Here is a 288,358-nt window from a genome sequence, read left to right as displayed (position 1 = left end):
TCCCCTGTCTGCATCACCGGAGCTGTCCTACTTAGATCAGTACTAATAATAGGCCAGCAGAGGAAACTACCCGATGACTCTGGACTACTGTAAGTTCCCCTGTCTGCATCACCGGAGCTGTCCTACTTAGATCAGTACTAATAATAGACCAGCAGAGGAAACTACCCGATGACTCTGGACTACTGTAAGTTCCCCTGTCTGCATCACCGGAGCTGTCCTACTTAGATCAGTACTAATAATAGACCAGCAGAGGAAACTACCCGATGACTCTGGACTACTGTAAGTTCCCCTGTCTGCATCACCGGAGCTGTCCTACTTAGATCAGTACTAATAATAGGCCAGCAGAGGAAACTACCCGATGACTCTGGACTACTGTAAGTTCCCCTGTCTGCATCACCGGAGCTGTCCTACTTAGATCAGTACTAGTAATAGACCAGCAGAGGAAACTACCCGATGACTCTGGACTACTGTAAGTTCCCCTGTCTGCATCACCGGAGCTGTCCTACTTAGATCAGTACTAATAATAGGCCAGCAGAGGAAACTACCCGATGACTCTGGACTACTGTAAGTTCCCCTGTCTGCATCAACGGAGCTGTCCTACCTAGATCAGTACTAGTAATAGACCAGCAGAGGAAACTACCCGATGACTCTGGACTACTGTAAGTTCCCCTGTCTGCATCACCGGAGCTGTCCTACTTAGATCAGTACTAGTAATAGGCCAGCAGAGGAAACTACCCGATGACTCTGGACTACTGTAAGTTCCCCTGTCTGCATCACCGGAGCTGTCCTACTTAGATCAGTACTAGTAATAGACCAGCAGAGGAAACTACCCGATGACTCTGGACTACTGTAAGTTCCCCTGTCTGCATCACCGGAGCTGTCCTACTTAGAACAGTACTAGTAATAGGCCAGCAGAGAAAACTACCCGATGACTCTGGACTACTGTAAGTTCCCCTGTCTGCATCACCGGAGCTGTCCTACTTAGATCAGTACTAGTAATAGACCAGCAGAGGAAACTACCCGATGACTCTGGACTACTGTAAGTTCCCCTGTCTGCATCACCGGAGCTGTCCTACTTAGATCAGTACTAATAATAGGCCAGCAGAGGAAACTACCCGATGACTCTGGACTACTGTAAGTTCCCCTGTCTGCATCACCGGAGCTGTCCTACTTAGATCAGTACTAGTAATAGACCAGCAGAGGAAACTACCCGATGACTCTGGACTACTGTAAGTTCCCCTGTCTGCATCACCGGAGCTGTCCTACTTAGATCAGTACTAATAATAGACCAGCAGAGAAAACTACCCGATGACTCTGGACTACTGTAAGTTCCCCTGTCTGCATCACCGGAGCTGTCCTACTTAGATCAGTACTAATAATAGGCCAGCAGAGGAAACTACCCGATGACTCTGGACTACTGTAAGTTCCCCTGTCTGCATCACCGGAGCTGTCCTACTTAGATCAGTACTAATAATAGACCAGCAGAGGAAACTACCCGATGACTCTGGACTACTGTAAGTTCCCCTGTCTGCATCACCGGAGCTGTCCTACTTAGATCAGTACTAGTAATAGGCCAGCAGAGGAAACTACCCGATGACTCTGGACTACTGTAAGTTCCCCTGGCTGCATCACCGGAGCTGTCCTACTTAGATCAGTACTAATAATAGGCCAGCAGAGGAAACTACCCGATGACTCTGGACTACTGTAAGTTCCCCTGTCTGCATCACCGGAGCTGTCCTACTTAGATCAGTACTAGTAATAGACCAGCAGAGGAAACTACCCGATGACTCTGGACTACTGTAAGTTCCCCTGTCTGCATCACCGGAGCTGTCCTACTTAGATCAGTACTAATAATAGGCCAGCAGAGGAAACTACCCGATGACTCTGGACTACTGTAAGTTCCCCTGTCTGCATCAACGGAGCTGTCCTACCTAGATCAGTACTAGTAATAGACCAGCAGAGGAAACTACCCGATGACTCTGGACTACTGTAAGTTCCCCTGTCTGCATCACCGGAGCTGTCCTACTTAGATCAGTACTAGTAATAGGCCAGCAGAGGAAACTACCCGATGACTCTGGACTACTGTAAGTTCCCCTGTCTGCATCACCGGAGCTGTTCTACTTAGATCAGTACTAGTAATAGACCAGCAGAGGAAACTACCCGATGACTCTGGACTACTGTAAGCTCCCCTGTCTGCATCACCGGAGCTGTCCTACTTAGATCAGTACTAATAATAGACCAGCAGAGGAAACTACCCGATGACTCTGGACTACTGTAAGTTCCCCTGTCTGCATCACCGGAGCTGTCCTACTTAGATCAGTACTAGTAATAGGCCAGCAGAGGAAACTACCCGATGACTCTGGACTACTGTAAGTTCCCCTGTCTGCATCAACGGAGCTGTCCTACCTAGATCAGTACTAGTAATAGACCAGCAGAGGAAACTACCCGATGACTCTGGACTACTGTAAGTTCCCCTGTCTGCATCACCGGAGCTGTCCTACTTAGATCAGTACTAGTAATAGGCCAGCAGAGGAAACTACCCGATGACTCTGGACTACTGTAAGTTCCCCTGTCTGCATCACCGGAGCTGTCCTACTTAGATCAGTACTAGTAATAGACCAGCAGAGGAAACTACCCGATGACTCTGGACTACTGTAAGTTCCCCTGTCTGCATCACCGGAGCTGTCCTACTTAGATCAGTACTAGTAATAGGCCAGCAGAGAAAACTACCCGATGACTCTGGACTACTGTAAGTTCCCCTGTCTGCATCACCGGAGCTGTCCTACTTAGATCAGTACTAGTAATAGACCAGCAGAGGAAACTACCCGATGACTCTGGACTACTGTAAGTTCCCCTGTCTGCATCACCGGAGCTGTCCTACTTAGATCAGTACTAATAATAGGCCAGCAGAGGAAACTACCCGATGACTCTGGACTACTGTAAGTTCCCCTGTCTGCATCACCGGAGCTGTCCTACTTAGATCAGTACTAGTAATAGACCAGCAGAGGAAACTACCCGATGACTCTGGACTACTGTAAGTTCCCCTGTCTGCATCACCGGAGCTGTCCTACTTAGATCAGTACTAATAATAGACCAGCAGAGAAAACTACCCGATGACTCTGGACTACTGTAAGTTCCCCTGTCTGCATCACCGGAGCTGTCCTACTTAGATCAGTACTAATAATAGGCCAGCAGAGGAAACTACCCGATGACTCTGGACTACTGTAAGTTCCCCTGTCTGCATCACCGGAGCTGTCCTACTTAGATCAGTACTAATAATAGACCAGCAGAGGAAACTACCCGATGACTCTGGACTACTGTAAGTTCCCCTGTCTGCATCACCGGAGCTGTCCTACTTAGATCAGTACTAGTAATAGGCCAGCAGAGGAAACTACCCGATGACTCTGGACTACTGTAAGTTCCCCTGTCTGCATCACCGGAGCTGTCCTACTTAGATCAGTACTAATAATAGGCCAGCAGAGGAAACTACCCGATGACTCTGGACTACTGTAAGTTCCCCTGTCTGCATCACCGGAGCTGTCCTACTTAGATCAGTACTAGTAATAGACCAGCAGAGGAAACTACCCGATGACTCTGGACTACTGTAAGTTCCCCTGTCTGCATCACCGGAGCTGTCCTACTTAGATCAGTACTAATAATAGGCCAGCAGAGGAAACTACCCGATGACTCTGGACTACTGTAAGTTCCCCTGTCTGCATCAACGGAGCTGTCCTACCTAGATCAGTACTAGTAATAGACCAGCAGAGGAAACTACCCGATGACTCTGGACTACTGTAAGTTCCCCTGTCTGCATCACCGGAGCTGTCCTACTTAGATCAGTACTAGTAATAGGCCAGCAGAGGAAACTACCCGATGACTCTGGACTACTGTAAGTTCCCCTGTCTGCATCACCGGAGCTGTCCTACTTAGATCAGTACTAGTAATAGACCAGCAGAGGAAACTACCCGATGACTCTGGACTACTGTAAGTTCCCCTGTCTGCATCACCGGAGCTGTCCTACTTAGATCAGTACTAGTAATAGGCCAGCAGAGAAAACTACCCGATGACTCTGGACTACTGTAAGTTCCCCTGTCTGCATCACCGGAGCTGTCCTACTTAGATCAGTACTAGTAATAGGCCAGCAGAGGAAACTACCCGACGACTTTGGACTACTGTAAGTTCCCCTGTCTGCATCACCGGAGCTGTTCTACTTAGATCAGTACTAATAACAGGCCAGCAGAGGAAACTACCCGACGACTCTGGACTACTGTAAGTTCCCCTGTCTGCATCACCGGAGCTGTTCTACTTAGATCAGTACTAGTAATAGGCCAGCAGAGGAAACTACCCGATGACTCTGGACTACTGTAAGTTCCCCTGTCTGCATCACCGGAGCTGTTCTACTTAGATCAGTACTAGTAATAGACCAGCAGAGGAAACTACCCGACGACTCTGGACTACTGTAAGTTCCTCTGTCTGCATCACCGGAGCTGTTCTACTTAGATCAGTACTAGTAATAGGCCAACAGAGGAAACTACCCGACGACTCTGGACTACTGTAAGTTCCCCTGTCTGCATCACCGGAGCTGTTCTACTTAGATCAGTACTAGTAATAGGCCAGCAGAGGAAACTACCCGATGACTCTGGACTACTGTAAGTTCCCCTGTCTGCATCACCGGAGCTGTTCTACTTAGATCAGTACTAGTAATAGGCCAGCAGAGGAAACTACCCGATGAATCTGGACTACTGTAAGTTCCCCTGTCTGCATCACCGGAGCTGTTCTACTTAGATCAGTACTAGTAATAGGCCAGCAGAGGAAACTACCCGAAGACTCTGGACTACTGTAAGTTCCCCTGTCTGCATCACCAGAGCTGTCCTACTTAGATCAGTACTAGTAATAGGCCAGCAGAGGAAACTACCCGATGACTCTGGACAACTGTAAGTTCCCCTGTCTGCATCACCAGAGCTGTCCTACTTAGATCAGTACTAGTAATAGACCAGCAGAGGAAACTACCCGACGACTCTGGACTACTGTAAGTTCCCCTGTCTGCATCACCAGAGCTGTTCTATTTAGATCAGTACTAGTAATAGGCCAGCAGAGGAAACTACCCGATGACTCTGGACTACTGTAAGTTCCCCTGTCTGCATCACCGGAGCTGTTCTACTTAGATCAGTACTAGTAATAGGCCAGCAGAGGAAACTACCCGACGACTCTGGACTACTGTAAGTTCCCCTGTCTGCATCACCGGAGCTGTCCTACTTAGATCAGTACTAGTAATAGACCAGCAGAGGAAACTACCCGATGACTCTGGACTACTGTAAGTTCCCTTGTCTGCATCACCGGCGCTGTTCTACTTAGATCAGTACTAGTAATAGGCCAGCAGAGGAAATTACCCAATGACTCTAGACTACTGTAAGTTCCCCTGTCTGCATCACCGGAGCTGTCCTACTTAGATCAGTACTAGTAATAGACCAGCAGAGGAAACTACCCGACGACTGTGGACTACTGTAAGTTCCCCTGTCTGCATCACCAGAGCTGTTCTACTTAGATCATCAGTACTAGTAATAGGCCAGCAGAGGAAACTACCCGATGACTCTGGACTACTGTAAGTTCCCCTGTCTGCATCACCGGAGCTGTCCTACTTAGATCAGTACTAGTAATAGGCCAGCAGAGGAAACTACCTGATGACTCTGGACTACTGTAAGTTCCCCTGTCTGCATCACCGGAGCTGTCCTACTTAGATCAGTACTAGTAATAGGCCAGCAGAGGAAACTACCCGATGACTCTGGACTACTGTAAGTTCCCCTGTCTGCATCACCGGAGCTGTCCTACTTAGATCAGTACTAATAATAGACCAGCAGAGGAAACTACCCGATGACTCTGGACTACTGTAAGTTCCCCTGTCTGCATCACCGGAGCTGTCCTACTTAGATCAGTACTAGTAATAGACCAGCAGAGGAAACTACCCGATGACTGTGGACTACTGTAAGTTCCCCTGTCTGCATCACCGGAGCTGTCCTACTTAGATCAGTACTAATAATAGGCCAGCAGAGGAAACTACCCGATGACTCTGGACTACTGTAAGTTCCCCTGTCTGCATCACCGGAGCTGTCCTACTTAGATCAGTACTAGTAATAGGCCAGCAGAGGAAACTACCCGATGACTCTGGACTACTGTAAGTTCCCCTGTCTGCATCACCGGAGCTGTCCTACTTAGATCCGTACTAGTAATAGACCAGCAGAGGAAACTACCCGATGACTCTGGACTACTGTAAGTTCCCCTGTCTGCATCACCGGAGCTGTCCTACTTAGATCAGTACTAATAATAGACCAGCAGAGGAAACTACCCAATGACTCTGGACTACTGTAAGTTCCCCTGTCTGCATCACCGGAGCTGTCCTACTTAGATCAGTACTAGTAATAGGCCAGCAGAGGAAACTACCCGATGACTCTGGACTACTGTAAGTTCCCCTGTCTGCATCACCGGAGCTGTCCTACTTAGATCAGTACTAGTAATAGACCAGCAGAGGAAACTACCCGATGACTCTGGACTACTGTAAGTTCCCCTGTCTGCATCACCGGAGCTGTCCTACTTAGATCAGTACTAATAATAGACCAGCAGAGCAAACTACCCGATGACTCTGGACTACTGTAAGTTCCCCTGTCTGCATCACCGGAGCTGTCCTACTTAGATCAGTACTAATAATAGGCCAGCAGAGGAAACTACCCGATGACTCTGGACTACTGTAAGTTCCCCTGTCTGCATCACCGGAGCTGTCCTACCTAGATCAGTACTAGTAATAGACCAGCAGAGGAAACTACCCGATGACTCTGGACTACTGTAAGTTCCCCTGTCTGCATCACCGGAGCTGTCCTACTTAGATCAGTACTAGTAATAGGCCAGCAGAGGAAACTACCCGATGACTCTGGACTACTGTAAGTTCCCCTGTCTGCATCACCGGAGCTGTCCTACTTAGATCAGTACTAGTAATAGACCAGCAGAGGAAACTACCCGATGACTCTGGACTACTGTAAGTTCCCCTGTCTGCATCACCGGAGCTGTCCTACTTAGATCAGTACTAGTAATAGGCCAGCAGAGAAAACTACCCGATGACTCTGGACTACTGTAAGTTCCCCTGTCTGCATCACCGGAGCTGTCCTACTTAGATCAGTACTAGTAATAGACCAGCAGAGGAAACTACCCGATGACTCTGGACTACTGTAAGTTCCCCTGTCTGCATCACCGGAGCTGTCCTACTTAGATCAGTACTAGTAATAGGCCAGCAGAGAAAACTACCCAATGACTCTGGACTACTGTAAGTTCCCCTGTCTGCATCACCGGAGCTGTCCTACTTAGATCAGTACTAGTAATAGGCCAGCAGAGGAAACTACCCGACGACTTTGGACTACTGTAAGTTCCCCTGTCTGCATCACCGGAGCTGTTCTACTTAGATCAGTACTAATAACAGGCCAGCAGAGGAAACTACCCGACGACTCTGGACTACTGTAAGTTCCCCTGTCTGCATCACCGGAGCTGTTCTACTTAGATCAGTACTAGTAATAGGCCAGCAGAGGAAACTACCCGATGACTCTGGACTACTGTAAGTTCCCCTGTCTGCATCACCGGAGCTGTTCTACTTAGATCAGTACTAGTAATAGACCAGCAGAGGAAACTACCCGACGACTCTGGACTACTGTAAGTTCCTCTGTCTGCATCACCGGAGCTGTCCTACTTAGATCAGTACTAGTAATAGGCCAGCAGAGAAAACTACCCGATGACTCTGGACTACTGTAAGTTCCCCTGTCTGCATCACCGGAGCTGTCCTACTTAGATCAGTACTAGTAATAGACCAGCAGAGGAAACTACCCGATGACTCTGGACTACTGTAAGTTCCCCTGTCTGCATCACCGGAGCTGTCCTACTTAGATCAGTACTAATAATAGGCCAGCAGAGGAAACTACCCGATGACTCTGGACTACTGTAAGTTCCCCTGTCTGCATCACCGGAGCTGTCCTACTTAGATCAGTACTAGTAATAGACCAGCAGAGGAAACTACCCGATGACTCTGGACTACTGTAAGTTCCCCTGTCTGCATCACCGGAGCTGTCCTACTTAGATCAGTACTAATAATAGACCAGCAGAGAAAACTACCCGATGACTCTGGACTACTGTAAGTTCCCCTGTCTGCATCACCGGAGCTGTCCTACTTAGATCAGTACTAATAATAGGCCAGCAGAGGAAACTACCCGATGACTCTGGACTACTGTAAGTTCCCCTGTCTGCATCACCGGAGCTGTCCTACTTAGATCAGTACTAGTAATAGACCAGCAGAGGAAACTACCCGATGACTCTGGACTACTGTAAGTTCCCCTGTCTGCATCACCGGAGCTGTCCTACTTAGATCAGTACTAATAATAGACCAGCAGAGCAAACTACCCGATGACTCTGGACTACTGTAAGTTCCCCTGTCTGCATCACCGGAGCTGTCCTACTTAGATCAGTACTAATAATAGGCCAGCAGAGGAAACTACCCGATGACTCTGGACTACTGTAAGTTCCCCTGTCTGCATCACCGGAGCTGTCCTACCTAGATCAGTACTAGTAATAGACCAGCAGAGGAAACTACCCGATGACTCTGGACTACTGTAAGTTCCCCTGTCTGCATCACCGGAGCTGTCCTACTTAGATCAGTACTAGTAATAGGCCAGCAGAGGAAACTACCCGATGACTCTGGACTACTGTAAGTTCCCCTGTCTGCATCACCGGAGCTGTCCTACTTAGATCAGTACTAGTAATAGACCAGCAGAGGAAACTACCCGATGACTCTGGACTACTGTAAGTTCCCCTGTCTGCATCACCGGAGCTGTCCTACTTAGATCAGTACTAGTAATAGGCCAGCAGAGAAAACTACCCGATGACTCTGGACTACTGTAAGTTCCCCTGTCTGCATCACCGGAGCTGTCCTACTTAGATCAGTACTAGTAATAGACCAGCAGAGGAAACTACCCGATGACTCTGGACTACTGTAAGTTCCCCTGTCTGCATCACCGGAGCTGTCCTACTTAGATCAGTACTAGTAATAGGCCAGCAGAGAAAACTACCCAATGACTCTGGACTACTGTAAGTTCCCCTGTCTGCATCACCGGAGCTGTCCTACTTAGATCAGTACTAGTAATAGGCCAGCAGAGGAAACTACCCGACGACTTTGGACTACTGTAAGTTCCCCTGTCTGCATCACCGGAGCTGTTCTACTTAGATCAGTACTAATAACAGGCCAGCAGAGGAAACTACCCGACGACTCTGGACTACTGTAAGTTCCCCTGTCTGCATCACCGGAGCTGTTCTACTTAGATCAGTACTAGTAATAGGCCAGCAGAGGAAACTACCCGATGACTCTGGACTACTGTAAGTTCCCCTGTCTGCATCACCGGAGCTGTTCTACTTAGATCAGTACTAGTAATAGACCAGCAGAGGAAACTACCCGACGACTCTGGACTACTGTAAGTTCCTCTGTCTGCATCACCGGAGCTGTCCTACTTAGATCAGTACTAATAATAGGCCAGCAGAGGAAACTACCCGATGACTCTGGACTACTGTAAGTTCCCCTGTCTGCATCACCGGAGCTGTCCTACTTAGATCAGTACTGGTAATAGACCAGCAGAGGAAACTACCCGATGACTGTGGACTACTGTAAGTTCCCCTGTCTGCATCACCGGAGCTGTCCTACTTAGATCAGTACTAATAATAGGCCAGCAGAGGAAACTACCCGATGACTCTGGACTACTGTAAGTTCCCCTGTCTGCATCACCGGAGCTGTCCTACTTAGATCAGTACTAGTAATAGGCCAGCAGAGGAAACTACCCGATGACTCTGGACTACTGTAAGTTCCCCTGTCTGCATCACCGGAGCTGTCCTACTTAGATCCGTACTAGTAATAGACCAGCAGAGGAAACTACCCGATGACTCTGGACTACTGTAAGTTCCCCTGTCTGCATCACCGGAGCTGTCCTACTTAGATCAGTACTAATAATAGACCAGCAGAGGAAACTACCCGATGACTCTGGACTACTGTAAGTTCCCCTGTCTGCATCACCGGAGCTGTCCTACTTAGATCAGTACTAGTAATAGGCCAGCAGAGGAAACTACCCGATGACTCTGGACTACTGTAAGTTCCCCTGTCTGCATCACCGGAGCTGTTCTACTTAGATCAGTACTAATAACAGGCCAGCAGAGGAAACTACCCGATGACTCTGGACTACTGTAAGTTCCCCTGTCTGCATCACCGGAGCTGTCCTACTTAGATCAGTACTAATAATAGACCAGCAGAGGAAACTACCCGATGACTCTGGACTACTGTAAGTTCCCCTGTCTGCATCACCGGAGCTGTCCTACTTAGATCAGTACTAGTAATAGGCCAGCAGAGGAAACTACCCGACGACTTTGGACTACTGTAAGTTCCCCTGTCTGCATCACCGGAGCTGTTCTACTTAGATCAGTACTAATAACAGGCCAGCAGAGGAAACTACCCGATGACTCTGGACTACTGTAAGTTCCCCTGTCTGCATCACCGGAGCTGTCCTACTTAGATCAGTACTAGTAATAGACCAGCAGAGGAAACTACCCGATGACTCTGGACTACTGTAAGTTCCCCTGTCTGCATCACCGGAGCTGTCCTACTTAGATCAGTACTAATAATAGACCAGCAGAGAAAACTACCCGATGACTGGACTACTGTAAGTTCCCCTGTCTGCATCACCGGAGCTGTCCTACTTAGATCAGTACTAATAATAGGCCAGCAGAGGAAACTACCCGATGACTCTGGACTACTGTAAGTTCCCCTGTCTGCATCACCGGAGCTGTCCTACTTAGATCAGTACTAATAATAGACCAGCAGAGGAAACTACCCGATGACTCTGGACTACTGTAAGTTCCCCTGTCTGCATCACCGGAGCTGTCCTACTTAGATCAGTACTAGTAATAGGCCAGCAGAGGAAACTACCCGATGACTCTGGACTACTGTAAGTTCCCCTGTCTGCATCACCGGAGCTGTCCTACTTAGATCAGTACTAATAATAGGCCAGCAGAGGAAACTACCCGATGACTCTGGACTACTGTAAGTTCCCCTGTCTGCATCACCGGAGCTGTACTACTTAGATCAGTACTAGTAATAGACCAGCAGAGGAAACTACCCGATGACTCTGGACTACTGTAAGTTCCCCTGTCTGCATCACCGGAGCTGTCCTACTTAGATCAGTACTAATAATAGGCCAGCAGAGGAAACTACCCGATGACTCTGGACTACTGTAAGTTCCCCTGTCTGCATCAACGGAGCTGTCCTACCTAGATCAGTACTAGTAATAGACCAGCAGAGGAAACTACCCGATGACTCTGGACTACTGTAAGTTCCCCTGTCTGCATCACCGGAGCTGTCCTACTTAGATCAGTACTAGTAATAGGCCAGCAGAGGAAACTACCCGATGACTCTGGACTACTGTAAGTTCCCCTGTCTGCATCACCGGAGCTGTCCTACTTAGATCAGTACTAGTAATAGACCAGCAGAGGAAACTACCCGATGACTCTGGACTACTGTAAGTTCCCCTGTCTGCATCACCGGAGCTGTCCTACTTAGATCAGTACTAGTAATAGGCCAGCAGAGAAAACTACCCGATGACTCTGGACTACTGTAAGTTCCCCTGTCTGCATCACCGGAGCTGTCCTACTTAGATCAGTACTAGTAATAGGCCAGCAGAGGAAACTACCCGACGACTTTGGACTACTGTAAGTTCCCCTGTCTGCATCACCGGAGCTGTTCTACTTAGATCAGTACTAATAACAGGCCAGCAGAGGAAACTACCCGACGACTCTGGACTACTGTAAGTTCCCCTGTCTGCATCACCGGAGCTGTTCTACTTAGATCAGTACTAGTAATAGGCCAGCAGAGGAAACTACCCGATGACTCTGGACTACTGTAAGTTCCCCTGTCTGCATCACCGGAGCTGTTCTACTTAGATCAGTACTAGTAATAGACCAGCAGAGGAAACTACCCGACGACTCTGGACTACTGTAAGTTCCTCTGTCTGCATCACCGGAGCTGTTCTACTTAGATCAGTACTAGTAATAGGCCAACAGAGGAAACTACCCGACGACTCTGGACTACTGTAAGTTCCCCTGTCTGCATCACCGGAGCTGTTCTACTTAGATCAGTACTAGTAATAGGCCAGCAGAGGAAACTACCCGATGACTCTGGACTACTGTAAGTTCCCCTGTCTGCATCACCGGAGCTGTTCTACTTAGATCAGTACTAGTAATAGGCCAGCAGAGGAAACTACCTGATGAATCTGGACTACTGTAAGTTCCCCTGTCTGCATCACCGGAGCTGTTCTACTTAGATCAGTACTAGTAATAGGCCAGCAGAGGAAACTACCCGAAGACTCTGGACTACTGTAAGTTCCCCTGTCTGCATCACCAGAGCTGTCCTACTTAGATCAGTACTAGTAATAGGCCAGCAGAGGAAACTACCCGATGACTCTGGACAACTGTAAGTTCCCCTGTCTGCATCACCAGAGCTGTCCTACTTAGATCAGTACTAGTAATAGACCAGCAGAGGAAACTACCCGACGACTCTGGACTACTGTAAGTTCCCCTGTCTGCATCACCAGAGCTGTTCTATTTAGATCAGTACTAGTAATAGGCCAGCAGAGGAAACTACCCGATGACTCTGGACTACTGTAAGTTCCCCTGTCTGCATCACCGGAGCTGTTCTACTTAGATCAGTACTAGTAATAGGCCAGCAGAGGAAACTACCCGACGACTCTGGACTACTGTAAGTTCCCCTGTCTGCATCACCGGAGCTGTCCTACTTAGATCAGTACTAGTAATAGACCAGCAGAGGAAACTACCCGATGACTCTGGACTACTGTAAGTTCCCTTGTCTGCATCACCGGCGCTGTTCTACTTAGATCAGTACTAGTAATAGGCCAGCAGAGGAAATTACCCAATGACTCTAGACTACTGTAAGTTCCCCTGTCTGCATCACCGGAGCTGTCCTACTTAGATCAGTACTAGTAATAGACCAGCAGAGGAAACTACCCGACGACTGTGGACTACTGTAAGTTCCCCTGTCTGCATCACCAGAGCTGTTCTACTTAGATCATCAGTACTAGTAATAGGCCAGCAGAGGAAACTACCCGATGACTCTGGACTACTGTAAGTTCCCCTGTCTGCATCACCGGAGCTGTCCTACTTAGATCAGTACTAGTAATAGGCCAGCAGAGGAAACTACCCGATGACTCTGGACTACTGTAAGTTCCCCTGTCTGCATCACCGGAGCTGTCCTACTTAGATCAGTACTAGTAATAGGCCAGCAGAGGAATCTACCCAATGACTCTGGACTACTGTAAGTTCCCCTGTCTGCATCACCGGAGCTGTCCTACTTAGATCAGTACTAGTAATAGGCCAGCAGAGGAAACTACCCGATGACTCTGGACTACTGTAAGTTTCCCTGTCTGCATCACCGGAGCTGTCCTACTTAGATCAGTACTAGTAATAGACCAGCAGAGGAAACTACCCGATGACTCTGGACTACTGTAAGTTCCCCTGTCTGCATCACCGGAGCTGTCCTACTTAGATCAGTACTAGTAATAGGCCAGCAGAGAAAACTACCCGATGACTCTGGACTACTGTAAGTTCCCCTGTCTGCATCACCGGAGCTGTCCTACTTAGATCAGTACTAGTAATAGGCCAGCAGAGGAAACTACCCGACGACTTTGGACTACTGTAAGTTCCCCTGTCTGCATCACCGGAGCTGTTCTACTTAGATCAGTACTAATAATAGGCCAGCAGAGGAAACTACCCGACGACTCTGGACTACTGTAAGTTCCCCTGTCTGCATCACCGGAGCTGTTCTACTTAGATCAGTACTAGTAATAGGCCAGCAGAGGAAACTACCCGATGACTCTGGACTACTGTAAGTTCCCCTGTCTGCATCACCGGAGCTGTTCTACTTAGATCAGTACTAGTAATAGACCAGCAGAGGAAACTACCCGACGACTCTGGACTACTGTAAGTTCCCCTGTCTGCATCACCGGAGCTGTTCTACTTAGATCAGTACTAGTAATAGGCCAGCAGAGGAAACTACCCGATGACTCTGGACTACTGTAAGTTCCCCTGTCTGCATCACCTGAGCTGTTCTACTTAGATCAGTACTAGTAATAGGCCAGCAGAGGAAACTACCCGATGACTCTGGACTACTGTAAGTTCCCCTGTCTGCATCACCGGAGCTGTTCTACTTAGATCAGTACTAGTAATAGGCCAGCAGAGGAAACTACCCGAAGACTCTGGACTACTGTAAGTTCCCCTGTCTGCATCACCAGAGCTGTCCTACTTAGATCAGTACTAGTAATAGGCCAGCAGAGGAAACTACCCGATGACTCTGGACAACTGTAAGTTCCCCTGTCTGCATCACCAGAGCTGTCCTACTTAGATCAGTACTAGTAATAGACCAGCAGAGGAAACTACCCGACGACTCTGGACTACTGTAAGTTCCCCTGTCTGCATCACCAGAGCTGTTCTATTTAGATCAGTACTAGTAATAGGCCAGCAGAGGAAACTACCCGATGACTCTGGACTACTGTAAGTTCCCCTGTTTGCATCACCGGAGCTGTTCTACTTAGATCAGTACTAGTAATAGGCCAGCAGAGGAAACTACCCGACGACTCTGGACTACTGTAAGTTCCCCTGTCTGCATCACCGGAGCTGTCCTACTTAGATCAGTACTAGTAATAGACCTGCAGAGGAAACTACCCGATGACTCTGGACTACTGTAAGTTCCCTTGTCTGCATCACCGGCGCTGTTCTACTTAGATCAGTACTAGTAATAGGCCAGCAGAGGAAATTACCCGATGACTCTGGACTACTGTAAGTTCCCCTGTCTGCATCACCGGAGCTGTCCTACTTAGATCAGTACTAGTAATAGACCAGCAGAGGAAACTACCCGACGACTGTGGACTACTGTAAGTTCCCCTGTCTGCATCACCAGAGCTGTTCTCCTTAGATCATCAGTACTAGTAATAGGCCAGCAGAGGAAACTACCCGATGACTCTGGACTACTGTAAGTTCCCCTGTCTGCATCACCGGAGCTGTCCTACTTAGATCAGTACTAGTAATAGGCCAGCAGAGGAAACTACCTGATGACTCTGGACTACTGTAAGTTCCCCTGTCTGCATCACCGGAGCTGTCCTACTTAGATCAGTACTAGTAATAGGCCAGCAGAGGAAACTACCCGATGACTCTGGACTACTGTAAGTTCCCCTGTCTGCATCACCGGAGCTGTCCTACTTAGATCAGTACTAGTAATAGACCAGCAGAGGAAACTACCCGATGACTCTGGACTACTGTAAGTTCCCCTGTCTGCATCACCGGGGCTGTCCTACTTAGATCAGTACTAATAATAGACCAGCAGAGGAAACTACCCGATGACTCTGGACTACTGTAAGTTCCCCTGTCTGCATCACTGAAACTGTCCTACTTAGATCAGTACTAATAATAAACCAGCAGAGGAAACTACCCGATGACTCTGGACTACTGTAAGTTCCCCTGTCTGCAACACCGGAGCTGTCCTACTTAGATCAGTACTAGGTTTTTTCAGAAGGACCGGTAAACATCAGGTAGCACCATCCAGTTATACCACAGCCACTGCCAGCAACATCCCCAGTGTATTTCTATCCCCCTATGCTCAAGCTGGTAGACTTTCTTCACCATGAGACAAATAGTGAAGCCCCATTCACAGTGGGATAGACCAAGTCTGCATTCAAGGCCTCCAGGGTGACAATGTCCCAACATATTCAAGGTATCAGTAGACATGTTTTTCAGCGTGTGGTTTTCCCAATTTCTATTGTGATTCTGCAAGAGGCGAGTAAATTGTTGGTAAGGTAATTGTATCTTGATGACTGGTTAGTAAGAGATCAGTGAGAGAAAGTGCTTTTATTCATTTTTGGGGATTTCATTGTGAACGTCATTTCCAAGTATTAGTGAGAATGACTTGAGAGTCAGTGTGTCTAAAGCAAAGCTTCACGAAACGTTCTCGTCTGTTGTGTCAACTCATTGTTTCATTTTTACAGGGAGGAGGGCAGCTTAATACAATAAATGCATCATGTGCAACTAAAAGAGGGGCGCACTACCTCTCACATGTAATTCTTTTTCTTTCATCATTTCATGTTATTGAAACATGATACAAAAAAGAAGCACATTACATTATGAATGATGGGGGACCAAGGAGGTAGTTCAGTCAGTCCCTGGTCTCATTGAAGAACATGAACAGTAATTAAATTGTGAGCTGCCCTTCAATATTGACATGCCTTTGGTTAGTTTTAAAGAATCATGTAATTTGTTTTGTCAATGTTGATCTTCAGTTCATTAGCGTTTAATATATTTTAAAGGGCGGTAGTCGTCGCGCCGCGCATGTGCGACATTTGTGTTGATAAACATTGATTTTCCAACAATCCAATGCACTCTTCTAATAGAAATCACAAGTATGAAGTTTTACCTGGGCGCGACTTGCACCACAAAAACCGGAGTGTTCCAATTCCTTTAACAAAATAGAGTGGTCGATGTTATCAAAGACTTTCCGCAGTTTTTGAATGAATACCAACATATCCAGTTGCTTTTGCATTATCTAATTTGCAAATTTCTTTTATAATAACTTGGAAATAGAAGAAAGGGAGCAAAAAAAATAATTATGGGGCCCTGGAGACCCTGTTTAAGATAGTTGTTGAAACTTGTTGAAGATTTTATTTTAGAAGCTAAACAAATACCAACATTCGTGAAGTACGAGATAAAGGATTCAGCACTATCTGTGTTGTTAGTAATACACATTTTAGAGAACATAATTAGTTCAGAGCAATGGATTTGTTTAAAATTTCATTGATAATGCTTTTTTAAAGCTATGTTATTGTTACCAGCAATGATAGACAGCTTATTACTATTAAGATTGTGTTGATTTGCTGTGTTTTGATAGAAGCAATCAGCCAGCATGTTCAGCAATATGTATGTTGAAATCACCTTTAAATTAAAGGGCGGTGTCATGGCGACGACTACCGCCCTTTAAGTGGTGTAGAATGTTATAAATTATTGATGTTATATGATACCAGGGTGTGTAACCTTTATGGGTAATATAGAAAGCCTAATCATTATACGTAGATAATCTGTACGTAATGCCGTACACGTGATACGAAGATGACTAAAATAAATCCAGAAATATTCACAGCTTTTCCATGAGGAACCCACACGAGGCATTTCAACTGAAATCCCGGAGTTCGGATACATAGAAAATCCGCCATCAACAAGATGAAGCAGATTTACACAGTTGTTGCCTGTGTTTTTTTAGATAATCGGCGATTCTGAATCGGAACACACTATGATTAAGTCAGGGCCGTCGTACATTTAAGGAGATTTTATGCCTTGAAAGATGTTACCATTCACTCTCTCTCGCCCTCGCTCTTCCCTGCTACAGGCTGTCAAGACACATGGGGATATCCTATATACAGACATAAATATTAGGTCGGCTTTTAACACAGTCATACTAGTTAGCTTGGAGAAAAACAAACAGCCCTAATGCAAATTATAGTTGATCATTATATTTGACCCTCCAACACAAACGCGATGTCCTGTCTTTTAATTAATGTATTGTGTAATTTTACTTTAGTTAAAGGGCGGTGGTCGTCACGCCGCGTCCTGTTCGATATGGGACTCACCGCGACGTACACAACGCGTGTAAAATACATTGTTTGTTTACATGAAATTCGAACATGCGCTGCGCGATGACCACCGCCCTTTAAGCTATGCAAAGATGGTCTTACTACAATGTTGTGTCTGTCACGTCAGGTTAGCTTCAGTGCTCCAATACATGTTGCCAAACCAATTGATTAATTGTATAATTTCTCTTAAGTTAGTGTTCACAATAATATGTTTTCTGCATATAATAAATTGTACGATAGAAAGGTATGTACACAAATGAATAACACCAGAGTTATAAGCACTACTTTACATAGATCTCAGCAGATCCGTCCCGACGCTGCCACCATGTCATATAAATGGCAATCGGTTAAATGGTAGTATTCTATTCTATTCTATTCTATTCTATTCTATTCTATTCTATTCTATTCTATTCTATTCTATTCTATTCTATTCTATTCTATTCTATCCTATCCTATCCTATTTTTCCTCAGATTAGAACAAGATTGCACATCATTTAGGCTTGTTCAGATGCAACCCAGTGATGACGACGTTAAGAAGGCAATTTTATTATTTTGGATCTGTCTAATATCGCGAAATAATAACATAGACAGAAATTAGAATGTACTGAGTATGTAACCTCTTTACTCAGTTTTAAAAATAACAACATTCATGAATATGAATTTATTCTAGCAGCATTACTGGGTATTCCCCAAAGCTGAGTTTTTCCGCCATGTGCTTTCAAGTGTTCATTAATATGCGTATAAGTGTGTATGGAAATGACTCAGTCAGGCTATTACGACATGCGGATCGCAACATGATTGAAGTGAAATGGAATGAGTTCTTAGACTTACTAGTATACGCGTGCCTCTCTTTATTATGGCCATGATAGGGGGTTTACGTCTCGTCATTACATAGTGAACGCCATTCATGAAATAATTTTATGAGAATTCACTACAAAATGAATTCCGCATTTAACTGAATATTAATAATTACAATTACTCAGATGTACAGCTATTGAAGTCGTGAAATATCCATGACGTGGTTTGCATGCAAACCTGAGGATATATCCGTAAACTGTGTATAATCATTGATAATAACATAAAACTTTTAACGTATATAATCACGCCTTGCATGTACATTGGTGTGCGTTACACTGCAAATTGAAATTTGACGAAGATTCCTAACGCCTGTAATAAGCACAATGAATTTACAAATGAAACGTTATTACAATATTATATGTTTATTTACGTATTGATGTGTTTGTTATCTGCACATGTTTATGTTTAATTACCAAATAAATTGTAAAAGTAAGTATGCACTGGGTATTATATTAGTATTATAATTATTGCTGACATAGACGTTATTAATATGTTATTTATGTTATATATACCATTTTCTGGTATTCGAATATGTTATTATATCATTTGTAGATTTTGTTGTTTGTATTCCAGTTACAAACTAGGCAGTTGTGCGATTTAAATACATAAAGTACATTCCCCCCACCCCCACCCCCACCCCCACCCCCGTGCCAGGGAGCAATCAATATATCCAACGAACTTTCAAGAATATTATAGTTTCAGAATGTCACGAATTAAGGCTGGTTTACAAGAAACAAATCCTAAAATACCGAGTGAGGCAACTCAGTGACATAAAAGCTCGGTGGTCGTCGCGCAGTGTGTGTTCGAATTTCATATAACTAAACAATGTATTTTACACGCGTTGTATACGTCGCTATGAGTCCCATATTGAACAGGACGCGCCACGACGACTGCCGCCCTTTAACGATGAGGCAACTAGCTGGCGACAGCCGGGCAACAAGTTGCCTGAAACCCCGTCAAACTGTTCTTCAGGCGACGTTCCATGACCCAGTTACATCATACACACTACGCAACATGAGGCAAGGCAGTATTCGATGTCATATAACTATCCTTTAAAATAAATGAAATCGTGCTTCGTGATGTATATTATTAGATTGTTTAAATAAAAGGCATGATAATAAAATATGTTTACAGAAATTAAAACGCACTGTATCTGGCTTTTGAAGGCATCATATCGATATGTTAACAGATCGAGTACCATACATGAACACGATTATAATCGTGAATATCAGCTTTAAACTTGAATCTGTTGGTAATAAACTCATGTGTGTTACCTGGTATTGACTTGAGCCGTAAAATAGTGAATCCTGTGATTGATTGGTATTATATGTAGACGACTAAACATTTCATATATGGGGGGTATTGTTCAACGTCTACAACGAGACGAATGGTACGTTTTTAATTTTTTTAATTTTTTAATAAAGTTAGTCAATGCTTGATTTAGATATGCCATAGTACAAAATCACTCTTACGTGCAGACTGAAACAGTGCCGATTTTACATAAAATCTCAACACGCCCGGCTAACCTTTTACATAATGCTTCAATGTAAACATCCTAGGCAAGGCTGTTATTGAAACATTTTTCTTGACCAACAGCATAAATGGATGCATCGTCGACGGATTATTTATTGTACATACTATGCCATACTATTATCCATTGTCCACTGGGAAATTGGTTGAATATTAGTGGTGGTAGTCATATCATTTATATTACTCTAAGCCAATATTTACGTTTAGTCGTTTGCATACATGACAGTTGAATTGATATCAATGAGAATCATTAATAAAAAAAAAGCCGGCGTAGATATGTACCGTGGATGCCATACATTTTACAGACAGTCTAGAAAAAAGAATCGTGATCCAACATGTCAAAACTTTTCCAGGAAAGTAAATGAACTCAATAGACCGTTGTCAATGCGTTCCAATAAAATGTCACATAATTTAATTAATCAAATCTGTTGAACAAGAATGGTGTATTCATAACCCGGATTGGGCAATTACAAGTCAAAAAATATGTGTAAAGTGCGTTGAATACATGTTTTTCTAATATCTTTTATATAATTATTGTTAATGATATTGGGCGATAATTCACAGAAGAGTTGGTATTCCCTTCCCCTGAACAAGGGAACCAGTATTTTAAACAGATCGGAAAATATAATATGCATCTATGCATGTACTAAAAGGTTTAATCGGAGAAACACAGCGTAGCAGTTTAAATACCACATGAGTTGGTGATTAGCGGTGCGTTTAAATATTTAAAGACAAAATCGTTAGTTATAATACAAGAAATGATAAAAGAAATGATAGAATGTCCAGCTTAAATCAGTCAGTTAAATCAATGGGATGAAAAAACGTACAGACGTACGTACAATGTCCGTTGAAAATGTTACCAATTTCGGTGGTACCTAATGATTTGTGAAAGAAAGGTAAAAGACCAATTACAATTCGTCCAAAACATTCCACATGGCACGAGGATTATTATGATTATTTTCACTGCAGTAAAGATTTCGGTTGGTTTCACCCGTTTGTTCAGTAAACACATTTTGCCAGACCTCAAGTTTGTATTCAAGACAGGATTTGATGTTTATTTTACGGCTAAACATATTGAGCTATGATCTGGTAAACCAATATTGGCAACTGAAATCATACGTATATTATCACACGTTGAGATGTAAATGTAAGTTTATTTTACGGCTAAACATATTGAGCTATGATCTGATAAACCAATATTAGAAACTGAAATCATACGTATATTATCACACGTTGAGATGTAAATGTAAGTTTATTTTACGGCTAAACATATTGAGCTATGATCTGATAAACCAATATTAGAAACTGAAATCATACGTATATTATCACACGTTGAGATGTAAATGTAAGTTTATTTTACGGCTAAACATATTGAGCTATGATCTGATAAACCAATATTAGAAACTGAAATCATACGTATATTATCACACGTTGAGATGTAAATGTAAGCTTATTTTACGGCTAAACATATTGAGCTATGATCTGATAAACCAATATTGGAAACTGAAATCATAAGTATATTATCACACGTTGAGATGTAAATGTAAGTTTTTGACACAGAACGTGTTACGTCATCAATGATTTGACAGATCAAATTAGAGTACAGTAATGGTTGCAAGAACCCTGAATTAGAACACTGATATTAAAATAACCAAAAATATACATTTCGATTTCTTTATCTTCTAAAAACCCTTTTCAATATTGCAAATTAAACTGCCTACCTTCGCTTGAACAATCCCCCAAAAATCGGTTATATTAGTTGAAATAGTAATTATTGTTACTGTTTTGAATGACAAATAAGCATATTGTATATCTGCATAAATTCCAATATTAGTATAAAATATAACTTTTGACAAGTGAATTGGTAATGATTGTGATGACTTCCATATGATTTGTTTGTGACATTATACAAATGGTCACCCAAACAAAAGTAAATTCTAAAGGTAAAAATAGAATTGTCTATCGACCTATATATAGTGTACAACATAAGAAATGTATTAAAATAATAACATATCGCTTAATATGTGTTTTGACATGCATTTCATTTTTTTTAATATCCGGAGTTTAAATTTACAATGTAAGTCCACGGAGAGAGTTATTAATGTCAAGTAAATACAATAGAAACAGGGCTAATTATTTTGTATATGTATAAACACCCTGAAGCGAGTCACACGTGTACGAATACGATACTTATCCCACACTTTGTTTGATGTCTTCTCTTTCTAATCATTCTTCAATATTTTCCTATGAATAACATTTATAGCACTTATTTATAGTACGTTTCAATAGATTTGGATTTTATTATATTTTGTGTATCTTGATTAATTTCGTTTCTATCTTCTATACTAAATTGTCTCCATGGTAACATCTAAAATTGAACACACGCAAACTTGATGACCACTCGTATTTTTGTATGTCTCTTTATTATCTGTAACAGATATAGAATTAAATCCCACCCAATATCACGATGCTCTTAAACTATTATTTAATGTTAACAATATGAATAACACGAATAAGACTTGGTGTTCACCAATACTACAACATATTATGTTTTAATCACTAATTGAAATAATGAACTAATTGAATCTTCATAAAATGCTTTCTGCCTTGATGTCCTTCATTTCCCACTAATATGACCCTGTGATGATCAGCCTTGTGAATGTTGTTTCATCGATTATTCATGCTCGATAGTCATACCAAAATCAATGGAGAAATAGTCAGTAGACGAGGGATTTTCATTGCTGCTAAGTAGTGAAATGATCTTACTTTTCGGCCTTCAGTCTGGAAAGGTGTTGGCGTACAATCCCTGTAGCTGAATTAATCAACGGAAATCTCTACTTCCGCTGAGGGAAATCGAATGCTCCTAAAGCTTAACGAATAATGTTTTTTTTTCTATGGGGGATGTTAATGTACTTGTCAGTATTGTTTTGTTCTTATGGTTGTTTTTTTTTGGTCGTTTTCAGTAAAATTTGTGTGTGTGGAACTTGTAAAATTTCCTATGATTCCTACAGTGTTCTGCAATGTAACTAACATAAAAGAAAAGAGGTATCCACTTTGATTTATTCGGAAGACTAGTCTTATTGAAATTAACCGGCTTAGAAGTCAGGCATTGGTTGAAGCTAAAATGTTCCTGATACGACGGTTACATAGATCAGTAGACGGGAAATAATATAACAATGTTTGATGGTCAAATACAATTCTCGTGGTTCTCCCGCCTTCAACGAGACTTCGGCGGCCATTCACGTCTAAGGTCTATTGTTCACCCTGAACACAGATTCAGTCGTGTTACCATTGCCATCACGTTGTAAAGCACTTATTCCATCGAATAATATATAATATGTTATATATGATTATCATGTATTGTTATTCCACTCACTTCTCTCATTTTGCTCTCTCATGTTACCGCCGTGAAATATCCGGTTAAGTACATGTTTTTTTCAGATTGATTGATCTATTATGTTGTATTTGTGTCAGAAACAGGGCAATGTTTATATAATTGTTTCAATAAGTTGGCATCGTACACTGACGGTAAGGGGGCGCTCTCCTATTGACATCCGCGCACCTTCGGTGGGCTGGGTTTGTCAATTGATTTTCCAATTTTTTTTTGGGGGGGGGGGCTAAATCCGCGCGTGTCGTACTGTACACATCTAATACCAAAGTTGTGATAAAAATGGTTCTTGATATGAAAATGAAGAATTAGATATAGCTAGGAATATAATTTAAATCATGCAAAAGAACTCTCATAAGAGAAAAGAACACAGCAGAACATCAACATATATCAACATTACAGCTTGAAACAACATTAGAAACATATGTAATAACATCCATACCAACTTATGGGTGTGTAATCTGAAGTTTACATAAATAAATATATTTAAGCAACGTTGCAGAGATATAGACTCGCAACAGTGGTCAGCTGCAGTAAATGACAGCCCAAAACATGTAACATATAAATGTTTTAAAACCATTTTGGCTGCGAGAGTTATTTACGTAATTTTGATAGATCACATTTGTTAAATGTGCTTTGTAAGTTTAGAATATCAGCACATACTTTACACATTGAGACAGGCAGGAGACAAAACGTTTCTAGAAATAAACGTTACTGTAACTTTTGTCGTGATGTCGTTGAAGACGAGTTTCATTTCCTGTTATGCTGTCCACTTTAGTCTGACATAAGGAAAACATACTTACCAGCTTATTATTATACTTACTCAGATCCAATTAAATTTAATAACTTAATGAAAACAAATAACAAACATTTACAGAGAAACATAGCATGCTATTTAATACAGGCATATAAAATACGAGATAGTATTTAAAAAATGTTGTTGTTTTTTCTTTTGTAACCTTTATTAGCACTTCTTGTACTTATTATATTGTAACATTCTTTGTAAATAAGGCCGGAGGCCAAAGTACTGAATAAATTATTATTATTATTATTATTATTATTATTATTATTATTATTATTATTATTATTATTATTATTATTACAGATGAAGCCTACATAGAAAAAATAAATTTTAAATTGTAAATGCTTCACCATTCAACAACAAATTGAGTTCACATCACATAAACGTATGATCATAAATCAATCTAGATTATATAGCATTGTGAAAAGTGATATTAATGCAGACAAATCTAAATTCGGTAAAAAATAATAAACTAAGGACCAACAACATTTAAAATACAAGTTAAATCAGAGCAATACTAAACCAAAATTAAAACCCTAAGTTATATATGCAAACAAATTAAAACCCTAAATTATATATGCAAACTGAGAATTGGTGATCACAATCTTATGATAGAGAACAAAGAAAAGAACAAAGACCAAAACAAATGTTGATGAAAGGTTCTATGAAAGGTGCGACATTGATGTAATTTATGATCAATCTCTCTTCCTGTTTGATTGTCCAAAACATAAATAAGTAAGGATAACGTTATTTAAGCCAATACAAATCTCAGTGCCACAGTTCAGTTTGTTAGACAATGAGGAAAAGTGTTGGTATATTATGGGCAACACCCATAACGAATTTTATATTAAAATTATTATTTATATTTTTCATTTTTAAATTTATTGTTATTATGTTAAATATTCTTGAAATCGATTATACTTACACGCAATTTATAGTATGTTCCAGGCACTGCCGGGGAGTGGATGCGGCTAAGCAGTTTATTTATTTACTAAAAATAGAACTGACGTAAACATAACACTTACGTCGAAGTGCCTGGATTGCATTCGTTGGGTTATTATTTCATTGCGAATTGACGTTGGTCTGTAGGCAATGTTAAATACACTGAATTTATACTGTTTAAAGTGGAAACAGGTTGTCTTTTTCAGTTCATACACAACGTCATTTCAATTATGGGAACTGTCATGAATTTGTTTTCGCGTATCTGTTAACCGACTTAATTAGCTGATTATTAGCTGAATTGCTGTGTTATGTCTGTCATCGTTCAGGCCTATTTGAAGTTTTGGACGGAACTTGGCTCAGTGATTTGAAACTAATTACGAGATATCCGTCGCGATTCTGACAGTTTATATCCATAGTTATTAATGTAGTGAACGATTAATCAAAAGATATGACGTATTCAGTACTTAGTGTGATTGGCTTTATGATTGAAGGTTACGCCCTAGAGTCTTTTTACTGTTTTGTAATTGGTGAGAGTTTTGAAAATGAATAAAGAGAGTTTGAGTTGGTCTTGGGGAGCACAGCACGATAGACGCAGTAAAGAGAGAGTGCAGTCGAGGCCAGTCGAGAGTCCAGTCCAGGGGCGAGCCTTGAGGCAGTCCAGTCTTGGGCGAGTCTTGGTTCAGCCTGGTGAGAGTCTTGGGGACTTTTCCCCAGGGCGCTGTGTCTTATAGAGTGCTCGAAAGACCGACTAAGACGAGAGCTGAAACGTATTTCGTTGTGTGTGTCTTATTTGACTGTAAAGTTAAAGTGACTTTTCCGATCCCGTACCTCAAGGGGACGAGATAGAGAGACGAGACGAGATTCCCCCCTGATACGTGTGGAAAACCCAGAGAAGATATTTTCCCCGTGATAGAACAATCAAATCAAATATTTATAATTATCTGAGAATTGTTAATAAATCAGATGAGAGTTTTAATATGTAATGTCACAATTGGCAAGTAAAGTCAATTCATATTATGAAAAAACGTTATATTTGGATAGAGAAATTGAGCTAAATATGAAATTGTGAAATTATTTAACATTTATATCAAACCTATTTTACTTTATAGGACAGAAATGTGTACTCTAGATATCAATGGCAATATTAAATTGGACAAAACAACAGACAAAAAATAATATCAGATTTTCTGAAGTGAATAAAAAGTCGTGTAAAATGGCATCTAGAACAAAAATACATACCATTAAATACTGGCTGCACAAAAAAATTAGCAACCACAATTTGGAAATAGGGTGGATATACAAAACCAAAAACTCTAGTGGAAGACAGAATGTGCAAAAGATGTAATGAAAATTTAATTGAAGATCTTTTTATCGTCTTGTCAGAAATATAATAATGTTTAAACCAAGCCCTCCATGACTCTTTCGCATTGTAAATCCTAGTTATTCCCATCGAGAAAATAGTCTGTAAGCGTGTTTTCACATGTCATTTGCTCGAGAACGTTCTACGTCTAACTGAAAAAAACGGCGACAGCAGGGCGCGGACAGGGATGTTTGCTTAAATGGTGGGCTCGACTGCATTGCTACTATTCCAGTTATTTTAAAAAATAACGAATCTCCCACAGCGCGATATTGAATGAAGAAAAGGGCCTATTTATCACAAAGTAATGTGTGAGGCTAAATCCTTCTAAACCTTTTCGAATCCAATGTGATACTTTCGGGGTTCATTATTGTTGTTATAAATTGACACAATCAGAATCAAATTTAGTAATTTTTTATCGTAATGAACTTACGTGCGAATAGAGGTGCACATTGTCGTTTGATAATGTAAATCTATAACGTCGCAAAATCCTCTAATTCTAATAGTGGTGATTTCGAATACACAATATATAGTGAACAGCGCTTCGTACTTTATTTCCTATGTGTCCCTGACAATTTAAGATCTGAGTAGGCATTTGCTTGATATTACTCGGGGTATCGTAATAGCGTCAGTATAATTATTGTCGTTATCAGGCCTTCCTTTAGTATTAGGAAATCAACTCAGTGAAAATGTGTATGTCACATGCATAGAGGTGGTAAAATGAGATGTTACAGTCGTCGGTGTAACTATGACAACGATTTCTTATTACGTCTTGGCGCAGATAGCACTGAACATCATTATGATCGAGCAAAGGATGACGGGAAAGTTATACCAAGCAAAGTAAGTGAGTCAGTAAAAGAGGTGTAGAGTGTTGCTACGGGTTACATGCAGTATTCTGAATCAGTGGTTGATACACGTCGTTTCTACTCTGTTCTGAATATGGAAGAACTCTCACCGTGTATAGTGTGCTACTATCACCCATGTATGTGCGCCTATCTCGATTTAAAGTAGCAGTTTGGTTCTGTGAGAACACAGCGAATAAGTAACACAACATACACGTTAGACATATATTATCTGACGTGCAGCTCTCACCATTGATGGAATCGGTGAATTCTACCCCATGGATAAACTCATCCATGTATGGGGTTGGTATGAATCGCTCAACAGAGGCATTCGAGATGGATCCAACACTTCGAATTGTTCAGATTACAGGGTTGATTCTAATTTCTACATGCTCAGGAGTTTCCAACTTGCTGAATCTGACTATGATATTGACTTCAAAGAGACGAAAAACTCCGATCTACGTGATGCAAATTAATATAGTGGCTGTTGATATCCTGGTAACTTTCTTATTGATTCCATCTAGCCTGCATTACATAGTTAATAACAATTCATCCATTACACAGGCATACTGCACAATGATCGGTAAGTTCATGGCCATTATCACTTCCGATTTAAATCTACATCAATCAACAACATAGCATTGTATTTCCGGGTAGACTCACGAGCAATAAGTGCCAACTAATTGTGCAGTTTCAATCAACACTTCCATTCAAGGTGATTGCCCATTCAGAAAACTAACGAGTTACATTCCCACCTTTTTGAATACGCATAAAAACCGTCAGAAAGCGTGGACTTGAATCTAGAAAACAGGAAATGGTCGAGTTAACGCAGATGGCCTATGCATACTCGGTTCGTGGTTTCATTGATGACTATTGTCGGTTTCATTTTCTATATAATTTGAATTCAGGGACATTGATGATTTAATAAAGCATGTATGTACGTGTATCATACCCACCAGCACATCATATTCTAATGATAATTACTTCATTACAATATAGTAAGGTCTATACTACTAGCACAATCACTTTTGTAAACAATTTGTCGTAAAGATAATTACATTACAGTGTAGTGCAATACAGAACACAACAGCAGAGTACAGCACAGCGCAGCACAAAGTACAATGTGGTAGAGTATACTACAGTACAGTACACTACAGTGTAACACTGTGTGTGGTACATAAACTCTACTCCGCTTGATTCAATTGCCCCAGTCAATAGGTGACGCGCGTGCGACAATACTCATAATGTGTTGATTGGGATTTATATTTTTAGATGACACATCTGGCGGGCAGGTCTGTTCTGTGCAATTATTACGCAATGTACGTAGAACATAACTGATTTATATTGTGTATTATTATATGCATAATCAACACGAAATATTAAAAGTCCGTAGAATTTCGTTATTGCGCAGTAATCAGGAGATAGTGATACTAATGAGAAAAATTGAAATGATTGATACACCCATTCTCCTTGAAGGAAATGCTGCTTTCCATTTCTGTGAACAACACTCAATGGGAATATCTCTATTCGTGTTCAAGATTTGTTTTGAATTACTGTCTATATTTAGCTGATTTACTCAAAAACAGAATTTAATGTTCATATACCACTGAAATATTGTCATATGTGTCTTACATTCACGTGGTAATACAATCAATGCTGTTACTGTGCATGTGATCGATTCCCAGCTTTTTACAACTGTACGCATGTAATATCACAAGTACAACACATATCACTAAATCAAGTCCATCTTTGATCTAGTTTCTGCATTTGTACTTTGAAAATTGAAGATTGAGAATACAAACAATGTACCCTAATATATACGAAGTCTAACCACGAAATAAGTTTCTTTCCGCGCGCGTTAATTGGATTCCCTCTTAATTTTGCCATCTAAGCACAAATGAACAGGATTTTGTGGGAGGCAAGTACTTACTATAGAAACATCATTAATACGACGATTTAAATGCTTTAAAATGGGAATTTTAGAATTGAATGAATGTAATCCACTGATAAAGCTGATATTAACTACAACATTATAAAGATCAAACAATTGTGTCTACTTTGTGAACTTTTTTGGGTTCTATGTTTCTTTGTGGTTATATTTAAGATACATCCAAATATTCTCAATGACATGCTCTGGGAAACGGTCGCTAAATAAATATATTAGTAGCATGACAGAACTAGAAGTGACTATAACCTGTTTATATGTAATCTTGTATTTCTTGTGATTGTTACAACCTTGCATTGATGGCTCCAATAACGTGTCTGGTCTACAGTATAAGTTTCTGTCATGAACTATTACACGAATCCCATCACTTTATTTTGATCACACATTATACGATTGTGATCGCACGATCATTCTACAACCCATCTTATTATTATACATATTCCATGTCTTCCCTTTTCAACGGACAAATCGTGCTTTCTTGTCACTCTGAATTTCGACATGTTAATTATTTGCGTCAGTTTTATTTTAAATTCTGCATATGTACTCAGTAACTTTTTGATATTTCATTCATTTTTCCACAAATCTATATAGTTTCGTTTGCAAATGCTGTGTATCTTTTTTGACATTCAAGTTTGGTGATGTGGAAACTAGATCTCTGATAACCATTTGAATGGAAAATGATCATTTCAAGTTAGTTTCTACGGAAGCGGGAATTTACCTACTTCATTTCTGCAAGCCATATTGGTTATTGAACTTCAAACTCAAATTGTTTTTTCAATGCATGTCATGCTATCTGTCATGTTGTATCGTGCTTCATTGAATGTTCCGTTTGAGTGGATACATCAAGGTAATTTGCATCAGTTGACACTACATACTTGTTGTTTTTTTGAAATGAAGTTGTTTTTTCCAATCTCCTGAAGCTGATTCCGAAATTAGCTCTTGTCGTATTAGTCATTTAACTTCTGATGAGCATAATGCGTAAAATGATGAGTTTAATTTATTATTCATATTCTGTTATTTAGGTCATTAACATATTAGTTGAATAGCTCAGGGTTAAGAACACATCCCTGCCTCACACCATTAACAGTTTAAAATATGTAAGCAGTTGTGTTTCATGGACCATTTCTCCAGACTTTGTTGGATGTTGATACCTTATATCACCCGTTTTGAAAATATTTGACATTATGCAAATATTCGAGATTACTGTATAGATTCTAGAATTCACAACTACACAAAATAATAATCTGAACTAAACCAATTCTGAAAAAAATGTCATAACCTGTTGATTTTTTCACTTTTAGGTTTTTTTAATACCTTACACCTTTTATTCTCTTATAACTTTTTTCAGTTATCTTACAATTTAATATTATTAAAATGTCTGAGACATTAGAATTTGTATATAAACTTTTTTTAGTCTGATTTTTAAGAATCTTGCAATCTTTATCAAACCATTTTTCTTTTATAATATTTAACATAGTCTTAGTAGCTGTATTGTCAATTATTGAGTTAAATTGACGGGGTTTGTTCCCACGTTACTGAGCGTGTTCGCGACAAAAAGTGGAATAGAATTTACAAGCAATCGTCGAGAAAGCCGTTTTTTACTCGGTTTAATAAACATTCCTCTATGTGTCCCGCAAGAAATATCTTACAAAACTACATACAGATGAATCTCAACGAACGCAATCTATGAAATGAACAAAAATTAAAACAGTACGGCAAAAATTGACATAAATAAATGTATGTTATCATAATATTTTTTTGATTAAATGATAAAACCATAGAAACAGGCCATATTATTACGAGGTATATTTTAAATGAAAGATTTTCATGAAATTCGTTTAGTGTACGGACACTATTAAAAGTATCTTATATGTAAAAACACGGTGGGCTTATGTTTGGCACGTAAAAGAGTCTTTACTCTCTCTGAAGGAGATAATATGTTCAAATGTATATTAGCGTACGCCTGCCGCTGTCAACTAATGTACATCTTGTTGACAGTAAATGAACTGGATGCAAACAACACTAGGTGCGAATGCAATTAACACGTTTAAAATAGCATCACATACAGCGAAATTCATTCCTTCACACAAATTGAAATGTTGATTTACATTAGAGTAGAGAACTGTATAATCACATTACTTCTTCACTTGAGAATGTCTCCTCAGAGTGCTTTAGAATTAACGAAATTCTATCGTGATGCAATTCAGAATGCAATGACTATGTTCCAGACATGTCTTTGTATTGGCAGACATGCTTTTGTATTGCGGCAAATATAAACTGAGAAATTGTAAATTGCTTGACTAAATTAGGCAGAGGCTATCGCTTCTGGCTTGTAAGGTTGTTATAACAATTTTTGAATATTCTAATAATGGATTACATGTTCTGTCATGATGATATTGAAAAGAATCTTTTTGTTTTTATATATAAACATAACCTTCTCTAACAGAGAAAGTTTGTTAACGATTGTTGAAGCTCGTAGAGAATATTGGTAACCAATATTGATAACCCAATCAGTTCACTTATAAATACATGTTGTCTATCAAGTCAGACTGGTTTATTCAAAAAACGTAAGGGTGACTGATTGATACACACAGAAACAAGTGCCGATCTCATTGCGATATTATAATACTAGTATTGTATAGATCATCGTTGAAAACAACGGTTGAAAACTCTCAGAAAACTGTACTTTGGATTAACTGTCGACCTTTAGCTGTTTTCACCATAAAAAACATGTGCGCGTCTAAGCAGCATAGACCGTGAAACAAAGGTATTTACTGTCATAGCTATTTGAACCTTACATCTGCGTGTACCTCCACACAGGAGCAATAGTACACCTTTCTTCATACATAAAAGTGTATTAAAGAGAAATACTACCTTGTAACGTTACGTTTTGCGCACGTGTACGTACAATAAAACCCATTACCATTAATTTTAATGTGAAATCGAAAATTCAATAAAAATTTTAGTTATAGCTGTAAATTTAAATGTTTTATACAGTTGTTAGTGATGACGTGTTTTTTTTGTATTTCAACAGTGACATCGCCAAAACATGAACAATATATAGATTGAGGTGTTTCTATAACGCCGCGAACCATCATGAAAAGACTAAGCAAGAAAAATACATGTGACTTGAATTTATTATATACAATATATTATTAGTAGTACCATGTTATCAGTCCTAATTAGTACCATAGATATTATTAAAAATTATATATGAATATGAAAATAAACACAAGCAATTACAAAATGTTAGGTTAAAATGTTCTATGAGTCAGAAAGTTATGTAAAATAATGGGTAATATTTGTATTTCCAGTGTGGATATGTTTTCTATTTTATAATTTATAATAGTCTATATTAATATATGTTATTGGGTAATGGAATTGTTTTACTATGATACATTGTTTGGAATTCAGAATCGAGTCATACGTTTTTAACTTTTTAAAGGCCATTGTGGATGATTTGTCTGTCGTTTGGTTTGTGCGATTGTGGTGACTGTTTGCGAGTATGTCGTGTTGTGTTCTTAAATACAGAGGAAATTGAATCAGCACGACGGTTCACCATGAGCAGAGTGCAATATTTTGTGAGTCAGTGACAACTCATAAAGGTACAGTCGGTATATTGTTGTATTAATGATGATCTATCGTCATACTGTTAGCACTAGTTTATCAACACCAGGCGATAACTAGGGTGACTTTTTGCCGTTAGAGTAATCTGTGTCAATTATGTATAAAATAATCATCGGCAATAATGTCTCTAACCTTCTTTGAAAATCCAAGCAACAAAACCCAACTATAATCCAAACAATCAATGTCAAAATGCAATATTTACAAATCTGAGAACACACAGTGGACACACAAACAAAACAAACAACACACTGTCAAATCGGTGATAGAGATACATGGACCTCAAGGCACAAACCAAGAGGTGATGTGGCACCCGCCATATATCTCTCTGAGTCATTGTTTGTTATGTCCAAACACTTCTTTATTTAGACTCACTTAATTGAACACACACACGATGTGGCTATTTAAATGAAACATTTTTTGGTGTCATACTATGTTGTACGCATCCTCGGTGGGTGACGTCATCGATAACTTATCATCTCATATCACAGACTGTGAGAATGTGCCTAATACGTTTTCTGAAAGTGACAGTAATCAAGTCATACACATATTTCGAATTGATCAAATCTCCTTATGACCTCTTTGACATCATTTGACATTGTCGGCTATTACTAAAGCTTTAGTATGGCTTTAAGAGATTATAATTTAATCACGCTTGCTATAATTAGAAAGGCATTCTAATCACGTGATTGATTTAAATAAAGACATAAATGCACATTCTGATGACTCACTTAAATTTAAAAAGATTTAAGTTACAGAGACATCTAAACACTTCTAAAACCAATTTTGACATTTTCTTGTGTAAAACATAAATGGAAATATTTACATTGAAAATAACATACTATAAATACATATTTAAAAAAACAATTATTTAACACTAACAATTTTATGCATTTTACTATAATTTCTTTGTTTCATTCACAGTGAAATCCAGAACTCATCAGCAAAAAAATATTAACTTATTGGATTGAATGTGCCATATTTGCAAAAAAAATCACAGAACACTTTCTGATACACTTAAAACGTGCCTAACGTTTTGTAAATACCAACTACATCTGTACAAGGATTACTCATGGTATCTGACGAAAATACCTCTTAGAGACAGGTGTGGATTATATGGATGTTAATTAATTAAAATGTTACTGACAAATTGACAATAATTTGTCGGTCAAGGGGACATTTTTCGAACAGATATTTGAAAATGGCGAATAAATAAAAATATGTTGAAATTAAATTGAAAATATGGATGTGCATACTATTGTAAAACACAGTCTGATGAAACATAGTTTGAAAATTGCTTGATAATATTACACTCACTACTCATATCACTACACAACTATTCAATGCAACATTTCCTCAAGAAATTGCTGACCTCAACGCCTGCTTACGCATGACTCTGAGTACATTGAATTCTGGGTATTTTCATTGAAGAATGAACTTCTAACTTAATTGCGAATATATAACACAGTTGGAATTAAACTGGCAATTTGCCAGCCAGCGTATATTCTGGTATCACCTTATAACAAGTCTCCATACAGATCCCTTATAGCATATTGGTATATAATATACTAATGTATCTGTTATTTTTTTATATAATGTTAATAATTAATAAGTTACTTAACATAAATATAAATTTCAAGTGGTGATTAAAAACAAATTGACCAATCATAAATAAACGTAAGTGTATGAATACCGCTCGCTCGCTTTCGCAATTTAACGTTCTGTACCAAACGACAATTGTAATACTTGTACTTGGATTTTTTTAAAATTATTTGAGCGATCGAATCATTACTATCATTACTTAAAATTTGATAATGTCTTTTGCGTTCATGACAGTTACTCAGGCAATGATTTACAATACATTTAATTTAAAATTAATTTATTGTATTGTTGTTCGAAATCCAAAGCGATAAAGATTATAATACATATACATGGATTTTAATATTAATCGAGGTGACTATTAGACTACTGTGGAATACTTTATTTTCGCTGGAATTAATTTTCGCTGAAAAAGCTTTTTGGGCATTTTGTATGGAATTTATTTTCACTGATTTTTGATGAGTTTAATGTGAAATATAGGGAAAAAAAGTATATTCGCTGGATTTTATTTTCACGGAATCATTCTTTCAGCGAAAATAGCGAAAATAAATTCCAAGCGAAAATAAAGTATTTACAGTAATATCTCGTAGTAAGGAATAGGGTTGCCAATATAACATTAAATATTTTATGCACCAAATTCTACAAATTCAAGGTCATTGCGATGATGAATCTTTGGCTACATTGTCCTATTTGATTGAAACGCTTATCCCCGATGGCATTACGATGGGTGCATATTATTATATTACCGTTACATTTCTGTGCATAGAAGAGCAAAACATGATAAACCAATTTTCACCCTGGAACGATTATTCTATTATAAATAATTGTTGATGAATCGAGAGGCAGAGTATTATTTGACTTCATTGCCCACACATTTTTTTATTTGATTTTTGTTTATGTTTAGCTAGACGTTGTATTGGAAAATTCTAGTTTTCACACAGCAAGCACGTCACCAGGTGTGAACTCAGTCACATTGTCATCAATTGATATTTAAAATGTGTTGGCTTTCTGTGTTGGCTTTGATGACTGAACAATTGGGTTGTTAACCCCTAGATTGGAATAGTGTAATTTCAAATCACGATAAAAATGATACGTAATGTCATTAACTAGTCATGAAATCGTTATTATTTCACTTGACCAATACTTGATTGAGTGCAATATTAACAGTCATATCTTATAAAATACACGAGTGAGGTCATTATATATTGACCAATAATGTATCCATGTTAGAAAACAGTTACAAAAAATGCAAGTTATCAACATTAACGACGATGACAGTTTATATATGACCGTCCATTATATATATATATATATATATATATATATATGAAGCGCCCGCTAAGTGTAGCGACATCCGCAAAAAAACACATACATAGTAGCAACATTATCTACACTAATTACTAATATTTCATCATGACAAAAAAAAATGAAATATTTCCCTCAACCGTCAACAGGCTTCTTGAAACTTTCATTTCATTTCCTTTCTTTTAGCCAGCGCAGTTGACACGTTTTCAATCACGCTATTATATTCACATAAATGGGCTGTAATCATGTGATCACGACTTGGTTAGAATAAGAACCAAACATTATTTTTTGGGAGGAATTATTTCTCGTTCACTAAATAATGTCCTCCATAATATAATTTTGTTGTTGTTGACATCTTTTTTTCGCAATTCTCTTATAATTTTATCCGGAAAGTAGTTACTGCCTTCGGCTTGGCGATCCAGTATTTAAATTGCATCTAATTTAGTGCAATTTACGCGAAACATTCTGACTCAGAAAATGAAAGTGTGTTTACCTGAAAATCTTTAATACTACTTCGTGTCTGTGAGAGATGCATGAAATCTACGTTTTGTCACGTTCTGTTGAAATCTACGGATGCAAAGGCTGATTATAATGACCCGGAAATCTGCTTTTTCTTTTACTCACGTCGTCGTCGTCTTTATACATAGATACGAGTTTGAAACACCTGCATTACTGTGATTCTTGCTAACTACATATTTTCAAGTAGTCTGTATTTATGTTTACACACATAGTACATGTTATCGTAATATCTGGCACTCTCACACAACAATGCTTTTTGACTAGCTAGGGCAAAAATGTTTCGGAAATTTGATATTTATTATCACGTTATTTGAATAGCGAGGCTAAGCATTATGTTATTAATTATTCTCGAAGACAAACAAGTAAACACAAATTAGAAAAGTTACATACATATTTATAACTGTTTAGTGCATGCGCAGAACAAGGCAGTTATTTTTTAGTAAATTCTTGTAATTTGTTTCTTCGAATATCTACTTGTCCACGTAGGTTGTTATTCCCTATACGTCTAAACGTGATAAATATATATGAAATAAGACATGATAAATCGGGTGTGTTATCATATTCCATTAAAATATGTAAATCTCCGTGAGGGTTAGCATAAACTGTAGTTATTAGTAGTAGATTAATTACAATCCTATTAAATCTTATTCTCTTGTAATATTAGAATCTAGATCATGCATATATTCCTTTTAACGTATCATCAATTATGTCAAAATGTCTACAAGGTGGCATTCATTTTGGATTACATTGGCCCTGTCTATATCACTGGATCCGTAGGTAAACAACCACGTGCTCCTTAAGATGATAACTAATTGTGTTCATCATATTATAAGTAGGTAGTTGATCATGCGGCAATGCATCATGGGAAATATATACCAATATATGGAGTAGGATATATGAATATAAGGGGTGACCACTAGAAACTCCTGAGGCGATGGCAGAATAGGAAAAATTGTACAGGAAAATAATTCTGCAGATATTAATAAAATATTGTAGTGTTACTGGAACATTGTTTGTTATTAGGTGGTTATTTTTTATTTACAAAACTGGGTACCGTGTCTATGTCATCAACGTGTTGAAATTACTTTTACTGTCACAATATTTGAAGTATCTTTGAATTATGGCATGATAAAATTTGCAACTTGGGGTTTATTATCATCAACAGTCACATGTACCACGATGTGTGAATAGTAAGCTGTTGGTGGGGAGTAATACCGGTATTTATTATCATCAACAGTCACATGTACCACGATGTGTGAATAGTAAGCTGTTGGTGGGGAGTAATACCGGTATTTATTATCATCAACAGTCACATGTACCACGATGTGTGAATAGTAAGCTGTTGGTGGGGAGTAATACCTGTATTTATTATCATCAACAGTCACATGTACCACGATGTGTGAATAGTAAGCTGTTGGTGAGGAGTAATACCGGTATTTATTATCATCAACAGTCACATGTACCACGATGTGTGAATAGTAAGCTGTTGGTGAGGAGTAATACCGGTATTTATTATCATCAACAGTCACATGTACCACGATGTGTGAATAGTAAGCTGTTGGTGAGGAGTAATACCGGTATTTATTATCATCAACAGTCACATGTACCACGATGTGTGAATAGTAAGCTGTTGGTGGGGAGTAATACCGGTATTTATTATCATCAACAGTCACATGTACCACGATGTGTGAATAGTAAGCTGTTGGTGGGGAGTAATACCGGTATTTATTATCATCAACAGTCACATGTACCACGATGTGTGAATAGTAAGCTGTTGGTGGGGAGTAATACCGGTATTTATTATCATCAACAGTCACATGTACCACGATGTGTGAATAGTAAGCTGTTGGTGGGGAGTAATACCTGTATTTATTATCATCAACAGTCACATGTACCACGATGTGTGAATAGTAAGCTGTTGGTGGGGAGTAATACCGGTATTTATTATCATCAACAGTCACATGTACCACGATGTGTGAATAGTAAGCTGTTGGTGGGGAGTAATACCGGTATATATTATCATCAACAGTCACATGTACCACGATGTGTATATAGTAAGCTGTTGGTGGGGAGTAATACCGGTATTTATTATCATCAACAGTCACATGTACCACGATGTGTGAATAGTAAGCTGTTGGTGGGGAGTAATACCGGTATATATTATCATCAAGTCACATGTACCACGATGTGTGAATAGTAAGCTGTTGGTGGGGAGTAATACCGGTATTTATTATCATCAACAGTCACATGTACCACGATGTGTGAATAGTAAGCTGTTGGTGGGGAGTAATACCGGTATTTATTATCATCAACAGTCACATGTACCACGATGTGTGAATAGTAAGCTGTTGGTGGGGAGTAATACCGGTATTTATTATCATCAACAGTCACATGTACCACGATGTGTGAATAGTAAGCTGTTGGTGGGGAGTAATACCTGTATTTATTATCATCAACAGTCACATGTACCACGATGTGTATATAGTAAGCTGTTGGTGGGGAGTAATACCGGTATTTATTATCATCAACAGTCACATGTACCACGATGTGTGAATAGTAAGCTGTTGGTGGGGAGTAATACCTGTATTTATTATCATCAACAGTCACATGTACCACGATGTGTGAATAGTAAGCTGTTGGTGGGGAGTAATACCGGTATTTATTATCATCAACAGTCACATGTACCACGATGTGTGAATAGTAAGCTGTTGGTGGGGAGTAATACCGGTATTTATTATCATCAACAGTCACATGTACCACGATGTGTGAATAGTAAGCTGTTGGTGGGGAGTAATACCTGTATTTATTATCATCAACAGTCACATGTACCACGATGTGTGAATAGTAAGCTGTTGGTGGGGAGTAATACCGGTATTTATTATCATCAACAGTCACATGTACCACGATGTGTATATAGTAAGCTGTTGGTGGGGAGTAATACCGGTATTTATTATCATCAACAGTCACATGTACCACGATGTGTGAATAGTAAGCTGTTGGTGGGGAGTAATACCGGTATTTATTATCATCAACAGTCACATGTACCACGATGTGTGAATAGTAAGCTGTTGGTGGGGAGTAATACCTGTATTTATTATCATCAACAGTCACATGTACCACGATGTGTATATAGTAAGCTGTTGGTGGGGAGTAATACCGGTATTTATTATCATAAACAGTCACATGTACCACGATGTGTGAATAGTAAGCTGTTGGTGGGGAGTAATACCGGTATTTATTATCATCAACAGTCACATGTACCACGATGTGTATATAGTAAGCTGTTGGTGAGGAGTAATACCGGTATTTATTATCATCAACAGTCACATGTACCACGATGTGTATATAGTAAGCTGTTGGTGGGGAGTAATACCGGTATTTATTATCATCAACAGTCACATGTACCACGATGTGTGAATAGTAAGCTGTTGGTGGGGAGTAATACCGGTATTTATTATCATCAACAGTCACATGTACCACGATGTGTGAATAGTAAGCTGTTGGTGGGGAGTAATACCGGTATTTATTATCATCAACAGTCACATGTACCACGATGTGTATATAGTAAGCTGTTGGTGAGGAGTAATACCGGTATTTATTATCATCAACAGTCACATGTACCACGATGTGTGAATAGTAAGCTGTTGGTGAGGAGTAATACCGGTATTTATTATCATCAACAGTCACATGTACCACGATGTGTATATAGTAAGCTGTTGGTGAGGAGTAATACCGGTATTTATTATCATCAACAGTCACATGTACCACGATGTGTGAATAGTAAGCTGTTGGTGGGGAGTAATACCGGTATTTATTATCATCAACAGTCACATGTACCACGATGTGTATATAGTAAGCTGTTGGTGGGGAGTAATACCGGTATTTATTATCATCAACAGTCACATGTACCACGATGTGTGAATAGTAAGCTGTTGGTGGGGAGTAATACCGGTATTTATTATCATCAACAGTCACATGTACCACGATGTGTGAATAGTAAGCTGTTGGTGGGGAGTAATACCGGTATTTATTATCATCAACAGTCACATGTACCACGATGTGTGAATAGTAAGCTGTTGGTGGGGAGTAATACCGGTATTTATTATCATCAACAGTCACATGTACCACGATGTGTGAATAGTAAGCTGTTGGTGGGGAGTAATACCGGTATTTATTATCATCAACAGTCACATGTACCACGATGTGTGAATAGTAAGCTGTTGGTGAGGAGTAATACCGGTATTTATTATCATCAACAGTCACATGTACCACGATGTGTGAATAGTAAGCTGTTGGTGGGGAGTAATACCGGTATTTATTATCATCAACAGTCACATGTACCACGATGTGTGAATAGTAAGCTGTTGGTGGGGAGTAATACCGGTATTTATTATCATCAACAGTCACATGTACCACGATGTGTGAATAGTAAGCTGTTGGTGAGGAGTAATACCGGTATTTATTATCATCAACAGTCACATGTACCACGATGTGTGAATAGTAAGCTGTTGGTGGGGAGTAATACCGGTATTTATTATCATCAACAGTCACATGTACCACGATGTGTGAATAGTAAGCTGTTGGTGGGGAGTAATACCGGTATTTATTATCATCAAGTCACATGTACCACGATGTGTGAATAGTAAGCTGTTGGTGGGGAGTAATACCGGTATTTATTATCATCAACAGTCACATGTACCACGATGTGTGAATAGTAAGCTGTTGGTGGGGAGTAATACCGGTATTTATTATCATCAACAGTCACATGTACCACGATGTGTATATAGTAAGCTGTTGGTGAGGAGTAATACCGGTATTTATTATCATCAACAGTCACATGTACCACGATGTGTGAATAGTAAGCTGTTGGTGGGGAGTAATACCTGTATTTATTCTCGTGACAAAGTAAATACCCCGATGTTATTACAGTGATTTGTTGTTCACCGAGTCCTGAATTCAGTGTATGCATTCATCACAGCGCCAGACGACCCCGCGTAAGTCTACATACATGAGAACACTTTATAGTTATTACGTCTACCGTCTTTTCCAGGTACTGTACGCATAATATGCGTTGTTTCGTCTCTGTATTCTGAGGCTATGGTATCTATTATGCGACAGTTGGCCGTGGTTCGTCCATATTGTTTTCGTAACAGAATACATATGCGTCAGACAATGAAGATATTACTCATCGTATGGGTGATTGCTATCTTGTTCGGAATAATTCCGATAATTTTACCAGGTACGTTTGATAATGCGTAATAGTATTTACGATGTAATGTCAGTATTTAGATAAGTATATATCATTCTGCGATAACACAATGGAATTACTTCCACGTTCAGGGTATTTCAGTTCGTATGATACAATACAATACAATTACTTTACTTCACATTAGTATTCTGGCATGTATATTACGATGTAATTACTTTCAAGTTGGCATTCCAGTAAGTATATTGCAATGCAATTACTTTCATGTTGTATTCTAGTACGTATAATACGACAGTATTGTGTAACGTATATTACTCGTATTCTGGCATGTATTGGTGCAATGTATAATACTACAATTGTACTTCAATGTACACGTTTTCTCTATTTTCAGATTACGTGTACAACTATGAGTCAATTCAAGCCATGTGTAATTTGGAATTTCAAAGAAACACAATCGGAATAACTATCTTCACTACAATGATTATATTCGGCATGTTCATCCCCATAGCAACCTCTTTAGTGTGTTATATGTGGTTGCTATGCTCTCTGAAACAACAACAAACTCAGTTCATGGTTGTCAGGGACGATGGTCGGAACAACTCTCATCACCGAAAAATGATGGTTCATTTAAAAGTCAAAAATATCATTTTTGTCATTTTGATAAAACTAGTTTTTCAGAATTGTCCGTTCTTGTGTCTCACTGTGATGTTTCATCTGTCCTCTACCCGGAGAGTTGTTGCCATTTCCGGTGTTAGTGCTCTGTGGTTGCTGTATTTCAACACACTCGTCAACCCGACGGTCTACGGCTTTCTGAATAAACAGCTGCGACAGGATTTTGAGAGATACTTATACGAAAATCACCCAAAAGTGTCACAAGCCATCTTGTATCTCTTAAAATGTTGTTGTCCCCAAATCGATGCCATCGAGGACAATATGGAGGACATACCCGTGGAGTTTTGCCAGGTAAAGGCCCCCAAACAGGATGTGACGTCAATCTCACGTGGAGTTCCGATTTCTTTCCCTGATACACCCAAAAGGAGGCTGCACGTCAAGTCATCTAGTCGTTCTAGTTTATATATTGCAAATACTAATAGCGTAACGCCTCCCACGACGTCACCAATATACAGAAACTGGTCAACAAGCACATCTAAGTCGTTGAGAACATTGCGTCGGCAAGAGCGCATCCGGGATGGGGATCTCTCGCCGAAAGTTGTTCGCGAGAACGGGCTGCGTCGAAGCCGAACAGCCAGAAATCGTCATGGCTCTGACATGGGCATGTACAGTTCCGACTCATTGATGAGTAATAACTCTCTTGGGTCATCAATCATAAGTCGGGCAAGTAGGTTCAGTCGCAGTACCAGATCTCACCTCAAGGGTTCTTTCTCTAAAAAACATTCAAAAGATAAACGAGAGTTGCCTTTGCTGGATTTGATGTCCACTTACGAGGATTCAATAGAAGAATCTTCAGGCAAGGAATACTCCAACAACGGGTTTAGAGAAGAACAACTTGACGGAAGTAAGGTAGTTAGTCAAAAACACGGAAAAAATACTTCCAGCTGCAAAAGCCCGACGTCATCACGCATGAAATCCAAACAACGATCATCGAGTCTTCATCGACACCTTGAAAGAGAAGTGTCCCTGTCAATGTTACAACAGCTTTATGGTAGTTTCATCGACATCCGGGGTATTGATATGGAGAGTGACGTAGAAAGCGTTGATCGGGACTCGGCCAATCAAACGCCTCAACATGTCAAAGTAAGACGCACAGTGTCACGTGATTCTGTAGTCGTCTCTAAAGTTTTCAATGGATCAGCACGCGCGTCACCGCGGCGTGAATCAAGCAGTAATCAAATACCTGGTTGTATTGGTCAGCGTGAATCAGTCTGTGCTGCTATCCCGGAATATTCAATTATAAAAAAGTAAATTGTGGGATGTATGTATTTTTAGGACAATGATCATTGAACAAGTGTTTTCGATAGTTTGTAGCATAGAGGGTGATATCACAGAATGATCAATGAGATGCAATATAAACTACATAAACTTGCCAAGTTTAGTGTTATAAATATACATGTCTTTGAGTCTGTAGTTTTCGATTTTCAAAATTAAAAACATTGTTTTATTCATGCACACATATTTCAATCACTGGTACGTACTTTGAATTCAGGCGCATGCGCATTTGTGAAGTTAATTGTGCGTGTTTATAACAATTCATAATGAGGTTAGTATATCAAAAATATTAAAGCGCTATGGCCGTCATGCAGCGACACAGTCGTCATGCAGCGACACAGTCGTCATGCAGCGACACAGTCGTCATGCAGCGCGCCAGTCGCCATACAGCGCCACATTGGTCATGCAGCGCCACATTGGTCATGCAGCGACACAGTCGTCATGCAGCGACACGGTCGTCATGCAGCGCGCTAGTCGCCATACAGCGCCACATTGGTCATGCAGCGTCACAGTCACGCAGCGCCACAGTCTTCACGCAGCGTCACAGTCATGCAGTACCACAATCGTCACGCAGCGTCACAATCCTGCAGTACCACAATCGTCACAGTACCACAGTCTTTACGCAGCGTCAGTCAAACAGTGCCACAGTCGTCACGCAGAATCACGGTTGTCACCCAAAGCCGCTGTCCCTACGTAGCGCCATAGTCGTCATGAGCAGCACAAACTACCGCATCACGTTTTGAATTTATGTTATAATTCTGTATCTACTTTCATCTAAGACATTCAATGTTTGTATGACATTTTGTAATATCCAGAATCAACATTCATACATCGTTACTGTGTACATTTATCTTTAAAACAATTGTGTTCGATATTGCATCTTGATCGGAATATTATGTTTTATTGTAAAATAAAAACTTTATTCGAAACGGCACTGTATTTGGTTATAGGGCGGGAGTTCAGCTACTCCAAACTGAGTAGCAAAAAACAAAATGACTCAAAACGGACAATTCATAAACGCTGTAACTTTTCAATTAAGGTAGAAGCATACTCATGAATGCAAAAACCCAGAATTTATTCATTTTCCAATACGCTGCACTTCCTGACAATACAAGAATATTGACTTAAAAAACTTGGGGGTCACCAGCTTAACATATTAATTGTAGGTGATAGTGGCCATTTTGGCAGTTTTATATCGCTTTTACCATAGGTTCAGAGATATTATGCCATATCCCAAATAATCTGGTGACACAGGCTGAGAAAATTATATTTTGAAAATTATATATTTGTTCGACACAGGACTCATGGCGACGTATACAGCGCGTGCAAATACGTGCGTGCATATGACCCTTTGCATGTTACGAGTCACATGCTCCGTCCATCGCCCGATGTTCCACGTATAAAGGAAGTATTGAGTGAAGTATTGAAAAGGCCGCCAATCATCGTGGCAATACCCGGAAAATACTAAATAAAGACAACGATTACACTAAGTGGCGGTGGCACAGGGGGTGTGATCGCCTCCTCGAAAAATAAACTAAAATCAAGCTGAAATCCTTTGCGTCAGCAAAATTTGCCTAGGAAGGTCGCGACTTTTGGCGCGAGGGATGGTGAGCAGATCTCGCCCCTCCATGCAAAATGTTGTGCCGCCGCCTCTGGATTACCAATTACCACTTTTGCTACACCGAACGTGAACAAGGTCTATATAAACAGGTTCATTAACAACTTCAAGTACAACGGCCAAACATGATTTATGGTACGTACTATTATATCAAAGTGCATGCGTATTTGTGTAGCTCGTTTTAACACGCAAATAATAGTGTGAATTGTTTTAGCTGCACGATACATCAAGTATGTGTACCAACACAAATTTCTAATCAACGTTTATCATGTCTATCTCGAGAATTGGCATGTTTACGATAGGACGGTTGTATGGTCGATTACAAAAGCATGTACACAAAATTAAATTGAACTATAAATAATAATATTGCAATATTGAAAATATGTATAAAAATAAAATAATTCCAGCTCATCTAAGGATTCAATATTGCATGTATAACACATGCGCACACAGTTCGTAGTTGTACAATGAAATACTGAATATTTTAATTTGAAAATACGAAAATCTTTTTGTTTCGCCACGAGGAGGTTATTTGTCATGTCTGTGACACAATGTGTCGTACTATGTCATTTCTGTGGCTGTTTGTTTACGATACATTTATCTCAAGGTATTCAATGACAAACTTCTCTAACACGCGTTCGATGCCCGCTGGCCGAGCGGAAGACATACCGTGGCGTGGAGCTCTGAATTCCGGTTTGATTCACGCACGCAGTACATGTTTACTTTCATTCAACATAATATTTACCCTGTCGATGTTATTTCCTTGCTTTATTTCCCATGCTGACAGTTACTACCGGACGAGAGAACCACTTTTTTAAGATCGCACATGTGATAACCCCGATGACAACTTCATAAGGGCGCTTCAAATTTCCCGCGATTCCGAACGGGTGTTCTATGGAACGGCAAAAAGTTGGAATTTTCGAATTTCCGTTGTGTTGCTATGGTTAGAGGAACACGTTCTGACATTTCAGCTTTCATCGTCGGCTACCAGCTGGGAAAGAATATACAAACAACTTTGGTGGCTCTAAATAACAGGTAAGCTATTCTGTCAGTTTACTGACATCAGCCAGTCTGCAAAAGTATGTATTTGGCTAATGCCATTTACACTCAATACGCAAGTTTTCGTACGCTTTTTATGTTGTTTGGTTACTTGGTGGGAAATCTCGCAGTTTGTTTATACTGTCAGAGAGGCGAACTACGTAACCATGTTTTGAATATTTACCCAAAACGCTGTCAACGTTTTGTTACTCCTTTTGTTATTACTTGCGTTATGGACTTCCCAGAAAATTCTCAGTTAATAGGTGTTGTTGCGGGCGAAACAATTCCCATTACATTCATTCGGATAACAATTTAGTGCATTTTTCGTCCAAAGGTCAGCGTCGTAGAGGCGTCAAAACATCGAGTGGAATTCGACAAACGCAAAAAGTATTTTTGGTCTATTTCCAGTGGTGAATTCCGATAAAGTGAAGGGTTTATCAACGTCATATTCCCCTCTGAAAGATCGGCATTTCGAGTTCAAAATCATTTTCAATTTGTTGGTAGGCGTTCGGTCCTTGCCTCACGCAATGCGAGAGATCATGCACTGACGGAAAATCATAAGTAAGAGATAGTTACTCAAGGCTCTTAGTAATTCTTCGCAATAAGTACTTCTGATGTAGGGTCATTACTCGACGCGTCTGAAAGAATAATTGCAATATAACGAGGGCTACGATCACCTATTACCTCTTTTAACTTCATACTCTAATACAATAAAATTAGTGTGATTTCGACTGATGCGACGATAATTGAATGTCATCTACATAATGCCAATGACATCAAGGGTCACCATGTTAATGTCAATCAGTATTTAAAGATGTATTCATCATTATTAATATTATTATTATTGAGAGTTTTCGTGATAAACCACGAGGCATTCATCACGAAATATATATTTGAAATCAACAATGTGGTCTCCATAGTCGTCGCTATATTTTTACAACGGCGTTCACGATCATGATAGGTCCCGCATCTTGCAAAAGCCAACACAGGCCACTTCACCGCTAAAAATTGTATACATGTTTCTATAATTTTTAATTCTATACCAATTGTACAGAAATATTTTGAAAATCTTGAAAAATTGGAAGAAATTATGGAGGCTTATTTTGTGAAAGGTGGCGCAAATTGATCTCGACGCGATTTTCCCCATCACTGTACTGGAAATGAAATCAAAATATCTCAAAAGAAAACACAATTTACTCTAGGCATACTTTTTGTCTGCAGATTCATAAAATGAATAGAGCAGCAAGCAGACGGTCTATGATGAGCGAACCGGAAACGGAGGGGGTACTGGAAGCCGAGCTGGCAAAACTACAACGACAATATCGTATAATGGAAGGAGATAGAAAGGCATATAATGAGGAATCTCAGAATATTATTAGAAAACAAAAGTAAGTGCACCGCCCGTTATCTTCCGTGTCTATAGGCCGGTATTCCTGCTGTTATGTGTAGTGAGCGGGGAAGGGATTGAACTTGCAGGTCATTAGTAGAACGGAAATCAGTGTTCCCACAATCACGTGACTTCAAATTAATCTAATTTGGCGGGAATACCAGTAAATATTTCAAAATTGTACTTTCGCGCTCAAATACGCTGCTGTATGTACGCACACGGCACTAGCGCCGACGACAGGCAACGTGCGCGGCGGGACCAGTGAACGGGATTTTACACTAACGGTATCATCTACGACAAATTTGTTGTTTAGAGCTCAGATTGAAAGTCTGCGAAAAGAAAAGGCGGAGATCAAGATGGAACTGCAGCTGGCACGAAGTGTGGATAATGTCAAGAAAGACTGTGGCAATTCTAGTAAGCTTAGAGCGCTGATCAAACAAGAAGACGAGTTCGAACGTCATATAGAAGAAGAGAACGAACAAATTACATTGTTAGACGCCCAGGTGAGATATAATGCAAATTCATATTTAAGTCGTGTGTCGTGACGTCACAGGGTTAAAATTACGCGACGTTATAGGGGGGCGGGGGCAAGGGTTATTTTCGTTCATCGTAATTGCAATATTTTTTTGTTCGTACAACGTAAATTGAACAAATTTATTCCGTAATTCTGTAATCACAGGCTAGACGTACAACGTAATCATCAAGTATTTTTTTCGTACACTGTAAAAATGTGTAATTTTTCTCGATACGTACAAGAATTTACAACCAAATAAAAAAGTCGTAAAGAATAGTCCAGGGGAATTACATTTTCGAAACTGTAAAACTACTAGATGACACAATTCACTGCAAAATTCCATTTTTCACTGTAAACTGTAAAAACGTCTTTTTTCCCTGTAAATTGTGAAAAGCCCTTTTTATTTCCCGTAAAACTGTACCAGCTACCCCCCTTGCCCACCCTCTTATAAAACTGTGGTCACTTTTGATTTACACCGAAAAAAATATGAGTAATTGTAATAATGCAGACGTTCTATCAAATGTACATATTAAAAGCAACGGAAATTCATTTGCGTGTTCAGCTATAAACCGTAGCAAAAAAGGATACGAAATTGAGGCACGCTAATTTGGTTTCCAGCTGATTTAAATACGCAGTATGAACGACAACATATGTTTTAAAGCGGGAGGGTCACCTACTCACGCGCGGGAATTGAGTCCCAACACAACACATGCTAAAAATGCAAAGGCTCATGGGTAGACGCTTGTTTGTAAACATTGACACGCTTCGGCCATCTGGCGCAGGCGCAGGTGACGACTCCCCCGCTTTAATATTGTTTGACATTGCATGTTGATGACTGAAGTGAATTCTGATATGTTGCAAACTATAAATGAGTCTACACAACAGAATTTGTTGCATGGGAATTGAAAAACACTAATACTCATGTGTGGTGCTTGTTATTGCGTGTACCAAAATAACCAGTAGACAGAGAATGGCGTTATTCATCGAACGAATACCTAGAACAGTGATACAAAACGGCGTTTTCAGTTCATAATAGATCATAGTAGAATGTATTTATCAAGAACACAGAGTGTCAAACAACAATACTAAAAACTGACATTTTCCTGTTCACGTAGCATCTTTAATTCCTATTGATAATGTTACTCAAGTCGTTAACTTTTTTTTTCAGAATGCCCAAGAGTAAACATGTTCAATAACACATATTATAGATGAACTCATCACATTGCGTACACTGTGAAGGGTGACATCGAGATTATCGAGAAAAAAATACTCAAATACAAAGTGTTACGCTAACATGCACTTATTTGTCATTAAAGAAAATCACATTTTTATATGATTTTTTTATTAATTATTGTGACACTGATAATAAAATAATATTGAAAGATTATTAGCAATTTAGGGCCATGATTATGCACATCCATGGTGACTTTTTCAAAGTTATATTATAAAAATCCTTATCTATTTTGTAAATTCACAGTTGTTGTTAAGCTATTCCTCTGTGTGCAATATAGCTAGTAAAACATGGAGATAGCACTGAATACACGTGTAACATCGTTATGTCGGTTATGATGTTTCTCATCATCTGACCATGTCGAAACGACTTTGCCCTCAATATGTCAAATGACACTGTATGTAATCAATCTATATTCACTCTGTAACAACTGCATGCGTGTTTTTGTTGATCAGTGTCAATTTCATTCCCAATCACGTTTCCCAGTGGGGGATATGCCTTACTTTTTAAGCAATGGAAAGGCACGTCTGGGGGCGTGTATATACATAATTTAGCATCAATTTTAGAATGTGCTCTACTGCAACAACACTGTTTATTGACTTGATTGTGAAGAATCACGTACATCAATTTCGAACCACTCTGACTATTGTTAACGGTTTCGCATATATTCAACCAACAGTTTTACCCCAAATTAACCGATAGTTGCAGATTGTATAACCGGCTTTCCTTCATAAAAAAATATAGCAACACGTCACGGTGGTCATTTAGATATAGGACCCTGGTACTGATATGAAACGGCCCTCGTCTTGTGTTAGCGTTTACCGGTATACCTAGCAATACACTACGTGAAATAAGATTGTTTCTTAGTTGGCTTAGCCCGGCATTGTTTTAGATGCATGTGTCCGGTATGTACACCTTCGATGTCTGCCTAGCGACAGTCGCCTGGCCTATACATGAACACTGCCGTTTCCTTGACAGCAAACATTCATGCAACAGATCCAAAAAGTTGCGGAGCCATGCATGGATACTAAACTTGCGAATGTAATATTCCAAAATAATACTTAGTAAAACTTACAGCACTGACTTGTTCGAGAGAAATCCAACTACACGAAATTAATAACCTTCGACGGAAAGAAGATGTGCAACGCTGTCGTGATTCGTGATTTCTGAATCAAAACTTAGTATGTAATTTTCTCCTCTTCTTTCTAAAACTACTAGAGCCCGATGTTTGTTTTTAATATACATAAAACTCAGAAACGTTACAGAATAAAAAAACAAAAAACATACACGGTATATATATATATATATATATGTGATAAGATGAATGTCTAAATTGCTGCAAGCATTCACGTTGTTTTTTTGTTTCAGTTGAAAGAGTGGCAAGAGAAATACAACGATCAAAACAAGACGATAGGTGGAATGGACAACAGTCGACAAAAGCACGTGGCTACACAAAAGCAAATCAGAGTACTTGAGAACAGGTTGAACCAGGTGAAAGCAAAATACCAATATTCATTGTTTTATAAAATCGCAAAATCATGATGGTTCTTTACCAAAGAATAGGGGGATGTGGAGGGAGATTCTTTGCAAACAACTCAAATGCAAAAATGACTACACCTTTCTATTTGTCATTTGTTTTTGAATGGTATACAGTCATTTTCTCACTAGAAAAGCTTCACGAACGGTTTTTTGTTGACTTTACCTTCAGAAATAACGATTGTGTGTATGTCAATTTACGTGGCTATTAAAACAGACTTCATTTTACAGCAAATCCTTATCCAATGCATTTTCGGGTTACATCGTCTGAAACAAAGCACGGTCATCACGGTTAAAATAGGATGGAACTGAAAATTTCACGAATAGTCGCTTCGTAATATGTTTCCCATTATCTTAATTGCCATGGTTTTAATTACTCAGTGTTTGTTTTATATTCAATTTAGGCGACTGTTACCTTCAATAAACACCTGACGACTAACGCCGAGTTACGGGCGACAATCGACCATTTGCGACAGGAACGGGCAGTGTTCAACACCCTTCACAAGAAGCTGTCGAAGGAGTTGAACGATGGCAGACAAGAGATGTGCAAGGTTACGGAGTCTGCTACTCACGCCTACGATTCACGGTATGTTGCAATTGACAATGTGCTTATTTTCGGGCACGTTTTTTGCATCTTAAAACATTAGGGTATGATTTTTGTTAGAAAATGAAAAAATGACAACCAATTCACAAAAAATATAAGAGTGGGAGTTTCATTATTGACAACAATCTACGGTGTTGTCGGTTATTGGGCATTATTTGTAGTCACCACAGGGCTAGGTTTCTTTTTGTGCAGCCATGTAAATCTGTTGTGTGCATGTATAAATAACCTGATGAGGTACATCTACTATGACAAGGTATCTGTTTAATCACCAAATTATGACTGTTTACGTCGGTCTGCGCATTGTAAGGAATTAATTTAGTGAGTATAATACGACGGGCTACGAACGAGGACGAAAAAATATGGTGGATTTAAACTTGGACATACCTGTCACGTGACACTAAAATTAACCAATTCATGAGAATTGCAATATAGGGTAGCTTTTTGGAGTAAATCTTCAATTGATAGTGGTGTTCAATCTAGTTTTCTTTCTTTTCACTTAGTGACGAGGCCCAAACCAAAATGTCAGCACTGAAAGAACGAAGCGACAAAGACAAATCACAACATAAAGCAGAGTTGAAAGAATTACTACGAATATTAGACCATGATCAGAAACTGAAAGAGTTTATGGCAGTGAAAGATCAGGAACGTGCCGAGTTGAAGGCAGAGGAGGCAGCTAAACGAAAGAGAAAAGGTATTATTCGATTTGATGTCGTCATATTAAAGCGCGGTGGTCGTCGCGCAGCGCGTGTTCGAATTTCATGTAAACAATGTATTTTACACGCGTTGTATACGTCGATATGAGTTCCATATCGAACAGGACGCGGCAGGACGAATGCCGCCCTTTAAGGAGATTCAAGCCGAATTGAAGATTATATCATCTTTTTTATACATTCATAATTATGGGTTGACATTCATAGAAACTGGTGCAAAAATAGTATGGCATTTGGACTCTTGTTTCTCAGAAAAAAAGTCCTGTGACCCCAATTTTCATTTAAATTGGTCTGGTAACATGATGTCATGAACCTACAATAATGAAAGTACAACAAACACGACATATAATCTTCCATTCGTTGAACCTCATTTTAGAAAGTGTGCTAGGATTATCTTGAAAACGTAGAAACTAGTACCACTTACACAAATTGATTTAATCGACAGGCAATGGTAATAGAGGCAAGGATAACAGCCATGAGGAGATGTTATTCTCGTATGAGCAAGCTTTCAGCAAAATTAAATCAATAACTGGAGAAGAAGACATTGGTAAAATCCTTGAAAAGTTTATGAAAACTGAAGACAGAAATTTTGCGTTATTCAATTACGTAAATGAAATGAATAATGAAATAGAATGCCACCAGGAAGAGATTGATAGGGTTGCCATGGAGATTCAAAAGTTCCGCTCTCAGGGTGTGTATATTGAGAAGCAGCGCCAAGCCATATTGAAAGAATTAGAGGTAAGTCTTAATCTGATTATTTGTGTCAATAAGATATTAAATGACACTGCTTTAAACTGCCAACTAGGGATTTACAGGATTATAGTAGGTATGATTTCTGATGATACTTTGCCTATAGCTAGGTTTTTATGTTTCTCAGGACTAAACCATTCATAACATAGAAAGGTCAGCATATTTATAAGTGGGAAAAGGAAAACTTAGTCAAAGAAGAGCACAGACAATTTTAAAATATATGCAAAAAGTGACTAGAAGTGAATAATGGTTAAACTAAAGTGGAAATAGAAAATAGGAAAAGTGTTATTATTTTTCAGGGTTTTTGTTATTCCCTGCTGATTGTAACTGGTTTTTGGCATTTTGCCAGACAAAGTATATTCCATGTTTGAGATTATGTGACAAGTTTAACCCTTTGAGTGAGTGCCTTCATTTTTTTGTCAAAAGATTTTACCTATTTTCATGTACTTTTATATCGTTTTTCGGATTAATTTTAAACCAAATATACATAATTTCTTACTGGCTATATGCCGATAAACAAATATGAAATAAATTATGGATGTTTTATTTTGTGAATATTGACAATAGTTGAATTTGGTTGTCAAATGGTTGAGATACTCCTAAATGCAAATACACAGAATTTATTCATTTTGCAATAAATTGTACACAAAACAAAAGAAAGATATTGACTTAAAAAAAAAGTTGGGAGTCACCAGCTTAATTATCCGTATCTCAAATTCAACTGAACAAAATCTTATTTTGTTGTCCTGAATTATTTAAAAAATCTGAGTTTTAAACAGTGTCATTAACATTGTTTTCTATGGAATTGTTCTAAAAATAGCAATTTTTGAAAAACATTAGGACAAGTTTTTCAAATGCTACTTCATGGTGCCATGATTACATAATAAACCGATGAACATTGTCATGTGATTTATCCTGGCGTCAACTCAAAGTAGGATTTTAATTTGAGTCACGATTACTTTTAGTAACCGTGTTTGAGTCTATCGATTATGATTCCAATGTAATTTCATTTACATATTTAGTAGGTGGGCACATCAAATTTGCATATTCAGTCTAACAAACTGTTGAAAGTAACCACAGGTTTTTTTCTTTAACGTGATGTCATTGATATTTCACTCTAGGGCCAGTACTATTGCTTAAAATGTTTTCAATAACTTTTACCAATGACAAGTTACCTAATTATTATGCATTTCGAGAAATCACTGTGTGTGTGTATGCGCAGTTTGAAATGCAATTTTGAACGCAATAAAATCATTTGAAGAACTCACTCACGCAAGAAACTAGTGTCAAATTGCTTTGCAATAGGGCCTGTTTGTTGAGGAATATTCTGTAAAAAAAATTGCTAAAATAATTTCAGGGACAGTGTCCAAGGATGACTGACTTCGAAACCTTCTTCCAGATCAGACAGTGCCAATCCCCCTGGTATATCTCATTATACAGGGACATCTCATTTGCATATTTAATAGGAAGACACAGCTCATCTGCAAAATCATTAGAAAACGCATTGGATTATGGGAAAATCAATGTTTATCAACACAAATGTCGCATATGCGTAGTGCGACCACTACCGTTCATTAAGTAAGAAGGCATAGTCATTTGCATATTTTCCATACAGACACAATTATACTGATATACAATACCATGACAAATACTATGTCTTATTTGCGGTGATGTGCATTTATTTCATTGACACACTTTAGTCGTAAAACAGTTCTTTTTGAATAAACCTCTGGAAATTCACACAATTCATTGTTGACTTTGACAATAACTAGCAGAGATAAAAAGAAAGAGTTATGTATTGAAATTAAAACAAATTTGACTGTGAACTGGTGGTTACATTTTGTATTCAAGCTTTGAAAATCTTGGTTAAATTGGTAATTTCAGTGAAACATTTGTGAACACTAGAGGGGGCTATTGCACTTTCAAAAACACTTTAATACTAGTACAGAATATATAATTTTTAGTCGTGTTATTTCAAGTCATGAAAGAGTTTTTAGTCTTCATCAACATTTCACTCCACCCCTCCATGTCAACAGATAATAGCAATAAGATTCATCACAAAATACGTTGAACAATAAAGTGAAATGTTGATTAGAATTTTATACTAAGAATTAATTCTAAGAGTTCTAAGAAGGAATGACAGAAAATAAAACACCAGAATTCTGATGTTCTTAAATTTTAGGAATATTCAATAAGTCTGAATGATTACTGTTAAAGGCTCAGGAAGGTACTGATTGTCATTTTTACACTGAATGGAACTGATCCCAGTTAGTTTAAGCCCCTATTCTTGCAGAACTACGTCAGAGAACAATTTATGTCGCTTTGTAATCTTTAGCAACCAATTACATAGTTTTTTGGGATTTTTTGGCCTTTATTTTCACTGATGATGGTTGCCAGGTGATGAAAAGCTTGGATGCCACCCCCCAAATATAAAGCAGTGATAGCTGAACATAATTTCACTGGTACCTGTAATGTATTTCACGGTGTCACATCAAACTAATCATGATTGAATCGTAAAATGATGTATCTGTCTCAAGAATGAATTCAACTTTATGATTGAATAACATAATGTATGTATATTTTAATTTTTATTTGTTCACCAAAAAAACCCCAAACTAATAGAGACTTTTTCCTCCCCCTCCAAATATTGCAATTATATGTGAAAGTAATATGAAGGCATTTAATATTAGAGAGGGGGGAGGGGTCTGTAAGAATTTGACTCACATACTACCAGTAGTATGCCTGACAATTTTTTTAAATTCATTGTTCCTTTTACTCCAATTGTTTTTTTATTTCCACAATTTTTCAGCCCACCCCCCATTTTTTAATGGGAAACCCCCTGACCTCTCTGAATAGAGATTAAACCCCCTGACCTCTCTGAATAGAGATTAAACCCCCTGACCTCTTTGAATAGATATTAAAATTATTACCAGCAACTGTTTAGACATTGTTTTTTTACTATCCTGAAAAGGAGGATGATGGTGACATAGGAAGTTGAAGCGACAAGACATTGTGTAACATAATAATTTTGTTAATCAGTATGATTATTTTCTGTAATTTCAAATCTACCAGCAGTAAAGTGTAGAAAAGGCTTCATACTTTCATGGACAGCGCCCTCTATCTTTCAAGACTGATGACGATATTTGTTTTTCTAAACTTCTCCTTTACAATTGCCTTGTTTCATAGTTATGCTATCAAAGTAAATGGTTCCTGTCCGAAACATAACAAGACATTCACAAACCAGCTTACTGATGCAGTGATCCCCTTTTGACTTGATACTCAGCTCTTTCTCTTCCCAATCATGCGTACCTACTGTGAAATTGGCTAAAAATGGTCCCTCTATGACACCTAAGGTATTCTACGAAAAAAAAAGATTATTTGATAGTATCAGTTTTGGTAATATTTCCAGATGATTGGTTATTATTCTCCCATAGAAGACTATGTATGTCAATATCTGACTTGTAAACACAATAGCTATGCAATCAAGGCATATATGGTTGACACTTACTGTGGTATGACATGATAGACAGTAGCGTTCACTGGAGTCACCTCCTGTGGAAACATCTACCGCTTTACTGCACGCTCGCAGAGACACTCGATTTGGTTCATTGCTGATAAATACAGGAAAAGATACAAAAATAATAAAATTTGGTATGTGTGCCAAAATAAGGATAGTCACACAACAAGATATGAGACACTGTATTTGCTCTATTAGCGCACTTGCTTCCATAAATTACGGAGGTATTTCTTTGGTCAAAATAAATAATATTTCACTAATTCAGGATACAACAAATGTGGTTTTTGTCTTATAAATCCACTTCTAATAAGGGCAAAAAAAAATAGTAATGTAAACTGTACTTTGATACTTTGACAGACTAGGAAGGAATGTAATTGTTAAGTATTTAACTAGACAAAAGACCAATACAGATTGTGGTTATAACAATTATCACACGGTAATGCAATTAAAGTTGTGTAAAGAATACTGTATTTGGTGTAAAGTAAAGTTGAGATTCAGTATGAATATAAAAAAACAAAGGCAATTTAATTATACTATTGGACACTAGAGGGTGCAGTTGATCAAATACTGGAAATGGTGTGGTTGCTATTTTTTCTTTACTTACTTGTTACATGTGTAGTTCATTATGTTTTTTAATTATGAAATGTGCTCAAGAATATTTACCCCCAACCATCATCAATTTGATTTTTGTTACTGTATATTCATGATTGTTGGTATTCCAGATAATCAACTGCATTATACATAATCATACATAAATTCATTCTTAAAACATTTTCAATATACGACCTATTTGGCATTTCATTCCTGTAAACGTATACATACGCAACATAGATATATACCCAAGAAACATAATTTGTCACTCTCAAAATAAATAAACAGTAAGTTTTCAAATAATTTTCCAGAAATGTAGTCGAGGACAGGAAGCCAACAACTCGTTTGCATATAACAGTGACTTGTCAATCAAAGAGCAACGAAACAAACTTTCGGGACTTTTAATCACATACGTGTGCCTCGATTCCCTATATTATAAAATCGATTTTTGAGTATATTCCAGCATTGACAATGCTTTGAAATTTTAACACTATCTAGCCAATACTGTCTGGGTGAGAAAAAGCAAAAAAAAAAAAAAAAAAATTTCACTCAGAGTGCTCACGAACCTGCATCTATACCTTGAAAGAATAGCATAGGTAGCAAGCAAGAAATAATTTTTTCTGCCTTAATTGTTTATTTCTCGGTGTTATCATAGCTTTATTCAATATTTCACAATTACCCACATTTGAGTTAAATGGTTAATGGAATTTCAATTCTTTTCAGAGTGTGTGAATGATATTGTTAGTTTTCGTTTCCCATTTGATTGTGTGTTTGGACTTTCTTTGCTACTAATTTTGAATAGTATTCAAATTTAGTATGGATTCAAAACGATTCACTTCTGTTACTGCAGGCTTCAATAATTTGAAACATTCACAGCAGAATCCTTGGGATATTAACAAATTCAAACCATCAAATATTTCACACATGAAAGCCAAAACTTCAATAAAGCTCTATAAATGTTTTTAACGGTTATACTCACTCATGATCAAAATAAATTGTGGTAGTTGCGCCACCTCGAAGTGGGTATGTCATATCAACCTTCATGGATTGGTCCCCAGTATAGGCACTATCCGTGCTGATTTCATATCCTAATGGGGCAATCTGCTCCCAGTATTTGTCACCCATCTCAAAATCACCATTAGGGAAATCTGCATCTTCGAGTATACAATCATTGGCTTCTGTTACAGTTGTATCACAATCTGCAGAAGAAAATAAAAATATTTATTCCTTGCTAAAAATGTAGTATTCTATAGTTTCTTTAAATTCAATTTAACATACAAGATTAGACTGGCTTCAGTTGGGCGATTTTTTCAAACATGAGTGTAACGGTCAGAAGGCCAAAGTAAGAATTAATTATATTTTTTGGGGTAAAACAAATAAGAAGTCCCGACTTTGCCAGTCTAATACAAGATAATATGCATATTATGGTAATTTTCACAGCCAGAATTTGTTTCCAGACAGACCACTCTATATTGGCACATTTTCTCCAATATTGTTAGATTTGAATAATAATTTTACATATTTAAAAAGGCAGATTCTAAAATTGCATTTATTTTATCCAAAGATGTTAAATGTTTATGGAAAAAAGCATATTTTGGACAGGACTATTTAGTGGAAGGTTACAAAGTTGACAATTGCGATGAAAAGATCAAGGGTTAGGGTAAAAACCATAAGGGGAAAGGTCAAGGGTCAAAGTTGACAACTGCCATCAAGGGTCAAAGTTCACTGTAGTGGTGAAATATCAAGAGTCAAAGTTGACAATGGTGGTTAAGGGATTAATGAGCCAAATCGATTTTATTGAATAGTTTACAAGCTACATATTGTACATTTTTTGTTTTGTCAAAAGTTTTTCAAAATCGTCACTTAATATTCTTGACCGAAATATTCTTTATGTGGAAAGAGACCGTGGCAATTAGGTGTTAAGTTAGAAAAACTACAGGATGGTAAACAACTTTATCCAATTTTTCTGTGATGTTAGAGAAAGAAACAGAAAAGGCAATCAAAACGCTACTTATCTGCTCAATAGCGACAACAAAAACCACTCCCTTGAGTTGCATCCTAATTTTATCACATTACTAACATACGTCCTAACAGATTTTTTCATTTCTGTTTTTGTTTTCAAACAATGACTTGCAACGAGAGTCACTTGTGAATGCAAGTCCAGATGGCTCTTCTAAAGAACAAATATCACTGAAAACAAAATGTTTTTTTTTTAATCAATTTAAGTGTTTTTTTTCAGTTAAAATTCAGGGTTTTTTGTTAAAATCTCACTGGAAAAAGGAAAAAGTTTTGTTCATGGTTCCAAGATAAAATGGTGCAGTGATGTTTTGGAAAAAACTAAACTGATGTGTGCTGACACAAAGCAGGAATAATTTGGCGTAATTTGACATAAATGGCAGATATCGTAGACTTAATGAAAGCTATATCATGCATGGTATAAATAAATAATAAAAAAGAAAAAAAGAACTCACCATTAGCAGCTGTACACCATGAAACGGAAAGTTTAAAAACAATGAGAATGAAAGCTACATCAGTAAGCTTCATGGTCGCACACTTGCAGTACCTGCAATGACTGAATCCTTGTCCTCGTCAGCAGCCAATTCAAGCAATGATGGAATTCACTTTGGCGTTCAATATATTTAATTACGATAATGCCTCTTTATATATCCATCAAGAACCGTCTGCTATCTACCATACTGATTTATCATCTATTATTTAGACCAATATTTGTTAACTGTTGCTGGGCAACACATCCATTCTGTATCCATAGGAACACCATCCTCCTTGGCCTGAGGCGATCATTCATCAATGTGCATGTGGCATGACGTACTTTTGATTCTCGCACACAGTTAGCACGTGAGCTCATTGTTTGAGAGGCAGTCAATTGATTTTAAAGTGTTTCCATGAGTCGGTTTCTAAACCGATTATTTCCTAAAGTGCGCATTCAGATATTTTTTTCAGTCAAAATATGGGTGCAACATTTTGCTCATTTTTTATGTCAACGTTTTCACTGATTTTGGGACCAATTGACAAGATCTCTCATTGATCAATTTGTTCGAAAAAAATGTGAACAAAGTACATGCCATTGGGTTTATTTAGTGTTCAAATTGAAAAAAAGTGTTTATTTTCTAATGATCAGTTCAAAAATTCATTGGTTATGTTAGTTTAATAATATGTAACAACTTTATTACAACTACAGCATTACAGAAGTGTAGGTAATTGATACTAAAGATTGTATAGAACATCTCCCACTTATCGTGATCACCATGAAAAATGAAAAACTAGCCTGCACTGAATCACTCAATGCAATTTTTACCTGGGGTATATATTTTAGAGGTTATTCTATATTTGATTTCAGGATTCTGTTGAATAATGTTTTTCATGAATCCGTTAAAATGATGATGGTGAAATGATGGTGTCATGTGATTTATGAATGTTGTCATGTGATTTATGAATGTTGTCATGTGATTCATGAATGTTGTCATGTGATTTATGAATGTTGTCATGTGATTTATGACCAATTTATGAGTGGGCTTCTACCTGAACTAGTGCCACAATTTTCAAAGGAAGAGTACACTACATTAAAAAACATGCAATTATAGTACTTACTGTTATCTCTGACAATTGTAAACTATTCATGAACTATATGTACTGTGAAATACTTTATTTTCGCTTGGAATTAATTTTCGCTATTTTCGCTGAAGGAATGATTCAGTAAAATAAAATCCAGCGACTATACCTTTTTTTCTATATTTTAAAAAATAAATTCCATACAAAACACCCAAAATGTCTTTTCAGTGAAAATTAATTCCAGCTAAAATAAAGTATTTTACAGTATTGGGCAAAATTACGCTAACTATAATATAAGTTTATGAGATTATCAAAACTCAAACAGGAAGCATTACAAATTCAATGTCATTATTTTGGAGTAAACAGATAGTCCTGATCAATATTCATGAGATGACAGCAATTAGTATTCAATGCTGTTGACAATAGAAGTGAATTCTACCTGTCATTGGTTAACATATGTGAGCTGCATACCAAGTGATACCCAACTTTAATTGATTGAAACTGTACTACTTAAAATTCAACAGATACAGTATGTCTTACAAGAACTTTGAATATCTGCGTAGATATTATCAAAGTACACTGTGCCTGTTTTCTTCCGGAATAACGCATAGCAAGTAGCTTGTTTTATGCCGTCTTCAATGTGGATTTGGGTTTGCTGCTCCTCCCAGTCATGTGTACCAACATTGAAATTTGCCGTGTGGCTCCAAGATGGAGTGTCGTCAGATTTCTAATTTATATACATAAAAACAAAAACAAAATTAACTTTTCAGCATAGATGATTAAGGATATTTTGGGTTAAGTTGAAAATAATATGTCATATCGTCATGCCTTCATTTCGTCACGGCCATTCAAATACTAATTTGTTGAGAAAATGAATATTTGCACTGGTTTCCATGGTGAAATTATTCATATCTAAAATTTTTGCTCAGTAACATGAGATGAAATTTCTTTTTATAAAAAAAATATTGTTCATATGATCCTAATATTGTTAAAATATTTAAAAAAATTGACATAGACTGCAGTGAATTTCAAGAATGATGATTATTTCCCATTGTATAAAATGTGAAGTTTTCACCCACAATGCATTGCATATGTGCAGTAAGATGCTCAGTTCAATCCTCTGCCAATTCTCATTTGAAATTGATGTTAAAAAATCAATGTAAATCTAGGAAATAAGTGTGTATAGATGAAATGCATATCTATTTGACAGCAGGATTGAAAAGAGTTATACATATATAAAACAAACAATACAGCTGTTGTACAACAATAGATTGGTATAGGTTTTGCTGTCTCTCTTCTATTTTTATTATAAATTTTCAACAAATTAATTTTCATCCCTTGTTTAAATTGGCCTAATTATGCATAACCCCCAAGGGTCACACATCCTGGTACTTTCTGGGGTACTGTTGCCCTATAACAGCAATAATTCCCAGTATTATATTTAAATTTATGTCATATTAATTCACACAAATAATTGAGAATCCCTATTTTTAGAAAGTTTGTACCACTGAATACTACCTTTTATGGTCATACATATGCTATTGTTGCATTTTTTGGATTCAGTGAATAATTTACCCTGTTGTTATTTGTTTTCAGGCTTAAAAAACTGGTATTCATCTTCTATTTGTTTGGAATCACAAATTCTCTTAAATATGAGTATATTACGTGACCTCAACTAGAATAGAAAAAATAGAATACTCACAATAATATCACAGTAAATGCTGTAATCAGAATTTTTATTTCCTACAACATCAACAGCTTTACTCCAACCATAGACCACCATATGTGTAGGAAAATCACTAGAAATACAATGTAGAGAAGGAAATGAATGACTTCAGTCAAATTTTGAAGCAGTGAATATTTCATCGCCACGTATATTGAACACTTACATCATGGAGACAAGTATTCAAACACTTACACCATGGAGACAAGTGTTTGAACACTTACACCATGGAGACAAGTGTTTGAACACTTACATCATGGAGACAAGTGTTTGAACACTTACACCATGGAGAAAAGTGTTTGAACACTTACACCATGGAGACAAGTATTTGAACACTTACACCATGGAGACAAGTATTCGATCACTTACACCATGGAGACAAGTGTTTGAACACTTACACCATGGAGACAAGTATTCGATCACTTACACCATAGAGACAAGTGTTTGAACACTTACACCATGGAGACAAGTATTCGATCACTTACACCATAGAGACAAGTGTTTGAACACTTACACCATGGAGACAAGTGTTTGAACACTTACATCATAGAGACAAGTATTCAATCACTTAATACATCATGGAGACAAGTATTCGATCACTTACACCATGGAGACAAGTGTTCGATCACTTACACCATAGAGACAAGTATTCGATCACTTACACCATAGAGACAAGTGTTTGAACACTTACACCATAGAGACAAGTATTTGAACACTTACACCATGGAGACAAGTGTTTGAACACTTACACCATAGAGACAAGTGTTTGAACACTTACACCATAGAGACAAGTATTCGATCACTTACACCATAGAGACAAGTGTTTGAACACTTACACCATGGAGACAAGTGTTTGAACACTTACACCATGGAGACAAGTGTTTGAACACTTACACCATAGAGACAAGTGTTTGAACACTTACATCATGGAGACAAGTGTTTGAACACTTACATCATGGAGACAAGTATTCAATCACTTACACCATAGAGACAAGTGTTTGAACACTTACACCATGGAGACAAGTGTTTGAACACTTACACCATGGAGACAAGTATTTGAACACTTACACCATGGAGACAAGTATTCGATCACTTACACCATGGAGACAAGTGTTTGAACACTTACACCATGGAGACAAGTATTCGATCACTTACACCATAGAGACAAGTGTTTGAACACTTACACCATGGAGACAAGTATTCGATCACTTACACCATAGAGACAAGTGTTTGAACACTTACACCATGGAGACAAGTGTTTGAACACTTACATCATAGAGACAAGTATTCAATCACTTAATACATCATGGAGACAAGTATTCGATCACTTACACCATGGAGACAAGTGTTCGATCACTTACACCATAGAGACAAGTATTCGATCACTTACACCATAGAGACAAGTGTTTGAACACTTACACCATAGAGACAAGTATTTGAACACTTACACCATGGAGACAAGTGTTTGAACACTTACACCATAGAGACAAGTGTTTGAACACTTACACCATAGAGACAAGTATTCGATCACTTACACCATAGAGACAAGTGTTTGAACACTTACACCATGGAGACAAGTGTTTGAACACTTACACCATGGAGACAAGTGTTTGAACACTTACACCATAGAGACAAGTGTTTGAACACTTACATCATGGAGACAAGTGTTTGAACACTTACATCATGGAGACAAGTATTCAATCACTTACACCATAGAGACAAGTGTTTGAACACTTACACCATGGAGACAAGTGTTTGAACACTTACACCATGGAGACAAGTATTCGATCACTTACACCATGGAGACAAGTATTCAATCACTTAATACATCATGGAGACAAGTATTCAATCACTTACATCATGGAGACAAGTATTCGATCACTTACACCATAGAGACAAGTATTTGAACACTTACATCATGGAGACAAGTGTTTGAACACTTACACCATGGAGACAAGTATTTGAACACTTACACCATGGAGACAAGTGTTTGAACACTTACACCATAGAGACAAGTGTTTGAACACTTACACCATAGAGACAAGTATTCGATCACTTACACCATAGAGACAAGTGTTTGAACACTTACACCATGGAGACAAGTGTTTGAACACTTACACCATGGAGACAAGTGTTTGAACACTTACACCATAGAGACAAGTGTTTGAACACTTACATCATGGAGACAAGTGTTTGAACACTTACATCATGGAGACAAGTATTCAATCACTTACACCATAGAGACAAGTGTTTGAACACTTACACCATGGAGACAAGTGTTTGAACACTTACACCATGGAGAAAAGTGTTTGAACACTTACACCATGGAGACAAGTATTCAATCACTTACATCATGGAGACAAGTATTCGATCACTTACACCATAGAGACAAGTATTTGAACACTTACATCATGGAGACAAGTGTTTGAACACTTACACCATGGAGACAAGTATTTGAACACTTACACCATGGAGACAAGTGTTTGAACACTTACACCATGGAGAAAAGTGTTTGAACACTTACACCATGGAGACAAGTATTTGAACACTTACACCATGGAGACAAGTGTTTGAACATTTACATCATAGAGACAAGTGTTTGAACACTTACATCATGGAGACAAGTGTTTGAACACTTACACCATGGAGAAAAGTGTTTGAACACTTACACCATGAAGACAAGTATTTGAACACTTACACCATGGAGACAAGTATTCAAACACTTACACCATGGAGACAAGTGTTCAAACACTTACACCATGGAGACAAGTGTTTGAACACTTACACCATGGAGACAAGTATTTGAACACTTACACCATGAAAACAAGTATTTGAACACTTACACCATGGATACAAGTATTTGAACACTTACACCATGGAGACAAGTATTTGAACACTTACACCATGAAGACAAGTATTTGAACACTTACACCATGGAGACAAGTATTTGAACACTTACACCATGGAGACAAGTATTTGAACACTTACACCATGGAGACAAGTATTTGAACACTTACACCATGGAGACAAGTATTTGAACACTTACACCATGGAGACAAGTATTTGAACACTTACACCATGGAGACAAGTATTTGAACACTTACACCATGGAGACAAGTATTTGAACACTTACACCATGGAGACAAGTATTCGATCACTTACACCATAGAGACAAGTGTTTGAACACTTACACCATGGAGACAAGTGTTTGAACACTTACATCATAGAGACAAGTATTCAATCACTTAATACATCATGGATACAAGTATTCGATCACTTACACCATGGAGACAAGTGTTCGATCACTTACACCATAGAGACAAGTATTCGATCACTTACACCATAGAGACAAGTGTTTGAACACTTACACCATAGAGACAAGTATTTGAACACTTACACCATGGAGACAAGTGTTTGAACACTTACACCATAGAGACAAGTGTTTGAACACTTACACCATAGAGACAAGTATTCGATCACTTACACCATAGAGACAAGTGTTTGAACACTTACACCATGGAGACAAGTGTTTGAACACTTACACCATGGAGACAAGTGTTTGAACACTTACACCATAGAGACAAGTGTTTGAACACTTACATCATGGAGACAAGTGTTTGAACACTTACATCATGGAGACAAGTATTCAATCACTTACACCATAGAGACAAGTGTTTGAACACTTACACCATGGAGACAAGTGTTTGAACACTTACACCATGGAGACAAGTATTTGAACACTTACACCATGGAGACAAGTATTCGATCACTTACACCATGGAGACAAGTGTTTGAACACTTACACCATGGAGACAAGTATTCGATCACTTACACCATAGAGACAAGTGTTTGAACACTTACACCATGGAGACAAGTATTCGATCACTTACACCATAGAGACAAGTGTTTGAACACTTACACCATGGAGACAAGTGTTTGAACACTTACATCATAGAGACAAGTATTCAATCACTTAATACATCATGGAGACAAGTATTCGATCACTTACACCATGGAGACAAGTGTTCGATCACTTACACCATAGAGACAAGTATTCGATCACTTACACCATAGAGACAAGTGTTTGAACACTTACACCATAGAGACAAGTATTTGAACACTTACACCATGGAGACAAGTGTTTGAACACTTACACCATAGAGACAAGTGTTTGAACACTTACACCATAGAGACAAGTATTCGATCACTTACACCATAGAGACAAGTGTTTGAACACTTACACCATGGAGACAAGTGTTTGAACACTTACACCATGGAGACAAGTGTTTGAACACTTACACCATAGAGACAAGTGTTTGAACACTTACATCATGGAGACAAGTGTTTGAACACTTACATCATGGAGACAAGTATTCAATCACTTACACCATAGAGACAAGTGTTTGAACACTTACACCATGGAGACAAGTGTTTGAACACTTACACCATGGAGACAAGTATTCGATCACTTACACCATGGAGACAAGTATTCAATCACTTAATACATCATGGAGACAAGTATTCAATCACTTACATCATGGAGACAAGTATTCGATCACTTACACCATAGAGACAAGTATTTGAACACTTACATCATGGAGACAAGTGTTTGAACACTTACACCATGGAGACAAGTATTTGAACACTTACACCATGGAGACAAGTGTTTGAACACTTACACCATAGAGACAAGTGTTTGAACACTTACACCATAGAGACAAGTATTCGATCACTTACACCATAGAGACAAGTGTTTGAACACTTACACCATGGAGACAAGTGTTTGAACACTTACACCATGGAGACAAGTGTTTGAACACTTACACCATAGAGACAAGTGTTTGAACACTTACATCATGGAGACAAGTGTTTGAACACTTACATCATGGAGACAAGTATTCAATCACTTACACCATAGAGACAAGTGTTTGAACACTTACACCATGGAGACAAGTGTTTGAACACTTACACCATGGAGAAAAGTGTTTGAACACTTACACCATGGAGACAAGTATTCAATCACTTACATCATGGAGACAAGTATTCGATCACTTACACCATAGAGACAAGTATTTGAACACTTACATCATGGAGACAAGTGTTTGAACACTTACACCATGGAGACAAGTATTTGAACACTTACACCATGGAGACAAGTGTTTGAACACTTACACCATGGAGAAAAGTGTTTGAACACTTACACCATGGAGACAAGTATTTGAACACTTACACCATGGAGACAAGTGTTTGAACATTTACATCATAGAGACAAGTGTTTGAACACTTACATCATGGAGACAAGTGTTTGAACACTTACACCATGGAGAAAAGTGTTTGAACACTTACACCATGAAGACAAGTATTTGAACACTTACACCATGGAGACAAGTATTCAAACACTTACACCATGGAGACAAGTGTTCAAACACTTACACCATGGAGACAAGTGTTTGAACACTTACACCATGGAGACAAGTATTTGAACACTTACACCATGAAGACAAGTATTTGAACACTTACACCATGGATACAAGTATTTGAACACTTACACCATGGAGACAAGTATTTGAACACTTACACCATGAAGACAAGTATTTGAACACTTACACCATGGAGACAAGTATTTGAACACTTACACCATGGAGACAAGTATTTGAACACTTACACCATGGAGACAAGTATTTGAACACTTACACCATGGAGACAAGTATTTGAACACTTACACCATGGAGACAAGTATTTGAACACTTACACCATGGAGACAAGTATTTGAACACTTACACCATGGAGACAAGTATTTGAACACTTACACCATGGAGACAAGTATTTGAACACTTACACCATGGAGACAAGTATTTGAAATTAGATAATTTATATGCATGCATTTAAAGAAAAACCTAATCAAATCTTTGCATTTATAGCCCAGAGCATCTATGCACCAAGTTTCATCGAAAACCAACATATGGTTCTTGAGATACCAGTGGAACAGATGGACACACTAACTACAAAAATGTAATATAAAAATTAATAAAATTTATAGACAGAGCAAAGAAGGCCTGCGAAGTGTGAAAATCTTTGCCCCTTGCCCTGGTTTTGGGCATCAAACAACTACATTAAAACTATTTACAAATCCTCACCCATCAGGAAATGTCAAAATTTGCCTAGCGCCTGCATACTTTGTGACATCATCCAGGGTAACTTTGATTGAGAATGAACCAGTGTAGGCTTCTTCATCGACGTAAGAAAATCCATCATGGTACGGGGACCAATCATCTTCTGATTCAAAGTCTCCATTTTGAAAACCATTTTCAGAATATGTATGCTGCATCTGATGACAGCCTATAAGATATAAAACAATATTAGCATTGTAGAAATAATCCCCCCTCCAAAATGTTTGTCATCGTGCTTTTGAAAAACAAATTGATCAGGAACTATATTCATAAATTTGTAACATGTTTCTCTTCATAAACTATTGAAACTTGAATTAAAAATCATTTTAATGATTAAAGTAATTAATTTGTTTATGTAATTTAAACACATATATTGTTAGTTTAAACAGCTTATTTATTATAATAGTGTTTAAACAAAAATGCGACACAAAGTAATAAAGGGTAGAAATATGGCACAATGCCAAAATAGAAAGAAATATGGCACAATGCCAAAATAGATAGAAATATGGCACAATGCCAAAATAGATAGAAATATGGCACAATGCCAAAATAGATAGAAATATGGCACAATGCCAAAATAGAAAGAAATATGGCACAATGCCAAAACAGATAGAAATATGGCACAATGCCAAAATAGATAGAAATATGGCACAATGCCAAAATGGATAGAACAAGCCATGCACAGTCCCCGTTAGTTAAGATATATATAGTTTTGTTTATAGTAATATAGCTGGAATATAACCATGTCAGGAATATGATTTTTTAACATTAAAATGATTGACATTTGTATCTGATCGTCAAACAAGTACTTTCCCATTTTGAGAGATATTGCTCTGGAACAGCATTCAAAATCAGCCAGTTTGAATACATGTATAGTTTGTTTAAAACAAAATGACCGCCAGACAGCCATTTTTAATCCGATCTGAAAAATAAATGATGTGCATCAGAAACCTGTAATGTCTAAGTTTGAACAAAATCCATCTATAAATGCCAGAAATGCTTGATATTTGAAGATTTTTTTAGCACAAAAATGGCCACCATTTGGCCATTTTGAATAGGGTCATCAAACCAATATATATATTGTCTATCTATGACATGATGTATAATGAATATTTAAAATTTGAATATAATCAGTGAAAGCAAGTCAGACATATGGCATGAGAACCACATTCATTAAAACAAAATGACCACCAGTCGGCCATTTTGAATCTAATCTGAAAAAAAAAATTATTTGCATCAAGGTCCCATAATGTCTAATGTATACACCAAGTTTGAACAAAATCCATCTGTAAACAGCCGAGAAATGCTTGATTTTTATGATTTTTTAACACAAAAATGGTCGCCAGTCGGCCATAATGAATCAAATTGTGAAACAAAATGATGTGCATCAAGGTCCTATAATGTCTAACGTATATATCAATTTTGAACAAAATCCATCTGTAAACAGCCGAAAAATGCTTGATTTTGATGATTTTTAACACAAAAATGGCCGCCATTCGTCCATCTTGAATCAGATCATGAAACAAATTGATGTGCATATGTATAATATCATGTATGATGTATGTGTGAAGTTTGATTGTGATTGGTCCAGGCATTTCTAAGATACAGGTCCGGACACAGGCACAGACGCACGCACACACGTATGGACACACGGAGGTCTGCGTCCGAACAAGGACTAAATATGGCACAATGCCAAAATAGATAGAAATATGGCACAATGCCAAAATGGATAGATTTATGGCACAATGCCAAAATAGATACAAATATGGCACAATGCCAAAATGGATAGAAATATGGCACAATGCCAGAATATGCACATAAAATACATATTAAGTAAAATACAGTTTTTACACATTGTCACACATTGGATTCTGACACAATGTTCAATATTTTGTTATGACTGGAAATAGTGGGTTGACATATTCATAAATTATAATTTCATTTGTATTTAATTTTCAAAGATTGGTAGAAATTTTGAGATGCTACCCTCCCTACTTATACAAAATGTATGTGGTATATATTTTAAATGTAACAACAGGCTATATATATAACTGTATACATTTCGACATGTCTTACCAACGATTTCTCGACTTTCCAACTGTTGCTTGATATCATGTAATTCGGCAACTTGAGTTGATAGTTGGTTTTGCAATTCCTCCACAGTTTGGTTGAGTTGTTGATTGCTAGTTGTCAGTTGCTGTATATCCCAAGTGAATTCCAAAAAACTTGGGCAGGATTGGCTTTCTGAAGACTTAGGTACTGAGATCTGATACACACATTGATGATGCTGCTGCTGTTGTGGTTGCCGTGGTTCATTCGGATTCAGGTTCTGGGCTGTAGACATGCCGATTAGTACAATAACAAATGCCAAAGCCAAAAACACTACCATACTGTCCATACTGATTAAAGTTATGTCAATTATCCGAGGAGAACTTTTGCAGTGGAAGTGATAATAAATTATGCTAACGAGGCATGATATCCTGCTATTCTATTCAAATTCAACATCTCCTATAATTTCTGTAGTAAAATTTACTTCCCTCTTTCTACATCAACACTTGAGTTGACAATAATTTTCTAAGTATATTATACTTAATATATATATATTGGTTTAATTTGTACAGTTACCCTCTTCCCTTCAAACAATTGTTTTTAGCTATTAATGTTTTTGACTCCCATGTGCAAAGCACAAAATGGGAGTCTTTGCAGTTAGTGTGTCTGTATGTGTTGGTGTGTGTGTGTGTGTATGTGTGTATGTGTGTATGTGTGTCCGACTGTTCCACTGCTATCTCAAGAACCATACATCGGTTTTTGATGAAACTTGGTGCATAGATGCTCTGGGCCAATGCGCAGTTTTGATTAGGTTTTGGTAAAAATCCATGCTCGTTAATTACCTAATTTGCATGATAATTAGCTAATTTTTAGCTGTTCTATGACTGTTCCACTGATATCTAAAGAACCACTCATTGGATTTTGATGAAACTTGGTACATAGATGCTCTGAACATATGCGCAGATTTGATTAGTTTTTGGTAAAAATCCGTGCATATTAATTACCTAATTTGCATGATAATTAGCTAATTTTTAGCGGTTCCATGACTGTTCCACTGATATCTAAACAACCACTCATTGGATTTTGATGAAACTTTGTACATACATGCTCTGAACTAATGCTAGGTTATGATTAGTTTTTGGTAATAATCCGTGGATACTAATTACCTAATTTGCATAATGATTAGTCAATTTTCGGTTTTTCCACTGATATCTCAAGTACTAATCATCACATTTCAATGAAACTTGGTACATAGATGTCATATGACACTGCACAGACCTGATAGTTTTTATGGTAATATCAGTACATATAATTACCTAATTTGCATAATTAATTAATTTTCAGCTTTTGATATAAGTAGTGAGCATTACATTTCAATGAAACTTGGTACTTACATACTCAAGGACTATGCAGAGATTGATTGTTTTGGATAAATATTTGTGTATATTAATCACCTAATTTGCATAATTAGTTAATTTTCAGCTTTTCCACGGGTATCTCAAGTACTAATCATCGCATTTCAATGAAACTTGGTACATAGATCCTTTAGGACTATGCAGAGACCTGATTAGTTTCAGGGTAAATAATTGTGCATATTAATTACCTAATTTGCATAATTAATTTTCAGCTTTTCTACTGATATCTAAAGTACTAATCATCACATTTCAATGAATCTAGAATTATGCAGAGACCCAATTAGTTTTTGGTAAATATTTGTGCATATTAATCACCTAATTGGCATAATTAACCAATTTACAACTTTCACACTGATATCTCGGGTACTAATCATCACATATCAATGAATGTTTATACATGGATGCTGTAGGACAATAGATAATTGTGGGTCAAAATCACATTTCAATGAATCTAGAATTATGCAGAGACCTAATTAGTTTTTGGTAAATATCTGTACATATTAATTACCCAATTTGCATAATTAACCAATTTTAAGCTTTCACACTGATATCTAAAGTACTAATTTCCATTTTAATGAAACTTAGTACAAAGATGCTCTAGGACAATGTACAAACCTAATTAGTTTGGGGTAAAACTCTGTTCATATTATTTCCCTAATTAGCATAATAATTCATAATTTTTTGGTTCTAATCACATTTCAATTAAACTTGGTACATAGAGTTTTTGTTACATTGCGCAGACCTCATTAGTTTTACAATCAAATCTGTTCATGTTAATTTTCTGATTTGCATAATTAGTTTTCAGCTAAGTAATTTCAAATTATATTTAATGTGTCTCCAATACTCTCAGCACATGGGAGTTCTTTCTAAGCTTTCTTTGATTTATTTTAGCTATACAGCACTTATTATTGCCATATTGTTGTGTTGTTATGCAAAAAACTTGAATTTAAAAATGAGCATATGAGTTTGCAGATCATTGCTACAACACATGCAATAAGTTGTAAATTCAATTATTTCATCAAGTACCAATTTTGGATAATATTAATCTTTGTAGTTCAACCCATGTACATTTCCCCCGTGATAGAGAGACTCAACTCAATCGTTGTAGTAGTATACTACCTGGTAGGTGCTTAGCAAAGATCAATGAATTTTACCACATATTATGTATTATGCAAATTAGATAATTATTAAACATTTTGGGGAAAGAACTTTTTGTCTTCAAGTCTAGTAAACCGGTTCATAATCTAGGAATACCTGATAGTATATTATAGTATTTCTTAATATTTTATCGAGCAATAAAAAATGAAAATTGTGGGTTTATTTTAGTTTCCATGAAATAACAGTTGTCTTATCTACTTTTTAGTGCTAATTATCGTTTTTGTTTTTTAATTCCAGGTCAAACTGTCCGTTGCAACAAAGGATGCTGATGAGAGCGAAAAATGTTTAAAATCAACCAAGAAAATACTGGATCAACTGAAAGTTGGAGTAGAATCATTGTTTAATAAAATCAATTGTGATAAAACTGCAATTACTGATTTACTTGGAGCCAATGATGGGATTACCGACCAAAATATGATACAATATTTGGGAATTGTAGAACAAAAAACTAATGAATTATTGTTTCTCAAACAGTATATGCAAATGAAGGTGAGTTATACAGAAAACTTTTGGAAATTATGTTGTCATCCTTTGTTAACAATAAATTATGATGTCACCTTTATTTGTTATCAGAAATTATAATGTCATCATTTTTTGGAAATACGGAAACTATGATGTCATCATTCTTTGCTATCAAGACACATGATGTCATAAATTCTATACAGGAACTGATTCTATCATTCTTTATCTGGTAACTATGATGTATTTTATTTATTCTTGCAATAATGAAACCAGAAAATTTAACACATAACATAGAGGTAACATGGGAGTACCAAGGCCAACTTCCATAAAGTAGTACAAAAATTGAAAATATTATCTAATACACATATTTCAACAGAGATCTAGATTTTTTAAATTTTTTTGTTTACTTACAATTTTCATTCTGTTGCATACTTATCAGGAGGCAGCAATTATGAAGCCTGAAATGGCTACTCTACTGGCACCACCACCACCACCACCTAAGACACGTAGTGTTTCTGGTCCATATTGTAAACTACCAACAGCATCAATCACAATTCAAGCACCTTCTACTGGGTAAGTATGGCTTAGTAAAGCAATCATACTGATCTATCAGGTTAAAGTGTTCTTCAGTGCATTTCTAATAGAAGTGTATCTCTTAAAAAAAGTGCATCTCTTAAAAAATGTGCATCTCCAATAAAAGTGCATCTCTAATAGAAGAAGAGCATCTCCAATAGAAGTGCATCTCAATAGATGTGCATCTCCAGTAGAAGTGCATCTCCAAATCTCCAGTAGAAGTGCATCTCCAAATCTCCAGTAGAAGTGCATCTCCAAATCTCCAATAGAAGTGCATCTCTAATAAAAGAAGTGCATGTCTAATAAAAGAAGTGCATCTCTGATAGAAGAAGTGCATTTCCAATAGAAGTGCGTCTCAATAGATGTGCATCTCCAGTAGAAGGGCATCTCCAAATCTCCAATTGAAGTGTATCAAATTGCATTTATTGTATACCTGATCATAAAAATATACCTTTGTTTGGCCATAGATGTTATTTGTTCTTGTGGTAAAAATCAGGTAGTGCAAAACAGACACAGTATTTACATATAAAGTGCCTACAGCTTATATGACCCCTGTGACATCAGCAATTTTCCATTTATCTATCAAGTATGGTAATTTCCATAAATGACACTATTTTGTACTTTGGTTTGCCTATAGAGTGGAAGATGACAACTCAGATACTGAGGAATTTGATGATACCCGACCTTTAACCTTGGAAGAAATCAAGAAACGTCTCACGGATGCATCTAGCCGCAAAGCAAGTAAAAATAAATGTATTGCAAAGGCACAAAGTCCCGCTGGCAAGAGCAGACCTGCCACAAAGAATTCCTAAATACTGTATTCATATCGACCATCAGACTGTGCCTCGGGTAATTAAAAACAGTAAATAAAATATGATACAATACTGATATGAAAGTGCAATGCTTTTAAACTCTTGACCCCCCCCCCTCCCCCCCCCAACACACAAAAAAAACTGCTCTGGAATCAATGCTTGATCACTCAAATTACTTTTCTGGGAACTTATTTCAAAAGCTACTTTTCATTCATATCAAGAGTGGCACACATGTAAACCAAAAAAAAACACATACTGTAAAAGGATTAATTATTCACTGGATTTAATTTTGCTGACTGGAAAATGCGCTAAATTAAAACCCAGTGAATATGTAAAATTTAGCATAGAACACATTATCTAAATGATGAAACCGTGAATTTAATACCCACTGAATATGCCTGAAATGGTAAACCAGCAAAATTTAACCCCAGTGAAAATTAGTCATTTTACAGTATTACATTTTGTTTTTCAGTTACTTGGATATATTTCTAATTCTTAAAAAAATAAAGAGAGACTCAAGTGTTCTATATGGTGATTGGTGTGTATGTTTTACCTTTTAACAAGAATGTAGTCATTACTCAGTTGTACTTTGTCACCATTTTAAGGCTGTATTCACCTATAATTGGATCTGATGACATTTTAATCTAAAAAGTTGCATTTTGTTGATTATTTTCAAAATTGGGACAGTAAAATTTGCTGTTGATTTTTGTGTTTGAAAATTCTGTTTAAGTAGCAACTTAAGTACAGCAAAAGTACTCAAAATAAATCATCTGTTTCCAGGGCTAAGGTATATACTTATCTATCTTAACAGCTGTTAGCAATACAGTAATGAATTATAGGCAACAGGAAGAGTAGAAAATACAAAATGATTAGATATACTGGAGGCGTATCCTGTTGCCCTCGGTAACAGTATCTAAAGGACAGTCTGCTCAGTCAACACACTTGAGGGACAGAATTTTCAAACTTTGTGATTGGTCATTTTAAATTACAAAGAATATGAACTATGTGGTTTTTTAATTATGAACCTCTATTGTATGCATTTTGTTCATTTTCTAATACAAAATGGTCACCAAACAACGGTTTAAAGTTTATAGGTAACATTTTGTTATTTATTTGATGAAACCTTTCAGTGAGCAAAATATCACAAATTTGTAATGCTTTTAAAAATGAAAATTAGAGATTGTTTAGTGGAGATAAATGTGAAAGATTGAACGTGTGTGCAGAAATGTTTAAATACAGGTGTAAATCAGGCTGGGAATGTCAGGTTGAATATCAACTACGATGAAATGGGTTAATTTGAGGTTGTCATAAGCGTACATACAAAATTTGTGTATTGGGCATTTTAATGCATTTTATATGCATTTGTATTTGCCACATGGGACCATATGTCAAGCCTTATCGCCTGTAAATCTGGATGTCAAAATCTGGGTATGAAGGGCTTGAATCCGGATGTGAAGGGTTTAAGTCACCCGAAGGGAAGGGAATATGTGAATTACATATGTGGAACTAGATTTAAAGGAAAGGAACAGACAAAAGAATGGAAGAGAAGTTAATATTAATAAATGAGGATAGGATAGAATGGAGCAGCATGCAGCTAAGACATTTTATTTACGCCACATCAGCAGCCTCCTTACGGCATAACTACCGGTATCTGCATTGCTAAAGTCCTACGGCATTACTTGCAATACATGATAATAAATGAGTAAGGATGCCATTGTCTGTTTACAATGGGGTAAATGGTGGGTGGGATGAGAGTGCTCTCAGTGGATTACCTTTCACAAATCTTTCCGCTCATCAACTCAATAATTCAAAACATCAACTTTCTGCATGGTTGCTATAAATGTTGCCATGGTTACCACAAAAACATATGGTTCCAGAGGCTTGAGAACATTGATAATTGGCAGTTTGACGTACAATACATCATTGATAACAAAGCATGCATACTTTGACAACCTTCATTGTGATGAATATGTGCTTCCACATGGACACTGACTGATACAGGGACAGTTGAGATGATGACATTAGAGTACGGCGTAGGGATCTGACATAACGCACACACACACATATAGTACAACTGTATCATCAGATAATGGCAATTTTAGGTAAACGATGTGCAAAAACTTACCTCAGTCGAAGTTAACCGTTGATGACAAAATTAAACCCTAGTTGAAGATGGATTTTATTGAAATATACCTCATCTCAAACATCACAAAATTCTTTAAATGCAGACATTTTATGTGTCATATTGTTTGAATTAAATCAAGCAGAACTTTTGTTTCTGGCAAAAGTAGGTAGTGATATATTTTAGCTAATACCTCTCAATTAATTAAAATTATGACAATTTGTTTTGAATTGATCAATGAGTGTTCAAGGCTTATAAGCAGACACCCGGTAAAGACAAGGTACATGTACATGTATACAAGTCACTACCACTGTGTACACCAGTGTGCTCTCTAAGACGATATGGTGTGCCATTGAAGCACAAAGATTTGCTGTTACACAACTACTTGTGCTAATTCAATGGTGCGTCAACAGAAAATTGTACATAGGGGATAAACGGCATGGTAAATACTATGTCAAATCAATGTACGGTAAACTTGTACTGCATGTGTGACCCGAACCAGTGCTTGTGTGCGGCATCTAAACGCCTAGCTTCATGCATAAATAGTTTATTTTCTGTTGATTATTTTGTGAAAATGGTAATTTTCAATCAAAAACTGGCAGATTTTTGTAGAAATTTAACCTGTCAAATCAAATTTTGTACTTGTTTAAAGCGTTCGGCAAACTGGCTAAAAATTCTGAGTTGCATAAAATTTAATTGTTTTCCTGTAGACCGACCTTCTCAGCAGCCAACAAGCTACCTCAACTTGATTGGGGGAGGGGGGCTTCATTTTGATTCAAAATCAGTCCTGTTAGAGGGCACACTTGTGTACATACCATTTAGAATTTTAATGATACTGTAGATGGAGAAATATTCAGTGGTTTGTCATAAATCACACAATGTTTAGTACGGTATGTACTGAGCGATAGGTGCTAGTTGCTAGTAACTTGAAACGGCATTCTGCTGTAATACTGTACCATATTTTGAGAAAATTGGTATATTGTTTTTTAAAATTTGCTAATTTCAGAACAAATCCATAGAACACAATGTTATTATTAATTATTATTTTTGTTTCTTTTTAAACCCATATTTTCAGGATACCAAAAATTACCTCATTGGGCATGTTGTGTAATTTTTTTTTAATTTGAGATATGGTATATTATCTCTGCCAAAGGAACCAACAGTAAAAGCATTAAAATACCGACAAAATGGCTGTCATGCACTAAAATATAACATTAATTTCTCAAAAACATAAAATAGTGACACCAAATGTTCTTATATTGACAGTACAGTATATTGCAAAATAAACAGATTCTGGGTAAGCTTCTACCTTAATGATTACAGCGTATAGGGGGGAAATTGGCATAAAAGAAGAATCATTAGCATACAAGGGAAAACTCATTTAAAAACTTGGAGAGGGATGAGTGCAGAAAAAACAAATTTTCAGAAAACTTGTTTTATAACGGGTAACCATTGTCGACTTGTTATAACCACCACCATAACTGTTTAACAATATAAAACATAAAATATAGACACCCAGAAAACATTTCACATCATTTCACCATTCATGCACCATTGTTCATCTTATAATACCAATAACACAATCACAAACAATACGGTAATCTTTTCATTGTTTATTTATTTTGAAATACTATAATTGTTGAATTTTTTTTTTATTAAATGTACATTATAATTAGCTATCTGTGCAAATACAAAAAAATTAATGATTATTATGCAAAATAGGTAATTAGAGTGCACAGATTTTAACCCAAAACTCAGAAAGTTTTCACATTGTCACAGAGCATATATTTGCCAAGTTTCATTGAAATGTTGTGATTGGTTCTTGAGATATCAATGGGACAGACAGACAGACATACATACGTACATACACACAGACTCCCATTGTGTACCTATTTACTCAGTGTTCCCCTAAACTGAATCGTCATTGTTGAAATATTGATATTTCATACCAGAAATCCTTAAATGATAGTCATATTTTGTTATCTTTCACGAAATAAACTTAATATTTTCCACAGGAAATTATGTCTATTAGGACTCTGGTAGCAAGGAAATTACAGAGAATTCATAAAAATGTGCAGGGGTATCTGTATTATGTATAAGCTTTTTTTTTTTACAATAATAAGAATGGGGGGGCCAAAATCTCAGGGTCCCTGTGTACCTACTGGTAATGTTTATTAAGCTTATCACATGACATTACATTAGAATTGTATGTTCTTACCATCTAACTTAAACAGTCCAATAATGTACTTGCAGGTTTTACATAATGTACATACTCTGACAAAAATATGACACAGAAACCCACAATTGAATTTTGAGTAAGAAAAGTAGAAGGACCTGAATTAATTCTAGTCATTGATGATTAAAAGTATTTGATACAGTAAAAAGTCCTGAGTGAATGATATGAAAATATTGAAGCAGATTGGTCTATATGTTTGTTATTTGTTTCCTCAAAGTCTTGTCTTGTCAGATCATCTGTGCATCGTTGGAGCTTCAAACATCATTCCTCTCTGTAGATGTATCAAACAATACACTGTAGATTTCAGAATCCTTGGCACGAACAAACTCATGGCAATGAAGAGGTTGAAATACTGAGTGTAGTGACATCACCTACATTCAGTTACCATGGTAACACAATTCTGAATCCTGGTCACAAACAGACTCTTGACAATGTAGAGGTTGGAATACTGTAGTGACCTACCTTCAGTTACCATGGTAATACAATAAATATTATAAAATCACTGAATTTATTGAGAAGCGGCTTGTACAGTATTTATTGTAACAGTCAAATCTTGTGGATATCGTCTGAGGAGCTCTGCATTGGCTTCATAGTAACTGCCAGTGAAACAATCAAAGTATTTCCCCACACTTGAGTGAGATATCATGTATGGCTCCTCTGCTAACTCTAAATTTTCTGAAGAAGAACAAAAAAAAATATTACTTGGAGTAATATCAAAAAAATTATGCATCACAATCTTGTTAAAAACAACTTACAGGAGGCTGCCATAACCAAACTGAGAATTACTGTTGGGACAACCACATAAGAGTCAATTTAATTTGATACCCTGTAAGTTTTTGAAATCAAGACTACAAATACAACAAGCATTGATAATGCATATTCCCCGTTAAGTATTAGCTGTAGTCGATGTAAATGTTCAGTACAAGTGACATGAAGAAAGGAAAGATCAATGTTTTTTTAACTTAAACTTTGAACTGAATCATGCCATATCTTATGGAGGAATCAGCACGAAAACGGAGAAAAACTAAATGGCCGCCAGTTAGCCATCTTGGACCGAATCTCGAAAAAAAAGTGACTTGCACCTGTAACTCAATATGCATGATCACCATACAAAGTTTGATTGAAATCACCCTGTTTAGCTCTGAGAAACTGTTCCGGACACATTACAGACTGTGATTTTAAGATATTAAACAAAATGTCCGCCATTTCAACAAATTTGATCAAATCGCAAAACAAAACATGAAGTTGTGTTATCCTAAAGTATAGTACCTATGTACAAACTTTGAACTGAATCAGGTCATATCTTATGGAGGAATCAGCACAAAAACGGAAAAAACAAAATGGCTGCCAGTTGGCCATCTTGGACCGAAACTCGAAAAAAAAGTGACGTGCACCTATAACCCAATATACATGATCACCATACAAAGTTTGATTGAAATCACCCTGTTCAGCTCCGAGAAACAGTTCCTAACACGTTTAAATATCAGAATTTAGCAAATTTGAGGGACAAAATGGCTGCCAGTCAGCCATATTTAATCGAATCACAACAAAAATTAGTGTGCATATGTAGGTCATACAATGATGAATGAATACATTGTCTGTATGCCAAGTTTGAACGAGATCGGTCAAAAGGTGTCCGAGAAATGGCTCCAGACGGACACACGACGCATGGACGGACAGAACCCAAATTAATAGTTCCCGTTTTCGGACTTCATCCGAACGGGGACTAAAAAGTATAATTTGTATCTTCAACACATTTTACTGAATCTTGACAAATTCATGTTTCATTCTTCACAATAAAACATAGTGAGAACAAATTTAGCAGTCAAAACCTGTTTGGAAATATCCAAAAATGTAGTGAATATTTTATGTGGATACACAATATGTTCCTTTGCTTACATTAGATGAAGTAAAAATATTGTATGTCATGGAAATTAAATTATGTGACTGAACAACAATGAATATACAGATGTTTGATGGCATAAATGTTTTTGTGTTTTTGTTTTTTTGCTGATATTTCAGCTTTTTTCACTGAATTAAATCTACAAGCAGAAATATGACTGGAGTATTACATTGTTATCACAGGAATACAACAAAATATAATCTTGGCAGTACCAAAAATACAAAAAAAAACGTATTTGTGAGCTTAGAGAGTTTACTATTTTTTTTTCTGCCAATATACCTTGAGCTGCATATCTGTCTGTTCCATCTTCCACTAAGACGTTATAAAATGGCTGTTTTTCCTTCTTTGGTAGATTATACACACCCATTTGTATAATCCAATCCTCAGGCATTTTACATAAAGAATCCCAGCCATAAATCACACAAACATAGCTGTATCTGATAAAAAAGGAAAACAAAAGCATTTGCAATATTAAACTCTAGAGAGCAGTATGACGCTTAACGTGACATTTATTTAAAGCGAGGGAGTCATCACCTGCGCATGCGTCAGATGGTCATAGCGAGTCATTGTTTACAAACAAGCATCTACCCATGATCCTTTGCATTTTTAGCATGTGTTGTTATTGTAGCTTGGGACTCAATTCCCGCGCGTACACAGATGACGACCCTCTCGCTTTAACACAAAAAATTCTTCCTGCCAATAAATAGCATAACAATTGAATGTTTTGAATAAGAGTGATGAAGACAGTGATGGGCAAATGACAGGTTTGTGGAGCAGTGGTGGATGGGATATTGACGATGAAGGACCTGCAGTGATACATAATACTTTTGACATTTATAAACATTCGGGTATGCATTTTCAGCTGTCACTAGTTGATATTGCAAGGTATGCACACAGATTATAGCAAGAGTAATGACTGATGTGTAACCATGTACTTCCTGAGTGCTGATTACTTTTTGAATATCCTCATAACCTATAGAGCTCTATGTTACACCAAACAATGGATGGATGCTGTTCTACAATGTAGTTAAAAAAACATGCTAACCAATTCCACCCTTTTGTGTAGAACCTGTCATCAGAATCACACCATTTTGCCTGATAGAATTACAGAGACAAATATAAACAAGCATTGACAATGCTCAGTCCTCATTCTGTATTAAAAAATACTTAAAGAGCACAATTTTTAAAACCACAGAAAGTAATTAATTTTTTTTTTTTTTTCTTTTATTTTACTAACATTTTATTTTTATCTCTTATGTATTGTATGTATTTATGTTCCTTACCATACAAAAACCCTCTGAAGGTTTTTTAGTAGTGTAATAAAGTTATTATTATTGTTATTATTATTAAATGCAAAATTCCATCACGAGCAGCAACGAAAATCCAGCATTGAATGAAATCATGCAAGTCATCTCAGAAAAACAGTTGTTAAAATGATGTGCACCTGTAACCCAAAATGAATAATTCTGTTTATCTGCTATAAATAATTTCTCATGCATTTATACAGACTGTGATTTCAGGAAATAACACAATCTATGGCATTACCTATGAGTATAGTATTTATGTGCTAACTTTCAACTGAATTAGGCAATATGTTAGTGAGGAATCAGCATGGACATGAATAAACACAAAATGGCCACCAGTCGGCCATTTTACCAAGACTTGTTTAAGTATCAGAATTTAGAAATTTTGATGACCAGTCAGGCATACTTGATCAAATGATTTTAAAAACTGATGTGCAATATGCAAGTCATAATATATGGTCTGTGTGTTAAGTTTGAATGTGATCAGGCAAAGCATGTTTGAGAAATGGCTCAAAATTAATAGTTGCTGACAGGGACTAAATGCACTTTATACTTACAACTTATGTTTCATAATCATTCCCACAGAAAACTGTACTTCATTATTGTCTTCTCGACACTTTAGTTGAACCTAATGAAGAAAAGACAGAACAAAAACGAAACTGTCAACACCTAATATAGTTAAAATTGGGAAAACAATGACATTGGAAAAAAATCAACAATATACAAGTTTTTATGGATTTAACATTGAATAACAATCCTGACAGATATTGCACTCCCTGTCAAAATCACCAATTCATTCCAGAAACTTAAATATCTATTTACAGAGATAAGGAAATGATAAGCATTATAAGTTTTGTAAACAGATGCTTCCCAACACGAAATGAAATTGCATAATTTTTAGTTTTATTTAGTTTTTGTTACTCATATATTTATTGCTAACAACTGATAGAAATTTTCTAAAGATGCAATAAAATATTACTATCACTGTCCCAAAAAAATTTGACCAATATCTCAAAAAACATTGAACTGCACCAAGATTATACATTTATTGACAGTATATACAACTGTTAAAAAAGATTGGAGAAAAATTAGTTATTCTTGACACAGAAAATTGTTAACAGCGATATCGATGATACCGTTGCCAGATGCCAACACTTATACCTGTCTTTTCATTTCATTTCATTATAGGCAAGACAAAATTGGACATTGAAAAAATTAATAAAAAACATGGTAACTGTATAATAAGCTGTAAAAGCAAACGTTGTAAATAAAATATTTGCAAAATACCAAATTCCTCTAAATGGATAACAGATCAGTGAAAAATGTGACGAACCCTATTTATTTCTTGGATGAGAGTGAAGATCTATCCTACCTCAGCGTGACCTGGTAATGCCTGAGACGACAGTCTTTCCTTTGCTTCATTTAACATAAATTCAACCCAATTTACTTGGATAAGCAGACTGTGGTCCATTAAACGTGTTAAATTCTCCACTACCTGTGGATATCAATTAATTTAAATAATTAATAATTATGGTAATTACCTGGGCAGTGTAGTAAGCATTGTTGAGAAGCTGACGTACACGTGTACGGTATAGCAGGTGCGAGAATGCATCTTCTTCAAGAGGGTATGTTGATTGCAGTTGATTTAAACTGGTCATGACCTACGATGGTTGAGTTAAAATAATCACCATTAAAATATGTCCCAAGAATATAGAGAAGATAATTTTGTTATAATAGTTTGTCTTACAGGAAAGATGTAAGATAGTTTGATAAATTATAACATGATCTCAAGATATCACTACTTTTATCTACAGATATTGCTCTGGAACAGCATTTATTCAAACAAAATGGCAGCCAGTCAACCATTTTGAATCTGATCTGAAAAACACAAGCCATGCATGGTACAGTCCCTGTTAGTTATCAAATCTAAGTTTTGTTTATAGTAATATACTGTAAAATACTTAATTTTAGCTGGAATTAATTTTCCCTGAAAAGACTTTTTGGGTGTTTTGTATGTATTTTCACTGATTTTTGACAAGTTGAATGTAAAATACATGTATAGGAAATAAGGTATATTCGCTGGATTTTATTTTCACTGAGTCATTACTTCAGCAAAAATAGTGAAAATCAATTCCAAGCTAAAATAAAGTAGTACAGTAGTACAAGTAGCTGTTCATATTGAGAAATATTGCTCTGGAACAGCATTAATTGAAACCAAATAGCCACTAGTCGGCCATTTTAAATCGAATCGTCAAACCAATACATCTGTATATCTATGACATGATGTATAAAGAATAAATATAAAATTTGAACATCAGTCAAAGCATATCAAAGATATAGCACCAGTATCACATTCATTAAAACAAAATGACTGCTACTCGGTCATTTTGAATCCGATCTGAAAAACAAAGAGACGTCCATCAGGAACCTATAATGTCTGATGTATGTACAAAGTTAGAAGAAAATCCATCCATACACAACCGAGAACCAGTTCCGGAATGCCAGAAATGATTTTGATGATTTGTTAGCACAAAAATGGCCACCATTCAGCCATTTTGAATCAGATCATCAAACCAATGTATCTGTATATGTATGAGATGATGTATAGTGAATATTTAAAATTTGAATATAATCAGTCAAAGCATGTCAGAGATATGGCACTAGAACCACATTCATTAAAACAAAATGGCCACCAGTCAGCCATTTTGAATCTTATCTGAAAATCAAAATGACGTAGGAAAATGGCCACCATTTAGCCATCTTGAAATAGATCGTGAAACAAATTGATGTGCATATGTATAATATTATGTATGATGTATGTGTGAAGTTTGAATGTAATTGATCAAAACATGTCTAAAATACAGGTCAGGATGCATGCACGTACGGACACACAGACGCGCGAGGGCACAATCCACAAGTCTCTGTTTTCGACTATGTTCGAATGGGGACTAAAAATGATGCGCATCAAGCACAGTCAGCTGGCGCACACGTGATAATAAAGTAAAGACAATATTTACTAAATGGGGGCCACCATCTTGAATGACGCATAAAACTAAATAAGAGACAAGTTGTGAAACGCGTTTTTCAGATTCCTACAAATCAAGACAAAAATACCAATCTTTCACAAAAATACGGTCCGTTTGAGTTATATTAAGCCAACCGATAACAAAATTCAACCGAATTCGTCATTTTTGTGTGGAAAAATCCCTTGCATACGAACACCTAATTACGCGAAGAACCTAGAACACTAAGCCGGGGTATTTAAAACTAAAAATTGGCATTCCAGCTTAGCAGCCAATCAGCGACGGCCTAGCGCTTAGATGACAATTTTGGTTTCAAATACCCCGACTTAATGTTCTAGGTTCTTCGCATAATTAGGTGTTCGTATACAAGAGATTTTTCCACACAAAAACGCCAAATTCGGCCGAATTTTGTTATCAGTTGGCTTAATATAACCTCAATGGATCGCATTTTTGTGAAAGATTGGTATTTTTGTCCAGATTTGTAGGAATCTGAAAAACGCGTTTCACAACTTGTCTCTTATTTAATTTTATGCGTCATTCAAGATGGCGGCCCCCATATAGTAAATATCGTATTTATTTTATTATCACGTGTGCGCCAGCTGACTGTGGCATCAATGTCCCATAATGTCCAATGAATATACCAAGTTTGAACAAAATCCATTTATACATGACCAAGATCTGGTTCCAGAATGCTAGAAATGCTATATGTCAATGAATTATTAACATGAAAATAGCCATCTTGAATCTGATGATGAAATAAATGTATGTATGTGTGACAAGATGTATATAAGTTTGAACATGGCATGTCAGATATACAAAGATATCACTACTTTAGTAATAAAGACCTACAACATGGCGGTACTCCCATGATGCATCTCAAGATATCACTACTTTAGTAATGAAGCCCTACAACATGGCGGTATTCCCATGATGCATCTTAAGATATCACTACTTTAGTAATGAAGACCTACAACATGGCGGTATTCCCATGATGCATCTTAAGATATCACTACTTTAGTAATGAAGACCTACAACATGGCGGTATTCCCATGATGCATCACAAGATATCACTACTTTAGTAATGAAGACCTACAACATGGCGGTATTCCCATGATGCATCACAAGATATCACTACTTTAGTAATGAAGACCTACAACATGGCGGTATTCCCATGATGCATCACAAGATATCACTACTTTAGTAATGAAGACCTACAACATGGCGGTATTCCCATGATGCATCACAAGATATCACTACTTTAGTAATGAAGACCTACAACATGGCGGTATTCCATGATGCATCACAAGATATCACTACTTTAGTAATGAAGACCTACAACATGGCGGTATTCCCATGATGCATCACAAGATATCACTACTTTAGTAATGAAGACCTACAACATGGCGGTATTCCCATGATGCATCATAAGATATCACTACTTTAGTAATGAAGACCTACAACATGGCTGTACTCCCATGATGCATCTCAAGATATCACTACTTTAGTAATGAAGACCTACAACATGGCGGTATTCCCATGATGCATCACAAGATATCACTACTTTAGTAACGAAGACCTACAACATGGCAGTACTTCCATGATGCATCTCAAGATATCACTACTTTAGTAATGAAGACCTACAACATGGCGGTATTCCCATGATGCATCACAAGATATCACTACTTTAGTAATGAAGACCTACAACATGGCTGTACTCCCATGATGCATCTCAAGATATCACTACTTTAGTAATGAAGACCTACAACATGGCGGTATTCCCATGATGCATCACAAGATATCACTACTTTAGTAATGAAGACCTACAACATGGCAGTACTCCCATGATGCATCTCAAGATATCACTACTTTAGTAATGAAGACCTACAACATGGCGGTATTCCCATGATGCATCACAAGATATCACTACTTTAGTAATGAAGACCTACAACATGGCAGTACTCCCATGATGCATCTCAAGATATCACTACTTTAGTAATGAAGACCTACAACATGGCGGTATTCCCATGATGCATCACAAGATATCACTACTTTAGTAATGAAGACCTACAACATGGCAGTACTCCCATGATGCATCTCAAGATATCACTACTTTAGTAATGAAGACCTACAACATGGCGGTATTCCCATGATGCATCACAAGATATCACTACTTTAGTAATGAAGACCTACAACATGGCAGTACTCCCATGATGCATCTCAAGATATCACTACTTTAGTAATGAAGACCTACAACATGTTGGTATTCCCATGATGCATCACAAGATATCACTACTTTAGTAATGAAGACCTACAACATGGCAGTACTCCCATGATGCATCTCAAGATATCACTACTTTAGTAATGAAGACCTACAACATGGCGGTATTCCCATGATGCATCTCAAGATATCACTACTTTAGTAATGAAGACCTACAACATGGCGGTATTCCCATGATGCATCTCAAGATATCACTACTTTAGTAATGAAGACCTACAACATGGCGGTATTCCCATGATGCATCTCAAGATATCACTACTTTAGTACTAAAGCCCTACAACATGGCAGTACTCCCATGATGCATCTCAAGATATCACTACTTTAGTAATGAAGACCTACAACATGGCGGTATTCCCATGATGCATCTCAAGATATCACTACTTTAGTAATGAAGCCCTACAACATGGCGGTATTCCCATGATGCATCTCAAGATATCACTACTTTAGTAATAAAGCCCTACAACATGGCAGTACTCCCATGATGCATCACAAGATATCACTACTTTAGTAATGAAGACCTACAACATGGCAGTATTCCCATGATGCATCTCAAGATATCACTACTTTAGTAATGAAGACCTACAACATGGCGGTATTCCCATGATGCATCTCAAGATATCACTACTTTAGTAATGAAGACCTACAACATGGCGGTATTCCCATGATGCATCTCAAGATATCACTACTTTAGTAATGAAGACCTACAACATGGCGGTATTCCCATGATGCATCTCAAGATATCACTACTTTAGTAATGAAGCCCTACAACATTGTGGTACTCCCATGATGCATCACAAGATATCACTACTTTAGTAATGAAGACCTACAACATGGCGGTATTCCCATGATGCATCTCAAGATATCACTACTTTAGTAATGAAGACCTACAACATGGCGGTATTCCCATGATGCATCTCAAGATATCACTACTTTAGTAATGAAGACCTACAACATGGCGGTATTCCCATGATGCATCTCAAGATATCACTACTTTAGTACTAAAGCCCTACAACATGGCAGTACTCCCATGATGCATCTCAAGATATCACTACTTTAGTAATGAAGACCTACAACATGGCGGTATTCCCATGATGCATCTCAAGATATCACTACTTTAGTAATGAAGCCCTACAACATGGCGGTATTCCCATGATGCATCTCAAGATATCACTACTTTAGTAATAAAGCCCTACAACATGGCAGTACTCCCATGATGCATCACAAGATATCACTACTTTAGTAATGAAGACCTACAACATGGCAGTATTCCCATGATGCATCTCAAGATATCACTACTTTAGTAATGAAGACCTACAACATGGCGGTATTCCCATGATGCATCTCAAGATATCACTACTTTAGTAATGAAGACCTACAACATGGCGGTATTCCCATGATGCATCTCAAGATATCACTACTTTAGTAATGAAGACCTACAACATGGCGGTATTCCCATGATGCATCTCAAGATATCACTACTTTAGTAATGAAGCCCTACAACATTGTGGTACTCCCATGATGCATCACAAGATATCACTACTTTAGTAATGAAGACCTACAACATGGCGGTATTCCCATGATGCATCTCAAGATATCACTACTTTAGTAATGAAGACCTACAACATGGCGGTATTCCCATGATGCATCTCAAGATATCACTACTTTAGTAATGAAGCCCTACAACATTGTGGTACTCCCATGATGCATCACAAGATATCACTACTTTAGTAATGAAGCCCTACAACATGGCAGTACTCCCATGATGCATCACAAGATATCACTACTTTAGTAATGAAGACCTACAACATGGCGGTATTCCCATGATGCATCTCAAGATATCACTACTTTAGTAATGAAGCCCTAAAACATGGCAGTACTCCCATGATGCATCACAAGATATCACTACTTTAGTAATGAAGACCTACAACATGGCGGTATTCCCATGATGCATCTCAAGATATCACTACTTTAGTAATGAAGCCATACAACATCGTGGTACTCCCATGATGCATCTCAAGATATCACTACTTTAGTAATGAAGCCTTACAACATGGCAGTACTCCCATGATGCATCACAAGATATCACTACTTTAGTAATGAAGCTACTTTAGTAATGAAGCCATACAACATCGTGGTACTCCCATGATGCATCACAAGATATCACTACTTTAGTAATGAAGCCCTACAACATGGCGGTATTCCCATGATGCATCTCAAGATATCACTACTTTAGTAATGAAGCCCTACAACATGGCAGTACACCCATGATGCATCACAAGATATCACTACTTTAGTAATGAAGCCATACAACATGGCGGTATTCCCATGATGCATCACAAGATATCACTACTTTAGTAATGAAGACCTACAACATGGCTGTACTCCCATGATGCATCTCAAGATATCACTACTTTAGTAATGAAGACCTACAACATGGCGGTATTCCCATGATGCATCACAAGATATCACTACTTTAGTAATGAAGACCTACAACATGGCAGTACTCCCATGATGCATCTCAAGATATCACTACTTTAGTAATGAAGACCTACAACATGGCGGTATTCCCATGATGCATCACAAGATATCACTACTTTAGTAATGAAGACCTACAACATGGCAGTACTCCCATGATGCATCTCAAGATATCACTACTTTAGTAATGAAGACCTACAACATGGCGGTATTCCCATGATGCATCACAAGATATCACTACTTTAGTAATGAAGACCTACAACATGGCAGTACTCCCATGATGCATCTCAAGATATCACTACTTTAGTAATGAAGACCTACAACATGGCGGTATTCCCATGATGCATCACAAGATATCACTACTTTAGTAATGAAGACCTACAACATGGCAGTACTCCCATGATGCATCTCAAGATATCACTACTTTAGTAATGAAGACCTACAACATGTTGGTATTCCCATGATGCATCACAAGATATCACTACTTTAGTAATGAAGACCTACAACATGGCAGTACTCCCATGATGCATCTCAAGATATCACTACTTTAGTAATGAAGACCTACAACATGGCGGTATTCCCATGATGCATCTCAAGATATCACTACTTTAGTAATGAAGACCTACAACATGGCGGTATTCCCATGATGCATCTCAAGATATCACTACTTTAGTAATGAAGACCTACAACATGGCGGTATTCCCATGATGCATCTCAAGATATCACTACTTTAGTACTAAAGCCCTACAACATGGCAGTACTCCCATGATGCATCTCAAGATATCACTACTTTAGTAATGAAGACCTACAACATGGCGGTATTCCCATGATGCATCTCAAGATATCACTACTTTAGTAATGAAGCCCTACAACATGGCGGTATTCCCATGATGCATCTCAAGATATCACTACTTTAGTAATAAAGCCCTACAACATGGCAGTACTCCCATGATGCATCACAAGATATCACTACTTTAGTAATGAAGACCTACAACATGGCAGTATTCCCATGATGCATCTCAAGATATCACTACTTTAGTAATGAAGACCTACAACATGGCGGTATTCCCATGATGCATCTCAAGATATCACTACTTTAGTAATGAAGACCTACAACATGGCGGTATTCCCATGATGCATCTCAAGATATCACTACTTTAGTAATGAAGACCTACAACATGGCGGTATTCCCATGATGCATCTCAAGATATCACTACTTTAGTAATGAAGCCCTACAACATTGTGGTACTCCCATGATGCATCACAAGATATCACTACTTTAGTAATGAAGACCTACAACATGGCGGTATTCCCATGATGCATCTCAAGATATCACTACTTTAGTAATGAAGACCTACAACATGGCGGTATTCCCATGATGCATCTCAAGATATCACTACTTTAGTAATGAAGACCTACAACATGGCGGTATTCCCATGATGCATCTCAAGATATCACTACTTTAGTACTAAAGCCCTACAACATGGCAGTACTCCCATGATGCATCTCAAGATATCACTACTTTAGTAATGAAGACCTACAACATGGCGGTATTCCCATGATGCATCTCAAGATATCACTACTTTAGTAATGAAGCCCTACAACATGGCGGTATTCCCATGATGCATCTCAAGATATCACTACTTTAGTAATAAAGCCCTACAACATGGCAGTACTCCCATGATGCATCACAAGATATCACTACTTTAGTAATGAAGACCTACAACATGGCAGTATTCCCATGATGCATCTCAAGATATCACTACTTTAGTAATGAAGACCTACAACATGGCGGTATTCCCATGATGCATCTCAAGATATCACTACTTTAGTAATGAAGACCTACAACATGGCGGTATTCCCATGATGCATCTCAAGATATCACTACTTTAGTAATGAAGACCTACAACATGGCGGTATTCCCATGATGCATCTCAAGATATCACTACTTTAGTAATGAAGCCCTACAACATTGTGGTACTCCCATGATGCATCACAAGATATCACTACTTTAGTAATGAAGACCTACAACATGGCGGTATTCCCATGATGCATCTCAAGATATCACTACTTTAGTAATGAAGACCTACAACATGGCGGTATTCCCATGATGCATCTCAAGATATCACTACTTTAGTAATGAAGCCCTACAACATTGTGGTACTCCCATGATGCATCACAAGATATCACTACTTTAGTAATGAAGCCCTACAACATGGCAGTACTCCCATGATGCATCACAAGATATCACTACTTTAGTAATGAAGACCTACAACATGGCGGTATTCCCATGATGCATCTCAAGATATCACTACTTTAGTAATGAAGCCCTAAAACATGGCAGTACTCCCATGATGCATCACAAGATATCACTACTTTAGTAATGAAGACCTACAACATGGCGGTATTCCCATGATGCATCTCAAGATATCACTACTTTAGTAATGAAGCCATACAACATCGTGGTACTCCCATGATGCATCTCAAGATATCACTACTTTAGTAATGAAGCCTTACAACATGGCAGTACTCCCATGATGCATCACAAGATATCACTACTTTAGTAATGAAGCTACTTTAGTAATGAAGCCATACAACATCGTGGTACTCCCATGATGCATCACAAGATATCACTACTTTAGTAATGAAGCCCTACAACATGGCGGTATTCCCATGATGCATCTCAAGATATCACTACTTTAGTAATGAAGCCCTACAACATGGCAGTACACCCATGATGCATCACAAGATATCACTACTTTAGTAATGAAGCCATACAACATTGTGGTACTCCCATGATGCATCACAAGATATCACTACTTTAGTAATGAAGCCCTACAACAGGGCAGTACTCCCATGATGCATCACAAGATATCACTACTTTAGTAATGAAGCCTTACAACATCGTGGTACTCCCATGATGCATCACAAGATATCACTACTTTAGTAATAAAGCCCTACAACATGGCAGTACTCCCATGATGCATCACAAGATATCACTACTTTAGTAATGAAGCCCTATAACATGGCAGTACTCCCATGATGCATCACAAGATATCACTACTTTAGTAATGAAGCCATACAACATGGCAGTACTCCCATGATGCATCACAAGATATCACTACTTTAGTAATGAAACCATACAACATCGTGGTACTCCCATGATGCATCACAAGATATCATTACTTTAGTAATGAAGCCCTACAACATGGCAGTACTCCCATGATGCATCACAAGATATCACTACTTTAGTAATGAAGCCTTACAACATGGCAGTACTCCCATGATGCATCGCAAGATATCACTACTTTAGTAATGAAGCCATACAACATCGTGGTACTCCCATGATGCATCACAAGATATCATTACTTTAGTAATGAAGCCCTACAACATGGCAGTACTCCCATGATGCATCACAAGATATCACTACTTTAGTAATGAAGTCTTACAACATCGTGGTACTCCCATGATGCATCACAAGATATCACTACTTTAGTAATGAAACCCTACAACAGGGCAGTACTCCCATGATGCATCACAAGATATCACTACTTTAGTAATGAAGCCATACAACATCGTGGTACTCCCATGATGCATCACAAGATATCACTACTTTAGTAATGAAGCCCTACAACATGGCAGTACTCCCATGATGCATCACAAGATATCACTACTTTAGTAATGAAGCCATACAACATCGTGGTACTCCCATGACGCATCACAAGATATCACTACTTTAGTAATGAAGCCCTACAACAGGGCAGTACTCCCATGATGCATCACAAGATATCACTAATTTAGTAATGAAGACCTACAACATGGCAGTACTCCCATGATGCATCACAAGATATCACTACTTTAGTAATAAAGCCATACAACATCGTGGTACTCCCATGACGCATCACAAGATATCACTACTTTAGTAATGAAGCCCTACAACAGGGCAGTACTCCCATGATGCATCACAAGATATCACTACTTTAGTAATGAAGACCTACAACATGGCAGTACTCCAATGACGCATCTCAAGATATCACTACTTTAGTAATGAAGCCATACAACATCGTGGTACTCCCATGATGCATCACAAGATATCACTACTTTAGTAATGAAGCCCTACAACAGGGCAGTACTCCCATGATGCATCACAAGATATCACTACTTTAGTAATGAAGACCTACAACATGGCAGTACTCCAATGACGCATCTCAAGATATCACTACTTTAGTAATGAAGCCATACAACATCGTGGTACTCCCATGATGCATCACAAGATATCACAACTAATAAAGCTCTACAACACAGAAGTACTGCACTACTAATAGAGTAAATACAGTATTTACAAAATAGTCTAAGAATGCATTGCTTATCAATGACCTTTATCAATAATTATGTTTACTTGGTAACATCAATATACATTTTCAATGCCGCTGTACAGAGATAATAAGCATATCCTGATATATACATGGATATGTATCAATACATTCGGCAATAGCAATACATCTTGTTTTGTAGTCAAAGTACAATTATTCAAAAGCCTAGCATTAAAATTCATATGATTTTGAACCCAAGATCACAGGCCAAACATCTTAATGGTAAATGTAATATTACACTAACAAGGATGGGCAAATGGGAATGTGGCTGGTCATTGATTAGTGGTTATCTCCTTTTTGCAAAAAGTGAGTTTGCATGCTTTAATTTATTCAGGTTTGTTAAATTCATACGATTTTGATAACAATCACGATGTCGCACATCATACCATGTTCATATATTTATTAGGGCAGTTGTCGTTGAATGTACAGCAATCAGATGATGTTTTCTCCCAACATTCAAGTTTGCATTTCCAGATTCCTTGATAGTGCACATTCATACTTTTCCAAACGTTATTCAAAAGTGCGAATTTACAACTCTCATCTTATGCACTTCACTAATTTAGGTGCATTAAATACCTTTTTTCGGTAGGTTTCACGACAATATGAAATTATGTCCACTTGGTTTAAAATAAATAAGAATGGTAGAAAAATAATACAAATTTGCAATATTATGCACCAAACTGTTGAAGGGATAAATTATGGTTACTATGAAAGAGTATATCCATGTACCATCAAATCAGTCAAAATTAAACCCAGTCAATTAGAAGCACATAAACCAAAAAGGTCATTTAACGATATACTGGATAACTAAAATATATCTTGTTTTGTCTTTTACATAAGGACATGCGCTACTAATAGAGCAAATACGGTATATGGATGGATTTCAGATGAAGAGTGTCACGCAGATGTTTCTGACATTTATAAATAAACCATACCTCTTAAAACGAAACACAGTAAAGTACTTACTTCTTGAAGATTAATGTTGAGATGTAAATAGACTCTGGCTTGTAGCAATCTCACTTCAATATCATTGGGACATAGTATCAGATACAACTCCAATGCATCTCGTAATCCACTGAAAAAAACAAGTTTAATAGTTTTGCAAGAGACCTTTTTGCGAATCGCCACCAAATTTACCCCAGCTCTCAGAAAGATCTAGACGACCATTTGCGATTAAGGCTTATTGATGTGTTAAAGCCGCAATCAGGAATGATGCAAAGAAGTAAAATACAGTGTATAATAAATACTTCAACAGTATCACAGTGAAAGAGGACTAACCCGTTGTCATCATGGTGAGGATTGATTCTCAACAGATTTGCAACCATACGTGTAAAGACTGCTTTAGGAGGACAACTGTTGAAATAACGACTCATAGTGGATCCGACGGCCGGTTCGAATTGTATACATTCCTTACGTTGTAATAGTTTACCTTGGTTGAATACATCAATGTAAATATAATCTTCGTCAGTACACCTACAATAATCAAAATATTTGAATAATAGGGTTATTCAATCAGTAGAACATGTCACATGACTCATTCAGGATTTAACAAAACAAGAGGATAATTCCTGTATTATTGTTAAAAAAAGTAGAAGCATTTCTTAAATAAAGGGGGGGGGGGTGCAGGGCCCTCACATTGGAAAAGAAGGGGTAATTTTTGTAATAGTGCTTGGGTCATAATTTTATTGCTGTCATAATTTCTAAAATTAGCAGCGAAGAGCCTCTTTGTAATATACAATACTAAGTACTGTCCTTCTGACAGCATGCAGCGGACCACTATGTGTAACCACCTTCATAACAATAACTCTTATGTTGTCAATTCATTTGCTATGTTCATATTTGTTCATGATGGATCAGAGCTCTAGGCCCTCTGATGCCATTTGTTAATTACTAAATGCAGGCATAGACATTTCTGAGTGGATCAGAGTGCAAATTTGTTCAGACTGGCCACAGACCAATGGATTAGTTGACCCCTGATGCTGGGTGGATCAGAGTGTAAATTTGTTCAGACTGGCCTCAGACCACTGGATTAGTTGACTCCTGATGCTGGGTGGATCAGAGTGTAAATTTGTTCAGACTGGCCTCAGACCACTGGGTTAGTTGACCCCTGATGCTGGGTGGATCAGAGTGTAAATTTGTTCAGACTGGCCTCAGACCACTGGATTAGTTGACCCCTGATGCTGGGTGGATCAGAGTGTAAATTTGTTCAGACTGGCCTCAGACCACTGGATTAGTTGACCCCTGATGCTGGCTTGATCAGAGTGTAAATTTGTTCAGACTGGCCTCAGACCACTGGATTAGTTGACCCCTGATGCTGGGTGGATCAGAGTGTAAATTTGTTCAGACTGGCCTCAGACCACTGGATTAGTTGACCCCTGATGCTGGGTGGATCAGAGTGTAAATTTGTTCAGACTTAGGCAGAGGGTTCTCTGAACCCGCCTATTCACATAGTTCATACCCACCATAGACTCTGGTCAGTCAAAATGACTATTTTGAACTGTAGGCATTAATCAGTGATTCTGTCGGTGACAGAGAGATAGAATCTAAGTCAGGGGCAGCCCCATGACCCTAAGATTCTCTTTCCCTTACGTCACGAACCACGTGACCAAGCCCATATGGCGGCGCCATAGACGGCTATACAATCACTCTGGTTCCTTTCTCTCCGCATCGAGGACTTAGACCAATGCTACGAAAAGAGACGAGTGGTTGGGAGGGACCCGGAGTCTATGGTGGGTATGAACTATGTGAATAGGTGGGTTCGGAGAACCCTCTGCCTAAATTCACTACATTCAATTACCCACCATAGACTCCGGTCAGTCAAAATAACTATTTTGAACTGTAGGCAGAGTCAGACGCCGATAGGAAATGGGTTTTCCGAGCAAACAGAAAAATTATGAAAGTCTTTTCCCAGTCCGGGATGAAATACAATAATCACTTAAGGCCCAAAAAAGGGTGGTGTCTTACCTTACCTGTGCTGTCCCCGGAGCAAGAAGCCAAAATGCTGCTATGGTGATAGGGTTTGGTGTGCCTGAGAAAGACCCCAACCCAATTCTGGTGGTAGCAAGCTTTCGAAGTAAAGACCGAAACAGTTCTGCATGAGGGCATAGGCCGCAAAGCGGGAACTGGGATCTTCCAGGGGAGTGCTGACAGTAGAGAAATCTGTCCGCATAAAATTCCGAGACTGACTTATTGCCTATGCGCAGAGACCTTTGTGGTCATTCGGGCTGGGTCAGCAAACCAAGACTGGCCCGCTACGACGGGACCCAACTTAAAGAGACCTTCCTCAATGGATTCGGTGTCTGTTTGGTGGTAGTTGATAAAGACGTTCTGCGTTCTCCAGAAGCCTGCCCTCCGTGTATGCTCGAGGGGGGCACCTGACGCTAGCACTAGTGAGTTGGCAAGCACACAGACCTCATGTGCTCGTACTTGGTGTCTCTGCAAGCTCTGTGTCGAGGAAGTTAAAGTAGACCTAAAGTCTAATTATAGACCTTTAATACAGTTGCAGTAAACCACCTAGTTATGGAAGTGGGGAGGCCGGCCTATCCTGTCTGCCTGGGCCGTAACACAAAGACATGTGCCTGGCACCCCGTTCTGAATCCTTAGTACGGTTTGGTAGCAACTCAGTGCTCGAACCGAGCAGAGGAGCAATTCCTCCTGACCCCGGGCAGACAAAATTTGACAGCCGGGGGATGATGATCAGGTGAGGATCGTATCCTGGGATTTGGTTCTAGTCGAGAAACCAGATTCGTGTCTTTCGCACAATTTGATTGTCCATAACAGCGGTACATCATCCGAGAAGGACAATGCCCCCAGCTATGGTCGACGCCTACCTGAGGCGAGGGCCAGTAGGAAGACTATTTTCCATGTTGAAAAATTTTAGTGGTGCTGATCAGAGAGGCTCAAAGGGCGGTCTGCTTAGAGCGGACAACACAGCGAGTTGGGTGGTTCCCTTGTATGGGGTCTTGGCGTCTGGAAAGCAGTAAATAGTCTCCTAATAATAGGACAATCGGCTAGTCTTGTTCCCATACGTTCTCAATGGTGGGGGGGACAAGGCCGACCTGTAGCCAACGATCGCTGCGTAGGACAAACCCACTTTGTCAAACAGGTGGACGAAGGAGCCTACTACCTGGCCAATAGAGGGATGGTATGGATCAATCTCCCTTCTGCTACACCAATCAGTGTATGCTCACAGCCTAGAAATGTAGGCTGCATTGGTGGAATCCCTGTTCGCCCTGGCCAGGACGTTGGCAGCCCGCTCAGATAAGGCTTTCGTATGTGCTGGTTCAATGAGAGCCTCTATGCGTGTAAGTGATACCTGCTGGGCTCGTTGGTAGTGTGCCGTCTGGTTGGGACGGCAGGTTCGGTAAGTTTCCACTAGCATTTCCGACAGAAGTGAAAATTAGGCCTTGCTCAGCCAATTGGGTGCGACCAATGATAATATGCAGCCGTGCACCTGTTGAAGTTTTCTCCGGTGCCCGGTGAACTAGCGGGAAAGGAGGAAAGACGTACACAACTAAGTGGGTCTACGGGGTTAGCAAAGCGACCCTGGCCCAGGCTCCTGAAGTAGGCAGGAGTGTTACGTACGTCAGGAGCTTGCCAGACTGTTCCTTAACCCTGGAAGGTGGTGTGCGGTTAGCTCCACATTGTATTCCAGGCACCAAAGGAGGATTTGCTTCGCTAGGACTGACAACGATGAGAAACGCGTCCTCCCCATCCTTCTTGAAGGAGACCACCGCTGCGTTTCCTGTGCGGAGCAGGACACTGTGGTCTCGAACTACGGGTAGAAAGCGTGGTAGTGCTAAGTACACTGCTTCAGTTCGAGTTGGTTGATATAGTAGTCTCGAAACTGATGCGGGGGCCATATCCTTGGACTTGTTGTCCAGTAGATGCACTCCCCAACCTTGGGAAGAGGCATCGGTTACCAGAGTCATATTTGCGGGGAGCGGGTCCAAGGGGGCCCTCTGTCCGAGGTTGGCCAGTGACGGCCACTAGGGCAGGGCTTCCTTCACTAGTTCCCATAGGAGAGCTCGGCGTTATAACAAGCGTTATACCGGGCGGCTGCGTAGCGCGGCCTAGAGAACCAAGGTCATCATTCCGATGATCCGCATTAGTTCTCAAAGGGGACACTGAAGGAACGCTGTCTAGGCATTCAGCTAGGCTGCTTAGTGCTAAGCAACACACTTGCAATAGCTAAACCAAGCTTACCTCTGTGTCAAAACTCCATGCCCAGGGACACCAACTGCGCGTTGGGTCGAGGTGGGACTTGTCGATTTACGAGCCCAACTGGTGAAGTAAATCCTGTATTAGCCTGACGTGTTTGACTATTAACCCCTTGTCCGGGTTGTGTAGTAACCAGTAGTCTGGGTACAAATTGAGGTGTACCGACATTTGGTGAAGCAGCAGCACAACCTGTTTCGCCACTCTGGTGAACACGTAGGGCGCTGTGCATAACCCGAAGAGGGGGCACCCGAAATTCGAATATTTGGCCCAGCTGGGTGATTCGAAGGAGATGGCAACTCGCTGGGTGCATCAGTATGTGCAGGTAGGCGCCGCTTAAGTCTAGCGGGGCTAGCCAGTTGAAACGGTGGATGGAGAGAAGAACCCTGAATGGTGTCTCCATGTGGAATCAATTGAAGAGCACATGCTGATTCAGTCTGCCTAGGTCCAGAACTGGACGCCCGCCACTTGTAGATTTGGTACTACGAACACATTTAGGTAGAAGCCTGGATTTAGTTCCGGCTGATGTACTCTGTGTATGGCGCCTTTTCCCAGCAAACTGCTACTTCCTGCCTGATTGCTTCCACTGGCAGTGCACAACAGGGGAGACACTGACGGGGGTGATGGAGATTTCAGCGGTATCCCGTAACCGGATGTCACCACCTGGAAAGGTCCAGGGATATGTCACCCGCTGTCTCCAAACCGGACTAAGCCGGCACAATCTGTGTACGACAGGGATATGTGGCCATGGGTTCGGCAGTTGCGGAAGGGGGGGGGGGGGGGGCTCTCGTATCTCTCTTCTCCCATGAGGTGAGTTCCCCAAGGTCTGAAGTAGTCACTAAGTTGTGACCTGGCCACTTGCTGCAAGCATGCCTGTCCCCCCGGTTGCAGAGGTGAGCGTCAAACACGCTTCCCACGCTGCCGGGGTAGACGTTCGCCCAGGGAGGTTGAGGAGCCACCACCTGGCTCTTTCCTCCCTGGGGGCGCGCCACTACTCTTCCCTCCTATGGTATGAGTGCTTGCCTCCTGGCTGACTCTGGCTAGCGGACGATGCCATAGGGCGTTGTGTTTTTCTGTGATTGGGGTGCACTCCGCTTGCCCTTGGCAGGGCCAATTGACTAGCGGATTCGATCTGAACCCTCTGGTTCATTGCACTTCGAAGCTCCGAGACTGTACCTCCTGACTCTGCTTGTCCGTGAAAACACGTGCGTCTAAGGCTAGTCTCGTAACACAGTAGTGGCACCAGCCAAGAGAGCCAGGTGACACTAGGGGAGGTCGCACGTAGATGTGTGATGGCCTGCCAGTAAATGTGTCGCCTGGTCTAGAAGGCTGGTACGTTCTGCCTCCGAGGTCTCCAGAGTCTTTGGCGTGCACAATAATGTGCTTAAGCAACTCTGCCCTCGGGGCTGGATGGGTCGTCTCTGATTGAGCTGGCGAGAACGCCCATGGAATGCGGCTGTCCCCCTTTGCCCGGTTTGCCAAACGGAAATTCGTGGTACCGGGGTCTGGGGAAGGAGCCTTGGGATCCGGTTGGGGGCGTTTTGGTCTCATCCCAAGCTATGGGGTCTGATCCTGAAACCACATCGACCGGGTTGCGTTTGGTCCAGTGGGAAGTGTTGCCTAAAGATTTCCCCACCCGGGGGCCTTAAGCATTGCGTCCTCCGCGGCTGACCAAAATCCGCCCATCAACACCCACTCCGCACTCAGACGGACAGGGAGGGACGTGCCGATGGGGTTGCTTTGGATCCTGATGCACATGATCCCATAAGCGTTGAAGCAACCTTAGGACTTGATCTCCACTCGATGCGGAGAAGAAGCAGAGTGATTATACAGCCGTCTATGGTGCCGCCAAGTGTTGCCTAAAGATTTCCCCACCTGGGGGCATTAAGCGTTGCATCCTCCGCGGCTGACCAACATCCGCCCATCAACACCGTTTGCGTGTCCTGCGCCACACTTCGCACTCAGACGGACAGGGAGAGACGTGCCGACGGGGTTGCTTTGGACCTCGACGCCCGTGATCCCATAAGTGTTGAAGCAACCTTAGGTGGCCGCCTTAGAATCAAGGGTGGGGGTATTTACATTGTATCACCGGGATCGATGATACTCTGCATCACCCCAAAAGCGTGGCTCACCGAGTCATTACGGATGGAAGACTCTGAGGGACCGCCCAGGGTACCGGCTGTATCCGATGCGAGGAAACTGTGTCTCCTTTCACTTTAAATATGTGAGAGGGAGCGTGTTCGACTGTGCGTCTCATGACAGGGTCGGTTCCCTCTAGGGACGCCCGTGGGTCGGTAAGAAGGGAGTCAAAACCCACAGTGGAGACCGGACACAAGGATAAATTCGTTACCGTTGTACCGTTACTGCGCGACGAACCCTGGCTTGCTGAAATTAGGGGGGCAACGTGTGCCCTGCCCTGAAAGCCCTGCCCCGAGATCGGAAGCTTGGCAGCCAGCATTCCGATGGCATTCAGTACCCGAGGCTCCAGAGGAGGCCCGGTGCAATTAGCCTGAGCCTCGGCCTCACCCAAATTAGTGGGAGAGCTGCGGCTGGGAACGGGGGTTCATGCAAACATGCTTTCGTGTTTCTTCCTGCTTGCCCACCAAGGGGCCGCAGTGGAGACAGCTCGCTCCGACAGCGTCTGATCTACCCGGCCTGCCAGGGACGCAATTGCCCTGACAGACCTTTGACCAAAGCCCTCAACTCGGGGCAAACCCAGCGCTGTGCTAGGAAGGGTCCACAAAGAGACCCGCAACGGGCCCCATAGGAGGAAAGACCTCCAGGGGCTGCAGCCGGTAAAATCGGGTAAACCACTGCCTGAAAAAACAGACTGTGAGGATGCCCTCCGATCAGCGGGGGGAGACCGAGAAAAAATATTTGTACCTCCACCATCGGGCCTCCAAAGCACCGGTAGCCGAGTGTGAGGACTTTCCACTCATGCCAAACACGCACTCACTTTAGCTGATTTGTTTACTGGACGCGCGACCTTGCTGTGAAGAAACGAGCGATGCAGTCAGTCTCAGCGATTTTGATGGCTCTGAAAGAAAAATCTCAGGCCTCAGAACTCCAGTGAAAAACACACGCCTTCACGGCAAAAACCCTGAACCCTGCACGTAGCTACAATTAACGTATTTCGTTTGCGGGTTCTATGCTGGTAAATTCTGAATATAACCACTGCACAGTCGATTCAAAGCACGAGGAGTCCCAAAAAAAAACAGCAGCGAGCCCTGGTGCTGTCATTACATCTATTCATTTCTACATACATAGATCAAGCATAAAATGAAGACGACATGCATGAGGGAAGCGAATTACAGTAGGAAAGGAGACGTAACAAAACCAACAAGTGATTAAGCTATGTCGCCCGGGTTTTATTTGTTTGTTGTGAAAAATACTACACAACAAAGGGGAAAATGACACAAGGGTAAAAATGACAAGGAAAACTTATCCTACCAGCTACAATGTCGAATGCCGGGCATCAGCAAAAACCCAAGCTAGAAACCCAGACAGGAAAAAAAGCAGGCGATCCAGGCAGAGCTCGCTAGACTTGATCTCCACTTGATGCGGAGAAGAAGCAGAGTGATTGTACAGCCGTCTATGGCGCTGCCATATGGGCTCGGTCATGTGGTTCGTGACGTAAAAGAAAGAGAATCTTTGGGTCATGGGGCTTCCCCTGACCTAGATTCTATCTCTCCGTCACCGACAGAATTGCTAATTAATGCCTACAGTTCAAAATAGTCATTTTGACTGACCAGAGTCTATGGCGGGTAATTAAACGTAGTGAATTGGCCACAGACCAATGGATTAGTTGACCGCTGATGCTGGGTGGATCAGAGTGTAAATTTGTTCAGACTGGCCTCAGACCACTGGATTAGTTGACCCCTGATGCTGGGTAGGTCACTGACTTGAGACCACTAGATTTGCTGATGCTGTGTGGGTCAGAATGCAAACTTGTCCAGACTGACATCAGACCATTGGATTGTCTAACCCAGGATACTCACAGTGGGTCAGAGTGCAAATTTGTTTAGATTTTCCTCATACCATTAACTGACCCTTGTTGCATAGACCAGACTGACTTGACACTAAATTTGTTGATGCTGAGTGGGTCAGAATGCAATTTTTTCAAGTGATCTTACACAGATTTGCTAACCCCTGATGATGAGAGATGGACAAAAGTAGGTATTATTAGATCTTACCCGTCTTTGTATCTCAGTAAGAAATGATTAGGAAAGTTGACAGTCTGTACTTGTACACTGAATCTACTGGCGATGGATGCATACAATATTGCTAAACTTATTGGTATTCCAGTCTTTCTTTCCAGTACCTGCAAAATTTAAAAAAAACAAGCCATGCATGGCACAGTCCCCTTTAGTTATTAAATTTAAGATATATAGTTTTGTTTATAGTAATATAGCTGGAATATAACTATGTCAGGAATATGATTTGTTTAACATTAAAATGATTGACATTTCTATCTGATCGTCAAACAAGTACTTGTCCATATTGAGAGAAATTGCACTGGAACAGCATTCAAAATCAGCCATTTTGAATACATGTATATATATAACATGATGTATAACGAATATATAAAATTTGAATATAATCAGTCAAAGCATTTAATGATATGGCTCTAGAAGCCAAATCATTAAAACAAAATGGCCGCCAGTCAGCCATTTTGAATCCAATCTGAAAAATAAAATGATGAGCATCAGGAACCCGTAATGTCTAATGTATGTACCAAGTTTGAACGAAATCCACCCATAAATGCTTGATATTTTATGATTTTTTATCACAAAAATGACCACCATTCGGCCATTTTGAATAGGATAGTCAAACCAATATATCTGTTTATCTATGACATGATGTATAATGAATATTTAAAATTTGAAAATATTATCAGTCAAAACAAGTCGGAAATATGGGTCTAGAAGCCCATTCATTAAAACAAAATGGCCACCAGACAGCCATTTTGAATCCGATCTGAAAAATATGGCACGAGAACCACATTCATTAAAACAAAATGGCCGCCAGTCGGCCATTTTGAATCTTATCTGAAAAACAAAATTATTTGCATCAAGGTCCCATAATGTCTAATGCATATACCAAGTTCGAACAAAATCCACCAGAAAACAGCCGAGAAATGCTTGATTTTGATAATTGTTAACACAAAAATGGACGCCATTCGGCCATCTTGAATCAGATCGTAAAACAAAATGATGTGCATCAAGGTCCTATAATGTCTAATGTATATACCAAGTTTGAACAAAATCCATCTGTAAACAGCCGAGAAATGCTTGATTTTGATGATTTTTAGCACAAAAATGGCCGCTATTCGGCCATCTTGAATCAGATCGTGAAACAAATTGACGTGCATATGTATAATATCATGTATGATGTATGTGTGAAGTTTGATTGTGATTGGTCAAGGCATTTCTAAGATACAGGTCCGGACGCACGCACAGACGCACACACGCACGCACACACGCACGCACAGACACACGGAGGTCAAAACATAAGTCCCCATTTTCGGACTGCGTCCGAACGGGGACTAAAAACTCAGAGACTTCCTAGCACTGTAATTTCAATGCCAGCCCATCGTTTAATATATATACAAATGTTATCAGATGTGTTAACCCTATATACTAACATACACCATTATCTGTCTATTGTCAAAAATATGCCATGTACTATGCAAAAAATACTCATTGGTAAATCCACATCATAAAATAATAAATAAATGCTTACTTTATTAATATAAGAATTCATTTTCTCATAGTAATTGACATCATTTCCAGTGAATTTTTGCTGTTTGTATAATACAGTATTAAGACATTCTAAGACTTGTCTACCCTGTGATGGAGTCATTTCAACTTTGCAAGGCACTGCAAATGTAACAGAAACAATCAAGTGCAGTGTCAAGGTGTTGACAGTCAAAATTTGTACACATATCTATGTGAATCCATATTTCAGTCGCGTTGTAATGGCATCAAGATATCGAGTGCCATTTGACAAATGCGTAATTATTTTTTTCTGTACTTCCACTCTCAATAATGTCGCTATATGCATTTGATGATGGTCGATTTGGATGAGGTAAGGATATCTCAATGCCATATCTCTGTTTTGACATTGAACTATAAAAAAATCCAAATTGAAAATCGTATCACTCAATTGTTCAGCAGACGTTTGATCTGCCTCGTCTTTCATGCATTTCACAACATCTAGCAGTGAAGAGAAAATCCCCTAATGTGTTAACTGTGAATTCAGTAGCTACCAGGGGAAGGTTTCTGACTGGTCATGTACATAACACTGACTACAAAACTCACACAATATAAAGATTTTGGTGGTAAATAATTGGTGCTAGCCTATCAATATTAATCTAAAATGTATGTAGCTCACTTCACTCCGTCTAGGTACAAAGCTAGTAATACTGCACAGGGAAACAACATAATATTGGCTCATTTGAAAGCTGTACTTGATTCACCTGATTGTTATACCTTTATAACAATAGCTGACAGCAATTAATAATTACTAGCATCGTACCAATGCATAGATTCTAGGTGCACAGCAAGTGAAACACCGCAAAGATTCTAGGCATTAGTGAAGAGGTGTATAGTGAGTGGAACACTGCAAAGATTCTAGGCGTTAGTGAAGAGGTGTATAGTGAGTGAAACACTGCAAAGGTTCTAGGTATTAGTGAAGAGGTCTATAGTGAGTGGAACACTGCAAAGATTCTAGGCATTAGTGAAGAGGTGTATAGTGGGTGGAACACTGCAAAGATTCTAGGCATTAGTGAAGAGGTGTATAGTGAGTGGAACACTACAAAGGTTCTAGGCATTAGTGAAGAGGTGTATAGTGAGTGGAACACTGCAAAGATTCTAGGCATTAGTGAAGAGGTGTATAGTGAGCGATCACTGCAAAGATTCTAGGCATTAGTGAAGAGGTGTATAGTGAGTGATCACTGCAAAGATTCTAGGCATTAGTGAAGAGATGTATAGTGAGTGGAACACTGCAAAGATTCTAGGCATTAGTGAAGAGGTGTATAGTGAGTGGAACACTGCAAAGATTCTAGGCGTTAGTGAAGAGGTGTATAGTGAGCGATCACTGCAAAGATTCTAGGCATTAGTGAAGAGGTGTATAGTGAGTGGAACACTGCAAAGGTTCTAGGCATTAGTGAAGAGGTGTATAGTGAGTGGAACACTGCAAAGATTCTAGGCATGAGTGAAGAGGTGTATAGTGAGTGGAACACTGCAAAGATTCTAGGCATTAGTGAAGAGGTGTATAGTAAGTGAAACATACCTTGTAAATTACGCACTGGATGATTAGGACACCTAGTCTTGATTTCAGCATGAACCAAGCAAGCTAATTTATCAATTTTATGTTTTATTTCCTTCATACTAATTTGTAATGTGGATTGACACCACTGCGCTAGAAGTACAGCACCTTCAAAAACAAGAAAATAACATTTATCATGAATTCAATCTAGCAATGGGATTTGGTTTGAAAAAAGAACATGTACAAATATTAAATGTTTTGATACAAAAATGACACCAGTCAATTATATTTTGATATGGAGTTGTTTACCTTCATCAAGTTAAAATTTGTGTATTCAAAATTGTGTCAGATATGTGCCACATTGTGTTTTGATGATAATAGTGGCTGCCAGAGAGCCATAACTGTTGAAATAATATAAACATATGGGTGATAATACATTGTGTTATCTGTCAAGTTCTGATTAAATAGTCTATCCACATTTGAGAAGCTGGTACTATCTCCAAGACATTATTTGAAGAGGCTGACAAAAATATAAGTATGCTAAAAAAAATAGCATAATTGCTCTATTAGAAACACATCTCATAAATGCACATAAAATTGCATTTACTGTTTACTGAATTATTAAAATCTGATTCATTTTAACCATTGAGGCAAGCATAAATACAATAACCATACTTTACTATTTACTTGATGCTAGGTCACTGTCTAATGCAACATTATGCACAGTTTTATTTATTTTTCAATACCTGCTTTGTTAATTTTGGACTGAATGGAAGTAAGAATGGATTACAGAGTGACAACCTTTAGTAACTCTCTTCTCTGCAGACATTAATTGTGCTGAACATGACTGGTTTCGATAAAACTCACCATGTTCAAGAAGCTGCTCTTCCTGCGGCAGTTCTAGAAATCTTCTCCATTCTTTTGCTAAGCTATAATGTTGTACAAATCTCAAACATTTTTCAGCATAATATTTCTTTGTCAGATCAGTACGCCTATAAACAGTGAAATTCACATTGATAAGTCTTCATGATATTTAGTCATTACATAAATTAGAGACAAAAACTCACCAGATCTTGCACTTTTCCCACTTAAACACCTAAAATCTGATGTTTGTTTCTCAACTAAATTTTGTAACTAAATTCTGAGTTTTCAGTGTCATTAGATTTGTACACACAGACATTGATATGACATGAACTTACTTATTATTGTCATAAATAATAGCCAGAAGTTCATCTTGTACAAATTCACAGTGGATATCACTTGATGTAAAGATGTCTTGTATTTCACTGAATCCTTCATTTGAGACATCATCTAAATGATAGTACAGTGGTGACAGTTTACAAATTATCGGCTGTATAGAGTGGTGTATAGTCTCTCGTAATTTGTAAACATCCAGCCAGTCTTTCTGTTTGCTATCAATACATACATCAGATAAGGCAGGCCACCTACAGAAATCAATTTTCATATAATTAATAAGCATGTTTTCTATAAGTTTATAAGAAAAACAGTTTTTATACTTAATTACAAGACATCATATATTCACAACTAAGCATTTCAGTATTGTAAGACGTAATAATTCTCAATTAACAATATTGACCAATATTTAGAAAATAAAATAAGAGAAAGTCCAGGAGCAACTAGTTCCTTAACTACATTTCCCAACTCAAGCATATGAGGGCATTCTGGTTCTATTGATAATTCACTGAATTTTACTGTTTTGTTTTAAAATTGCTTAAAGTCAATGATGCTGAGATGAGTCCAACAACATGATCAGAAAGTCCACACACTGTAATAGGACTAGAAAGTGGGAAAGGTTTTCATTATTAAAACTTTGAAAAAACATTTTGAAATAATATCTGTATTATACTATTCAGTAAATTTTGCTATCGTTTCCACTTCTTCAATGTGCTAAATATGCTACACTACTTAAATTATTTCGGAATTTGGTTGTTAATTCCGAAAACATTGTCTTCTCCACACTTATACACATAACATCAAAATGATTGTTTAGACTGCAAACATATTTGTAATATACAATGCCTTGGGCCAATGTCCAATGGGCAACTTTACAGTAAAAACATTAGTCGGCAAATAATTTCCTCCCAGTATAGAGTTCGTGAAAAAATAGTGGAAATGCTTTTGGATGGGAAATCTTATTTTGATATTTCATCATGACAAAAGGTTCACATCAACTGGTGACATTGACGAACAGACCGACGTCTAGTTGTGAGAAATCCGAAGCAAACTTATCACTGAAAATATTTGGACATCAGAAAGTGATGAGTTGAAAGGTTGAATGCATGCTCACACATACCAGTATGTTCTCAAATAGCTGGGGTCACCAGAAAAACTGCTAATGGTGATTTTTGTCGAAAACGTGGTGTTTAACCGAAAATATAAGACATTCATTCAAACCTTTGACATTTTTCAAAACTACAGTACGCAATGCTAATGTCCATGTGTAAAAAATTGATTAAATAGAAAATGCTTGTTGAGTTTTGTTTCCTCCCTTTAGATACAACGACCCATTTGCAATTTGAATGTTTTTCAATGATTTATTTCTTTTTCAATTCAAAATGGATGACTAAGCTTTTTTTTCTGCTAGATCCTTAAATCGTAAACAATTTGCCCTACTGTGATGGTGGTCTATTCGTTTTTTGTTTTTTATTTTGCAAAGTGTACGTCATGTAACAACAACTGCCGGTACACTTAGAAATGTAAACAACAAATGCTTAATTGAAGTACCAATCCATCTCAGATTTAAACTTTTGATTTGTTTTCAGTTTATTTTTTTCTTCATTTACTTTGCAAGTATCATAATGAATTTCATTTTTCCATTTTGTAATAAACATAATTTTAATTTTTTCATCAATATTTTTCATCTGTATTAGACTAAATATGTCAAATTTTTGCAATTGTTGCATTTCATTTATGTTATTGGGATGTGTATTGACACTCTCAGAAAAAAACTGTAATAGTTGATGTGAACGTTTTCTATTGATGACCTGTAAGAGCTCTCGTCACCACACATCACTTCCATAACAAGGATCAATTTGTCAAACAATGATAGAAATACAACAACAACATCGTTACCACATGCCGGGAGTTGATGTTTAACAGTGGTTCTTCCTCGTGGCGTAAAATATTGCGGCCCAACGGCAAGAATTAAATCATATATATGATTTATAAATTTAAATAACAAAATGCTGTAGCTGTAGTGGTGGTGAATCATGATGACCAACCTTTGCACAAATTTGTTGCGCCAAATTTCTCGACTCAGTGATATCGCACGAAATCTATGACAGGTTAACGAGAATGATGCGATGTCAGTATGGTCAAGCTTCCTCTGGCACAAAATTGCTTCAATTATTTCATCTGCGAGCTCATTTATCGTACGTCCACCAGAAAACGACGGCGAAAACCCGGCCATAATTTTTTACATTCGCCAAACCTCGACGTGACCTTTAACCTCCAGCACAACTTTTAGGACCAAAACTTCTCAAGATCCTTGTTTACAAATTTGTTGACGGGAACTATAAAATATAGTAAAAATTTAACAAGTTTTTTTTTGTATATTTTAACTGTATAAACGAAGTTAATGTAGACGAAGTCACAGTCTACAAAAATAAGACTGTTTAGCGACCCTTTGATCATGTGATGTAAACATACCAAAATGGCTGCCGACATAGCGAAGCAGAAATTTTCTTCGTTTGCTGAATATGTTTTCCCCGGGATTACTGTGAGGGATAGGCGACAAAAGCACGCCATAAATCCAGGTAAAATGACATTTAGTTTGCACGGAGTGCCATACCATACACAATTTTGACTAAAATTAGCAAAATGTTTACTAGTTGTTGGTAAGGGGGCCCGGGCCGACCATTTGAAATCATCGGAAGATTTGTTGAAAACAAAAAATGTGCAAGCTAGACACCGAGAGAAGAAAAAATATGCAATTTGTTGCAGGAAAAAAACGGGAAAGACTTTCCAATGTACCTCTAATGCTAACTCTAATCTGACTCCTATCTTCTAAAAGAACATGTCCTTCTTGAGGACACCTACCCTATACTAGTAGTTATCTGGGGGCATATGCAACTGAATTGGGGGAGCTGGAAGGTTAGGGTTAGTATTTGGATAAGGGGTAGACGTACGGCGGAAAGTATGCTATGTTGTCGATTTCAGTGAGGCATGTTTACAAAAAAAACAAAATATATTTGATATTGAGGTTGAATTTTGATGTTCCTGTGGGAAACAGTGAAATTCATAAAGTCACAAATGTTTTAGCAGATGCATATACACAGAACTAAGAACCACTACACAGATTCATGGATTAGTGATATTAATAGAACAGATTCTAAGCTTAGAACATACTGCCTCCTTAAAAATGATATCAGTACGTCACCCTATCTGCATTTATTTACATAATAGAGAAGACATCAAAGTAATGTCACACTTGAGATTGAGTTGCCATATAAAACTTCAAATTGAAGTTGGCAGACATAATTGGCCATTTTAAACTGCATTTATCTTAATTTTCTTTAACTTCTATTTTTATTACTGTTTTTTTTTTAAATTTATTACATAACAGCCTAAAATGATTTGTTAACTTTCATTATGGTGTAATAAATGAAATTATTATTATACATGTATACTGTAAACAGTAAATCATTTTCACGGTTACAACATTTTGCAAAAGACAATGATATGTCAGTTGTGTTCTGTGTTGTAGAATCCAAGATAAATTGTAACTGCTACAAATTTCTGTTATGCAATGCTGCTTTATAAGTTCAATGTCAAACTACAGTCAATTAATTGGTCAAGCCTATTTGCATAACATGATTTGCATTTTAAATCTCCATATTTTGTTCAAATTCTGTAGGCAATGAGATTGTATCTAATCTACCTCTGCAGATGATACTTTACTTCAATGTATTTTATTTCCCATTATGGCTTATTACATGTGTAGTAATGTATGAATTAAAGGTAAGTTGTGATTTATGTCAACTTAAAAAAATATCCAATAGAAAAAAAAAAAACAGAAAAAGATTTAATGCACTGCTGATAAAAAGTACTCATGAAAACAGCTATTTCCCTATTACTTTCCCTTGAAATTGGAATACCGGTACACACTTTTCTGGATTACCTGTGTATGTGGTTTACTCTTAATTTTTTGACTCCCATGTGCAAAGCACAAAAAGGGAGTCTTTGCAGTTAGTGTGTCTGTGTGTGTGTCTGTTCCACTGATATCTCAAGAACCATACATTGATTTTTGATGAAACTTGGTGCATAGATGCTCTTGGCCAATGTGCAGATTTGATTAGGTTTTGGTAAAAATTCATGCTTATTAATTACCTAATTTGCATGATAATTAGCTGATTTTTAGCTGTTCCATGATTGTTCCACTGATATCTAAAGAACCACTCATTGGATTTTGATGAAACTTGGCACATAGATGCTCTGAACTAATGCACAGATTTGATTAGTTTTGGGTAAAAATCTGTGCAATATTAATTACCTAATTTGCATAATGATTATTAAATTTTTGGCTTTTCCACTGATATCTCAAGTACTACCGTATTACCCCGGGCACGTGCCCCTCCCTGGGCAAGCGCCCACCCCCTGTTTTCACAAAAGTTACATGTTGGGGACATTCTCGGTTAAACGCCCAGGGTGATTTTTAGCCAAGAACGGGGTCAACAATGAAGTTTTATTTGTCAAAAACGAACACGTTCGATTTATTTAAATAGTGTGTTTGTTACGGTAGTTCTCTTTTTGGAGTGTGTGGTGGCCCTGAAAAGGGCCGCTTTGTTTGTGTTTTTACGTAAAAACTCATTGGAACTTAACGACGTAAGATGAACCACGCAGCATGCGGCGCACACGTTCTGCTTTCTCTTCATTCACGATGAATCCAATATTGCAATATTGCAACGATCCATACCTTGGTTGAGCAGTTTGAAACACTTAGCCTTGGTTTCAAAACGTAGTATTTCGCTGAGCTACTTTCTTTCCATCCTTCATCACAGCTATGGATGGCATTACGGTCATGTGGATTATTTTTCTGTCGTTTCTGCCAACCTCAAGTCCATTACGATAACCATAATGAGGCATGCCGATGATGGGAACTTGTTGCATCATCGTTATTTTTGTAGTTTTGTCACGTGTGTGGGTGCGTGAATAAATCATGTTAATGAGGTCGACCAGAGTTTATTTTCAGTCTGTTTTTTATGTATCGCCATTTGGATATGTTTATGTATTCACAATAGTTTGTAAACATTTCACATCAGTAATAAAAGGTTTATTTGTTTCATAACCCTGTCTGCTATTCTTCAGTAATTACGATGCGATGTATCAATACGTGCGTGAACAAAATTATGCTAATGAGGTCATCGCCATCTTGGATTACAAGCGGTAGTTTTTCCCAGTCGTTTCGACTTGCATGCACTGATCACGGTTACTAAAAAGGGGGGGGTCCTCGGGTAAGCGCCCACCCCCATTTTCCCCGATTTTGTATGTTCAGGCCCCTGGGCGCGTGCCCGGGGTAATACGGTAATCCTCACATTTCAATAAAACTTGGTACATAGATATTATAGGACACTGCACAGACCTGATAGTTGTTAGTGTAATATCAGTACATATTAATTACCTAATTTGCATAATTAATTAATTTTCAGCTTTTGATATTCCAAGTAGTAATCATCACATTTCAATGAAACTTGGTACATAGATGTCATATGACACTGCACAGACCTGATAGATTTTAGGGTAATATCAGTACATATTAATTACCTAATTTGCATAATTAATTAATTTTCAGCTTTTGATATTTCAAGTAGTAATCATCACATTTCAATGAAACTTGGTACATAGTTACTTCAGGACTGCAGAGACCTGATTAGTTTTGGGGTAAATATTTGTGCATATTAATCACCTTATTAGCATAATTAGTTAAATTTCAGCTTTTCGCCTGATAACTCAAGTACTGATCATCATATTTCAATGAGACTTGCTACATAGATCCTCTAGGACTATGCAGAGACCTGATTAGTTTTAGGGTGAATAATTATGGATATTAATTACCTAATTCGCATAATTACTTAATTTTTTCCATGAATGTTCCACTGATATATAAAGAACCACTAATTGGATTTTAATGAAACTTTTATAGAGTATTCATTATCACATTTCAATGAACCTAGGACTATGCAGAGACCCAATTAGTTTTTGGTAAATATTTATTCTTATTAATCACCTAATTAAAATAATTAATTAACACTGATATCTCAATTATAGATCATCACATTTGAATAAAATTTGGTACATAAATGCTCTAGAACAATAGACAGGCCCGATTAATTTTGGGTTGAAATTTGTTCATATTAATTCTCTAATAATAATTCATAGTTTTTTTGTTCTAATCACATTTCAATGAAACTTGGTACATAGATATTACATTACGCAGGCCTTATTAGTTTTACACTCAAATCTGTTCATATCAGTTACCTGATTTACGTAATTAGTTTTCAGCTATTCCATCAATATCTCAAGTACAAGTAATTTTGAATTAATTTTTAATGTGTCTTCAATACTCTCAGCACACGGGAGTTCTTTCTAAGCTTTCTTTGATTAATAATTATTTGACCAACCAAAGCAACTACAATTTTGACTTCATTGCTGCTGAAGAATATAATTTTAAATCGTTGTATCAGCAGTATATAGAGGGCAATACAAAAGAGCACTCTAAGAGTGAAACTTGTCTGAATTTGAATCAAAATTTATGAAAATTTCCAAAACTTAAAGTTTGCAATATTCATCGGTAATCGGAAATAAGTTTACACTCTCACATATTTGTTTCTTGATAAAAACAAAACATGTTATGAATCAGATTACCAGTATTTACTATTATAGAATCTTTGCACATTGCAAGGTCTGGCACTTCTGATCCAGATGCCTACAATTGATATAAATTAGCCATGTAAATTCATTCTAACCTCACTAAAATTAGGTTCATGTAAGGAAGTAGACAGTGTTTGTCAGATAAAATTAAATGTTGGCATTCCCAGTCATTTGAGCATCATGTGTAAATTGCTATTTTTAACTATTTGCTGATTATGTTAGTATTTTTATTTACAACTACTGTATCATTTATTGTATCACAAAATCTATCATATAAGATAAGATAAGATATTCTTTATTACAACCATATTGATTGGAATTCAATTTAGGTGAATACAAAAGTAATAAAGGTATAACAAACTATTTTAAAAAACTTAAACTATACTTATCATAAAGATATACTGTAAAGAAATATTACTGGTACTTGAAGATAAAAATTAAAATATTACATATATAAATTAAGAAATAATTAAAATTATCTGTTATGTTCTTATTTGTAGTTTCACTATTTGGATGAGTTCTATAAGTTTATTTTAATAACGGTATACATTGTAGTGGCATGCATTGAAGTTATCAGGTTGTATCTTGGGTATAAAGGAAATCTAATGGAGAAGGTGAGTATGTATGACACAATGTACTGTGAGTGTCCTCTTGGTGGGAAGAGGAATCTGCGATGTACTTTTAATTAATAATAGAACATATTACTGTGCTGTGATGTGATGTAGTAAAGTTTTTAATCAGTCTTAAATGTTGGCAATCAAATGGTTGAAAAACGTTGAAATCATTTCTGCACATGGCATGCTTCGTTTATGCGTAGCACATTTTTAGCTCCACTGTTGATTTAGTTGCGTAGCAGAGCTATTCATATTACTTATTGTCCTTTGTGATTTGTCGATGTCAATTTTACAATGCTAGATGAGTTGTACTCACATAGAGTACATATTAATTCAACTGTTTGCAGATATATTATTATAACATGAGTATTTTATAATTAAATGGCGAGGACTGTGACATTCATGTTTTGTTTTTATATTATATTACAGGGGGGAATGCTGTCCTTTTTAATACATGGAATAGGATTTTTCTTATGTTTTCTTTATGTTATTTACAGGTTCCAGAGTTGGCAGGATTCTGGTTACTTACATTGGTAATACAGCTACCCCTGAGTATCTTTCTCATAGCTAACCAAGGATCCTACATTCTACCAATAGAGTACTCAATCCATATCATCTTCTTGTTGTTTATTGGTTTTGAGATTTTAATGGGATTCATTGCAATCCGTGTCATGGCTGACCATCAAATGACTAAGTTTCACTTACAGCAGTTTGATGAAATACCAGATTTGGAACAAGATGGGTACCTGCTTAATCCTCGCTATGAAACAAGGGCATAGTAATGTCAACTATTCATTCTTTTAGTCATGCACCTAAAATTGTAGTATATGTACATATATCAAGTCCAAAAACAGAATTTATTTTTTCTCCTTTTGGAATATAGAATGCTATTGAATATTATATAAATAATCCAATCTATAAAATTGTGGCTAGTAAGCAGTGAGTACACTGAATCAGTATGTGTAAAACTTATCAATGAAATTATAAATAAAATTGTACATTGTATTGATCAGAGGTTGAGTTAACTCAAATTTATTCATCCAATATATAAATTATATCACATTGATACATCATACTAACTGTATATGTAACAGATTTTAGGACTGTACTGTACATGAAATAGACATGAGAAATAGCTACATTACATCATTAATCAGTCCCATGCTAGCATGTCAATATTCTGTGAACAAAGCTAGCACAAGCACAACCTCTGATCTGTACTTAATACCCGAACTGTAAACCATGTTATTTTTATGAGTTATGGAAATCACAAAATGAATTGAACCTCGATAAGTATTATAAAAAATTCAATGGTTTACAGGTAGTGCCTAAATGTTAGTGTGATTTGTCTTAAAACCTATATATGTAATAAGTTGATTTGTAAGATTTAAATTGATTGAAGATATGATTATATTGCCTTGTAAATAGATGTAAAATTCCACTACTTTGTATTTTCATAAAATATTCTACTTACAATTTAAGCATTCCATTATTTTTACACATTTTGAAAAATCAGTACATGTAGTTTTAATATTTTTGGGGCTGTGTCCAAGAAGAAATTGTTTGTGAGTTCCCAGAGCATTTTTTGTGTTGAAATCTGGTTAATGATTTTCTGATCCATACAATTTAAATGCCTTGTTTAATATATTGACGATATAATGAGACAAGTGGATTAAATCAACTGTAATTAAATCCGTACAGTCTAAAAAAAATGGGGGGGGGGGAATGCTATCTACTGACCGTGACTGAAGAGAGACATGTGACGACCCTTGTGGGTAATGAGACAAGTGGGTTTAAGCATTGAGAAAAAAAATGGTGGGGGGGGGGGGGGGGGCACTAAAGTGCCTTCTACTGACTGAAGAGGGACCCTTGTGGGTAATTCTTTAATCCTTTTTTTGTAGGCGTTAGAAAAACATTTGACTTAAAGACAGCCAGGAATCCTCTGCATTTGTACCTAAGTACTAAGTTTGCTACTGTTAACTGTTATGCCTTGGATTGGCACTACTAGTAGCCATGGTTGCATGTCATTTAATTGCGGGAACATCAACAATTTTTGTTTGTACTCTTTGAAGTTTTAATAACATTTTTTCTAGAGCTATGTTCTAGTATCTTCTTTTTCATTGTTTCTTTGTCATATCTAGAACAGTCGACCTGTCCATTTCCCTGGCTGGAACATGCATGATACACTCTGTCAGTCATTTGGGACAACATACACTCTGTCAATCACTTGTGACAATATCGGTGTGTGCATATTCCCATCGTTTCCATTATTAGTACAAATACTCATGAACATTTTTCTGTCATTGAACACTATGAAAAGACACCCTAACACTTGCACGACTTTTGGCCATGATTTTGTTCATCAGTGTCCATATTGACACGAACTGAAATGACGAGTCCACGCATAGTTTACGTACTTCCCGCATTGGCACGAGTTTGCGCAATTCGGATGTGAGCTTTACATGAACTATTCGTGGCAGTTGTGGCATGGTGCACACTGGCGAGTCACGAACAGTTTGTGCATAGTTTCAAATTCTCGTTTTGACATGGCACGTAGTCACAACAGGTTTACGCACACTTCATGCCAGTTTACGACTTGAGTCGTGCCAATGCATGCCACAGAAAGTCGTGCAAGTGTCAGGATGGATTTATGCAGCACCAAAAACAGCTTTTCTATCCCACTATATCACATTTGGTAGATTTTTTCTACCATGTTGCTGAGAAAAGAGCATACTAAACAGTGACAAATATCAAACTAGCAATTAACACTATATTGAAGGTTAGTTTGGACAAAGTATTTCTGTTAATGTGGTATAGGCATTTATGAAGGCACTAGTGTATTCAGAAGTTAAAGCCACACCAAGATTAGTTTCCCCTCCATGGTCTCTGTCACAAGTACTCAAATCACTTCAACAGTTAACCTCCAATGTCCAATGAATCAGTTCACTTTTGGTACTATCGCCAGCGGACTTGATGAAGTGCAACCTTAGATGTTCATTTGTCATGCATAAACCCCACACTCCATCTGCCACATTATTATGGTGAATGTTGGAGAACATCAGTTTTGCTTATGCAAATCCTGGCAGGGCGAGAAGTCTCTGGCATTTTATGATTGAGTCATATGTGCGCAGGCTAACGAAAAAGAACACATTTGGTTCCTACTACCTGAGAGATCGGGCCACTGGCTTGGGTCTACACAGGATGAGCCTCTGATTGTAGCAAAACAGAACGAAAACTCCCAGCACAAACACTAATTTACTTAAAGCGAGAGGGTTGTTACCTGCACACGGGCGGGGGGGTGGGGAATAGAGTCCCAAGCGTCGATAACAACACACGCTAAAAGCACAAAGGCTCATGGGTAGACCTTGTTTGTAAACAATGACACACTATGGCCATCTGGTGCAGGTGACAACACTCCTGCTTTAAGACTTCTCATTAAACTATGGTGGTAGTAACCAAGAATAAACCAATCATGACACCAGTTTTACAATTAGTCGCTTCTTCCTTAATGTAAACAGTGTTACAGTCGGTTAGTCAGCACACTTGGGGGGGGTGACGTACTCCATCCACTTGTATTGTATCTTCAATATTATCAACAAGACTGAAAGTACAAGTTGAAATGTATGTAAACTTATTAGACTGCTGTACATTTTTTTGTTTGTATATATGGAATTTTGTAGAATTAAAATAAAGTTTCTAACATTTCTTGTGTGATCATGTATAGGATGTGAGTGCTCTTCTACATAATGTGTTGATTAAGCTGATTTTCTACTTGTGTTGGTAAATACATCTGTGCTCAGACCACTACTGGTTCAAGATCTGTCTCGCCATTTATAGGAAGAGAGGATGGTGATCCTTAAAATTTGCAGCAATTATCGGAGGATAAATTCAACGAAAAACAATTATATTGTTAACCAGCTAGATTAGTTTTAGTTAGATTTGAAAAACAAAACAAATAACAAACCCAGGTCTCAACATTACTCCTCGGCAATGACCATGCACCAACCATTTGCAATCAGTGTTGAAGGGTGTATGTAATTTAGTTAATCGTTGAGAACCTGATGATGCAGTGTTACTTTATTGTGATGGTTACAATCTCATTCAGGACTGAAGATTAAATTTAATACTGAATAAAGAAAAAAAACTCCTTGAATGCAATTTAATTCCTCAAGATTTATTTCCATACTATATGTACAATGAACAAAAAGCCATCTTCCCCTATTGTTATTCCACTTAAATATTTATCTTAAAACATTTCATTCAAGAAAATCTCATAAAAACAAATATCATTGGTTAAAGGCCAGTCCAACTGGTAAAATGATCGGTCATAAAATAACGTGACCATGTGAACAGGAAATTGTGATGTGCAATCCAAAATAAGACTTGTAAACTGATGGACAGCATGGACTTGGCGTAATACATCAGCCTCATTCCTTTTTTTCTAAGGAGAACTTTAAATGGTGGATTGACATTTGTCTTTGATTTATCTATCAGTACAGACCAAATCAAAGTTATTAGTGCACTTTACAAGATCCTTATATTCTTTAACCCACACAACTCTCAAAAAAATTTCACCCGGAGTCATCAAAATTGTGTAAATCACCGCTTGTTTGAAATGAATTGACTTTTCTCCACACACCTGCACCCTAAACCATGCAGAACCTCTTCTCTGAAACCTTTGTGTATTTACTTGTAAGTAGCATGCCAATACCCATGTCAGACTGTAAATAATGTAATATCTACAAAAACATGCAGATCACCGCGTTGAATAAATATATGGTATACACCTGGCAAAATTAGGTGACCCCCTGTCTTTCTTTTTAGTTTCTGGTAAAGTATATATTAAACACATTCTGTAGAGAGATATTATACCATATCAAGGATGGTCAATTTTCGATTTACATGTATTCATGTTACTGTATTTGTTCTAATAGTAGTGTGTACATACGTACATAGATGATAGGTGTGTTTATGGTCAAAATTTGTTGTTTTTCAATAACCCAGCAGACAAATAACATTTTTAGTTTGTGTATACTTCAATAGAAGATGCGCTTCTAATAGAGCAAATACAGTAATTGGCAATATATGCAAATACAGTAATTGGCAGCCAAAGAATTGACTTTTGCAAATATGTGTAATATCAGTTGCAAAATGATTGCACAGAATGCTATCCAGGATTTCCACATTTTAACTATCAGTGTTAATAATTGATACTATCAATATTTGGCTTCTGAGTAGACGCAATATATGTGATGTACATCTTGACAACCTGGACTTGGTGTTTATAGGAAAATATGACCAAGTCTGCATAAAATAACTTGTTTCTATACAATCCACTACATGCAAATGTTTGAAGAACTGTGATCTTGATAAATGTTGATCAGTTTAGAACAAAGTATCTCACAACACATACATTGTACATGTACACTGTGCCAACCTTCCATATACAATGTATGACAATACAGCTTCATCAATTTTTAAAATAATCTACATCAAGTTGTGTCTATTATGCAATCCAGTCTTTCCAATATAATGATAAATGTGGACGATGGTACAAGTCTGTATTGACAATGTTACTAATGAGCATCATCAAAATCATCATGGAACTCTTTCATATGTTCAGCAAATCTGTAAAGGAGAAAACAAAAATAATATTTACATTCTGGTAACACAAGGTGAAGATTTCTAGTGATTCTGTATTTGTTCTATTAGAAGCGCATTTATCATTTGTGTCAAATCATGTTTCATTCAGTGGAAGCATGAGTTGGTCATATGTAGTATAGTCCATCAATGATTTGGTAGTTGATGAAATGAATAAAATTAAATACCCCGCTTTGTGTACCTGTCAATTCTGAGCCCTGAGTCTAAAAGCACTAAACATTCATGAATCCCTTGTTGGGCAAGTACATGTAATAGGCAGGTACATGTTAATTACTTTTATAGGGGTGGCACAGATGCACTAAATTTTGTGTAATGGTGTACAGTGTACTCGGCTAACACCTTGGTTGCTCAGCTAACACCCTAATGTACTTGACTAACACATGGTACACTCTGCTAATACCTGATGTACTCAGCCAACACTTGGGTATGTATTCAAATAAATGCCAAGCTATCAAATGACACAAGGCATCTACATATTGCCTGATGGCACACAATTTTGTTCTTTTACAATAACCTTTATCATATATCAATTATTCTAAGCTGTTTAACTACCTGCATTTAATGAAATTTCATGCATTATTTGATGATTCCACCCTCTATATAGGTTAGTGACACAGATGCCCCTGTCTAAAAAGTGCATTAAGGTGATATTCTGGAATGGCTGAATATTTATGTATGAAATTAGGGCTTAAAGGGCGGCAGTCGTCGCGCCGCGTCCTGTTCGATATGGGACTCATAGCGACATATACAACGCGTGTAAAATACATTGTTTATTTACATGAAATTCGAACACGCGCTGCGCGACGACCATCATGCTTTAACTACCTTGGACACTATCGGGCCTATTATATTAATATGGAATATGATACACTACAAATGTAGGGGTTCTATTACAACAATCACAGCTATATTCCACACACCAGTCACTACAATGACATTTTCCAGCTAGTAATAGGCCAGATTCAGCTAACTGTGCATCTGTAGATCATGTATGACTGTGTATTGGCAACCGATACTGTACACTTCTATCTAGTTCCCACAACACTTAAACGCAAGCAAACTTACCATATTTGCTCTATTAGTGGCACATGTGCTTATGTAAACTACTGACGAATTATTATAATCATCAAAATAAGTAATATTACAATATACAATAAATGCGATTTTTGGTTTATATTCAAACAATTTGTTAAAATGTAATCCAAATCACCAAGAATAACATATGATGAGGTGAAATAGTTATCTGTCTGTCAGTAAAGAGTTGCCACGTCACAAGCCAGCTCACACAAGATCATCAGCGGCTGAACATAGGCTATTGAAAAAGACTGAATTATAAATACCTGCCTATGTTAATAAAAACTGAAAAAACAACAAAATTTGAAAAGATGAGAAGGAAACTTTGGATATGATATGTAAAGGAGAACTTGAGAAAGTAGTTCCGTGTGTGGAATTAAGGCGTGATTGCTGTATTCGGTAGGAGGGCAAACAAGAAGGTGATGAGATGAATGCATTACCTTTGAGCACAGTCAGAATACATATCTCTCTTGCATGCTGCAGTGTTGGCCAGTTTATACAGAACTAAGAAAACCAAGCAATGTAGAAAGATAGTGTAGAAGAACGTGATGGTCCTGGCGATTTTGTTCGATAAGATAAAACGTCCCTGTAAAAAAAATGAATATCAAGTTTAGGTGTGATACAGGAATGATGTAATGCCATTCAAAGACGCAAAAACTGTGATTTGTTGTGTAGTTGTTTATTGCTTAGAATATAGTGAATCTCTCAACAACATTTTTATTGATGGTCATCCATCAATAAGAACAATAGCGCCACTGTAAACAATTTAGCTCATGGAAGTGCTTTATCACTAGAGAGTCTGAAGTAATAGGAAACATGTATTGTACGCAGTGTAAAAAAACATTCATTTCCACTTATTCCATCCTTGACACCTTGGTGAAAATTAACAACCAAATGTAACATACCATACTTAAAGTCGCTTTATCATGAGGGCTTAAGTTCATATATTTTCTCTGTCTTTCCTTTCGACTGAAAGATGAGAACGGATCTAATTTCTCCTCATACTGGGACGAATAGCGACTTTCAGTTCCGTCATCTGGACGAGGAGAACTCTGTAGAGTAATAAAGTAAAGCAATTATAAATCAGAATATTGATCAGATGTAGAATATTGTGGTAAAAGAGAGCAGTTTGAAGCAAACAATAAACAGAATGCAATTGGTTGATATAACAAATGTTTTTACTTATTTAGCAGCATTTATTATTTAACAGTATAAAATTAAATAGCCCTCTAGTGTTACAAGATATATCTGCTTTTGTTTTCACAATTATTTCTGTACCCAGTAACCAAACAATACAACTCAAAAGTTTAATATTTTACATTCAATTCTGTCATTGATTGTATTTCATTAAAAAGACAGTTTTGAGAAAGGGTGTACATAACATTTAATTATTTTATATTGTTTTACTGTAACATGTAATTACCGGTATTACTTTATACGTCGAACTCTGGAAACAAAATATACCGGTATACAATTTTCTTTTTCACAAGAACAATAGCAGTACATACCCTTGACGGATAGCTTTGTAGAAACTTGATTTTCTCGTACAGTTTAACATTGTCTGATCTCAAGGAATCCAACTCATTTTGTATTACTTGAATCTGTTTTTGTTGATGACGATTTTCCTGTCAAATCAAAATTACTTACAAATTAGTGTACTTGAATGAACACAATGATTACATAACATCAATATATGTTCATATACAGTATGTAAAATGATTTTAAATAGGGGATTGTCATTATCAAGAGTAGCAAACTGATATTCATGACTAAAAGTAAATTAAAAATAGTCAAAGTCAAATAGTTGAAAGTCAAAGACAGAAAAATTTTAAACTTTACAGCACTACGCTTATGAATCATAAAGTGTGTAGGTGGTCATCATTTACATTTATGGCCTCCAACAGTTTTTAGCATCAATATAGAGAAGATAATAATAGGCGAGATGATACACTTACAGTTTCTAGTTCCTGGTTTCTGACTCTAAATCTCTCTCTTTGACTTGATATAATTGGCAGTAGTGAATCAGCTGTACCTGGTGATGGCTCAGGTGGTGCATGTGCTGTGGGAAAAAATACAACAATAGCCGAGTGAAAGCAGTATGGGATGTTTTACACACTAAACTTACCTTAGTATCACACATTAAATGTTTTTATAACTCGTACATTTGATAAATCTTAGATACAATGACTACCAAGATCTCATTGAGAGAGATAGCTATGTTCACTGTTTCACTAATCGATGTAAACATAGTCTTTGAAACTGTTGCGATGACAGGATATAAAAAAGATCACTGCAAGTCTCATGGCTTACTCTCTCTCAAAGAGATCTTGATGACGACATGTAAATCAGTGTGTGTGGATTTGACAATAATTCATAGACTGATGTAACCAACATGTAAGATAGCTTCCTCTCCTGAATATTGTAAACCATTTTTATTTTGACCATCATAGAAAAATATCAAATTCCATTAGAAGAGTACACCCACCCATTTCATTGTAAAGCCTTGTGGTATTATAGTGATTTTAGCATTACAAAATCAGACAAGCGTAACAACAACCTCCAAACATGAATACTTATAGAGAGATGATTTACGTTGACAGTCACAGACAATGTGTTTTGGCATGTTAATGGTGATATGACAGTCAAAACAACAACTTTTAAACAATAAATATTATTGGAAAAGTACCATTTTTCCTCTATTAGAAGCGCATCTCCAGTATAAATACACCTCGAAAAATGACATTTATTCTATACTGGAACATTCAATTATGACCACAGACTCACCTGTCAGTTTGCGTAAGCGCATGCATTACTATAGAGAAAATTATGGCAACCTTTAAAAATATTAGCTAAAATTGAGAATATATTGCTAAGCAGGACTTAGCAACCGCTTGCAGAGGTGATAAAAAAAATACATGTAATGATAGTAACATGAAAGCATACTGGCAATGAAGTAGGTCACAAGCTTTCCCACATTTCTTACCAATGCCATAATCACATGCACCTCAAAAAACTGCACCAATTTACATTTAGAGCATTTATGTCCCATGACCTCTAACCTACCTACAGTCTGCCGTTGTTCTAAGCTTCTGATGTGATGTTGTAATGTTCTGATGTGTTGTTTTTGCAACGATACATCTATTTATATATTCAAGTATACAGAAAAGGCAACGTTAACAAATATACAGTGGACTGGTCAGAGTACAAACTTTCTTCAAAGTTTAGACAAAATGAGGATAGATGCAGGTATGCGCAACAAGTGTCACATCCAACGTTTCATTTTTTACTATAGCCAAGTCAAATTAAAATGCTCAGTAAACAGTTCAAGCTGTGTGTTTGCCATTTTTTATTAGTTTTATTTACAAATTTGTGATACCGGTACTCAATGAAGATATATACATGGTGTGGAAAATTGTGTTCTAACATCATACAAGAAATTTGCATGCAATTATCATAAATATACACCATATATTATATTACCCTATTTTTACCTTAAAATTTGGTAGAGAGGTCATTTTGGCACAGTATCAAATGGATTAATAAAACATGAGAACATTGACTAACAATGCAACTTATGCCAAGTTATATTTGCAAATATTTTATTTTGAAAAATGTGTGCAAATCTTTGAACAAGTTTTGTACTCTAGACGCTGATATGTTTTAACAATGTTGATGAAATCAGGCCATGCAAACTTACATCAAGTGTTATCTTAAATGGTGATTAACAGCTGTGTCTGTGATCAGTTTTAGGGTCAAAGTTCTATCAATGAAAAGTGTAGCAGTCAAAAGCAATAATTATGTACATAATGAGAGAATGTTCATCTATCCAATTTCTAAATCTTTAACATCTAGTCAGTGAGTGGTGTTCTCTGTGGCTCTCAAAGCATAGACTCTAATAAATGGTGTCAAAACATTTTGTTCATATGGAAAGAACTGATATCTTGTGCATGCCCCTTTTGCCAATACTGATTAGAATAATAGAAAACACAAGATTAATTTGATACTGTCATTGTGGCAAAACTAGCAAGAGTTGATTGAGCAACAGTAATTTTTAATTTTAATAATCCAAAACTCAGTTCAACTCAGATTATACACAATAAGACCTCACCTCCTCCAAAAATTCATCCTATCTATGTGCTTAACCTTTTTATACCACCAGACTCTCACCCAGATGTTTCTCCACATTTTTCTTATATTCTTCAATATTTCTAGAAATGAACCCTAATTTTGGAGCCAACAGACAAAATGCATGTCAATTTTCAGTTTTTACTAAAAAAATTGGGCTATTTTAGTCCCAATTGTCTGAAGGAAAGCACAGACTATAAACGGGACTATTTTGTGAATTTGTGATGAAAAGAGGGAACTGGTGGTGAAAAATCCCTTCAATACATTTTTTTAGTAGTTTGTTTTGGGAACAGTGTGTGAAAAGCTTGTGGCAATGAAGCAAGAACATACGAGAAATGAATTTATGGAAAGAAAACTGGTAAACAAGATCTCCAGATACAGCAGTAAAACATGAACACAATATACCGTAATAAAATCAAAATATTAATATAATACAATCACACATGTTATTAATTCCCTGTGTCATCAGCTGGGTTTGTTTATAAAGCCATGCACACATAATCTTCCCAGCTATCAATAATCATGCAACGTATTACCCCTTTCAGTATTCAATTTCAAATCCAATATAAATCATCAAATCTAAAATGCTCTGTTAATGAGTATGTTCATCATGAGAAAATTTAAATACATGTAATCTATCACCATTTAAAGAGTTGCCACCAACATAAATGCAAGACAGCATGTCATGTGAATAGTTTCCAACAGTTTCAATGGGAGTCCATGAAATCAATAACATAGTAGCATCACGAAACACATGTGTGATTATAACACACATTTCATTTTTAACAATAAATCCATTGTGCTGACTACCCCCGGTACATAGTAAATATCTGAGAAGACAACACAGTTATATAGAAACAAACTGGTGAGTTGTCAGGCTCAGGAGTGAATACCATGCGACCATAGCACATACCTAAGGTGGCGGAATCTCTGACAGCATCAGCTACCAATTCACTTGAGATGTTGGGTTGAGCCTGACCCTACAAAGACAAAAATCAACATGTATTCTACTCCTTCAAACACACTACTAAACCTCACCTATAATCTATGTGGTATTTATTACCAGCCTTTACAGTTGATATGAGTTTTACACTCAGTCACAAATGGTTGACGAATACAGCCCATCAATGGTCAAAACATGCTTCACTGCAGTGCAAAATAGATGTTAATACTCTTGTATGTTCAAACATGTACTGCATTTTGTGTAAAGTGAAAAAATGTAAAAATAATAATCCATACCTCTCCCTCTCCTCTGTACAATGCAGACACAGCATTCACACTCAGTAGATCTTTCTCTAGTTGTGCTACCAACTCTTTCTGTTCTTGCACCGAACTCACCACTTCACCGTAGTCTTTCTGTAAGGTATCATAGCGATCTAAGAAAAAAAAACAGTGACATATTGAGTGTGTGGCTGTGCGAGTGTCTTTTGCAATCAAACATGCAAAAGCCATGGTTATTTGAGAATGGCATGTTTGAAAAGCAGGAATTGAACATGGCGACTCACTCACTCACTCTGTTGATGGGATATTTTGGTATCAAACTATCAGCACTCCAATTAAGCTAGAAACTAGATTTCACACTTGAAAGAAGCCAATTTCTGTAAAACATTTAAATTTTGTGAGTAACCCTAAGAAAGTTACAGCAACTTTCTTGACATTCAGTCAAGGAGTGCAAGTGTTAGGATGGATATAGCTTGAACTGTATTGAACACTCAAACTTTAGCATTGGAATTACTTTCTTTCCAATATACGTATATCCAGACCATAAACACTTTTCTTCCACAATACCATGATAACGTCTGAGGATGTGACATAATACATCTAAGACCAATGTATAGGTAAGTGTCTAAGGGTGTTGTAAAGTTCCTCTGTAATTATCTAGAAGATGCAGGTAACCATATAATATCTACAGTGACCAATGAAGTGTCTAAAGATGTTGCAAGTTAAAATTCGTTGTTATGAGGGTTGATAGTCAGTATCAGAAACAGCTAGCCCAGTGTGTAATAGAAAATTACAGCATACATAAAATGGTTAACCTTGGAAATTAACTCAAATTCAAAAATATTTGCTCCTAGAATAGATGATCAGAATACAACATATTATATAATATGATTAGTGTTTTATTTATTTATTATTGTACTCAACAAGTACATGTCTTGGCAGTAGTAAGAGTAAAAATGTAACAAAAATACATTGCAAAATCACAAATGGCACAATAGAATCAGATACAAAATTATAAGTAAAAAAATGTTAAAACTAATACAATGGCAGTATTGTTAAACTTTATGAGAATGGCATTTACTGTTAATGCATAGTAAATAATCAATATACGACTACACTGGCATTCCTCTATGTTCTCTCTGGTAAACCTAATATATATACGTTTCAATGAGGCAATGGAGACGCACCATGTCACTCTAGTACAGTAATGGTCCATAATAAAGACACTCCATGTCAGTCTAGTACAGTACTGGTCTATAATGGAGACACTCATGAAAACACTGAATAAACATTTTAACTACAATGGCAGTATTTTGATGTAAACAAAACAAATACAATAAAAAGCACCAAAACATAAATTAAAAGAAAGCTTTATATAATGCTGAATATATAACTATGTTTTTCGAAAAATAAAATATCAGAATACTACAGACAGTATTTGCCAGTCATCACTTTTACACTGCAATCTGCCATATTTCCCAATTGAATCACAGACACATTAAACACAATTTGTCTCTGGCTGCAGATCTTAACCAACAATTCAGAAAAACAATCAGTCCTATTTAAGACACATGTAATAAAGGCAGATATACTTGTCCAGTAACATAACCTAGTTTCAATCTTGGTCAAGACGCCAACAAAACACATGCTTCTTTTTCACATCTCCCTATTTTTCTCTTTTCCATTCATAGTCAACACACAGAAGTTAATAACGTTAAAAATTGACAGAGTGTAATCAGCATGTTAATAATATTAATACTTTTTGAAATAAAAAGCCTGCATTATAATATAATTATTTGATATATGATTAATTTACTCAATCCCCCTCATCACTTATTAATAAGGCATGATAGTTATACATCAAGACCATGAGGGTGCAAGATTACTCAAGAAAAATATAGGAACTTGTACAAAAATACAGAAAGCATTACAGGCTGATAAAAAAGGCAGAATATGCATGATTTACACATGTGTGGTAGATGATCAGCATATAATTACGACCTGATTTGCACTTTGTTGCATGATTGGCAAATGAATGTAACATAACTAGTACATGAATGTAACATGATTGGCACATGGCAGTTGCATGATTGGCACATGGCAGTTGAATGATTGGCATATGGCGGCTAACGTGATTAGGTACAAATCAACTTTTTGCTGTAGACATACAAAACATAAAATAAAAAGAAAAATTAAAAATTTGTTTTTTACTGCATAGATAATTTGTTTAAACCAACAGACATTTTTCTTCTCATTAAAATGATACAATATAAAGTACTTAAAAACATTTATACTGCACATGTCACGGTATTTACATTTGGCAGTGTTCTGTATATTCAATAAAAATCTCACCTTCCACATTAAAAATACATCTACATACATTCAGTTGAACTAGGTAATCACTATTATCAGAATTAGAGGCTTCTATAATGTCACAGCTTTACATTATTACACAATAATGTAAACTTCTTTTGACAAGTAAATTCATTTCAACTAAAAGCCAAAACTTAACTAATTTGTTTGATATCTGTAGTAGTAGTTTATAACAATAATGTGTCTCCCCCAGTGTCATACTGATTTTGAAGAAGGGTGTCACAGATTATCTTGCAATAGACTCTTCTCATTCAATATGCTGCTGTGGGAATTCAGTATTGTTTAAACAAATACCATTTACAGATGAGAGTGTTGAATACTGTCACACTACCAACCGTTTTGTAATTAGACCAACCTTGGTAAAACAAGACAATATCCTGATTCTGGATTTCAATGTTATTGATAGTATGATATCAAAGTACATGTTGAGAACTTTAGCTGCAATCACTAGTCTTAAGAATAATCCTAAACCTAAATTATCATAACATTCTAGGTAAATTTACCTACATTTGGGATCAGAAGAATAACTAATTTTTTTCTAAATTCTAGAAAAAAACTATCCCTAAACAGACATTCTCATTAATTATTGACATGAGGAAAACAAAGATTGTTTTTTTTTCAAAATTAATATTGTGGCAGCAAATTCTGTGAAAACTAACAAAACCATACAGATGTTGCACAGATATATTTCAGGAATTTGACACAAGCAGTAACCCCAGTTTAATAACAGCCCATAATTCCCTCATTACTGAGAGTAACATAGAATAACAGACTTCATCACTAACATTTGAAGTTATGGAAGAATTGGATATATAATATAAAACATTTTGAATATCAACATTTTAGTATAAATGGCAGTGTTCTATAAATGCATTATAATTTCTATAAAATATTTGGCAGCTACAATAGAATATCTCAACATATAAATGTAAACTTATAAAAAACGAAAATACTCTTCATGTTTAGTATTTGTATTTCAGCACATTGAAATAAAATACTACAGTGTAGCACGGATAAAAGTTTGACATATTCGGTTTGAATTTTCATCTCCAATGCAAAACAAGGACACAATAATTTTATAAAAGGATAGTTACTGGCAACTGGCACCCCAGACTAAAAAGACAATGGAATATTCTATTCCTTCATGCACTTTAATTCCACAATGTCATGTTATTTAGTATTGTGACTTCAAAACTAGGGATTCAAGCTATACAAGTTGACTTCATAGCTGCAGAAGATTGCAAATTAACTAGCACAAACTCGGCAACTATGATAAAGTTATATATTTAGTTATCACAAAAAAATAAGCATCACTTATTTTTCCATGTAAACAGTTATAAAATACATGCAGGTTTTAAATTCTAGGGTTTAGTTTCAGTTGGTGTCAGAGGTCATGAGGATGCAACTATGCCAGTATAACAGATCGCACAATACAATATGAAGTGAATAATATATCACTACTTGTAAGGGCTTTTGAATTGGAGCTTCATATATGTCTTTGAATGGACATTTCATCATACAAATAAATGACAGTATGAAACAATATAGAATTTGGAGACATAAAAATGGATAGCGCCATCTATGGTTGATATGCTGGAATATAGCACTGATAACGTACACAACCAGCAATTAATCTATTTTTTAGTTTAACTAATTAGAATCACCTATAATTCTATTAATTGGTGTGATTATCCTTACTGTGCAAGTCTAAACTGGTCTGTACCTGTCTAAAGCAAATAACACTAGCCTGAGCTGAGTTGTATTATTAAGTAGACTATTCTAGTCACGATTGTTCATCATGTTATAGATTTAGTTGTATAATGTAACATGGTAATCAAGAATAACAATGAGAACTGACACCTAATAATCACTTACAAATTACATATATTATTGTATTCAAGATGTACTCTTTCAGTGGTAACTCGATTATGATTCACACATTAGCTTACAAATAGTTGTGTTTATATTATTACTGATTTGATATTAAATATTAATATATGTAAAGTTTATTTATATAAACATAACTACTGATTACGGAAGTCTTTTTTTTACAACTTTTGCTTTGGCACAGTTTGATTGTATAATCATTAGGTGAATTTCAACTCAAAATTTAATGTACTTTATAAGCAGCTTTCTCAAGAAGACGTGATTAGTAAAAGGTTTAGAACCCTTTTGCTGATTAGTTATCAACATCAAAGTTTAGGTCAGACAGCTAATGGATAATAAAGTTGCAGTCAAACCATTATTCATAAAGGAGAAATGAATTAAAAATGTTCTTCCCCTTTTCGGTCTTTTTTTCGTCTTTTTTTAAATTCTTTCGACACAATGATGAAATTCCAAATTAGGTATCAAAGATGTATATTGCTTTTAATAATCCCAAGAAGCTGAATTTTCTTCTTTAAGCCTCCTCTTAATCAAAGTCTCATTAGATCCAATTCTCTCTGCATTATCTTCTCCATCCTGTCTTCCCGTCTCCCCGCCAACATACCAATGCTCCTTAGAGTACTGGCACATACTCTCATCATCATCGACTGGTTCTGGCTTCACTACAACAACGCCACTTTTCTGAAGTTGTGCCTCCATTCCATCAAACTCATCCACTCCCCCGGAATGTCTACTACCGCTATGACTTCGCTGGCTATTATTTTTTTTAGGGCAGAGGTTAATAGCTCTCTCACTTAACTGAGAAAAAGACGTTGGTGTGCTTGAACCACTCCCTTGATAACCAGAACAATCAACAGGGGAAGCGTTCACATCCTGATGTAACCTTGACTGCTGCTCCGCTAAATGGCCACGTTTTGATCGTGATCGATGATTATGAAACCAGTTTGTCACAGTAGAGGGTAACAAGTTCAATTCAGCTGCTAAGAAATCAATAGAAGTCTGAGATGGGTACGGTTCCTGTGAATACGCTAGCAGTAAGGCATCTTTCTCGTGTGATGTGAGCAATGTACGTGGTTTCTTCATTGGCGAAAACCCATTGGAAGATAAGACTTGTGACATTTCAAAGTTCTCAGTTGTTAAAGTTGATAGAGATGATCTACGTTTGTGAGATGCTAGAAAACAAAACAAAATTGATATCAGTAAAAGTATTTCCATATTGTTATGGTCAAAAAAAAAATTTTTTACACATGTGCATTGTACATACATATACACGCAAACTGTTTTAAATTACCCTAGTGTTCTATTACACTTTTATAATGTTTTCAGTGAAACTAATGTAATGTACAGTTTAACAGTGAGTCTGTTTATTTTCCTGAAAGTGACACAGCCATCAGAACTGCTCATACACATAGGGAAGCTCACACAACAAAGAATGTTTTACGTAATATTAAGTTCTTTGTGTTCTGCTAAGAACCAGTTGCACATTTACAGCCAAGCTATCACTGGATTTTATTTTTGCTAATTTGCAACTAAAATAAATTACAAGTGAAAATTAAGTATTGTACAGTAAGCTTACCCCTTCTTTCTATCTTAATACATTTCAACTTCTCAATGCCATCAGGGTCATTGAGCCAAGCTTGCATTCTAAGGAATGGTTCTTTGCCCTTTAAGCTTAGACTCTGCCATGGTTTGGGTTTAGAAAGCAGGTCACTAACAGACCCCTGTGTCAAACCCAGAACGATTTCACCAAACATTCTTTGTCCAATATTACTCTCATAGAGTCGCTTCTTGACTTGTTTTGTGACCTCGTAGGTGTCTAAGTTTGGCAATGTGGCCAACTGTTCTTGTATTTGCTGGTTTCTATCAGTACTACCCATGGATGAGACAGAGGAGTTCTCGTTGTCATACTCAAATAAAGGTTTATTGGTTGGCAGTGGAAGCTGAGATTGCGATGACGAGGTTGATGAGGTCGATGGTGGAGTATTTCTAACACTGTTCATAGCATCTTGGCAGTTTTCATCTGGTATGTCCCCTTCAGAAGAAACAAACAAATTCATATTTAGAAACAGGTGATGAAAAGCATTTAGTTGCATTGTAACTGCACCTACTGGTACATACACTCAGTCATCAACTAACATTTTTCCTTTGAAAACATTAATTAGCAATCAAATTTATTAACAACATGTGTTGAGCGATGGACAGGTTAAAGACTATGGGTGGGAAGATGGTAGGAAAAAAACTGCAAATTATTTGTTTTCATTTAGTTCAACAGGATCAGGAAAACAAGTATCAACAAAAAACATTGGAGGTATGTTTTGAAATAACTCACCTCGTTTACCATATATAGATTTCAGTTTCTCAATAGCTTTATCATCTTCTAGCCACAACTGCATTCTGATAAATGGTTCCCTTCCCTTCTGTGTGAGTTTCTTCCATGGTTTTGGATGTGATAAGATATCGCTGACACTGCCCTGCGACAGTCCTAATACATGATCTCCAAACAATCGCTGCGGAATCAAGTACTTGTTCAATCTCTCCTTTACATGTGTCGTCACATGCCTGGTGTTTAGCTCGGGGTATTTATCATAGTGTTGGCTCGTTAACGGTGGGAGTACACGTTTCAATGGTTTTGTCATTGCTAGTAAACTTGGCGACATCATAAACAGCTGATTATCTACGACGCAATTGGATTCCTGTACGGCTTGTTGTATAGCTCTCTGTACTAATGCAGCATTGTCTTGTTGGCAATGTGTTTCAGCTTCACGTTCAACAGAAGAAGCTTTGCTGACCTTCTTGATTAAAGGAATAGCCTCAGTTTGTGGTTCTTGTTCTAACAGCAAATCGCTAACATGCCTATCCACAACTGTTTCTGAGTAGGGTTTGAAAGCACTATGTCTCAGTGGTCTTATTCTGTCTGGGGAAGCCCTTCTATTACTGGTAAAGTTGGAATGATTTGCAATGGATTGGTATTTTGTAGAAATGGATGTTGTAGACATTGCCTCCATTTCTTTTCTTGCCTGTGAGAGGATGTCATTGATTGCTGCTTCTGTAGAGTCCTGTGGCATTGGTGGAGGATTGGATGTTGAGGGCATGGGTGGCTTTGGAGGTGTAGAAATACTCAATTCCTTTCCTAGTGAAAAACAGAATAACAATAATTATTATCTATAAACAATGTTTTCACATACTCATTTGCTCTGGATTGTCACAATTAGTGAGCCTAGACTCTGTTTTTTAATTTTTTGTTTCACCCACGCAACCCATGTGTTATGATAATGATGATGATGAAAATTCAATTATGGCTGTAAAAGTGCGATTTGAGCGAATCTGTTAGTTTTGAAATAGCGGACTGATACATTTAGAGTTAGTAGTCAGCGAGGTCAACTTGAATGGTTAATAAGCTTTATTTTTGGATTTTCAACACTGTGATGATGCAGTTTACTACTGAAAATGTATTAATTATTAATATTCCCTCAGTTTTAATTTCATGATTTTCACAGAACAGAATAATCCGCGAAATTAAATACACATTATTATGTAATAATACAAGTCATTGTCAATGACACGTCCCCGTTCCGTTCATATTTGAGTGACATATACATTCAAAGCAGATCATGACCGAAATGCACCTGCATATGTACAACACATTGTGCTAAATCTGAACAAAATCCATCCATGCATGACTGAGATCCGGTTCTGGAATTGTGAAAATATGTGATTTTGATGCATTTTCGGCCTTAAAATGGCCATCATTCCGCTATTGTTAAGCAGATCATGAAACAAATGCACATATCTATTTGTGACATGATGTACCATGTGTGTGTGAAGTTTGAACTTGATCAATCCAGACATGTCTTGGATACGGATCCAGAACTGAATTCTTTAACAAAATGGCCGCCAGTCGGCCATTTCGAATTTGATCCGAAAAAAAAAAAGACGTGCATCAAGGTCCTATTATGTTTAATGTATGTACCAAATTTGAACAAAATCCATCCATGCATAACTGAGATACGGGTCCGGAATGGTGAAAATGTGCGATTTCAATGCATTTTCGGCCTTAAAGCGGCCCCCATTTGGCTATCGTTAATGAGATCATGAAACAAATGCACATACATATTTGTGACATGATGTACCTTGTGTGTGTGAAGTTTGAACTTGATCAATCCAGACATGTCTCGGATACGGATCCAGAACTGAATTCTTTAAAACAAAATGGCCGCCAGTCGGCTATTTCGAACTTGATCCGAAAAAAAAATGACGTGCATCAAGGTCCTATTATGTTTAATGTATGTACCAAATTTGAATGAAATCCGTCCATGCATAACTGAGATCCGGGTCCGGAATGGTGAAAATGTGCGATTTCAATGCATTTTCGGCCTTAAAGCGACCGCCATTTGGCTATCGTTAATGAGATCATGAAACAAATGCACATACATATTTGTGACATGATGTACCTTGTGTGTGTGAAGTTTGAACTCGATCAATCCAAGCATGTCTCAGATACGGATCCAGAACTGAATTCTTTAAAACAAAATGGCCGCCAGTCGGCCATTTCGAACCCGATCCAAAAAAAAAAATGACGTGCATCAAGGTCCTATTATGTTTAATGTATGTACCAAATTTGAACAAAATCCGTCCATGCATAACTGAGATCCGGGTCCGGAATGGTGAAAATGTGCGATTTTGATGCATTTTCGGCCTTAAAATGGCCGCTATTTGGCTATCGTTAATGAGATCATGAAACAAATGCACATACATATTTGTGATATGATGTACCTTGTGTGTGTGAAGTTTGAACTTGATCAATCCAGACATGTCTCGGATACGGATCCAGAACTGAATTCTTTAAAACAAAATGGCCGCCAGTCGGCCATTTCGAACCCGATCCAAAAAAAAAAATGACGTGCATCAAGGTCCTATTATGTTTAATGTATGTACCAAATTTGAACAAAATCCGTCCATGCATAACTGAGATCCGGGTCCGGAATGGTGAAAATGTGCGATTTTGATGCATTTTCGGCCTTAAAATGGCCGCTATTCGGCTATCGTTAATCGGATCATGAAAAAAATGCATGTGCATATGTCCCATATAAGGTGTGATGTATGAGTGAAGTTTGAACTTAATCGGTCCATGCATGTTCAAGATACAGGTGATCACGGACGCACGGACGCACACAGGGCAAAACATAAGTCCCCGTTTTCGGACTGCGTCCGAACGGGGACTAATAATTGTTTTCCTGGTGAATTTGTGAACTAAAAATAAGACTACTAATTTAAGTTTTGGGTACTTGACTATGTGTAATGCAAGTCCTGGTTTTCATATTTTTACAATTACATTCTCTGGGCAGTTTAATTGTAATATGATACCTAATTGATTCTGTCATGTTTCAATAATAGTCTTGTACATGTACATGTAGGAGCTCATCTCCTCAATATTCAGTGGGTTTAATTTCGGTTGATTTGATTTTGCCGGAATAATCATAGTCTTTTTATTTAAAGGTGTGTAAAGGATACATTTTACTCGTAACTTTGCATATTCACTGGGATATAATTTTAATTAGTATATTTTGCAATCAGCAAAATAAATGAAAATACAACCCAGAGAATAATTAAGCCCAATACAGAAAATATTCATAGAAACTCTTACCTTTCTTTTTAGCATTGATTATTAGTAGAGTTTGCATATTTTCTTCATCAGCAAGAAAGTCTACCATTTTGATGAACGGTTCTCGTCCTTTAACGGTCAACTTATCCCACAACTTTGGCCGAGCTAATATTTCGCTCACAGATCCTTGTGACATAGCCAGAACGTATTCACCAAACACCCGTTGACCAATGTTATATGTTAGTAGCAAATCCTTGATAATCCTGGCTACTTCAATAGTATTGATTGTTCCAGAGTCCAAGTAGCACTGCTTTAAAGCGGGATAAGCTATGGCTCTCGTCACCAGTGCGGTTCCCATTGGTGACGCAGTGGCTGGTAACGGTTGTACTGGAGGTCGCGGTGACGACGGTTGTGACACACAGTGACTGTCTGAAGATTTAGTGTCTGTGTGGCTAGTGTCTTTGCCGGTAAAATTTTGTGATAGCTGATAGTTGTTTGTGAACTTTCTGGGTTGTGACTGGGAGGAAGTGCCGCCACCTAGAGTTACAAGAAAGGTTAACAAAAGCTTTTTAATTTCATGTTTTTTTAGTTCAGTATTTTTTTTTTCCAACTGACAAGGGTTGCAATTTTGATGCATGTGTTAATAAAAAGCAGGAATTTAATGCTGGGAAAAATGAATGTCTAAACAGAGAATCTAAACCGTAAATAGCCTAAAAAGAACCTTTCTTGTACTGTGGCAAAACCTCCCATGGAATGACAAATAAATATATAAACAAAAACAGTCGGACAATAAAATTAATTTATTAAACTTATTGTAAATTACAGTTGAGTGCTAAAATAAAAAGTGGGAGTGTCCACAGTTCAAGTTGGTTGGGATTGATAAGACAGGGTGTAGTATAGGTGAACAGATACACAATAAAACAAATAGAAATGAGAGTGCATGAAGTCGTGGAAGAATGGGGATCAATGTATGCAGTGTGTGTGAAATTGTTTTCAAAATCATTCCACTCACTCAATTCTGAACAGAATCATCACAAATACATGATATGCATTTTGAACAAGTTTTTTTTTTTTTGTGTAAAAAAAGAAAACTCTTTTCCCGCACTTTGTATAACTCACAGGTGTCAGAATAAAAATGTACTTGAGTAATCATTTTATTTCTTTATAGGATTTCAGAATACGAAAATGGTTTTTTTTTGTATCATCCTCCTACAGGGACACATGAACTTGTGGAAGAGTAAAACCAAATCACATGTAGAGCTCCATGTGAAGTTTGGCCTTCCAATTACAACATAACAAGATAAGGCAAGGGTACTCACTGCTCATCTCTGCATTTGCCAACTTCATGGATGTATTCTCTGACTGTAAGACGCGGTTCTTTTCCAATAGTAACATTTCTAGTGATTTTTGTTGATTAGAGGTGTCATCTTCAGGTAACTGAAACTCCATTGATTTCATGATTGTCAGTTCTCGTTTCATTTCTTCATAATCATTTTGGTTTTGAATCTTTCCTTCCTACAAAGTCAATTCATACAGATGACACATGTCATGTTCAGCAAGTAATTAATGAGTATACAATGCATGTAAAAACGTTTTTTTCGATTTCATTTATGATTTTATTTCAACATTGGAATAACCTTTTCTTCAAACATTAAATTTGTTGACATTGGCTGTCGCATGATCATTGGTTTACGTAAACAGACTACAACAAGTTCATGCCAAACCCCAAAGAACTTTTTGCTTTTTGACTTTCATTGTCATTGTTGCATATAATTAAGATTTTGAGCCTCCTGTTGTCCAACAAGCATGGATACACCATTGTTTGTATCCTGGGAAGAACACTACAAAGTTATTTTGCATAACATGAATACTTACAAGGTTTTTCAATGCAAGAGCCTTTTGAGAAATCTGTTCTTCTAACTTAGCGATTTGTGTTGATGATGAATCTCGTAACTTAGTATTGGCAGCTTGTAATCTCTGAACATCATCTACGAGCTGTGAAACCTACAAGAAAATGCTAAGCATTAAAGTAGCAGTGTTGGTGTAACAGTGGCACTGTTGGGGTTGTGGATAATTAAAACATTCGCACAGCAAACAGAATCTTTTCATTTTACCAATATATTAAATTTTTAAATGCAAAAAAACATTAAACAATCATTAAAAATAACTGGAAAAAAAATTGTTTTAATTATCCAGGGCTATATATATGAATTGTGATGTGTATAATCACCATAGGTTATGAACTTCCTGGACAATTAAACTTGCTATGACATTTTACCCAGATATTACGTGTATAACCGTGAATTGCTTACTTCTTTTTCCTTAGCAGACAGTTCCACTTCAAGACTGGATCTTGTTAATATATCTATGGCTTGCTCCTAGCAAAAAAAGAAAACATAAAATATGCATAATATATTCTTGAACAGTTTGCCAGTACCTTGCAAAAATCTCATCAGAAGCTGAAAATCCCCAATTGATAGTTTTCTTACTAATGCAAACACTAATCAAGCATTTGGTTTGCCACATAACAAAGCAAAACCAAAACACAGAATTATACAGTAAGTGTGACATACAGCATTTGTCAATGGCTGTTGATGGAGTGTAGAAAAAACACTGTGTCTTGCATCAATCATGACGAATAGTACAATGACCAATTTCAAACAGTTATCTATTGGGCTTTGATAGGATAATTAAGTAAGCCCTTTAAGAGCACATACAATACTGTTCTGATCTTGGCTGTGCAGTAATAGATGTTTTTTCGTTCAACTGCGAGATCTTGCGAGTCACACATCGACCAACCGATCTTCGACAGAGGAATATTGCTTTTGAATACTCTTACTTCATCGAAATTGCCTATCATCAAATTTGTACAGCACATTATTAAGCATGGAAATATTCCCAAAATACTTTCGTGTTCGTCGAATCCCACGCGAAGTTTGACACCACTGCGATGCTATGACCTTTGTTTGTCCTGTTTTTACGTTCGATTTCACGCATAACGGGTGATTCTTGCAGAGAACGGAAAATGGTCAATTGGACTATACATGACTAGTTCTCCCCAGACTTGTAAAGTATCATGACTAATTTGCATAATAATACATTTTAGTTTGCCTGATTAAATTTGTATAATAATCAATTCCTTGAAAATCAATGCATCACAAGTCATAATTATTGTGATTGAAATTAATGAGTCCATCTCACTCCACCTAAAGATGACATCTATATTTTATATCATTTACCCATTGTATTTTTATTACATATAACTGACCAGTGTCTATCGCCCTGCCCTAGTCTGCTAATCCTGGACAGTTCTGCCCCTGAATAGCAACTAACCATGTTTGGTGCTTTCTGCATCTGTTCTGCTTGTCTCAATGTTTCACTTGTGGACTGTAACTGTGATTTCAAGGATTCAATCTCTTTCTCTGAAGATGTTACTCGTTGATTGGCGCGTTCTAGATCAGTCATTATTATCTCCATTTCATCAGATCTAAAATTAAAGTAGCAAAATGAAATGAACATACAAGTAACTGCAAGACATTTGGCTTCAGAATAGCATTCATTAAAAACAATCTGATCTCAAAAACAAAATGATATGCATCGAGGAGCCATAACATCCAATGTATATAACCAAGTTTGAATGCAATTGGTTCCAGAATAGCAGAAATGCTTGAACTGATTGGATTTTTAACAGTAAAAAGGCCCCCATTGGAATCATTAAAGAAATACATGTGCACATTTAATGCAAGATGTATGTGTGAAGTCTGAATGCGATTAGTTCAGGTATTTCCGAAATACAGGTTGGCATGCACATATGCACGAATGTCAGTAAAATCAGAGTTCCAAGTGAAAGGTTTCTGAAAAAGCATTAGTCCAGGTATTTCCGAAATACAGGTTGGCATGCACATATGCACAAAGGTCAGTAAAATCAGAGTTCCAAGTGAAAGGTTTTTGAAAAAACATATACTACTGTAAGCACACTTCTACAAGAATAATGTACAGTGATTAATATGAATATTATTTTAGCTTACTTGGCAGCTGCTTGTTCATCATATTTGGCTTTTAAATCAAATAGCTCAGACTGTGTAGTGTCCATGGCTTAAAAAAAAGAACACAATTAATGTCATGTCTGTTATAGAATGTAAAACATTTAACTAAAGAAATTGTACCATGAATCATTAGAAATCACCATTATCAGAAGAGGTTTTTAGGACATCATAGGTTTACATTGTCAGACAATAATTTAAACCTCTATTCCAAAGTAAAATTTATTTCAACAAAAATTCTGATTCTGATAGTGGTGATAGATAACAATAATGAATCCCCTGTAGCATCATATTGGTTTTGAAGAAGGTTCTGGACGTGATGTCATCACACATTATTTTGCCATAGACCTTTATGCTAATCAAAAAAGGCACTGTGGAAGATTCATTATTTTTAAACAGAGAGCATGGTAAAAACACTATCTCAACTAATAATGCTTTAAGACTTACCACTTTGTAGAGTAGCAACTTTCAGTTCAGCCTCACCCAGTTTTGTTGCAACAGAGAGCTGTGTTTCTTGAAGTTGTCTGAAACAATGATAATAATTAAAGTATGATTCATCATATCTGGGCAATTGTAATCAATTGGGTAGGTAACAGACAAGTGAGTGATATGAGAAATTCCTGGGTCACTTTTTACTGGTCATGTTATACATGTATACCTACAAACTGGGGGTTTCTGCTGTTGAATTAATACTGTACTTGCTCTATTAGTAGTGTATGAGCTAACATACATGAGAGGCGTTTCTGTGGTCAAATTAAGTCACATTTTAATGATCTGGCATACAATGAATGTTTTACATGTATGAGCACATCTATTGAAAATACACTTTCAACACAGTTTTCAAAACTACATTGCCAGATTCTTTTAGTACTTTCTGTATTTCAAATATCTTCATCAAAATTTTGGAATGTCAAAGAGGACAAACACTGATCAGGGTGATGGAGGATGGCCTTACCTTTCTTTTTCAGCAAATTCACGTTGTAATTCTTTTTCTTTTTCTTTCGCCCTGGCCTGGGCAACAGCTTCCATCTTGTCTTCATATTCTTTCAGTTTTTCTTTTAATGTTTTTATTGTTACCTCTGTAATAAATAAATTTTTGTTCGAACATTTGTCATATGCAGTGTTTCCCCATATATTCTTTGTGCTGATCATAACTATTTTGGCTATTACAGAGTATGAATCATTACTATTAATACACAATTACAATGTATACATCTGACGCTTGTTCTGATTGCTTGCTGGTCATAAAATCTGAATGCAATTTGCATTGGTATTTTAGATGTAGTCTGAAAGATATACATTGATGATCATACATTCAAACATATGATTTTAATCAGATTGGGTTTCAAGTTTGAATAAAATTGACCAAACCATGCATGAGAAATGGCTGATGACATGTTCAAATTAAGTTTTATACACCAGTCAGTCAGAGGTTAGCAAAATAAACAAATTAACACCCATATGTATATTATTATTGGTCTGTGTACCTATTCTGAAAAGAATTGGGTCATGGTACATTATATGTTTGAGACGCATGAAAAAGGAAAGAACATAGCCACCAGTAGAAACAAATCAGTATAACAATGAGTGATGTAACCATGAGTGATTTCAATGCTAAGTTTGGATAAGATTATCCTGGCATGACCGAGACAGAATCTGATACAGAATTTGATACAGAATCCAAAACATGACTCTCAGTTTTGGTTTTACAGGGACTAATTATTGCTATATCCATCATCTCCCATATTGCTTTAATTTTGGTATTATGAGGGAACATAATCTTGAGGAGAAAAAAACTTTTGAACACCTTGGAATGATTATTCAAAATAATATAAATACACTGTAATTCAGAAGAGCCTTACACCAGTCAGGTAGGGAATGAATGAACTTGGGAGATTTTGAGCTCTGCTATACAACATTCTTAAAAGCATTAGCCACAACCATACAAACACAGAAGTAGAATAAGAAGTAATTGTTTTGTTGAAATCATATGTAACATCAGTAGAGTATGAAATGTATGTATTGAGAACACATAACATTTAGGTCAATTCATCTAATTTAGGTGCCATTTTTCAAACATCTTTCCTGGTGCCTGAATTAGGGTCTAATTTAGATTTGTTGTCACTGATGCCTATTTATGAGTACAATGTTTAGTGTGAATGAGTAAACTTCGCTTTGAAAATTGGCTGTTGTCACTAAGATAATTGATAACTTTAGATGAAACTAAGTTGAATTTTACTTGCATTTAGAAACAATCCAACAAATTGATTTTTGTACGTTATTATAATCATGAACAATTGCCACACCTCGAAAGAAAGTTATTCAATTGTGGAACACAGCACAACATGACCAAATTCTGCTACCGAGATCATTGGCTACTACAGTAAGCAATGTATTTGTGTTTAATTTTATTTGAAACTTCTTTTAGACTATACATTACAATTTTTGTGTTTGATTAATTGTTCAACAGTTTGTGATGCCTGTTTTAGAACCAAATTATAATTATAAAGGCATTTAACTCTTCCCTGATGCCTAATTTATTTACACTAGTACAACCCAATGCAGGTTGAATGAGTACTTTGTAGCCTTGCATAGCAATAAAATCTATCTCTGGCACATCCATGATTTAATTTTGGCATTACATATATTGTGCAGTAACATGCTCAGTAGTAACTTAGTAGTTTGATTTGAAGTTGTTCTAATATATGAGCAATATGATCAGGGGTTTTTCTACAAAAAAACTGCAAGAGGGAGCACTGCAATTCAGCGTCGCCACCATGTGGGGGAGATAGGGTTCTCCCTACCAGGGTGTGGAGTTTTTGATAAAAGTTAAAATGGAGCATTCTATGGCTTCCTTTGGGCCAAAATTACTATCAGACAGGTCACAGTTGAAGACTGTGGCCACATGTAATCCCTGGTCATTCAGAATTTTATGGTTGCCAGAGGATCTGCTGCCCAGGGTAAGTGGGCGCATGGCCATGGCATGAGGGCACTGCGCCCCTGTTTAAAAAAATCCCTGTATCGTATACGCCATTTAATATGTACATACCTTGGTTTTTTACTTCTGCAAACTCATTATTATACTCATTTAGGGTTTCTCTCAATTTTTGATTTTCAATCTCCAGATCCTGAGCCCTCTGCATTTTCTTTTGTAATTGCATTGCATGTTCCAGCACTGGAACAGGGTCTGAAAAATAAACATATATCAAGTTACAGCATATTTGAGGGAAAGTGAACAAATTGATCCCGCATGTTTTCTTACTTATCGAGTAGTAAAGAATATACAGAAAAGCAACTTCATTTTATGGTTGTTGGTGTCAGACAAATGATATCACTCTACTTGTGGCTTTTTTCATTTGGGAATTAACTAGACATAATAATGAATTAAATTAACCAATTCCAGTAAACCTTAAACTGTGTACTCTAGTTAACCAATTTGTATTTTGATTCAACCAATTCCAGTAAACTTTTGAATGATGGAAGTTAAATTTAATCAATTTCAGTTTGCTCCGGTAATCTTTTAATAAATTAAGTCAACAATCAGCCTCTCGACTGAGATAGCTCCGCTGTTAGCAATGCACATTTCAATTAAAGAACGGAAGATATCATTAGAAAATGAACGATATGTATAGTACCAAAACAATCAGATTTGCGGTTTTCAACAAGAAGTGGAAAATATCACTTTTTACCAAAAATTACAAAAATATTCATCAAAATTAGAGAATTGAAGATATCATCATGAAATGAACAAATCTGAGAGAGATCCACATGTAGTACCTATATATGTAATATCAAAGCAATTGGACTTGCGGTTTTTTAACAAGAAGTTGAAAATATCACTTTTTACCAAAAATGACAAAAATATTCACCAAAATTAGAAAATTGAAGATATCATCATGAAATGAACAAATCTAAGAGAGGTCTACCCAAGGTACATATACACCAAGTATCAAAGCATTCAGGGTTGTAGTTTTCAAGAAGAAGTCGAAAAAGTAAAACATTGACACTTGATGCCCTTGGTAGAGGTGTGTCTATGGTTGAAATAAGTTTTAATTTCGTCGAAGTCGAAATATTTTAATGATCCAGCATACATTACATGTAAATACAATTTTCAATTCATGTGAACTTCTAAAAAGAGCAAATACAGTACCATTAATTATTATTAATCACCCAAGGCTCTATTTTACATTGTGTAACCATTGATATGACTCAATGTTCTAAGTACTGGATGATTAACAGCAAAGGTTTGTATCTAATCAAATGTAGAATAATAAAGGTTCATTAAGAGGACCACAAGAGACCTATTAAGACTTGATATATGTACAACAATACATTGATGGAAACCAATTCAAAGCATGATTACTATTGATATTATAAAAGACCTATTATTAGACGGGTTGAAGAATAAAAGGCTTGTCATATAAATTAAGACATAATATTTGAAATAAAAATTTCTATCTTGATTCATCATTCTACTAGGTTTTGAACACTCTAAAATTAATTCTTTGGGACATTAATAAGTTGGAACTGAATGAGTTAGAAATACTTGATTTTTCTTCATACAGCTGACATTGAATGAATAATATATTCTATTCCCTCAGTAAAGCTTCATAACCAAGTTCAAATTTCACTAATAAATCTTATGCAGTTATTGAACATGGCAAACAATAACATATTAATATCAGTGGTCAGGTCATGGATATATTTTTTGATATTTCTGAAAAAGGTATGAATTTTTGGATGTATAAGTTAATTATTTTGTTTTGTTGAATTTGTTTGATTTGTAGATAACATTTGTAAAATGTATAAACCAAGGAAAACATTTTGTGCTTGTATTAGACACCAACAACAAAATGTTGTTGAAAGTTCAGCTACATGGTATATGTATTTTATTTTGATCATAGAAAGGCTCCAACTGGTGCCAACCTGGGCTCCTTGAATATTAATATTTAGTAAGTTCAGTAAGCTGAATTTGGGGTTAATGCAACTCAAGTAACAGCATGCTAATGACATCATAGTTTCATACTCGATGTGATTAACCATTTAACATGCACATCAGTAACTGACAATAACAATTACACCTTAAACTAAATTTGCATTTAAATTACTGCAGTATATTTTAGCATTATTTTTTTTTTTTTTAAATAAAATCAAACTGTTTAATTCTTAGATTAGTTAGAGTATAAACATTTCGCATGTATAATAATTACAAGGTGAATACAGTAATTGTGAGTGGGAGCACAGCTTTTGTTGGCATTGTAATCATCTACAAGCAGCAAGCTGTGACAAACCCATGAAAAGATCAGAATATTAACAGTCTGAATGGAAAGGCCACGTAATCAATACCATTATATATTTTGCCTGCGTCGATAAATAAAAGACAGTACAGATGGGAAACGCTATTGATTGATAGTTGTTCAATATCAGACGCAAGTAATCAGTGAACAGATCAATAACTTCATTTACGCTGGACTGATCTGAATGCAAAATGCTAATTCAAGAGCGAGAGAAAAAAAAAAAACCTGATGTGACTGAGACGTAGAATGAAAGTAATATACAGTAATCAATAATTGGTAATCTTGACTGGGTAATAAATGGTTTCAATATCGCTGGAGAGTAGATGAGTTCAATAAGAAAGTAAACATTCATCACAAACTGACAGACATACAACTAATAACAATTATCGATCTACAGGGCTAGTCAGCATTGCAAAAATACAATCAATATACATCCAGCGGACCACCCAGCCAACAATCCATTTTACTTATATTCCAAGTAAGAACTGTTCATATTTTTTTTTTTTAACAGGGCACAACCACAGAAATATATACATTTACATGTATGATAGGATCAGGTTATTACACAGGGGATAGGTTTTTTAAATATGAAATTAAGGCAATGAGTACACGTCACTTTGCATACTTTGCACATAAAAATTTGCAAACAATTTTTTAACTTGCAGTGATACCAGAACCTTAACTTGGCAATGTCCACATCTAAATTTTGTAACAAACATTTAAACTTGGTAATGCACGCATCTCAACTTGCCCCATAATTGTTCTAAATTATTGCCTGCCAACATAAAATAGAAGACGCAAACCCTCAAATATATGTACATCATAATACAATTGTTCATATTTACACAACCAGCAGCAGGCAGTGGCTTATAATGAACTTTTCTTATTTTCAAAAACTAGTTTATTGAATGCATGTTATACATTATTCCCAATATTGCTAGTACTATACAGTGAATGATATTGATTTGCAGTAAGTTTGTTTGATTTCAGCCAAAATTATAAATTGAAATCTAATATATTACATGGAAGCTTATTGAGGGGAAAAATAATCAATATCTGACAATACCTACAGAACTCAATCACAGTTTAGTTCCAATGATATTCACTTTAACAGCTGGCAAAATATTGTTCATTGATTTTCTTGTGTTTTTGTATGAGGACTTCCTGGACAAACATGCATCAGGTTAGCACTATTATTTTCTTTCTTTTTTTAGCTATGGGACCGAATAACACAAGGAAAGTGCCAAGGCCAGTCACAAGATCAAAATATTCAATGTGAGGTGGGAGGAAATAGCCTAGTGACAAGTGTAGCCAGTAGGAGAAGGCAGACAAATCTAAGCGCAAATCAGAATTAGAAAATACATGTCGAGGCTCACCCCTAACGAATAGATTACACTGACAAAAATACCTGAGCAGTGTATGTGAAAACATAAACTGAAAATATTACAGGGAAAATTAATGAGCAAGGAACATAGCTGACAAAAAAATCAATCATATCCATATGGTTAAAAATAAATATTGTATTTGCTGTCATCAGCATATTGTTTCTGACACCAAAAAAACAACATTGCCAGAAACAATGTTAATTGATGACTGGTTTGCTATATCTATATGAGCGAAAAATTGTTGACAGTATGGTAATTATTCTATAAATGTTCAACGCATAAGCCACCAATGATAAAATCCATGAACGAGAAAGTAATGCCAATATAGTTACTCTGATGATGAAACTCGGGCTAAAATAGCAAAGTCTAGAATAAAATTTAGAGAAATCGAGGAAATTCACCGAAAAATTGAATAGAAACACGAGTGAAAGCACATTTCAAAGCATTAAATGGCGGTGGACATCAAACCGTGCTGTGTTTGACATGGTATCCATAGCAACGTATCAACATGTGTAAAATACATTGTTTACATGAAATTCAAAAACGTACTGTGTGACGACCACTGCTCTTTGAATCAAACTTCTTGAAATCCCAGAGGATTGTTATAAACTGGTATCAAACTGGTGTTAAGCATGCCAGCTGGAGGGGAATGGACTCTCAAGAAAAGAGGAAATATTAAAGCACATTTTGGTTTGGGTCCTGATGATGGCAGATCACATCACGCCAGCATCTAATTAAGCAATTTTACCCACTTAACATTTACTAGTACCTACATGTAGTAATAATTAGTATTACATATTACATGTATGTACATAATTAATTTTAGTAATACTATCTACTTTTTTCCTTGGTTAGTTAACATACAGGAATACATTTAATTAGATGATCATGTGGACATTATTCTTGCAAATAGTGACATGAAAATAGTGACAATGAATTTATAGTTCGATAAATAGTAAAACATGGATATCATGAATATGATCTGCTAGAATCTGCTAGGTTAGTCATGCCCCTTGTCTGACACTTTTCATATAGCTCTAGCTGCACATCTCTCTGCAACAATGCATGAGATATAGTTATGGATTTATACGATCACACGATCAAAAATGGTCATCTGATATATTAGTCTTAGTATCATCTGATGTATTAGTGCATTAATTGCACATGCCGATCTGCAACAGTTATCTGCAACATTGCTTTAGATATTACACTTATGCAAATTAATCTTTTGTCCGATGCTTTTATTATACAATGTAGCAGTGGGTGCATATCCCCAATTGGACCGGCGCTTGATATATGACAGTTATGCATATTAATGAGGTCATATGAACATTGTAGCACTGGTTACATGTCCCGTTCAGCAAAAGTGCTTACGATATGACAGTTATGGTTATGGTTATCTGAAAAGTTACTACAACTGTTTGAAAGTCATGCAAATTTATAAGATAACATAATAATACCAGTATTTGTCATTTCAGTTGTATCTCATGTCTGATGCCTTCATTACAGTGCTGGCTGCATGGCCAATTCCGTAACAGTGCTTGAGATATTACTATTATGCATATAACAAGGTCACATGACCATATACGATCATGTGATCCGTCAGTCATATCTCATCTCTAAAATTTTTTTGATATAAAAATAGATTTTTGCAGAGTTGATAATTAATATGCACAGATTTCATACCAAAACTAAGCAGGTCTTGAAATCTAGGTTAAAGGATCAACTCGCATGAATATAATAATGATAACAGCAAAAGACGCACTAGTAATAAAGTGAAGTGACTTCTGAAGACGTAATTCTTTTTGCGAACTTTGTATATGGGGCCCCGGTTTTAGTTATAAATCGACTTTGTTCATGTCCTACCATGGCAACAGCCAAAAACATGTTTTTTTTGAGCGAAATGAATCGTCAATCAGCCTACCGGCTTGTATTAATTATAAATGAGCGAATGACATAACGTACATGTAGATCCTTTTGTATTCATGTAAATTAACCATAGTTCAGCATTATTCACTGAATCTTTCAGTTATAATATTTTCTTTATGGTAAAGTTGTAAAGTTGTAGGAAACACTTGTCTGAAAACTTTGCCTATACATATAAGACACATTAGTGGAATATTTACTACATTAGCCTTGAAAGTATTAACTAGACAGGTTTTGTGTTCCAGGATATTCACAGTAAAATGAAATGCTTACCAGGAAAATTCCTTCATAAAATTCCTTTTACAAAAAGTCATTGTTATGTTCTCTTTTATCTGATCAGAAATTGAATTGTTACTCGTATGGATATGTATTGCTACATGCATAATATATGCAATCAAATGCCAGCTTATTTATTATGGTGTTAGCCAAAGACACTCTTAGTCTTTCTAACAATGTTTCATTATGGGAAATTAAGGCACAATTTAGGGGTGATCTCATATTCAAACATGCGGGTCAAACCTACGAAAACCCAAACCGCCCGAACAAAACCCAGTTTTGCGGTTTGGAAGTTTAAACAATAGACAGTGCGGTTCAGGACGACCGCACGAATTTGCATAAAAACTGCGGTTTGAACCGATCTCATTCACACCTCATTCAAGCTGTTGTTTATTTTTAGGATTGACAGAGTTTACATTGCTTTTTGAAGACTAGATAGTTGTCTCTAAAATGTGTCGATTTATTGGTGTACAGTAGTCATTTTACCGTGTGCCTTGCCTAAAAAAACACTCTTTTATATATCGGTGAACAGCGTGCTGAATAAATGTTATGCTTGAGTCGCAAATTGAGCAGAGGACGTGAATCAGACTTTTCATTGGGCTGGACAATTGATATGTGTCTCTGACAGCTAATAAGTATCAAAAGACGAACATTTGTTGATACAAAGTCGCACTTGAGACTTACGCTACTGTGTTCAAGCCTTTACTACTGTTGCGCGTTCAATTTTCAAACAGTTCTTTCAGGAGTACGGCATCGCAAAATCCGGAAAAACAAATGCAGCGTACGCCATGAAAATTTATTTCGATTTGCTGCACATCGGTTATTTGCAGTTTTTCTTATTCAATTTCCAGTGACACGAAGTATCAAAACAGAAAATTAAATTAAATGGACTCGCGCTGTTTATTTACGGCTATTCATCTGCAGACGAGACTGCTTATAAAAAACGAACCCTGACCTCTGAAAATACCTTATTCATAGAGTGCCTTGTACCTAAGACTGTCGCTCAAGGCGACACAGTGCAGGGTGTGATATCGCAATCGATGCATGCTGGGTGACAAGGGGAAATCAGTGTTCTCCCCAGAAAAATGTATCAGAGTGGCGGCTAATTTGCATATAATTTACATATCATTAGCATATGTCTGGAGATAAAGAAAACAATAATGATAGGCTTGCATGGATGAAATTGTGTCTTTATTTTTTAACAAATTTATGTACAAGATTAAATGAATCTGCTGCTGTGTGATTTCTATGTAATGTTGATTCTTCGGACTTTCATGGAAGCCCAGTGATCTGCAGCTTTTGAGAATGCCGTGATTTTCTTTGCTTCCCACTTCTAATGACATGGCCTTCTTGTGCATCTCCGAGTGTGCGTGTTTATCGATAGCATTATATTTCCTAATATTTATACATGGCATAGAATTCCATACCAAAGAACTATTTCTGAATGTTTTTAAGTTGAATTTTCCACATATGTGACACAGCATTCCTAAAAGATAAGAAATAGGAGCGAATCAATACTTGTATTTAAAAAATATCGTCACGATCAACACGAAAATAAACAAATTGCCGCCATTTTGAAAAGTCGCTAAACTAAAAAATTGCCACGATAAAATTTACCCAACTATTTCAAAACACAATACTAGTACCGGTATTACCGGTAGTTATTTTGATAAATCGTAGCCAACAATTTTTGAACTTCCAGAAAGAAAGTCGTTTCCAAAAAAATGTTTCGACGATCGGCAAAAAATGAAGCCATACAAAAGTTTACTAAACTAGGTCAAAATACGCTTCCAAGTAAAACGCTACAAATAAATACTTTTTTTACCTTTGCCATCGGATGTTTCTCTCAGCCACGTATATTTTGTTGTCCATTGTGCATCAAATCCAGAGTTTATTTTTTTGCACCTTTCGTTGTAACATCATCTTGTACCACTGCCGACAGGGGTACCGGTGACCGCGTTGCTGGTGGGTTTATCGCTCGCAACCAGGGGCCCAGCAGGGCGTTCTACGCGGAACCACGACGTAATATTTCTGCTGTTTGACATCGTTGCTTCTTCCAACCGAATATGCTACTGAGAAAATACTCGCTATTACCTCAATTAAATAGGGCGAAAGTGTTTATTGTCGAAGTACGAAGCTGTATTAGTCCATTGTCTTTGCGTAATTACTGACATGTTTCCATTCACACCTGATTTGGCTCACAGTACCGGACGCTGATGACGCTGACTCACAGATTCGCACGTGTATGTACAAGCTAAAACAAAGAGTAACAGGAAATGCCACAGAGTAGCGGGCAATCTCTCAGAGTAGCGGACAATCTCTCAGAGTAGCGGCATAAATAATAGAGTAGCGGCCCCGCTACGCTAAAACGCTTTGGGGAGAACACTGGAAATTCTGATTGAGGTAACCAAGATGGCTGCGTTGAGTGCATGTTTTCTGCGGTGTTTAAAACAACACCTCGCTGCCTACTTCACCCACAGTCCCTCAAGGCACTGTGCTTCGATGTATTTTCTAAAATAATCGTTTATTTTTAATTAACCGGGGGTTCGAAATGTGTGCATTTTGTCACAGACAAGTAAGATATTGGCAGCGGTAAATACCCGTAATTTCCCCGCAATGCCGTCAGCTGACAAGGTTACGGTGGTCGTAGCGCCGGAGTCGTAGCATTAGCCCCGACTTTAGTTTTGACACAGTGATAGAGGGACTGTGGTTTTCAGATGCCTTCGTAGAAAACAATGTTGCCATTATATAGGTTTCCCTAGGTCTGTCTTCTTTGTTCTCTGTTGTTTGTTTTCAGTGGGGGCGTTAATGGGCAGTTAATCCGGAGGTTAGGTTCAAACCAACTATTAATTTGCATATTGTAGGTCTAGTAGGTCTGAATAGGGCAGGTCGGGTTAACCCAGGTTTGACCCAGGTGTTTGAATATGAGATCACCCCTTAATGAGTAGCATTAGTCAACAAGTGTACCAAGTGACAAACATACAATGTACAACGTGGAATGTCAGTTAAAGTTTCATCATACTAACAAGTCATTGAAAATGACACAGTCCCCTTTAAGTTCTTGTTGTGCTCGGCATATTAAAGCGGAGAGGTTGTCGCGAGCGTGTCCTTGAAACTTGAGTTCCAAGTGGCGTATACAACAGATTGTTTATTTACATCAAAACACGTGTTTCATGTCATAGTAATATGGCCAAAATAAAAACAGCCGTTATTCAGCCATCTTTGATCTGATTATGAAACACACTGATATGTATGATGTATGTGCCAAATATGAATGAAAATGGTACATAAATTGTGGAAATATAGTAGTAAGGCCAAAAAGTCAGATGGCTGTCAATCGGCCATCCTTGACCAGATTTTGAAACAAATTGTCATGGACATGCATCCTAACATGTATAAAGTACATGCCAAATTTGAATGAAAACTGACGGAGCACGTCCAAGATACCGCATAAAAAAACAAAAACAAGATGCCTGCCAGTCGACCATCTTTGATCCAATTGCGAAATAAATCGTCATGGACATGTATCCTAACATGTATAATCTATGTACCAAGTTTGAATGACAACTGAAAAAGCATGTCAAAAATACAACATTTTCAAAAAACAAGATGGCTGCCAGTCGGCCATTTTGAATCAAATCACTAAACCACTGCATGTGCATATGTCCCACATAAGGTACTAGGCACATGCAAAGAATGAATGGAATCGGTCCACAGGATTCTGAAATATGACGTTGGATAGACTGACGCACGGACAGACGGACAGACAGACACACGGACGGACAGACTCAAGAACTCACGGACGGTCGGGGACATGTATCCTAACATGTATGATCTATGTACTAAATTTGAATGAAAACTGACAAAGCATGTCCAAAATACAACATTTTCAAAAAACAAGATGGCTGCCAGTCGGCCATCTTTGATCCAATTGTGAAATAAATCATCATGGACATGTATCCTAACATGTATAATCTATGTACCAAGTTTGAATGAAAACTGACAAAGCATGTCCAAAATACAACATTTTCAAAAAACAAGATGGCTGCCAGTCGGCTATTTTGAATCGAATCGCTAAACCACTGCATGTGCATATGTCCCACATAAAGTACTAGACACATGCAAAGAATGAACGGAATCGGTCCAAGGGATTCTGAGATATGACTCCGGACGGACGGACGGACGGACAGAGACCGAATTATAAGTCCCCGTTTTCGGACTTCGTCCGAACGGGGACTAATAAATGTAATATGCATCTCAGGAGGAAATCTTTCATGAATTCATTTGCAACCAGACTATCTCATGTTATTTTAAATGATCTATGTACATTTTTTTTTATATTTATTAATTTATTTTTATTATTGACTATGAACATTTAAGACAACCTTTGGTAAACAATCTTACAAATAAACATAGACAAAAATATGATAAATAGTACACTTTCAAAATACAATATGGCTGCCAGTTAGCCATCTTTGACAGGGGTTTTTCTAGAAAAAATGAACGCATAGACGAGGGAGTGGAGCGATGCCATATAGGAAGGTTTCTGCGCTGTTTTAACGGTGTATCTATCGCCATTGAAATATTTTTGGAGTAATTTTAGTGTATTTGGTGCCAGACACATTGTCAGCTGGTGATGCTGGGAAGTTTTCTAGGAGAAAAATATATTTGAGAAAGATTTTCATGTTGTACGGCAGCACGGAAGTGCGTGGCTCAGGAAATATATTTATGACTTAAAAGTTCAATCGGCAATTCGGTAAGAGGGCACCAGCTGAGAGTATCAGGGCACTGCGCCCCTGTTGCCCGGTTTAGAAAAACCCCTGTTTGATATGAATATGGAACAAACTGAAATGGACATGTATTTCTACATGTATGATGCATGCGCCAAATATATAGTATTATGGCCAAAAAAAGCAAGATGGCCTCAAGTTGGCCAAAGCATGTCAAAGATACCACATTTTCAAAATACAAGATGGCTGCCAGTCGGTCGTCTTCAATCTGATCTTGAAAAAAAATCACCATACATGTATTCTAACATGTTTAAAGTATGTACCAAATTTGAATAAAACCTGATAAAGCATGTTCAAGATACGGCATACAAACATGGCTGCAAGTTGGCCATCTTGAATCAAATAACCAATCCACTACATGTGCATACATGCAAAGAATGAAAGGGTTCTGAAATACAACCACAGATGGACAAAGACCAAATTATAAGTCCTTGTTTCAAACTTGTCCAAACTGGGAGTCTGGGACTAATAAAATATCCTTGTAAAAAAGTATGGAACTGTCAAAATTGTATCTGTAAATTTGTTATTCATTCCATTTACACTCAAGAAAAAATAAGATTCAAATTCTGGAGAATGTTTTTGTCTAAATTTCAAAAACAATAAGTGATATGCATTCACTGTGTAACCTTAGTCAATGTATACAAGATCAATAAATCAATACGGGAAAAAAAATCAATAAATCAATATGAGAAAAAAATCAATTTCCATTAGATAGTTACGACTAAAACATGCAGACTGCATAATTCCCCACAGGGACATGACATGAATGTAAAAACTTTATCGATAAAACTAAGTGAATTGACGTAAGAGTATATCAGGCAAAGATACTAGCATACTACATGAGAGGATATCGTATGGGTAGACTAGAAAAAACCTAACAGGGCCTTACATAGGTTTTAGGAAATGAGGAACAAAGTTGAAAAGACCCACCTTGGCCATAAAAATTGCTATGAGAATGTTCAATAAGAAATGGCACAAAAAAAATTTATGTAAGCTAAACATCCTTGGAAGCAGTTGCCTTAAATACCCCATCTTACTGTGACTGCCTCTGCCTTTCTCAATAACCAGATATAAATCTCCTTCACTATTTCAGTTAATCTATAGACCATATGATTAGTTTGAGGCATTTCACACATTATAGCTTCTATTAGATTTCCTTTAGAATACTGAAGAACAGATGATTTAGGATGTCCATGAAACCCAACCCCTTCTTCTTGACATATAGTTTTACTGACATTTGGGATTTTGGGATTCATTACTCATATCTTCAAAAAAAAAACATTGCCATACTGATTGCAAATTTGAGCATGTGGTACTTATTAAGTATGTATTCAAACATGTACAATTGTGTGCATACATATACAGCAACATTATACAAGTCTATACAAAGGGAAAGCATTAACTGAAGAACATTTGAGTTCTTACCTGGGACATCAATAAGTTTCTTGTAAACTGACAGGAACGCTGCTTCGGCAGCTTTACTTCTCTTTGATAATGCATCTACCTCTAGCTGGAAGCTTTTTAATAATGGCGCTACCGATTTTCTAATATCCTGCCAACCATAAAACATGTAATACAAGTTATATCACAAAATGTTGTAAGAAAAATCAATAAATTTGATTTTCACCTAAGCACAATTGATATTTACACAGCGAAATAAGATCCATATAAACAAGTTAACATTTACTGGTTTCTCATTCTTCAGGGTGTGAAACATAGCATAAGTATCTAAGCCTTGCCCAACCATGACACATGCAATACCAGTTATATCACACTGCTGTGAGAAAAATCAATAAATTTTATTTCCATCTAAGCACAATTGACATAGAGTGAAATATAAAGCCATGTAAACAAGTTAACAGATCTGGTTATCCATGGTTTGTAGAAATATATTTTTTTTTATATCTTGAATATTTTATATTAATTATGCAATCCAATCTAGCCAATATAAACGATATAAAAAAACACCAGCAGACTATGTGTTGAAAGGTCTCTTAAGAATTTAAATCTGCACTGACTACCAAGCAATGTTGTCTGTTGAACATATAATTTTACCACCAGTAGGAAAGCAAGTGAGTTTTTTGTCAAGTGGTTTTATCATGCTTGGCCACCCCATGTTAATAATTGTTATTGTCACAACACAGATTAGCAGGAAAGAATACTCTCAGGTGGCCTGTGTTTTCAAACATTGACTCTCAGACAAAATTGTTTTAAAAAACATGCCTATACTAAGAATGAAATAATGTCTCAGCAAGTAATTTTAATTGTGACAAGCACTATGGTGTTTGAATCACAAACATGCATGATAGACAGGTGACTTTTAGTTTTACCGGATTAAGAGCCACATTCCAGCATGTACAGTAAGTTAATACAGACATACAATCCCTGTTTCTAGCAATGTGATATCAGCCCAATCCTGAAATACATCAAGAACCTTCACAGATCAACTAAACAACCCACATATCACTATAAAGCATATCAAACCTAAACAAAGATACAGGAGTGAAGTCAATTCACTAAAGACAATTACCTCTGGTGTATTTTTTTTGAATTCTCTTGACTGATCAATCAATCTTTTTCTTGAAGAATCACCTTCATCTTGTCTGTTGGCCAAGTCTGTAGCTGTACTGTCAAGTTCTCTCTGTAAATTATAAATCACGTTGTATTAATACAAATGTTATATATTTATTTCACATGGTCAATAATTAGCTTTGCAAATGTAAAGCAGCCCAACCTTAACTCAAAATATAGCATGCCTACATGTCGATAAAATTCTTAGACATGTACATGGTACACTTAAATTTTTTGTAGTATTCAATAGTGATAAGAAAAAGTTGAAAGGATTGATAATATAGGCATGTTCATGTATGCCTGTAGTGTACAAGTATTTATCAGTGTATACGGTACAGTGTCAAATTATTTTATTATTTCCTAATGCTCACAAGGTAAGTGCCTACCCCAGAATTTGCCATTAGATTTTTAAAGCTGTATGTGGTATTCATCAAACAATATACATATGTGAAGAACAATTCTGAGTTGTTTAGTACATATATTTTCCCTATTAGAAGGGCACATAAATTCAAAAATGCATTTATTGTATAGTGGATTATCCAATACTGTAAAATATGTATTGGAAGCCGCAGCTTCTATTAAATGGTCCAATGCAATAGAGAGGAAGTGGCTTCTATTAGGGCATTTACATATATTAGAAATGGTAAATTTTCGGTTCTAAGTGTTCAGAAAAATGGGATTTGGCTTTTAATACAGATTTTATGCGATGTATCACCCAGGAAATATTTTACTGTTTTTTTTCTGTTCTTTCCTTTGTTCTTTGACAATTATGTCAAATTAATGCCCCAAATCACATTTTTACAGACAATTTTCTGGATAATCAGACATACCCAGTCATTTCGTAACCTCATGCTCAACTAAAATACAATATGTATTATTTTGTCCTGAATGTATATATGTATTTTGCATACTGTTCTAAAGACTAGTGCTATCCAGCAGACAATAGATCCAACCTGTTGCATAGATTATGCATTGCTCAGCTGTGATTAACACATCACCTGCTAAAAGCTTCCAGAGAATGTTGAATGAGAAAAAACAACATCAGCAGGCGATGTATACATGTACACGTCAAACCAAATTTCTTTTTTTCTATCTGAATTTAATAATTTGTTTTATCATGACATTGAATTATTATACATCTGTCACCGAACCTACATAACTTAAATACAAGTTACCGCACGTCGTTTTTTTTGCAGTACTGCATGAGGTATCTGAATCCTACCTTTCAGGAAACATTTACATTATAGTGAATATGTTTATGGAGTGAAAGTTCAACTATTTTTTTACCATTTTGCTCAGTTTTGGCTTCATACACAAAGGGGTTACGTTGACAAGTATAAGTATTACAGGGATATACAGCAAATTACGCACTCAGATGGTATGCAGTCACATCCAGCTTCGCTACAAGCTGGTCGGTACTCTCACTATACTGTCTTTGTGCATACTTTGCGGTATCCTAATAACCTCATTTTATTTACATGAACATTAGGTAATAAATAAATATAATAAGTAATTTTCACTTGAACAACTGCCAACAAAATAATGTTATGAGAACTAGATGTAACACTACTCAGTTTCACTTTCATATGCAACTATTATTTTAGCTGCCAAAAAATATGAATCACACTATGAACAATAAATTACATTACAACACACTGTGTAGAATGTATGGTTATTGTTGATAATTAAGACTAAAATATCCATTATTGACATGTGTATTATTACTGTACAATAATATTTAATAATAGACCCTAGCAGCTGTTACCTAATATCTTATAAGTTATGTATAAATAATATAGAATCCTTTCTGAGAAAATAATACAAACATTTCTGAGACTGTTTTCTGCAAAACATCTATTTGATTTATAACATTGTATTTCTTTATGAATTTGTTGTTGAGGGTTCCCCACATTTTGCAGCAGAGAAAATCACATTTCAAATTTAGCCCATAAGACTTCCTCAAATCATTATTATAAAATTTCAAATGTACTCAAGACATGGCGCACAGCACATCTTTAGAGAATTCAAGATAAAATGTATTATTCTATAATTTACCATGTGAACTTTAATGAGTGCAGAATAAGAATCACTTCAATTAAATACAAACTAACAAAACCTATGACCTTTATACTTAGCACACATGTTGGTCTGTACGTGCATTACTAGAACTAACAGCTGACACATGTACATGTATTTATTAGTATCATTAAGAACTTATTAATTAATATTGAAAAATCATGTCTAAGTGTATGACGTGTTCATTAAACCACATGTATTCGTCAGAATTAAAAAAAAAATATTTGTAGTTTGTATCGAGTCCAGACAGTTTTTTCTTTTTAAATCAATGGTTAACTAAGTCAATTATATAATAATATTAAGGTAATAAATGATGACAAGTCAAAAAACACTGCTCTTCAATGGCAGAAACCCTACCAGATTTGAGGCCTATTGTGTAAATTCACTTAATTTCGCAAAATGAACCCACCTCAATGACCCAAAACAACACACATTACATCATGCTTTTTTAATTTCCTACTTGGTATTTTCATGAATCAGAAAGTGACAACAAATGTACAAGCTTACAAACAGAAATGCTACTTTTACTATCATAAACAAATTTGCAATGAAACATGCACTACTCAAGAGGAAATTATTGTCATTTGTTTATTAATTTTAATTTTTTTTAAACTTAAAAAAAAAAACTGTTTTGTTCACATTTTTTAACAGATGTGCATGATGACCCAAAATTTTTTTTCACACATGGTTAAACGTGCTGAATATAAATTGTATTTGGCCACTGAAAAAAAATCACCCTAAAAATAATAATAATTCTATTTCCCAGTGAAACAGAATAATAATAACAAATATGATAAAGTTATCCACCTTCCAATACAATTCGTTGATAACAAAAAATAGTTGAAAAACTATTCGGAAAATGTTCTGATTCATATTATGCGTGCTGAGCAAAGCTTTGAATATAAATACTTGATTAACAATGAAAATGAAATGCACTGAGCAAGTTATTACAATTGACAGGCAATCAATCAATGAATAGTATTGATCAAGTGGTCTCATTTACATACACTATACGTTTTGATTATGCACGACCAAAATTGAAATGGCACAACATACAGCCAGAGAAAAAATAACAGAGAAAATTCATTGCATTTGTTGAAGATGTTTGTTTTGATAGCACTCATGAGATATGTCGCGAATCATTCAAACACATCGAAAGTTCTCCGGCGAATGGGAAGAGTGAAAACGCTACATATGCAAAGAGACGAAAGGTTCGCCCGTCCTGACTGGGAGTGTTCGTTCTTCATCATGGCAAAATACGCGCGACCGAGAATGGATGAATTCGATAACAAAACTGCAATCTTTCACAAAACTTTGGTAAACTATGTAAAAAGTTTCCCAAATAGCTTATGTACTGCTATAGATTATGCAGGGTTCCTTTTTTTGCCCAGATCGGCCTGGGCAATTGTCAGTGACGAAGTGCTTTTGTTCTGATTCCGTCCAGCGAGATCATTCGTCACTCTTTATTGATCAATTTCTGATAGGCTGCTGATCAATCACAAACAAACAGCGGTTCTGGAATGTTTTTCGCGCTGAAATTTTAACAGCTTCACTTGACGATATCATCATTATCTTTGCTAATTTCACAAACTGTAAACTCACCTGTAATTGTGGCAAATCGAATGTTTTCCAATACTGATTCATCGATAGCAAATTGGCAGCAGCCATCTTTATGTCTCCTCCACTCCACGACTACAGTCTCGCAAAACATGTGTTCGAGAGTTTCGAGAGCAGATCATACTATCCAGGCATGGGGGTGGTTAACTTCTCAGATGGAGATGGGCATAATATGCTAAACGCCAAATGAATAAGGATAAAAAGCGTGAGAATTTGGCATTATTCGTCTTTACAAATCTACATATGAAAACAAATTTGTACCATGCTCTCGTTAAATATATCCAATAATAGTAATATATTGTGAAATTTGCATAATGATCTCAACAAATGAAATCAACCCCCTATGCAAAATAGTGTATACAAGATGGCCACTGCATCATGGCGCTCTGCTTTGAACTCTCATCCAGTTTTTAGTGATTTGCAGGAAAATAATGCGGAAGAAAGACTTAAAATCGATTCCAGAAATTTACTAGAAGTCGGCGGCAGTGAACTATTTGTATGGGACCCGCAAAAATCTCATCTTCTAACAACAAATCTAAAGAATTTACTCGATACGCAGGTGGAACAGGAAAGAAGTAACTCGTACCAGGTGAGATGTGTACTTAATATGTTGTGATGATACAAGATACTTCGCGATGGGCGTTATTCGCAGTCCGTGATATTTACGATTTTTTTTTATAACTGGCTTTGTGATAATATACAATTATGTATGATAAGTACATGTTTATGTGTCATTTAGTCACATGCTTGATTAATTTACGTTGTTTTGTCATAATAATAGTTTTGAATTTATTTATATTGTTTTCTGATTGAAAAGTGGGGAGTACAGTTTGTATAAAGTATTTCTCTTTGAGTATTATAAAAATCACACCCTGTTACAAAATGTATTTCATCTTCAATTTCTGATGAAGTGCATTTTTTACAGATTCTTTTTTCTGCTGGTATTTTTGGCCTTTTATGTCTGCCAACTTCAATTTGAAGTTTTATATGGCAGCTCAATCTCAAGTGTGACATTACTTTGATGTCTTCTCTATTATGTAATAAATGCAGATAGGGTGACGTACTGATATCATTTTAAGGAGGCTGTACATACATACAAACAAATATAATGTTTGCATTTGAAGTTTTAATAATTTTAATAGGTGTACTATATTAAACCTGCAATGCATATTGCATTGGCCAAAAAAACAAACAAAAACACCAATTTTATCATGAGACAACACCTCTTGTCAACATACATGTAGCATAGTCATCGTTTTATGTTTGTTTTTCTTTATTTTTTTGTATGTATGTATACAAAACGCAGTCCGAAACTGGGACTTGTGTTTTTCCTCCGTGTGTCCGTCCGTCCATGCGCACGTCTGGACCTGGATCTTAGAAATGCCTGGACTCATCACAATCAAACTTCACACATACCTCATACATTATACATATGCACATCAATTTGTTTCACAATCTGATTCAAGATGGCCGAATAGCAGCCATTTTTGTGCTGAAAAATCATCAAAATTAAGCATTTCTCGGCTGTTTACAAGATGGATTTTGTTCAAACTTGGTATATACATTGAACATTATAGAGGCTTGATGACATCATTTTGTTTTTCAGATGTGATTCAAAATGGCCGACTGTTTAATGAATGTGGTTCTCGTGCCATATCTCTGACTTGCTTTGACTGATTATGTTCAAATTTTAAATATTCATTATACATCATGTCATAGATATACAGATATTTTCGTTTGACGATCCTATTAAAAATGGCTAAATGGTGGCCTTTTTTATGCTAAAAAAATCATCAAATATCAAGCATTTATGGATGGATTTCGTTCAAACTTAGTATATACGTTAGACATTACTGGTTCCTGATGCACGTCATTTTATTTTTCAGATTGGATTCAAAATGGCTGACTGGCAGCCATGTTGTTTAATGAATGGGCTTCTAGAGCCACATCTCTGACATGCTTTGACTGATTATGTTAAAATTTTTAATATTCATTATACATAATGTCATAGATATACAGATATATTGGTTTGATGATCCTCTTCAAAGTGGCCGATTGGTGGCCATTTTTGTGCTAATAAAATCATCAAATATCAAGCATTTCTGGATGGATTTTGTTCAAACTTATAACATACATTAGACATTACAAGTTCCTGATGCACGTCATTTTATTTTTTAAATCGGATTCAAAATGGTTGACTGGCGGCCATTTTGTTTTCATGAATGGGCTTCTTGAGCCATATCTCTGACATGCTTTAACTGATTATGTTCAGATTTTATATATTGATTATACGTCATGTTATAGATATATACATGTATTCAAAATGGCTGATTTTGTTTTAATTAATGCTGTTCCAGAGCAATATCTCTCAATGTGGACAAGTACTTGTTTGACGATCAGATACAAATGTCAATCATTTTAATGTTAAACAATCATCATAATCATATTCCTGTCATGGTTATATTCCAGCTATATTACTATAAACAAAAGTATATATCTTAAATTTGATAACTAATTATGCAAGATTGCACAGTAAATGGAAGCATAGTCACAAGGATCTCATTCTCTGAGTGTAACTATTCATAAACTAATCTATGTTTCATTGCAGACCTTATTATGTACAAATCCACCTAGGTTTGCTGTTTGTAACATTGCACTAAGTCCTACTTGCTGTCATCTGGCATTGAGTGGCCAACATGGTGTTTCCATTCTCGAGTTACCAAGTCGATGGGGTAAATATGCTGATTTTGAAGGTGGTAAATCCAACATTAACTGCAGGTAAGTGTAAATACATTCATTTTTTTCTTCAAATATACCCAGAAATGTTGAATATTGGCTAATTATTATTCTGACTAAGTTATTAATTTGTATCAGATTTGGTTGAAAAAAAAAAGTTTACTTGTAATTATGCAGTATGTAAACAGATAGATAAGATAGATGGAATGCATATATGCAAATAGCATCAGACAAACAAACACTGTCATTGGCTAGTATTATCCGTGAATCAAAGATGAATACATAATACAGCCCATGACGCCATGTCAACCAGCTAGAAATAGTACAAAATAAATGTTCATTCATCATTATTACCTGGTATGAGTTATTAGGTTAGCACAAGCTTTATCTAGGGCAATAACATCCTGTTCATCATCATTTTCTTTGTCAGAGCTAGCCCTGCGTACAGTGCTGTGTGTACGCGGACGTGTTCGGTTGATAGATGTCCCCAACCACAGCCCTGAGGACCTCTATAGACAAAGCCCGGTCGCGCACCAGAGTTGATGCGCAAGTTAAAAATAAGTAGTTTCCCAGCCGAAATCGGTTGAAATGACAATATAGTTATCCGTAACAACCATTGCAAAATTATCTGAAACTGAAATGTCTTAAAAAAACTACTAGTAATTACCGAAAAATTGTTAACACGTAGGTACCGAGGAATCATCCACCAAACACTGTCATTTTTGGTGTTTGCTGTTTATCGATCATCATGTTTGGTACATGAGCATGCTACATTTGTATATCATTAAAAAAGTTATATTTTTCAAAGTCCCGGACTTAGTCTTTGAAGGTACGCAGGGCTGTGGTAGGGGACATCTATCAACCGAACATGTCCCTGTACACACAGCACTGTACACAGGGCTATGTCAGGGCTTGAGCAATAATCACTTAGTTCAGAGTCTGTATCAGAGTCTTTGCATGACAACATGTCCTTTTAAAATTTGTACAGCCACTAACCAAAGGGCAGGTTGCATACTTTTTGTATCTATTGGGAACAGTTTTCTCGGTTTGTTGGCAGCTAGAAGTCCAGACACGTTTCGACATTTTCAAAATACGAGCATCAGGCTTACCAGGGTCATTGATTACCCATGGAAAACTCTTCTTCCATGATTCTAGAAAAAAAGCAGGCGACTCGATATTTTAAAGATCTAAACTTCTTTGCGATCGACTCTACCGCTGCCATTTTTTTAGTGATGCATCTCGAACCCTGCGTCATCAGATATTGCAGCATATGGAATAGTGCAACCAATCTTGCAATTCGTGAGAAAATGCATCTTTTTTTTCTCTATCTGATTTCCACAGTCGTATTTTTAGGCATTGCAAGTTTTTTCTACCGCCCGAATGATGAATTTTGTCCTTTTTAATAGCAAGAGTATATTTTTTAAATAATAGCAGGACACTCGGACCAGCTTTTTAATAATGTTCCTGGCCCGGCAGAAAAATAGGTGGCCTCGGACCTCCGGGTTGGCGCTAGTTTCGCACACTGGCTATATCTGACATGCTCTGACCATTCATGCTCAAACTTGATAGCTTACTGAAAGTATGTGATGCATACATGTATATCATCAAAGTTGGTGAAACTATTCTTCATTATTTCATTAAATAATATTATTTGGTTCTTGTTTCAGAACCATACCTATTGCAGAGAGGTTTTTCACCACACAGTCATCAGTGTTATTATTACAGGCCTCATGGCACCCTGGAAGTCAATCAGACACTCACATAATGCTATTGACATCAGATAATTTACTAAGGTCAGTAACCAACATGTCTGGCACTGCATTATCATATTATTATTTTAGTTTGTGCATGCATATATCTGTCTATCCAAAGATATGCTGTGATTGATTTCTTTTAAACCTGGTACAACAGCAATATATGATGTCATACATGTACATATGTAGAAGAATCTTGATTTCATCATGTATGGCCAACTGGCAGCCATGTTGAACATGAAATGAAGGTACATCCCAATACTTGGAAATGACTTGTCTAATTTTATTCAAACTTAGTGTAATGACAACATATATTGGGTTGCAGATGAGATTTGGTCAAGGTGAATGTGTCCATGACTGACTATCTGAGATGACCAGATAGATTTCAATCAATTTTTGTAAGATGACAGTACATAGTTGAATGCAAGTGTACATTTTTTTATTTTTCAAGACTGGCCGTTTTGTTTTTTCACTGTGTTCATATCTATTTCTCTGAATCATCATTGCCGTCTCAAACTTTTTTTATCTTAAGGACATCAAACAATTTCAAAACTTTGTATCTGACGAGAACTGTACTTTCATTTTATTGAAAACACCTAAAACTTCTCTGAGGAAATTCAATTTCAATAAATTGAAAATGCCAAAAACATCTTGGAAGGATTTTGATTTCATTTGATTGAAAATGCCTAAAACTTCTTGCAAAGATTTCAATTTATTGAAAATTCCTAAAACGTCTTGGAGAGATATTATGCCATATCTCAAATTGTAAGCTGGCATATGTTGTAAATGATGACATAGTTTTTGGTTTCGAAGAGTGGAAAATGTACTAAAAATAATGATTTTTGAAAGATATAAGGACAAGTTTACCAAAATATGTCACTGTAACACACACAGGAATGCTATTTTATGGTGCTATGGGATAATAATAAACCAATGAACATTATCATTAGGGTTAGGATCCTGAGTTTGATTTGAGTAGGCTTCTGCCTTAACTGTTACCTGGGCATAGCATACCTGGGTTGATTTAACTTAAACATAGTGTTTTCTACTGTTTTTTTCTCATACATGCAGTCATTCGTTGTTTTTGGAGCAATTAATAGGGAGTATGAGATAAGAATACTGGACATGGCTTAGTTATCATTTAGTAAGCATTGAGACTAATAAGAAGAACTGTGTAATTTTTTTGAAAATTGGTAACTGGCTCAATGTCAATTACTAAAATATTGATATTTTGCATTGTATTGTCTTTATACTGTTGCAGGCATCGGGTAACTTTGGTATCTAATCAATGAATACTTGAATCCATCATATTGACTATTGATTCGCATATATATACATTTGAAAGAAGGATACAAAACACAACATGAGCCTGTCTAAAAGACTATTATCTGTATGGTATTTGTCCCAGTTGTATAAGAAGTTGGTCTAAAAATTATAATCGTACATCTGTCAACTGTACATTGTGTGCATTGAATAAATTTTGTTTCAATTGCAGAGTTTTTGAGCTAAATGATCCGCAGTCTGTTTATCAAATATACTCACTTGGGGAACCACCAAATAATTTACATACAATGGCTACATTTGAAGAAGTCCTTGGTGAAATAGCCGTGTCGTTCGATTTCGGACCACCACTTGAAAGTACTCCATGTTTGGAGAGCACTGGATCAAGTCATGGTAAACAGAAGGCTAAAGTTTATCCTGTATATGTACTCAGAGGAAATGGTGATGTCTATTACCTGACGGTATCAATGGATGATCAAAGGTTAGAATAAGAAAACTGGAGAAAGTGTCAGCGGAAATGATGATGTGTAGTACTGTAAAATCTGTATTAGAAGCTGCAGCTTCTATTAAAATAGTACAATGCACAGGGTTTGTGCTAATGTCTTGGCAAGAGAAGTCAAAATTTTAAGAAATTGAAATTTGACCCTGGATAACTTTATTAGAGATTTTACCCCAGCTTGCCTGAAAAACTTGGTCCCTCTTCAATAATTGGAGTCAGAGAAGCAAAATATGGGGTTAACGCAATCCCTGATGCAACAGAAGGAATGCGGCTTCTATTAGAGCATCTACACACATATGAGAAATGGTGAATTTTTGGTTCTCAATTGTTCATTAAGAATGGGTATGACTTATCCTATTGGGGATGCGACTTCTATTAGAGCATCTACACCCATATGAGAAATGGTGAATTTTTGGTTCTCAATTGTTCATTAAGAATGGATATGACTTATCCTATTGGGGATGCGACTTCTATTAGAGCATCTACACCCATATGAGAAATGGTGAATTTTTGGTTCTCAATTGTTCATTAAGAATGGATATGACTTATCCTATTGGGGATGCGACTTCTATTAGAGCATCTACACCCATATGAGAAATGGTGAATTTTTGGTTCTCAATTGTTCATTAAGAATGGGTATGACTTATCCTATTGGGGATGCGACTTCTATTAGAGCATCTACACCCATATGAGAAATGGTGAATTTTTGGTTCTCAATTGTTCATTAAGAATGGATATGACTTATCCTATTGGGGATGCGACTTCTATTAGAGCATCTACACCCATATGAGAAATGGTGAATTTTTGGTTCTCAATTGTTCATTAAGAATGGGTATGACTTATCCTATTGGGGATGCGACTTCTATTAGAGCATCTACACCCATATGAGAAATGGTGAATTTTTGGTTCCCAATTGTTCATTAAGAATGGGTATGACTTATCCTATTGGGGATGCGACTTCTATTAGAGCATCTACACCCATATGAGAAATGGTGAATTTTTGGTTCTCAATTGTTCATTAAGAATGGGTATGACTTATCCTATTGGGGATGCGACTTCTATTAGAGCATCTACACCCATATGAGAAATGGTGAATTTTTGGTTCTCAATTGTTCATTAAGAATGGATATGACTTATCCTATTGGGGATGCGACTTCTATTAGAGCATCTACACCCATATGAGAAATGGTGAATTTTTGGTTCTCAATTGTTCATTAAGAATGGGTATGACTTATCCTATTGGGGATGCGACTTCTATTGAGGATTTAATGATACCAGACTGTATTAATGAAGAGATTAATGAAGAGAAAATAGCGATTTAGAAACAAAAATATAATAATATTTTTTCTTGGTAGTACTGTAGGTTATGCAGTACAGGGCCCACTCAGTATGTACCCACCAGCTGAAGACAACTATGGTCTAGATGCTTGTAATATTATATGTCTGCATAGTAATCCACCTGTATTAGTCATTGCTACATCCACTGGTAATTTATATCACTGTATTGTATTGAGTAAAAGTGATGAAGATGATGACACAGGGTCACAGGTAGGTGTGTCACTACACTCTTATTTAGCAGGGCTTGAACTCTGGGGCTGAAAGGTCACCCATTTTCAATGCCCAAATTGATATACTGTATTATACCAGTTAGCCCTGGGCAATGTTTTGGATAGTGGGTTATATTTTGTTACATCTCTTTTGGTACATTTTTCCTCAACATTGTTTGTACAATCAAATGTTTCCACGTCCATGCCCGCCATCAACTCTGACTGGCTTTTCTTTAGAGTAGATTTGCACTTGGTACTGTAAAAATTTGCGCTTCCAATTTATTTACAAAAAAATCAATATAAAATGAATTCTATTTATTTGCTGTATTAAAAAAAAAGATTTTAATTAGTATTCTTTTAATTTGTGCTCTAATTTTTTAGGCAAAACATAGCAAGGTAGTCATTATTCTCAAGGGAATTTTTAAAAAAGATGTTGTGAAATGTGAAATGTATCTTGTATCCTGGTGATCACTACCAGAGATTACAACACATCGTGCTAGCCACGATTTAAACAAAAATGTGAACTTCAATATTTGTTACTTGCAACATAAACATAACTATAGACATGAGGCAAGAAAAAAAATGCTTTAAAGAAATGCATATAGATTGGAGAATTTCCTCAGTCATCGTGGATAAAATTAGAAAGCATTGCTCTGATATGAATGACTTTGACCCAATGCATGATTCATTCAAATTCAAATGTATACATTCAAATTTTTGCTGATATGGTATGGAATGACAGGTTGCTTGTCAAATGTATTTTTCAATTTAAGCTGTCTTTCACATAAATTCATGCTTCTCTGCATTCCCTGACATGTATATCTATATTGATCAAGTGTTTGTTCGCTGTTTGTCATCAAAATATCAAGTGTTTGTTCGCTGTTTGTCATCAAAATACCACAATCTGAAGGTTTTTTGCCCAAATTATCATGCATTTTTTGTCTTATTTTCTTAAATATTTCTGGTGATGAACCCTAATTTTGGAGCCAACAAACAAAATTTCAGTCAGTTTTTACTCAAAAAAATTTAGCTAATTTCATTCCAGGAAAGTGCAGACTATAAACAAGACTATTTTGTGAGTTTGTGGTAAAAAGTTAAACTTTTGTTTTTTCTCTTTGTTGTATAACTTTCAGAGTTGGCGAGATGACCTTGATTTCAAAAGAGGATCAGATTTATCACTTTATGTGTACGAGAATGTTGAACTAGAGTTGTCTTTGTCATTAGATCATTTAGAGGAAGATATGACATGTCCAATTACATTACACAGAGGTAAGACAAACCACCACCACCAAATAATGCTGGTGATGGCAAAATCAGTGGCATTTCAAATTAAAGCATGCCCTCAGTGGTAGGTGTGTAAAAGACAACAGTCATTGCAAGGTCATATTTTATAATGCCAATGTTATATTTACAGGAATACTCAAGTACTTGAAATAATGGGTGTAAGAAAAACAGTTGAATTTGTCAATGTGGTTTTAATATTTGTTCGTCAAAATACTTCATCACTAGAAGGCATTATGGGAATGATTTATATGAAATATGTGGAATGTGGTTACGTTCATATCCAGCAACAACAAAAACAATGAACATAATGTTTTTTCACTGTGCTATCATTAATAATATCATTGCTTAACTCATTCATCTGTCATTTATCCATTCAGTCACTGGTTTGCTAATAAATTATGCATACGTTATTGCATTATCCAGAACATCAAGGCAGACAAACTCTCATTGAGCAATGGCTAGACTGGCCAAGTCGTGGCAATTTTATTTTTGTATGATAATTCGTAAAAGAATGAGTTTGTAGAATCTCTCGCGTTGACGCAAAATTTCTACGACTGGTCTGCCATGCCCTCCATAGTCACCCTGTTTTTGTGGTGATAAATATGCTAATGAGTATCATGAAAAGTAAGCTGCCAACCAATAAGAAAAGGGGATTTTGGTCAGATGCCAAGAAGCCTAGTTTTCTTTTTTGGAAGTGTTTCACTCCTGAGTTCCAAAATATTACTGCAAATCATGAATAATTAATAGCAATGAATACGCTTCAGAATAGGCCAGTTGTGCTATTTTCGCATGGGACCAAGAAAGAATTATAAAATTACTATAGCTGGGCCAGTCTAGGCAATACCCTTCAATATCTCTGTAAAGTTCAAGCCCCGATTATCAATACTTGTAACCCTAATAGCCGTATATATCAAAGAAAAACCTGCCGTGAATATTGTTAGATTGAAAATTGACATATTGACATTTATTTAGTTGCATGTATTTTTAATAGTGTAAATAAATCATAGCATGTGTGAATCAGTTCTGTTTAACTAATATTGTCATTCTTGTATTTTTAGATCCAACAACTACTGACCGGTATCATTGTTCACATGGGACTGGAGTTCATAGTGTGGCAATTACATGGTTGCCAAAGTTACAACAACTTTGTGGTAAGTTAAGTCATATTTCACATTATTATCGACATCGAAAGCAATAGAATAAAACGTACAGACGTGTTGAAAAATGAAATGGACATGTTGAATGTCATCCCTATATGGAAAATGTGCGTCACGTTTCAATCATGCAGAAGCATCATGTCACTGATGCAAATGTTCACACAACACAAAACATTTTATGCAGTTATTTCTCATTGAATTATTACTACAAGCATGGGTAGGATGTAACAGAATAAGGTTATTATAAGATTACCGCAAAGTATCCACTCAGGCAGTATGGGATCACACTAACCTGCACTACGTGTCGGCTGATGTGACCAGTCTGTTGTGCAGTCAGGCCGTCTCATACAATATATTCTGAATCATTAAATTGGACCAACTTTCTATCAACACATCTTGAATAAAATAAAATAAATACAGATATTTTGTGCCTTTGTGAGTTAACTTTAGTGTTAAAAAGGTGCATGTTTGCATACAGACAAAACAATTTAAATTGATTGAGCAGCAATCACTCATTATTGCTGAATATTCTTTTTACAGTTACTGAAGATGAGGGTAGTTTATTGGAATTTAGTCAAGATCAGTCATGTATTGCGGAGCATTTAGTTTGTACAAGACCAACTTCTGGAAGGTATGTGTTATTATAATATTGTGCGTTGCAATGACACGTCTTCATTGCATCACATGCTGTCCAGTTATCAACAGTAAATGGACAAATGGATGAATGCACAAATAATGCCACGTGAATCAGCAATATCCTACGTTTTCCAAATTTGTAACAGTGGGATTGGCTAGTTGGTGCAGCGGTTAGCCTATCAGGCTTGGATACTGAAGGTTGTTGGGTCAAATTCCGCACAAGACAACATGCAATTTTTTACATAGTGATGATATGATGTTATTGAGTGATGTTTGTTTTATTGTCTTCTCCTCTAATTTGTATACTCACTTCTGCATTCATTCTCTGTTTTCATCAGATCTACTTCAAAATCGTAATATTGGTGACCCTGTCTGAATAATTTTGTAAAAACAAACTCATTATGATTCGTTCATGTTATGGAGTCATAGTCATCTGCAAAATATGTTTATGCATGCATCATCAACTTCTGATCCTACCTATATTTGCTGGGTATTATAATTCAGATAAAGGACTCCGTACTGCCAATTATTATGTAATAAAAAGGCTGCAACATTTTCTCAGAAGGAGTCTGTAAATATTATCACAAGAAACGTGTATAAATCGACTGCATTGTTTATGTATAGGACACTATAATTCTTAGACTTCTTTTTTTACAGTTTACCAGCACCAATTCAAGGATTATGTATTGTATACGATAAACTACTTGGAATAACACTGATATGCCTGACATCACATTTAGAGTGTGTGGCGCTACCACTTGTGTAAGTAATAATGCTAGTCATGACTATGAGGTCTTATTCAAAATATAACTGACATAACCTTATGTGTGTGCAGTAGATCACAGTTGTATACAATAGCAACATTTTAAACCTCAACTGTGCTACTTCGCTGTGGCTTTTCATTCATTTGTTCGAGCGCAAGCAAGTTTTTATTGCTTCCCGTTTGAATGTAGCCTGAAAATGTGGACTTAGAATTTCACCTGTGTATATTATGTCTGTGTGTCCATCCATCTGCACCTCTATCTCACACATGCTTGGGCCAATTACATTCAAACTTTAAATTGAATAACTGCATGAATAATTAATTGCATTACATGTATCGGTATGTAATACTTAATTACATTAATTGTAAACTATGCAATAATAATTTGATCAAAAAGTAAGAATATAATTTTTTAATTGTCTCAAATTCAAAATAACACACACAACACACATATATAATAGTTTGAGGACAATTTCATATTTATTTCTCAAGCAATGGCAACATGAAGATTTGAATACTGCGATTACAGTTATACCATTTACATTATTGTTTTTTGTAGTAATCTATATCAGTTGGCACCACCGCTGATGTCAGCATCCTTCCCATCACAGAAATCTGTGTCACCCTTAAGAGTCATGTCTGTAGAACCATTTGATAGACATATTAAGAAGATACTGCAAAGACATGTCACTAATCCAGTGCTCAAGTAAGTCTCCGTATAGCGTAGGTATCAATGTGATATGCATGGATAAACCTTGTGCTGCTGTACAATTGGTTGGAATTTCACTGGTTTCCTTGTGAGCTCAACTATGCAAAAAGTTTGCATGTGATCTATTCCAAACTGATACATCTTATGTATTAGCATGTGATCTGGATGTTTAAATATGGTATCTTTCAGTAGTAGAGGTTTTTTTCTTTGAAAATATCAAATTTACTTTTTTCCATATTCTCTCATACGAATATATGAAGCATGCATTTAACTAGAAAAAAACAATTGTAGAGATGGTTTAGGAGGGTAATACATTTTGAATAAATCTGAGATACAGTGTGTTTTATATTTTTTGGGATTTTTCACGCTTAAGTAAACATCAGTATTTGGGGTTAGTCTAGAGAGTTGATCTCGACACCCAGCTGCTCCACGATGGTGATTTTTGGCATAGGTATTCTCTGATAGCTGCTAATGAAATCTGGCAAAGATAATTTGTCTACCACTTTGACTTTAGAAAATACTCTCCCGTATGTGAACTCTGAAACAGGGTACCATATTTCAAAACAACGTTGACAATGTTTTTAAAAAGCGTTATGAGATAAAATTCTAGGTCACGCAACAGTAGACAAACTGGGAAATTAAATTCAAACCTTCTTTAGTATCTCTGAATTCCGCAAACATCTTTTCTGTGGCCTTATTTCGGTTTCTTCGAAAATAACACCTCTCTATTTGCACAGTGATCATGTGATTACACGGTACCATTTTTTTGTTGGAATATTTATTTCATATTATTTGAAAAATAAGCTTTCTAAAAATATATAACTTGATGGGATTCAAAGAATATGTTACTTCAAAAATGTGCTATGCAATTGCAATAGCAATAACCTCTACTACATCCTTAAACACGTACTTACATTGGTGTTAAAATAAAATAATCTTAATAATAAAATAAATTGACTAATAAATAATTAAAAAATAATTTGATTTCAGATCCCATCCTGAAACAGAACTTACGCCTCAAGAATGTTGTCAAGTTCTTAACCGTGCAACTCAAGTATTTAGAGAAGAGTACATCATCAAACAAGAAGTAGCAAGAGAAGAAATAGCAAAAAGGTTTGTTTCTTTCTTGGTCCATGTCTCTGAATCCAGTCTGTGTTTCACAACATTTTCTATAATTTATTATCATGTTTATTGATTTATGAGTGAAACACCATCTAAAAAACATTATGCTATGACCGAGCCAAGCAATAATTTTCCATATAACGCCCGGCTCTTTTTGATCATATTTGGATACTCACTCACCATGGTCACTCAACAAATAGAAAACCTAAAACTTGGCTTTTCACAACAATATGTCATCTTTTTGTTGGTCCGTAGAATTATGGTTCTTCGTGATCAAAAAATGCAACAACTACAGGAATTGAAAGACTTTGAAGAAGAAAGAGAGCAGATTTCGTCAACAGCAGAAGAAATTGCTGAAAAACTTGAAGATGCTAAAGAAAACCAAACTCAACTCAACTCAAGGTAGTCAGCCTATACAATAAATTTGTCCATTGCTTTCATCACGTTTCACAAAACAAATTTTAATTTTCCATATCTTAACAAAAAATGTTTTTTGATGTCTCTAGCCATTTGGAAACAAGTCACTTTGGTTAAAATTTAATTTTAGAATTTACAGAAAAATTAGTATGCATGCCTAATAAAACATGTATTAAAAATTTGAGATGCACTTTTAATAGAGCAAATACTGTTATAATCCCTACCCCATGAAATACTAGGTTGTATGACCTTCAAAGGTCGTAGATGTAGAAATTTACAGAGGGACACTTTCGCACTCTAAAATCATGCATCAAAGTGTACATAGTCTGACTGGGACATGTTTTCTGCTTATAAAAACAAACTCTGATTGTAAGTGTGATGTTTACTAGAGTTGCATACCGTACACCATATTGGTTTCACAGATGACTTCTACTGAAGACAAAGATAGAAGTGTCATTTATATAACTTAGCATGCGCTTCTAATAGAGTAAATACGTAATAAAGATTTGAGCAACCATGTACTACATCTTGGAATGCATGTGTTCTTTGGGGTTAAATATATAGGCTGTCGCACATCTGTGCTGGTGCACACTCACTGGTTGCCAGGAACTAGCTGTTTGCACTCAAAGATAAAATAAAAGCATTGATTTACATAATATTTGTCCATGTTAATAAACCAACTTTATAGGCAACATTGTCTGCACTGATCGCGAGCTTAGAGCTGAGCAAAAATGTAAAAAAAAAAACGTCACAGTGCAACAACCTATTCATCACTAGAGTGAAATATGTACAGTGCACTGCTACTTTTTAGCTCCGCTGTCGACTTTGTCGAGCAGAGCTTATCATATGAGTGATTGTCCGTCGTTGTCGTCCGTGTCAATGTTTTACTTTTTCGACTTCTTCTTGAAAACTACAAGCCTGAATGCTTTGATACTTGGTGTATTTGTACCTTGGGTAGACCTCTCTTAGGTTTGTTCATTTCATGTTGATATCTTCAATTCTCTAATTTTGGTGAATATGTTTGTCATTTTTGGTAAAAAGTGATATTTTCGACTTCTTGTTAAAAAATACAAGTGCAATTGCTTGGATATTACATATATAGGTACTACATGTGGACCTCTCTCAGATTTGTTCATTTTGTAATGATATCTTTAATTCTCTAATTTTGGTGAATATTTTTATCATTTTTGGTAAAAAAGTGATATTTTCGACTTCTTGTTAAAAACCGCAAGTCCAATTGCTTTGATACTACATATATAGGTACTACATGTGGACCTCTCTCAGATTTGTTCATTTCGTGATGATATCTTCAATTCTCTAATTTTGGTGAATATTTTTGTAATTTTTGGTAAAAAGTGATATTTTCGACTTCTTGTTAAAAACCAATAGTTCAATTGCTTTGATATTACATATTTAGATACTACATGTAGACCTTTCTCAGATTTGTTCATTTCGTGATGATATCTTCGATTCTTTAATTTTGGTGAATATTTTTGTCATTTTTGGTAAAAAGTGATATTTTCGACTTCTTGTAAAAAACCAATAGTCCGATTGCTTTGATATTACATATATAGGTACTACATGTGGACCTCTCTCAGATTTGTTCATTTCGTGATGATATCTTCGATTCTTTAATTTTGGTGAATATTTTTGTAATTTTTAGTAAAAAGTGATATTTTCGACTTCTTGTTAAAAAATGCAAGTGCAATTGCTTTGATATTACATATATAGGTACTACATGTGGACCTCTCTCAGATTTGTTCATTTTGTAATGATATCTTTAATTCTCTAATTTTGGTGAATATTTTTATCATTTTTGGTAAAAAGTGATATTTTCGACTTCTTGTTAAAAACCGCAAGTCCAATTGCTTTGATACTACATATATAGGTACTACATGTGGACCTCTCTCAGATTTGTTCATTTTGTGATGATGTCTTCAATTCTCTAATTTTGGTGAATATTTTTGTAATTTTTGGTAAAAAGTGATATTTTCGACTTCTTGTTAAAAACCAATAGTTCAATTGCTTTGATATTACATATTTAGATACTACATGTAGACCTTTCTCAGATTTGTTCATTTCGTGATGATATCTTCGATTCTTTAATTTTGGTGAATATTTTTGTCATTTTTGGTAAAAAGTGATATTTTCGACTTCTTGTAAAAAACCAATAGTCCGATTGCTTTGATATTACATATATAGGTACTACATGTGGACCTCTCTCAGATTTGTTCATTTTGTGATGATATCTTCAATTCTCTAATTTTGGTGAATATTTTTGTAATTTTTGGTAAAAAGTGATATTTTTGACTTCTTGTTAAAAACCAAAAGTTCAATTGCTTTGATATTACACATATAGATACTACATGTAGACCTTTCTCAGATTTGTTCATTTCGTGATGATATCTTCAATTCTCTAATTTTGGTGAATATTTTGGTCATTTTTGATAGAAAGTGATATTTTCGACTTCTTGTTAAAAACTGTAAGTCTGATTGCTTTGATACTATACATATTGTTCATTTTCTAATGATGTCTTCAGTTCTTTAATTGAAATGTGCATTGCTTAACAGCGGAGCTATCTCAGCCGATAGGCTGCTTGTTTTATGGTTGTATTGACAAGGCTAACTTTTCTTATTGTCTATGCACAGAATTAAAACTATCTTAAAAAACCTGGAAGCCCGGCTTCCTGTACTCTCTGATGCTGAGCAGAATATGAAAAAAGAATTATCAACAATGGAAGGGAAACTGAAACATCACAAAAATGTGTTACAACAGGTGAGATATTCAGCACAATCAATTTGCCATTAAACTGCATTTTCACCCTACCTACCCGTAGTATTTTTTGCGTTTTTGCCATAATGGGTTATATTAGAATTACTGTAAAGGGGTTAATTATTCACCGGGTTTTAATTTTGCTTATTTCGCTGACTGGAAAATGCACTAAATTAAAACTCAGTCAATATGTAAAATGTAGCATAGAACACATTATCTAAATGATAAAACCATGAATTTAAAACCCACTGATTATGCCTTAAATGGTAAACCAGCGAAATTTAAACCCAGCGAAAATTAGTCATTTTACAGTATTATGTTTTCATGATTTAATGGAAATTGGAAGATTTTTCAAACACATTAAAACCTTTATATGTGAATGCTTTTTCATGTGCACTGAAACAACATCTCTTTCCCACTACTATTTGTCTCCTCTTTAAAACCTTTATATGTGAATGCTTTTTCATGTGCACTGAAACAACATCTCTTTCCCACTACTATTTGTCTCCTCTTTAAAACCTTTATATGTGAATGCTTTTTCATGTGCACTGAAACAACATCTCTTTCCCACTACTATTTGTCTCCTCTTTAAAACCTTTATATGTGAATGCTTTTTCATGTGCACTGAAACAACATCTCTTTCCCACTACTATTTGTCTCCTCTTTTGAAAGCAAATTATGTCCAGGACAACAGTAATTATATGATTCATTGCATCAACTTTGTATCACACTGCTAGAGAGTGCTGTCTAACCTTATCCATTTCAGGTGAAAACCAAAGAAGAGTACCAAAGTCGACAAATATCTCGTATGGAAAAGAAAAGCAGTAATCGTGGTATGAGCCAATCACACACCAAGCACTTGCATGCCGTTCTTAAAGAAGAGTAAGTCTCAAATTACAACTATAGATCACTATAAAGTTGTCATCACTAGAAATGTTTCAAATATCTCTTAAAGTGTAGTGGTTGGCACCTGAGCATGCTGGGAAATGGGATCTAAGCGACAATAAAAGCACCTACTAAAAATGTAAAGGCTCATGAGTAAACAATTGTTTATAAACAATGACATGATATTGTCATCTGTCACATGCGCAGGTGATGACTAACCCACTTTAAATTTAATAGGCATCTCAAAAAAGTTAAAAACATATCGTAGACAATGGATCGGAAGGTACAATGCTCATTATTTGATGATAGCCAATAACCTATCCCACCTGTTAATAAATGGTTTATCCCAAGTCACATGACTCTGTTACTGCACACTCTTGATTGATAAATATAGCAATTCTCAATAATTGATAATTCCATAATTGATCACATTCTTGAAATTATTTCACTGACCTACTTATTGAATGGTTTTTTTTTTATTTTTCTTTCCAGAGGCGATAAAATCAGTAGTCTTGTAAAACAAGTGCACAGTCTGAAATCCCTTGCAGGAGAATAGATTCTATGAACACAATTTTTTTCTTTCCGTTTTATAAGCTGTATCAATTCATTCATTTATCCATCTAACTTTATCAACTGACTGGGTATTGCAGTGTCTATGGTTCAAGGAATTTATTTCACAAAATATTCAATTTGTAGAAGTTTGATATGATTTATTTCCATTATTTGAAAAAGATATTTTTCTATGTGTATTAAATATTATATATACAACTAAACATAATAATTTGCGTGTTCCATATTTATTGTACAGTGACAAACAATACTACAAAGTTGTATTATCAGATGTATTTTTGTTTTGTGACACTTAGTGATTTAGTTTTCAGCATTGAAAACCCGTTTTTTGGTACCCATGCTTTTAAGCTACCAAATCCCGGTATATATCTGTGGAAACAAAATATTGGCGAAAATGTTACACAAATTAGTCTACATCTTTCAGTTCATAAGCTGCTTCTGTGTACGGGTTGTACTGATGCATACACTGTTTGATAATGAATTTTACCGCAAAGCTTGGAAATTAATAAAATTTTTCTATTGGTAAGAAAAGCCAATGCATTGACTGTACTTGTCAATAATCAGGGATGAGAATTTTGAGAGATCCACAGATTTCTAAGCCCCAGGGATTGATTTTCTGAAATGTCTAAATTTGAAGAGCAAATTTTAGGGAGGGGTAAGAATACAAATTTTTATTCATTCACCAGAAGTGAACACGCTGTCAGGTCATTGTTATCAGAGGGCTGTATCAGTGTATCGTCGAAGGGAGACAACTCGCTGTGTCTCCAATGCAGAATGTTTGCGACTCTTTTCATCAGTACAATATTAAAATCCGAAGTCGTTTCAAAGTGTTCATGTAATATGAAATGATTAACATGATTGGCTGGGTTTGTTCTGACAGGCTAATCAGTGAAGAGCTTTCATTTCTCTTTTCACCAACGACACAATTTTGTTGGATCATTGTTTACAAGTTTGATGCAGCGATAATGGTGAACATTGTTTACAAAAGACAATGAGTCAGCTGTGCGAGAGATTGATAAAGACATTGTAACAAATTCATTGGGCATGGCTTGACAAGGAAGTGACTTTGATTGTGCGAAATGGGGAAGAAAGATGAAGTAGTAACTGAAAAAATTGAGTGACTACATCGGCAAGTGCGAGGTCCCGGGAACAGTGTCTGTATTGTAACGATTTGATCAACTACGGTTCTCAGACCCCGGCTACTTTACTTTCAGCTGAAAATCTCATTTTCATCCCTGTGTTTCACTCCTCAAACCATGCTACTAAGCAGCATAGAACGCTTTGGCTGTGGAACATAAACACCTGTATGACTATGCTGAAACAGAAAAGAAGCCGATGTGAAGTGATTTAAGTTAGTTTGAATAAATATGATTTTATTTTTACATCACAAATGTAGCAATGCAAAGCCAATAGAACACAGTGAATAATTTTCTATCGTAATAAAAAGAGCACTGCTCCCTTGTACATAGAGCATACAGTGTAATGGGACAAGAAGCAAGTAAGTAAATCAAATTTTTAGTGTCACACTATAGTATGAGTAATACAAATTTTTTAAAAATTCGTTGGGTATGGCTTGACAAGGAAGTGACTTTGACGTGCGAATCGGGAAGAAAGATGAAGTGGTAACTAAAAAATTGAGTGACTTCATCGGCAAGTGTGATCAACTACGGTTCTCAGACCCTGACTACTTTACTTTCATCTGAAAATTAAAATTCCCTTAATTAGTTACATAGTTAAAATCTCTTAATTGTGAGCAACTTGGTCCAAAATTAAATCAAGTCATGGCATCCATGAGTTTTAATGAAAACATATTGTCTTCAGTACAATAAGTCCCATCATGCATTGCTGGTACAATTCTGCTTCGGGTATGCACTAAACACAACTTACCTAAGAAATATTTATTATTTGATATTCACAGGCTTCAAATTTGGCCAGCAAAACATACCAGGGGTTAGTACCACCTTTTTGGTCATTATAAACATTCACACTCAATCAAGTCTGTCAGAAATTTAACCACAGCTTTCATTTCACTATCAAACAATGATGGTGCTCTGAAGTACACACGAGACAAGTCATTTTAATCTATCACATTCTTGAATGTGAATAAAATAACACAAGAAAATCAGACAAATCATTTATTATCATAAAATATTTTTCTAGAAATTCATTTAAAAATCAAATCTAAAGCTATAGTATGTTTGCTGGATTAGCTTGAGAAGTTATTGTAAGTCATGAATATGATCTGTGATGTGTCTTATTTCTTCTTTATTTGAACTTGAAATGTTTTAATCTGCATCGGATTCAATGTCACCAATAAATCACCTTGTATATGAGGGGAGTCTTTTACTACAGAACCTGAAATTAGAAATAAAAACAAAAATTTTGAAATGCTGAATGAAATCAACCAGTGTAGCACAATGATTGTCCTGCCCAGCTGGTCCACATGGCAGTATAGCTTTCCCTTTATAAACATGGGCATGCATGTAATTATATATAGGGCAAACAATTTTAATCAGGAGAATGATTCCTATGTGGTAATATATTCAGGTAAAAAATATTTCCACCAATTACTGTGATCTTTTTTCTGTCTGGTGAACTTAAGTGGAAAATTGGTACAAAATAGAATTATTAAAATCAACTTCTGTTTACTGTCACAATTGAAAAGGTAAAAAATAAATTCTTATTTTACCATTTGCAGTGGACTTGCTTAAAAGTTGTATTGTTTTTTTTTTAAATACAAAAAAACACCATGAGATGACTAAAATACAAAATAGTGCGGTTTTTGTGAAAATTATTTCTTGTTATGCTATTTTCTAGGCAAAAAAAACAAACAAATGTAAACAATCTGTTTTACACATGTTATGTACATTGCTATGAGTCCCATATTGAACAGGATTTATTTAATTGCTGCATTTTTTTGTTTGAAAATTAAAAAAAATAAACTTCTAAGCAAATTCAGTGAAAAGTTAGCAGTATCATCCTGCTGTTAAGACAGACAATTTAGGTAAGCCCTATGATTGATGGTACCAGTACCTGGTGTTTTGAATCCATTGTCTAGTTTCCATGACAACCTGCTCTCTTTATCTTTTGATAGATTACCATCCAAAGTTGTCTCTTGAACTCTGATAATATCAAATTTTTTGAACAGATTCTGGAAAGAAATTATTAAAAATTTAATTCTTGATTGTGGTTGTTGGTAATTAATCCTGTTAATTTGTTGCTATTAGCAACTTACTGTTCACATTATATGGAAGAGGTAATACATAACAAACCTTCAATGATATGTTAACTGGTTTGGACAGGTTGATGTCTTCGTTGATTTCAAATGGATGTTCCAATCTCAGTAGCAGGACGTCATCATTCCAGTTTTCCAACGTGAAGAGATGAGCATTGATTGGTAGATTCGTTGTCAAGGAGGAATACTAACAAAACAAGTTGCATAGTGAGTTTGCTACTATGGTGACCACATAGCAAAATTATTCAAAGGCTTTTCTCAAACTATAACATAATCTATACCATGATGCATCATTTTTCCCACTCTTACCTGAGTTTTATACTTCTTCTTCCAATCTGGATCGAGAGCTGTGAACATTAATGTCGGTTTCATCAGGGTTTCTATTGCCAGTGGTCGATAGACAGCTGCAGACTTGGATGGCATTTCTAAACTGATATAGTATTTACCTCTTATTATCAGGCCATCACCAAACTGACCAGTTTCATTCAAGGCTTCCACTTCACCTCCATCATAGTACAACAGTCTTCTGTGAACCTATTTAATTTGTTGTAAAATTATAGTTACAACAGATTTTCTGTCAAAGTAGCCTAGTAATTGTTATACCCGGTATATGTAAACCCACACTATTGAGAGTGTATTTGAAACTTGTACCGTGAACAAAAATAAAATTAAAAGATTCTGCCAGCAGTTGCATTGCACAGTGAATGAATAAAAAAAAGGTCAATGCATATCACATGACATTGAAATGATCATTCTATTGAGTGTATTTGTCGAGAACCTTCATCAAATTCCGCAATAACTCGGTTGGTAAAGTCTCTACCTGCTGTGGTTGATGTTATGGGTTTAAATCCCATCTTTGGCCAACTTTCTCAGTAGTTCAATAGGACTCTATCTCCTTGTCAACTCCAGACACTGAACCTTGAAAGCTGCATAGTTTTAGCCAAGGTTGCACATTATGTTACTGTTATCTGTAGCAATTACACTCCACAGATCCATACAAGTGTGGCCAGTACTGTAAAATACTTTATTTTAGCTGGAATTAATTTTCGCTGAATAGACTTTTTGGATGTTTTGTATGGATTTTATTTTCACTGTTTTTTGACGAGTTGAATGTAAAATATAGAGAAAAAGGTATTTTCGCTGGATTTTATTTTCACTGAATCGTTCCTTCAGCGAAAATATCGAAAATTAATTCCAAGCGAAAATAAAGTATTTTACAGTACCACAATATGTATACAGAAATAATGGTTGTGGTAAAACAACGGGTCACATGACCAAAAGTGGTATAATCACGCGAGTCTAAATTGTAGCTGGTCCAGCAAAATGTTCTATCAATTATTTTAAACTTACCATGATTTCTAGAGATCCATCCTGTATGCTACTGCCACCATGTGATCTATCTGTGACAACAGTCAACTGTGTATTGTTATCCTAACAATTCAAAAATAATTAGATTAGACTGAATGATAAATCTGAATGTCACATGACTTGTCACATGACTTGTCAATATAGTGTTATGGATGTGGAGGAGTGAATAACAATGAACACTTGCATTCATAACATGAATGCAATAGATGCTGACATATTATGGGATGTTTCAGACCAACTTGAACAGGCTTGGTCTAACCTTGGATTGGACAGGTATCTTATCTAATTCATGTATATTTTGGATCGTTTTATACTGAACTAGTGGTCTGGTAAATTATGGTTCAAGTCCAGTCCAGGACTAGCATGGTCTGGTAAATTATGGTGGAAGTCTATTTTAGACTGGACTGGCTCAGTCTGATCCAGGTCACACTGGACCGAACTGACTTGTGCTGAATCGCTTTTCATGTTTATTTCAATATCTTACCTTGATAAATATCTTGGTGTTGATTGGATAATAATTGCCAGCCACTGGATCGGTATTGATATATGGAAAAGTATCACGATGATTTCGTCTGGTAAAAACAAATTACAAAAGTACTGAAACCTTGACTGCTTTCACTTTACGTTCAATACCATGAACACCATCATCCGAATTGATGAGTTGATGGAATATATACACATTTCATTAATTACAAAAAACTGAACATAAGAGTCTGGTATAGTTATTCTAATTGAATAATAAAGTCTCTACCTTCTTTTCATTATTTGCCTACCATTAGAATCCGTATAAAAAATACCATCATTTTTCAAAGAAGTGTCAAATCGACTGATAATTTCCTTGCCAAGGCCATCTCTACAAATATAAAATTACAAGTTTGGTTACAAATTTGTAGAATGAAAACAACAAGACATTCCTCAAAAAATTATAAAAGTCGAAGCCATGGTTTGGTCATCAATGATGTACACATGGAGGAGCTACTTCAAGATGGGAATATTTGTCATGAGTTGAATATATCAGGATGAAAAGAACTTTTTCAGAAGAACTATTATATACTGTATTTACTCTATTGTTAGTTTTTGTGTGCTGCTATTAGATATCCGCTTCTACAAAAGTAAATATGGCACATTGCTATAGAACCAATATAGCAATATGCAATATTGAATAAATCAGTACATGTATTATTGCATATCGTTTAAATTCCAGCAAAAAAAAAAATTATATTTATCTCTAATACTACATACTTAAAAGGTATAGGTCCCACTGTATATTCAAATTCGGCATGCTGTTGACCTTTATACAGCCTAATTACTTGACTCAATCCCGGCCCAAATTCTTGTTGAACCTCTTCAAACAAGTTACTCTGTAACAAATAAGTCATCAATCAAATTTTAGCGTTTACACTTTCGAGTTCAATTTTCAATTGCAGTGGTCATTTCACAAATGGTCAAGATGAATATTATCTTCCAGTGGTGCACCCTTTATTCTGCACAAGCACCAAGTAATCTTGAAGAACCATAGCCTAACAGAACGATGTAGTTTTTCACTTCCCCACCGATTTGTTGTCGGTACCAATCAAATTGCAGGAATGTCAGATAGTGACAGCGATCAGAGAGTAACCATTCACAGCAGAGTTTATTTGTTTGTAGTCATAATGTGTGATAAGATGCTGTCAAATTTACGCCAAATGTTTATCATCTCGTTGAAAACAATGCAAACACGCCTTTGATTGACGGTGATACCATGACCACCAAAATGGATATTCCTTGAAACTCATTGCAAGGAGGCATGAACTTTTGCTATTACACTATTCTGTCAGGCATTTGTAGGGTCTGATGCTGTTCAACCGATGAGGGCGACACTCATGCCTACCGTATATGTCAGGCTAGGTGGACCATAAATTCATGTCAATCTAGGAAATGTACTGTTTGTGAGAAATAGTACAACCCTATAAATTTATGCCAATATATCAATATTTTCAGTTTTTGTAGTGTATAACAGCTGTACCACAATAATTTGGTCAATTTGTAATAATAACTTCATGTAATCATATCTTTATTATGATGTTGATACATGTATGAAAAATACAATACAGGATGCTGTTGAAATAACAAAGAGTCATCATAAAAAAATAGAGCAACAATAAAATGAAATATGTTTTTTTTTTTTAATATATCAAATGTTGATTTAAATAGATCAAAACATAATCTCAGACTTGCCTTTAAAAAGGTAAGACTGCTAACTCCCTAAAAAACAAGCTTTATATATTTAAATTTAACTTTTTTAATGGTAACATACATGTATTGTGTGGGTTGACTTTATTATTACCGATATATCAAAATATACATGTCTGTGGGTAAAATGGATAAAGCACATTTCAACTGTATGCATTGTATCCGTTGCATGGGACCCATATCAAACATATGGAGGCAATTACAATGCAGTATGCATGACTGTGGGGGAAGGGTGAGGTTCGGGTCTTCTCAGTCACGGAAGTGAACACTGAAACGGACACGTCATGTAACTGGAACTCAATCTCGTTTATTCTTCAACAACAACGTAATACAGATGTTAACTCGTAAACAACTGGAAAGCAACTGCTCAAAACGAGCGCAAAAACATACAATGTTGCCGATTGCCAATATCGCGTCAAGTAACAATTTGTAGGGCGGGAGGCGTTCTCATTGCCCGATTACGAATACAGTGTTTACTCCGACGTTCGGAACAAATATTGGCCAAATTACAACTGGGTGTGCTAGTTTCTCATAGCATTACATGCAAAAAATGAAATACGAAGAAAACATGGTTATGAATAAAAGATCAATAATTCAAATGAATCTCCCCACAATGACCCAAGATGTCATCATTTCAGTTTCTCCCTTGATTTACAATCTCTAAGGACACCCTCAATATTCTAATTTGTTTTCCCATAATTTTCAAACATGACATGGCAATACATAACAATATGCCTTACCTTAAATACTTTCAGATTGACGGTAGTATCAAATACCGGGAATGGTTTTGTACCATTGGGTCTGAAGATGTATGGGGAAGATGAAGAATCAGATATGATATCACCAGTACTGCTACTGTACCAGTAAAACATTTGCCTGACTGGTAACATGATGTCATCGTCCATATTCTTGATTGATTTCAGTAAACCTGTCTTGCCGTCAAACGTCAAACTGAGATGATTATTGCTTATTGTAGTGTCATCTATCCCAGCATGCACTGCTCTTGTCTGCAAATTACGATATTCTGCAACAAGTGAATAGATGACAAATCAATACTTGCAAAATGAGATTTTTTTATATGAAATGTTATGTAATTAGTAATTAATTAAATATGTAATTAGGAGAGCATTATAATGAGGAATTTTGCATCAATCAAACTACCAGTAACCATTAATGTTGTTGACAACTCATACCAACCATAGTGTATGTTTGCCTAAAAATCTGATTTCATAACATTTCATAACACTGCTTTTAAAAAAACAGTTTCTTTCAGAGTAATTCTGTTTCTTTAATTGGAATTTATTCCTACTGTTTTTATTCCAGCATCTTCAATTCAACTGACATTTTCAGTTGACAATCAAAAACGGAATGTCAAACTTTCTGAACTAATAAAGTAATCTATTCTTTAGTGAACATATGTCTTACTGTTTTTAACCGTGTCCATAGTTACTGTATATGTACTGAACCCAACAGCAGGAATATTAACTGGGAATATTAATTCATGGCTTGCATTTCCTCTTTGCTTTCGAACATGTTGTGTTGCCTTGGTAACCTCAACCACCTAACCAAAAACATAACTACTTTAACATGATGTATGTTGCCATTGATGTATACAGTAATATGAATCAATTTACATTCTTAGATACTTCAGATGCAAAAACAAATTACGATTCTATCATATTCAACATTATTATTGACTATCAAAGTATTTTATTTTATTTTATTTTCAATGAATAAGCATGAATTGCATTTCATTTTCATTGTGAATGTACCTGATACTTGACAGTGTTGTCATCTGGATCTTTGATAGAATAATGCATCCCATTGACAGGTAGTCTGATATATTTTAAAACTTGATATGCTAGAGGATTGTATGCAGTCACTGTAAACTGTAAAAGTTACTGGAGTTAATAACATGATGACTTGATACATAACAATCTATTCGGAATAGATCCAGATATACAACCCAATTGCATACATACTCCTCAGTTCCAGCTGGTAATACTTTTTTTCATTTATTCATTCATTGTTATTCCATTGTTTAAATTGAAAGAAGAATTTGTCAAAAGCTTGCATATTTTATCAATGTTCTTCCCCAGGGGAAGTTTAAATATTTGTCAAATTATCAACACAGGCTATGTCGAATAACAAAAGGTGGTGAATCAAAATTTATAAATGCACTGATATGTCTGGAGAGTTGAGGATTTATACATAAATGCATTTTTACTGGGAATATCAAAATCCTTGATGCAGGCCTACTTTTTGTGCCAAAATTCTGTTGTCTTCCATTCCACAGTCGGTATGACAACATTTTTAAAACTTACCATCTTTAGAGTTTCCGTCACGTGGCATATACTTATGTTCAGATTGTTACAGAATTCAAACTGTAGTGATGGCTGACTTGCGTTTATTTTAATCAACTGAGCAATACCATCATTTTCTATTTTCTGGAAAAAATATGATTGATATATTGTATACAATTTTGCTTTCATCAAAAATGTTTCCGTTCCATTTCTTGGAACAACAAACAGTTCCACGCTATTCTCAATTTGTATCATATTTTCAGTTATTCTACCTCATATAAGTTGTCTGAAATGACCAAAAACTAGTTGTCATGATTATTGTTTTCATAATGTTCTTGTCATATCACAAGACAAAAAATGACAAAAATATCCCCTAAAAATAGAGAATTGAAGATAATGTTATGAAATGAACAAATCTGAGAGAAGTCTACTGAAGGTACCGACATATCAAGTCATTGGCTTGATAGAAAAATTGAAAATACCGGTAGTGTTGACAACAGACCTATATGAACAGCTCCACTCTGTTAAATTTGATGACAGCGTGTTAAAAAGTGGTATTGCAAGTCAAATGACAAATGTTTTTATTTTATAATATACTTGCATTATGCTCAATTAATTCACCAAATATTAAAATATGAATGTAGTTACCTGGCCTTCGTCAATTCCTATAGCAAGTCGTTTAGCGTAATCATTGGCCACGTGTTGTTTTTCAGTGCCGCTGAAATATCAAAACAATTACCTTTATTAATGGACAAACCTATGCTTTCTGCCATTTGGAAACTACCGGTAAATGGCTGTCAAATAGTTTTAATAAAGTTTTTGGAGATAAATGTTTACTTACGTGACTGCATCATGATGCTGTACAATTCCAATGGCGTCTTCTGAAATAATTATTGTACAAATAGTAATAAATTAACATAAATAATTAATTTTAAGAATGTGACCAAAATATTGAATTTTATCTAAGATAGAAGGAAAAGTGTCAGGAAAATTATAAAAAAATTTCATTTTTAGATAAATAATAACTGACTATCATGCTTGCTGTTCTAAGTATCACATGTTGTTTTTGTGGGTCAGATAAATAGATAATATTTCACTGGTGTTCAGTGCATGTTTGTATTATAGGCATTAAATATTGCATGACTACCAGGATGATATCGACCAAATGTATGTGTTTAAACTTCAGTCCAAGCATGACAAAAATGCATTATGGCTACAAGCTAGGTTAGTATAGTTTAGTGTTACTGTAAACTGAGAACAGACTTCTCAAGGTAGAGTGAACCAAGTGAGTATTGGTCACCAGATCCGGGAGGAGAATAACACACTGGAGAGGAGCACTTGTAGCCAAGGTGTTTCTTGCTCAACTGCTAGGCCTGGAACTGAGTCTAAATACTCACGAGATGTTCCATACAATGTATCAATATCATTATGCAAATAACTAAACTAAACGTCATAGCTTCAAATCATTACAGTTACGTACTAAGAGCAACAGGATCTGCACCCACACCAGATACTGCCTTGATTTGTTTACAAGTCTGGAAAATAATATATCGTTAGTCTTCGATATTAGTAGTGCTCAATTATTCAAAACAGAACAGAATATGGATTAAATAAAATTCAGTGCACTGTAAACAAATCATGCCTCAACTCATCATACCATATTCATATACCTTAATTATCAGAAAAATGATTTTAAAGTTGTCAATATTGCATCATAAATCAAGTAAATATCATTTATTTTAATTTTTCTTCAATTAAATGTACAAGAAAAAAAGATGCCCCTGAAACATAACACATCCAAAGACGCACACATGTCTTTTCTAAACTTTCACAGAATAAATTTACATGAATTCTTCTATATTTTTTCAACAATGACATTCAATACCCGCATCCAGCATGAAATTATTTCCCTTCAGTGCAAAACAACAAAATTATAGAAAATAAAAAAAGACATTACTACAAAATGTTGGCAGAAAAAATGATCACCTTCAACAGGTTGATACCTTTTAATGTCATAATTTTTCACACTCAAATTTTGGTGCCAAAAAATCACAGATTTTATGTATTTTTTGCAATTTCTTTGTTACCGGTAATTTTGGACCAAATGGCCATAATTACCAACTAACTACAGGTATTAATCAAAATTATTGAAAAAATTGAAAAAAAATTGGGTGGGACATGTATTTTCTGAAGGTGTCAAAAAGTACCTGTAAGACTTTATTAGCTATTCGTATGTATCCTTTCAGAGCAGGTCTACTAGTATAGAATCCAGTCCAATAATTGAACGGACTGCCATACGGGAAAAAATCATCTGTCTTACTACTCCATGTGACATCAGCTTGATTCAATGCATACAAATAACATGCAGGAGATGAGTACAACACGTGTACGTTTGTTTCATTTTCCTTCATATTCACATACTTCAGCAATTTATCCATGTTTTTAAACCATTCATTCGCATTTTCATAATTGAAATCATTTCCCATAGTTAACATGATGTGGTTGGTTTGGAAAGATTTAGCCTAGAAAAAACAAAACAATAAATCAATGAAATTATAACAGAACAATCTTTCTTTTAAATGATAATTTTGGTAATATTTCTGTTACTGAAAAAAATTGTATGCACATGGAAAAATATTGACCATAAAATCAGCCAATCAGCGATTATATCAGATATCACATGATCCAAAAGAGCCAATCATCATACCTCTTCTTTCATTAACTTGACAAATGTATCAACCCTTTCATCAACATTGTAATCAAGTAAGTCTTGATCATCCTGAAAATGAAAACAAAAATATCAACATCATCAATAAAATTGATGAAAACAAAATAAGTACATATTTGTAACGTTGGTTGATCATCACAGAGAATATCAAAACAAAAACTATCAGGTTACATATTTGTAACATTGAATTTAATTGGTTAATACCTGAATTGGTTGATCATCACAGAGAATATCAAAACAAAAACTATCAGGTTACATATTTGTAACATTGAATTTAATTGGTTAATACCTGAATTGGTTGATCATCACAGAGAATATCAAAACAAAAACCATCAGGTTGTCAATACATATTTGTAACGTTGAATTTAATTGGTTAATACCTGAATTGGTTGATCATCACAGAAAATATCAAAACAAAAACCATCAGGTTGTCAATACATATTTGTAACATTGAATTTAATTGGTTAATATCTGAATTGGTTGATCATCACAGAAAATATCAAAAAAAAACCATCAGGTTGTCAATACATATTTGTAGCATTGAATTTAATTTGTTGATACCTGAATTGGTTGATCATCACAGAGAATATCAAAACAAAAACCATCAGGTGGTGAATAATGATCATAGAAAGCACCATAAAATAAATCAGCGGCAGATGACAAACTTTGACTGGCATGCCACATTCCTTCCAGTCTTTTGTCTGCTTTACGCAGTAATCTATCAGCTGCATCTATTCTGGCAAAAAACACACCATCAAAACCCATCTGAAAAAAGGTAGGAGATACATTACAATAACTGTTAATGGTGTAGATTTAAAAACACAAAAAATAATGCACCCTGGGTAATTCTAGTGCTGCAAAAATATGCAGAAGCTAGCTTATAGGTATAACGCAAATCAAAGACGACAGTTACTCAAGTAACTCATATGATCTTCAGCTCCAATTTTATTTAGCGAAATATAAAAATGGCTGCCAATCAACCTTATTTTATTGTATGACATAGCACACTGATGTTCATATTGCTATTAAATGATAGAAAAATTGTATTTCTAAAGATGCAATTAAGATATTATTGTGTAAATCATCATGCATCTCTTTGAACATGTGTCAATGTATATATCCATGACACATTTTTAAGACACAATTACTTAGTGTCAGCTCAAATGTCTAAAAACGAGGACCATGTTAAGCATTTTTTAATTTTAAAATAGTTATAATAATTGTTTTGATTTTGATTTTTCATAAAATTCTAAAAAACAAATAAAATTGTGATAATTTTTAACTGACACAAAAACTGAAAGTCTGAATATTAAAAATGTGGAATCCCACCAACCATAGCAAATAAAGCTGCTTGTTCTTTAGAATGACCGAACACATCAATCTGCCACGCAACTAATGGACGTGAACAATCTCCAAATGTATCTTGTAAAAATTTCATTCCATATGCCATGTTATCAATAATAGCTGTATAATGAGTGGCTGCCTCATCATTCTGTGACCATCCTCCACCAGCAAACTGAAGTTGTCCTACAAAAAACAAATATTTTACAGTAACTACTGCTGATATACAAAATAAATCTTTAGCAAGTTGAGAAAAAAACTTCAAAAAAAAATTTTACATATAATTTACAGAAAATCTGAATATTAATTAGCAAATTTGCATAATAGTTGCATGTTTATTAGCAAAATATTTTTATCAATCATATACCAATAAAAGTTTAGTTCGCTGTGGATAAAAAAAAATTTAAGCAAAAGATAAGGATGTCTTGACAAGTCATTGCAATAATTGCACAACTCATGAGTTGGGTTCTTGTGTTGCTTGTCTTAGTTGTCAAAGGAAGAAATAACATTGTTCTGGACACATGGACTACCTTTGTTAACTAGATCTTTAATAATATTTCTCATCTCCTCATTTTGTTGACGCCACCAACGCATGAAGAATGCCATTTCAACATACACAAACTTTCGGTGACTGGACCCTTGCAATAATCCAACAACAGAATCTAAAATATACTGAACTGATCCATAATCAAGGACTATCTGTAATTCTGGAATTATATGCTGATTGGCTGAAAGATGAATGACATAATGCACATCATGGGAGATTAATACAGTTAATGATTTATTAACCCTTTTCAAATGTACAAGTCACACTTGAATTGGCAATAAATCAACTTGAAAAGAGAAGTCAATGTTAAAATGAAGTTAGTTCATGTGTATACTTAAAAAATATATAATGCAGATATTATTATAGATTACTTTATTGAAGAAGCTGTACAAAATGGTAAAACTCCCATGGTGCACCATACACTGATCACCCGTTAACATGAGAATGCTGCACTGTTATCTACTGGTAGGCTGTATTGATTCCCATGATGCACTATGAAAGTAAGGTTAATTTTTGTCATCTTTTGCGGTTTTAGACCAATAATTTTCAAAAAATGTTGATCAAGGTACTGGAAAATTGCTTTCATCTTAAATCTTAAATTGAAGAAGAAATTATAAAAAATTGTTTCACAGAAATCTTTTCCTGTTAGATTTCTCTGTATGCACATAAACTACAAATAATGGCAACATTGACTTCCCCTTGAATCAATAAGTCATCACCTTTTATCACTAAATTCCTAACTTGCTCTTGTACACTCTCTTTCTGCTCCTTCCACCAACGATTAAAGAATGCCATTTCGGCATATGCTAATTTTCTATTTGGATTCCTTTTGAGTGATAACATGATTGTATCAAGTATGCTCTGTATTGACGCATGTTGGATGGAGTTATTCGCTGAAATCAAACAACAAAAATACTATAATTGAAATGTGTAAACTGTAATAGAGATATTATAATATAGTTTTTTAATCAGAGATTAATCTAATAGAGGTAGAAAGAACAGAAGAGAGCAGAAGAGAGCAGAAGAGAAGTAGATTACTACACATTTCGAGGAACAACAAAATATAATATTTTTATTTCTATTTTATCATGGACGTTCCACATACAGATTGTGTGTTATGATTGGTCATCAACATATACATCGCATTGGTCAATAATGCACTCCACTTACATTCTGTGTAATAACTGGTCAATAAAATACACCACATATAGATTCTGTGTTATGATTGGTCAATAAAATACACCACATATATATTCAGTGTTATGATTGGTCAATAATGATCTCCACATACAGATTCAGTGTCAATAACATGATCATGAAAGACTGAATAGAATTACAGCGTCTCTCACTTATGACGGAATTATATATATATATATATATATATATATATATATATATATATATATTCCCTTTTGTGAATAGTTAAGCAACCAGTTTGTGAATCCTCCATCACACAACTACATACGTTAAATTATTTGTTTATGAAACAGAGATGGTTTGAAAATAACTTTTTTTGACCAATCGCTTCTCAGTTTATGTAAGGAAACAATTAATGGTCTCTAAATACATAGATGTTACTAATGACAGTACGATTGATGGATTTAATTCAACTTTACATTTATTGATAATATAAGAATTAATATTTAGTGTTATAAATTATCATAATGTCATTACTCTGATAGCCTACCTCCATAGTAATACTGATCCACTGTTTTCAGCCAACCCACATCATCATGTGTGTGGGGCACAAGATGAATATTGAGTACAGGATTATCTTTAGTTTTCTCACAAGCCTAGGGGGTCAAATAAAAGTAATGACTTAAATCATTTTTATCATAATTTTTATTATTTGGGAGCAAACAGTAATATTTGTTATCCAAAATTAAAAATGCTAGTGTGTATCTTTTATCAGTACATAATAGATAAATCTGGGGTGTATTTGAGTTTTTCATGATTTTAATATTATAACAGTCGTATTATCAGTCAACAAAAACAACATTAAACAATAAAACATAATTATTCCTATCAAACATATCAAACAAGACATAAGATGTCATATAGTACCAGTACAAGATCAAATAAGTGACGTTGTATTTTAATATTTTATGCTTGATTAATATTATAAAAGACAGTGGAGGGAAATTTTTTTAATTTGTTGTTCATATTTAAAAGCAATTTATTCTATTAAGTGTCAGTAAAATACATATTCCAGTATAATTTGCCTTTGTAACAATTGCTAACAAAAATAGTTCCATGTATGTCAAAATGCAAAAGAAAACATCATTTCACTACCATTTTAGACCTGAAATTACCATTTTTTGCACAAACTATCACCTTAAAAGTTGTCAGTAGAACATGAATTCTATTAATATGTTTTGTATTTGTGCCAATATTTGAATAAAATTGTTCCATGCATATGCAGATACAAGAAAAACATAATTTTTAAAACATTTTTTGCCAAAAATTACCACACTGTTTTACAAAACCTAAAAGTGCATGGATAACCATAAAATGCCAGTAGAAATGTATACCATTCAAATTTGAATTTGTAGCTGTTTTTTTTTACAAAAATGCTTCATGTATCATTTTACAGAGAAAACATCATTTTCACTCCATCTTTGACAAAAAATGACCATATTGTGTCCAAAAACACTACCTAATGGTGCATAGACTACCAGAAATTGTCAGTAGAAAATTGATTCCATTATAATTTACTTTTGTACCACTTTTTGAAAAAATTGTTTTAGATCAAAAATGACTATTTTTTTGCACCCATTTCCACTGTGTCGATGAATCAAAATAAAAACTTGATGTACCGGTACACCTGTCGACCAGAATAAGTTACCTTTATAAAAATAATGTCAATGAAATTGATCTGTGCATGTCAGAGATACAAGAGTCTTAGCTGATAGTTGGAAAGATGGACTGACGCATGACAGAACCCAAAATATAATCCCCCTTTCTTTCGGCCTCTGTCTGGCAGAAGCTAATTAAATTATTTTAAAATAAGTTATCAATATTACCTCTTTATAATAAAGTGAGAATATTAGAATTGTGTGCAGAAAAATTGATTTTATAAATATTTAGTAAATCACTATATCACATAGACTGTGTGCAAATCCTGGATGCAATGTACAATCAGATATATATTGTACTGTTGACCTCTGAATGATCTCATGATGTGAATCACAGGCGCTCGGAACGTTTCCTGGATAATAAAAAATGACCTAAAGTGGGATCGGCATAAATTTTCCTACTACTCATATAATAATATTATATTATATGCCGATCCCACTTTAGGTCATTTTTTATTATCCAGGAAACGTTCCGAGCGCCTGTGATGTGAATAGGATAGTACAACGTGACACACCCCCTTTCCAGATAGTATGTTTGTTCATATGTTACCTTGTATCCACATTGGCAGACCACTTCTTGAAGTTGAATTAGGAGAATAGCCAGTGAAATGTTAAGTATCATATTGTCAACATTTCAGTCTTTTATTCCGAGGTGAACTTTAAAAAACAAACAAACAAAAGAATCTTTTTGTTTCCAGCCCATCATAGAAAATGAGCATATCATGAGTTACTTGACTAAAATTCCCAGCTCAGTTTTGTGTATAAGTGCTCACATGAAGCAAACTTCAAAACAGCAATGCATGACAAAATTGTACCCGGTAGTAGTAAAGCAATAAAACCTTAATAGATTGACGATGAAATACCTTATAGCCTGATCACAACTCTGACAGAATCAACGTGGACCATATAAAGCATTACCTTTGACAGACGTCTTCCCTCAAACGGTCGTTAAAGGTACAACGGTAGGGGCAACCTTTTATGTAGATGACTTATTAAAGCTTGTGTGCCCCGTTGCGCCCTCTATCAAAACAGCAATGCATGACAAAATTGTACCCGGTAGTAGTAAAGCAATAAAACCTTAATAGATTGACGATGAAATACCTTATAGCCTGATCACAACTCTGACAGAATCAACGTGGACCAACATGGCAATAAAATGAGAACATATAAATTGTTTAAATCGTTTTTGAAAATAGAAACTTACCTGACCGAAATAACAAACTTCAGCCTTCGGAGAATTGTGAGTAAATTTAGGCTTAGTGATCATAATTTAGAAATTGAAAGAGGCAGACAACAACGACCAAAAATTCCTGCGGATGAGCGATTTTGTAAAAAATGTAATACAAATTCAGTTGAGGACGAACAACATTTTATTCTAGATTGTGAATTTCTCAATAAAGAAAGAGGGGAGCTGTTTCAGGAAATAGGAATTAAAAATAAACTAAATAAAACAGATAATTTCATTAAAATAATGACGTGCTTCATACCCCTGGCAAAGTTTCTAAATAAGGCAAAACAGAAATCAGGTATATGATAGCTATCACCTTTACATTGGGAGAATCCTGTAACTATCCTTAATTTGTTTTTCCTATTAAACTTTTATTTTTAATTTTATCTTATAGTCTAGCTACTGTATTTTTTCTTATGATTTGTATTTTATTTACCATACTGCGCCCTCTGATGGCATAGTAGTGTAATAAAGTTATTATTTTTATTATTATCAAAGGCTTGCGCAAACGTTTGCGATCCGTGGTACATCGTGGCCATTTCACAATGTAATCTCATCCGTACAATTAATTAAATAAAAATTTAGTATATTAGTTTTATTTGTGACTCGCTGTTAACATAACTCTGTACTATGATATTGGTGATATATGAATTGGGTGCCATAGGATGGTACTTGATGGCCAACCAACCTAATCAAATATGTATTTTGCATTGTACGAGTGCAAAATAAGTTATTAGGGTATTAGGATATTAGTACCAGCTGTTTTATACGCATGCGCATTGGCCGATCCTGTCAAATCTCGTCATCTGTTTTGGGGCGTGTCAGCCATTGGGTAACGGAATTAAGTCACGATGTACCACGGATCATCTCCACGTCCTTTGTAAACACCACATACACGATGTACCGCCATCCAATGGCGGGATGAGCGGCTTCCTTTGTGCACAATCAGCGTCAACTTCATGAAAGAAGCACGACGCACTTGCTAAGCCAGACCGTCTGGTGGCGCCCTACTATTTCATCAATAACCAAATATACTATTATCCTGTTCCCGAATTGATCATTTGTTTATTTGGAGTAATTTCCAATTCTACGCTAGGTTCTTAGTAATTAATGATTCCACGTATTTATTTGGCCGTTATTTGACAGACGTAAAATGCCATAATGTTAATTCGCGGAAATTTAAACACACTGATACTGATAATGAATTACAAATTTGCCAAAAAATACTAAATTTGGTATCCCATGGAAATAATTGAAATCAAAATATTTGGCAATATATTAAGTTTTGTGTCGCATGCACACAATGGAAATATCATACAAAATGGGCCTAATATACTAATGTTATATTTAATTTATTGTAAGAACGAGTTTACATCCTGAAATGGCCACGATGTACCACGGATCGTTTGCATGTGTGTGAGCTATATGCTAACGATCATGATATTATTTATAACACTAAGAAAACAAAGTGTATGTATTTTCCAAGTCGTCATAAACTGAGTAATATACCACCGGTTTATCTATGTAGTCATAAATTAGAATTTGTTGAATTGTTTAACTACCTCGGTCACAAAATTACTTACGATCTTAAAGACAATATTGACATTGATCACCAGAGACGTTTGTTTTGTGTTCGTGCTAATCTCTGGTTGCGAAAATTTGTGAACTGTAGCACTGAGGTTAAGCAATTGCTTTTCAAAACTTATTGTTCTAGTTTTTATTGCTGTCAATTATGGTGTTGTTTTCGAAAGTATACGCTTAATGCCAGGTGGGTTTCCTATAATAATGCTTTCAGGAATTTTTTTTGGATATCCACAGGATTGTAGTGTCAGTACAATGTGTGTTGTTAATACCATTGCCACTCTCTCCGGGGAGTAAGTAAGTGTTAATAAATAAATAAATAAATAAAATAAATAAATAAATAAATAAATAAATACAAACATTCCCTTGTCTTAATAGAAAGCTAGTATCTTTATTTACTGAACGCGTTTATACATCTACTAATGGCATTGTCTCTGTAATATATAGTAGTGACATACGTTGGAACTCACAGTGTGGTACTGGAATAATTTGATTTTTTGATTTTGTAGCATAAACCTAATGACTGTATTTTATTTTAAACAGTAACTACTACTTCATTTTCTCTTTTTGTTTTGTAATTTACTTTATATGGACTCTGTCTGAAATAAATAATAATAATAATACTCAGCTTCGTATATGATGTAAAGTAATTTTTGTTATCTTGATACAACAAATATTCTGGGTTTTGAAAAGTGACAACAAATGCTATTTTGCTTTTACATTGTTTCAATTATTATGTAAATAGTAATTTTGGAATTAGACCAATTTTCTCAAAATGCCAATTCATGTTACGATGATGATTGTACATGCTAAATCAATTAATATTTTTATGCAATTTATGACAAATTATTATTTAATATGCCTCCATGCAGTGACAGTAGATATTTATTATGACATTCTCTCTACCTCCAAGTATCAACCGATTATGACCTCAATCACATGTAACAACAAAATGTTTATTCTGCTTTGTTTTGTGCTTTATTTGGATCATTTTGACAGAATTACAGTCAAATGATAATTGCATTTCACACACAGTACATTGCACAGAAAGGTGCAGTATGGCATGGTCACATCATTGTACTCAAAAGCAAGAGCGTTTTCAGACTTCATTTCATTGTAATCTAGATGCCAAATAGTGATTCTCAAAAGCAAGAGCATTTCCAGACTTCATTTCATTGTAATCTGACAGACAGACAGACTAAGAGATGTTTGTCATCTTGTAACTTGTGTGCCCCTTAACAGAATTGATATTGTATGGATTTCGAGTCAAAATTAAATTCCAAAAATTAGGTGGGTCAGTTATTGACTCCTGTGGCAAGAGGGTCTTCAAGAAACTACAAGAGACTGTAGGTGATGTTAGACGAAAATGGCCACTGATTTTCTTCATGTTTACACTAATTTTGTTTATGTTGCATCATATCAGCATAGAAAGAGCACAAATATATTAAAGGAATATAAAAGGATCCTGAACACAATGGACACAAATGAAACTACCCATCTTCCTGCACCTGGGTGAGTCATCCAGGCCAACTTTGTAGTATGCCGGTAGTCTTCAACAGAAGAGAATACAGTAACATTTTTCAAACAAAGAACAGTAATCAAGAAATAATGAGTTTAATATTTATTATTATAAATCTGTCACCGTAATGTCATAAGTTACAGCGTGCCGTAATTTTGTGGTATTTTACGGGATATTTTCATCCTACCATATAAAGAAATGCCAATTCCAAATATGGAATGATTACGTGCATAAGCGTCCTCTAATAATAAATTAAAACAAACATGGCTGCCACCAGGGTTTGACCAGACTCCACACAAAGAAGTTTGCTGATTCTGTTCTAAACTTTTTTTATTTCGCCATTCCTATGATGGAAAAGTTGGAAGGAAAAGTTGTATAATAATAAGGTTATTACAAGGATACCTCAAAATATGCACTCAGACAGTACGCCGTTGCATCGACATCCACTGCGCGTGGTTGATACTCTCGCTGTACTGTCTTCGTGCATACTTTGATATATCCTCGTAATAACCTCATATTATACAAGAAATGTTGTCATCAGAAATTGAAGTGACTATTAAAGAATATGATATTTTATATTGAATCATATCAACATCCAAGCGCAAGTATCTTCAAATGTGCATTTGTATAAAGCTTTGGCATTTAGACTTTTTAAGACTTAGTGTCACATTCAGCAAAACTGTATTTTGTAATGAGTTATGGGTATTGGGGGGAAAATAAACTTTTTGCTAATATGATTTTTCTATAGAACAGTTTGGCTAAACTTTATGCTATTCTCAAAATGGCCTTTGACGTTCACGTGTTTTGGGCACATGTTCATTCATAAAAGACATTAATAAGAACAAAAAAATGGTGGTGTTCTCTGTTTCTGAAAAAAAAAATGTATATAATATACTATGTACTCTGATATAATGTAAGAGAAAAACAATTTTATTCTATACTAATATCTGGAAATAAAATGTAGGAAAATGAAATGAGAAGTTGAATAGAGCAACAGTATATACAGATTTCACATCATAATTTTAATTACAAGTTTTTGTTGTACACATTAGGGACAAGTTCAGCAGTGTTAAGTTGCAGTATTTACTCTGGCATCAAAAATGTTCCATACACCTATAACCAGCCATAACATCAGTTAATTGGCTGACAATGAAGCTGTGTTGCAAGCAATGTTGCCTCCAACAACTTATCAATAGCATAATCTAACCCAAAAAACATCAAATCAACATGGCCAACATCATGTTCCAATACATGTACTGGCTCCAATTTTTTTCTTCTCATTTTGTTTATTGAATATTTTTGGGTTAGCCAGTTATCAGGTTTTTGTATATAGTATCTTGGTCGCCTTAATTTAGTCTACATTCAGCTATGAGTGCATTGGGCCATTTGTTGTTTCACTCTTTGTTACATTTTGAGGAGTTTGTAACCTGTGCTCTGATTGGTTGACACCTACTAGTAAAAAAGATTTGCACAGGATTCCAATATACATAGGGTCAGATGTACATGTAGTTAAGGCGACCAATACAAAAAAAAATTAAATGGCAAGTCAAACCTAAAAAATAGTAATAAATGAATAAAATAGAGAAATAAAAAAATAAATTGGAGCCTATACCTTGGATTTAATTCAGATTGATCATGATACCAATAGCACAATGGGTAGCATGTCTGTCACATCGCCAGAGTTCAAACACTCCCTTGGTGTTACCGGTACTTCTTAGAACAGAAAAACTTGTTATTTCAGTCCTAAACAATTTACGGTATTTATTAAAAGTCTTGGAACAATTTATGAGAACAACAAGCCATGCATGGCACAGTCCCCATTACCGGTAGTTATCTAATTTAAGATATATAATTTTGTTTATAGTAATATAGTTGGAACATAAACATGTCAGAAGTATGGATCCAAAAGATGATGCTTGATTATGGTGATTTTTTAACATTAAAATGATTGACATCTTGTTCGTATTGCTCTGGAACAGCATTAATTAAAACAAAATGGCCACCAGTCGGCCATTTTGAATACATCTATGTATCTATAAAATGATGTAAAACAAATCTATAAAATTTGAACATAATCAGTCAGAGCATATCAGAGATATGGCTCTAGAAGCACATTCATTTAAACAAAATGGCCTCCAGTCAGCGATTTTGAATCTGATCTGAAAAATAAAATGATGTGCATCAGGAACCCATAATATCTAATATATGTAACAAGTTTGAACAAAATCCATACATAAACACCAAGATCCAGTTTTGAAAGGCCAAAAGTGATTTTTTTAGCACAAAAATAGCTGCCATTTGGCCATTTTGAATCAGTTAGTCAAACCAATATATCCAAGTCATGATGTATAATGAATATATAAAATTTGAACATAATCAGACAAAGCATGGCAGAGATATGCACGGCACTAGAACTGCATTCATTAAAACAAAATGGCTGCCAGTTGGCCATTTTGAATTGGATCTGAAAAATAAAATGACATGCATCAAGGTTCCATAATGTCCAATGTATGTACATGGTTTGAACAAAATCCATCCATAAAAACTCGCTTTTGATGATTTTTTTAGCACAAAAATGGCCACCATTGGGCCATCTTGAATCAGATCGTGAAACAAATTGATGTGCATATGTATAATATTATGTATGATGTATGTGTGAAGTCGGATTGTGATTGGTCCAGGCAAGTCTAAGATACAGGTCCGAATGCACGCACACACGGACACACAGACACACACATGCAAGTATGCACAAAGGTCAATCCATAAGTCCTCGTTTTCGGATTGCATCCGAACGGGGACTAAAAAGGTGAAACTCAGAAACATGACATTTAGTGTACATAAAGTCCTGCAATGGAGCATTCTTATTGATTGAAGAACACTAGGTGGGTCTCAAAACTTAATACAACTGTAACACTATGTTTTACTGATGTTCAATTTTTAATGATGATCAGAATAATTCAGAACTTGTAATTTATCATAGCATCTGGTAATGAAAATAAGTTGTTGCAGTGGTTGAGTGGCAAACAGAAAGCAGAAGTCAGTCATTTCATTTAAAATTGTTATAGTTTATTATCTACAATGTAATGGTGAAAACATTACAAGTTCAGATCAATGACTTGCAAGCTGGGATCAGATTAGATATCATATACAACTGTATATCGAGGCACAGAAATCAGTGACTTGATTATTTAAATATTGCTGTATATGCACCAGTAAATATAATATTTTCAACATACATAGACCAAATACAGGTATATAAACTTGGTGGGTTAATGTCAGAAATTTCAACACCTTTTGTAACAAGTGTAAAGTTAAGTATATCACATGCAGAACGCTGAACAATAAGTACTATTATAATAATACAAAATATAAAAACATACACATACAATAAAATTAAGCAATACTAAAGTTTATATACTGTACTAATCCCATTAGAAGCGCATTTTTAATAGAAGTTCATGTAAACCACAAATTACATTCATTGTATAATGAATCATTCCAATATTAAAGCGGGAGGGTCGTCACCAGCGCACATGCAGGAATTGAGTCCCAAGCGACGATAACAACACACACTAAAAACGCAAAGGCTCGTGGGTAGACGCTTGTTTAAACACAATGACACGCTATGGCCACCTGACGCACGCACAGGTGTCGACTCCCCTGCTTTAATTATTTTAACCATGGACCATGTTATTTATGTAATCATATGTGCTTGCATTGTACCATTTTAATAAAAGCTGCAGTTTTTAAAAACACATTTTACAGTAGAAGTATAGTAAATACAGTATTTAGTTTCGGGGAAATCACAAGCTGCAATGCATTGCAGCAGATTTCCTGAGACAATATTGGCATGCACTCGTATTCTGATAAAAAAATATTTTATAACTGATGTAGTCTTAACAAGAACATAGATTTCACATCTTCTCAAATAATCCTTGGAGTCTCGTCTTCTCCTCAAGATCCTTTTCTTTCTTAGTCTCCTCCAATATTTTTAATTCTTTCTTGACTACTCCAGATAATGTTTTGTCTAGTTCAGCTGCTCTAGTGAAATCTTTTTTAGCATCTTCAAAATTCCAACAAGCAAAATGGGCTTTAGCTCTCCTGAAAAGAGCTTTCACATTATCTGTAACAACAAAATGACAAAAATATTTATCAAAATTTGAGACTGAAGATATAATTATGAAATTTTTAAAAAATCAGAGAGAAGTCCACCTGAAATACTTATGTACCGAATACAAAGAAATCCAAAATCAGAAATCACTTTTTACAAAAAATAATGATTCATCAAAATAAAAAGAATTGAAGAAATCATCATGCAATGAGCAAATTGAAGAGCGGTCTACCTGAGATACATATATATTGAATATCAAAGCAATCAGACTTGCAGTTTTCAAGAAAATGTTGAAAATATCACGAAAATGACAAAAATATTTATCAAAAATACTGAATTGAAGGCATCAACAAATCTGAGAGTGGTCCACCTGAGATACATACATACATGGTATCAAACCAATTGCATTTTTCAGGCAGAATGTAAATAGTTGACATGAACAACAACGGACAGTCAGTGATATTTTCTGCCCCTCTCAACAAAGTTGACAGCTGAGCTGATAAAAGACTTACCTGAATCCTTGTCTAGTACTGTGTTTGTATGTTCTATCACCTGATAGTAATCCTTCAGTAACAGTTTACACTGTGCATAATTTAAAAGTAAAGGTATTTTCATAGCATCTAACCGCCTCCATTCAGTATCCCCAGGTTTTTCTTTCAATGCTAACTGTTCAAGACAGCCAAGTGCCTCTGCATATTTCTCAGCAGCTTTACAGTATTTTTTTTGCTTGTACAGTTGATTTCCTTCAGCCTGTAAACTTGGTACAGAGTCCATCTTTTCTTGTTCATTCATTGCCCAAGATTCCTTTTTATATTCTCCTGGATAATCAATCTCTGTCACTTCGAAAATAAAGTCGAGCGGCTGTGGATTTTGTAACAGTTCGTCCAAGTCACTGTGACCAAGTCCCGAATTTTGAAACTGGGCTAAACCGCAACAATGTTTCTTTTCATGTTCTATTTTACCACCTGAGGCAAACTCACGGAGACTCTTTGCAACGACTGGGTAAACTCCAATTAACTGCAATCAATAAATAATTAATTATAATTTTATTCACTTTGAAATAGTTCAATACCAATCAACTGGTTCAACATAAATATAAATTAACTTATTTCACTGCACCATATCAATGCACAACTACATGTATGGTTGCCATGACAACTTTAAAATCAAAGAAAGCTTAGAAAGAACTCCCGTGTGCTGAGAGTATTGAAGACACATTAAAAATTAATTCAAAATTACCTGTACATGAGATATTGATATAAAAGCTGAAAACTAATTATGTACATCAGGTAACTAATATGAACAGAACAGAACAAAAAAATTATGAATTATTATGCTAATTAGAGAATTAATATGAACAAATTTTAACCCAAAATTAATCAGGCCTGTCTATTGTCCTAGAGCATTTATGTACCAAATTTTATTCAAATGTGATGATCAGTAATTGAGATATCAGTGTTAATTAATTATGTTAATTAGGTGATTAATAAGCATAAATATTTACCAAAAACTAAAAACTATCAGGTCTGTGCAGTGTCCTATGATGTCTATGTACCAAATTTCATTGAAATGTGATGATTACTACTTGAAATATCAGAAGCTGAAAATTAATTAATTATGCAAATTAGGTAATTAATATGTACTCATATTACCTTAAAAACTATCAGATCTGTGCAGTGTCCTATGACATCTATGTACCAAAATTCATTGAAATGTGATGATTACTACTTGATATATCAAAAGCTGAAAATTAATTAATTATGCAAATTAGCTAATTAATATATACTGATATTACCCAAAAAACTATCAGGTCTGTGCAGTGTCTTATGACATCTATGTACCAAGTGTCATTGAAATGTGATGATTACTACTTGAAATATCAAAAGCTGAAAATTAATTAATTATGCAAATTAGGTAATTAATATGTACTCATATTACCTTAAAAACTATCAGGTCTGTGCAGTGTCCTATGACATCTATGTACCAAATTTCATTGAAATGTGATGATTACTACTTAAAATATCAAAAGCTGAAAATTAATTAATTATGCAAATTAGGTAATTAATATATACTGATATTACCCAAAAAACTATCAGGTCTGTGCAGTGTCCTATGACATCTATGTACCAAATTTCATTGAAATGTGATGATTACTACTTGAAATATCAAAAGCTGAAATATAATTAATTATGCTAATTAGGTAATTAATATGTACTCGTATTACCCTAAAAACTATCAGGTCTGTGCAGTGTCCTATGACATTTATGTACCAAGTGTCATTGAAATGTGATGATTAGTACTTGAAATATCAAAAGCTGAAAATTAATTAATTATGCAAATTAGGTAATTAATATGTACTCATATTACCCTAAAAACTCTCAGGTCTGTGCAGTGTCCTATGACATCTATGTACCAAGATTCATTGAAATGTGACAATTACTACTTGAAATATCAAAAGCTGAAAATTAATTAATTATGCTAATTAGGTAATTAATATCTACTGATATTACCCTAAAAACTTTCCGGTTTGTGCAGTGTCCTATGACATCTATGTACCAAGTTTTATTGAAATGTGATGATTAGTACTTGAGATATCAGTGGAAAAGCCGAAAATTGATTAATCATTATGCAAATTAGGTAATTAATATTGCACAGATTTTTACCCAAAACTAATCAAATCTGCGCATTAGTTTGGAGCATCTGTGTGCCAAGTTTCATCAAAATCCAATGAGTGGTTCTTTAGATATCAGTGGAACAGTCATAAAACAGCTAAAAATCAGCTAATTATCATGCAAATTAGGTAATTAATATGGTAATTTTTACCAAAACCTAATCAAATCTGCGCATTGGCCCAGAGCATCTATGCACCAAGTTTCATCAAAAACTGATGTATGGTTCTTGAGATATCAGTGGAACAGTCGGACACACATACACACACACACACATACACACATACAGACACACTAACTGCAAAGACTCCCTTTTTGTGCTTTGCACACGGGAGTCAAAAATGCCTCTTAAAAAAAAAAATTATTTTTCTGCTGGGATTATTTTTCACTCATTATAACAGAATGTTATACCATAGGCATTTATTGACTTAATTATTGTGCAATAGACCAATTTACTGGTTGTTATTTGACTGAGTGTGTGCTAGTCAATCAGCAATCTGATTAAAATCTGATGTAGTGTACGGGCTTTAATTATTTTGGCTATAAACTTATTTTAATTTTATTTTTTATTACTTTTGTTATTAATGCCTTTTTATTTTATTTTGATTTTGATTTTCTTTAATTCCGCCCTACATACATCTGATCCGACGCCTACGTAAGTCCCGTTCAAATCTCGCATAAGTAACAGCCAATCACAGGCTCCCTTTTATACAGGCTGTCGGTTGCTTACTTTTCAGTGTAGCGATACTCTACGGGCAATCTTTCTGTACATTATATTTTGCCCACTTGAATAAACCATTAATAGAACATTGCTAGTATATTTTTATTTACAAAAGAAATTCCACAGCATTTTACAATTTTTGTCATTACATTGAATATTTTGTTCACTTCCAACAAATGTGTACACTTCCTGATACATCTTCGCCAGCCACGGTTCGTTTATTCAGTCATCGCTTCAATTTTACATCAAACACTGAGCATAATTATCTAGAATGGAAGCAAAAAAATAAGTAAATCGTAATGATTAGAACACTGTAAACAGCTATAGTAAACAATGCAAATTTTAAATTGTATAACGGTCACCGGCCCACGGCATCGACGCAGACAATTGGAGCAAAAAAATATTTCCTGATCAATTGCGATGTGTTCCAAATAAAAAATATTTTATTCCAGTCCAAATCAGCTCAATTACTTTAATTAATAAAGAGTTATTGTATAATGTACAAAATGTTGATACATTTTGATGATTATTTACAGCTACGGCTTCAATACCGTAGACGGTTTTGACCCGATCGTCAACAAAACATCACCCGTCTCCAGGGCAAGCGACTAGAAAAAGACACCGGTGTTCGGTCGAACCGGTGGAAAAAAAATCGTCACTCCCAGAATAACTACGCAAAATAACGATCTAAACTCGAACCATTCGAGCCACAATATAAACATAAAAAAATGACTTTCGTTGCATTTGACAATGATAAACTTACCGAAAAGCCGTGTTCTTCTCGGTCGCTAACGTCGGTATAATCCGCCATTTTATTTGAGTGTGTTTGCCACCTGACTCTGCCCAGTGACGTCATCATGTGCGCTATAGAAGAAGGTCTGTGATTCGTTGACTAAAATCGTCGACAGTGGGTCTCATTGAAATCTCGTTACATAGGCATCGGCTCAGATGTAGGTAGGGCGGAATTTAAAAAAAATCACAAAATCAAAATCAAAGTAAAATAATAAAATAACAAGGCATTAATAACAAAAGTAATAAAACATAAAATTAAAATAAGTTTATAGCCAAAATAATTAAAGCCCGTACACTATATCAGATTTTAATCAGATTGGTCAATCAGCAATAGCGAGGTGGTTAATTTTATAAACAGACTTCACCTGTAATTAGATAGATTCGCTCTTGATTTTCACCACAAGTTTATTTAATATCTAATTTGTTCCTGTCCATTTTCTAGTGAATTATTTTGCAAATAGTGTTCTTTGCTAAAAATCTGGAAAAATTATGCGGGCTTGATTATGAAAAACAAGAAGTGTTTACTTTGGCGTTGAAATGATCAAAGGCAGCTTGCATACAATATAACAACAATTTGTTTGATACAAAACTGAAGTAGTAAAATATCTGCTTATAAAAATGCATATTCATGACCACAAGAAGTGAATTGACCCACCACCCACTGGACCTTACAAATCAACATTGTCACATGCATTGCTGCCAAGCAACCACGGAATCTGAAACTCAGCTACGGACTCAGATGGGCCAGTACATATTGACAAAAGTCATGCATGTTATCAACAACTTTTTGTTTCAGTTGGAAAGGAAATGCACAAACCTTATACTGTTCCATCAACTGTTTTAAATTTAAGCTAAGATTACTAAGGCCACTAGATTTATAAAGTAGAAATAGTCAGCAAAATAATGCCAATCAGACAAGCAGCCATTATCAGGAGGTATATTGAAAGAAGGAAATCTGACTACATGTGATAGGGTAAACATTTTTAAAATACTAGTATAAAGTTGATATGTTTGTTGGCATATTTTGTTGATTAGCACTTAAAAATAAGATAATGGAAGGGTTAATAAATTACAAAAGTTTGTTTGTACATTATTATTGCTAAGTAAGGACAGACAATGTGAAACTTCCAAGAATTATTAATAAAAACATAAATAATATCAAAGCTAAAACATACACAAACTATTTGTAGATGATACTTACAGATTTATCAACAGTATACTGTGCAACTTCATTAAGTCGCATTGTTTTTATACATTTCTCCCATACTTCTAGTTTGAATTGTTTCCCTATAATCAATTCCATAGGTTTACCATACTTCTTACTGTCATCCAAGACTGTCCTAGCATCATCTAGTTTGACTGTTTTGTAATGAAATTTCACCTGCACCAAAAATAATAATTAATTTTAAATCAATGAGATAAGATCCTGATTGAATGAAGTGGTAGGTAGGATAAGAAGTAGAGCATGGTCTGCTGTAGGCCTGGAGAACTAGAGAATGTTCTGCTGTAAGCTAGGGAATATAGAGGATGGTCTGCTCTAAGCTAGGGGATGTAGAAAATGGTCTGCTGTAAGCTAGAGGATGTAGAAAATAGTCTGCTGTAAGCTAGGGGATGTAGAGAATGGTCTGCTGTAAGCTAGAGGATATAGAAAATGGTCTGCTGTAAGCTATGGGATGTAGAGGATGGTCTTCTGTAAGCTAGGAGATGTAGAAAATAGTCTGCTGTAAGCTATGGGATGTAGAGGATGGTCTTCTGTAAGCTAGGAGATGTAGAAAATAGTCTGCTGTAAGCTAGGGGATGTAGAAAATGGTCTGCTGTAAGCTAGGGGATATAGAAAATGGTCTGCTGTAAGCTAGGGGATGTAGAAAATGGTCTGCTGTAAGCTAGGGGATGTAGAAAATGGTCTGCTGTAAGCTAGGAGATGTAGAAAATAGTCTGCTGTAAGCTAGAGGATGTAGAAAATGGTCTGCTGTAAGCTAGGAGATGTAGAAAATGGTCTGCTGTAAGCTAGAGGATGTAGAAAATGTCTGCTGTAAGCTAGGAGATGTAGAAAATAGTCTGCTGTAAGCTAGAGAATGTAGAAAATGGTCTGTTGTAAGCTAGGAGATGTAGAAAATAGTCTGCTGTAAGCTAGGGGATGTAGAGGATGGTCTGCTGTAAGCTAGAGGATGTAGAAAATGGCCTACTGTAAGCTATGGGATGTAGAGGATGGTCTTCTGTAAGCTAGGAGATGTAGAAAATGGTCTGCTGTAAGGTAGGGGATGTAGAGGATGGTCTTCTGTAAATTATGGGATGTAGAAAATGGTCTGCTATAAGCTAGGGGATGTGAAGAATGGTTTGCTGTAAGCTATGGGATGTAGAGGATGGTCTGCTGTAAGAGTCATTTGCAAGTGGAAGTGCACAGACTGAGAAAGGGGCAAAACAAAAAGCCATGGTCTGAGCTATAGGGCATATAACCAGGTCATAGCAGTATTCAGAAAGTACATTTTGTACAAGAAAAAATGTATGAAAATGGAAAGACCAAAATGTCTGGCAAGATATGAGAAGCTAAGGATAAGTATATGTTAATTAGGATATGCCTGGGATCAAGTTAGAATAAAGTACTAATACCATAAAACATACTGACCTTTGTGCCATCTGGAAAGTCAGGTAGTTCCCCATCCCCAGCGTATAACAATTTTTTCTTTATTCCACACTCTGTGTTTTCATCAATGAACATTGTCATTGCTAAACGTTCCTCAAGCTGCTGTAATTGAATGAATTCAAAGACAATAGATAATCATTTTGAGGAGACTTTAAAGTGGAGAAAAAAACAATGGGGCATTGTTGGATTTTGTAAGGTTTTTCATTTGCATTATTAATTAATTAATTGATTTTATAGTGTGCATAGGGTGGTATCTCAATTTTAAAGTGATACAGTCAATGTCAATGCATATGTCTAGATCAATAATAATTTTACTCATACTGCATTCCATTTTTGTCTTTTAAAAATAAAATGGCGACAAGCAAAGTATCGACTAAGAAGACATGAGGCAGCGATGAAGATTTGAGTGTTAATATAAATGAAATTGAAGCAGCTCCGAAAGATGCCTAACTAAATTTTATTCTCACAACTGGCCAGTGCTCATGGCCTACATAAAAGGCAAGGGTTGAGTTTGATAACAATGCCATGCAGTGTGGGAAATTATATCATCATGCTTCTAGTGATAGGACTGTGTTCATATCAAGATAGAAAAGTGACAATCTGCTGGTCGCCAGTCAATCCCTGGCTAGGACACGTACCAGTACATAATAAGGAAAGAGTTCCTTCTCCAGCCTCCCAATGAAATTCAATTTGCCCTCTCCCAATAATTATAAGTAATCCAAAGAGGGGTATATACAATTGAATTGGAAGAGAAGTACAGGAGGGGCAGGGTTAGGATTAGAGTTATGGATGAAGGGGCCCTAAGGAACTCTTACGCATAATAATGTAAATGTAAACAAAGCACAGATTTGACCATTTAAAATGTGTATTTTCTTTCACCCACAAAATAACAGAACTATTTCAAAACAACAATCAACCCAACATGAATGCACGACACAACGAATATTCAACTTTCATAAAATATATAAATCATTATTTTATACCAGCATTTCAATTGCCTTGTTAATTTCTGTGTCTCAGAATTACCTTTAAATTGAAGTTGATAATAGAAATAATCAGCTCCAGATTTATGTATGCCACTAGATTTCGACAGGTCACCCCATATACAAACTCAATATCGGTCATGAGTATATGTCGTGAAACTAGACAAAATCTCGTGCTATACTCGCCACGGGGTGGGTGAGGTGGTTTGATGGTTGTTATTCCGTAAATATCAGTCTTATTTTTTGTCAAACAAACATGTATGCATTTATTAAATTATTTTAAAGGACTACCAATCAATTCGTACACAAATAAATAATTAAATGGTAATATGTACACTTGTTGAGTGGTTTGACTTAACATATATCGTGTTAAGAAGAGAAACTCGGATCTTACCTTGTATGATTTGTAAATGGTGTCGCTGACAGTGAGAGGGCTTCGATGCAACGCAGACGTTTAAAATAATATAGACTATTCCCGACGAGAAGCGTTGCGGAATGATTTGCAAAAATCGGCTAAGCTTGACGCTATGAAACTATAAGGTCCTCTTATTCAGTTCGTATTGTCAATATTTAGCGAAAATTTAGTCCTTAAAATCACCCAAACCAAAAAATTATAGCTGTCGCCAAACATTACTTTTGTCTAGAGGTCACCCCGAGGTCATAATCATGCGCACACGCGATGCGCATTAGACAATCCAACATGGCCGCGCTCGTCACGTTGAGATGTTGCAGTGTTGCGAGATTGGGTAAGTTTTGTCATGCTGATCTTTTATTTTATATTATCATGTATGCTTAATAATTGTTCTTTGGATGACATAAATATAAAATCAAGTGAGGCCAGTCAAAGCATTAATGCCCTGTCCTAGTTCCCCTTCTAGATGTAATAAGATACACACGTTTTTCGCCAATGACACCATGCAGGTTTGGTTTTGCCTGGAAAGTCGAGTAAGTTGGTGCCAAGAGGGTTTGAATAATTATTCACGCACGAAACAAAAAAGAGCAAACTAGTCCTAAATTTTCCAAATTTAAAGTAATGAAAATACTCTCCCATCAATAAAGATAAATAAAGATGTATGGGGCCAGGCACAATGTAATGGAGGGGGTACACAGGCAACACTAGCTGCGGTTCCGTAGCTCTTTGGTGCGACCTACAATCGAATTTCGCCCTAACAATTTCATTTGGACGTCTTTTTTTTAATTTTGTAGTTGTAGGCCGGCCAGAGTCAGTCACGTAAATAATGCGGTCGGCAACATAGGGCTATGATTCCACAGCTAAGGCAACACATGGTGTATACAGAACGAGAAGTTGCACCTTGTTGAAGAAACAGAATAAAAATAGAATCTTTTATTTTTCTTGCATCATAAAACAAATAACCGTTATGTGTTATTTTGTGAACAACAAAACAAAAATGATCAAATTCAGTCTCCAAAAAATAACCTTAAATTTTTGAATAAATCCTGTATTTGTACATAATAATAACAATTGTTTATTGCATCTTTAGAAATACATATTTCTTTCAGTATAGAAATATTAATCGATGCAAATAAAATATAATAAGAATTAGTAAGAATTTAAAAGGGCAGTTGTCAATATGGGACTCATAGCGATGTGTACAACGCAAAATAAATTTTGCTCACATGAAATTCGAACACGAGCTGCGCGATGACCGTCACCATTTAAAAAAGTAACAAAATATAATAAGTTTAAAAACATGATATCTACCAGAATATTTGCTTATAAAATGTATTTGAACTTGTCTTTGCAGCTCTTCGAAATACTCCATCCAGAGCATGTCGAGAGTCCACATACGTAAGTACATCCTCCCTTACTTGCCTATCACTCACCCAAATAAAGATCCAGGAGAAGTAATTATTTCCATAGACATTTTAGAGATTTTAATAGCATAGCTCTGCTTATAGCTCACGTTACTGTGTTCAGAAGAACCATTTTTATCTCCAAGACCATTTTCAAAATACAAGGTATTGTTTTTGCATCAACAAATATGAGATTGTCATGAAACTATAGCAAAGTATGCATCAAAGCAGAAAGGTGAATATATCACAGTTTTTGGTATATTTTATTTTGGAGATGTGCTTCCAATAGAACATGTACATGTATGTAAAGATTTATACATTACAGAAAACACTAATTCTTTCTTTTTTCCTTGGTAAACTTTTTTTGTCACAGCATCGTCAGCTAATCAATAACACACGTATATCATCGGTGTTGTCGAGAAGGCATTATGCTGATAAACAAACATATGACAGAAGCAAACCGCACGTCAATATCGGTACGATAGGTCATGTAGATCACGGTAAAACTACGCTGACAGCAGCAATTACAAAAGGTGAGTAGTCATATTGTTTGAGTATTGTTTCTTGATCAGCAAACAAAGCAAGGGAACTAGAATTTTTAACTCCAAATTCTGCTTCCAGAACTGCATTATTCTGCAAGTTTTGTAAGTTTTTTTACCACTATAGGCAGCACTAATTGGGTTAACATTGCAGAAAACAATCAGTGGTGTCAAACATACGCGCTACAAGACACTATGCTAATATGCATTGTAATTAAGTGGATTCATTGAATTGATCAGTTAGACTGTTTTACAATTTATCACAACAATTTCAAATGTAGACTAGATGAGACACATTAGAAAGTTCCCTGCTCATGATTGATTTGACATACTGTGGCTTATTTGACAAGTTTGCATAAATTTAAAAGGTGTGGATAGTAAATCAACTTTTTGGCTTTGGTCATCAAGAACCTGGATATGTATTTCTTCCATTTTTGCTATGTAATCAATTTCTTTACTTGTATAGCGAATAAATTATTAGAATACTGTGTGATTTGGACATTTTCATAGTAAAAGTAATGTACATTGATTGATATCTCGACCACAATCCCTTAACTGATGCTATTTCTATTAAAGACTTCCAGGTTTGACAGTAATTAGCACTCACACAAGTAAGTCCAAAATGTGAAACAAGACTCCAGACCTCTGATTTTAATTTATGCAAACTTGTCAAAGTTAGCCTTGATGTGTTGAACCAATCATGGGTGGATCAATTTATGTGTCTTGAAATGTAGTCATCTGACCTACAAATTTTGAAATTTAAACAGACCACATTTACCAATTGTAGTAATATGTGAAATCAAACCATCATTTAATTATTGTATTATCTCTGATGAGACATTCTTTTTTACTTTGTAGTTTTATCTGAGCAAGGAACAAGTGGATCAACCAAATTCCATAAATATGATGAAATTGACAAAGCACCAGAAGAACGGAAACGAGGCATCACAATAAACTCTGCTCATGTTGAATATGAAACTATGACAAGACATTATGCTCACACTGATTGTCCAGGTCACTTGGATTACATAAAGGTAAGACCAGTGCTTCCTCCGAATTGCATTGTCCTGTGCTTAGAACAATGCTTAGGGATTCTTGTGTAACTATCAGAGTAGAGCCTCAATGTAATAGTAGAGCTTTTTGCAAGGGCATCACTATGTAAAAATGTTTTCATAATTTATAATGTTAATACATAATCCAAGTTTGTGTTGCTTTCAATTCAAATTCATCCATGTGTGTTCATTAGCTACTTTGTATAAATGGTGTCATATAACCTCATTAATATGCATAACTAATATCTCTGGCACTGTTGCAGTCAGGGATATGCATTTGGTGAAATATTGCTAATGTATCAGATGTATATATGGGCATTTACTCAATTAATATGCGTAACTGTAATGTATTAATTAAGCACTGCTACAGGTAAGGACATGCAAGTAGTGCCATGATGAAGGCATTACTAACATCACATGTCCATATATGGTCTTGTGACCTCATTATTATGCATAACTGTATTATCTTGTTTACTGTTGCAATCAGGGATATTCATTCAGTGCAATATTGAAGACATTGGACAGTAGATATATCTAACATATCAGATGACCATATATGGTCATTAACTCAATTAATATGCACAACTGTAATGTATTAAGCACTGCTACAGATAGTAATATACAACCAGTGCTATGAGGGCATTGGATAAGGAATACAACTAATGTATTAGATGACTATATATGTTCATGTGACTTCAATGATATGCTTAACTGTAATATCTTAAGTACTGCTGCAGAAAGGGACATGCAACAAGTACTATAACTGTGTTAACAAACAAGATTTGTGACCAAAATTTCAAGTCATCTGATTATATATAGTCACAATTTCATGAAATTACATTGTCACTTGGAACCACCTGGATCTCTGCTTGCAGTCTTATTTTCAAATGCCATATTTATAAATAACAAAAGCTACATTCAATAATTTTGCATGCATTACAGTGGGCGCAAGATATTTACATACACCTAACGTCACTGGATTGTCTAGGAAAGTGTTTGGGGATGTTGCAAAGCTCCTCAATAATTGCCTACCAGGTGTGGGAGTTAGGAGTACTAGTATGTAAATATTTTGTGCCCGCTGTAAATGGAATTTTTGCTTTATGCGTATTTGAGATGTTCAGATTACTTTGCGCATTTAATGGGGTAGATTGTTTTGAAAACAAGTTTAAATCTAGTGAAGTGTTGTGTCATGCTTGAACCGTGCTGTATGTCCATTGTGTCATGCTTGAACCGTGCTGTATGTCCATTGTGTCATGCTTGAACCGTGCTGTATGTCCATTGTGTCATGCTTGAACCGTGCTGTATGTCCATTGTGTCATGCTTGAACCGTGCTGTATGTCCATTGTGTCATGCTTGAACCGTGCTGTATGTCCATTGTGTCATGCTTGAACCGTGCTGTATGTCCATTGTGTCATGCTTGAACCGTGCTGTATGTCCATTGTGTCGTGCTTGAACCGTGCTGTATGTCCATTGTGTCATGCTTGAACCGTGCTGTATGTCCATTGTGTCATGCTTGAACCGTGCTGTATGTCCATTACCTCACATACTTATTCTACCAGTGTGATTGGATTAATAATAAACCTCAATAAGGCTTGCTCTAAATAGCTGACTTTTAAAGGAACTGAAAGTCAATGACTTAGTCTATGTTATTAGGTCTCTGTGTCTGACTGGTCATTTACCTCATTCTGTTTATGTTGCATAGTGATGAAAACATTCATTTAATACTTGCATGTAATTGTATATTTTCATTTCCATTTTCAAGTTAACTATTAGAAACTGGGGGAGCAAAGTCAATAATACAAAATACTGAATACAAAAATTGAATATAACATATCTGGACTAAAAAATGTGGGAAAAAAATTGCTGAAAAAATATTTATAATTGAAAAATGCACACATATTTGATGAGGTTGGTAGGTAGGTCTGTTCACGGTTTTTGAAGAACTGCTGTCAGATTTCAATGAAGCATGGTAGGTGCTCTTGGACAACACACTTGCTAGACTTCTAAAAATCTGTTATTAGTCAATTTTGGCTTTTCCATCGATAACTCAAGTACTAATAATCCCATTTTGATTTTCTTGGATGCACGTACATGATTAGTTGTGGGTTAAAATCTGTGCTTATTAATTTGCATATTAATTAGTCAACTATCAATTTTTCCATTGATATTTCAAGTACTAACAATTACATTTCAATGAAACTTTGTACATAGATGCTCTGTGACATTGTGCATGCCTGATTAGTTTTACACTACAGCCAATGCATATTAATTGTCTAATTTGCATATTCAAATAGTCAGTGCGGTTTTCATTAATATCTCAAGTACTATAAATCATATGTCAATAATTGGTTAAAAACTCACAAGGACTATGTAATGCAATAACTTGTTTTTTCGCTGCTGTGTACAAAACACACAGTGCACGACGTCTTTGCAGTTACACTTTCTGTTGATATCATTTGCTGGATTCAGTGTTCAGTTTATGGTTGAATTCTGTTCATATTGGCTACTTTGTATGAATTATTTGATTTATCATATTTAACAGTACAACTAATCAAAATTTTAATGAATATTAGTACACAAACCTCATTACTTTAGGGTTGAAATCCCCATGCATATTAATAATTACCTAATTTTCATAAATTAGTCAATTTTCTGTCATCTCAATTACCACTTACCATCAGATTTGAGTTGAACTAGTAACAGGTGCTCTGGGGTTCAGATGCATAATGATACACTATCAAATTTCTTCTTTTACTTTTCCGTTAGTATTATAAACGTCAATATTGTGGGTCAGATTGCTTCAGATTGTGCATCTCTAAGACCAGAGCTATATTAAAAAACAAGCATCTTTAATTTGTAATTAATTTTAAATATTCCTCGTTTGCACTTTATGGCTTCGCCCCTCAGAAAGGTCTTTGTAATGTTTCTTTAATTATACTTAGAACATGATTACTGGTGCAGCTCAGATGGAGGGTGCTATATTGGTTGTTGCCGCAGATGATGGTCAAATGCCTCAAACCAGAGAACATTTGCTTCTTGCCAAGCAGGTATGTAACTATTGTAGAAGTAAAACTTTGAAGCAGGGTATATTTCAGAAATATACCATCATCAAGCATGGTATGATATTCAGTGAGCTTTTTTTCCAAAAAAATTCACAATTGAGAATCATACATATATCTTGTACCGTTAAAATCCTATTATAAACCGCATATCTAATAGTAACCGCACCCCCGATTTCGGCTTCAGTGTTTGAGAGTTCTCAACAAAAATTGAAAACATGAAAAGTACCTATTACTAACCGCACCCCCAATTCAACAAGACCGTGACTGACTTTGTTTCAACCAGCTGGTACATTGTTCCTAATCCTATTCATTTGTTTCAACAACGTGCCTAAAAATATTCACACCTCTTTATTGTTCAGTCGTGTTAGGATGTCAAACACGCAGTGAAACTGCTTTTGTTCTTGCGACAACTTTCCTCAATACTCCTTATGAATACGTCCGTGTGTTGCAAGTTTTCGACAATGAGCTGTTCTCACCGAAAAAACTGTTAAATTCTTTTTCAATGCTCAGTTTATCTTTTGAAAACAACTAATTTCTTGATTTAAAAAAAAGTCATATCGTTTTCCCATGGAAATCAAAGCCAAAAGATCGCACTACACTATCGGTAAATCGCTTCCGGGTTTCGTTCACCATGAAGTCGGTGACCTGTCATTAACATGAACTGAGGTAATTTGAACACGTGGGCACCATCCAGCATTTTGATTGGTTAATTAGCGACTTGACCTACCCGGTCAAGTAATGTTTCGTGTGCATTCAAACTACATAGCGGAAGTCGTGTCGCATCGATCGTTTACATATGACCGAAATAATTCGCTTACAGTGAAACTAAGTTGAATTTTACTTGTATTTGATAACAATTCAACGAATTTATTTTTCGTGCGTTATTATAATCACTACTGAGTAATAATCAACAATTTCAACAGTTCGAAAACAAGTAAGTTATTCACTTGTGAGCCGAAGCATGGCCGTACCGTACCTTTTTAGTGTCGTACCATGATCATTTTCTACTAAGCAATGCATTAATGTTTGTTTATATTTGAAACCCCTGTCAGAATATACTTTCCGTTACGAAGAAGATTAAAAAAATAAATGCATATTACATTAAATATACGGAGTATTTTTTTCATGTGAACAGTTTTTTTGTGACGTGACACTTATCACTCTTCCCTGACATCTAAATTGGAGTTAGCTTGTATTCAAAAGATTGTACGGTGTATTATTTGTTTTGTGCAAGTGATGTGGGAAAAAAATGACCATGCCCATTTAGTGATTGCAGTATGTACCTAATATAAACCGCACCCCAAACTTGAGCTGTTGATTTTTTATTTGATACATTGTAATATAAACCGCTGTTTATAATAGGATTTTAACGGTATACATTGGATTGTTCAGGGTTAGGTTTTTTTTGTTTTTTTTGAATACTGAGCTAAAATGGGGGAAATTTGAGACAAATGCGAGTACAAGCGCATTTTTAAATGCTTAAGAAGGAAAATAAAATGTCCGAGAAACAGATTTTTTTTTCTCAGCCTTAGTTTTAACTTACTGGTGAGAAAAATTTAAATGAAATTTATCTAAATTTCCCAAAACAATATTACACTGCAACTCAGGATTTGTATGCGTTATAAATTTATTATTTATAAAATTATTAAGTCGCTGATCGCAAAATGTCATGGAATGCAAATCAAAACTTGCACTTGCAAGATTTACCTTTTGTTACTTTTAAAGACCAAGCTGACAATCCCTGGGATTGCATAATTTATTTAGTAATTTAACAAAATATTAATTAAAGACGTTGAGACTTTAAAAAATTTATGGGTGTAAACTATTCTTGGCAGGTTTTAGCTACATGGTAATGTGCTAAAAGTATGTAGATATAGACCATTTTTGGGTGTACTCTACACAGATTAATTTTATTTAGTGAAAACATTTTTTATGGAAATCAGAATTGAAATAATACAAGTAGCACATGTGCAGGCAGGAAAAGTTCATGTTGAAAGAGTGTTCAACCAGTTACGGTATAATTGCAGATTGGCATGGAGAAGATTGTGGTATATATAAATAAAGCTGACGTGGTCGACGCCGAAGTATTAGAACTTGTTGAAATGGAAATGAGGGAAGTTTTGTCTGAGTTTGGTTTTGATGGCGACAACTCTCCTATTATAACTGGGTCAGCTCTTTATGCCATGGAGGTAAGATTATGTTATATCATAAGTTTTACATATTAATAATAACAATTGAGCAAATCTGATTTCATTGATCAAGATTGTGCACCAGAAAGCAATGAAATATGTTGCGTCTTGATAAAGATTTCATTCCTGTAAACTAAAATGATTATTAATGCTATGTTAGAAATAGCGTTATAATAACTAGCTGGAATTAATTTTCGCTGAAAAGGCTTTTTGGGCGTTTTGTATGGAATTTATTAGTCCCCGTTCGGACGCAGTCCGAAAACGGGGACTTATGTTTTGACCTCTGTGTGTTCGTGTGTGCGTGCGTTCGGACCTGTATCTTAGAAATGCCTGGACCAATCACAATCAAACTTCACACATACATCATACATGATATCATACATATGCACGTCAATTTGTTTCATGATCTGATTCAAGATGGCCGAATGGCGGCCATTTTTGTGCTAAAAAATCATAAAAAGCAACCAATTCTCGGCTGTTTACAGATGGATTTTGCTCAAACTTGGTATATACATTAGACATTATGGGACCTTGATGCAAATAATTTTGTTTTTCAGATAACATTCAAAATGGCCGACTGGCGGCCATTTTGTATTAATCAATGTGGTTCTCGTGCCATATCTCCAACTGTTTTGACTGATTATGTTATAATTTTAAATATTCATTATACATCATGTCATAGATATACGGATATATTGGTTTGATGATCTTTTTCAAAGTGTGCTATTTTTGTGCTAAAAAAATCCTCGAATATCAAGCATTTCTGGCATTTATGGATGGATTTCGTTCAAACTTGGTACATACATTAGACATTACGGGTTCCTGATGCACGTCATTTTATTTTTCAGATCAGATTCAAAAAGGCTGTCTGGCGGCCATGTCGTTTTAATGAATGGGTTTTCAGACCCATATGTCTGACTTGTTTTGTCTGATTATGTTCAAATTTTTAATATTCATTATACATCATATCACAGATATACGGATTTATTGGTTTGATGATCTTTTTCAAAGTGTGCTATTTTTGTGCTAAAAAAATCCTCGAATATGAAGCATTTCTTGCATTTATGGATGGATTTTGTTCAAACTTATAACACACGTTAGACATTACAGGTCCCTGATGCATGTCATTTTATTTTTCAGATTCAAAATAGCTGACTGGCGGCCATTTTGTTTAATGATCGGGCTTCTAGAGCCATATCTCTTAAATGCTTTGACTGATTATATTCAAATTTGATATATTCGTTATACATCATGTTATATATATATATATATATATACATGTATTCAAAATGGCTGATTTTGAATGCTGTTCCAGAGCAATATCTCTCAATATGGACAAGTACTTGTTTGACGATCATTGATACAAATGTCAATCATTTTAATGTTGAAAAAATCATATTCCTGACATGGTTATATTCCAGCAATATTACTATAAACATAACTATATAAAACTATATAACTATATATTGTGTTTTATTATATTTAATGTCTTTTGACCACAGATAATGTAACAAAATATATTATTTAGTGTCAAATAAAATATACTATACTATACTATATACTATACTATATCTTAAATTTGATAACTAACGGGGACTGTGCCATGCATGGCTTGTTTTCACTGATTTTTGATGAGTTTAATGTGAAAAATAGGAAAAAAAGTATATTCGCTGGATTTTATTTTCACGGAATTATCCCTTCAGCGAAAATAAGTTCCAAGCGAAAATAAAGTACTAGTATTCCATTTTAAATATCTACTATCCATATTAGTAAATTTTGATAATGTGACACAAACATTGTAAGAAACTTTATTACCTACATCTTGAATCACCATAATTACTAGCAAAGTTAGTTAAAATAAGACACTAGTTGAAAGGAATTCATTATAATATGTATGCATTTGTCTTTTGGTTCTGTGGATTCTTTGTTTCACCACTAGATGGCGCTGTACTGATTGAATTCAAAGAATGATTATTCTCTTTCTTCAATGTAATTCTAGGGACGTGATCCTAAACTTGGTGAGGAATCCATCAAAGCATTACTTGCGGCTGTGGATGAATACATACCACTACCAGTTCGTGAGTTAGACAAACCTTTCATGATGCCAGTAGAAAGTGTCCATTCCATACCAGGTGAGTTTCATCAAAGACACTAGAAAATGCAGGGAAGAATAAATGCAGTTTTCTCATTAGTGTGAAATCAAACATTTCATGTACAAGATTACATTTGATTAGAATTTTAGCTCTATTAGAAGCACATCTCCAATAGAAACACATATAAACCAACACTGAATCATTGAAATATTAATTATTTTGACCTTAAAAACAAATCTCTGAGCACATGCACTTTTAATAGAGCAAATATGGTAACCCAAGTTGCTTTGAAAAAATGCAACAAAATATGTTTCAAAGGAACAAGTTTCAAAACAAAAACAAAGTCAGTAGAATATAATACCCGGTTCAACGGAATTGTCCCAACTCACAAATCATCTTCTCATTCTTGATAAAATGCACTTGTATAAATGCAAAATTTTAATATTTACATAACCATGGTCAAAGATATAAAAGAGATTGAGGAATATATTGCAACGAAGAATAGTAAACTTGAGGTACATAACAAAAAGTGGTCAATCATACAGAATAGACTCTAACTCAGGCTTATTAAAATTGAAATTAAAATAGTCAATATTTATTTATGTATTCATTTTCTATCTAGCTAGATCTTACCGCACACAGTTTCTTTTGAAATCATATCTTGAGATTAAGCCTTCTGTAATGTAATGTATATGTTTTGTTTGTCCATGTCTGTTATATACATAAAAGTAAATAAATATTTAAAAATAAAGTCAGTAGAAATATAAAATACTGTATTTGCTCTGTTAGTAGCACATGTGCTTACATAAATGATAGGTGGATCTATGGTCTAAATAATTCATATTATTATACATCTGTCATCATAACACTATAAGTTACAGCGTGCCGTAATTTTGAGGCATTTTACAGGGTATTTTCATCCTACCATATTAGGAAATGTGAATTCCAAATATGGTTTATGTGCGTAAGCGTCCTCTAAGAATAAAAACAAACATGGCTGCCGTCGGGGTTTGACCGGACTTCATACAAAGAAGTTTGCTGATTCTGTTCTAAACTTTTTAGATTTCGGCATTCCCATGATGACACCTCGAAGTATGCACTCGGACAGTACGCTGTTGCATCCACATCTGTGCGCGTCAACCGATACTGCCGCTGTACTGTCTTTGTGCATATATTCATATCACAGTATACAATAAATGCATTCTTTGGTTTATATGCACTATTACATTGTAGAGATGAACTTCTAATAGAGTAAATATGTTTTGATTGAATTTTGTCAGTGTTTTCATGTCACTAATAAATGCTACCTATATAGCATCAATTTTATATCCTTGAATCATCAGCAGAAGGACAATATTGTGTCCTAATGTCTCCACCTTAAGTGCACATCAATTGGTGTATTGGTAGTGTCAATCTAGTCATATACAATATTATTTACAGGTCGTGGTACTGTAGTAACTGGACGAGTGGAAAGAGGCATTATCAAGAAAGGTGACGACGTAGAATTTATTGGGCATAATGCCAAACTTAAATCTATTATAACAGGTAACAATTATATATCATAAATCTTGACAAAAAATAATCAGTGGTATTTGATTTATATGAATCGAATGAAACAACTCATTGATCCAAAAGTTGTGGAAAATTCTAATTCATTCTTCTTTAGAATGTACATCTTATGAAACCCCCTAACTTCCTTATTTAAAACCAGTAACTGAATAATTCCTTGTAATACCAACATTATAGCATGCAGGAATGTGAAACAAATTTTAGCATTAGTAATGTGCAGTTTTGAGTTGACAGCACTGTGTTAATTAAATTTGATGTTTCTTGAAAGGCATTGAAACTTTCCACAAAACGTTGGGCACTGGTGAAGCAGGAGACCAGCTGGGTGCTTTGTGTCGAGGGTTGAAACGAGACGAAATTAAACGTGGTATGGTATTATGTAAACCAGGCTCACTCAAAGCACATCAAGAAATTGAAGCACAGGTATTGTAATTTCCAGTCTTTTAAGCTACTGTATGAAGCTTAATAATTAAATAATTATTTCTATGAGTCATTATTATACATAATTGAAATTCTAGGAATAAAGATTAGCTAATATTGTTTATCATCTATAGGTTTATTTCCTAAGTAAAGAAGAAGGTGGTCGACACAAACCGCTAACAACTAACTACACGCCAGTTATGTTTTCTTATACATGGGACACATCAGCTAGAATTTCATTACCTGAAGATAAAGAAATGGTTATGCCAGGTTTGTATCTGTTTTCTATGTTGATTGGATATGGTAATTACCATAATTAGTGCTTAAATCTTTAGTTAGTAAGCATGTAGTTCACTGGTAGACATTAATATGTATCAGTCATCGTGTAACCAAATGGTTAAGTCTGGTTAATCTTTTTGCTAGACCATGATTGCTAAGTTTTGTAGTGGCAATGGCTATGCTACTGCCCAGTCTTTTTTCAAATAGGTATGCACATTTTTAGTGTTAATTGCAATTTTTAGTTCTACTGGTATGTTTGTTACAGAGCTAGGCATTTAGGGTAGTTTTATAATAGCCTTGTAAAATTGCTATAAGCACAACTTAATAGTAACTTGCTTGCCTTAACAGACTATTATATTAGTAAATATTCATGTATAGACAACATACATTTCAGACAAGTGAGTTAACACTGATTAATCTATTGCAAGTAATTATGGTTCATATTAATAACTACTGCAGAAGTAGGCTATATACTATGTTCGTGCCTTGTTACTCCCCATTTGAACTCAGTCTGATAATCTCTTTGTGTGTACCTGTGTATCTGTTTGTAAGTCTGCTCTAACCTGCATTTCAGATATACCTTGACCGATCATGTTCAGATTTGGCACAAACTTGTGTATTGGCCATATGCACATTCATTCATTTCATGATCAGATTCAAGATTGCCAAAGAATGGCAATTTTAATGTCAAATTCATAAAAATCAAGCTTTTTATGCAATTCCAGAACTAGATCTTATCTTGTATGAATGAATTTCATACATTGGACATTATCTGACCTTGAGGCATGTCATTTTGTATTTAGATCGGATGTGTTTCTGCCTTGAGTGATTGTGTTCAAATTTTGCATTTCTGCCATTCTGAAACTAGATCATGGTCATGTATTGATGTATTACTAATTACATTGGCAAAAATACTACAGATTTTTTAGCTCCACTGTCGACTTTGTATATGTACCTTGGGTAGACCTCTCCTTAGGTTTGTTCATTTTATGTTGATTTCTTCAATTCTCTAATTTTGGTGAATATTTTTGTCATTTTTGGTAAAAGGTGATATTTTCGACTTCTTGTTAAAAACCGCATGTGCAATTGCTTTGATATTACATATATAAATACTTCATGTGGACCTCTCTCAGATTTGTTAATTTTGTGATGATATCTTCAATTCTCTAATTTTGGTGAATATTTTTGTCATTTTTGGTAAAAAGTGATATTTTCAACTTCTTGTTAAAAACCGCTAGTCTGATTGCTTTGATATTACATATATTGGTACTACATGTGGACCTCTCTCAGATTTGTTCATTTTGTGATGATATCTTTAATTCTCTAATTTTGGTGAATATTTTTGTAATTTTTGGTAAAAAGTGATATTTTCGACTTTTTGTTAAAAACCAAAAGTTCAATTGCTTTGATATTACATATATAGGTACTACATGTGGACCTCTCTCAGATTTGTTCATTTTGTAATGATATCTTCAATTCTCTAATTTTGGTGAATATTTTTGTCATTTTTGGTAGAAAGTGATATTTTCGACTTCTTGTTGAAAACTGTAAGTCCGATTGCTTTGATACTATTCATATTGTTCATTTTCTAATGATGTCTTCAGTTCTTCAATTGAAATGTGCATTGCTAACAGCGGAGCTATCTCAGCCGATAGGCTGCTTGTTTGATTTATTGTTGGATTATTAACAAATCCTGTTTCTTATTTTCCAGGTGAAGATATTAAAGTTAACATGAGTCTATTGAAACCCATGGTGACTGAGATTGGTCAAAGATTTACACTCCGTGATGGCAAAATTACTATTGGTACCGGAGTCATAACAAGTATTTTACCAGATGCTGCCAAGACAGCGTGATTTGACACCACGTAGTAGACGAGTTTTGAGTTGGTGTCATCAGTCATGCGTAAATGGGGGGGGGGGGTTGATTTCCAGGTCACAGAATTTATTTGCTAGTTTTCCTGGTTCCTGCCATTTTGATATTAAATGTTTTTGTGGCGAAAACAACACACACCCAACCCTGACCTGCGTAGATGAAAATGTTTTTTACACACCAGAGTACCGGTACTCAAGTTTCTATGGCAACAGTAATACTCAAAACTGGTTTATTGGTTGCTTGTTTAGGTTTTTAATAATGTGATATGCAGAGCTTGAACTATGTGGACATGTTGACTCTAATGGCTCAAAAATGTGTTCTTGCATCCCTTCAAAATCTATAGATTTTTTGCCAAACTATTACTATATGCTAAGGTAATTTTATCACTTTTTTAGCTCCGCTGTTGACTTTGTCGAGCGGAGCTTATCATTTGGGTGATTGTCCGTCGTCAGTGTCCGTCGTCGTCCGTGTCAATATTTTACATTTTCAACTTCTTCTTGAAAACTACAAGCCTGAATGCTTTGATACTTGGTTTATATGTACCTTGGGTAGACCTCTCATAGATTTGTTCATTTCATGATGATATCTTCAATTCTCCAATTTTGGTGAATATTTTTGTCATTTTTGGTGAAAAGTGATATTTTCGACTTCTTGTTAAAAACCGCAAGGCCAATTACTTTGATATTACTTATATAGGTACTACATGTGGACCTCTTTCAGATTTGTTAATTTCGTGGTGATATTTTCAATTATCTAATTTTGATGATTATTTTTGTCATTTTTAGTGAAAAGTGATATTTTTGAATTCTTGTTGAAAACAGAAAGTCCCGTTGCTTTGATACTATACATATTGTTCATTTTCTAATGATATCTTCTGTTCTTTAATTGAAATGTGCATTGCTAACAGCGGAGCTATCTCAGCCGACAGGCTGCTTGTCCTTGAAATTGCTGCCCCCTCTCAACTGTGGAAGTTCAAGCTTTGGATATAGAATCTTCAAAGTGCTGTTAGTCATTGTTATTGAGTATGGAAGCACAATAGTTGAACAACAAAGGAATTCATCATGATAGCATGTGAATAGAAAATTAAAGTACATCTTTGTGCCATTGGTTACAACACCGTCCCTCGAGGGACGGTGGTTACAAGTCAAGGACATAAATAAATTCTGTACCAAATCAAACATGGTTGATTGGTCAAAATAATTCATGTACTGAATCCTTCATGACTGTCCAGAATTAGTTTCCTAAATCTACTATGTGAGATAGTTAATCTTTATGGCATGTATGGCTTATACATTATTTCATATTATGGAAATATTTTAATCCTCACTGACAGGATTTATAATTTGTCATAACTTTATTTGGTGGGTTATAGCTCTAGAGTTTTGTATTATGTGAATTGAAATAAATATTACAGTATGGTGGAAAATAATTGATTTTGTTTGGTATTCAATTACTGAGTTCTATATTTACATATATAGAGATGCTCATTACTATTATAACCCTTGCATATTCCTCAGTGTTGCCATACAAGGAAATACTCGCAACCATACTGTCGAGTGTACTCTTGAAGCAAGACCAGTGTTCTGATGCTGTATGAATGCATATTTGACAAAATGTTACTTGCCAGATTTGTGGAATCATCCAAATGCTAAGGATAGGTTTTACAACACTTTGGATGATGCCTTACATATGACACAAATATATCTGTATTTGGGGTGGTGATTTCAATGCAAGGGTGGGCAGAGTAGAGGTGGTTTATAAATATATAAGCAATGTCAAACTGCAAACGTTTAGTCTAAAATAAATTTTACAAAAGAAAAAGACGCGCAGATAAGTGTCATTGTAGCTTTATTTGACGATTGGCCAATATGAAACACATAGGTAAGTGTCATTGTAGCTTTATTTGACGATTGGCCAATATAAAACGCGTAGATAAGTGTCATTGTAGCTTTATTTGACGATTGGCCAATATGAAACACATATATAAGTGTCATTGTAGCTTTATTTGATGATTGACCAATATAAAACACATAGATAAGTGTCATTGTAATTTTATTTGACGATTGGCCAATATAAAACACATAGATATTAAGTGTCATTGTAGCTTTATTTGACGATTGGCCAATATAAAACACATAGATAAGTGTCATTGTAACTTTATTTGACGATTGGCCAATATAAAACACATAGATAAATGTCATTGTAGCTTTATTTGACGATTGGCCAATATAAAACACGTAGATAAGTGTCATTGTAGCTTTATTTGACGATTGGCCAATATGAAACACATAGGTAATTGTCATTGTAGCTTTATTTGATGATTGACCAATATAAAACGCGCATATAAGTGTCATTGTAGCTTTATTTGACGATTGGCCAATATGAAACACATAGGTAAGTGTCATTGTAGCTTTATTTGACGATTGGCCAATATAAAACACAGATAAATGTCATTGTAGCTTTATTTGACGATTGGCCAATATAAAACACGTAGATAAGTGTCATTGTAGCTTTATTTGACGATTGGCCAATATGTAACACATATATAAGTGTCATTGTAGCTTTATTTGATGATTGACCAATATAAAACACATAGATAAGTGTCATTGTAGCTTTATTTGACGATTGGCCAATATAAAACACGTAGATAAGTGTCATTGTAGCTTTATTTGACGATTGGCCAATATGAAACACATATATAAGTGTCATTGTAGCTTTATTTGATGATTGACCAATATAAAACACATAGATAAGTGTCATTGTAGCTTTATTTGACAATTGCCCAATATAAAACACATAGATAAGTGTCATTGTAATTTTATTTGACGATTGGCCAATATAAAACACATAGATATTAAGTGTCATTGTAGCTTTATTTGACGATTGGCCAATATAAAACACATAGATAAGTGTCATTGTAACTTTATTTGACGATTGGCCAATATAAAACACATAGATAAATGTCATTGTAGCTTTATTTGACGATTGGCCAATATAAAACACGTAGATAAGTGTCATTGTAGCTTTATTTGACGATTGGCCAATATGAAACACATAGGTAATTGTCATTGTAGCTTTATTTGATGATTGACCAATATAAAACGCGCATATAAGTGTCATTGTAGCTTTATTTGACGATTGGCCAATATGAAACACATAGGTAAGTGTCATTGTAGCTTTATTTGACGATTGGCCAATATGAAACACATAGGTAATTGTCATTGTAGCTTTATTTGACGATTGGCCAATATAAAACACGTAGATAAGTGTCATTGTAGCTTTATTTGACGATTGGCCAATATGTAACACATATATAAGTGTCATTGTAGCTTTATTTGATGATTGACCAATATAAAACACATAGATAAGTGTCATTGTAGCTTTATTTGACAATTGCCCAATATAAAACACATAGGTAATTGTCATTGTAGCTTTATTTGATGATTGATCAATATAAAACGCGCATATAAGTGTCATTGTAGCTTTATTTGACGATTGGCCAATATGAAACACATAGGTAAGTGTCATTGTAGCTTTATTTGACGATTGGCCAATATGAAACGCATAGATAAGTGTCATTGTAGCTTTATTTGACGATTGGCCAATATAAAACACATATATAAGTGTCATTGTAGCTTTATTTGATGATTGGCCAATATAAAACACATAGATAAGTGTCATTGTAGCTTTATTTGACGATTGGCCAATATAAAACACGTAGATAAGTGTCATTGTAGCTTTATTTGACGATTGACCAATATAAAACACATAGATAAGTGTCATTGTAACTTTATTTGATGATTGGCCAATATGAAACGCATAGATAAGTGTCATTGTAGCTTTATTTGACGATTGGCCAATATAAAACACATAGATATTAAGTGTCATTGTAATTTTATTTGACGATTGGCCAATATAAAACACATATATAAGTGTCATTGTAGCTTTATTTGACGATTGGCCAATATAAAACACATAGATATTAAGTGTCATTGTAGCTTTATTTGACGATTGGTCAATATAAAACACATAGATAAGTGTTATTGTAGCTTTATTTGACGATTGGCCAATATAAAACACATAGATAAGTGTCATTGTAGCTTTATTTGACGATTGGCCAATATAAAACACATAGATAAATGTCATTGTAACTTTATTTGGCGATTGGCCAATATAAAACACATAGATATTAAGTGTCATTGTAGCTTTATTTGACGATTGGCCAATATAAAACACATATATAAGTGTCATTGTAGCTTTATTTGACGATTGGCCAATATAAAACACATATATAAGTGTCATTGTAGCTTTATTTGACGATTGGCCAATATAAAACACATAGATAAATGTCATTGTAACTTTATTTGACGATTGGCCAATATAAAACACATAGATAAGTGTCATTGTAGCTTTATTTGACGATTGGCCAATATGAAACGCATAGATAAGTGTCATTGTAGCTTTATTTGACGATTGGCCAATATGAAACGCATAAATAAGTGTCATTGTAGCTTTATTTGACGATTGGCCATTATAAAACACATAGATAAATGTCATTGTAACTTTATTTGACGATTGGCCAATATAAAACACATATATAAGTGTCATTGTAGCTTTATTTGATGATTGACCAATATAAAACACATAGATAAGTGTCATTGTAATTTTATTTGGCGATTGGCCAATATAAAACACAGATAAGTGTCATTGTAGCTTTATTTGACAATTGGCCAATATAAAACACATAGATAAGTGTCATTGTAATTTTATTTGGGCTTGGCCAATATAAAACACATAGATAAGTGTCATTGTAGCTTTATTTGGCGATTGGCCAATATAAAACACATAGATAAGTGTCATTGTAGCTTTATTTGGTGATTGGCCAATATAAAACACATAGATAAGTGTCATTGTAGCTTTATTTGACGATTGGCCAATATAAAACACATAGGTAAGTGTCATTGTAGCTTTATTTGACGATTGGCCAATATAAAACACATAGATAAGTGTCATTGTAGCTTTATTTGACGATTGGCCATTATAAAACACATAGATATTAAGTGTCATTGTAGCTTTATTTGACGATTGGTCAATGTAAAACACATAGATATTAAGTGTCATTGTAGCTAGCAGGTATACACTGCCTGCATGGTTCAAAATTAGTGATGTTATTTACTGTGGAAACTACAGACAACTGTGTTGATTAAATGGTTTATGCTGATTACCAATAAATCGGTGTGGTTTACTGGTATATACCAAATACCGGTATGTTCAGTAATATCATAGAAAGTATTTTTTTTATTGATAAATCTCAGTGAAATACAAAATTTGGATAATATGTGAAAAATGAATTTCAAACCCTGGTGCTAACTATGCCCACCTCCTCTGACAGGCCTGGTTTGGCTAATCACAAACCAAATTAGATATATAGTCCCAAAAGATCATGGTGTCAGTTTAATTATATCTATTATATTGAGTTCAGAATTTGCCATAAACATGCTTCAAATTTCAAACAATCAACAAAGATGCCTTCTATTTCTAAGCATCAAAACCCATTACCAATTTTGGAAACTTGCCAGACAAGAATAAATCCAAAATACTAATGAACAACCAAATTCACTATTTAAAATTAATACAAAATAGTTTCAGTGCAAGACATGCATCTACCAACTAACAATTAACACTGCTCTCCAATGTACACAACTCTCATTGCATTTGTTAATTTTTAGTGGACATGTATTTACCAATGTCTTTTTATTATTTTTTTTAATTTTGTTCTTGTTTTCTTGAAACTGTAGTCCTTCCCATAGTTGTGTTCACACATATTAATATTACTACCCTGGTATGTAATATTAACTGAATATTTATCACATATTTTGTTATTTATTCTTGCTGATCCATGTTCATTCATTTACTTTCCTTTGTAATAACATTATCTTGTGCACCCTTTTCATCAACAAGATGTTTGATATGTATCCAAATACACCAAACCTAAAAAAATATGAAAGACAAATCAGAACAAGCAAAAACTATTGATGACGGCTTACAGCTTTCGTTCTAACATAACATTTGTATCTCTTCTTACAAGGAGTATATGATAGTCATGGCTGATTCGCACTGTGGCGCATTTTGTGTAATTTGACAGTCATGGCTGATTCGCACTGTGACACATTTTGTGTAATTTGATATTTAACTGCATCATCTCTCTCTCAGAAAGATTAACAAGAACTCACTGCCGTTCAACAAGCACGTCGCAATCGTTCATGCCGAAGCCAGTCGAAGATTAGGCCGTGTGTTGTGTGCGTTGGAAAGATTGATTTTTGGAACTAGGTATTTTATTTTATTTCATTTTGAGACTCCAAAATTTATTTTCTTTGTGTTATCTAATTTTGTGTGTCTTACCACACTGTCATTGTATTATGCTTAATTTATTGTTCATTTGAGTTCATGTCAGTTGATACCTCGTGAGCACACTATATTTATTTGTACGAATACAATAATTGAATTTGATAACATGTTTGTGTCGTTTCTTGTTGCGATCCCTTGAAAGATTCGAGTCTGTCCGTCATCCGACTTTAGATTTAAACTCGGCCGTAACAGCACTTACCTCCGCGAACAGACACATTGCTCTCCCAATGCTCAGTAAAGCAATTACAGTATACTGTAACCATGGAGATAGATGCAGACTAACTGTTAATACTTTAGTATAATGTGCATACAACCATATCGGAAGGACATGTAACCCCAACATTGCAAACACTCCAATCGGAGTCTTGAAGTCTGTGAAATACAACAAACGTAATGTGTTAATTAAGATCAGGGGATGATAAAGATATGGCAGATGAGTTCTATGAATATGTACCATTATGTTTAAATATCGTTGTGAGGAAGCAACATGGGAAGAGTTTTAGTGAACCATTTATAAATGCCTTCACTTTTACACAAATTGGAACATAGTTTAGAATAGGAACATGTAAAAACACAATAATCAAGATGGTGGTGCTCGCAAAAGTTTGACGTGAAACGTAACATTTGAGGAGCAGTAAAAATTACAATAATAAACTACGAAAATAACATGAAAATAATATATATGCATTACAAAAAACAGGCATCATACAAAATGGGAAATGTTCACAATAGGGACAGGAAACTGAATTAGTATAAGGGTTTTAAATTTTCCAAATTTCCTATTTTGGAAACTATTGGGGTAAAGGTGGAGGTCAGAACCAGTTCCACAAACTTATGTATCCCATGCTTCAGTTTTAATGACTGATGGTCCCTAACAGTCGGAAACTGTTGTCTGGCATACTCAAAAACTCAAATGTAGGGAAGGTGCATATTAGATTGTTCAAAATCTGTGTAAATATTGTTTTCTCCCCTATTCAGTAAAATATCCTTGATCCCCCTCATTCGCTTATCTCTCTGCATTGCAAAACATTTGCAACAAAATAACAAAATGTTCTTAAAAATGTCTTCAAAAGTATTATTTTTCCATTTCCTTTTTTCATATTCCAAACCATGTCTGTAGGACGTACCTTGTCTTAAATTTCAGTTGGACCTTCTTAAAATCTGTCACTGATTCCAAATATGGTTTGTAGTCCTTTATATTGTTCTTTAACTTTCTATAGTAGACTAAGCTAGACTTATCTTTCATATTTTCCCTCCACTTTGCTTATATATTGGTTACACAGGCAGGACCAAGATTGAATACCTATTCTCAGGGGCAGAGCTATCCACAGAACACTCTACATTGCTAAGACTCACAGTACTGTTCCATGTATTTCTATGGGCTTTGCAGAAGCTGCTGTGGAACACCAGCCAGAGAGCCAGTGAAAACATCTAAAGTCAGAAAAACAGCGCAAGCTCAACTACCAGACAATCCTGAACAACCAAATTTATATATGTTGCACATGTAGGGGTAGTCTTGTTACACTCTTCAGGAGAGTCTCAACGACTATCACAAAGTACAGTTTTTGATTGTTGCTCTCAAAACGCCTTGACGTCCACTCCCATGAATAAAAGAATTTTAAGAAAAATATTCCCATCCAGTCTGTCTATACCATCAGCAGCAGTTCCGGTCATTAAAAATCACTGTCTCTCCTGCCTTTTTTATGTGAAAAAAATTTCTCCAAAGTTGCATACATGAGTGTAGTGGTTGTTGCATCAAACTCATAGCTCAAATCCTACCTACAGGTAGCATTGCCAAAAACTTTGAGTACCACAGACTAAAGTGGAAGATTGAATTGACTGACTATGTCATTCAGGTCTTTTAGTAGACTCAAATAAGTAATGTAAATAAGTAGAAGAAATAGACTTACTTTTAGCCATTAATTTTTTTATAAGCCATGGTGAATTTTGAAATGCATTTTTCCAGTCTGCTCCATGTTGACTGTGGGTACAAGTGAGTACACACCATTCTAATGATGGGAATAACCAGCCCCACTGTAAACAGAAAACACAAAATATCATCACAATTAATACCGGTGTGCCCTGTAATAAGAATGATTTTGAAAGGGTCTTGAGTCAAAAGGAGAGAGACATTCAAGAACAAGTCATTGAAAATGACACAGTCCCCGTTAAGTTCTCTTTGTGCTCGTCATATTAAAGCGAAGGGGTTGTCGCGAGCGTGTCCTTGAAACTTGAGTTCCAAGTGGCGTATACAACAGATTGTTTATTTACATCAAAACACGTGTTTCGTGTCATAGTAATATTGCCAAAATAAAAACAGCCGTTATTCAGCCATCTTTGATCTGATTATGATATGTATGATGTATGTGCCAAATACGAATGAAAATGGTACATAAATTGTGGAAATATAGTAGTAAGGCCAAAAAGTCAGATGGCTGTCAATCGGCCATCCTTGACCAGATTTTGAAACAAATTGTCATGGATATGCATCCTAACATGTATAAAGTACATGTATGTGCCAAATTTGAATGAAAACTGACAGAGCACGTCCAAGATACCGCATAAAAAAACAAAAACAAGATGCCTGCCAGTCGACCATCTTTGATCCATCATGGACATGTATCTGGACATGTATAATCTATGTACCAAGTTTGAATGAAAACTGACAAAGCATGTCCAAAATACAACATTTTCAAAAAACAAGATGGCTGTCAGTTGGCCATTTTGAATCGAATCGCTAAACCACTGCATGTGCATATGTCCCACATAAGGTACTAGGCACATGCAAAGAATGAACGGAATCGGTCCACAGGATTCTGAAATATGACGTTGGATAGACTGACGCACGAACAGACGGACACACGGACGGACGGACGGACAGACTCAGGAACTCATGGACGGTCGGGGACATGTATCCTAACATGTATGATCTATGTACTAAATTTGAATGAAAACTGACAAAGCATGTCCAAAATACGACATTTTCAAAAAACAAGATGGCTGCCAGTCGGCCATCTTCATGGACATGTATCCTAACATGTATAATCTATGTACCAAGTTTGAATGAAAAACTCATAGTTGCTGTCGACATAGGAAGTAAAGCAAGCAAATAACACCGAATAAACGGCAAGGTAAAGACTATGTCTAATTATAGTAAACACGTACTGCGTGCGTGACTCGAACCGGCGCTCGCGTACGGCACCTAATCGCCTAGCTTCACGCCACTACACGTCTTCTCCTCGGCCACCGGGCATCCCCAAATAAAGGATGCTTAATAACCGAGCTTATTACGTGCAGAGAACATGAAACCTGTCCACGCGATCCGGGCCACACAGCGTGGCCAGAATGCGGCAAAGGCCTTCAGATCTGGCTGTAGTAGGATGGTGAAAGTAATGGTACAGCATTTGTAACAGTGAATAAGTACTGAGAAATAATTTTAAACTCATAGTTGCTGTCGACATAGGAAGTAAAGCAAGCAAATAACACCGAATAAACGGCAAGGTAAAGACTATGTCTAATTATAGTAAACACGTACTGCGTGCGTGACTCGAACCGGCGCTCGCGTACAGCACCTAATAGCCTAGCTTCACGCCACTACACGTCTTCCCCTCGGCCACCGGGCATCCCCAAATAAAGGATGCTTAATAACCGAGCTTATTACGTGCAGAGAACATGAAACCCGTCCACGCGATCCGGGCCACACAGCGTGGCCAGAATGCGGCAAAGGCCTTCAGATCTGGCTGTAGTAGGATGGTGAAAGTAATGGTACAGCATTTGTAACAGTGAATAAGTACTGAGAAATAATTTTAAACTCATAGTTGCTGTCGACATAGGAAGTAAAGCAAGCAAATAACACCGAATAAACGGCAAGGTAAAGACTATGTCTAATTATAGTAAACACGTACTGCGTGCGTGACTCGAACCGGCGCTCGCGTACAGCACCTAATAGCCTAGCTTCACGCCACTACACGTCTTCCCCTCGGCCACCGGGCATCCCCAAATAAAGGATGCTTAATAACCGAGCTTATTACGTGCAGAGAACATGAAACCCGTCCACGCGATCCGGGCCACACAGCGTGGCCAGAATGCGGCAAAGGCCTTCAGATCTGGCTGTAGTAGGATGGTGACAGTAATGGTACAGCATTTGTAACAGTGAATAAGTACTGAGAAATAATTTTAAACTCATAGTTGCTGTCGACATAGGAAGTAAAGCAAGCAAATAACACCGAATAAACGGCAAGGTAAAGACTATGTCTAATTATAGTATTTTTTTTAAATTGTTGGTAAAATGATCAATTACTTACATGATAGAGCCTGCTCCAAAGCATTCCTCTTACAACATTGTCTATTACAACATCAAACTATAAAAGTAAAAATAAAGAAGTTTCTCAATATTTAGACCATACAAACAGTGTATAAAATCACTTTATGACATTAAAATCCGAAATGCAATTGAGGTGACTTAAAATTATTGCACAATTCACATCAGATTTGTTTCTACTACCTAATTAGGTTTGATTATATGACTTTCTCAGAGAGCACTTTTTTTTATAATTAATATATACGGTATCCAGTATAATGTTCATACACTCAGCATAATGTCATGATGATATAGCGCCCTCTATAGTTCAAATGTACTTGAATTTGAATATCATGTATCAGTGTCTTAGGGTAAATAAAGTGGTTCTACACCGGTAAAGAGTGATATCTGGTTGCATTTCTTTCGTACTCAAATTAATTAGATTTCATTGGAAATTTTACCGAAGATGTTATTGTACTGAACCTCGCAATTAAAAGTTTGAAAAATATTCAAAAGTCAAGTGAAAGCTCTATACGAACGGCCATACGAACTAAAGGTATACTGTGAAGAAATAACAAACAAATTTGTGTAAATCGATTGCAAAGTTGCTAGATTTGTTTGGAAATTTTACATAAGTGATTGACTTTCTAAAACCGGTATTGAAAGTTAGAAAAAGCGATGACAAGTCTGGTAAATAATATATATTTATTAATATAGTATCTAGTATATAATGTAAATCTTATGATAGAGCAATCACAATATACTTTTTCAATAATCAACATTGCACAGCATTAAAATACCTTATAAAATATGGCAACCCTATTTTGATTGACATTCTTACTTGTGGGAAATCATCCCTAGAATTGTAATAAATTATAAATCGTATTAACTATACAGGATCTGAATATTCTAAGACTGGTCCAATTATAATAATTCAAGTTAATTAAGGTTATTAAATTACAAATAATAAAAAAAATTATATTTACCCATGCACCAAATGATGAAGTTTGATTCAGGACTCTTGCAACAGCACCATCAACACCTAATAATGGCATAGAATAACGAATAGAAATGACTACCAGTAATTATTACAGTAATTATTGATTATTACAGAACAATAGCCAGTTTTTATGTATGGACAATAATTTGAAAATGTTTCAATATATTCTGGAAATCATTTGAAAGCAAAATGAAAATCTCTGCAGTTTGTTTTTAAATAAATATTGTCAAAATACCTGATTATAGTGTTTTTTTACAACAAAAATGGCCACCAGTCAGCCAGCACCGCATGTGCATATGTATCAGATAAGGTATTAAGCATGTGTGGGGTCTGATGAAAGTTGGGAGTGTCGGGAACCAAGCAAAAACCGCTATATATCAAGGGTCACGACTTACTAAGGGGTCTCATGAAAGCGCGGTTTATGCATCGAAAATGGATAAAAAGCACATGTATACACATAAGTTTTTTTATAGTATGTTTTTTTTTATAGACCAACATTACAGCATCCATGTTTGCACGAATTCAGCAGCGAGTTTTATAGAGCTTTATCAAAGGGGAACAGCCAAGAAGTACGTAAAGTCATGACTTCATACCCCTGTCAATATCTTGAGTCAGGCTGCTGTCACACTTTGTATATTGTTAAGTTGTCTCCTCCAACTGCCAATTGAATACACAATGTGATGAAACTAATATTATTAGTTCTTCTATTTCTGATTAGTTCTTCTACTTAAAAACTGCTGGCAAAACTTAACATTTTTGGGAGCCATCCAACTACTTGCAACTTAGCAGAAACTGCAACTTACTGAGGTATGACTTAGCAAGGGTTCCCTGTATCACCACAGACTGAATGCGTAAAATGTTGATGGCATATCACCATAACAACATTGAACTTAAACAGTGTCATACTTAGATTCAGAGTTGATTCTATCATCAATATTTGTCAATACAACTAGTACATTGTAAAAATGAAAACCCTCCTCAATTCATTCCCAGTGAATACTTACCATCAAGCATTGCATTAATGCTGTACAGAACAACAAATACAGATGGCTTTGAGTCAAAATAAAAATTACTAATAAATAACAGCAATAGTCGTAAATAACCTGCAAAATAAACAGATGCAGTAGTAATAAATAAAAAATTCAAGTAACTTTGCATAGTTATACATTTTTCAAAAAAAATCTGAAATTGCACTCGACTGTTTGAGATTAAACGTATAATATACAATGTTTAAGATTATTATACATCTAACACCAAAAACAATAGAATTTGTTATTCCGAAATGTATCATTCTGTATCAGCAATCATTTGAAAATTAAAATTTTCCTTTATATGGGGTAAACTACATCGTCAACATTGACATGTTCAAGATCATCACTTCAAACACTTTTCAAAAAACAAAACAGTTAGATTAATTAGATTCTCAAAAACACAGTATGAGTATCAATGACTTTCATTTGGTTCCTAAAAACACATTATGAATATCAATGACTTTCATTCGGTTCCTAAAAACACATTATGAGTATCAATGACTTTCATTAGATTCTCAAAAACACAGTATGAGTATCAATGACTTTCATTAGATTATCAAAAGCATAGTATAAGTATCAATGACTTTCATTAGAATCTTAAAAACACAGTATGAGTATCAATGACTTTCACTAGGTTCCTAAAAACACAGTATGAGTATCAATGACTTTCATTTGGTTCCTAAAAACACAATACAAGTAGCAATGACTTTCATTAGGCACAATAAGTGTCACAGTGACTTTCATTTGGTAATGTCATCAACTCTCTATTGAATATATTACTAATTGTCTTAATCTTCAAGAATAACCACAAAACAAATTCATGTTTATATTGAACTTAACAGTGAACTTTATAAGCAGATCAAATAATCGATTGAATATGTGTCATAATCACAATCGAAAGCTACAATGTGCAATTAACCCTACCAGCTGATAAATGCATTATTAAGAAACAAACCGCTTTTATTTTCGGTAACAAAATATTTTTGAAATTTACAATGATCCATAAGCCAAATCAGATACTTATAACATTTTATAAGTTAGAAACAGCTGTTGTAATCAATTAAAATTTACCAATCACAGATCTACTATACATATGTCATGATAAAATATTGATTTAGCTTGTGATTACAAATTGGATAATATTGATTGTACTGCGTAACATAGGTGAAAGTATTAACTGAATACGAAATAAAATGACATGCATACGTCGCAAATCGTACACGACTTTTATTACTTGCATAAATTTACCACTGCTATATCCCAATTAAACAAAATTATAAAAGAGTACTCAACAAAGTGTATATTTAGTAAATTATTATATAACTGTATGTTAAAAGTATTTTTATTGATATTTTATCTTTTTAAAGATATTGAAGTAATACAATAAATTAGTAACACGCAGAAGGTATGAATAGTAATTAAAATATGAAAAATAGATAAATTAAACAATTCAATATGTACAGTTAATTTATTTTTATTTATTTTTAATATTCAGACTGTGGATATTATCTGTTTTAAACAGTCTTCTCTATGTATCTTATATGTACCAGCTTTGAGCCAAATCAGTCATAGCACTGTGATGTCTGGGAAATGACAGAAAATAATACAGTCTACCAGCCAACAATTGGTGTGTGATGTGGCCGGGAGTATCAAAAAGACTCAAGCAATATTGTCTGGTAAAAGGACTTTATAGATGATTATAACCAAGTTTGTTTGTTTATTTGTTTATTTATTTGTTTGTTTGTTTTTTGTCTGTCTGTCTTACTGTCTGTCTATTTATTTATTTATTACTCGCAATATTAGCAACACAAGAATTACATAGTTCTAGCATATTTATCTAACCTCATTTTAAACTCTGCAATCCATTCATACAATACCAGAAATCATTTTTTATATCTCAAAATCTCATAGTCGCACAGCTGCTATTAATATTGTGTGATTTTATTTCTATTTTTCTTGTAAATTCATATTTCACCCTATTTATGCATTTTTTTATTGTATTGTTGAATTATCTATTGTTCTGGCCAATTTTGTATTGGCTAGCTTAATTCTATGTAACATTTTATACCCTTAAGACATGCATGAAAAAACATTCATAATTGAATTGTTTTAAATGAAGAAATAATACACATAATTACATTTATTTAAAGTTTTCATCATTCCATTAGAGACAAATTCCTGATGTAATATATTTTGGTGGTCTAGGCAGAACATGTTTTATTTTATACTGTTGAGTGAGCAGTCAGATAGGAAATCCAACTCAAAACCTCCCAATTGTACAACACCAAGATACATATGAGATAAACAATAATACAAAGCATAATGTATTATTCTCATTTCACATCTATAGCCAGAAAATTCAACAATGTTAAAAAGAAAGATTTTGACTCTTTTTTTGGTTCACACTCATTTTTTTTGTTAGAACTATTTCAGACTAGTTCTCAATTTTGTAATCACATTTCAAACTAGGTTTTTAATGAAAATGGAATTAAAATTAATATTACACAAGACAGGTCTGCTGGCACATAGACATTATGCTGGAAGTCTAGACTAAACAAGTCATGCATGGCACAGTCCCCGTTAGTTATCAAATTTAAGATACCGGTATATAGTTTTGTTTATAGTAATATAGCTGGAATATAACCATGTCAGGAATATGATTTTTTAACCCTAAAATGATTGACATTTGTATCAATGATCGTCAAACAAGTACTTGTCCATATTGAGAGATATTGCTCTGGAACAGCATTCAAAATCAGCCATTTTAAATACATCTATATATATAACATGATGTACAACGAATATATAAAATTTGAATATAATCAGTCAAAGCATTTAAGAGATATGGCTCAAGAAGCCTAATCATTAAAACAAAATGGCCGCAAGTCAGCCATTTTGAATCCAATCTGAAAAATAAAATGCCGTGCATCAGGAACCCGTAATGTCTAATGTATGTACCAAGTTTGAGCGAAATCCATCCAGAAATGCCAGAAATGCTTGATATTTGATGATTTTTTAGCACAAAAATGACCACTATTTGGAATAGGATCGTCAAACCAATATATCTGTATATCTATGATATAATCTATAATGAATATTTAAAATTTGAACATAATCAGTCAAAGTAACTCAGAGATATGGCACTAGAACCACATTCATTAAAACAAAATGGCCGCCAGTTGGCCATTTTAAATCTTCTCTGAAAAACAAAACTATAATGTCTAATGTATACCAATTTTGAACAAAATCCATCTGTAAACAGCCGAAAAATGTTTGATTTTGATGATTTTTAGCACAAAAAAGGCCGCCATTCGGCTATCTTGAGTCAGATCGTGGAACAAATTGACATGCATATGTATAATATCATGTATGATGTATGTGTGAAGTTTGATTGTGATTGGTCCAGGCATTTCTAAGATACAGGTCCGCACACACAGACGCACAAAGGTCAAAACACAAGTCCTCGTTTTCGGACTGCATCCGAACGGGGACTAAAAACAGTTGATGATTGTGGCATATATTTATGAGACTTTTTTTGTGTGTTTTGGGTTATTGGACATTACTCAAAGATTTTTGGTACATTCCCAAATAAATCTATCTTATCATTATCTTACAAATGGGTGAAAAACAGGTACAACAGGCCTCACTAAAGATTGGTTATAAAATTGAACCCCTTTTTTGTTGCAAGCATTCTCAGTAACATGGCAACTAGGAAACTTGTTTATTATTGGTACAGTGAGCCGAGTGATTTCAGAACAGACCCTAGTAGTAGTTATGACTCATGTGGTACCACATTCAGAGCAGTACCCTACCAGCAGTTATGTTCAGGTATTTATTAGAGACACCTAGTAAATTAAAATTTGTTTCTCTTGCGACGAAAAATCTGCGATAATAGCCAAGGGTGTGTGGGACTGCATTTCAAAAAGGTATTTTATATATAGTGTATATAATTATTCTTTTAACAAGTATTGCTTTATACTGATTCCTCAACACCCCACCACCACTCTAACCCTAGTCCCCCCCCCCCCTTAAGTATTGTCTAATCTTAATTTATTACACTTGTATTATATGTAATTAAAAATGAAGTTGCATTACGATTTGAAATATACATTTTGTCTGGGATTAGGCCAGACTTTTTTTATTCCTTGTTTCTTGAGTTTTTATAAGGCTTTGAGGAGGGCGGGAAAAAAAATAAAATTAATTTTCCATTAGATTTGTGTGATTCTCAATAAATTGTAAGTGAGATCATTGATCGGAGAGAAGAAATAAAATAAAATTTTATTCCATGTATGAACTTGTTTCTCATCTGCGCAAGACTTCGGTACTTTGATCATGATACTCCCACCACAAAAATGCAACTTGGATTTGTTATGCGGCGGGCGGGTTTGCGAAACAAGGGATAATAAAAGTCTAAGTCTGGCCTTACTTGATTCGCAAATAAGAAGTCGTGCAAAGTGGGACGGAAGTGAGAGCGCCGCCAGTGTTTGGAGTGTGAAAAACATTTTGGATTGAGGTTTGCCAATTTTTGTGATTTATAGTCACTATTTTTAAGCGTGTAACCGATATAGGTATTTAAATAGATAGTCCAATGACATTTCTCAACAATATATATTGTTCTAATGTTTATTTTCACTACATCCGGGTTCAACATTTCAGTCATTTACCTAAAATAAATGAAAAGCCTCCACGTTTAAATATCATATGAACACTTGCCTATGAGATTCGGAACGTACAGAAATACGCTTGTCTTCATGTTTTTAAGATGAGAGTTGCTTCCTCCTTCGCAACAGTTGTCAAAGCGTTCACATTTCAATAACACCACGTTAGGACGTCGATGTTTACAAACACGAATCTCCAACACAGCTGGTAGTCGAAGAATAAAATGTCAATGTTCATTGGTTCACTGATAGACTCATAAGCCAATTGCAGCGCGTGTTACTAAATTGTTTCACCTCGAACAAACACAAATTATTTGTAATAAAAATTAAACGAATTGTGAAATTGAAAATGTTTTACAATTATTACATATAATTGTGAATAATAATTATAAAATCAATATTATATTATTTGTAATGTATTAATGAACAATACTACATTTACTAAATTTAAAATGTATATTCTTTTGGCACGAGGCTACTCAAGTAGGAAGGAAGGGAAAGCCCTAATCACCAAGATGGCGTTCGGGATGAAGACGTGTCGGGAACCGGAACAGAATAAGTTGCCTGGTTTTACATGTGTTCTATTTGTGATTATTTGTTTTTCTAGTGTCGGTGCTACTGTGAGCACCCAACCATTAATCGACACTTCGAAATACTATCATTATGATGACATGACCGAACTTTTACAACAATATGCTGCGAACTACCCCCACATTGTTAAGCTAGAGTCGATAGGCGAAAGCGTCCAGCAAAGACAACTGTGGGTTATGAAAATAACCGACCATCCCGAAGTCTCTGAGCCCGGCGAGCCATGGGTGAAATTGGTCGGAAACATGCACGGTAATGAAGTCATTAGCAGACAAGTTCTGATATATTTAATTCAGTATTTATGTGAAAATTACGCTTCGAATGACCGTGTTGCCAACCTTGTTGATAACACGGCTATTTATATCTTGCCGAGTATGAATCCGGACGGATTTGAACGAGCGAAGGTGGGCACTTGCACTGGCGTGATGGGCCGTAGAAACGAAAATGGTATAGATTTGAATAGGGATTTTCCTGATCAGTTTCAGTCTTCGGCACATGATAACGACGCCCGGCAACCGGAAACATTGGCGATCATGAAATGGATCTCGGAAAATAAATTTGTGCTTTCTGCTAACTTGCATGGTGGTAGCGTTGTAGCTAGCTATCCATATGATGATTCCAGGCTACACGTACTGGAGGGGAGGTATAGTGCAGCTCCTGATGATGATGTGTTCAAACACCTTGCTTCCACATATGCTAAAAACCATCTGACGATGCACAAAGGCAATCTGTGCCAAGGCGACAACTTTCCTAATGGTATCACCAACGGAGCAAAGTGGTATGATGTGCCAGGTAAGGTGACAAGTTATTGGGCTTCATGAACCATATACATGAAATGCTAAAAGATGAATCAGAAAATTTTCTTTGTGTGTGTGTGTGTGTGTGGAGGGGTATTTTCTCTTCTTAATATAAGATATTCTTTATTCACTTGTCTTCTGTTGATAATCACTATATTATATGAGCTCTGTTTAGTAGTGATTCTTAGGACAAAAGAATTGCGAATTGTAGGTAGATGTATGTGGGAATATTGTGCAAACAAACAAATGATAACACTGTAACAGGTGGTTAAATTGATTTTTAGTTTGAGTTTGACTTAGTTTTTATATATTCACACTTGTATGAAAATTAAATCTGTTTAAAATGTCTTACATCAATGAAATAAGCAAGTTCTGCCGGTAATACAAGTAACTATACATTTGTATCTACTATATTAGCCTATATGTTGTACTTTTTCATTTGGAATTTAATTTAGCTTAAGGTTTAAACCGATGAAACTACTTCTGTCATGATGCTTTGCAATACACACTGTGAGAAATCAGTTAAAATTGTCACATTGTAATTTTATTGAAATAAGTACTTCTCAGTAAATAACTTGACCTAAGTAGCCACCATCTTATTTGTTCATTTGTGCCTGCATGGTGATGCTCACTAAATTTGATGACCAGCCTCAAATTATTACACATTATTGATGAATTCATCATTCTGATCAGCCCCAGAACCAGCACTGAAACATTATATCATTAACATCTGTCAAGGAATTCTATTTCTATAATTTCAGTTGATGTTTTTCATCCAACTTTATTATATTTGGGGTAAATAATAAATTTTCTAATTTGATTCATTATTAAATTTGACAGGTGGTATGCAGGATTATAATTACCTACAAAGTAATTGTTTTGAAATTACAATGGAACTATCTTGTTGTAAATATCCACTGCCATCAGAACTGACTAAAGAGTGGAATAATAACAGGGAGGCCTTACTTGCATACATTGAACAGGTAAGAATACTAATCTTCTCTGTCAACAGAGTTTAAATTAGTGCTGCAGAACATTTAATTATCCAAGATGCAACTCCTATTCCGCTTGTTATGAAACACTCCCCAAATGAAGTGGTGGATATTTCTTTAAAGCAAATGAAAATTCCTTTACTGTCATTTAATCTTCCCACTCCAAAAAACTTTCATATAAACCTATATTGAACCTAACTGTGTGTGTTTTATGGTCAAGTACCCTGGTACTGCAATGTTAATGATGTTTACATAGCAACCAAATGTTAGCATGAAAACTACAGTGCTGTTTATAATATTGCTTGATATGTTGGAGACATTTTTTTGGTTTGAGGATTCAGGGGTATTCATGTAGGCAACATTTCTAGAATGTTACCATGACTCCCTCTTATTGTATAGACCAAATTAAATAGTTAAATAGCTACAAAACCGATGATTTTTTTTGTGCTGAAAATTGGTCTCTTGTGAAAATGTATTTACATGCCTTTTTTTTAGCTCCGCTGTCGACTTTGTCGAGCGGAGCTTATCATATGAGTGATTGTCTGTCGTCCGTGTCAATGTTTTACATTTTCGACTTCTTCTTGAAAACTATAAGCCTGAATGCTTTGATACTTGGTGTATATGTACCTTGGGTAGACCTCTCTTAGATTTGTTCATTTGATGATGATATCTTCAATTCTCTAATTTTGATGTTATATTTTTGTCATTTTTGGTGAAAAGTGATATTTTTGAATTCTTGTTAAAAACAGCAAGTCTACATATTGTTCATTTTCTAATGATATTTTCTGTTCTTTAATTGAAATGTGCATTGGTAACAGCGGAGCTATCTCAGCCGACAGGCTGCTTGTATACTTCTTTCTGTGTGTATAAAACTTGGTATACTGATGTGTGCTTAAATCCATTCCTAGACACACCCTACTTGTTTCCGTGCAACATACTCATGCCATATTGTATTACTTAATGTTACCTGTTGCCAACCCCTTCCAGTTATAACATCCTGTTTGTTGAAGTCAGGAATACCACAGTATGGCACTTTACACTAAAATCAAAATGCTGGGTCTTTGCACTGTCTACTGGAGAGGTTCATGCTTTTTGCTCTCCATCAATATGATTACAAAAATAAAATAGCATCAGAAAAAAAAATGTGTTGATATCAGCTGAGCACACTTTTCTGAGTTTAAATTTTAATGTTTCAATCCTTTTTCTTAGAATGAACAAGTTGAATTCTGAATTCATTTCTGAATCATATTTCCACAGTCATACATCAGTTATAATCAAAAAAGATTAACCATTCAGAATTCTTCTTGCAACAAAGGATAAAATCATATCATGGTTATTACAGTGGCAAACCACCATAAGTTGTGCTCTCACCCTCCATTCTACTTATAAAGTGGAAGGGAAGGTGACATCTCTGCCATATGCCCATGCTTTTGTTCTAAAGGTCCTTTCAAGGATAGTATCACCTTCAGCCAAACTGTTTAAATGTGAAGAGTTAGTGGGTCTTCAAGCATGTCCGCCTGTCTGGGACCAAATCTAAATTCAAACTTGGTACATACTGTAAAACATCCTTTTAGCGAATTTAGCGAAAGAACGGATTCGCTAGTTCAAGATGTCGCTAATGACGTTATTATAAATTCAAAATGGCCAAGGCTTGGGGATTTGTATACAGTAATCCGGAACATAAATTAATTACACTTGACATTTTTTTTTTTTTTATGGAGTTTATAACTGCCCATTTGTTTGGCACGTGCCAGACAAGTATTGTGAAAACAGGAAATCAACAATGACAATAGAGATTCGTTAAAACAACATTTCACTATTCACTTTTACCACAATTCGCTAAAATTCGCTTTTCAACATTTTACAGTATATTGAGCAATAATGGTATCTTGGTGCATGTCAATGAATGCTGGTTCTGAGACTCATCTCTGTTCACCAATCGCATTCAAACTTCACAAATACATCATACATGCCAGATGTAATTGTTACATTGTGTCCATTTTTAAGCCAAAAAGTATATCAAAACTACCGTTTCCATTATATACCGGAACTGGATCAAATTAAATACCTTATAGTATAAATTCATCATGTCAAGTTCTGATTCAGATAAGCATACTTTTTTACTGTTGCATAATATGTTATGTCGATGAGATGTACTTTTTTATGGTATGAATACTAAGAAATGTTTAGGCTGAATATGATATATAAAATTGATCCATATTTTAATTTGAAAGTCTGCCATTACAACAACAAGAACAATCCTCTCAATGTCAAATCATATGATATCAGGTTTACCCATACCGCAAAAGTGAAGCGGAATACTAATATGACATAAAGAAATATGAATTTATAAATAAAAAGAGAATAAAAAGTGCGGTTTTAAAATCATGTATTTACCGTTATTAACAAAATATTAAAAAAAAAAGTTATGTTTACACAAGTAAACAAAATAATGTCATATACAATTGTTGATCAAGTCTAGCAGCGTATGGCTGTATCACATGATTGTACCACATGGTGCTTTATGGTTAATGGATTAGTACAAGGTGATCTACAGTAATTAATCTCCTAATCACATGCGGTACGTCAGAACCATGACAAATCCTCATTATCAAGTCATCTATCCACCATGCTTTCTAGAGTTCAAATTAAATCTTTTTGTTTATATAAAACTGTAGTTATTGTTGTAAGTTAAATATAGATCAGTCATCTGTTTTAGAACACTTGAACTTCGTCAAACTATGATTAAACGGTAATCTACCATAAAATATGCATGTCAGTTGCAAATCGCAATTTATTATTTTTTTTTAAATTTAAGTACATTTAATAATGTTCCAATGTTATTATGTACACTTGATTTAGTATTTCATTTTTTAATGCGAATATAGAGCAACAGCTGGTGTGATAATGTAAAATATGGAGCTTTAAAGGCAACTACCCCCCTTCCATATAAAATTACATATCTTCATCTAGTACAATACATGATGGCATTAAAGACTATGCATGACCTTTCAAACCTTCCTCTTATTACTAAGCCTCAACACATTCTTATTTGAATCAATGAAATGTACTCAAGTATATACAATATAAAATACATCAAATAATATACAAAGCTCACTATTCATTGTATACAATAATCCAACATATTTATGTACACAACTCTGTTTAACAAACGATGAATGAATCAACCTGATTTAAACAGAATCTGTGTCAAGGAGCTAGTTGATACCTCTACCCTTCCTGTAATTCTGGAACAGTGCTTAAAAAAATAAAATAATTCATTCAGGATCAGATTTGTTTGCATTGTGCATAAATTAGACCTGTTGCTACATGTAGCCCACAGTATGTTGCTTATCTGTGAATAATAAAATTGTTTTCAATATAATAATCTATTTCTGTTTATTTGAGTTTTACAAAAATGGTACTAGCTTTAATTAATTCCCATTCAAATTTATTACAATTTATTTGTAATCCTTTGAATATTTAAATATATCGATTGCAAAATCAGTCTTGTTGTATAAAGTACATTTAAACCAGTGAAGAACTGCAGAATAATTGTTATTTTTCGGGTTTACATTGATAAATGTAATTATTATTAATACATGTAATTTAAATAACCAGTTTGTAGAACATAATAGTTCCACTATTTTTTTTAAAAAAATACTAATTTCAATATATTGTTAAATCATGAGGCTAATTTACATATCAGTTACTGAGGTGACATACCTTCTACATTTCAAACAAAGGAAATATAGGTATTTCTATGTTCAAAATATTTTAATAAATTGGTGTACAGTCAATGTAATAGTATATTGGAAATGTCATTTGCAATGTTAAGTATATTGCCGTATTATCAAAATTAATTTTTCTATTTCTGATATTGCTTTTAACAAAAAATATGTCATTAATATTTTTTAATATTTCCAATATATTATTACAAAAAAAGGATAAGCAAAGTAAACAATGAAATTTTTTTTATTAAAAAAATACAAGTTCATTGAGATTTCATATTTATTTTGTGATTATTCATACTTTCAATGATAACTATTTAATTGACAAATAATTCCACAGAGAAGCTGATGTGCTGATTAAAATGCTAAGTTTGCTATCAAACTATAAACCAAACATTCGAGTACTCTGTTGTATAAATGTATCCATAGAATGTTTGAAATAAAAAGATAAATATTGCAAAATAATAAAATTCAATTCTAAACCTTGACTGAACAATAACAATGCCACTCACATGTGTAAGCCCAGCATGGCCTGAAATATGGAACCCCACTACACAATAATTTTTTTCTGCCAAAATTTTGTGCAACATTGTAGAATGTTGTGAAAAAAAATGCAGATTCATTTTGTGAATGGTGTCATATTGATTACTGGTACTTACACATTTCAAAAAGGTGATATTATGGTACATATAGTACAATGCAATTCTTAATGAATGAAACGGTTAACACCATCCTGTGTATTTTGAAATCCAGTATTTCGTAAAATGTGCTCCACAGCTGATTAATTAACACTTGGTACCATACTTTATGTAATTTTTCCAATAAATTTGTTGTTAACTTTGCATTTTTAATAAAAGTGTACATAAACCAAAAAAAATTATGTATTTTGTAAGCCATGAACGTCAAATTAGCCGGGACCTGTGTAGACTCTAACACCTCTCTCATTTACATAAGCACATATGCTAATAATAGAGCAAATCTAATGTACCCTTTTATATATTCGAACCTCATTTCTCGTCATGAAATTTTCACAAATTGATGATTTATTTAAATTTGCATTCTTCAGTAGATTGCATGAACTAGTGAATTGCTTTGTGGAATTGTTATTAGTAATTTATGCTGTATACGTTTGCAGCGATATCCCCAAGGGCCTTTAAACACATTGCTAGATTTATCACCAGGAAAATATTATCACGACTGGGCTAATTTGCATAAAAATACAATGTGCTAATACCATCCCTGTATTCATTGTGTTGGTAATTTTTTCTCTAGTTCTCTAAAACTAAAGTGGACTACTGTTCTATAATATCCTAAAGAAAATCTCGCTGAGTGACACCATTATTGACCATAAATGACGTGATTGTTCTGTCTAATAAACACTATTTCATGAATACACCAATACATTATTGTACGGTAATACAAATGTGGGAACTTTATAAGCTTTACAGATTCTTGATAAAATAAAGCAATAACTTTTCTGATTCTCTATAACCTTCTGTGGTGGCCATTTTAAAATGAAAAATATCTCAAAAAACTTACAATTTGAAGTTAATAATAATTATTAAATAAATTTAAAAAGTAGTTTGGGTACACAAAACCATATTTTCAAGTAGCTAGTCTCAGGAAATCCATGTGTCAGAATTGTTAACCCTATCATCCTCTGAAGTATGTACATATACCGGTGAACTGTCTCATTAGTATGCAAATTTGATCTGATTCGGAAATACAATGTAGTACCATATGATGTAAAAACAAACATTTTTGTTTGGAATTTGTGCATCTTCATTTCTTGGTAGTCACACTACATGGATACAAATGTTTAAAGTTGTATTATCGATAAAATTTATTTGAACCCTTTGTTAAGTAATATGCGTTCTGTAATTATAAATACAACAACAACAACAAAATTTGCAAGATATCCACCTTGCCAACAGCTGAACATCACCGAACAGCTTTGTTGCAGCGCAAGGTTTCAAGTCGCCGTATGGCCAGGATTCTTTGTTTGTCAATCAACAAGCAGCCTGTCGGCTGAGATAGTTAGCATTGCACATTTCATTTCCAGAATTCAAAAATATCACTTTTCACCAAAAATGACAAAAATATTAATCAATTATAGAATTAAAGGTATCATAACAAAATGAACAAATCTGAGAGAGGTCCGCATGTAGTACCTATATATTTATCATCAAAGCAATTCGACTTGCGGTTTTTGACAAGAAGTCGAAAATATCACTTTTTTCCAAAAATGACAAAAATAATCACCAAAATTAGAGAATTAAAGGTATCATCATGAAATGAACAAATCTGAGAGAAGTCCACATGTAGTATCTATATATGTAATGTCAAAGAAATTGGACTTGCGGTTTTTAACGAGAAGTCAAAAATATCACTTTTTACCAAAAATGACAAAAATATTCACCAAAATTAGAGAATTGAAGATATCATCACGAAATGAACAAATCTGAGAGAGGTCCACATGTAGTACCTATATATGTAGTATCAAAGCAATTGGACTTGCGGTTTTTAACAAGAAGTCGAAAATATCACTTTTTACCAAAAATTACAAAAATATTCACCAAAATTAGAGAATTAAAGATATCATTACAAAATGAACAAATCTGAGAGAGGTCCACATGTAGTACCTATATATGTAATATCAAAGTAATTGCACTTGCGGTTTTTAACAAGAAGTCGAAAATATCACTTTTTACCAAAAATGACAAAAATCTTCACCAAAATTAGAGAATTGAAGATATCAACATGAAATGAACAAACCTAAGAGAGGTCTACCCAAGGTACATATACACCAAGTATCAAAGCATTCAGGCTTGTAGTTTTCAAGAAGAAGTCGAAAAAGTAAAACATTGACACGGACGACGACGGACAATCACTCATATGATAAGCTCCCCTCGACAAAGTCAACAGCGGAGCTAAAAACATTCTATTTTACAGTTTTGAATCAAATGCATACAACTTGTGACAGAGTTATTTAACAAATTTGAATTCATAACAACAATAATTTGAAAATTGTCAATGCTTGAATATGTGTTTATAGTTAGGAAACTAGGACATAACTTGTTACAATTTACATCATCAATTATGAAAGTACAGATAAAAAGAAGCAATATTTATTATGCATAATTCTATATTTATTAACACTGATATCTAGAATTTATAAGCAGCAATACAATATCATAGAATGTTCAAACTCTGACATGTCTTAATAAGTTGTATTGTCAGCTTAGCTTAGCTGAAAGTAACTTGGCCAAAAACCAAATCTGAATTTTACAGTGTTCATAAATTATTGACATTTACTGACTGAAATATTTATTGTCTTCATTACAACAAATCCCATCACGCATTGCTGTTTGAATTCTGCTGCAGGAGTGCACTAAACATAAATAATCTACAAAGTATGTAATGTTAGATGTGCACTGCTGCGGTCACGTGTGTTAAACATTCATCCTAGAAATTCAAAACAGAGGAACAGAATGACCATTCAGAAACAATTCAGGAACAAGTGTGGTGTGCATACCAGAATAAGGGAAGAGTAGGAAATCAAACGGGCGGTTCACTGCGGTAATCACCGCGGCTCTCCGCAGTACACCGGGGAGAGCCGCGGACTGCTTATAATTATTAGGGGTCTCTACCGCATTGACCACTGGTACCAGTTGCAACCACGGTCGTAGGAAAGGTGTGAAATATGTACTTAACAGTTTCCTTTGTGATTCCATTGGTTTTTGTTTCAAATAGCTGTTTTTAAATCGAGCAGGTTACGAGCATTGCTGGCATGGAAATACTAAGCATATGGTAATATTATCGGCTCACGTATTTTATTAATATAAAAATCCATAAGTCCAATGCTGTATACGAATTGTTGTTGCGTGAAACAATGTTGTATTTTATGCATGTATTTATCACCAATTCCAAGAGTAAAAGTCGTAACTTTCGAAGGTATGAGTATTATGACTTACATTTGTTACACTTGAATAAAGTCTACCACATGAAAAGAATGTTATTTATGAAGTTTTTAATAGCCGAGCCTTCCTGATTCGAGCCTCTTGTTGATTTGACAACGGTGGTATCATTAATGTTTATTCTTTGCCTGTAGTTGCGTTCACGCACAGCTCCTTAGCACGGGCTAAGAGGTCAAATTCCTTAGCCCGTGCTAAGAAAACGTGTGTGAACGCTTAGCACGGGCTAAGGAATGCTAAGTACGGGTTAAATCTGATCCGAATTTAAGACCCTTAGCACGGGCTAACGAAGTATGCGCGAACGCTTAGCCCAGGGCTAAGCGCCCTCTGCAGCGACCTTTGGGTGTGAAATGTGTCCCATGTTCGTATAACGACTCTATTCCACCAGTCATTACTCCGCGCTCGCTTCCACACTGATCGGGTCGCTGTAGTAGAGCGTACAGCAGCTCCAATTGTAGACAAAATAAATTTGGTTCGCTGTCTGCGACATGCATTAATAAAACTATGTATTCTGTTACGCCCGTTGTATACTGTTTCTGTGCATCCAAATAAGTTAGGTCCGTCTTCTCTCGCGTTCCTGTGCACGTCACTTCAAAATTAGAACGAAACATGCCAGCAGCAGAAATAGAACCTCGCGCATGTCATCCATTTTTCGTTCGTAAATAGCAGCTTACCCCTTAGCCCGTGCTAATGACTGGCCCTCCTTGTGCGTGGACGCACGTGAATATTTTTGCCATTTTTGGTAAAAAGTGATATTTTCGACTTCTTGTAAGTCCGATTGCTTTGATATATAGGTACTACATGTGGAACTCTCTCAGATTTGTTCATTTTGTGATGATATCTTCAATTCTCTAATTAATTTATTTTGGTGAATATTTTTGTAATTTTTGGTAAAAAGTGATATTTTCGACTTCTTGTTAAAAACTGTAAGTCCGATTGCTTTGATACTATTCATATTGTTCATTTTCTAATGATGTCTTCGGTTCTTTAATTGAAATGTGCATTGCTAACAGCGGAGCTATCTCAGCCGATAGGCTGCTTGTTTATAAATATGGCTGATTGAAGGCCATATTGCTTCATAACAATTTTACAGAAGTTGAATTGAATTTTTCCTGATTCGCAAACAATCTGAATCTTAAAGATATAAAGTTGCATTATGGCCATAAAAATCTTTCTATATTGTTTTGATAATAATAAAAAAATAGCATTTGTGGATTATTTACTTTAGGGTATATTTACTTATACTGAAATTTATGACAAAAAAATTTTGCTTTCTCCATCAAACATTTTATTATATGAATTGCAAACAGTGATTTTTTGGAGAAAATGTTCATTATATAAAAACACAAAAATAATTATTTAAAAAATCAGAAAAACATATAAACAGTAAGGAATAAATGTTATAGTCCTAATAAAAAAATAAAAGCTATATAAAAATAATACATAATTTAATGTGATCACTGCACAATGTTAGGAATACACAATCTGCTACATAACTCCCAGGTCGACAGAATGCAGAGCCAATTGCCAAAGAGGCTTAAAACTGGTTTCCTGTTTGCGGAGTACCATTTTGCTCAGTAACCTTCCACAGATATATCAAGCACACATGGTGGTGTGATGATTAAAAAAACATACAAATGACGTATATGTATTTTATTATTTATAAACTACTAGTATTGAATGCCATAATTTTTCACACTAAAATTGTTTCTTTCATATTTTATACATTTTCAAGAATTTTGGACTAAATAGACATAATTCCTAACTAGCTTATAGATTTTGATATTTTTTTTTTTAAATCAGTGAAAATAAAATCAGAGGGAAAAAATGCTTCACATTTATTTTGTGATACTGTGAAATACTTTATTTTTGCTTGGAATTAATTTTTGCTGAAGGAATGATTCAGTGAAAAAAAATATAGTGAATATACCTTTTTCTCTATATTTTACATTCAACTCAAAAATCAGTGAAAATAAATTTTATACAAAACACCCAAAAGGTCTTTTCAGCGAAAATTAATCCCAGCTAAAATAAAAGTATTTTACAGTACCTAAAATAGTGAACGAGCATTTTTTTATTTTAATATGTTCTAATTTGTCAGTGTTTAATATGTCCTGGTACTATGATACTGCTCACATAACCATAGCAATGATTGCATCACATTTATAATTAATTTACCAAAGTAATATGTGCCATTTATTGAGGCCACACATGAAAGATTTTAATATCATTATTGGCTTTCCGCTCTATTCTCTATTGTGAGAAAGTATTTTCACCAGCATTGTGGCCTATTATAAATATATAAATTGCATACTTTTAGAGATCATTGCAACCTTTATTGTTTTCTAGAAAGTTTTTAGGCATGGCATTTCTATGGCCAAGCTTAGTAAAATTGATATTACAGACAGAATATATTCAGTTCTACACAAATCACCAGCAGCTTTAAGCTGTAACAGACTAGTATTAAAATTAGACCTCCGTAATATTATTCTTGTGCTGTATATTTAAACTAAAAAATAAGATGAAATTGACGCTTTCGTCGCTTCTGTTTGCTTTTGCCAAGGTCAATTTTTGGCATTTTCACAAAAATAAAGCCACTTAATGTTTTCTGAAATTTCACAAATTATGATCAAGACCTTGTAGCAAATAAAAAACTATGTTCATTAGATCCAAATTAAAAAGGAAATTACAGAAAATTTCATGAAACTGCAAATCTTCGCACCAATATTTTAGCGGGAGAAATGATGGCATTTAACAGGAGCCTATACAGGAGCAGATAGTTCTTATTGTTTGTTTTACTTGTGTACTGCTGTATCAACTGTGCCATACAAAAGGCACTCTGATGAGTGAAACATATTCACTTTTTGTCTGTTCGTCTGTAAAATATCTTTGCAAGCCAAGCTGTCTGCTCACTCGCGTCATGGGATAGATTAAAGTTAAGGTTCGTTAGTTCAATGGACAGCTCAAGACAACTAAGCTGCATTACAAAATATAAATAATTTGCTGTGTATTAGGTTATATCAATCACATGACAAAAAATACCAAGCTTGTTTCCATGGTGACAGTTTTGTGGGGTTTTTTCATATATGCAGTCTTATACATGTATCTTACTCTAAAATTATTTTTAATCGCAAAGCAAAGCTTTCTCAATTTCAATTATTTTTAATTTTTTAGTCATTTGACTTGCAATTTCGTCTCTGTGCGTCCATTCACACATGTATCTTAGACAAACCTGGGCTGATTTCATTAAAACTTTACAAATACATCACACTTCATATCATACATAAGCACATGCGTTTGTTTCATGTTCAAATTCAAAATGGCCCAATGGCAGCCCTTTTAGTGTCTCAGTGTAATTCATTAAAATCAAGCCTTTTTATCATTCCGGATCTCGGTCATGCATTGACATATTTCATTCAAACTTTGTATGTTCATGATGGCCATTTTGTTTTTAACGAATGCTATTTTTGGAGTTGTATTGCTAACATGGCTGGACTGATCATGTTCAAACTTTACACATGCATCATGTAACACATTTGCATTTTTATGCTGAAAATGCATTATGAATTTCCTAGGAAGGATAAAGAATGGAATCACACAAATAAACTGGGTCTACTTTGTGTCATGTCTGTCACATGAGTGTAAATAATTATTTTGCACTAATGTTGATAGTCACTAAAAAATGGACGATGACTTGTCATTGACTTGTTCTTCCATTATCTTTGTCATTATTTGTGCCACTTAAAATAGGAATCTGTATCATGTTCAATTTACTTTCACTGATTTGTAAACAGCCAAGAAAAATGTTGATAATTAAGTGAAATAATAATTTACACTTTAAACTGCCCTTCAAAATTTGTAAAAGCATGAAATGTTTGCTCCTAGGAATTTTCTAATTGGATGTGAGGTCTTTCATGACAGTGATCCTGCTTAGGGACGACGTCAAAAGATCGATGTCGGATAAAAAACTTAATTCCTTTAGTTTTTTTCCAAACCCCCCTACCCCCCACTGAAACTTAATTGATAAATACATGTATTGGTCATGGCGTCAGACTACATTCACTATTAAATACAAATTGATAATCGGACAGTAGTATTGCATAGCAGTTGGTTGTCGGGTGGGTGTAAAGAGAGTTTACAAATGCACCTCATTTGACGCACAGATTTACACTCGAACCAAACCATTTTTCTGTTTTTTTTCCCTTTTCGGTTATTTCTGTCCATGATTGGATAGAACTACAAATACTCCAAGATTTTTTTGACTTCATTAAAAAATAAAATCGTTTTTGTAGGATGGAAACTTTTTGAGGTCAACCCCCCCACCCCCCACCCCCAAACTAAAGGAAATAAGTTTTTTATCCGACATCGTCACTATGACCCCTGCTTAAGGAACCACTATGAAATTGTCATAGCTATATAATTTTCCCAAAACATAAAAGCATTTTACAGAATATCTATTGTATCTATTGTAGGTGCATATTGGTGTGAAGGGATTTGTGATGGACAGTAGAGACTATGGTGGGTTACCAGACGCCATTATTAGTGTAGACGGAATAAATCATGACATTACTACTTCCATGTATGGTGATTTCTGGAGGTTATTAGTTCCTGGTACTTATATTATTACAGCATCCGCTGATGGGTAAGTGGAAAAGAATATACTGTAGAATACTTTATTTTCGCTTGGAATTTATTTTCGCTATTTTCGCTGAAGGGATGATTCAGTGAAAATAAAATCCAGCGAATATACTTTTTTTCCTATATTTCACATTCAACTCATCAAAAATCAGTGAAAATAAATTCCATACAGAACGCCCAAAAAGCCTTTTCAGCGAAAATTAATTCCAGCGAAAATAAAGTATTCCACAGTACTTCCTTCTCTGTTTTCACTTCCTTTCCTGCAAGCATATGTTTATTTTTTAATTTTCATTCATTGAATTGACAGTGCATTTCACCACAAAATTCATTATTCCAAATTTTGGACTGCATAACATTGCTCTGTGCCATCTTTTTATTATAATACCTTTATAGCAATGCACTATTCTAGCATCAACCAGGCCCAGTTGAACCAATGTTCTCCTAAAGTGGTATTCATAAGGGAATGAGTATCAGCCTTTAGATTTGGCCTTCCCATTGAGCCAGGTATGACTGTAACTCTGGTCTGCCGATCATGAGTCAAGTACAACCACTATGTTACCAGTGATTCATCCTAGTGTTTATTAGTTCAGTGTCATAATAATCCAATGTTATTTCTCTCTGTGCAAACCAGGTATGAGCCACAAAGTTTAACATGTACGGTGTTTGATGGACCTGCTACAGAGCTGGAATTCAAATTACAAAGAACTCAAAAAAGATCAGCACTAAAATTGTTAAAACATCAATTAAAGAAAAGATCAGTTTTTGATGCAGAAAGTGTTTATGATTATTCAAATGGACCTACGAGTAACTCTGAGGATCCAGGTAAGTTTTCAAAAGTGTAAATTGACAGTGTATGTGTTAGCGGCTCTTCTTCACTGATATGCTTTTGCCACTAACTACTGAATAAGTTGTTGGGTACTGTGAATGGACCACATTTTACGATTTGACAGAAAAAAAAAACACTATCTATAATGTATGAGAAATAAATTCGGGAAAACTAGAATAAAGCTTTTGTGCCACTCCCACCCCCCACTCCCACCCCACTCAAACCCCACTCCCACCCCACCCCACCCCACTCCCACCCCACTCCCACCCCACTCCCACTCCCACCCCACTCCCACCGCACTCCCACCCCACTCCCACCCCACTCCCACCCCACTCCCACCCCACTCCCACTCCCACCCCACTCCCACCCCACCCACCCCACTCCCACTCCACTCCCACCCCACTCCCACCCCACCCCACTCCCACCCCCCACTCCCACCCCACTCCCAACCCCCACTCCCACCCCACTCCCACCCCACTCCCACCCCACTCCCACCCCACTCCCACCCCACTCCCACCCCACTCCCACAACTGCATCCCGAATGGTGTTGGTGTTATCACGTTTTCTTCACGTTGCACATACATGAATGACAAGTGTGTTATGGCAGCAGTGATTAGAGATGTTCTTGGAATAGAGCAAGCACTATAGATTTAATAATAATAATAATCATAACTTTATTTTTCACTTCTAGATATTATAGAACCGACCAGTTTTACCCATCATAACCACGACGAAATGAAGGCTGTTATGACGAAGTATGCTGAAAAATACCCTGACATCACCCGATTATATAGCATTGGTGAATCCGTAGAAGGACGGGAACTACTTGTTCTTGAGATAACCGATAATCCCGGAATCCACGAACCTGGTTGGTCACTAATCTTTTTGTAGTTCTATTTGTGACATAGTCCAAAAATGCATCCCGTGTGTTTCGGTCTGACGTAATTTTATACATGCTTTGACAGATTTGTTCACATTTAGTACAATTTAATGGTAGTTATTTTTTCAAATTTTTTAAAAAATAATGTTTCAAATTCTCTAATTGCACTGTAAAAAAATGGTACAATACAATGTGAATTGTAAAAACTATACAAAAATGGGAAATTAATTTTCATTTGATCCAAAATTAACAGGATAATGTTAAAACATGTTCAAATTGTAGCTAAATTTTAGAATGAAACATAATGTCCAGGGGTCGTGTTAAAACAACCCATTTGACCCACATGCATTGCTATGCACACTATAGCATCAATACAATTAAAACTATTACCACCTTTCAATGAACATATAACTCCCTATTGTCTCTAGGTGAACCAGAGTTTAAGTATGTAGGTAACATGCATGGCAATGAAGTCGTTGGAAGAGAGTTGTTGATATTACTGATAGAATTATTATGTGAAAATTATCACCATGTCCCAGAAGTTAAAGCTCTAGTGGATTCTGCTAGGATTCATATCATGCCATCGATGAACCCAGATGGACATGAAAAAGCTATTGAAGGTAAGAAAATACAGACATCCCCAATACAAGGTGTGGTCTCAGGAGAAATGTATTGTATGGGTGTTATGAAGTGGCTATTTAGTATGCAGTGAAGAGCATAAACTTGTATTTTTGACATTATTAGTCCCTTTCCGATGCAGTCTGACAACAGGGACTTATGGATTAATTTCAGTGCATTCATTCATCCATCCATCCGTCTGTGCATATCTACCTCTATCTCAAACATGCTTTGGTTGATCTCATTCAAACGTCACGCATACATCATGGATGCATATGCATGCCCATTCATTTCACGATCTGATTCAAGATGGCCAAAGGGCGACTATTTTAATGTCAAAACATTAGCAGCTTCAAGTGTTTCTGCTATTCCAGAACTGGATCTCCGTCGTGTACAGATGGGTTTTTGTTTAAATTTGTCATTGATAAATAATTTTTTTCAGATACCCTGTCGTCTGGCAGCCATTTTGTTTTAATGAATGTGGTTCTTGAGTTGTATCTCTGACATGCCCTTACCAATCTTGTATACATCATACATCTTGTCACATATTTCAAATTACCATCAATTCCAGATGGCCAAATGGCGGCCATTTTAATGTTAAAAGTCATCAAAATCAAACATTTCTGCCATTCTGGGCCCAAACGGACAGCTATTGTTTTTTCTTGGTACATACAATGGACGTGTGTATATAAAATGGCCAAATACAAATGCTGCATTATACCATCGTATGATGTTTCATGTTCTGATTCAAAATGGCCGACTCATTTCAATTTTGTTTGACTAACAGAGACTCTTTCCTGTCATGACTTTAGAAATGTGAAATGGTAGTCATGAAGCTGACAAGAAGCTAAAAGAGTATGCACACATTCAACAATGTATGTTATATATGTTACATGGGACCCATACTGAATACGACAACTACCACCATTCAGTTCTCAAGATCATATGAATGATAAACAAATATTCTCTCTTCGTAGGTGATCGGGAAGGTGTAATGGGAAGGGCAAATGCCAACACTGTTGACTTGAATCGTGACTTTCCAGACCAGTTTGACAAAAAGAAACACACTGTTCAACCAGAGACCAAAGCAATCATGCAATGGCTAAAATCAATTCCATTTGTATTATCGGCTAATTTACATGGTGGTTCATTAGTTGCTAACTATCCATATGATGATTCACCAACTGGTAAAAGCATATATAGTAAATGCCCTGATGATGATGTCTTTATACAACTCACAGAGGCTTACTCAGAGGTTTGTATGTTATAGGGTTTGATTGCATCATAGTCCCACACTCAGAGGATTCTTTTCGGTTTATTCAACTACAGTAATTTGGACAGGGGGAAACTCAAATGGAACATGATTCAAAACAAATGGAATTCTACTATCCTACTATCTAATAGTCTATAATTAATATTCTCAAAACTCAAATAAACATAAATTATCATTAGAATGTAAAATGGTGAATGTCACCTGACATTTAATCACATTAAACGATTAAACGTCGTCACTTCAAATGTGTTGAAAAGAAGATAAAAAACAAATGTTGTGAAAGTACAACAATATTATAAATTCAAACAATAATTCATTCTCATATAAAATTAACACATATTCCAAAATGAGTATGCACCCTCTCCCCTCACCCCATACCCATATCAGATAATTGTCAAGGCAGGGGTGGGGAGGTAGGGGATACTTCAGAAGTGAATAGTGTATAGCAAAAGTTGTCTAAACTGAACTTCAAAGCTACTAAGAAAATGGTTTTCAAAGTTGAGATAGAAGGTAGAGAAGTCTGTGGAGAATGGTTGAACAGGAATATAACGATAAATTTCAACAGCTTTCCAGATTTACTGTTCCATGATTATCAAAGATGTTAGTTTCTTGTGCTGCTCAGGTGACTAACTGAATGACATTACAATCGCTTCCATATGTGTGTATTTTATGTCAGAATGATTTCATTTATTCCAGGCACATCCTACCATGCATTTGGGACATCCATGTCCCAAGTATTACCCATCAGAAACTTTTGATGATGGGATTACCAATGGAGCTGCCTGGTACAGTGTAGCAGGTAAGTAATTTCATTAGCTGTTACCATTGTCATGGTAACTTGTTGTTTATGTAATTCATTGTGCATCATATAATTAATAAAAGATCTTTAAAACAGCTGCTATGCAGATCTGTGATAGCAATATAAACAAAAGTAACAGATGCAATCCAGGTAAGATCCATTATACTGAAGCATCATGTGACTCCCCACACCCAAACACATTTCATCTGCTGCTTGTAAGCTCTTAATAGTTACACATAGTCACGTAGAGGTGCTATTAAATGCCGTAAACAATATCCAAACTAATTTAGAAAAAATCAATTGATGGTAGTGCTAAAAATGTATGCCACACATCATAACTCTGAAACACTTTGACCGACAAAGATTCATCACCAAAACATACAGACCAATTTGATTTTGAGTCAGTGTATGGTTTTGGTTAAAATTGATAGTAAAAAAAAATGAGTTAATGAGTTAAAGAATTGTAACTTTCTATCTTGATATACAAGTTTATTAAATAAATTTTCGAGATGTAAATGTCATGAAACTTTTATATGACTTTTCCATAACACATAAAATTCACAAAAAGTGAAAGCAGTTAATTTTATATTATACAAATTGTAAAATTATTACTAAATGTTGATATTTCAATTCAAAATGGCTGCCAGACAGTTTTATAGGATGAAAACTATTTTTTCTCCCATGAACACAACCACTGGTGTCTCCTCACTTGACTTGATGTAGCATTTCATGAGTAGGTAACATATGGAAAATATTAAATTCATATTTAATCAATTTAAAAGAATATCAGATTGTTCTCATTACAGAAAGCCTGTATTGGCGATCCGCTCCGCTAGGATTGCCCTTATAATCACTTTTGTCGTTTTGTGTGTGTGTGCGTGTCTGTGTGTGTACATTTCCAGTGTTCCAGTGTTCACGTATTATTTCTTCTGTGATTTTTTTGGCTTGGCCGATTTCGTTCAAACTTGGCAGGTAGGTCACACCTTAACCCTAGTTATAAGGAAAAATCTGGAAAATTTTTTTGGCCCACCGTTGCCATAGCAACAGCCAAAAAAACTGATTTTTGGATAGCTTCGCGCCAAATGTATCTCCTCCTACAAATTTGGGATAAAATACTTCAAACATAGCTCATTCTACTCAGCTTGAGTGTGGGCACAAAGTTACCATTTGAATTTTTGATATCTGTTTTCATTACCGAGAAATTTGACCCCAAAGTTGGGGTAACTTTTCACCAGCAACGGCTTGGCTGGTTTTGTTCATACTTCACAGGTAGGTCGTGCCGTCACTAATTGGAAAAAAATCCTGGCCCACCACTGCCATTGCAACATCCAAAAACTGATTTTTGAATACTTTCGCCCCAAATATATTACCTCCTACCAGTTTTGTACACAGTCAGCTGGCATCGGTGTCGCTGGGTGTATATGATAAAGGGAAGTTGTGCAACCAAATTTGCCGAGTTCGCGGTTTTTCAGCATTTTTGTAATAAAGACATTATTCTCTATCAATAATCCGCCCAAAACAGGAACATTTCTACTAATTCTTGTGTTTTTTAGACGTTTTTCGAAAAACCTGCTATTAGGCTGCAAAAGTAGAACATTCCGGAGGGGGCGAAAGGGAAGAGCCAAATTTAACGCGTAAAAATAGAACGCGTATTTTGATCTCTATGCGGTCGTTGCCAAAGAGCCCTGCGTCCATCGCCTGGCGATGCTCTTCTGTTTCACCAGTTGCGTTTTTTGACTAAAATTTGGGCAGTACTGTCAGTCACGAAAATTGATAAATTAATTAATACACATAAAATATGAATCACGGGCTAATTCAATGGTCACCGAACACTCCACTGTGGCAAGATAGTAGCTACTGTATATTTGACCCAGATTTGACAAGCGTGGTACAGTTTTTTGCGCGTGTCCGTAATAACGCGCACAAAGGATTGTGGGGCAGAGTCCTTTATTTGCTGGCATTCTTGAATTTTGACTGCAGTTCTTTTTTATATTTTAGAGTAAATGCTTTTGATATGCTCTTAGGTTTCTTAATATCCGTCTGAAATTCTGGACTGGTCATATTTTTCGATTAGGAGTCGTATATTTAAATAACTCACCGTGACTAATGTTTTGCATTATGAAGTATATTATTATGAAGGTCAACACACTGTACTTTAGATAAATATTTACCATCTCGTTATTTCATTATTTCGCTTTCCAGCATTTACAGGAAACGCTTCATTCTAGAAAATGCTATCGCAAAACGGTTGGAAATAATAAATGTAACAGCAGAATACGTCCTAGCACAGTCACTCGACTGGGAGAGTGATTGTGGTCCTAGTAATAAACTAAGTGACTTCCAAAAACTGAATGGTGTTTGCGAACTTCGTATTAGTTATAAACCGACGTTAGCTTCACGTTTATGTCACACCATGGAAACAGCCAAAAACATGGTGCTTGTTTTTGAGCGGAGCGGATCGCCAACCAGCCTACCGGCTTGTTGTTATGTGTGTTGCCTAGCAGATAGAATTCTGAATACTGACCTTTAACCTTTAACCTTGTGTTCATGTAGGTGGAATGCAGGACTGGAATTATTTGAATACAAATTGTTTTGAGATAACTCTAGAATTGGGGTGTTTTAAGTATCCATACCAGAAAGATTTGGAATCTTATTGGGAAGATAACGAGCTATCATTAATAACCTTTCTACAGCAAGTAAGTTCTGTCTTCTCTCCTTCTAACAAAATCTAGTTTTGAATCAAAATATAACATGTGATCAAAACTTGTCAGTCATGTCAATTTCTGTTGATTTCTCTTTTTTTCAAAATTTACAGACAATTAGCAAAATGTTGCATAAATAGGTCTTGAAATTTTTGCTGTAACAAGTCTGGTCACTGTAGGGGTAGCCACAGTAGAGGTGGTTACTGACACATGTTTGACTGGAGAAGCATTCACTGATTTGCAAAGGGTCTGCTAGTTCCATGATTTGACATGCATAAACACTTAGGTTGTAAAATTGTCATGTGATCAATGAGCCTTGACTTTGAGATCACCTTAGTTTTCACCTTATGATATGTTCACAGGTACATAAAGGTGTAAAAGGGTTTGTGCTAAGTGAGAGTGGTGTTGGACTGTCTAATGTTACGATACACGTGTATAGCATCGATCATGACATTATCACGGCAAAAGATGGTGATTACTGGAGATTACTAGTACCTGGTGTTCACAAAGTCACTGCATCCTTGGATGGGTATGTATATTGTAATGTGAATACTTGAATATATTTTTGTCATCCTACTACATACTAGACAGGAAATCTCTTCAATCCAATTGACTGTGTTGCCTTTTTAGCTCCGCTGTCGACTTTGTCGAGCAGGGCTTATCATATGAGTGATTGTCCGTCGTCGTCGTTCGTGTCAATGTTTTACTTTTTCGACTTCTTCTTGAAAACTACAAGCCTGAATGCTTTGATACTTGGTGTATATGTACCTTGGGTAGACCTCTCTCAGATTTGTTCATTTCATGATGATATCTTCAATTCTCTAATTTTGGTGAATATTTTTGTAATTTTTGGTAAAAAGTGATATTTTCGACTTCTTGTTAAAAACCGCTAGTCCAATTGCTTTGATATTACATATATAGGTACTACATGTGGACCTCTCTCAGATTTATTCATTTTGTAATGATATCTTTAATTCTCTAATTTTGGTGAATATTTTTGTCATTTTTAGTAAAAAGTGATATTTTTGACTTCTTGTTAAAACCGCAAGTCCAATTGCTTTGATATTACATATATAGGTACTACATGTGGTCCTCTCTCAGGTTTGTTCATTTCATGATGAAATCTTTAATTCTCTAATTTTAATGAATATTTTTTTAATTTTTGGTAAAGAGTGATATTTTTGACTTCTTGTTGAAAACCGCAAGTCTGATTGCTTTTATATTACATATATAGCTACTACATGTGGACCTTTTTCAGATTTGTTAATTTTGTGGTGATATCTTCAATTATCTAATTTTGATGATTATTTTTGGTGAAAAGTGATATTTTTGAATTCTTGTTGAAAACAGCAAGTCCTGTTGCTTTGATACTATACATATTGTTTCTAATGATATCTTCTGTTCTTTAATTGCAATGTGCATTGTTAACAGCGGAGCTATCTCAGCCGACAGGCTGCTTGTTTGACTTCTTCTTGAAAACTACAAGCCTGAATGCTTTTATACTTGGTGTATATGTACCTTGGGTAGATTTGTTCATTTCATGATCATATCTTCAATTCTCTAATTTTGGTGAATATTTTTGTAATTTTTGGTAAAAAGTGATATTTTCGACTTCTTGTTAAAAACCGCTAGTCCAATTGCTTTGATATTACATATATAGGTACTACATGTGGACCTCTCTCAGATTTGTTCATTTTGTAATGATATCTTTAATTCTCTAATTTTGGTGAATATTTTTGTCATTTTTGGTAAAAAGTAATATTTTCAACTTCTTGTTAAAAACCACAAGTCCAATTGCTTTGATATTACATATATAGATTTGTTCATTTTGTAATGATATCTTCAATTCTCTAATTTTGATGAATATTTTTATCATTTTTGGTAAAAAGTGATATTTTCGACTTCTTGTTAAAAACCACAATCATTTATAGTGAAAAATGATATTTTTGAATTATTGTTGAAAACAGCAAGTCCCATTGCATTGATACTATGCATATTGTTCATTTTCTAATGATGTCTTCAGTTCTTTAATTGAAATGTGCATTGCTAACAGCGGAGCTATCTCAGCCGAGAGGCTGCTTGTTAAAACTTGCTGGCACTGACTATTGTAAAATCTGTATTGGATAGAAGCCACACCCATTCTTTTTGAACAATTCAGACCCAAAAAATCACTATTTCTCATATGTATAGGTGCTCCAATAGAAGCCACATCCCCTCTGTTGCATTGTACCATTTTAATAGAAACCGCAGCTTTTAATACAGATTTTACAGTAGTAGTCAAATCCGCTCCAGGCAATGCTTTCACATCATGGAATTTAATGGACTTCAAATGTCGGAATTCAAATGATTGAATATTTATTGTTATTCATTTTAATACAACCTTGTCTATATTCATGTAATGATGACAGTGAGATTTAAATAACAACACTTTACAAAAGTCAGAATCCTGATCTTTCTACCAAAACACTAATTTGATTATTTGTCTGTTCCTTTTCAGCTATATTTCTGACACCCAGACAGTAACAGTGAGTGAGGGCCTGGCTACTCACTTGAACTTCACTCTGAGATCAGTTGGCAGTCCTGAAAAACCATTAAAGGAACAAATCCCAATCAACCTATCACCGGATGATTGGGGTACAATATACGACTACGGTCTTCCACAAAACTTCACGACATACTTGTCTAACCAGGATTTGATAGCGCAAATCGCAGACTATGCCATTAAATACAGTAACATCACACAACTGGTGGAATTGACCAAAACACCAAAACAGAATACTATTTATGATTTAGTGATCACATACGACAACGATCATGGTAAAGCGTTTGAGAAACCTGAAGTTGCTTTGATTGGTGGATTGCATGCGGAGCAACCCGTGGGGAGAGAGATCCTGATGCGAATTATCAGACATATATGTGAAGGTAACTTTTAACATAAGAAAAACTTGCTTCAAAACACATATCCCAAAATGAATTGAGAGAAAACAAAAATTATTATTATCTTTCACATTTGTATTAATCTATGCAAAAAATTTAAATGATTGAGTTGTTCAAATCAAAATATCTAAAATGTACTTGCTATTAGCTACACTATAGCCATGAATGGGTTTTTATACACCTAACCACCAATATCATCAATAATTGTCTGGCAATACAACTGATAATAATCTACTGTTTTTTTGAAAGCAACATTCAGAAAGCCAGTAGATTGTTATCTGATTTGGAGACAACACAGTTGTATTACCAGACAATTAGCTGATGATATTGTGAATTTTTGCTGCTAGAAATGTTCACTATTTTAAAATTTTGTAGTGATAGGATGTAAACTATGACTCCCTAGGAATCCAATGAAATGTTTGCTGTGACTTTCTAGAACTCCAATAAAATAAACTGCTATAGTATTTCGTCATTCTCCATGACTCACAAAAATTTGTCTTGTAAAATTAAAGTAGTTCACAGAACATTCAGAATGAAACAACACAAAACAACAACAAATAAATATGAACACACTTCCTTATAAGGTATGATATGAACAATATTACTTAGTTGCACATTAAAATGTAACATTGCATTTTGATTGGTTGAATAGGTTTCTCTCGCGGTGATGAACACATTGTAGATTTAGTCAGCACAATCACTATACATATCATACCAGGCGTGGATCTCGATGGATTTGATGAAGCCCAGTTAGAAGACTGTGATGGAAACCATTATGATAATACATCCAGTATTGTTAATGTGTTTAGTACTGACAATACCGAGGTAATAATTTCCATGATTATGTGTTACTTTATTGTGATACATGTACCAAATTGGTAAAATATAATTCATACTTTATTGACAAAATTATTGTAAATCAGGAGCCACAACATTTTTTGTTTGTGCCTCAAATCCACCCATACAGTTTTATACAATTTTATTTTTGTCTTGAAGACCAACCTTCTCAGCAGTCAACAAGCTGACTCATTTTGGTTTTGTGGGATAATGTTTTGACTCAGAATCCCTACAAATTCAGTCCAGCGCAGTCCTGGGCTTTTGTTTGTACTGATTTTGTTATAAGCAAGTCAATGTTGCCGAGACACACGTAAGACACTCACTGCTGTATATTTAGCTTTCAGACCGACCAGAGATAAAAGCTCTCAAAGAATTATTTGAGAATGTTAAATTTGAATCTGTACTCAGTATTGAAGCTGATGGTTTGTGGGTAAGGTATGTATGTTACTATTTTTTCTGACTCTGTATTATATAATTTGTAGTATCCTTCAATTTCTGATAAATTATTTCCCATTCGAAAATTATTGAAACATAGTTTTGTTGTAAATGATTCATTAAACTTATCTGCCAAAGTTCCTTATTTGGATTATAGTACTATACAATGCCAGATATATTATAAATACATATTATATGATATTTACATTGTATTGTTAACTTTTAAATGTTTGCGAGCACTATATTTGTATTATTTACCCAGCTAGAATGAAGTTTGAAGCGGTACTAGATTAGTCTATTATTCACTCTTATTTCCTTGAAATTCATTCAGAATCAATTTATCAGGTCACATGACAAGTGATTTGCATATTCAATTTGATTGCCTGTATTATGCATGTAGCTATACAGGTCCATAGAAATTCAATTTGTAATTAGATAAAAGATGACAGACTTCCAGTCGTCTTGCTTTTTGGCCATATTACATTAAGGGGTATGTTTTTACTTGTGTAATTTAATTCATACTTTACCCTGTACTGTCTACTGCTTTAGATATCCCATGGATTACGCCAGGGATGAGAGTCCCTTAGTGAATGGTGTTAAGACTGAAGATGATTCCACATTACAGTTTTTATCTCTGGCTTATTCCATGAAGCATCCATCCATGCATACCGGCAGTGAATCCTGTCATGGTTATCAGTTCACTGATGGCATAACACATGGTGCTGAGTGGATACCAACCAAAAATACATTCCAAGATTATTTATATCTGCAGGAAAAGACTTTAATGGTATAATGGAGTTGTTTATTTGATTTTGCATGTCTCCTAGGAATTGTGGACATTCTCATCCAACTCAGTCCATTAATTAGTCTGAAAACCTATATCCAAACTTCACACATATCCACATATATTATTTTTGCAATCTAATTCACATCGGCAATCAAATTTTGTTTTTGAAAACACCAGAGCGATTTATTTCCTGACATGCCTTTTTGGATGTCACTCATATTTTACTCATACTTCACACTGTTTTTACACATGTGCACATTGCCTTTGATGAGAATTGGAATTCCCATTCTAGAACCAACTCTATCAATATATATAATTATAGACCATGATGTCATTTTGTTACTGATCTGTTTCAAAATGCCCAATGTGGCTACATCTCGGATTTTTTATTTTCTAATTATAAAAAAACATGGCAAAATAACACCTGCAGAGTATTATGGTGTGATATTGCATGCCTAATTGTATGTACTGTACTGAAAAAAAAAACTATTTCATGTCATTTAATTTTGTTTTCTTCACAGATTACTGCACATATATCTTGTTGTAAATACCCGGCTGTAATAGATTTAGCTTCAATATGGCAAACCAATATGCAGTCTATATTACAGTTTTTAGGAAAAGCTAAACAAGGTAATGATGGGAAACAAAACTATTTATGATTCAACACAACTATAATTACATTATTTGCTCAAATAGAAGTGCACATAAACCATGAATTGCATTTATTGTATACTGTCTCATTCAAATATGACTTATGTACTCCATTTACAACAATGCATGTTCTTCAAGAGGAAATACAGTATTTCAAATGTGAAATGATATGAGCAGTAACTTAGCCAGCAATAAGATGCCAGCATCGCTGTGTAACTTTGAAAGGAACAGAAACACTGATTGCTGTCAAGTTCGTTATTATCTTTTTGTCATGATTTTTCCTTGTAATTTTCAGGCATTTCTGGAGCTGTAACTGATGTAAAGGGTAAACCATTAATAGATGCAGAGGTCACATTGATAGAGCATTCTCGTAGTATATACGTCAATCCAGATACTGGTATTTTCTATGCTATCCTGTCTCCTGGCTTATACAGAGTTGTCATCACTGCGCCAGGATATACACCAATGACTAAATTATCACAAGTATATGAAGGAAAGGTGAGCTATACTTATATCCACTCTCAATAAATCATATTTATGACCCTGAAAAGTTACCCATCCTAGTACTCGTTGACTATAAAGGTGAACATTATACTTTCTGCCTCTAAAGTTCCATACTCTGGTAGTTTCTGGCCCAATAGGTTATACATACTGCTAATTACTGGTCCATAAAGGTCACATATCCTGGTAATTACTGGTTCCTTAATGTCACACATCCTGGTAATTACTGCTGGTTCCTTAATGTCACACATCCTCTTACTTTCTGGTCCAAAAGGTCATACATACTGCCAGTTACTGGTATAAACATTATTACTATAAACAAAGTAATAACTATGATGGCCTAGTTACTAGGTCATATTACCTTTCAGGGGTTAAAGTACCAGGATGTATAACCTTTCAGGGGTTAAAATACCGGGATGTTTGACCTTTCAGGGGTTAAAGTACCAGGATGTATAACCTTTCAGGGGTTAAAGTACCAGGATGTATGTCTTTTCAGGGGTTATAGTACCAGGATGTATGACTTTTCAGGGGTTAAAGTACCAGGATGTATAACCTTTCAGGGGTTAAAGTACCAGGATGTATAACCTTTCAGGGGTTAAAGTACCAGGATGTATAACCTTTCAGGGGTTAAAATACCAGGATGTATAACTTTTCAGGGGTTATAGTACCAGGATGTATGACTTTTCAGGGGTTAAAGTACCAGGATGTATAACCTTTCAGGGGTTAAAATACCGGGATGTTTGACCTTTTGGGGGTTAAAGTACCTAGATGTATGACCTTTTGGGGGTTAAAGTACCAGGATGTATAACCTTTCAGGGGTTAAAGTACCAGGATGTATAACCTTTCAGGGGTTAAAGTACCAGGATGTATGACTTTTCAGGGGTTATAGTACCAGGATGTATGACTTTTCAGGGGTTAAAGTACCAGGATGTATAACCTTTCAGGGGTTAAAGTACCAGGATGTATAACCTTTCAGGGGTTAAAATACCGGGATGTTTGACCTTTCTGGGGTTAAAGTACCTAGATGTATGACCTATCAGGTTAAAATACCAGGATGTATAACCTTTCAGGGGTTAAAATACCAGGATGTATAACTTTTCAGGCGTTATAGTACCAGGATGTATGACTTTTCAGGGGTTAAAGTACCAGGATGTATAACCTTTCAGGGGTTAAAATACCGGGATGTTTGACCTTTCAGGGGTTAAAGTACCTAGATGTATGACCTTTTGGTGGTTAAAGTACCAGGATGTATAACCTTTCAGGGGTTAAAGTACCAGGATGTACGACTTTTCAGGGGTTATAGTACCAGGATGTATGACTTTTCAGGGGTTAAAGTACCAGGATGTATAACCTTTCAGGGGTTAAAGTACCAGGATGTATAACCTTTCAGGGGTTAAAATACCGGGATGTTTGACCTTTCTGGGGTTAAAGTACCTAGATGTATGACCTATCAGGTTAAAATACCAGGATGTATAACCTTTCAGGGATTAAAATACCAGGATGTATAACTTTTCAGGGGTTATAGTACCAGGATGTATGACTTTTCAGGGGTTAAAGTACCAGGATGTATAACCTTTCAGGGGTTAAAGTACCAGGATGTATAACCTTTCAGAGGTTAAAATACCGGGATGTTTGACCTTTCAGGGGTTAAAGTACCTAGATGTATGACCTTTTGGGGGTTAAAGTACCAGGATGTATAACCTTTCAGGGGTTAAAGTACCAGGATGTATGACTTTTCAGAGGTTATAGTACCAGGATGTATGACTTTTCAGGGGTTAAAGTACCAGGATGTATAACCTTTCAGGGGTTAAAGTACCAGGATGTATAACCTTTCAGGGGTTAAAATACCGGGATGTTTGACCTTTCAGGGGTTAAAGTACCTAGATGTATGACCTATCGGGTTAAAATACCAGGATGTATGACCTTTCAGGGTTAAAATACTGGGATGTTTGACCTTTCAGGGGTTAAAGTACCTAGATGTATGACCTATCGGGTTAAAATACCAGGATGTATGACCTTTCAGGGGTTAAAGTACCAGGATGTATGACCTATTGGGTTAAAGTACCAGGATGTATGACCTATCGGGTTAAAGTACCAGGATGTATGACTTTTTAGGGGTTAAAACCAGGATGTATGACCTATCTGATTAAATTACCAGAATGTATGACCTATCGGGTTAAAATACCAGGATGTATGACCTATCAGGTTAAAGTACCAGGATGTATGACGTTTCAGGGGTTTAAGTACCAGGATGTATGACCTTTCAGGGGTTTAAGTACCAGGATGTATGACCTTTCAGGTGTTAACTGCTAGTTTCCAATTTTCTCTAACTCGCATAAAAGGAATATATGAATATGTGTTTGTTTCTTTATGTTTATACAGCTTCAAGCATTAAATGTATCTTTGCCGCCTGAGAAGGAATTAACATACCATAGCTATGATGAAATGGAGACTTTATTGAGACATCTTGATGAAGCATATACCAATATGACACATTTATATACGTAAGTAACTTACATTGAAAGTATGGGTTAATTTGCTCTGTCACTTTATTGTACGATCACTGTAAAGTTTATAATGCATATGATAATGCTCCCATACTGTTTTCCTTCCTCGCTATTAGAAAACACTGCTTCCCATTCTGTTTATCCCTCCTCCTTACTAGAAAACACTGTTACCCCATACTCTGCTCCCCCCTCCCAAACTCCACTAGAAAACACTGGTTTACATGCCGTTTTCCTTCTTTGCTATTGGGAAAACACTGCTTCCCATTTAGTTTACCCTCCCCTTACAAGAAAACACTGGTATCCATACTCCCCTTCCCCCTACCCTCCTATTAGAAAATACTGCTTCCCATTCGGTTATACCCTCCTCCTTACAAGAAAACACTGGTACCCATACTCCCCTTCCCCCCTACCCTCCTATTAGAAAACACTGCTTCCCATTCGGTTATACCCTCCTCCTTACTAGAAAACACTGGTACCCATACTCTGTTCTCTTTCAGTTTGGGTCAGTCACTAGAGTATCGTCAACTATGGGCCTTGGAGATCAGTCAAAATGCTGGTAAACGTGTTCCTGGAAAACCCACCATTAAATTCATTGGTAACATTCATGGCAATGAAGTTATTGGAAGAGAGCTGTTGCTGGCATTGTCAGAGTATTTGTTGTACAGCTATGGAAAAGATGATTGGATAACACAGGTATTGATATGCACTTGTATTTAACAGAACAGCAAACCTATAGTACACACCAGTCAATCTGTAGAGTGAACATTTTCCTACCAGAGTTTTATTTTCTTTTTATGATCATTTTAATAACTTTGGACCAAACAAACATAATTCCCTATTACCCGGTAGACACAGGTATTGATGACAATTTGGGTTGGAGGTGAAAAAAAATTATGTATTTATTTTGTAAGAGGTGACAGATATTGACTTTGACATTCAATGGATTTTTACTGCTAAAATATTGAGCGATTTTTCTGATTTACAAATCAATAATTTATAAAAGATTAAAATTAAATTCTAACATGAAACATTTGTTTAGTACATTCATGATTTTATCTGTGATGTAACATTGATAAAATGGCACCAGCTGTTCTCTACAACAAGCTACCATGATTCTGTTGCCAACAGATATTGAATATTCAGATGTAATATGTGTGTCTTAGGTCAAATAAAGCGTCATCATGTTATATCATTTGGCAAGTCAGAAATGTTTTTTTAAACATTGCTACATTATTGTCAGTATTCTGAATTATACATTCTGCTTTGTTGTAACATAAAATAATCTTCAGCCAAAATGAATAACGTTTTTGAGAAATTTACTACAATATATTCAAAATGATACAACTACACAACCAAACCAGAGTTGTCGCTTTGAAAGAAAACCTTTAGTGTCTATAATTTTACGTCATTACTTGTTACAGAAGTTTATCACTAGAGGGCGCAGTTTATTAGAGTGAGAAATATAGAGTAAAGAAATAATGCCCAAACAAACAAGTATATATATGCCCTTTATAGGAACCCTCTAAAGTTGATGTATTTCATCTTTTCAGTTATTAGATTCCACATCAGTTCACATTGTACCATCTGTTAATCCTGATGGCAGTATGAAAGCTGAAGAAGGGAAGTGTACAGCTGATGATGGTTCCCTCAATTCACATCAAGTGGATCTAGCTTGGGATTTTACATGTAAGTAGATTAATTTAAAGGGGAAGTGTGATTAAACATGGAAGAAAGAATTACAAATTAGCATAATCCAACATGGAAGAAAGAATTACAAATTAGCATAATCAAACATGGAAGAAAGAATTACAAATTAGCATAATCAAACATGGAAGAAAGAATTACAAATTAGCATAATTAAATATGGAAGAAAGAGTTACAAATTAGCATAATCAAATATGGAAGAACGAATTACAAATTAGCATTTGTAATTACAAATTAGCATAATCAAACATGGAAGAAAGAATTACAAATTAGCATAATCAAATATGGAAGAACGAATTACAAATTAGCATTTGTAATGACAAATTAGCATAATCAAACATGGAAAAAAGAATTACAAATTAGCATAATCAAACATGGAAGAAAGAATTACAAATTAGCATAATCAAACATGGAAGAAAGAATTACAAATTAGCATAATCAAACATGGAAGAAAGAATTACAAATTAGCATAATCAAACATGGAAGAAAGAATTACAAATTAGCATAATCAAACATGGAAGAAAGAATTACAAATTAGCATAATCAAACATGGAAGAAAGAATTACAAATTAGCATAATCAAACATGGAAGAAAGAATTACAAATTAGCATAATCAAACATGGAAGAAAGAATTACAAATTAGCATAATTAAATATGGAAGAAAGAATTACAAATTAGCATAATCAAATATGGAAGAACGAATTACAAATTAGCATTTGTAATGACAAATTAGCATAATCAAACATGGAAGAAAGAATTACAAATTAGCATAATCAAATATGGAAGAACGAATTACAAATTAGCATTTGTAATGACAAATTAGCATAATCAAACATGGAAAAAAGAATTACAAATTAGCATTTGTAATGACAAATTAGCATAATCAAACATGGAAAAAAGAATTACAAATTAGCATAATCAAACATGGAAGAAAAAATTACAAATTAGCATAATCAAACATGGAAGAAAGAATTACAAATTAGCATAATCAATCATGGAAGAAAGAATTACAAATTAGCATAATCAAACATGGAAGAAAGAATTACAAATTAGCATATTCAAACATGGAAGAAAGAATTACAAAATAGCATAATCAAATATGGAAGAAATAATTACAAATTAGCATAATCAAACATGGAAGAAAGAATTACAAATTAGCATATTCAAACATGGAAGAAAGAATTACAAATTAGCATAATCAAACATGGAAGAAAGAATTACAAATTAGCATAATCAAACATGGAAGAAAGAATTACAAATTAGCATAATCAAACATGGAAGAAAGAATTACAAATTAGCATAATCAAACATGGAAGAAAGAATTACAAATTAGCATAATCAAACATGGAAGAAAGAATTACAAATTAGCATAATCAAACATGGAAGAAAGAATTACAAATTAGCATAATCAAACATGGATGAAAGAATTACAAATTAGCATAATCAAACATGGAAGAAAGATTACAAATTAGCATAATCAAACATGGAAGAAAGAATTACAAATTAGCATAATCAAACATGGAAGAAAGAATTACAAATTAGCATAATCAAACATGGAAGAAAGAATTACAAATTAGCATATTCAAACATGGAAGAAATAATTACAAATTAGCATATTCAAACATGGAAGAAATAATTACAAATTAGCATAATCAAATATGAAAGAAAGAATTACAAATTAGCATATTCAAACATGGAAGAAAGAATTACAAATTAGCATAATCAAATATGGAAGAAATAATTACAAATTAGCATAATCAAACATGGAAGAAAGAATTACAAATTAGCATATTCAAACATGGAAGAAAGAATTACAAATTAGCATAATCAAATATGGAAGAAAGAATTACAAATTAGCATATTCAAACATGGAAGAAAGAATTACAAATTAGCATATTCAAACATGGAAGAAAGAATTACAAATTAGCATAATCAAATATGGAAGAAAGGATTACAAATTAGCATAATCAAACATGGAAGAAAGAATTACAAATTAGCATATTCAAACACGGAAGAAAGAATTACAAATTAGCATAATCAAATATGGAAGAAAGAATTACAAATTAGCATATTCAAACATGGAAGAAAGAATTACAAATTAGCATAATCAAACATGGAAGAAAGAATTACAAATTAGCATAATCAAACATGGAAGAAAGAATTACAAATTAGCATAATTGAATATGGAAGAACTTGCATTATCCATTGTGGAAGACATGTTAAACAAGATAATCAGAAGTAGTAATGGATTGGTATAATCTTCACAAAGGTCTTTTTTTAACCGAGGAGAATTTATTTGATATTATATACTAGTGTATATATATATATTTATGCAAAATGATTTTTACTTTTCAGCCAAGTTTGTGAACAGAACAACAAGTCGTCAACCGGAAACTGAAGCATTAGAAAAATGGATTGTGGAAAGTCCATTTGTACTGTCAGTAGCCTTCCATGGTGGTACATTGGTAACAAGCTACCCATATGATGGCAGTAGTCATCCTGGTAAGTCTATAGCCATGTATTGTAAGTAGTCTTATGTGGTGGTACAATACAATATTGCCTGACAGTATTTAGCCAGCATTTTTTCTCCTGTATTTCTACTGTTTCAAGATATTGCGCATTCAGCAAACTTGCATCAGTTTCATGACTTGAACCATGTAGCACAAGCATTCTACAATATCCATGGATGATTATTCAATTTTGAAGGGTAGCCCTCTGATGAACCTACTTGTATTTTTAGGTACATCTGGTGAAAACCCGACTAAAGATGATGACGTATTCAGGTTCCTAGCTCAGACCTATGCTAATAAGCATCCCACAATGCACCTTGGTAATCCAGCCTGTCCCGATGATGTTGGTAAGAATTCAAGTAAGTTATTAGCCGTTGCCTGCTATTTAGATCTCATGCCTCTGTTGTTGTTTTTTTTGTGAAACTAAATAAATAGTCAATGTATGATTTCTTCGCAGGGGAAACATGCATGCTGAATTATACTCTTTGAATAGTGTTCTTTTGTCTCTATACAATAGAAGCTGTGCATATTTCTCAAGAAAAGGAAACAATACTTTTACAATCACGTAATTCTCACACACAGTGCTTGCTCAGTGGTGTATCATACCTGTGGTTTGATAAATACACACATTGTTATATTTACCGCATCTTCCGCATGATTTTGTGAACTTGATGTAAACCTGATTCTCCAAAGATGTATTGTAATATACACATTGTAGAATTACACATTGTAGAATATAGATCTAATTGGATGTGTGTCTAAAACATGGGACAAATCAGACTTGGTGCAACCAGGGACATAAAGAACAGCTCATGGCAATATAAATAAAACAAAGGGGTGATGTCAAATTGTCAAAGAGGGCGCACTTTAAACACATTGGCTGAATAAGATCTGCAAAAGTACAGTGATAAGGTGATGGCCTGATAAGTGCACCTTGGCTGGCAAAGATGTTTTTGCACATTCAGTTATTGATTATTCGCGTTTCTTCAATTATTTCCACCAATGTTTCTGAATTCCATACAAGCCTGACTGTGACTGACTGAATTTTTAAAACTTGCTGACTTGTTGTAGGTGTTGAATTCTCTGATGGTATTATTAATGGTGCTGAATGGAAAAGTCAGATTGGTAGTATGCAGGTATGTATCCCACAATTCATCATCTTGTTTGTTTGTAACCAATCAAATCACTACTTGCCATACCATGTGACCATGTTGGCTCCTTGCATGATTCAAATTATTCTGAATACTTGTGTATTTGTGGTTTTTATTACTCTCCCAAATAAACAATCTTTTTAATGTCAAATAAACCTGCTTCATTTTATGACAAATTATCCCTTTTTTGTCTATATTGGCAAAATATAGAAAAAAAGGTAAAAATGTGGGAAATGTTGCACCAACATCTGGCGTGTAAAAAACATAAATATACATTGGCATTGATGGGATTGTACCTTGTACATTTGTGAATGCATGTGAATATGCACTCATAGCAAAAAATGTCAGAGAAAAACGTCTGCATTTGTTTTCAATGCTAATTTCGGCAAACTGATGCAATCTGCAAACAAAGGAAAAGTGAAACAAGAGCATTCAGAGTCCTGAAGATGAATCATAGGGAAATGGTGTATGTGTTTTACAGACCCCTAGGTCAGTCAGGGTAGATAGTCTGTAGCCCCCTTAGTGGGCTGGGCAAGAGCCCGTGGCAAGAGGTGGGTACAATAGGTCACTGTGATATATATTGTTTATTTCAGGATTTCAACTATGATTTCAGTAACTGTTTTGAGATCACAGTCTACACAGGTTGTTGTAAATATCCTTACGCTAAAGAACTTAATCAGTTTTGGAGAGACAATGCAGCATCACTGATTGCTATCATGGAAAAGGTAATTACACGATTTGCTCTATGTGTCTGCGTAAATGACAGGTGTGTCTATGGTGCAATATTTGAGATGCACTTCTATTGCAGATGCACTTCTATTTGAGATGCACTTCTATTTGAGATGCCTTCTGTTTGAGATGCCTTCTGTTTGAGATGCCTTCTGTTTGAGATGCCTTCTAATTGGGAATGTGCTTCTATTGGAAATGCACTTCTATTTGAGATGCACTTCTATTTGAGATGCACTTCTATTTGAGATGCACTTCTATTTGAGCTGCACTTCTGTTTGAGATGCACTTCTATTGGAGATGCACTTCTATTGGAGATGCACTTCTGTTTGAGATGCACTTCTATTTGAGATGCTATCTGTTTGAGATGCCTTCTAATTGGGAATGTGCTTCTATTTGAGATGCACTTCTATTTGAGATGCACTTCTATTTGAGATGCACTTCTATTTGAGATGCACTTCTGTTTGAGATGCACTTCTATTGGAGATGCACTTCTATTGGAGATGCACTTCTGTTTGAGATGCCTTCTGTTTGAGATGCCTTCTGTTTGAGATGCGCTTCTAATTGGGAATGCGCTTCTATTAAAGATGCACTTCTATTGGAGATGCACTTCTATTGGAGATGCACTTCTATTTGAGATGCACTTCTGTTTGAGATGCACTTCTGTTTGAGATGCACTTCTGTTTGAGATGCGCTTCTATTCGAGATGCACTTCTAATCATAAGTTGAGTATACTATAAACAGTGGTCTGTTGTCTCTTGGACATATCCTACCGTACAATACTCATACACAACTTGCAGTATTCCTGTTATCTTTGTTTTGCTAAAACTAATTGTAACTATTGGGAATAACATAATTACAAACTATGAATATGTCTCAATTTAGATAAATACTGTCATCTTCATATAGGTTCACATTGGAATACGAGGCATTGTATGCGACAAATACAACCACGGTCTGAAAGGCGCAATGATTCGCGTAGAAGGCTACAACAAAGCTGTGTATACATATAACGACGGTGATTACTGGAGATTATTGTTACCGGGTAAATATACGGTAACTGCTTCTGCTCCAGGATATACTGAAGAAGTAAAAGAAATAAAAGTACCGGATAACGGCAAAGTTCTAATTGTTGATTTCTACTTGACACCTGAAAATGCAATATTTGGATTACCACCAGCCATGTTTATTATCATCACAGGTTTGTGAACTATTTTAAATACTTCATAATAATTGATCAGTCTTTGTTTTCATCTGATTCCTATGATGAATTTGACGTTTGATGGGTTTAGGGATAGTGTCCTTTGTATAAAAACAATCTGATCATACATAGATCAATAATAAAAAAAGCAAAATAAAAAAAGTTATTTTATAGTAGAACACCCACTCATGCTTATTCAGTCATAATGCATTCACTTCATTTTGCGTTTGTTTTTTGTTTTTTTCCAGCTACTGGTATTGCTTTATTCATCCTGATGTTCATTTTTCTGTATCGCGTATGCAAATACCGCAAAATGGATCGTAAAAAGCATGGATTTTATCGCTTAGATGGCGAGAAAATGTACCAAGAAGAATACGCAGACCGCCTGGCTTTACGTGACTACCATTCCAAACAGACATTATTGAGCAATGGTTACAAGGATTTAAGTGAATCAGAGAGTGAAGATGATATCATGTTTAAAAAATATTAGTAATTTGTTAAAATTACTGTAACATTGCTGCCATTAAGCTTGGTTTTACATTCCTGCTTTCTCAGTATTTGTCATCAAATCGTTTCATTTCAAGCGTCTGCCCTGAACCAGCGCCACTCCAGTACGGTACGTCATTGATGTGGAGAAATGTTATCATAACTATGACTAGCTGACCATGTTGAAAAAATGATACATGACACTATAGTTGACCTCAAGGTCATCGGATTAATGTCAACTCTACAAATAGATGATTTGTGGGTTTCAAGTGCGTGTGATACGCATTTTGATTACATCAGAAATGTCGCAGGCTTGTTCGAACATTATGCATGATTCATGTCACCGAAATTTGTACAAAACGTTCGAAGTTCTAAATTTGAAGTCAAACATTTGTATCTTAATGAACTACGAATGGGACAAAAGATGCATAACTATGATGTATTCAAACAAAAAACCCCAAATAGTTTATTTAAACAGTGACTTTGATAATCCAAGCATGTATTGGTAGTAGTAGATCTTTAGACACACCTGACAAAACAGTGCCTGACAAAATAACCATATTTTACATGGATGGAAATTATTAATTTATTTATGTTTTTACATTAACATCGTTAACATCAACATTTAAAATTTATAGCAAATCAGTTTGAAATAAAATAAATCTGTTTGTTGTAGTAGGAGCTTCATCTTATCTATTTTTTGCTCTAAAATACACTCTGAATTCAAGAAATGTTTTTTCTCTATGTGCTAATATATAGTGCTTGTAAGCCTGGGCTGTGCCAACTTTTGTCGCTGTTAATTATATCAAAAATCAAAATATGAAAATAGTGCCAAACTCTGTTGCTTTTTTTTTTCTTTGCATTCTTTATTTACTCAATAAGAATTTATTTACATTGATGTCCTTGCTCAGCAATTCAGAGAAATATTTCACTTACTAAATATTGTAGATATAACTGAGAGTCGTAACACCAAAACTCATCTGTGTATTGGTTCTTTTTGGCAAACATTTATAGAGCGGCAGTCGTCGTGCCGCATCCTGTTCGATATGGGACTAGCAACCTATACAACGCGTGTAAAATACATTGTTTATATATATGAAATTCGAACACGCGCTGCACGACGACCACCAAGCTTTAATTATTTTGATCCACTGTTGTCAGGTGTGCGTTTACTGAATAGTGCAATACCCATCCGAGATGTCACATTAAGCTTTTAAGATGGTTTATATAAATCCACTGTTATGAATACCTACTACGTACAACCCTAGAAAACAGACTTTTTTTAGTATGTGCTTGCATTCTTTTAGGCTGGGATTTAAAACTTGTCTGCGGTAGACTTGAAGGCTAATTCTTGGTTTTCTAGGTGGATTTATACAAATCTATATAATCAGTGCATTTATATTTGCCTGTAATATTTGTAGATATTTTTGTGCGAGTTTTGTTTTATACACTTAGATGATATTTAAAAAGGGTAGAATTGTTTTCCTAAGGTGTTTTGTATTTACATTTCTTTGTAATAATGGAAACTATAATATTAGAGGATTTCTACAGGGAGCTAAAACACTATTATAAAAAAACTATTATAAAAGACCATTATAAAAAAAAAACATCTTCCAGATGTGTAGCCAGGGTTGTTATTATAAAAAAGATAGAGTAGAATCTACTCAACTCTTTCACTTCCATTGTTGGCTTTTGTCTACTTCCACACAAAAAAAATCCTTTTCAAAAGCCTGTCAAAATTTGAAATTTCTGATAAACATTTTCAAGGCAATATTTTATTATTTGATTAAAAAAATGCCATGCATTTAGGGAAATTTGTGGGGAAAAAGTTGCGATAAATGTCATTAATTATTGTCACAACACTTATTTCACAATAACTAAAATCATACAATGTGTACGATTTTAGGTTTTATTGGAATTCATCATAAGACATCACTATTTAAAAAAATTCTTCTGAACTATAAACTTTTGTAAAATTATCATGCATGTTGAAATATAATTTAATAACAATTTTATTTTTAATTATTTAATTATTTCAGTTTTTAGACACAACACTTTTTATAATGTGTGTGTTATTTATTGCCTTAACTATCTTGTCATTTACCGCAAAAGTGTCAGCTCATTGTTTCTTTGGAGGTGGAATACTTCGGTGAAATCACATCTATTTTTTAAAACTGCAAATATTGTGTACAGGAAGTATTAATTAATTTCCCATAATTAAATCAGAATTATAAGTGATTAATAATTAAATTTAGTGATAGTCTCCCTGCCTGATGAAGTCATATTTTCTCAAATTTCATCATTTTCTAATGTAGAAAACATAAGCAGTTTGTAGTAAATTGTCCCTTGTATATTTTTGGAAACCAACAATTTATGCCTTATGATGTATTAAAATAATAATACTTTACCATTTGTTTGTTTATCTCAATAAAATTGTGGTAGTAGGGAACAATGAAGTGACAGCGTATTGTCCTACTTCTCCCAGTTTTACTCTAATTTACATATTTTTTTTCTGAAATACAAACAACTAAAATGTTAAAACGATTTCCATATGAATGATAGATTTACTGTACCTACCTAGATATACTCTGACTCGGGTGGCTTGGTCCACTGCCTGCTGCACTTACTCAGGGTGGCTTGGTGCACTGCCTACTACACTGACTCAAGGTAGCCTGGTGCACTGACTCAGGGTAGCCTGGTGCACGTGATACTACACTGACTTTGGGGGGGGGGGGGACCCCCTTCTTTTATAAAATAATTCTGCTATTATAAAGTACATTTTAAAACTTACTACAAAAGTCAAAGAGTTTCTTCAAAATTTATGTTTTATATCTACCGGTAATTAGACAGATTGTTATATTAGGCTTTGGGTATATTCATTGTGTGAATATTGCTTATTTCAATGAGTTTTGGAACATGACAATGTATCATAAAAGCCTATTTTGTCTTCAAAGGCTTTCTTTTCAAGACTTGACATCATGAGAGATTTTCCATCATTGTTGTTTTGTTTTTTTCAAATTATGATCATTACATCAACATTTTTCCATGTTCAATTTGTTGAAGTATTAAAAGGTAAATCTAAAATCAAACGAAAATTATGAAATGAAATTGAAAAATTACTATCATTACCACCATATTTTAGCCCTCAGTAATTTGATCTTTCTTTCAACAAAAAAATTATGAAATTTTTCATAATTTCAAAATTAATAGAATCTGTAAACAATGTCAGGTTTCCTCAGTTTGATCAAAAATTAACATAAAAATTTAAGAATTTCGCTGAATTTGTGCTTTTGTCATTTTACCGGGAAAAGAATCTTATGGTGACTGAATAAGATGTAAATTAAAGACAAATATTATGAAAGCACACCCAACAGTTAGTGATACAAAGGTAAACTGTTGCCATGGAGACCATAAAAATGGTCTTCGAAAGATTAGTACAAGTAGTCTCAAGTACAGAGGTAATAATTGGTGCTGGTTTGTGTCTTCATGGATATTTTTGTCTAGGAATAGATTTCATTTTTGACATTTGCCCATTGACATATAATAAACTTTACAATCTCTTCTGTTAGAAGTTGTTTCATAAAAGTCATACCAAGATTTCTTGCATGGAATTAATTTAAAGCGGATGTAGGAAGGGGAAATTTCAATAAGACTGTTGGAGCAAGATGTCTTGTCATATTTGGATTGTTGGAGCAAGATGTCTTGTCATATTTGGATTGTTGGAGCAAGATGTCTTGCCATATTTGGATTGTTGGAGCAAGATGTCTTGTCATATTTGGATTGTTGGAGCAAGATGTCTTGTCATATTTGGATTGTTGGAGCAAGATGTCTTGCCATATTTGGATTGTTGGAGCAAGATGTCTTGTCATATTTGGATTGTTGGAGCAAGATGTCTTGCCATATTTGGATTGTTGGAGCAAGATGTCTTGTCATATTTGGATTGTTGGAACAAGATGTCTTGCCATATTTGGATTGTTGGAGCAAGATGTCTTGTCATATTTGGATTGTTGGAGCAAGATGTCTTGTCATATTTGGATTGTTGGAGCAAGATGTCATATTTGGATTGTTGGAACAAGATGTCTTGTCATATTTGGATTGTTGGAGCAAGATGTCTTGCTATATTTGGATTGTTGGAGCAAGATGTCATATTTGGATTGTTGGAACAAGATGTCTTGCCATATTTGGATTGTTGGAGCAAGATGTCTTGTCATATTTGGATTGTTGGAGCAAGATGTCTTGCCATATTTGGATTGTTGGAGCAAGATGTCTTGTCATATTTGGATTGTTGGAACAAGATGTCTTGTCATATTTGGATTGTTGGAGCAAGATGTCTTGTCATATTTGGATTGTTGGAGCAAGATGTCTTGCCATATTTGGATTGTTGGAGCAAGATGTCTTGTCATATTTGGATTGTTGGAGCAAGATGTCTTGCCATATTTGGATTGTTGGAGCAAGATGTCTTGTCATATTTGGATTGTTGGAGCAAGATGTCTTGCCATATTTGGATTGTTGGAGCAAGATGTCTTGCCATATTTGGATTGTTGCAGCAAGACGATTGTGGGTGGTGAATAAGCATCACAAACTTTTGTAATTGTAAAGTTGTCATTCTATCTTGATGTAAAAAAAATTTAAATGCAGGATCTATTGATTACGTCTTGGACACCTCTACATTTGCTAATGTATCTTGTGAATAACTTATAGAATCTTCCTGTTTCCCGTGTATTTTGAGCACTATTAAATTTGAAGGTAAATTTGCTTCATTTATCTTTTAGAATCCGGTAAAATACTTAATTATTTGCTGGGATTTATTTGAGCTTATTACACAGAAATTTTAAATTAAAACCCAGGAGTATTCAAGGTTGATTGTGAGTGTATTATTTTCATCTCAAAAACATAAATTTGAAGCTTGTATCGACTTTACAACATCAAATCATAAGTAAAACTCTCTCGCTTTTTACAATAATCCATCATGTGTTTATAAATTATACTGGGAAATCATGAGATCATGTCTTCCTTTTGTAAGTAGGTATTCAAACAATTTAGAAGTTTCCTCGACTGTTTATCTTGAGACGTGTCTTTCACAATTTGTTTTTTAATTCATGTAATACTGGGCCATGATAACATTTGTGTTACGAGATAAGTAAACACATGGTGATTACAGTATC

The 288,358-nt window shown here is 35.6% G+C and overlaps 12 protein-coding genes and 1 long non-coding RNA gene across 19 annotated transcripts; 5 read left to right on the top strand and 8 right to left on the bottom strand.

Moving 5' to 3' along the window:
* The first annotated feature begins 47,500 nt into the window (after positions 1-47,500).
* Positions 47,501-75,125, top strand: LOC100373907 (coiled-coil domain-containing protein 63-like). Its single transcript, XM_078006601.2, has 9 exons — positions 47,501-47,658; positions 47,971-48,160; positions 50,771-50,893; positions 51,343-51,524; positions 52,043-52,233; positions 52,698-52,990; positions 73,433-73,684; positions 74,097-74,230; positions 74,868-75,125. The coding sequence occupies exons 1-9, from the start codon at positions 47,501-47,503 to the stop codon at positions 75,040-75,042; spliced, it is 1,698 nt and encodes a 565-aa protein (XP_077862727.1). The 3' UTR covers positions 75,043-75,125.
* LOC100373305 (uncharacterized) lies at positions 54,659-59,745 on the bottom strand. 2 transcript variants are annotated; one of them, XR_014926637.1, is made up of 5 exons: positions 59,582-59,745; positions 58,090-58,309; positions 56,511-56,613; positions 55,905-56,360; positions 54,659-55,875 (listed from the first exon to the last, which is right to left on the bottom strand). XR_014926637.1 is itself a non-coding variant. In XM_002731737.4 (4 exons), exons 1-4 carry the CDS (start codon positions 59,652-59,654, stop codon positions 56,154-56,156), a joined length of 603 nt encoding a protein of 200 aa, XP_002731783.1. In that variant the 5' UTR covers positions 59,655-59,745; the 3' UTR covers positions 54,659-56,153. The 2 variants fall into 2 exon arrangements, 1 of the variants encoding a protein (XP_002731783.1); XM_002731737.4 differs by having other exon boundaries at positions 54,659-56,360.
* Positions 60,258-70,963, bottom strand: LOC144344802 (uncharacterized). The gene is made up of 4 exons (XM_078006602.2): positions 70,650-70,963; positions 68,541-68,742; positions 62,383-62,479; positions 60,258-61,407 (listed from the first exon to the last, which is right to left on the bottom strand). The coding sequence occupies exons 1-4, from the start codon at positions 70,960-70,962 to the stop codon at positions 61,198-61,200; spliced, it is 822 nt and encodes a 273-aa protein (XP_077862728.2). The 5' UTR covers position 70,963; the 3' UTR covers positions 60,258-61,197.
* Positions 75,126-78,415: 3,290 nt separating the features above from the next.
* LOC100373758 (F-box only protein 21-like) lies at positions 78,416-110,685 on the bottom strand. Its single transcript, XM_085491627.1, has 12 exons — positions 110,485-110,685; positions 108,442-108,687; positions 108,110-108,234; positions 107,267-107,410; positions 105,716-105,852; positions 104,167-104,294; positions 96,035-96,229; positions 95,723-95,831; positions 83,980-84,102; positions 83,165-83,235; positions 81,583-81,740; positions 78,416-80,075 (listed from the first exon to the last, which is right to left on the bottom strand). The coding sequence occupies exons 1-12, from the start codon at positions 110,670-110,672 to the stop codon at positions 79,909-79,911; spliced, it is 1,791 nt and encodes a 596-aa protein (XP_085347753.1). The 5' UTR covers positions 110,673-110,685; the 3' UTR covers positions 78,416-79,908.
* Positions 110,686-110,913: 228 nt separating this feature from the next.
* Positions 110,914-119,448, top strand: LOC100373607 (transmembrane protein 17-like). Of its 2 annotated transcripts, XM_002731739.4 has the most exons (4): positions 110,914-111,018; positions 112,119-112,222; positions 115,633-115,746; positions 116,244-119,448. In XM_002731739.4, exons 1-4 carry the CDS (start codon positions 110,916-110,918, stop codon positions 116,523-116,525), a joined length of 603 nt encoding a protein of 200 aa, XP_002731785.1. In that variant the 5' UTR covers positions 110,914-110,915; the 3' UTR covers positions 116,526-119,448. The 2 variants fall into 2 exon arrangements, with proteins under 2 accessions (XP_002731785.1, XP_085347455.1); XM_085491329.1 differs by lacking the exon at positions 115,633-115,746.
* A 451-nt stretch (positions 119,449-119,899) lies between these two features.
* Positions 119,900-161,784, bottom strand: LOC100313569 (CASP-like transcription factor). Of its 4 annotated transcripts, XM_085491327.1 has the most exons (19): positions 161,653-161,784; positions 157,934-158,044; positions 156,829-156,955; positions 144,779-144,916; positions 142,685-142,808; positions 142,177-142,253; positions 141,715-141,781; positions 141,020-141,173; positions 139,999-140,064; positions 139,562-139,690; positions 139,006-139,201; positions 127,846-127,982; positions 127,520-127,586; positions 125,545-125,619; positions 124,437-124,540; positions 123,990-124,106; positions 123,387-123,533; positions 122,922-123,067; positions 119,900-121,374 (listed from the first exon to the last, which is right to left on the bottom strand). In XM_085491327.1, the coding sequence occupies exons 1-19, from the start codon at positions 161,716-161,718 to the stop codon at positions 121,323-121,325; spliced, it is 2,100 nt and encodes a 699-aa protein (XP_085347453.1). In that variant the 5' UTR covers positions 161,719-161,784; the 3' UTR covers positions 119,900-121,322. The 4 variants fall into 4 exon arrangements, with proteins under 4 accessions (XP_085347453.1, XP_085347454.1, XP_085347451.1 ...); XM_085491328.1 differs by lacking the exon at positions 125,545-125,619; XM_085491325.1 differs by lacking the exons at positions 119,900-121,374; positions 122,922-123,067; positions 123,387-123,533; ... (3 more) ...; positions 127,520-127,586; positions 127,846-127,982 and adding exons at positions 128,706-133,256; positions 133,661-134,116; positions 134,414-135,214; positions 137,729-138,223.
* LOC146733821 (uncharacterized) lies at positions 151,778-152,673 on the bottom strand. Its single transcript, XR_014926636.1, has 2 exons — positions 152,439-152,673; positions 151,778-152,099 (listed from the first exon to the last, which is right to left on the bottom strand). It is a non-coding gene; the product is annotated as an uncharacterized LOC146733821 (long non-coding RNA).
* A 234-nt stretch (positions 161,785-162,018) lies between the features above and the next one.
* Positions 162,019-180,011, top strand: LOC100373460 (nucleoporin 88-like). Its single transcript, XM_002731738.3, has 15 exons — positions 162,019-162,256; positions 164,276-164,445; positions 166,071-166,196; positions 167,653-167,919; positions 169,293-169,485; positions 170,618-170,753; positions 171,827-171,919; positions 172,466-172,556; positions 173,219-173,323; positions 173,884-174,030; positions 175,024-175,146; positions 175,411-175,557; positions 178,222-178,348; positions 179,112-179,227; positions 179,723-180,011. Exons 1-15 carry the CDS (start codon positions 162,032-162,034, stop codon positions 179,784-179,786), a joined length of 2,130 nt encoding a protein of 709 aa, XP_002731784.1. The 5' UTR covers positions 162,019-162,031; the 3' UTR covers positions 179,787-180,011.
* A 1,910-nt stretch (positions 180,012-181,921) lies between these two features.
* LOC100373155 (lysosomal alpha-mannosidase-like) lies at positions 181,922-197,409 on the bottom strand. Its single transcript, XM_085491626.1, has 23 exons — positions 197,273-197,409; positions 196,960-197,066; positions 195,242-195,347; positions 194,274-194,447; positions 193,000-193,193; positions 192,228-192,431; positions 191,646-191,717; positions 191,146-191,460; positions 190,419-190,473; positions 189,780-189,819; positions 189,587-189,656; positions 188,960-189,082; positions 188,408-188,524; positions 188,061-188,196; positions 187,376-187,659; positions 185,646-185,764; positions 185,155-185,256; positions 184,888-184,975; positions 184,386-184,466; positions 183,345-183,569; positions 183,073-183,222; positions 182,834-182,951; positions 181,922-182,155 (listed from the first exon to the last, which is right to left on the bottom strand). Exons 2-23 carry the CDS (start codon positions 197,029-197,031, stop codon positions 182,055-182,057), a joined length of 2,946 nt encoding a protein of 981 aa, XP_085347752.1. The 5' UTR covers positions 197,032-197,066; positions 197,273-197,409; the 3' UTR covers positions 181,922-182,054.
* A 6,372-nt stretch (positions 197,410-203,781) lies between these two features.
* LOC100373011 (AH receptor-interacting protein-like) lies at positions 203,782-213,330 on the bottom strand. Of its 2 annotated transcripts, none has more exons than XM_006812709.3 (5): positions 213,052-213,330; positions 211,657-211,776; positions 210,232-210,411; positions 205,361-205,865; positions 203,782-204,860 (listed from the first exon to the last, which is right to left on the bottom strand). In XM_006812709.3, the coding sequence occupies exons 2-5, from the start codon at positions 211,753-211,755 to the stop codon at positions 204,652-204,654; spliced, it is 993 nt and encodes a 330-aa protein (XP_006812772.1). In that variant the 5' UTR covers positions 211,756-211,776; positions 213,052-213,330; the 3' UTR covers positions 203,782-204,651. The 2 variants fall into 2 exon arrangements, with proteins under 2 accessions (XP_006812772.1, XP_077862725.1); XM_078006599.2 differs by having other exon boundaries at positions 211,657-211,773.
* LOC100372862 (elongation factor Tu, mitochondrial-like) lies at positions 213,293-228,974 on the top strand. Its single transcript, XM_002731735.4, has 11 exons — positions 213,293-213,403; positions 214,424-214,467; positions 214,846-215,005; positions 215,870-216,045; positions 219,006-219,110; positions 221,153-221,314; positions 223,314-223,446; positions 224,848-224,952; positions 225,245-225,396; positions 225,528-225,663; positions 227,384-228,974. The coding sequence occupies exons 1-11, from the start codon at positions 213,337-213,339 to the stop codon at positions 227,524-227,526; spliced, it is 1,383 nt and encodes a 460-aa protein (XP_002731781.2). The 5' UTR covers positions 213,293-213,336; the 3' UTR covers positions 227,527-228,974.
* Positions 228,975-232,823: 3,849 nt separating this feature from the next.
* On the bottom strand, positions 232,824-245,147 carry LOC144344803 (uncharacterized). Its single transcript, XM_085491324.1, has 7 exons — positions 244,998-245,147; positions 240,258-240,356; positions 239,240-239,295; positions 238,258-238,314; positions 235,864-235,987; positions 234,153-234,325; positions 232,824-233,536 (listed from the first exon to the last, which is right to left on the bottom strand). The coding sequence occupies exons 1-7, from the start codon at positions 245,035-245,037 to the stop codon at positions 233,453-233,455; spliced, it is 633 nt and encodes a 210-aa protein (XP_085347450.1). The 5' UTR covers positions 245,038-245,147; the 3' UTR covers positions 232,824-233,452.
* A 304-nt stretch (positions 245,148-245,451) lies between these two features.
* Positions 245,452-285,600, top strand: LOC100372562 (carboxypeptidase D-like). Its single transcript, XM_085491323.1, has 25 exons — positions 245,452-246,322; positions 247,168-247,310; positions 259,497-259,666; positions 260,294-260,484; positions 261,180-261,356; positions 261,797-261,988; positions 262,964-263,241; positions 263,956-264,058; positions 266,612-266,754; positions 267,123-267,289; positions 269,258-269,682; positions 270,350-270,522; positions 270,872-270,969; positions 271,519-271,756; positions 272,278-272,386; positions 272,703-272,905; positions 275,291-275,412; positions 275,913-276,108; positions 276,966-277,101; positions 279,475-279,621; positions 279,860-279,988; positions 280,701-280,765; positions 281,374-281,505; positions 282,416-282,707; positions 282,956-285,600. The coding sequence occupies exons 1-25, from the start codon at positions 245,458-245,460 to the stop codon at positions 283,195-283,197; spliced, it is 5,136 nt and encodes a 1,711-aa protein (XP_085347449.1). The 5' UTR covers positions 245,452-245,457; the 3' UTR covers positions 283,198-285,600.
* Positions 285,601-288,358: the final 2,758 nt, after the last annotated feature.

This window comes from Saccoglossus kowalevskii, chromosome 16, assembly GCF_978046115.1.
Source record: "Saccoglossus kowalevskii chromosome 16, keSacKowa6.1, whole genome shotgun sequence".
Classification (NCBI taxonomy): domain Eukaryota; kingdom Metazoa; phylum Hemichordata; class Enteropneusta; family Harrimaniidae; genus Saccoglossus; species Saccoglossus kowalevskii.
The sequence above is the reverse complement of the archived record's forward strand: the minus strand, read 5'-3'. Positions and strand labels throughout refer to the sequence as shown.

What these genes read in the sequence shown, in the direction of transcription:
- LOC100373907 (XM_078006601.2), top strand. Translation starts at nt 47,501, where the DNA reads ATGAATAGAGCAGCAAGCAGACGGTCTATGATGAGCGAACCGGAAACG. An exon ending in TTGAGAACAGGTTGAACCAG is followed by an intron (nt 50,894 to 51,342) that starts GTGAAAGCAAAA and finishes TATTCAATTTAG; the next exon opens with GCGACTGTTACCTTCAATAA. An exon ending in ATTCAAGCACCTTCTACTGG is followed by an intron (nt 74,231 to 74,867) that starts GTAAGTATGGCT and finishes GTTTGCCTATAG; the next exon opens with AGTGGAAGATGACAACTCAG.
- LOC100373305 (XM_002731737.4), bottom strand. Translation starts at nt 59,654, where the DNA reads ATGAAGCTTACTGATGTAGCTTTCATTCTCATTGTTTTTAAACTTTCC. An exon ending in ATGGTGTACAGCTGCTAATG is followed by an intron (nt 58,310 to 59,581) that starts GTGAGTTCTTTT and finishes TTTCTTCTGCAG; the next exon opens with ATTGTGATACAACTGTAACA. An exon ending in GTCTATCATGTCATACCACA is followed by an intron (nt 56,361 to 56,510) that starts GTAAGTGTCAAC and finishes TTTTTTTCGTAG; the next exon opens with AATACCTTAGGTGTCATAGA.
- LOC144344802 (XM_078006602.2), bottom strand. Translation starts at nt 70,962, where the DNA reads ATGGTAGTGTTTTTGGCTTTGGCATTTGTTATTGTACTAATCGGCATG. An exon ending in ATTTTGACATTTCCTGATGG is followed by an intron (nt 62,480 to 68,540) that starts GTGAGGATTTGT and finishes TTGTATTTCTAG; the next exon opens with TGATTTTCCTACACATATGG. An exon ending in GCATTTACTGTGATATTATT is followed by an intron (nt 61,408 to 62,382) that starts GTGAGTATTCTA and finishes TATATAAATTAG; the next exon opens with AAATCTGACGACACTCCATC.
- LOC100373758 (XM_085491627.1), bottom strand. Translation starts at nt 110,672, where the DNA reads ATGGCCGGGTTTTCGCCGTCGTTTTCTGGTGGACGTACGATAAATGAG. An exon ending in ATTATTTATGACAATAATAA is followed by an intron (nt 108,235 to 108,441) that starts GTAAGTTCATGT and finishes CACTGTTTATAG; the next exon opens with GCGTACTGATCTGACAAAGA. An exon ending in CATTACCAGGTCACGCTGAG is followed by an intron (nt 83,236 to 83,979) that starts GTAGGATAGATC and finishes TTTCTTCATTAG; the next exon opens with GTTCAACTAAAGTGTCGAGA.
- LOC100373607 (XM_002731739.4), top strand. Translation starts at nt 110,916, where the DNA reads ATGGCTGCCGACATAGCGAAGCAGAAATTTTCTTCGTTTGCTGAATAT. An exon ending in TAGTAATGTATGAATTAAAG is followed by an intron (nt 112,223 to 115,632) that starts GTAAGTTGTGAT and finishes TCTTATTTGTAG; the next exon opens with TTTCACTATTTGGATGAGTT. An exon ending in AAGGAAATCTAATGGAGAAG is followed by an intron (nt 115,747 to 116,243) that starts GTGAGTATGTAT and finishes TGTTATTTACAG; the next exon opens with GTTCCAGAGTTGGCAGGATT.
- LOC100313569 (XM_085491325.1), bottom strand. Translation starts at nt 161,718, where the DNA reads ATGGCTGCTGCCAATTTGCTATCGATGAATCAGTATTGGAAAACATTC. An exon ending in GATGAACAAGCAGCTGCCAA is followed by an intron (nt 141,174 to 141,714) that starts GTAAGCTAAAAT and finishes CTTTAATTTTAG; the next exon opens with ATCTGATGAAATGGAGATAA. An exon ending in TGCAGAAAGCACCAAACATG is followed by an intron (nt 140,065 to 141,019) that starts GTTAGTTGCTAT and finishes TTTTTTTGCTAG; the next exon opens with GAGCAAGCCATAGATATATT.
- LOC100373460 (XM_002731738.3), top strand. Translation starts at nt 162,032, where the DNA reads ATGGCCACTGCATCATGGCGCTCTGCTTTGAACTCTCATCCAGTTTTT. An exon ending in AAAGTTACAACAACTTTGTG is followed by an intron (nt 171,920 to 172,465) that starts GTAAGTTAAGTC and finishes TTCTTTTTACAG; the next exon opens with TTACTGAAGATGAGGGTAGT. An exon ending in CAAACTCAACTCAACTCAAG is followed by an intron (nt 175,558 to 178,221) that starts GTAGTCAGCCTA and finishes GTCTATGCACAG; the next exon opens with AATTAAAACTATCTTAAAAA.
- LOC100373155 (XM_085491626.1), bottom strand. Translation starts at nt 197,031, where the DNA reads ATGATACTTAACATTTCACTGGCTATTCTCCTAATTCAACTTCAAGAA. An exon ending in TCAAGTTAATGAAAGAAGAG is followed by an intron (nt 191,461 to 191,645) that starts GTATGATGATTG and finishes TGTTTTTTCTAG; the next exon opens with GCTAAATCTTTCCAAACCAA. An exon ending in CAATGGATTCAAAACACCAG is followed by an intron (nt 182,156 to 182,833) that starts GTACTGGTACCA and finishes TTCTAATTTCAG; the next exon opens with GTTCTGTAGTAAAAGACTCC.
- LOC100373011 (XM_006812709.3), bottom strand. Translation starts at nt 211,755, where the DNA reads ATGACAATGTTCATTGATGAAAACACAGAGTGTGGAATAAAGAAAAAA. An exon ending in ACTTTCCAGATGGCACAAAG is followed by an intron (nt 210,412 to 211,656) that starts GTCAGTATGTTT and finishes TTTTTGGTGCAG; the next exon opens with GTGAAATTTCATTACAAAAC. An exon ending in AGTATACTGTTGATAAATCT is followed by an intron (nt 205,866 to 210,231) that starts GTAAGTATCATC and finishes TATTGATTGCAG; the next exon opens with TTAATTGGAGTTTACCCAGT.
- LOC100372862 (XM_002731735.4), top strand. Translation starts at nt 213,337, where the DNA reads ATGCGCATTAGACAATCCAACATGGCCGCGCTCGTCACGTTGAGATGT. An exon ending in CATGTCGAGAGTCCACATAC is followed by an intron (nt 214,468 to 214,845) that starts GTAAGTACATCC and finishes TTTTTGTCACAG; the next exon opens with CATCGTCAGCTAATCAATAA. An exon ending in AAGTGTCCATTCCATACCAG is followed by an intron (nt 223,447 to 224,847) that starts GTGAGTTTCATC and finishes TATTATTTACAG; the next exon opens with GTCGTGGTACTGTAGTAACT.
- LOC144344803 (XM_085491324.1), bottom strand. Translation starts at nt 245,037, where the DNA reads ATGAAGACAAGCGTATTTCTGTACGTTCCGAATCTCATAG. An exon ending in CTTCATCATTTGGTGCATGG is followed by an intron (nt 238,315 to 239,239) that starts GTAAATATAATT and finishes TTACTTTTATAG; the next exon opens with TTTGATGTTGTAATAGACAA. An exon ending in AAAAAAATTAATGGCTAAAA is followed by an intron (nt 234,326 to 235,863) that starts GTAAGTCTATTT and finishes TGTATTTCACAG; the next exon opens with ACTTCAAGACTCCGATTGGA.
- LOC100372562 (XM_085491323.1), top strand. Translation starts at nt 245,458, where the DNA reads ATGGCGTTCGGGATGAAGACGTGTCGGGAACCGGAACAGAATAAGTTG. An exon ending in TTAGTACTGACAATACCGAG is followed by an intron (nt 270,523 to 270,871) that starts GTAATAATTTCC and finishes CTGTATATTTAG; the next exon opens with CTTTCAGACCGACCAGAGAT. An exon ending in CACAAGTATATGAAGGAAAG is followed by an intron (nt 272,906 to 275,290) that starts GTGAGCTATACT and finishes ATGTTTATACAG; the next exon opens with CTTCAAGCATTAAATGTATC.